The sequence below is a fragment of the Hippoglossus hippoglossus genome, chromosome 18 (assembly GCF_009819705.1).
Source record: "Hippoglossus hippoglossus isolate fHipHip1 chromosome 18, fHipHip1.pri, whole genome shotgun sequence".
NCBI lineage: Eukaryota > Metazoa > Chordata > Actinopteri > Pleuronectiformes > Pleuronectidae > Hippoglossus > Hippoglossus hippoglossus.
The window spans coordinates 7,542,262-7,828,741 of NC_047168.1; the positions used below are offsets into that span (position 1 = coordinate 7,542,262).

General features: G+C 42.0%; 10 protein-coding genes and 1 long non-coding RNA gene across 27 annotated transcripts in view; 8 read left to right on the top strand and 3 right to left on the bottom strand.

Moving 5' to 3' along the window:
- The first annotated feature begins 8,457 nt into the window (after positions 1-8,457).
- On the top strand, positions 8,458-154,777 carry LOC117752245 (collagen alpha-1(XXV) chain). Of its 6 annotated transcripts, none has more exons than XM_034569474.1 (39): positions 8,458-9,121; positions 9,287-9,356; positions 89,441-89,485; positions 93,025-93,032; positions 104,397-104,423; positions 106,271-106,297; positions 112,959-113,030; positions 113,631-113,747; positions 114,840-114,875; positions 120,748-120,774; positions 122,086-122,130; positions 124,081-124,125; positions 124,694-124,720; positions 127,876-127,920; positions 132,817-132,849; positions 133,907-133,942; positions 135,779-135,823; positions 137,245-137,307; positions 138,663-138,731; positions 139,521-139,565; positions 140,000-140,044; positions 140,367-140,444; positions 141,112-141,135; positions 143,075-143,119; positions 143,284-143,328; positions 143,535-143,615; positions 143,727-143,789; positions 143,900-143,950; positions 144,467-144,493; positions 145,088-145,168; positions 145,508-145,543; positions 146,418-146,471; positions 146,584-146,637; positions 147,124-147,150; positions 148,283-148,336; positions 149,959-150,434; positions 151,657-151,695; positions 152,924-154,299; positions 154,398-154,777. In XM_034569474.1, the coding sequence occupies exons 1-36, from the start codon at positions 8,828-8,830 to the stop codon at positions 150,067-150,069; spliced, it is 2,052 nt and encodes a 683-aa protein (XP_034425365.1). In that variant the 5' UTR covers positions 8,458-8,827; the 3' UTR covers positions 150,070-150,434; positions 151,657-151,695; positions 152,924-154,299; positions 154,398-154,777. The 6 variants fall into 6 exon arrangements, with proteins under 6 accessions (XP_034425365.1, XP_034425362.1, XP_034425363.1 ...); XM_034569471.1 differs by having other exon boundaries at positions 149,959-150,045; XM_034569472.1 differs by having other exon boundaries at positions 150,357-150,434.
- Positions 154,778-158,866: 4,089 nt separating this feature from the next.
- On the top strand, positions 158,867-167,716 carry etnppl (ethanolamine-phosphate phospho-lyase). 2 transcript variants are annotated; one of them, XM_034569531.1, is made up of 13 exons: positions 158,867-159,014; positions 159,708-159,826; positions 160,188-160,347; positions 161,647-161,721; positions 161,914-162,007; positions 163,300-163,416; positions 164,378-164,460; positions 164,698-164,923; positions 165,326-165,480; positions 165,871-165,960; positions 166,685-166,815; positions 166,981-167,051; positions 167,232-167,716. In XM_034569531.1, exons 1-13 carry the CDS (start codon positions 158,953-158,955, stop codon positions 167,406-167,408), a joined length of 1,560 nt encoding a protein of 519 aa, XP_034425422.1. In that variant the 5' UTR covers positions 158,867-158,952; the 3' UTR covers positions 167,409-167,716. The 2 variants fall into 2 exon arrangements, with proteins under 2 accessions (XP_034425422.1, XP_034425421.1); XM_034569530.1 differs by having other exon boundaries at positions 166,981-167,045; positions 167,218-167,716.
- Positions 167,717-168,709: 993 nt separating this feature from the next.
- ostc (oligosaccharyltransferase complex subunit) lies at positions 168,710-171,143 on the bottom strand. Its single transcript, XM_034569561.1, has 4 exons — positions 170,900-171,143; positions 170,055-170,148; positions 169,416-169,613; positions 168,710-169,310 (listed from the first exon to the last, which is right to left on the bottom strand). The coding sequence occupies exons 1-4, from the start codon at positions 171,036-171,038 to the stop codon at positions 169,292-169,294; spliced, it is 450 nt and encodes a 149-aa protein (XP_034425452.1). The 5' UTR covers positions 171,039-171,143; the 3' UTR covers positions 168,710-169,291.
- A 1,850-nt stretch (positions 171,144-172,993) lies between these two features.
- On the top strand, positions 172,994-188,247 carry LOC117752162 (putative cyclin-dependent serine/threonine-protein kinase DDB_G0272797/DDB_G0274007). The gene is made up of 6 exons (XM_034569352.1): positions 172,994-173,393; positions 174,418-174,521; positions 181,199-181,479; positions 186,181-186,254; positions 187,342-187,780; positions 188,238-188,247. Exons 1-6 carry the CDS (start codon positions 173,111-173,113, stop codon positions 188,245-188,247), a joined length of 1,191 nt encoding a protein of 396 aa, XP_034425243.1. The 5' UTR covers positions 172,994-173,110.
- On the bottom strand, positions 177,257-177,663 carry LOC117752275. The gene is made up of 2 exons (XR_004612018.1): positions 177,560-177,663; positions 177,257-177,383 (listed from the first exon to the last, which is right to left on the bottom strand). It is a non-coding gene; the product is annotated as an uncharacterized LOC117752275 (long non-coding RNA).
- A 5,376-nt stretch (positions 188,248-193,623) lies between the features above and the next one.
- rpl34 (ribosomal protein L34) lies at positions 193,624-195,697 on the bottom strand. The gene is made up of 5 exons (XM_034569565.1): positions 195,617-195,697; positions 195,133-195,204; positions 194,944-195,043; positions 193,856-193,959; positions 193,624-193,748 (listed from the first exon to the last, which is right to left on the bottom strand). Exons 2-5 carry the CDS (start codon positions 195,195-195,197, stop codon positions 193,664-193,666), a joined length of 354 nt encoding a protein of 117 aa, XP_034425456.1. The 5' UTR covers positions 195,198-195,204; positions 195,617-195,697; the 3' UTR covers positions 193,624-193,663.
- A 10,712-nt stretch (positions 195,698-206,409) lies between these two features.
- Positions 206,410-246,772, top strand: LOC117752246 (sodium/potassium/calcium exchanger 2-like). 10 transcript variants are annotated; one of them, XM_034569481.1, is made up of 12 exons: positions 206,410-206,935; positions 208,099-209,170; positions 223,966-224,004; positions 225,090-225,198; positions 227,834-227,848; positions 233,479-233,529; positions 236,172-236,270; positions 237,740-237,822; positions 243,229-243,363; positions 243,450-243,539; positions 243,922-244,088; positions 244,992-246,772. In XM_034569481.1, exons 2-12 carry the CDS (start codon positions 208,268-208,270, stop codon positions 245,239-245,241), a joined length of 1,941 nt encoding a protein of 646 aa, XP_034425372.1. In that variant the 5' UTR covers positions 206,410-206,935; positions 208,099-208,267; the 3' UTR covers positions 245,242-246,772. The 10 variants fall into 10 exon arrangements, with proteins under 10 accessions (XP_034425372.1, XP_034425377.1, XP_034425369.1 ...); XM_034569478.1 differs by having other exon boundaries at positions 206,414-206,935; positions 208,096-209,170; positions 223,957-224,004; XM_034569477.1 differs by having other exon boundaries at positions 206,414-206,935; positions 223,957-224,004.
- A 10,681-nt stretch (positions 246,773-257,453) lies between these two features.
- On the top strand, positions 257,454-268,867 carry sepsecs (Sep (O-phosphoserine) tRNA:Sec (selenocysteine) tRNA synthase). Its single transcript, XM_034615490.1, has 12 exons — positions 257,454-257,584; positions 258,672-258,787; positions 258,867-259,021; positions 259,306-259,424; positions 260,671-260,829; positions 261,102-261,255; positions 262,112-262,214; positions 262,533-262,662; positions 263,591-263,682; positions 265,523-265,616; positions 265,744-265,834; positions 267,972-268,867. The coding sequence occupies exons 2-12, from the start codon at positions 258,674-258,676 to the stop codon at positions 268,216-268,218; spliced, it is 1,458 nt and encodes a 485-aa protein (XP_034471381.1). The 5' UTR covers positions 257,454-257,584; positions 258,672-258,673; the 3' UTR covers positions 268,219-268,867.
- Positions 268,868-273,275: 4,408 nt separating this feature from the next.
- lgi2a (leucine-rich repeat LGI family, member 2a) lies at positions 273,276-278,703 on the top strand. The gene is made up of 8 exons (XM_034615489.1): positions 273,276-273,455; positions 273,663-273,734; positions 274,385-274,456; positions 275,231-275,302; positions 275,593-275,664; positions 275,825-275,994; positions 276,186-276,350; positions 276,434-278,703. The coding sequence occupies exons 1-8, from the start codon at positions 273,277-273,279 to the stop codon at positions 277,249-277,251; spliced, it is 1,620 nt and encodes a 539-aa protein (XP_034471380.1). The 5' UTR covers position 273,276; the 3' UTR covers positions 277,252-278,703.
- Positions 278,704-279,864: 1,161 nt separating this feature from the next.
- On the top strand, positions 279,865-283,768 carry LOC117752163. The gene is made up of 3 exons (XM_034569354.1): positions 279,865-280,007; positions 282,262-283,512; positions 283,730-283,768. Exons 2-3 carry the CDS (start codon positions 282,280-282,282, stop codon positions 283,766-283,768), a joined length of 1,272 nt encoding a protein of 423 aa, XP_034425245.1. The 5' UTR covers positions 279,865-280,007; positions 282,262-282,279.
- LOC117779366 (serine/threonine-protein kinase/endoribonuclease IRE1) overlaps positions 283,505-286,480 on the top strand; it is a 4,205-nt gene continuing 1,229 nt past the window's right edge. For both annotated transcript variants that reach the window (XR_004616995.1, XM_034615491.1), the window contains exons 1-5: positions 283,505-284,092; positions 284,588-284,751; positions 284,837-285,060; positions 285,739-285,868; positions 285,972-286,072. Coding sequence is in view for 1 of the 2 variants with exons in the window: in XM_034615491.1 (XP_034471382.1) it covers positions 283,804-284,092; positions 284,588-284,751; positions 284,837-285,060; positions 285,739-285,868; positions 285,972-286,072 (908 nt within the window). In the remaining variant the exon portion in view is untranslated. The remainder of the gene's footprint in view (positions 284,093-284,587; positions 284,752-284,836; positions 285,061-285,738; positions 285,869-285,971; positions 286,073-286,480) is intronic.

Below are 286,480 nucleotides of genomic sequence, written 5' to 3' on the forward strand. Positions count from 1 at the left end.
GATTTTGTTAAAGGTTCAGTGTATGAGATTTATTTGAAATGGATCTATTAGCAGGAATTGAATATAAAACAACCTTTGTGATATTTTCACTATTTTGAAATGATCTAAATTGTATTATTAATATAATTGTTTTTTTTTACCCTAGAATGGGCCCTTTAAATACTTTATATTTACATTGGCAGCGGGTCTTCTCTACGGAAGTCGCCATGTTTTTTACAGTAGCCCAAACTGGACAATCTAAACATCTTTTGAGTTTTTATGACAACTGAAGGCTACCACAGGTTCTTTTTCATGTTTGGAAGGGGGGGCTGAGATGAGTGGTATTCAGCTGCAACATGCAACTTTACCACTAGATGTCACTAAACTGAACCTTTAAATGTTTCACAAATACATACCTTCGTTTTCACTGTGGAAATTAACTAATGTGTATACTTTGTACGTTATGACAGTTTGATTCAGAAAAAAGCAGCTGTAGACGCAGATAAACGGACGATACAACTTTAACAGACTGCGCACACTCCTGTGGGCTGCAATCACTTTCTGGGAGACGTTCCACAAAGCCCATCAATGTGGTGAGATGATCCTTATCTCCATATTCTTCTTCATGGGATTGTGTATGGACAAAACAATAGTTACAAACCTGCTTATATTTTGCAAAATTTGACATTATTTTCAATGGAGTTCTTTGAGCTGCAGTTACAGGAAGTAAGTGTTTGTTGTAATGAGTCTGCAAAAAGGTGTGATCAGACTTACTCCTGCATGATGCTTAAACATTAGGTTATCCAATGATATGAATGTTGATAAAAAGTTATACAGACTTAAATACAACACATGTTGCATTATACATTTTCAACATGAGCTTTGTATGTCTTGTGCAAAACATTCTGAATGGCCTTGTTGCTAAAATTCAGTTCGAACTATATAACTTATATAGTATCCACTCTGTGCACCTGATATCTAGGAGGCAGTCCGGCTCTCAGAGAGCCCCGAGAGGGTCCCCTATGACCACAGAGTACAGAGAGAAGTTCCTCCCTCCAAGCTGCTATAAGACTATCGTCTCAACCGTAATACAACCAGACAAGCATCAACTGAAGGGGACATCAAACTTATCAATGACCAGTTTTAAGTAAGTTATTTTTCTCTCACTATATATGTTCAGGAAGGTATTGTGTATGGGGAGATAATGGGGTATGACATGTTATGAATCCCTGTGTAACTAATGGAAAATAAATCAGATAATGTAAAGCTAAGATATCTATGATTTCTGAAGCAAAAATTAAGTTTAATTCATGAGAATACATATGTTGCAGGAATTACTATATCCCCTGCAAACGGATAAAAGACCCACCAAAGGCCCCAAAGCGACGTTTTCCGCCAGAGGCCCCAAAGCCATGTTTGCCGCCAAAGGCCCCAAAGCCATGTTTGTCGCCAAATAACCCAAAGCCATGTTTGCCGCCAAAGACCCCAAAGCCATGTTTGCCGCCAAAGGCCCCAAAGCCGTGTTTGCCGCCAAAGTCCCCAAAGCCATGTTTGTCGCCAAAGACCCCAAAGCCATGTTTGCCGCCAAAGGCCCCAAAGCCATGTTTGCCGCCAAAGACCCCAAAGCCATGTTTGCCGCCAAAGGCCCCAAAGCCATGTTTGCCGCCAAAGGCCCCAAAGCCATGTTTGCCGCCAAATTCCCCAAAGCCATGTTTGCCGCCAAAGGCCAAGAGAGGGCCCAGCATGACCACAGAGTACAGAGAGAAGTTCCGCCCTCCAAGCTGCTATAAGACTATTGTCTCAACCACAACAAATAGAGACCCCTACCATTCACTCAGCAACACCAAATACTTACCAATGACCACTTTTAGGTAAGTTCTTTCTGTCACCATATGTGTTCATGAGGGTATTGTGTATGGAGAGATAGTGGGGTATGACATGTTTAGAATCCCTCTGTAACTAATGGAAAATACACCAAATAATGTAAAGCTAAAATATCTATTATTAATAAAGGAAAAATTTAAAGTTTAATTCATGAGAATATGTTTCAGGAATATCTCGTACCACTGCTGATGGAAGACCCACCAAAGGCCCCAAAGCGACATTTTCCACCAGAGGCCCCAAAGCCATCTTTGCCGCCATATGCCCCAAAGATGTCATATGTGTTGAATAAAAAATAAGTTCCAAAAAAATGTTGCTCTAATGTGTATATGCACATCTTGAAAGCTCCAGTTCAACCAAAGAACAATCAGACGTTTTAACTGATTACCTGTGGTTCAAGTCGTCTATTTTTGTCTCCTGCAGCTGTGATATTGCAAATTTCCCCATTGTGGGACAAATAAAGGATTATCTTATCTTATCTCAAGTGTAATGGCTGTGTGTGTGTGTGTGTGCAGGGATGTGCAGTATTTACTATTTTCAAATCCCAATTTGAAACAAAAAATTGAATTTTTTAATTTTTATTAGATAGATCTGATGAAAATTTATTCAGATTTTGTATCAAGATACTTCAGTGTTTTGTATTTTTTTTTAATATCGTCTGTGAGATATATACATGATGTGATGACGTCATAAAAATGAAAATCAATGCATGCAGCCTTTGATTGGTGTCTACTCAGTAATTTGCCCAGCCTTGTGGAAATCAAAAATTGATGATCCAGCAAGACACAAAGGAGTGTGAGAAACGTGTTGGTTGCCAGCTCTCCATCGATTTTTAGCATAAATTGCTGCAATTCTTAACAGTCCTGTTAGCTTATGGTGTTCGTTTTATTCTAGGCGAAATCAAAGTAATCTAAGTGTGTAACGTAAGCTGCTTTCAGACACGCACTGAACTCTGGTCAATGGATTTATTAGTATTTAATTCATTCTTTGGGTACTTTTATTGCCACCTAAAACTGTAACCAAGTACACTCAAATAATTTAGTAAGTTCAAAGTGTTTCTCCAGCTTCACTTCAGTCCCTGGGTGCAACGTTACACCTTTGGATTGAAGCCAACAATAAAAACTTAGCCAGAGATCCATTCATACTGGAAGAAATGTTTTTCACACAACACACAAATATAATTACAATTGTACGTTGTTATGCAACGTTTCATTAGATGGATAAATGTCATCCAGGATTTTGAGATAAGCTTTTTATCTTCTGGGAGTTGGATGAAACAAATGTCAATTTCTTACGGCCCTCTAAATTTGGGCCCTTGTAAATTTGTATTTACAAATGGATTTACATAGTTTTGTTTTATGGATTTTTGGCTGTACAATAATTGAATCATGGACCAGTATTTTTTGGGGGGGCATTCTGTGGGGATGGACAGGAACTTGACTGTCCTATGTTGAAATTGTATTTCTTTTGGTACATATTTGGAAAATAAAAATACCTTAAAAACAACTTTGGCGTTAATAAAAACTTCACATTCCTGCAACATTGTGTTTTTGAAAGCTACACCATCAGACTATTTGTCTACCACATATATAAAGCTAGTGTCTCATTAATCTGGGTTTTATTTTGTTTGGGTCATGACCTTTACGTGCAACATTGAGAAGTCTTGCTTGTCAGCTACAAGAAGACATGAAGGCGTATTAACTTGGTTTGAAGTCAATTTAACTTCTCCCTGTTGTAAGAGAAGAGAAATGTATCCCATATAGCAGCTTGTTTCCTTAAATTCATTCACTTCCACTTCACCACCACTTGCTCCCTCAGAATTTGTCATCCCTCTCATTTGTTTCCTTGCCCCTACTCCCCCTACTTTTCCTTGCAGCCTCCTGACTGATTTCCATACTATCCCCACTCACCAATTCGTCTGACTCACCCCAATCTGGCCCTTTGAAGGGGCACTGTGCGTGTGTGTGTGCATGTTGAAGGGGAGCAGCTCGCAGCAGCCTGAGAGCCTCTTAAAATACACACAAGTGGATTATTCTGTGATGCAGACCCAATGTCAAGGCAACGACCTTGTGATAATGGGCTTTTTTGGTGCGTCAAGATAGACAGATAGATAGATTGATGGGTGGATAGATAGATGAAGAGATGGGTAGATTGATGGATGATAGATAGATTTATTGATCCAGAGGGAAAATGTAGGCATCCAGTAGCAAAACAGTCAAACACAAGAACCTAAAACCAAAACTGCTACAAAGGTGTCACTGTAAAGAGGTATGTGCCAAATTCACAATACAAATATTTTAAGTAAAAGGTGCTTGAAAGACCCAAGTAACTGAGGCAGAGTATTGAAGCCAAACATAAATACATTTATACAAAGTTGTGTATTAGACTAACATAGCTTGTAAAATGATGGTACAGCAGATGTAGGTGTATTTCAAAAAAGGGCAAACACTGCAAAAGTAAAAATTAAAATACAACACGAGATATAAAAAAAAGAAAGGGAGAGAAACAGGAGTGAGACGGAGAAAGTGGAGAAACAGGAGTGAGACGGAGAAAGGGAGAGAAACAGAGGAGTGAGCCGGAGAAAGTGGAGAAACAGGAGTGAGACGGAGAAAGTGGAGAAACAGGAGTGAGCCGGAGAAAGGGAGAGAAACAGATGAGTGAGACGGAGAAAGGGAGAGAAACAGAGGAGTGAGACGGAGAAAGTTGAGAAACAGAGGAGTGAGACGGAGAAAGGGAGGGAAACAGACGAACAAAGTGGGGGAGTGGGATATAAGAGGGGAAGAAAGTGATTCTAAAACTGTTCAATTGTTAAGATGTGTTGAGATTTATTATCTGTAAAATTGGTTGAGCAAGATGTGAAACAGAAAAAGGGAAATTCAAGCTTTTGCTCCCTTTATTTTATTTTTCTGAAGTTAAGCCCTTTATTTGAACATGCACAATTTTCACATTTTATTTATTTTCTCTTATTTTGAAATGCAGCCCTACTTTTATTTAGTTAATGAGAGAACATTATACATATCTGCAATCATACATATATGTTCAGTTCTATGTTACGTGACAATAAATATTGTCAAAAAGTTTTTGAATCGTACTGAATTCATTTGATTTGACAGTCAGGTATTTAGTACATGCAGATGTTGATACAACTACTAGGCTACTTAAATATATATCACACTAAATAGTTAGACATTATGATCTTCCGGACCTTTGCTTCAAGAAATTTTCTCTAACTGGACCTCTTTAAATTTTAGTTGAATACCCCTGGTCTAGAGCATCCTAAAAAAAACACTTTTTAAAGTGACTCTTAAGTTGTGTCATCATGAGGCATTGGACTGTTCGGCCTAATTGTGTTATTTTTAATATGCTGAATATGCAAAGTAACCCTGACCTTGTGGCCTTCACACACCCTGGGGTTTCCAAACAGATGCTGTCATTAGGGATTATTGTGTCCATAAAGTCAGTGGCATTATTGTGTTTGTCCACTAGATGACGTCCAAAGCTTAAAAATATTCAGACACTGAGATGACTGCATACCTCCATTAAAGCCCAACAGTCTTCGTATGAAACCACTTTTTAATTCACTAGGGTATTTGAATTAGCAGACAATCATAAATATCAGCCCACTTAATATGCCAATATGCCAGATTTTTTTCCATCAAGATCCACAAATCATTCTCTGAGAAATCAAGGAAAATGGAGAGAAACACCTTAATGTTAAAGAGAGAGAAAAAAAGAAAATCCTGGATCAGACCCCGCATTCAATGGGTTCTTTCTTGGGTCATGCCCTACCTATCAACAAAATTTCATTGAAATCGGCTGAGTAGTTTTTGCGCGGTCCTGCTAACAATGTAACAAATAAATGCAAACATAACTTCATGGCCAGAGGTTAAATAAAAAGTTGTATAAAGCTAGAGACCACAGATCATTGACATTAGATTGCTACAATTTAACCTTTGTGTCTTTTTGATGTTGCAATCTAGTGCTAGATAAGAATATAAGTGTACAGTATTTTTTTTTCACAAGTCACAACCAAGGCTGTAAGTTACTTGTGCTGACTTTTATTTGAACAGCAAAGTTAATACAACAGAATACAATCAGAGCAAGAGTAGGAACAAATATAAAATGAGAGAAAATAGAGAAACTGCACATTTTAGGTAGCCAGTTTTTGATATTCAGTGCTTTTGGCTCATGTTTGCAGCGTCAAAAAGCATCTGAGACTGTATTTAATTTTTACCAACAAGCCCCCACTTATTTCCAACTGGAGGGGAAATTCTGAGGCTGTTAAATGAATCAACTTATTATTGAATTAACAACAAAGCACGGCTCAACAATGGAGTTAATCAACTGGGAAAATAGCAATTATGGAGTCAGAGAGAAATCATAGCATCAGAGGTGGACTTCCAACGTGTAAGGGGATAAAAGGTACAGTATTGGACCAGTATGCTAAAGCACTTGTCCAAAAGTCTAACAAATACATCACATTAGTTTGACTGGATCAGACCTGTTTCATTTAGTCTACATGGCTCATTGGACTTCTTCTCAGGCTGAAGTTGGGAATTACATTTTATTTTATTGCCCATATTCAAAAATCACAATTTGCGTCATGGGGAGGGTCGCAAGTGAGGGATCCCTCTCCAAGGACTGACATAAGTGAGGTCATATCTAAACCAATCAGATTAATCCTCCTTATAATATTAGTAACATATAAGTACACAACATATAAGGGCTCAAGTGACATATTAATACACTTTCGAAAAGGTACAGATAGCATATGAGCCTGTAGTGTATGATTGTAGTGCAAACCGGAAAAGTGCAAAAATAGATTAAGCAGTGCACATACTTTATGGCTAATGTGCAGAAGTAATGGGTCATTATATGAAGCTTGTTGGGCTCAGATTGGGTCTCTGCAGACTACTGTCACTTGCAACTAAGTGTACATATACTAGTTTTTATTCCATACATATTTTTCTATATTTTTTACATTACCTTACACTTAAGTATTGCATGTTTATTATTACTTACTGATGTCTATTTTTGTCTCTTGCAGCTGTGATATTGCAAATTTCCCCATTGTGGGACAAATAAAGGATTATCTTATCTTATCTCAAGTGTAATGGCTGTGTGTGTGTGTGTGTGTGTGTGTGTGTGTGTGTGTGTGTGTGTGTGTGTGTGTGTGTGTGTGTGTGTCTGTCTGTGTGTGTGCGTCTGTGTGTCTGTGGACATTTGTCAGCATCTCTTCACCTGAAAATTCAATCTGGTACCTATTGCATGCCAGGGAGCCAAGAGATAATTTATGAATCAGATTATAGAGTATATTATTTTAGGGGTATTAAAGAGATAAAAATCTGACCTGATGAATGTCATGATAACCCACAGGCGTGCAGCTGTCCCTTAAGACTTACATCCATTCATTCAGAGTGAATTGGAGCGAAGACATATTGACATTAAAATGCAAAAAGGCTGAAGAGAGGAACCTCAGAATGAGGAGTCAAGAGTCTCGGGGAGGTTTATGGATATTTTAAGCCTTCTCTCATTAAGAATTCCTGACTGCACATGACAAACTGACTTTATTCAGTGTCACTCATATCACTCAGAAAACATTTTGGTATCATGAAACGAGTGAAGCGTGCAGAGAGATGAATATCTGATCTTACTGCTGCTGATTGAATATGGCTTTGATTAAGAGACAGAGGACACTTGTAGCCTGTTGGTGCTGATGTAAGCCAGGCGGTGGAGCCAATGCTCAGTAAATACATCGATAACCCCTCTGTGAGCCATTTAAACAAAATGCTCTTAGTGCAAGTGGATTAGAGCCGATGCAAAGTGCAAACATGTATGGAGTAAATGTTCCACTTCTGCATTTCCAGTATTTTTTATTGGAATTAAAGAGAAATCACTGCAGTTGTAAAAACCCATGTTCCAGGTTTGGATGTGGAGTTAACTCATTGTGGGATTTGCGCATTGTCCACTCGTGTCATCATCACAGTAAATCCACAAAATAGATAATAACCAACATCTCATCAGAATTCAAGACATCAAACAGTCCACACGAGAGACAGACGCCACAGGAGCACCTTTTGTCTGAGCTGCTGCGGGGCTCCTTCATGGATCTCTCCTCTCCACACGAGCTCCAGTGCACACAGTCAATCAATAAGATGCGCTCTTTTCTCATATCTGGACTGTTTGGTGCGTGCCTTTGTCCAACCAACCCTGAAATGTTTTCATGCGTTTTTACGCAGCGCAAAAGGGCAAAATCAGTGTGTTTACGTTGCAAAGCGGCAGTTGTAGTGACTCTAGTTCTAAAAATGAAAGCAAAATGAATAAACACAGAACATGAACCTATTCATGCTTTAGTATCTTAAGCGTGTTTGTTGTTTTATGATGCTCTTACTTTGAGCCATAAATGCGAATAAACATGCGAATATAGGCTAAATGGGTCTAATACGCAGAATTCTGTTTTTTCATAAATCTCACATGGGAACAATATCATAAGTGCACTTCACGTTAACTGAGAGCGCGTCAATAAATGATGATAATCAGTCAGGATGGATTGGAGGCGTGTTGTTGGCGTAATGAGGGGGAGCACGCCTGCACAGTGGTAACGCTGCCTCCACCACATGTGCGCTGCCTTGTGTTTCCCCAGGCTTTGACTTTATTGTGCATGAGGGCATTTTCCTGCGCGCGAGACTACTGTGCAAGGTTCGGTGCAACAAGTTTGCAGGAGCCCCAGCGCGCCGCCGTGCACACAGGTTCACTTTGCTTTGGCTGGAGCAGAGAGGAGAGGGGCTCCGCTCGTCTGTCTGTCGCTGTCACCACTAAGTCCCTGTACGTGAGCGCAGCGTCGCAGCCAAGCGCGCGCGCACACACACACACTTACACTTACACACGCACACGCACAGGAGAGTGTGCCACAAAATTCGTGACTCCGCGCCAGATGCAGTTTGCTCCCCACAGCGTGTGTTGCTGAATGGAGATCGCGAAGGCAAGAGGAGCATCAAAGTGCGTGGAGAAAATGGAGAAAGTGGCGCCTGAGAAGCGAGGGCATCGCCGCACAACACTGCTGAACATAATCTCGTCTTTATGTTCAGTGGCGTCCGTCGCCTTCTGCGTCCTTCTGAGCATTAACGCAGCGGACATTCAGAACCGGGTTGTGGATTTGGAGAGTGTGAATGGCGGGCAGACCTTGATCCGCGCCCCCGGTTCCTCCATGGATGACTTGAGCTCACTGGTTCAACAGAGAGTTGATGAGCTGCTCTCGCAGGTAAGTCTGGCTCTTGCACTTGCTCTCCATGAGTTAACTGTCTTCAGCTGCTTAATTGGCCGCGGCGCACTGACCCTATTCAGGCAACACTTCCTCCAAACGCTTGAAATTTACGCAAATAATCTTGTGCACGTGAATTAAATCTGCTTTCTTTTAATATTCCAGCGCTCCTATGAAAATTTTGTCAAGATTCGGACTGCCAGACAAACCTCACCTGAATGCAACTGCCCTCCAGGTAAAGGAAACTACTTTCCCCAGTGCATTTTCTCTCTGTCGCTCTCTGTGTGTGTGTGTGTGTGTGTGTGTGTGTGAGAGATTTGAGAGTGGATTTGAAGCCTGTTTAAATTGATGTAAGAATGAACAGCTCCTTAATTTCTTCCATTCAAACCGATGACACCCACCAGTCTGGATATGTGTTGATAGTCTGGTGGAGCTGTGACTGTGAGGGATGCGGACAGCTGAATGGTCATTACGCATAACAGAGAGAAAGCTATTTAACTGTGGTCTATACATAGAGGTGCTGAGAGGTTTGACTTTTGATCTTGCCCGTCCACTAAAGCCACATGAAATTCTCTTTTCTCCCCAGTAGATGGAAACATTTATTCCTCCAGTGTGGGTCAGCACCCTGATCATGTTGGGACAAGGTTGGATTATTCAGAGCATCAGTGAGGGAGATGTTGTTAAAGAGGATGCTGCAGAATTTGAACAGTGATATCAAATAGTTTCCTATAAAAGTCATGGTTTTCACTGTTGTGCATCATCGTTATTGGGGTGAAATCACAAAAATGGGGAATTGACAAGGGATTGACAGCTCCAGGTTGATGGCAGTGAAGATTAAAATGGAAAGAATTCCACCTCTCTGGCATCTTAAACAAATAATTCATACAGAGTTTTCTGTTTTCTGCAATTTGAGTCCATTAAGACTCCTTTCCTCTTGTTGTAGATTTATCAGGGCTGTTCCTCATAAAATTCAGAGGAATAGAATTTTGTCACTGTTGAGTGAAAACCAGGTATTTCCTTTTTTCCCCCAGATAAAATTAAGGATTAAGTGCACTTTTAATGAGTTGAGGAAATTCTCCCGCTATATCGGATAGATAAATTATTTAAAAACCCATTGGATTGTGAGAACTTTTTATTGTTACTAAGCTGTACACATGGCTGGTTTTCTTGGCTCGCAAAGTTTACAAAATGAGTGTTTCCATGTGGATTTCTTCAAGATGCCACCAGACACCATTATTTCATTCATTCGCTCTTAGCCTTTTATACATTTTTAGGTTGAAAAATCAGTGATCACTGACAATTGGTTTCCACAAATGGCAAAGGTCTGTCAAACATGATCCTTTTTAAAATGAGATAAAACTAGCATGTCACCCAGTAGATCGCCTAACTCCGCAAAGGCACAACAGTCCCCTTAAAATTCAACCAAGTTGCACCAAATGGATATCAGTTCCCTAAATGTGTCTGATTTTTACATTTTTACATCTAAATCCATGACTTGGATAACTGTGAAAATGACAAAAAACGCTGAAGTCTATACTCTCATTGCTTAGTGTGTCCATTAGCAATATCTACATCCATGTGCTCAATTAGCCACACGTGAAGCTCATGCTCGTTTTTGCTGTCGGAACTGCAAGGTTATTTCCTACATGCTGCAAGAAACTGCTGTGTTTTCACAACTTTTAAAAGCTTGATGAGGAGGTATGTTTCTGTTCAGCTTTGGTCACCTTTAGTTGGGAATGTGAACATATTGTCGGTAACATAGATACATAGTGAGAGAGAGACAAATAGGAGCATTGTGGGTGGATCTTCTTAGATGGACAACCCAAGTGTCGGCAAGCATCTGCACTGCAGGGCCAAAGTGTCCTTGAGCAAGACGCTGAATCCCAACTGAAGCCAGAGAGTCAAACCATAAATAAAGCCATTTAAAAAATCCCTCTTGTGGAAACATGCAGCAACACATTCAAACGAGTATCATGTCTCATGAAAGAAGAACCAAGAGCAGGGAAAGTGATAATCGTAAATAAATGGCACTAATTCTTCACTTTTCACAAGTGGTTTATCTTTGGCGAATGACTGTGAAAACGCCTGAATTAATGAGCCCCAAGTATTTACAAGTATTAACCGTAATGAGATGCTCTCAATCCCTATCATGTGTCATGCGCTATTTTTTTCTTCTTCTTTCTCTCCCACCACATTTCTGTAGAGGGCAGAAATAAAACAATGAAAACATTTCACATGAAATGAAGCACGACAACGCTAAAACCAAGGCGGTACTGATCTTGATCTTGGAAAACTGGTGGATGCCAGTTGCCAGTTTGCCCCATACTTTGTAAATGCTCTGCTCTGGGCTTTTTTCAGGCCAAATATCTTTATGAATGCTGAATGGGTTCACTCAATATTTATCCTCTCTTCTGTCGAGGAAGACTGCATGTGGCTCAGATGTGGTTTTTCTTTTTTCTTTGAGGGGAGGACAGTAATGTGCTTTTCGCAGTCTTCACTTTATTGCTGTCAAAGAAGATGGAGTGGTTGCATAGACAAAGCAATGGTCCATAGCTTGGGGATATTTTATAGGTTGTCTCTGAATCGGAGGAAGTTTTTCTTGTGCCATCTTTATCTGAGAACGTCTGTCGCTAACTTAGATTTAATGCTCATGTATAAATTAGTGAAAGAGGGGGAGGTTTTTGCTGATGTCTGTAGCCCCGTCATTTTAGGACTCGGTTATTAGCTTCTGCGTGACTGAAATCATTTCGACACTTAGACGGGTTCTCAACCTGAAATGTCTTTTCAGCCACGCAAGTGATGTAGCTGTAGGGACGCGAATGTCAATAGTTTATCACTTTGGTCCAGGCTGAAATAATGACTTCTCATCTCGGGCCGTCAGCTGGTAGAAATTTTTTATTTATGACTAAATGCATATAAAGACATTCCCACCAGCCTCTGCTGTACTTTGTGTTTATTGTAATGTGAGCATGTTAACTATGCTTGTGTTAACCTCAAAGTGCTGTTGTGCTTAATGTTAGTTCACCCTCACAGAGCTGTGTGTGTGTGTTTTTCCTTCTGAAATTATAACAGGGACCCCATGTTCAGATTAAACCCATGTCAGAATTTATGGGCCGCACATTGGGTTTGAAAAACAGTTTTCACACCATACAGTTGGTGTAAAATGTCTCTGGTGTAGGGGCAAAGAAAATAAATCTCAAACCAACCCGGTGTGAAAATGTCTATCGTCACACCCGCTCTTTGTGCCGCTCTGCGAAGCGAGTCCCCTTCTAATAATTGTCAGTGTTGGCAGGCTGCTTTTCTTTTTCCATTTTTTTTTTGTTTGTTTACCTTCTCCTCCCCTGGGATCTGAATTCCATGCAGGGCCTGTTGTTTAATGGGACTGTAATAAAATGTGCATTCTGCAAGCTCTGGTGCTTTGTGCTTTCCCTGTTTACTCACCCATACACCTCAAACCCCCTCCTCCCCCATACATCCCCCCTTTTCCCACTCTGCAGCATTTCTTGAAGTTTACGCTTCAAAAGGCCTGGCTGCTGAACAGCAGCTGAAGGTGCACTGCAGGAGAAACGACAACGTACAACTTGTTAATGTGCTGGACTTTTTTTTTAACCAGGCAATAGTGGTTGTGAAGGGCGAGGGGAAGCAGGATGGTATGGACCAGGTTTCAAAATAAAATCGATAGTATATCCACATTCGATTCACTTCACAAGAGGGGAAACCACACACGCCGCAACTCTATCAACCCAATCACCTCTTTTCAACTCCTTTAGCCAACCCGCGCCCCTCCCCGCCCTTTCCCCCGCCTAACACTGTGTAATCCCAGCAGCCTGATACAGTTACAGTTGTGCCAATCCCCTCAAATATCAACTTGGTGGGCAACGGGTAATTAATCACCGACAGCTTTTTAAATTAAGCCCTCTGTGTGGTTTGGTGCTGGGAGGTGCCCTAATGGTCGTGTAATTACTGAGTGCGATGTAAAGCTAAACAGGCTTCCAGGTAGCCGCTGCTCCCAGCTGCTTCTGGTTAGGGGGGGAAGCTGTCGCTGTGAGCAAACGAGGCCGGAGGCTAACGGTGGAGCCTCGTTGGTGAATGGGCAATCATGATTTTGATTGCCTCTTAATTGCTTTAAGGGGAATCTACATGCAAACCGTGGGCATAATGTACTCCACTCAGTCAATAACATCTTGCAGGCATAACAAGCTTAATTCATTCAGCTCAGGTTTTACGTCAGTCCCAATAAATTAACATGACGTGGTTTATTGTGACGAAAAGTCAGAAGTGAGGCATTTCCTCTAATTTCCAATTCTCAAACACAGTTTATTTTAAACGGCAGGATGCTGGAAATAGCACTGATGGTCTCTCTGTACCTTTGACTCAGCATTTTTCTTTCTTTTCTATCGGAGATGATAAGGCATGCGAGCTGAAAGCACTGGAAGTGAGTGGAGGGTTTGAAAGGGTGGCACACTTTTCTCCTTTTTTACAATACACTAACCCGAGGGAACGCTCTGAATTGAGAGGAGATGACATGGTTTTTATACGAGCAATGTCACAACAGTGCTCCGCAGGAGATTGAAGGTACCTTAGGCTGGGAGAGCATTTCAAAGGAGGGGAGCTGAATTGAAATGCTCGCGCCTCATGGTCCGTCTCGTGTGTCCTTGACCGTTTCCTGACGCCCATCCTCAATCGTAATTTTTTTGTGTGGGATAAAGTAGGAAGCTTGGCTGGGATTTCCATCACCACAGTGCAACCCACATTTGAATGAAAAGATTGTCTCCAGTTTAGCATTTGCCCCAGAAATGGGCCGCGTTTGTGAGAAAATTAATGTTTTCCCTTTAGGATTCATTGCAGATTTTTACATCTTCAAAGCCCAAAGTTGGACAGTGACAAAACTGTTCAATGTGGCTCACAATTCTTCCAGTGTGTTTTTTTCTTTTCTTTTTGGGGCCATCAGCCTAGGGCTTCAATAAGCTCCTAGAGAATGTCACCCAAGTTGTTTTGAGGACAGTTGAATGCTGAATGTGCTGCATTTAAACTTTTCCTGGTCCCTTAACTCAAGCATGAGGCTCGAAGGAAGGTCTGAGCCAGTTATATTTGCAGTGTATTCAGTGTGGTGTTTGCTCATGTAGATGCTCTCTCTTTATCATGCATGGAAGCAAATTTGTTGTTTAAATATTGAACAAAAGAATTGGGGAGCATCGCATTGGCAGGGCTGGCGACGATCAACGGGCCCTTTTCTGGTGTTGATCCGACATGACCCCATCCTCCATCGCCCTGCATCATCCAGTAGAGGAGGGAAATCAGTGTCGTTCCCCCAAATTCATGCCGCTCCTCCATGGCCACAGCAGCTTGACTCCTCTGCCTCTCTGTCAGAGCTGGGTGGCAACTCCTCCACAAAAGGCCGCTCTCACACTGTCGCATCTGCACGGTGCCCTCTGACACCCCACTGAACTTTTCAGTCATCCTCCCTCTGAAGTCTACTGAAGTCTCCTTTGTGATGGCTCGAGTTCACCTCCCATCACGCGCCCACATGTCTCCCTCGTCCCTGAGCCACAAGTATTCAAAGAACGTTTAATGGCCAAGGAGGAACCTCCAGTGTGGCCCTTCTGGAACAGCTGGTCTACTGTTCAATATGGTGATTTCTCTGCGACCCTTTAAGGCTTATTTATGCTCAACGTTAGATACGGAAACGGACAAAGCCCTCTGTCCGTACTCTGCGTTCATTTCGTCCATATTTGTGCGCACCTTCTGAAAGTTTATGGATACATAGGAAACGGAGTAGTATCACAGGTAATCATGGGGGGGCAGTGTAGCCAATTGTTTGAGCGAGACACATAGACATTTCATCAATGGCGACATCATCTATATGATTTTACTTTGCCCTGGCAATAGGACAAACAGATGCTTTTGCCTCGTTATCACAACCTCCTCCACGATGCCATTTTTATTTTTGTGAGAGGCTCTTGACTCTGCGCTGCCCCCTAGTGGATGTACTCCTTAACAACCATGCCAATGCAAAGGATGATGGACGTTTGTGGGCAGTGATGATTACATCGTTTGACGTATCTCTTCATACGTAATGGAAGTATGAATGAGCCTTAAGGCCGCAATGATGTTTGAGGAGTTTTCTGTTTACTCGAACTCTAATGATCTAATCTCATTTTAACACTATTTTTTTTACCAGCTTGTCTCATTTATGGTTTCCTGGCGAAACATCTGATATATAGTCCATATTTCCTCTTTATGAATCATTATTGGCGTGATGCATAAATCCATACTCTGTAAAACGCAATTAAGCACCCGACGCCTGTTTCCTTGCAGCAACCCTTATATCATGTGCTTTGACTGAAATTGAAGGAATGATTTTCCAGCGTCTGTCATCGGTTTCGAATCACAAGTAATGCACGGCGATGCCAGTGTTCGCCCGTGTCATGGAAATTCTAGGGCTCCAGAAAAGAAAAACGAGGAACCCCCGAGGCACTCCCTACACACTCCGCCGCTGCCCCCCACCCCTTCCCACCGCCTGTGGCTTTATGCCCCAGGCTTCTCAGCCCTCGCAGGCAGGGACGGATGGGGGGGTGAGGGCCACAGATGCTGCTGGTCTGCACTCCATCAGTCTAATAAGAACAGGCACTACAAATAAAACAGGCTGGTGTGCAGGAAAAAAGAAGCAGTGGGACGTGGCTCAGCAGGAAGCTATAATTTCACCAACGTGTGCCTGACATGCAAACTATGGTTAATATGGTTTTGCCACCATTCATGGGTAAAAAGATACATTTTAGAAAAACGATGCATGACTGGCATTTGCAGAGTCTGTTTATTTTCTTGAGGCCACAGACTTGGAGCAGCATTTGCTCGAGAGCTTTTCCTGATATCTTCAGCTCCTGAGTCCAAAAACAACGCACCTTGACACAGTCATTTGTCAGTTCGGTGCTAAACCTGTAAGGGACTGTACAGAAATGACTGGTGTGTGGAGGTGGGGTGAACTTTATGTTTCAAAAAATACCAGACAACCATCTACAACAATGGCGTTTTAACAATGTGCGTCATCAGAGGTAAAAAAAATTGGCACTTAACCTCTTCACAGCAAACATCCCTCCTTCACACTGTTTTTGAACTTTGAGCTATTATTTACATGAAGTGACATTGTCTATGTCCTGGAAGTCAACTCAAACTCGGTACCAGCTCTGGCTTCTGTTGATTCATAGACTTTGTTGGAGATAATTAATTAATTAATTAATTAATTGGACTAATACAGGAATGTTGGTGTCCATGTAAACATAGTCATTGTCTTTTGCTGAATTGGACATTATATACAAATGTCAATCCCAACCTCCTGTTGCGTCCCCTTCACAACATTCACTTTTGCAAAAATGTTCATTAGAGCGAACATTTTCTGCGAGTCCTCTTTTCAATTTCCAAAACCTCCACTTCTCGACAAAAACAAGCGAGCAATCCAAAGACAGCGGGGATTCTAGCGATTTTACTCAAAGTGGAAAAAGTGATGGAGGCAAGCAGAGTTTGCCCAGCAGCTGGCCAGATGATGTATGCTCCCAGACTCCCCGGGGGCGCCACCAAGAGGTTAGACTCAAAGCAAACCAAAACGGTCTCTAAACAGTTGGATCAGACTGTTTCCTGTCCTCTGAGCCACACATCACTGAGAAGTCCAGTATTTTTTTTTTTTCAGTTAAGGGCTTGCTCTTATTTTTCCCCTCCAGTCCTGTTCTATGTTCAGTGTGAGACGTCTTGCTTGAGATCCCCCCCCCCCCCCCCCCCCCCCCCCTCCTCCACACACGCTCCTCTCCACCACTCACCAGGGGACTTTCACTTCGCTCGCTGGCTCTTCTTTCTCGAAGCCGTATGTGCTAAATGTGACATGAAATTTGAGTCGTGCCTGAAGATCTGAGAGGCTAATAAACCGAGCAAACATTTGAGCCCGTGTGCACTCACAAACATGCTGTCGCACACTCACGGACACAACTGGATCAGGAAATGCACGCGCTCGCAGACGATCCCACTGGCGCATGTGTGGAGACGCCGCAACAACATGCAGCTGTGCATGCGTGACGCCCTGTGGTACCTCACTGTAGCTTTTGTAACTCAGTCCACCAGCGGCAAAGATTTTTGAAGTTACTGTGGTTGCGTTAATTTTATTTTCTAAAGTAAAAGAGGGAGAAAGCATAAAATAAATGGATGGAAGCCGCTCATTCTTAATTTCCTCAACAAGCCATGATGTTAAAAATGTTGAGGAACTCTGCTTTCTAATTAAACCATAGGCACCACTATTATTCCTTTTTATTTTTATGTATAGGATTCCCCCTGTCACTTGTGGTTATCCTGAATATGCAATGAAATAATTGGGCTCAAACACAAACAGTACAGTCAGGAAGGTGCCAAATTTAACAAACGTCTGATGACCCCACTGTACATGCGACCACTGCGTCGGTGTCAGGAATGATGGATTGATACGCAGATGGTTCCGCTCATGGTCTGGACATACAGCACAGTCAGTGTTGCTTTTCAGGGGCCCCTCCCCTTGTATCTGATGAAGAGGAGGGTAGAAACAGCTGTGTAAGCCACAGTTAAGGCCTGGAAACCGAGTGGTGAGACAGACAAGCCTATGCACTTTAATTTAACTGGCTGGTTATATGATATGGACCAAGCAGGCGAGACGGCTGGTTAGATTGTAATTTCTGACAGCTTGATAAACAGCGCTGATGCAGCCTGAAAATAGGTTTGTCTGATGTCTTGTCTTAGTTTGGGACACTGTGGTGTAATGATTTGAACTGTGCTCGTCTGCGGAGATCACTGATGCCCTTTATAGTGGAGCGGTTTTCAATTGTTCTTAATTCTGCGAGTAGAAATTAGATTGTGGTGATGTAAGATTAGATGTGCGGTGGTAAGGTCAAAGGGAAAGCACGGGAAACAAATTAATGAAATAATTGTCTGGGGGCTAAAACTATTCCCTTGATATCAGGGTTTAGGATCAGTAACCGTACACAGCCGGTCTGTCAAGCTTTGGATTTCTTTGACATTTTGTATTTCAAGACATAGATAACGTTTGCAAGGGATAAATGAATCAGTGTGTTTGTCAGTGTGTCTCTGGCGAGGCAGTTTACCACCTGCATTAGAGAGGCATTGCGTCCAAAGCAAAGGAAATGATTTTTAGTCTCAACTAAAAACAAAATTTCTTCTGGAATTACAGATTATTTATCAGAAAAAACTAATTTGGGGGATGAGCCCACATCCTCAAGTTCTCATGTGAAAATAACAAGTACAATCTGAAAACAATAAAGCATGTCATCTCAAGCCTTTTGAGCCTTGTCCCTGGTTTCTGGCTCCTCTCAAAGCCAAAATAAAATAACATTTTGATCTTGGTTAAACACTTGCACACGGATGGCTTAATAGATTGTTCTGTGGGATCATCTGGGGTTTTATCTCATGCCCCTTTTCCACAAAGGCAGTTCAAGAGCTTGTTTGGAGCCAGTGCCTCATATCGAACCACAGACAAACTAGTTGAACTTAGGCACCAAAACTTTGCTGATCTGGAAAAAGGAAGTGTTTACATGAGGGGCTGGGGGCAGGAGTATCGTGACCAATAAAACCAACCAAACATTGTGACCACCAAAAAAACCCCCCCAGCTTGTGTCATCATGCAATTCCTGCAAAAATTGAATATTTTTAACCTTGATGTCAATGTGAAGCATACAGTACAGTACAATAAGACAATCCTACCACTGTCCAGTTGTGCGTCCCTGGTCACCACATGGACGCAGACCTTTTTACAGCTAGAAACACATTTTAACAAAATATAAGAATGACTAAGAATGAAACTGCTGATACTGATTTAAAGTTGGGGTTGGATTTGTTTTCCCTCTTCCTGTGCATGGTGTTGAAGAAAGAATATCTCGGCTGATAATACCATTCATCTGGATTCATGCTGTTCACTCCGAGGCTGATGACTTGTTTGTGTGTGTGTGCACGCAGTCGTGTTTGTTAGGTTTTAATGAATCGGGCCCACTGAGTGGAAATGTTATGAGATTGTAAATCAGAATATCTCATGCATATTTTATACATTCTGCTTGCAAACCTAAAAGTATAATGCTCATTTATGCCGAATGCAGCATCCAAATGATGCACAGACACAAACAAGTCAGTGAAGTTCCCTTTAATGTGTTCTACATTCTCGTGCTTAACATGGCTGCATTAATTCCTATATTTGTAGGAAATGACCTCAATTGCTTGCTGTGCTTGTACACAGATTAGTTATTTTTCGGTTGGGTTTGTCAGTGCTGTGGAGTTTTTCTGCTCCAGTGTCGTCAGAAACATTGAGGAAAAGTTGCAATATGAAATGATAGTGTGTTGTTGTGTAACAGTATTTTTTTTTCTGGTTATAGCTCATTAGGGACTGACCTTGATGGCTGTAAACTGCAGATATTGCACAAAAAGTCCCAAACAGTGATATGTTTTATCTTGTTTGCACATGACAAAAATATCTTAAGTTACTAAATATTCATATGCATCCCTCACGACTTCACATGCACACACTATGATGGAGAGATCAAGTTTTATTTTCACCTTGGAATGTCATATAATGAAATTATTTCTGCTCTTAAAAGATTTAAAAGCAACTTACCTCAATGCGTTTCAAAGCATAAGCCAATTAAACATTTACTATGCAGATATTAACTTGTTCCCACGAGATATTTATCGCATGCGAACAAGTTATTATCTTGTGCGCACAAGATAACAAAACATCACCTTTATGGGCTCCATAGTTTCCCTGACATCATCGAACCTTTTTGACTCTCCACCAGTCAACACGGCGTCCTTCGAGGCCCAGTTAGGATCAAGGTTAATGAGCCACCTCCCACGAGCCGTGCTGCTATATCTCAAACATTTTCTCATCTTGTGAGATTCCAGTTACTGCAATGCAAAGTTATCAGCGAGAAGGACAGTGTGTTTATGCTGGCTTGAGCTCTAAGTGCCGCTCATTTCACGCAGAATGTGGCACTTGCCACCTGCTGTGGCAGCTGCAGGGTGCTTCAGGTAGAGCATGAGCCGGATAAATTCAACACATGCTGGAAATTCTATGCATGTACCCGACTAGAGGTGTTGAAATATGCAGTGCAGTGTATTATATGTTGAAGTTCTGTTGTAGGTCGACTTGGATTTAAAACGTTGAGTTGTTGTGTGATCTGTTTGTAGCTGGATTTAATGCTCATAAATAGATATGGTGGAAGTTTAGATTATGCAGCGCTGAACTCCGGAGAATCTCCTGACATTCTCCAGAGGGGACTGTATGTGAGAAGGCAAATGTCAGAGAGAGAGCCTCCGGACGTGCTCGGGAGTTTCTCCAGCCAGCCCCCTCGTAAACAGTCAGCAGAATGTCTGAATGAGCCCCAAAACAGCAGGAGATCCTCCGCAGGATTCACCACCAGCGAGTGTAGTGCCACACATGTATAAGACACAGACAAAGATGTCAAGGGAGCTTTTGGTGATTAGGGCCGACACTGGTGTCTACGCAGCAGAATTGTAACTTTAAGTCCTTTTGTCTGCTTGCTGCACCACCCCTCACCTGAATGCTGTTGTTGTGAATGTGTACAGTAATGAATGGCTTCTGTGTTTAAAGCTCAACCAGAGTTTGGTCAAACCGCCTGAAAACTCGCAGGACGATAGTGGTGATGGCTGATGGGAAAACTGTCTGCCCTGAGTCACTGTGACTTAATGTAGAGGAGTCTGGTCAAGGTTATCTTTATTGTGAGTAAATGACAAGTGAACCCTCTTTCTTTCGCAGATATATGGCGTGTCAGCATGACTGATCTGAAGTGCTTGGAGTAGAGATTATCGCTTTTCTCTGTTCTAAACAGGAAAAGATGAGCAGGGATCCATCACAGCGCCCTTGACCTTCAAAACAAATTACCTTTCCACGCGGAGCTCGTGCTCCCCGGCCTCTGCTGCCACTGTTGAACGTTTAAATAGCCACAGGAAAAGATTATGGAAATGTGACTTTACACGACGTTGATTTCATCTGATTAAATGTGACAAGACATGCCAGCAGTTTGAACTTGATATCGTGTTTTTAGTGCCCAGGGAAAGATGGTAGAGCAGATTAATTTGTCTCTCTCCTGCTGCCAAATCTGTAATATCAATTTTAAAGAATACAGAACATTTTCTAAACATACTGACGCCCAAATTAAGAGCTGGATCGGAGCTGCAGCACGTGTTTGCTGTCAGCTTTGGCATCCTTTTTCCTCACTTAGGAGGGAAAGTTGTGCACATGGGAAAGTTTGTAGTTACTCATGCACTCCTGGCTGTCCCACCTATACTTGGAGCCGCTTTTTGAGGTGGAGGTCCTTGGGCAGGAGGTGGCAAAGTGTCCGCGTCACCGCAAATGTCACGTCCCGGTAATACGCAGGCTGTCGGTTTTGTCTGAGCGAGAACGGGGAATAATACGACATAACTCAGTGCTTTAAACCGAAGAGTCCCACATGAGTGAGGGCACTGCTGCGTGTGAATGTCATACCCATAAATCTACACTGCCGGGCTCTAGATCCAGTTGCAGTTTCAGCAAATGCTGTGGAGTTGAAATGAGTTAATTCAATCTTAAAGTTAACATTGCCAGTCCCTGCTCAAGACGGAAAAGGGAATACTGCAGACTCTACTCAGTACAAATCTTCAGCCTGTCATCACAGAGAACTCATCACCGTTGAAAATCTCTGATACCGTGATGTGTGTGGTTGCAGCCTCACATCCCCCACGTTTGTGCAAAGCAAGACAAAATCAATGGGCCGGATATGAGGCTACCTGTGAGAGGTGCCGCCCGAGGCAGGGTGCGGTGCTGACAGAGGTCAGGGCTCTGCTGCCTTCGAACTAACATTTATCCAGCAGTGAGTTTTTACAATAAATGTGTCTGTGAAGAAAACAGTTTAACATGGGTATATTTCACCATTACATAAAGCATTCTGCATTAAGCTGAAGTGCACGTGAGGAGAACCTCCGATCGGTTGCAAGTGCAAAGGGCCATCGTCTGAGTGCTTTGCGCGAGACGAAAAAAGGGGTTTGCACCACATTTCGCCCTCTCTGTTTTTCTGACGTGCCGCGCCAGGTAGACCGCTCCCCCCTGGCCTCTTCTCGGATTAGCGTGTGCCAGCCAAAGTCAACACGGGAGGAAGTGGGGAAATGACTTCCCTCGTTCGCACCGCGGCTGCTAATGCTCCAGCGGATCTGGTGTCAGACAAGTCAGGTTTGAGAAGGTGTAATTTGTGTTCACATGTGAGGCATCATTTAAACCTGACAAATACAAATTAATTATTCTATATTTTTATTTTTGTCTGCGACTTTGGGCATATTGAAGTGTTTGGTTTCTTATTCTAAAGAAGAAATTTATATTATTTATCTAAGGAACAAAACCTCTGATGGAAGAAGTGAGTTAAAAAAAATTATGTATCACTTTGAAATTTTTCTGGTTTTGTCCTTTTAATTAAAGTGTATAAAGAGATTGCAACACATATAATGAGTTTTGGGTTTAGAAGCTGCTTACATCATACACATGAGCAAAACTGAGATCAATTTATGGGAAAGGGGAATATTTTTAAGGGGGAAACAAATTACATTTCATAACTTTACAAGAATAAAGTTGTAACATTACGAGAAAATCCAAATATTGTGAGAATTTAGCCATGATTTTAGGCTGGGTCCTTTTTAGAGGGGAATATCAGACTTGGAGGAAATTGCCTCTTTAGTGGGGGAAATATTTGGTAGTGGTCAACTCTTAGATTATCGATTTCTCATTGTGGTTTATTTCCATTTCTTTTTCTTGTTATATTATGACTTTTTTCTCATTTAATTACAACGTCAGTCATGTAATATTATGACGTTCTTCTCAATTACATATTTTTTCTCATAATATTACAACAAAAATATTATTGAAATCTTTTCTGTGTCTGTCGTGGGACAGCCATCACAAGGAGATAGCTGCAGGCAAAGCATGCTTAATTTTAACACTTTTGTAAAGACTAAAAGAAATGAGAAACAGCACCTTATTGCCATTTTATTACCTTCACACAGTCAGGCTAGCTGTCACCCCCCATTTTACAGTCTTTGTGCTAAGCTAAGTTAGCCTGCTGCTGGCTGTAGACACATTTTTACGGCAATGAAATGAGAGTAGTTTAAACTTTCCCATCTAACTCTTGGAAAAGTGTATTCCTTATAGGTTGTACATAAAATGTTGAATACGAACGTGTAAAAAAAATGGGCAACAGATGTGTTTAAAAAAAATAATCCATTACATATGTTGTCAACCTGTCAATTTCACTCGTAAATATCTGCGAGAATAAAGTTGGAGGGGAAAGTGTGATGCAGTGTATCTCTAGCATTGAGAGTTTTACATTTGGTGGCCAAAACGGAGGCGTAATAAGTCAGAAAATGAGGCGAGCTGCTCGTAAAAACGGGTTACGCAAAAGGCACCGAAACATCATCAAGGCGCTGCTTGCCACCTCTTGATGTCAAAATTGGGTCATGTGCGCGGCCCTTCCCAACCCACCCGTGTTTAATTGCCATGTGTTGAAGAATTTCCCATGTGCACACGAACCATTCAAGTCTGGTACGGCCTAATAATTGTTCGCTTAAATCGCCTCTTTGTGCTGCTGTCTGCACTTGGGCTGCCAGTTCTTTTTTTTTTTCTTCTTTTTTTCCTCCCTCCCCCTTTCTGCACGACCTCAAATGAGATCTCTCCGTGCTCGAATTGATGACGCCGATGGAGCCCGAGCGAAATATTCTCTAATGGGACGGGACTTATCTGCTCAAAAATCCCTCAATCGCCTCCCTCGGTTACCGTCCGCCACGACATGAAAGGCGTGTTTGACGATTTCAAACCAGGAGCAAAGCTGTCTTTTACAAGCGATCTTTGACTCAGAGGAGACATTCATCCTTTCCTCTGCAGGCCCCTGCTCTGTTCCGTCCAATCGCCTCTTTTCTCTGTTCAAAGGCTCTCTCCAGCCTCAGTGAGACCAGCAAGCTGTTAGGGGTCTCCGGCTATTGACTGGACTTATCTACGAGGCGAGACAAAAAAAATAATCAGCAACCGAAAAACACAGAAGCAGGCTGGTGGGCAAAAAAAACAACAAAAAAAACACTTTAAGCGGAGCAGCCTGTGTGTGCGCTGCTGATATGAATCCCCCATGAGAAGATTCAGGTCACTAAATCCCTCCTCAAACAGGCTACGGGGAAAAAAAAATGTTTCCCTTCAAAGTTAGAGGAGAAACAAACAGGGCTTTTTTTTTTTGCTCTCTGCAAAAAAGACAGTTTTCTGTGACGCTTCAGAATGATAAATTATATAAATGTCTTCGGAGGCCACATTAAATGGCTCATGAAAATAGCAGGCCCTGTGAGAGTCCACTGTGCCGACTCTGTGCACCGCGCTTTGATGATAGTGAATGCTACACTGTTTTATCTGCCGTGACAAAATGCCAAAGTCATGGAAAGGTTTCATCCTGAGTAATTTTCCCTCTGTCGGTGTTTTTTTCACCGCAGCGAAGCACGGCAGTTCACCGGCGTGACTTTCAGCGATTGCTTCGGACTCGCGATGAAGGAGTATTGTAGCCGGAGAGCTGGGAGTTTTACCTGCGCTCGCCACATTCGTTAGAGGCCTCTGAAACTCTAAGCGTGTCACAGAGATGAAGCGGGTCAGGTTCTGCCTCGTATTGATGTCTTAAAATATTGAATATGTCAGTTAGGTCTTGTAGCTTGTTCGGCTGTTGTGTGTAGGTGTGTGTGTGAGTGGGTGTGTGTGCGTGTGTGTTGAAATTCAAGCTCAGGTCAGACGGCTCCGAGTTCAGACCAAGAAAGCAGCCCCTGTCAGACTCCCCAAAACCCTCCGGGCTCGAGATGAAACAGAGAAGAGAGAGTGTGTGTGTGTGTGTGTCTATGAGCCCTGTACATCTCTGGTTTGCCCGCGCCCTGGACTGATATTTCCAACTTGTGCTGGTGTAAATAAGGCAGCCAAAGCCACAGCAGGTGTGGCGAGCAGGCCTCTGGGAGCAGGGGAGGTCTGTGCCCCTTCAACCATCAGTCTGCAGTAAAAGCGGCCTGGAGAAGTCAATATTTGCACTCGCTATCAAAGCCGAGACTGTTTTTGTATCAAAATCCAGGCTGCACAGAGGCGAGCTTGTCCGTGGATCCAGGAGATGTCGGGGATAACATGAAATCTTTGCACTGGTGTCCAACGCTTGTTATGTTTTGTGGTATAAGCGTAAACTGTCTATGGCTGTTGACGACGTAAATTGAGCATACACTGGATTTGAGTTTTGTGGCAGTAGCATGAATTAACCCAAGGTTGTGGAAGGCGTCACTCACAGTCACATATTCACAGATACTTAAACGAAACCCTGACCCCTCACGCATTTCACTTCTACGTAGCTTTTTAGCCTGTTTCAGCTCATTGTTTTGGTTTTAAATATGGAGCAACTTTTGTGAAGGGAAAATGACGCTTAACGTCCACCTTACCTTTTTGCAATATCTCAACAAAACTTTGCATAACATTAACTGATGCAGGGTTATGTAGAGCTTTAGCATAGCAGCTAATGCGGGCTAATGGTAAAGCCCCTGCATATCGGCCAGTAGTAGATCCAATGATCACACCGCTATAACCAATCCGGCTTTAGACTAGAGTTAAGCCCACCTACCTAATTAACATATGGGTTCAGAAATAAAGAAATACAGAATGAATCAATAAAGGTAAAAATACATAAATAAATATATGAATAAATGAATGCATGTAAAAATACATAAATATATAAATGTAGAAATACAGAAACAGCCTTTTTCCATCACAAACTGTTTATTTTTTCATTTATTTAAATATTTAATCATATTTCTACATTTATGTATGTACTTATACTTTTTATTTTTTTCCCTTTATATTAACGTGACCACGTCATTATTGACAGCTGAGCGTGACTCACGATTGGTCGGGTGCGTGTATTGGTGGGACCTCGCCACCGCGCCTCTGGCTCCAAAACGCTCATGATGGTGGCGTCCGTATTCCGGGATATTTGGGATTTTATTTCTGAATAGTGGGAGGAAGTGGAAACATGTCACCCATCTATAGATTCAGTGTACGGTTGGACCACACAAACTGTGTAAGCTATAGCACGAGTCTAATTTGAGACTGTCCATCAGTAGATTTATGTCTCGTCCAATCAATAGCCGTCCTCTTTTCGCTGCACATCCTTACCTGATTCCCATTAGAAAATTAACTCACAGAGAACATTTTAAGACATTCACAGGAGATCAAAGAGCAGTGGTCTCTGCGTCTAACCCTCCCTGCCTCTTGAAAGTGTGCGGAAAAACACTTGCATGGCTTTGCATTGATTTTCAGTGTTTACCGAGGGGTTTCCACCACAGCCACTCTCATGTGGTCGGCTGCTCCTGTCTGCTCACTGAAACCATCCGCTCACAGGACAAGGCGGTGTCCTAACTCGAACGCAGGACGTCGCAGTGGAGTTTTCACAACTTACAGTTTCTATAAATGTACAGAAGGAGGAATAGATTCATTGATTAATTGCCTCTGGAGCAGCAAAGAGAAACCAGGGAGAAAATATTTCAGGTAAAAAAATTCCACAACGTGCCGGAAAATGTAGCAGCATCCGGATTCCTACAAGAAAACAGTTTCTCGAAAGCAATTACTCTTACTATTGTGAGCAGACCACTTGAGTCACAGGCAGACAAGCTTTGGTTAACACCTAGTGAGAGCCTGCGAGGTCCAGTTTTAAATTTGGGAGAGTGCACCACATTGGTTTTCACATGCCCTCTTGCATGCGAAGCAAATCAGCCACACTTAGAGCTTTAACGGTTCCACATTAGCGGGGAGCTCGTGGTAAACAAGCCGAGCGGGGCGCTGCCTCGCCGACTCTCCTGTGCTGCAGTCTCTTTTTTAGTGTCCTTTTATAGCCTCCTTCCTTCCTCCTCACACTCCACAGTCTTCCGAGAGGCCGTGCAGGCGCACACAGGGGAGCAAGGAAGTCAGCATGCTTCATTAAGTGAATGCGGCACACCGCGGATGTCACTGCAAACAACAGAGGCTCTGTTCAGGAAAGAAATGACACTTAGAAATAATAGTGAGCCTGAAGCTACCTTTTTAAAGGATGGCTGGTGGTTACATGGCCTCCAGCTGTGGTTCGCAGATTTTTATACTACATTAGCAAACTGGTAGTGTTGAAAAAAGGCCCACTTCCTTTTCATGGCAGCTTTTCATTATCTTGAACATGCATTTCTCTACGCTGTGTTTGTAATGGCTGTAGTAGTACAACAGAACAGAACATGAAGGCCCTTTTAAGCCATTTCTTATTCAGATCTGCTATTTCAACTCTCTCAAATGTTTATATGGGGAAGTATTATTTTATAGTCATGTAATTCATTTAAGTATCCCATTCGAATTTTTGTTCGACTGGGTCAAGTATCACTAGATACTTAAACAAGAATACCATGATCAAGTCATTAAATAGTGGATTGACGTGGCACATGTCCAGTGTATCTATACGTGCTGCCAAGATGGGAGATCAACACCTTTTCTTTAAAATAAGGTGGTGGGGATGGATGTCCACTAAGCTGACTCTAGTCCAGGGCTCAGACGTGGAATGTAGTACAGCTGTAAAAAGTTGTCTTTAAAACTCCACACGCATATTAGATGCCACAATTATCTGAGCTTTATAAGTGGCTCTTTGAATTTGTGCTTGATGAGTGACAATATTCATGTTAAGACAGAAAACGGTTCTACCACAATTCCCATATCCTATGAATTATTCAAAGATAGACATTGACAGACATTGTCAAAATATATAGACGATTAAATTTGCTACAAAAGGCCAAAGAAAACGGTTTCTTACTGGCATGAAAACAGGCTGACGTGTGCAGTGGAGTTCACCCCTAAGATCCATGTTAACTAGCAAGTAGTCCACTTCTTCCTGCCCTTTGTTGGTGCATTTCTACACTTCTTTGCATGTTACTGCCACCAACTGTCAATGGGTGGAAGCGCGTGAAAGAGTTGCGTGCTTCCTCACATGTGCATATCTGCATCTTCAATACAAACATAAAATGGACACACTCATAACAGCATTGCTCTGTAGCACTACTAGTGGTCAAATCTAGACAGTGTATATATTTAAAGCAAGACAATATAAGAATCGCTCTCTGATCCACCAGGGCCCCCTCCTGCAGGTGGAGGGCATAAATTCACGTTTCTATCAGTGTCTTAAATACTCTCAGTTTGAGCCTCTCTGTGAACTGATATGTTTACAAGCTGACTGAAAAAGAAGAGGCAACCTCAAAAGAAGAAATTCTCTTTGTGTATCATCAAAATAACTTTGAAGCTGTTATTTTAAGGTACAAAAACTACATTGTGTTGCTTTGAGTGGTTGTACAAGAAAAAAGGCAAAAAATCTCTCACTCCAGCTTTAAAAATGTGAGGATTCTCTATTATATATTTTGTGGAGGGCAATTTCAGTGATGACATTTCATCATACGCTTGCATCTTACATTTACAGAGCATTTGCATAAAACATATTGAGCAGCAAAGAGAATATTTATTTTTCAAGATATTGTATATATGCCTAATGACGGCCCAGGGTCTGGTTTATGGATGAGACTTAGTGAATCCCCTCAGACAGGTGCATGTCTGCAGTACCTCCGGGGTGGCTGCATGTGCCGGAGGGGGGGATTAAAGAAGGGAAGAGTGTTGGAGCTCTGCCGCAGGGTCTGTCCTGCCTGCTGCTGTTTAGCCAAGACAGCACCAGCGAAACACAAAACAGATGACAGGGGGTGGAGGAGGGCTGAAAGTCTGGCTTGTGTGTTCCTTCTGTTATGTCTGTGTTTGCCCTCGAGGGGTGTCAATGGAATATGGCTACCATATTGTCTGTGATATTACCCATGTTGCAGCATGGTGTGGTTCCTCCAATTGTCCTGCTTTGCTGGTTATTGTATCATCTGTCAAGCCTTTCTGTGTCGAAACAGGCTCAACGCTCCCCTTTACTCAGATGCATTTAAATGTTAATTTGTGTATTGCTTTTTAATACTTCTAACAATATATGTGTTCCTGAGAATTTAATCCTCAGTCTATCCTGTATAGAAATTCTGGTCCATCTTCGACTTAAACCTTAAACCTCATCCCCTGTGCTCGCTCAGGAAATTTTGACAGTCCACTCGCCTTGCAGCTGTGCAGTGGTCCATTTCAATGTGGCTTCTGCCAAGCCTGACAGCCTCAATTAGGACTCCTGTGCCACCTCAGTTCCTGCAAAGGCTGAACTGGTCCTTGCCGTAATCTTCGAGGATCATGTTATTTTTTCTCTAAGGATTTTTCAAATTATTTTATGTCATGGTAACTTTTTGCAGCCGCAGACCCAGTTCCCTAAGCTCCATATCCTCTGAGGTTCTACTCCACTGGCTGCAGGATGCTGTTTGGGTGTTTGCTTTCACCAGCCTGAAATGGCATGGAGTGATTAATACCCAGGTTTGTTCCAGCGGCTTGTGTGTTTTGGCAGCCATTGATAAATTTGACTGCTCCGTGATCAGTATTTTTGGAAAGTCTGGCCTCTGAATATTTGTAATCTCCAGTTAACATACAGAGTACCTCTCCCAGTCCTGTGGATCATTAATCTTTGTGTTTCTTTGCATCGATCTGAAACATGACACACATTGGTAACTGTAGCCCTTACACTGATTAGTAATTTATAGGACTGTGCTGTATATATTGATGAATTTATGTATTCTAATCAATGACACTTTGAAGTTGACACTGCTGATTTGAAATTCAGACGTTCACGATGATGATCGCTCCAGGTTGCACTGACCTTAGGCCACTACCCGTGCCATCACATCAGCCACACAGTGATGACAAGATTTTGTCAAAGCATGGCCATGAATGCATGTGGGTGGGCAGGCGGACTATGCTTTCTGGAACAGATGAGGCTCTGAGGCAGACAGCTGAGCCGTGTTTTTCTCCCCCGAGCTTATCTATTAATCGCCACCTTTCCAAACCCTCAAGGTTCTTTGGAGATGCCACAGATACCGCACTCTCACGTCAGTGCTGGCAAACCAAAGAGGAAGTTGGGAGATGGCTGCTCATTTGTTTATGGCCTGGTGCCCTCGGAATGGACAAGACCTTTGACCTTAGAGAGCTCTCGTCAGAATTGCGAGGCAGGCAGCAGCAAAAACACATGAGACTGAAATAGTAACAAGGGGGCAACATGAGATTCCAGCCCATCTGTTGCGATGCTTAAGTCCGAGAGAGATGGTGCTGAAAGAAATCTTAACAATACTATTTGCGGTATCTTCATTGTGATGCACTATAAGGTAGATGTTTTTGTCTTTGGTTGACAGTCGCCACACGAATGGATCAAAGTTACAGGAGCCTGCTCCACAACGTTTTAGGGAATGAGATGCATGCCCCACAATCCAACCTTAGCATTTCACGGAGTGCTGGTGAGGTGGCAGTGTGAGTGGGGAGATCAGTGTCCAGCTGGCTTTAAATCCCCTGAACAACCCTGACCAACCCTGTGCACCAGGTAATTTCGATAAACACTGATGTCAAATTAGTACCTTTACGACTGCGTTGAATATACTGGCTCTCTCTACATACGTTTTGAGTTGTTCTGGCCAGTGCACACAATATATAGTTTCTCCAAATGGCCTTAAAACAGCAAACCAGTACGAAACGGCAGTGTTCCTGTCTCTGTAAAGAAGTGCCAAGAGACCCGAGTGTCATTGGTTATATAGAAGATGAAGTGTTCTTTAGTTTTTTGCCCAAAACCAAAATAGAGCATTGGCCTTCCTCGAGCATATTTTCTTTGTGTCTGTGGTACAAACCTTGGCCTTGAACACGTTTTGTAAATCTTGTGGAGCCAGTTCATGTGCTGTGCTCTGTAGCTGCAGGGACAAGGATTCTCTTCCCTCCCTACAGTCCAGTAGTTACCCCTCCATCCTCTCTCCTTCTCACTCTGAAGTTACCAGTGCTGCCGGGGCCAAAACAGACTCCTGTACCGGGGGGGATTGATGGGTGCCAACGGCTGCCCCTTCTTCTGGGAAACAGATCCTTGAATGAAGGCTTGTGGTGAAATGTTTACAATGTGGTAACTATTAGCAACCTACGGGGAGAAACAACCCTGCATGGTGTAATCAATAGTTCTTTTGTTCGTTGAACCCGCACACTCAAAAACCCCAGCGTTTTCAACTCCATAGCTATATGGCCCATGGTCATTGTTGCAGTGAGGAAGCTGCTTTGTGTAACCAATGTAGTGAAGTGTAATAGTAGAGGTTTAAGAACATGTAAACAGGCTTACTGATGCTTAGCACTGAGAACATGACAGTAATGGTTGGATGTACGAATCAGGCTCTTGTTACTAGCACCAAGCTAACCTGGAAAACTAACCGGAAAGACGGTTTCACAGCATCAAGCTCTGTGACTGTTACATTGATTGAAAGTTTGATGCCCAGAGGCCAACTCTGTGCAAATCCATCCTCTGCAACAGACACCGTCAGGGAATGTAAGCGATAATGGGAGAGATCAATGAGGGAAGCTCATGTGCAGGACTAGTAGTTAAGTATTGGTATTTCTGCAGCCGTCCCCGTGTGCAACAGCTGTGCATGTGTACAACATGCTCATTTCCGTGTGAGGACACATGCATGTCAGTCATGCGGTAAAGACCCCACAATATCCTGGATACGATCAAGCGATCTGGGTCAGTCAGCAACACCTGCCACTAGAATTCGAGGATCAACACTCACGCCACAGCAGCTGATTACCCCTTTTCACCCAAATCCCAAATGTATTGGGATGATTGATGAGTTGAGCATGTGCGGAGTAACTGTTTATCTAAGGCATCGTCTCTCACTTCCTTTTAAATTAGTCTCTCATGTACCTTTTGTTGTATTTTGCTTTAAAGCTCGCTCTAAACTGCACACAGTCCAGCAGGCATCCGTGGTAAAAAATTACCATGCACCTGTTCCCACTTTGGCACCCTCCTCAAGTCCACAACAACTTGGCTCAATGCTGAAAGCTTTTGGGGCTGAACTGAGATCAGTTTGCCAATGGATCCCCTGCAGTCTTCTGTACCCCCGACCAAATATCTCTCTGCAAAAGCCGACATTTTCATCTGTGCAGGGGAAAAAAATGACTTCAGGGACCAAGCTTGTGACTTATAGTTAAAATGTTCTAATCCAGTCTCTCAGCTTTAATTGAAATGCAGCTTTTCTGCTGTGAGGATTGTGAACGACCTCAAAGGTGTTACAGAAGCAATTTCACCGCAGCGAGGAGCGAGCACACGCAGCCGCTGTTAGGCTTCCAGGTGCCTTCAAATCAGGCAGATGGGTTATGTTTAATGAGGCAGTCATTGATTTATTCTTGGCAGGAAGGTTACTTGCCTAGTTAGAGAGGTGCTGCTTCTCAGAATATGATTTTATTAACTCGTTCACTTGCAAAAATACACTTGAGGCAAGGTCAGAAAAGACAGATTGGGATTCAACACTAGGTAAATAGATATATACAGTACATATATAAATATACACATGTTCCTTTTCAGGTAGACCTGTACAAACACCTTATACATTTATGATGACATTGATCTACATAATTAGACAAGTATTGCAGTGCTAACCTTTGTAAATGATGAAGTTTAAACCTCAGAAAGATGTCTGGAGAAGCTCTTATTAAGTTTTCAGAGAGGGGAGGGTATGTTGATGTCTGCCAACTAGGCGTGGACAGCTGTGAACATGAGAGCCACAACAGAAGCTGTGTACATTTCCTTTTTTAGCAAACCCACGTTTTGATACTACACTGTGTGTGTGTGTGTGTGTGAGTTGAGCGCAGGAACAGCCAATATTTCATAACATTCCCACATGATCAGTGTAGGCCGTCCAAGTTACGCTGCAATCTGATTATATTGGCTGTTAAACCGACAGTTATGTCAGAAGTAAGACATCCAGTCCATGTATGCACCTCACGTAGAGAGCGATCACACGTGACATAATTTAAAGCTACACACAGCATTTACTCTTCAGTGTGATATATCACAGCACTGTTGGTTATTAGGATTTAAACTGTATGTAAAGATTAAATCATTCAAATGTCTGTGAATGATACATGCAATAGCTGTCGTCAAAATCGCATTTTGCAGAAATGTTGCCGGTGCTTCTAACAATGTGCGACAAATTAAGTTGCCTAAAATATGTGTTAAACACTTTACATACTTAAACGTGGCATGAGCTTGAGTTGAAAAGTTACTGTGCACTTGTTCATGATAATCCTGCCGATTAGCAATCACCAAATGGTGTATTAACCGTACACCAGTTTCCTTTCCGACTGGACCTATGTTATATATTTACCTCCATTAAATTTTATTAGCAACGGTGGTGAACACGACACTGCAATACGACATCTGACCCCTTGTGGCCGAAGTTACATATTGTGAACTTAAATGAAATGGCATGGGAAACAAAACAGCATTAAAAGACCAGCAAGATGCTTAAAATATGAAGTCAAGGCATGTGAAATGTCCCTGAAAGTGACGAGTTATTTATACGCTATGAACTTGTGGGTTCACATAACTGCAGAATATAACACACATCTACCAATCTGTCAAACACAAAGTGGGAAAATAACCTAAAGGCGACTGTTGGATGTCACTAAGAAAGTTAAATATACGAACAGGCACAGACTTGAACACTGATTTGACATTGTTTATTTCTCTATTTATATTCAGTGGGCAACATTACTATTCTCCCTATATGGTAACAGTATGGTTTCCCTCCTTGGTGCTTGCAGTGCGTGGCCACTGATTTGACGCCAAGCCACCGGCATTGTTTTATGTTCGCCATTCAATGCACTTGACAGCTGCAGTCTCCGCTGCAGCAGCAGTGTCGTCTGTCAGTTACTTAACATCGTGTGCTAATAATTGAAACCTGGTTCGGTGCCTGAACTGTGCACTGCGGCCGAATCAATCAGCCGGCAGTTTACAACACCTTGCTACTGCCGACAGTTGGTTGGCAGGTATATGACCCGAAGTTTAAAAGGCAAAACTTGTGATTCATCTGCCAAATAAAAAAGAATGTGTTTGTTTATCTCTTTGCCCAAGACACAACAAACATAAAGTATATCACCAAGTCAGAATGCTGTCAACTGTTAACCAGAGAAATCATGGTGACTTATTGTGGTCCAACCTGCGAATCATAACCATGTTAGGCATGCAGTGTATATCAACTATATTGATAGTTTAAGCAAGGGTTTAACTTTTTTCCTAAAGGAGCTCTAAGCAAGATGTAAACAAGGTCAGATCAATCTGGGCAGTGAGTTATAAACAAAGTCTCAGCCTGTCGTCATCATAACACAAGATCGACGCCGATGGTATTAATCACCGCCGTCTGTAATGACTGGTGCTCGGAGACTGGACGAAGCTACGCTCTGACTCTTGAACCAGCTCGGTGTTGTGCTTGGATTTTCAGTTGTAAACCAAAGGCGACTGCGGAGGAAGAAAGTGCCTGCTGTCTATGACTGCATTGTACCCTTAAATACCTCCACCCTTTCTCAGAACACTACCTCATACTGTGCACTGCTGCCAGCCAGCGCTGATACTGTACAGTACAGGCAGCCTCTTGGTTTCTTTATTCGACCAAAATCGTCCGACTGAGATGAGATACATGTTAAGTCAACTTTACTGGACATATACATATAACTGTGTACACCTGCGTATCTGTTTCCTTACTTTTACTGAAGAGATTTAGCTCTTATGTTTCTTTTATCATTTTCCTTTGCCATACATTTTCAATTATATATATTTCTTTTATTTTCTGTCCTTAATTTTAGATTTAGTATTGATTTTAAATGCTATTTTATTATTTTTGCTTGATGTCTTTAATGTTTTGCAGTCTTCATTTGTCCTCTTTGTGATGCATTCTGCAATAAGTGAATGAAAATAGATTGTTATTATTATTGGTATTATTATTATAATTATTAGTGGTATTAGTAAGTAGTGGTGGTAGTAACTTCTTTTCACCTGCCTCTTGGCAAGATAAAAGCATATAGGTGTAGTTTTTTTTCCTTTTATGTTCTCTGGTCAGTATCAGCCATTGTTATATCTGCTTATATAACTAGCACATTTTATAGACTTGCTTTTTAGTGCTGTCTCTTATGTTTAGGTATAGGTAATAACCTGAGTACAATGACAACTTTTGAGAAATTGCATCTCATTAATGCGTCAACAAATCTGTGTTGTGAACCTGAGAGAGAACCTGAGGGTGATAGATCATGGAATTCCTCGTAGCTTAAACCTTCTGCTCTTCTTGCTCAAGAAAAGAAAATCTAGCAGGAGGAATTCTTTACCAGTTTGCGAGAGACAAAGTGAATATGGCTCAGGTCACACTTAACTGCACTCTAATTATCTGCTGTTTCAACACAGTGGGATTTATTTCTTTAAGCATAAATGTTTTAGACCAAACCTGATCTATATATATTTTCAACTCCATTAGTTCCCGATAACTCAAAGCCTTATAAACTCTTTGATCTTGAGACACAAATGCACCCTGATATGCCCCCAGCGCTTGTCTTTCTTATTGTAGGAGAAACATTCTGGTATCACATTTTCATTAAGTACTCAATGTGGTCTTTGTGTGGCATTTTAAAGCGCCGAGACAGTCGCGGTGAGGTCGGGCACATGGCTGCGGGGTTAGAAACGGTGCCTCAGGGACGGCACCGAGTTGGAACTTGGCGTTGGTCAGATGGGGCTCAGGTTACCTACTACCAGCTGCCCACCCAAATTTGCTGGCAGGTTAAAGTGTCCAAAACCAAATCCTTGCCAACAGTGAGCTCAATCCCGAGGCCTGAGGAGAGTATTGTGTCTCTGGCACAATCCTAAAGTTCAGCTGCAGGAGAGGGGAGCCTAAGCTTTAACACGATGCCTAGGTTAGTGCAATGGTGCCCCGCCCGTGGAAAGAGAATCCCCATAAAATACTGGAAAATCTGTGTATGCAAAATCAAAGCTGTGATGGAGAGTGGAGAAGCTAAAGGTGCACAGGGGATTTTGGAATTTAAAAAAAGCGTATTTCTCACAAAATGATATAATTTGTACAGTACGTGCTGGTTAATTGGTCCAATTGCGTACGTGCTTAGTGCATTGAGTCTTATTGCACTGGTTGCTGTTTGTATAAAAGATGTGTGGGGAGCTTATTTGTTCATAGAGAGTAATGGAGTTGCCATGCAGCCTGCACACTGGCACACTGACCGTGAATATGTGAAAACTAATAAAAAAACAATAACTTTGTTGGGAAATAAACCTGGTGGACCAAGCAGCAAACCTTTTGTGATTTTTAGAATTTCAGGATGAGTCTCCATTAGTGTGCAGTTAATAGAGCTTGAAATTAAACGGCAAAAACTACAAGTGAACCCTTTTCTTGTTTCATGATCTTTTGCCTCTCTCCTGCGATCCAAGCCTTTCATTGCCTTCCCCTCCTCATGCAGCGTTTCCTCCATGAGCACTGCGCCTCCACTCTCCCTCATCACATTAATCTTTAATCAGAGTTAATCAAGCGTGTTTTCATTTGATTTTGATTTCCGGACAATGGCCTCATGATGGCCCTCTTGTCGGGCATTGCTCCGTTTGTGTTTTTGCCGCCATGACAACGAGTTGAGGCTTGGGGTCCGGCGGGGGTGTGTGTTGGATGGACTTCTGCCCGTTCCCATGCTCGTCCGATGAAAGGCCAACATTGTCAGCATCCCAAAGATCTCTTTGTGTGTGGATGTGTTTGATGGGGGGGGGGGGCGGCTTGTCATCTTCATGAGACAGCATGTTTGTTGACTCACGACGGGAGGCTTTTGTGAGGGCCTGTCACCAGAAATGGCTGTTTGCTCCACTGCAAGCTCTTCAGTCTCTTACAGTATCCCAGTCCGGTGACCCTGAAAGATGAGCCATTACAATCATGAAGATCGTATCCATACCAGAGAGGTGGCTTCATGGATAGTAATGTCAGTCGGCTGGTGGGTCACTGTGCTTCTTCGGTGTGGACTGAAATATGATCCCTTTTCATGGTTCCCAGACTTTAAAAGCCCCGGGGATTCTGACTTTTCCCCTTTTTAATCATCTTCAAGTTAAACTTTTAGTTTAAGTAATACTTGGGTGTATTTCGAAAGGATTCCGTGCCTCTGACAACTAGTGGCTGAGGCATTGTTGTCCGTCCATCCATCCCATTTTTGTGAACGTCTTGAGGGAATTTCTTCACATTTTTTTAACAAAAGTTCAATTTGACTCAGGGATGAACAGATACAATTTTGGTGGTCAAAGGTTGAAGTCACGGTGACCTCACAAAACCCTATTTTAAAGTTGTGAATGCATTATCTTAAGAACGCCCCCGAGAGAATCCGTTCAAATTTGGGTGTTGTGGTGTAATCCTGAGAAATCTAAATTTAAACTGGAGATTAAATTACTCTTGAGTCATATTGTCACATTGAAAGAAGACCTGTCCCTTTTTAAAGAGGTGTCACAACCGTTGTTGGACAGTCTGTCTCAAATCCCGTCATCTGGAGATGCTGCTGAGAGGGAACAAGTGGCCTCTGTGGAGTTGGGGGTCTGCTTGAATCACTCAAACCTTTTGGTGGAGTTATTTGTGTCCGCCCTGATCCACTGTATTTGCAGCCCGTGGTATCAAGTGTTGTCGGTGTGTGTATGTGTGTGTAAGGGGGATGGATTTGATAGGGAAGTTGAGATTTGGCGTCTTTGCAGGGGGAGTTGGTCGTAGTTGAGGTGCGATGGCAGCTGGTAACTCCACTCTCTGAAATGTCTGGCGCTGAACCTAGAGTCAGGAATCGAGCCATCCATTCCCCTGCAAGAGCAAACGCAGCCAGGTCAATATCTGCTATCACGGCCACTACACTCTCTTGGCCCCCGGCTCTCAGAGGAGTGAGTTTTTGACTATCTAGTTTGGCCGTACAGGATTTAGTGTTAAGTCTAAGACAGCCTGAAGAGGGGCCTCTCGTAGAAGTTTTCCTTGGCACTTTAAGTACTTAAAAACTCGTAGTTTTCTTTATGTGGTCAATTTAATTGTACTTTAGCTAAACCATGATTTTCTCAGGAATTTTAAGAAGCATATTTTTCATTTTGAATGTCATGGTTTTCTATGACCATTGGAGTTCTAGGTTTATTTAAAATGTTAGATTTCAGTCCTTCGTCACCTTCAAGCCTGGGCCTCTGTGGTATAAACCGGCAGGACATTTCCCTTTATTTATATACCATTAAATTGCAAACATAGACATATAGGTGCTTTGTTTTGCATTGGTGTAAGATAATGCATTTTAAGTTAATTGTATAAGCCTTTGTGAACCATGAAGCAGGCTTGGTTTGTAGAAAAGTAGAAGTTGTGAGACCAGACCTTAGTTCACACTGGCTACATCCACTGGAGAGCAGGACTGAAGCTGAGAGATGCCCTGGCTGTCACATTAATCACCATGATCAGTAAGAGTCTTCCCATCTGTCCGTGCACGGGCTGCTGTGATTAATGGTGAGGAAATTAGCCCCACTTTGACTGAGTACACTGAAATTGCCTGATCGACTCAGGGCAGTGCAGAAGGCCTTTAACTAGTTTGTCTTGTGTCACACGCTAAATTAGCAAACTAATGGAAGAGCCACATTACTTGTCCAGATGAAATCTGCCCAATTGAAACTTTGCTCTCTCTCTGTCAGGACATTTTTAAGACTCTGTGAAACTCTGTTAGGACCATAAAGTGACGTCAGATGATATCATATGTCATGTTACATTTGGGCTTGTGCAAGCGCCAGGCCCAAGATCTTTATAAGAATCTGCGAGATGCTAAAACAGCCTTGGCCCTGAGATGCCCTCAAAACAGGCAGGGAACTCCCATTGCTCTTGGTTCACTGAACACATTCAGGAAAAAGGTCCTTTTGAAAGGAAAATAAAGCAACGAGCTTACTCCGCTTCCCCGTCATCGCCCCTCAGGCCAAGTGTGCGACTGACTGACAAGGTTTTCAGTTTCAGACCCCTCAAAGCTGTCAACATCAGGCCTCAGCTGCCAGCTGCTTACCACACGGCCTGTTCATGAGCGCAGACACATTTGGTCCTCTGACCACAAAACGCCACCTTGCTGTTTTGACCGCGTGTTGTTGCCCAAACTGCTTCTCATACGGGGCTCTGTGGGTTCATCCCACAGCGATTTTAGATCTAACGCAGCAGCCGTTGTTTTACTCCTTGCAGATCTGCGCAACTGCACAAGAATTGCCATCAAACAGACATACAATCTCCCCTGTGCCGCCTCTCGTACCACCGCACGCTCTGGATTCACAGCAGTTCTCCAGACCTGCAGGACAGGGCCATTAGTCCCAAGTGTCGCAACCGAGCCCAGGTCACAAGCATATGTCAACTGAGCACGACACTCTGCCTGGTATCAGGACACCAGAGCTCCCAATCTTTTTCATTGCTGCCACTGCAGGACACCAACGGCTGCGAGTCCTCAAGAGAACTGCCTGGTTTGATTTATGAAAAAGTGATTCTGTTACACAGACTATGTTTGCAGCATGTATTTACTCTTCAATTGCTGTCGCTGGATCGACATCAAAGGGCAGAGTATTGGAATGGATCAGGGGAGGATGCTTCTCAGGCTGAGTCAGCCAGTATTCACACCTGTTATTTAGTGCCGTATTACATTTTTAATCCTCCATACCATCATTATACAACATACCAAAATAAATCTGCGCATAGTTTGTTGATCATGTTGCCCCAAGGACAAATAACACAGAAAGACAGTCATGCACATTTAAAAATTAGGTCATCAAATATCTCCTTTTATTTTTAATCAAGCTGAAATCAGATTTTTCCTGTTTAAATGAATCTGAAGATGTCACGTTTTACACCAGGAAATTATAATGGGAAAAGATGAACATTAATTGAAAAGATAAACATGGAAATAATCACCACATAATAGTTCATTTCAGCTATTATAGATATATTGTAATGCTGGTCCAAAAATGTTGAAGCCAAATTTCTTTTATTTTTTATTATGACTCTCCTAGTAATGAACTGGATTGTCTCACACAAACATGTTATGACGCTGCCAACAAGCTTTATTAAAGATCTACAGTAATTCATAAATAATATTAAATACTCTGGGCTGTTCACAATAGTCAAATTCTCCCTGCAGTTTTATTCAGATGCCAGAAAACATTAGTGGATTGTACAAGTCAGCGTTACAGAAAACACTGGCCGGTATACTAAGCTTAACCTGCCATCCCTCATGACTCATACATGGAAATAAAGTTGAAAATCATTTCTTTATATTTCCAAATTGCAACTGCTGCACGTGACTTCTCAGTTAACTGTTTGCGTTGTGACATTTGGAGGTCTCTTCAGAGACGTTAGCACGAATGAGCACTGCCTCGTGAGCCAGAAAGAACTGATAAATCAAAAAGGGAAGCAATTTGCAATCCCCCCCACAAACATACACACACACCATCTAATATCCTCAGCCGTTGTGCTCACACAGAGCAGAGTAGTTCCTCCGTGTTTTTCTCCAGTATTTACTGAATTTCATTTTGTTTAGAAACTGGAGTGTTTTCAGCTGAGTGACAATCCAGGAATAAATGGCCTGATGCCCAGTGACAAGATGATGGAGGTTCTTTGAATCTCGGGTGTGGAATAAATTTGTCAGGGATTCAACTTTTTTGATTTGAATTTCAATTATTCGACAGCGACATCCAGGCCTTTGCTGGGTATGTGTTGAAGAACTGCTTAATGAGTCTGGGCTTATTTCACTGGCTTGAGGACGTTTCAGTATCTTTCCTCCGACCAGGACTATTCTAGGCTTACGTCTCATTTCCTTACATTTTTGCAACCATTTTTCAAACTGCGATGCTCTTTAGCGTTGTGAAGTAGAAATCGGACTGAAGCCCTCGAATGCCCCGGGGTCATGTCACTGTTATCCACAGCAGCAGGTTGCACGTTGTCTGCTTTAATTAATTGCGATGATTATGACTTTACTGCATACAAACCAGTATCTGCCCCATAAGTGAAACATAAAAGAAAAATGTACTTCCATCTTTTATGGTCATATGTACACATTTTAGATACATTATGTTCTTAACATTGTTACCTATTTCATCCATGTGGTTCTTATTACTGAGGACCAGTATTTGGATAATTACTCAGGAAGTGTAAACACACAAAGAAATTGACGAGTCGTCTTCGATCAACTTCTGGTAACACAACCAATAACCATACTTGCATGTATTATTTTTAATGTAATTTGAGTGATTTTAAAATTGCACCGCTCACTTGAGAAAAACTGAAAAAACTGTAACACAAACGCAGAGGTCATGTAACTCTGTGTAACCCTGTGACTCTGTGGATTAATCAGTGTGAGTGATGCAGCTTCCACATTACACACAGTCATTTGATCCACTGTTGACTTTAACTATCAATCAGTGCCGTGTTGATTTAATGCAGATTGCTGAGCGTTTTCAGTCTTTACTTTAGGATGTTGCTGCTGTGGAGCATTCATCACTTATTTATGTGAGTCAAGGGTTCGAAACCTTTCCTATTCAAAAAGTGTCACACGCAAGATGATGTAGCACAACACAATATTATTCAGCGCTCCACTGGGAACTCATTTGGGAGGAGGAAGAGACAAACCTGCTCACTTCAAACTTTGCTCTTTCATATGACAAAGTGTCAATGTGCTGCAGTGCTCTTGAAGGAAGGAAGGTTTTGTTGAAGACTTTAATTTTGGGAGAAAACCAGACGGCTCTCAGGGCCACACAAGTGGATCCAAATGCAATTTAACGATGATGAACAGTAATTCTTGGAGCAGTGGATTTTCTGATGGAAGCAGAGGCAGTTGACAGTTTTACTGCAAGTCTTTTAGTGATGGGATGTAACATATTACATTTACTCCATTACTTTAGCGTCTAAACAGGAACGCTATCTCACGCCGTCCCATTTGGTTTCCCTTAACTTAAACTAGAATCTGAGAAGGAATATCTTGGCCGCTGTGCCTCAGTTCAGCAGCGAGGCACAAGGACGGTCTGTGCTCATCCTCAACAACCGAGGCAGCGGCCAACATCTGGTGGCCTCGCGCCCACATTGATGAGTAAAGGACTTTTAACCATGTGTTGTGGCAAACCAGCATCTTGCAGCATTATATTCTGACAAAAAGATGCATAAAAACCATCTGGATGAAAGTAGAGCTTGAAATTGCAATTATGTAATTAATATAACGACCACCTACCACATGAGACACTAATATATCTGATGAGTCATGTCATATTTTTAGACCAATTAAAATGCAGTAATGGAAAATTGGTCACTTTATGATCTAAAAAAAAAAAAAAAAAAAGATCCAACTGAAAGGCAAGAACAACTTGAAGTCTGAGACAACTGCCATCGATTTATAATTTTTTTTTTTTTAAAGTTGCTAACTTAAAACATGAGATGTGTCAGTTGCTTTCACACACGTTTTGTATAACGCATGGTGCAACAATGCAGCTACGATACAAATTTAAAACAAATCCTGCTCCACGGCTCGTAAACGTTTCAGAAGGACCCCTCAGGACTTGCGGTCAAACGGAGACAAAGGACAGTGTTCTTTCTCATCCAGAGCACTGTCGATGGTGAAGTGTGTAACTCTATCTGCAGTTTTGGGGTTCTTGCAAAAGAAAACAGCAACAATATGGTTAAAAAGCTGCAGGTCCAAAATGTAATTCAATCTATTTTAGCGGTAGAATCTTCTTTTTTTGCCCTCAGTTTCCTCTTGCAGAGCTGGTTTTGACTAGGAAGTGATTTCATCTGATGCAGAAACATGACTCATCAAACGCACATCAGATAACAAAGCATTACCAAGAATTAGGAAGTTCAAAATATGCTAATCCAACACTGATTGATTTAGTAACTCTTCTCTGCTCAGCCAGTGTCCAGCACGGAGATTAAAGCTGAGCTGCTTCTCTCCCTGTGTACACGCAGTTTCACTTCCTGGAACATGTTTATGCTTTCTCTTTCCCCACTCATTACTCCTCCTGCACGCGCTTCCTGAGGTTTCTGCCTCATCCGAGATGCATGGGGCCTTTGTCTGCACCGTGCACATGAAAGCTCCGCGGTGAAGCGGCAAACCGCGCGGAAACCGCGCGGAAACAAAAGGATTCTTTCTCCTGCGCTCACACATTGGAGCAATCTCAAAGACAGCTGTTCCCCTCCCGGGTGTCCCGTACTCTCTGATTTGATCTCTCTCTCTCTCTCTCTCTCTCTCTCTCTCTCTCTCTCCCTCTCTCTCTTTCTCTCAATTCCATCCACCGTGCGTTTTGCTGATTTATGAAAATATCAAAAGGGAAATGAAACGGCCCACCAAAGTGGTACAGAGCAGAGGAGACGTGTTTAACCAAACTAAACCAACCCCCCCCCCCTCCTCCTCCTCCTGTTTACCCTGTCCTTGGCAGCTCAGACACTCCATACAGTTCAGATAGCTCGGATTCTGGAGCAGTGGAGCAACCCAACCACCGCAGCGGATGCACTCCTGTCACAAGTTCCCCTGGCTGATCAGGGCAGATGACTTTTCAGCACCCACAATTTTAACCCGTGGTGGGCGGGTCCGTGCGTATAGGGGATGTAAATCAAAGCGGCGTATACTGTAGCTGCAGCATGTGGATTTGTGCTTAGAGGCAGAGGGCACTCCAATTACTGGCTCTGTCACCCAAGCATGATGAAAGTCCTCTTAGCGCGGAGAGCGAGTTTCTCAACACACGGGGACTGAAGGAGTTTTCCAAGGAGCGGCTGTGAGTTTATTTGAACAGAGAGAACAGGATTTCAATTCATCAGTTTTTATTGTGCGTTATCGCTTTTTCAGCTCCTGCAGATGGGAAGACGGCCCGACAGTCGTGATCAAATCCAGTCTGCCTGGTTGTCCTCTTCTAATTAACACCAGAGCTGAAGTGGTGTCTGAGCTGAAGTGCAGTGAATTGTGTAGCTGGATTTTATATACAGTATTTAAAACAGGCTGGCACATTCACATGGCACTCTAATGAGTTAAAGGCCAAACTCAAGCATCTTGTAAGTTGCAACATGAACTTGCATAGATCTGAACTGTGCATTGTGAATTCCAAACACCCGTCAACCTTGGCACAAACGAGCTTACAAAGTAAAATAATGAATAAATTCCAATTCTCTCTAACTCGTCGCATTTAATCAGCGTTTTCTGCCTTAGTTGCGATTGTGGATTCTGTGCATTAAATGAATAAACAAAGAACCAGGAAAAATCAGGTCAAACTTCAGGCTTCGACCTGGCAGCTCACCACAAACTGCTGTAGCTCGAGAATGAACTGAGCGGGAGAGTGCTTGCCTGCACCCTGGAGCTTGGAAAAAGCACGACAGGTTTACTAGTCCTGAACACAAGAACATATTAGGAATCCAAACAAAGGATTTATGGTGCTTCCTGAAGGCAACTTGCACAGTTGAACTTTATATGAAATGTGTAAGCCCTTGTGTAAAGCACCTCAGCAGCTACTTGGTCCGTGCTAAGCCCAACTGCAGCATAACACATCTGATTCCAAACCATTGATCCGAACATAGATTTGGAAAAGACCTGTATCTTTTCTCGACTGTATAAGTATCATGAACGAGTGATCATGATTCTGCTCTACTGTTCCACCTGTGACTGCTCACAGTCTCAAACAAAAACAAACACTCACACTGCATCCAAAGTCATAAGCCTTCCCACTCCCAAGATCTCAGACTAGAACGACAGAAACCAGCACTCACCGTTGCAAATGACACCGACCACCCCCTCACTCACCACTTTACATTACTGCCACCCGGACGGAGGCAGGGGAGCGTTTATGTTTTATGCTTTGTTCTGTCCTATCTGTGGGTTGCTTCTGTTTAAAAAGTGAGAATTTGTGTTTGGTCTGGCTGGGAAAACAAATTACCCTTAGGGGACAATAAAGTCTAAAGTCTAATCATTGTGCAAACTACTGTTTAAAGCTAAACGCGGTTTACTGACTTGCACCGTAAAAAAAGCTCGGGGGAATTTACTGTGGTGAAGTTCGGAGGAATTACTGCCAATGGGAACAACTTTTACTGAGGAACTGAGCGATCTCCTGAGTTAAGAGGAGGTGGTGCTGACCCTGCTGCTGTGGACGACCTCATGTTTCATGAATGAGCTGACTCATGGATTGGCTGACAGTGACGGTGTCTCATTAAATGTAGAATAAAATATTTATCAATTCACAGGGGCATGACAAGGAACAGAGATTGTTTTAATTTGACCCTATAGTTGATGTTTATTGCAGTTGACTATTAATTTATATGTAACATAACAGATTTGATCAAGACGTGAAGGAGCTAAAAGTTCTCGTTTACCAAATATAAGCACATATGGCACACAGAACATTCGACATAGATATAATTTTTCATTGAATTTGACCAAAGACTATTCAACAAAATATTAGTGACCACTTGGAAATCACAAAAACATCTTTCAGGACTGGACAGCACCCATGCAGCAACAATTCATAACATAAAAACATCCACAACAGAAGTGCATTTATTCCACACACATAACAAGACAACCGTGCAATTGTAATAATGTTGGCCAGATCACAAAATCAGAAATGAAAATTGAGAATATCCAAAGTACAACCACAACGGCAACCGTGCGCACACGCTTTGAATATACCAGTATGGAGTACCATAGAATAAATGTCTATCACAACCTCAGATGTAAATGAAAAATATCCACAGTGCAGCCACCAGGAGAAGTGCATTACACACGCGTCACACGGTACAATGGTGGCATGAGCACTCAGCCTGGGTTCAAGTTGGGAGCGAGTGGCTTTGTGGTTATTAACTTTAAAGTAGTCTTTATTATTTATATATTTATTGTAAGAAAAATAAAAATATTGCTTACTTAAATGCCTGAGGGGGCTTGACTGGGGTTGCAAATATGTGACATGCCGATAGCCCACCTTAGCCCTGGTGTAGCACCACCACCTGCAGCACCTCACACCTTGTGAAGTGGTCCTCTTGAGGTATGGAATCCTCTTAGACTTCCTCTAACCTCTCTGACTCGGCATTGATCATTCTACCTGCATGGACAGGCACATAGACAACTGCAGAAGCCACAAATTGTTCTTATTATACTACTTTCTAGTCAATTTGGAGACCACTACGAGGTCGAGTTGCATCCATCTTTCTTGCCTCCTCAATCTGTCTCTTAAATATGATCACTTCTGCCGACACGGTTACTAATGGAACCGATGATCGTAAACTTCAAACATGTTGGATATTTACGGTTCGAGATCAGGGAGGCAACAACTCAATCTGTAGCATCGAGATTATTTTGTTAACCCCTCACAAAATCGGATCTAAAATTGTCCCCGATTATCCTCTAGTGTGCAGCAGCCTTAATTTTTACTGTGAATATGCTTTGTGAATTTCTCTTAAAACCAAAAGTTGACTGACGTCTCTCTTTTACTTGTGGGTAAAAATGAGGCGTTTCACATAGATACAGCCTTAAAGCCACTGAATCCTTTTAAATGTTTTGTGAAAACTGACCCTGATCAACCAATAAGTAAATATCAGTCTTGACAGCAGCGACCAACATCACTGTCATCTTTGTAATGCCGCCAGTCTCTAACAACCCATGTGTCAGAGACAATTTACAGTCTTAGCCCCTTACTCATGCACAGAATAGCATTAGTACATTGTAGTATGTACAGTGTAGATCAATGTGGAGACAGCTGGCTTCTGCAGGCAGCCAGAGATTCATGAAGGCACCGCACGGCGAGGGATCGATCGGCTTGCTCAGTCCAGTGGAAAAATGCAGGGATGTGAAGAAGTACTGGAGCTCATCGTTCATCACAAGCAATGCGTTGCCTTGTCGGAGCAAATTTTGCAAAGACAAAATAATTGGGATTAAATAGAGCAGAATAAGCAGTAAATTAGGCTCGGAGTACATGCACAAAATATATAAACGTTCATGGAGTGTAAGATTTGGAAAGCCAAGATTTGAAGACCTGTTTGCACAATTCCCTCACTCAGCTGAGAGGAAAGTTACAATCTGGAAGACGCTGCCTTTTGTCCCCTCCAACATGTCCTGTATGTCTGGGACTCATCAGACGGGATGCTGGGATTGTTTGTGTTTAGTCGATATCCCATGTATTTATGCACGCTGTCAACAGCACGGCTACAAGGCCATGTAGCAAGTAAAAAAAATAAAAAGTGTCAACAAATCCATCTGGATAGTTTTCTCTGTCCGGTAATATATCCCCAAGTCGACACCGCCTTCTCCCTCCGTCCCCGCTCCCCGCAGCCTCAGCATACTGCAATGAGTGAACCAGATATTTAACTTGGAAGAGTCCTTATCGGTTATTATGACGACATTGATCAAATATCAAAACGTGAGGAACTGAAGGAAAAAGAAGGGAAAATCAAGTGGTGCGCTTTGGTGGAATATGAAGTCATGTTGTTTCCATTAGCCTTGGTGAATCCCTTCTGTCTGTATTTGGAAATGGATCTGAGAAGTTTTGACTCGGGATGTTTTTAGACCGGTTGCTCTCGCAGAAGGCCAGTGTGTTCCATCGTGCACTTGAACTGTGTTGGCAGCTGAAGAATGTCGTGTGTGTGGTGTTTTGCAGACCAGTTGTACACTCGCTGGCCTCAAATCAAGGACTGTTCAAGTGAAATTAAAGTTACTTGACCATGAAATAAAAGTTTGAACATGCTAACCGTGCTCTGCTCTCTCTTTTTCTCTTTTTCTCCGTCCCTCTTGGCTGGAAAACCAAATGCGTGTCTTGGACGGCCTTGGATGACTTCAGGTATGTCAAATCACTTTGCACCACTACTCCAGTCACTAATACAATTACCTCCTTTACCCATTGTGCAATGCTTTCAAATGGTACTTCAGTATATTTATACATACTGAATATTTGAATATACCAACAAATATAGCTTAACTGTTCTGCAAATGTTGCCGTCTACTACCAGCAGTGAAACTTGGGGTCGTTTCACATCAACATGAACCAAATTACCGTGTGTGTCAAAGGGGTTTCGGACCAACGGACCAAAATTCGACAATAAATATGACTTGGTTAAAAATAAGTGGTTAATAAAAACGTCTCCCGTGTTTTCACTGCAGAGATGAAGAGTGGAAGTCCCAGTTAAGCTCCTGTGTTCAGTATCTACAGTGTGTATTGCACAACCATCAATTTGCACCAGAGAACAAACGTGTGCGTCCGAACAGTCAGTTTGCGGCCACCAGTGCACGCGTGTTTTCTTAAATAAAAGACGTGATTTATGCAATAAAACCAGAGACGGTGGGAGTAGAGAGTCTCGGTTACATTGGATTTCCTTCAAACCTTCTGCACATATTTCTTCCAGTGTTTCACTTTGTAAAGGAATAAGGACGTGTATGTCTTATTTAGCAGAGGGGAGAAAAGAATGAGAATCTTGGCTGCAAAATAACGGTGAGAAACACCAAAATGGATAATCACAATATTTGGGAGGCTTTTGCTTTTAATGCTCAATTCAGAAGACTTCTAATACTGGGACTTCATTTCTGGGTTGTGGGAGCAAACCGCACCAACTGGGGCCACCAGAATATAATCTGATCAATCTGCTTGATATGGTCATTATAGTGTGGATTAGAGTCGTGCATATGATCCCTACTTAGGTCGTTTTTTCGCTCAAACTCTGAAATGCCCTCATTTAGTCTGAAAATATCCAAGCTATTGCTGCGAATATCTGCTCAGGAAAAAGCTGTCATGATTATTTATAATCCAAATTCCAAATTTACAAAAGACGCAGAATAGAAGCATGCGTTTGTGTGCGGCACATGTCAAAGCGATGACTAATTTGTGTTTGGTCTGAGTAATTAGCAGACGGAGCTACGGGGCCGGGGCGACGCTGCGCTCGGAGCAGCTTGTAGCACTTACAGCCTGGTTGTTGCTAAATCTCCAACATTCCGCCCCATCCTTCACCAACCACCATGTCTCTTCCCCGATTTAACCTCTCTTTAGCTCGCGCTGCTCAAAAATCTCCCTCCATCATGTCACCGCTCTCCTCATCTATCATCTTTTCCGCGGGGTCCTCTCCGTCTCGCTTCCCCGTCCCCCTCCCCGTCCCCGTCCAACTTTTCAAGTCCATTCTCTGACCTCCCTTGACTGCTTGTATAAGGTACCTCCCCCTGGTTTCTATTGAGACCTCTCCCTTGCTTCATTCCTGAGCCCCCTTCCACTTCATCCAGCTGACTATAAATAATGCCACCTGTTGGGCCGGGGCCTTCATTGCACTCATGCAGAGAAGGACAGTGCCCTCCCCACGCAGGCGATAAGCAAGTCATAGCACTAGCACAGAGAGAAATCCCTGGTTCTCACTGACTAATGCATTCGCTAGTGAGGCCCGAGGGGACAGTCTGAAGGTTAAAACTACTTATGATTCTCTGCAGATATGGCGATTTGAAAAGGTTTTATGATTGCTTCTGTATTTTTTGCAGCATGATCTCAGTGCTTTCAAAATGCAGATATGTACAGCATGCTGTAAGCGTGATGGAGCTGCAATCCAATATTGCTTCTCGGAGAGGTTGCCCGGCGATGCTCGGTGGAGGAATTGAGTAATCGATACACGTCTCGCACTTTAAAGCCAAGGGGACGGGGCAGAGGGTCGAACACTTGAAAGCACGCACAGTGGGATGCGATAGGGGTGTGGGCGACGGGGTCGGGGGTCAACTCTCTCAAATAGCCTCTGCGAGTACAACGGGGCCCATCGGCTCCTTTGGCTTTGAAATGGGAGGCGGCGCTGGCTGCCGTCGTGCTGGAGCAGCGCTCGACATGCCATCCCACACAGTTGTCGTGTCAGGTGTCTTCCTGGGAGAGGTTATTTTTAAGACGATGAAGGATGGATTTATGGGTGTATTTGACAATCACATGATGCATTGGCTGTACAATTAGCAAATAAACAGTGCAGTAAAGAGCATGGATGTCGATTTAAGCCTTGATACGCAGCTATTTTTTGCAGCACCACAACAACTGCATGGCGGAAAATGCAATGATGATTCCATTCGATTTAGCTTCACCGGCTGGTAAATCATTTGAGTTACTAACTAGGAGGAAAATAAGCATGTGGTTAATCAGCTCCCTGCTACATATCCGTGAAGAGAAAAAGGCTCTGAAGCACGGAAAATCACAGCGTTGTCGTGACATCTGTCTTCCGGCCACTTCAGTTCATCTTCTAATTACTGTATGATAACGTCTGCGAGGAACAAAGTGACACGCCGCCGTCAACCTGCTCCTGTATGCCAAATCAATTAGTCATCAAAAGTCCCTCGGAGAAGAACGGTTAACCTTTATCGCCATCAATGTTTCATTAGTTTTTACGCCCCCTTCCCAGCGCCACATTCTCTCCACGCACTGAAATAAAAGCAAAGCCCTGTGGTGGTTCAATGTAAATAACAGTGTAAATGTGGTCATTAGTATTCTCTCTGTCCTCTCACAGAGATGTTGTTCAAAAAAAGATGTTTTAATGAATGTCTCTGAGCCACTTGCTTTCATGGATTATTCAGAAAGAACGAAGGCTGCGCCGCTTCTCCACGATCACGGACAATAACACAAATGCTTTCTTTTCCTCTCTGTTGCAGAGTCAGGTTCGCACAGTGAGTTCTACATATTTTATCCTGAAAAAGCACAAAATTTTCTTTGAGAAGTTTTTCTCATACTGACATGAATTCACAGAGAGGACTGTGGTTTCTTAGATTGGCTGTCGTTGCAAGAAAAACAGCAGTTCAAGCCAAAATTGTGAAACGAGACTTGTTCCCTTAGTTCAACATGTTTTGTTTTTTTTACTGTTGTACTTCTGCTGAAGCGCTGTGAGAATTATTGTGGAACTGGGATTGCTTTTGTTGTAATTAGCTTGTTTGCTGCTGGTTTTGCAGCCACCACTCAAGTTACAATTTAGTGCTCATCCATAACGCTTCCTCCTTTTCTGTAGGGAGCATCTTTTTAAAAGAATAGATCGGTATTCTGGGAAATAGGTTTATTCGCTTTCTTGCAAGCCTTCATACCATACTTATATCCGACCATTAGATATTAAACTATAGCAGCTTTCAGATGTTCTCCGGAGTTTCTCCTGCTAACCCCAAATTAGCACATTAAAATCTCCTGGGAAACTTAACAAACCTCATTATAACATTAATAAAATGATAAATAACAAAAGAATGTGGATTGTGAGTATACAGCTGCTATAAAGCGTAGTGACACCAGACATGAAGCTGCAGCACAATAACAAAACTGTCATCGCCCCTGTTTCCAGAGTGCTATTTTTTTCCTTTGTGACCTTTTTAATTGGATCCTGAAAAGGGTGACGACTCGGTGGGAACTCCTGCTGCTCGGACTTCCCTCCCAGTTCTCCCAGCCCAATCACACAGTGCCGCAGCGCCCGTGTCCCACTCCATTAGGAGAGCCCTGACAGCAGGCGCAGAGGGGAGGAGCCGGAGCGCCGCCGTCTTCCTCTTCTCTGTCGAGCTCTGAGCTGTTCCGTTAGGTGGCAGCCAGACAGACTGCAGCTGATCACTGCACTCCCGGCTTCATGCCCTTATTTCCTACAGGGTTATTTTTTTCCTTTCCCGTCCATGCCTGAAACCACTTATTGTTGACATATGACAGGCTAATACGGATGAAGTTGGGGTCATTAATTTCTGGCATTGTCGGCGCTCCACAGAACGAGCTGAACAATCCTTCTAATGAAAGCTTTTAGAAATAGCATTAAGGTGACAGAACAGTTAATATTCTTCCTACATTAAGTACCTTGAAAGAAATTAGTTTGAATGCAAAATCATTCGCCATTCAGACTCACTCGAAACAGCCAGTCAGGGCATTACATGTGATAATTAATATATCTGAGTATCAGTTTGTCTGAGTGCACTTTTACCTGCTTCAAACTCTTATGTTCCTATGCTGTCATTGCTTTTAGGAACAAAACCAAAAAGCTATATCTTATGATAATTGAAATGTCTTTGCTATATTGCATTGTTGTATTCCTGTAATATAGTTGACTAAATTAACCATATCCAGTGGAATGACCCACTGACTTTGATTGTTATCTCCACCAAGGAGATTGTTTGTCGGTGTGTTTGTTTATAAGCGGTATTAATGCGAAAACTACGGGACACCATTAAATTTGAGATCAGGCCAGATCCAGGAATCTTTTTGAACTTTACTTAACATTGGGAGATTTTTCCTGGATCTCGTGAATTTAAATGTGGTTTCACAAGCGGACAGAGGTCTGTGCTCTCTGAGTGCCATTCTTGTTGTGCCATTCTTACTAACTACATGAAAATCTATGCTGGCGCTGCTCTGCTAAGAGAATGTGCCAGAAAATGATGTGATAAGTTTGATATTTTTGGTACATTGCGGTGCATTGATGTATTTCTGCAATTAAGTTTCCTAAAATTAACCTTACAGTACCTGACCCACTGATATAGGATGTTTTGGAAAGTGACAAAAGACTTATAGTGGTTTAAGTTTTAGGGCTTTACTGTTTTTCAGAGATGCATTGGTTATTTTTTATCACATACAGGGTCTGAATTCACTTGCTGTTCATGCAGTGTTTAGCCTCTCGCTCCTGTCGACTCACAGATTAGGACAAACAACAAAGAAATTACCTGGATGAAGTTGCTTTACATACATTTTTCTTGCAGAAAATGTATTTAATTTAAGAAGTGCTTAGAGGTGTGTTCCTCCAGGACGTCCTCCTGAACTTGGCTCCTACAAACCGTGTTGTAGAGCAGAGTTCGGTGTGAATTTTTCTCTCGCTTTTTATTTTGGTTTGGGGCCTGCTCCGACTCATTAGCAGCAACACAATTTGCCAGGCAGAGGCAGTCATGCAGATGGGCAAAGGTTCAAACTGATGGTCTTTTGTCACCTCACATTAATCCTGCCAGCGATGATTAGAAAGAATCCACCGCCCCAAAATTCCTAATGATCGGAATGCCCATCTCGATGAGAAAAGCCACTGTGGATGGTGCTTGTTTGCTATTGAAGTTACTTCCCAGAAAAAAAAAATGTTGTTGCCATGGGTATTTCATTAATGCTACAGAAGAAGCAGAGGGGGAAAAAAGACTGTGGCCCAGTACCAGGAAAGGTTAATGAATACGACCTTCCAGCGAATCCCCAGTGTCACAGAGTAATGATAGCACTTTTCACTGTCACTGCAAAGAGGCCAGATAATGGTTCTTAAACAGACTTTCTGTTATGTAAGTGGAAATCGCTGCTCATCAACCAAATTCCACAGGGAATAAGTCAAGTAGTAAACTAGCTTCTTTTGTGCAAGCTGGTTTATTTGTAAACAGTTTTCTGTGACAGATGCACCCCCCTCTATTTCATGCTCATGCACAGGTCCTGTCACAGCCGGAGAACACAGCAATCCTGCGTCCGCCGCTCTGTCACTGCATTCAAAACAAGAAAAAAAGAATTCACCTCCCCAAAATTGGAAGCATCCCCGGCAAACTTGGAAACAGCGCTGTGCACGGAAGAATTTGTTTTCCCCCCGTCAGCAAATCAGCCACTTCCAGAACAAAGCCCGTCATCTTTTAAAGTCATTTTTTTAATGTGGCGTGCAAGGAAAACAAGGTTTCACTGAAGGATAACTGTTTGCTCTCAGCACAGGCCTGTTGGCAGGTTTTTTTGTTTTATGTACCAATCCTGTGGAGTCGCAGGATGCTGCGTCTTGCGGGGGGGCCCATGCTCGACTGATCCTCCTGATTATTATTTGAGTAAATACTGTTGCATTTCATTAAAGCGACGCCGTCTTCACCTCTTGTGGTCAATTAACTGCATTTTGAATAAACTGCTCATTAGGAGGAGCTGTCACGCTTGCGTTGGCAGCGAGATGCTCTGACATTGATTGCCTCCCTGAGAAGATTGTTTTGGTGGAACGTCCCCTTTCGAATTTATTCCCACTGTATCGGGACATCTTGCATGTTGTACTCTTAGTGGAAACTTAAGATTAAAGAGCGTTGTCACAAAATGAGGGTTTATTTGGTTAGATGAGCAAATAAGCATCGCAGTGCTACTATGAATCATTGCCCTGTTCGTGCTGATGACTGAGAGCTGCAGAGAAAGTTACGGATGAAAAAATATATGGTGTAAATTGGTTTCTGGCAGAATTGCAAATCATTGACAGCCTCTCATTTGGGGTTCATGAGCTTCAGTGTGAAGTATGATCAGTGGAGGGGAGCCAGTTCAGTGGGGTGCCATCAAGGACCCGTCTGCGCTCATTTGAAGTCACCCCAAGTGATTCATTAAATGATACTGGTGACCCAAGGAGGCTTTCGGGAAGGAAACCAAAACCGCCGGCATTCCCACCAACGCGTTCCCACCATCCATTCCCGCTCGGAGATGAGAAAGTCCGCTCGCTGCAGACATGTATTTGGTGGCTTTCCCAACTTCATTCTCTCCCTGTGCGCGAAACATCAAGTTACAGCTTCCCACAGACACACACACACATCCAAAGAAAGCAAAAGCCAGAGATCCTGTCTAATAACTCTAATAAGACACTAGAATGTGAGCAAACACATTTGTCTCTCATCCAGGGCTTAATTTGTGCTTTTCATGTACCTTTAGAAGTGAAAGCTGCGTCAGACCATGAAAACCCCCACCAGCAAAGTGGCAAAGCTGCTGCCAGCCCCAGACTCTAATCTCACTGTAACCCAATCTGTGCACGGGGGTTTTTGTGTACAAACGAGCCCCCTCGCTCACTTCAGCCCCGCAGTTTGTGGTCTGCATTCCGCCTGTCGTAGACACAAGCTGTCTAAATAAATGCTCGCTGTTGCCGCTTTATTCTGGTGGCAGCTTGTGTTTGGGGGGGGGGGGGGGGGCGGTGGGGCCAACATCCATGCTGCACACATGCTCGCGAACATCCGCAGACCAAAACAGTGGCATTCTACCAGGCTAACGCATACACGAGCACACAGCAGACACCAGCTGGGGACCTGTTAACAGCCAAATAGCATTGGTCTGTCAGTGAGCAGCTTGACGCTGGTGCTGCCTGTTCATTCTGGTGCCAAGCTGCTTTACTTACAGCGGCCCAGGGCTTTCAGCTGGCACTCAGGGCTGGTATCGCATGTGCAAAGTGTCACTGCCAGACACTATAGCCTTGTGCATACTGCTCCCGATATACAATTAGCCCGGAGGCCCCCTCCTCTGCAGACGGCATCTGCTGGGCGCCACAGGGGCTAAATGGTCCTTTTAGGTTTTTTAAAATTTCATTTTCTTCTTATTCAACACTTCTTATTTTAAGGAGTTGGCAAAGTGAGGCTTCATTTCAAAGCTACGTTGTTGTTCTGAGCGCACGTTTTAAACATTTTGCATCTGTTTTGGATGAATCCGCGTTCGCCCGCAGATCGATCCTCTCCGCATCGTCCCATACCGCGTCCTCCTTCACACCTCCCTGTGTGGTCTCCTCTGGTGATGTCCCCCCTCCTCCGAATGCCAAAACATGTCAAAGCCGTAAAAAAGGCTTGTAACAGGAAAGCATTTCACTTCATCAGCAATAATTACACTGTATTCTAGAGGAGAAGAGACCTTCATCCCTCTCTTAATGAAATAATGACAGGGGGGGGGGAAGCGAGCATCCAACAGACAGCGGATATGATTTTTTACAGATGTGCAGGTTTACAAGTACAGTTGATGATAATTTTTCTAAAATATTTTCATCTAATTCCCAGGAAACTAGCTTGTAATAAGCGCTCGGTGGAATCACTTGCTGCAAATTGTAGGATGCAGAATCAGATTCCTGATAAAGGTCAGGGGTCGAAACTACCGCAACACTTGACAAATGAAAGACGACAACAGCATGTTGTGGACGAGTTTTAATTCAAACCCAAGACGCAGGCATGGATTGTTCACACAGATGTATTTGTTTAATAGAACAAAAATCTTCAGTGGCTATTTGAGTGGCAGCACCATTTAACATTTTATATCTGAAGGATATTATGTTTTTTCTCTGAACTGTTTTTTTTTTTTTTTTTGGGTTTAATCCCTAAATACCACACTAAGCTCTGCACCGGCCCATGAAATTGTCAACATCTCTTCCTGAAAATGATGAAAAATAATGGAGCTCTTGTGTTTGGCTACAACTCTGAGTGAACACAGGGGTATTAGTGTTTGTATTGATCTAATAACGTGGATGTGTCGGCTTACGCGTCTCATATTATCAGCGGACTTTTAGTGTCTATGACGGCCTAGGTCAGCGCAGCTTCAGGATAACGAGGATGAGACTTTCTGTGGAAACTGAAGAGTCCATACCTCTTTTAAAACTGGCTGCAAAATGAGCTCCAAAGAGTGCTTCAACTTGAAATCCCCCCTGCCCACCCCCTCCTGTGTCGAACCACAGAAGGAGCCAAAGCTTTGGTGAATCATAAGCACAAATTGACCCTGTTCCATTTCTTGTCATCGGGTCTCATTAAAGGCTTGGTTTTTGAGGCCACAAGCATCTGGATTTAAAAATAGGACCCTAAATTGCCTTGTTGTATTCCCATTTGGGTTTGTTTATTTATTCCGTGTAGGCCGTGCATCATGCAAAAGCACTTTCTTGGGCGCCTTTTCTTCATTATGCTTGTTTGCACGTTGTTGCACTTCGATGCAAATACCTTGATGAATCAAGCCCAGATGTTGGAATGCCAGAGGTAGGCCTTGGCAAAAAGTGCTCTGGCCACCCCTCAGCTCAAATAAATACAGTCAACGTTGAGCACGTCAATTATTTCTGCCTCCGTGGCCAGAGTCAACATCCATTGCCCTGTCCAGCAATTACACATCTCAAAATTAATTTTCTTATAAATCTTGACAGGGAAAATAAAATGGTAATGGTGCTGATTTTCTTTAAAATGTGGCTTCTAATGACTTGAACCGGCAGCTGCTTTTAAAAACCGTCCCACCCCCAGACGGCAAAGTTACAGCGAGGCCACTCCGATTAAAACTTGGCAACTGTGTTTTAAAGGGGACATATCATGAAAATTCCACTTTGTTAGTGCTTCTACACATTAATTTGGGTATCTGGCATGTCTACCAACCCAAAAACTCTGAAAAAAAACACTTGCGCGTTTTGTTATGGTTCCTCTAAGTCAGAAACGTCATGCTTGAGTGACTGGAATGAGCTTCCTGTGTATTGTGTCGTCACAATACACTGGAAGTCTCCCTACATGGCCTTGATAATTTATATCATATAAAATATGTAATTTATATCATTTAAAATCATGGGGGGAGAGGGGGGAGCTGGCTCATTAGCATTTAAAGGAACAGGCACTCAAAACAGGTCACTCTGTGGAGGGCTGTTTTAGACAGGGTAAAAAGGGTGCTGTTTTAAATGATCCTTGTGGTATTTTGACCAAAGTATGTTACAGACATTTCATTAAGACCCCAAGGAACCATATCAACTTGTGGTAAAATGGGCATACAATGTCCCCTTTAAGACCATCATTGTTGTGAAGTCATTGCGAGGTCCAGTGTAGATATGGTCAAGAAGAAGATGGACACTTGGAACCGTTTGTGGAAATCCCAAAGCTGATCGATTTTACTGCATTGAAATATCTTTGCTCAAGTTGAAAACCTTTTCAACTCTGGGAATGCTGCTTCCTCGCCATCTCCCCAAAGTATTTTAGTTGTACCGCTGACTTTTTGGTGGTCTCCATACTGGTTAGAATTTGTCACCACAGACAAGAACCTGCTTTGCAAACCATATTGGAGGAGTCGAGGTGCCTGCTGCCACTTTAGTGCAGATCTTTTTATGCATCAGCAGTCTGATGTAAAAAGGGTCAAAGCTGGCTTTGCCTCTTATGCCAAACACATTTCCTCAGTCCTGCTGGCCTGTCTGAACACTGCTGCATTTCATTCAGCTCAGCATTTCTTCTTGGGGAAAACGGTATGAAAATGCACCTGACTTTTCATCACCTTCCTTATGAGAATGGAGGAAACTTTCACATATACAATGGAATCCCCAGCACATAGATTGATGACACGTGCATTGATTTATTGCAGCTGCATGCATCAAATATGTAAATACAATGAGTATTAACAGTTATTATGGCCTCATGGGTGCATGTGAGAGTATTTGAGTGAAGGTTATGTACCTGGCTGTTGATTTCAGGCAGATTAATTTATTAGTTTGGTAATCAAAAGAAAGTCTAACCTCAAAGTCCTGTGTGTGAATGCTCAATCGATTGTATTTGAAGATGGACGACATGACATCTCCCCTAAAGTGAAGCCAAAGCATCTTAATCGCTACCTGGTGGCTTGCTGCAGTATAGGTCATAAATCCCAGCTCCTCCATGTTAGTAGATGGGACATCGAACAATAAAAAGTCAAAGTTGGCTTTCACGTCAGTTTGGTTTTAATTAGTTATTTTATGCATAAAAACCAAGTGAAACGTCATGATTGACAGCTGAGACTAACTCACGATTGGTTAAGCTGATATTTCGACTGGACCTCGGTACTGTGGCTCCCTCCCCCGATCACTTCTGTGCAGATTCTGCTCCAAATGCTCAAGATGGCATCGTTCATATCTGTATATTTTGCTTCATTTCTGGGTAGTGGAGGGAAGTAGAGATATTTAAATACAGTCTATGGAATGTACAGGTGCCTGCAATAAGGCCCAGTTCATACCTGGAACAAAGTTCTATTTTGGGTGATCACAAGCATACGGCTCTAAATGCAAGTGTGAATGCACACAGATCATTTAGAAGTTTGGAGGTGGTCCCACCTCTTTTGCATTGTGTATGTTAGTGTGTCTTGGGCCACAGTGAAGGACCACATACTCAACTGACGACCTCTGGTCCGTTACAGTTTCATAATAAACAAAAACAATTTTACTTTTAGAAATTCTTTGACATTGATTAATTTGTGGCAGTTGAGCACCACATAATGTTTTTCTTTTTGTTTTACAGTTTCAAAGTGCAGTTTTAAAATCTTTCCCACCACACACACACACACACACACACAAACAACAGGCCCATCCGTCATAGTCAGACCAGCTAAAAACAACAAGGCATTAGGTAATGATGTTGGTGTTTATTTGCACACTGAGCACGGAAGTGAGTTATGATCATAAGTCGTCACTGGAGACATGTGTCTGGACTCATTCGAATGCCAGGTGTGAACTGACGCACTCGTAGCTGTGATCAGATCACCTGAGACGCACGTTAATCTCTGGTATGAGCAGGGCAGTTAGGAAAGAAAATATGACACAGGCTGAAAGGATTTCTGCTGTGTTTTTTCAAAGTCACATTGAGTTGTATAATGTTAACAGGGGAGTGTTTGTGTCCGTTTGTCATAGGCCTTTCATTTCTGTGTCTACTTTACCTTAACCTAACTTATGTACTTGTAATTAATAGATAATATATTAGGACGTCAATTTAAATGCATAAATCCAGTGTCAAGCGATCAGGTGTCTCAGCGAACTAAGATCGATGACATTGATGTGACACTGAGGTTTGTCAGGTGAGGTCAGGTTGGGTGTCATGTTTGAAAGGTAATAACAAGGTAATTACCCCCCAAATATAAGTATGGAATGTGGCCCTCTTGTTTCCTCCCACTTCTGCCCATGCGATGCATACTTACCCGAGACCATTACTCTAATGATCTGCAAACTACCTCACATTTAAAGTCAACGCTCATCCAGTCCCTGGGCCAGCAACCGAGCGCTCAAGGGCAGCCTGCACTCCAGCAGACCTGCCTGTCGATAATTTCCCAATCCCCCGTCTCACTTTGCAAAGCAAACATACGTCTGCTGGCCAATTAACTACTACAGCTCCTCGAGTGTTATTGGTGTGTGTTAGCGGTGCCTCCGATTATTTAGTGCGCGTCCGCGTGCGCTCAGGGCCTCACGTTACAATAACATTTTTCTTCGCCGCAATTATCACGTTGGGGCAGCAGGAAAATTGGGATCGTTTTTGTGTTGTGGGACAATTAACCTCGTCTGGGTTGACCTGTCAGGTTTCCAAATGTGTTCGAGGAGCCTTTAATATATTTTTGAACGGAGTGACTGTGCTCGCTCGGCTTCTGTGATCTCAACAGTTTATGTGAGTTGAGCAGAGATGCGGTCGTATCTTCTTATGACGCTCTTAAAGTGATAAACTGCTCCATAATGAGCTATGAAGTGAGTTGTTTTGTATTGAGTCGGACAAAACGTGGCTGCAGTTTTAACACCGAGGCAAAGAACAGTGTGGTATCGTAAAAGCAGTGTTAACACATTCAGCGGTAAGTGGGAACTGTATTCCCTTTTAGCTGGTTTGTCTTTAGTCCTAAGTTCCGTGGATAGTGCGGGTTTAAGGGGCAAGTGAGGTGACGTCGTTGGAATAGTTCCATGGGAAAACAGAGATGTGAGAGGTAATAAGAGGCCGTAATTATCAAATTAGTTTGGTTTTCGTAGGGAAATGGTCATTAATGTGGTGCTTTATCAGGCCTGTTTCCTCTGTCCGCTGTCTCCTTAGTGCCTGCTCCAGATTTATAGCCTCGCTGCTTTTTTTTCCCCTCATTCTCTCCCCTATTACTCTCAGATACAGACAGAAAAATCAGCCACATTATTGTGGCGTTAGCACCATCACCATGGAACCTTCCTTAACATGCAAATTGACCAACATGAATCCTCCCAATTCCTCACATCGTAAGAATTGAAAGGGATTCAAACTGATGGGGATCAAAAACACTTGTGTGGATGGAGATTGTTTTCTTTGTAGTATCGGGGAAAGAAATGTCACGTTTCTGTGGATGTCAGCGCTGCACTTCCACTCGTCCTCAGCATCAGAGCCCGTCCGCTCTCTCTGTCTTCTTCCTCCCCTTCCACTCACCCTTCATGTCATCAGCAGTATCTTCCTCCCAGCAGAAGCTCTTGTTATCCTCTCTGGCTAATCAGCATCCCCTCTGACCCTCCTTGTTTACCCATCCTCTCCTTTCTGGAGGCTGGCACGGCTCAGTAATGATTCCCCCCCCCCCCCCCCCCCCCAACTCTAAGGCTGCTCCTCTCAAGTCCCTGACCTCCCGTTTGTTGTGGCCGGTGGGCTCAGGGAGCTCTCCAGCTTTGATATCGCATACGGTAAACAAACAAAGAATTACTCCCCCTAAAATAAGCATTTACGAAACAGTAATAGCATTTTTGGGGATTATTACACTTGCAGCATGCCTTTGTTTTTCAAAGCGTGTGGTCGATGAAATGTCTCTGTGAAAAAGTGTGTTCTTCCAAACTGTAAAAAAAAGTTTGTAATTTGAAACACAAACGCACACGGCTATGAACAAAGACTGCTATGTTCTCTTCGGGATTGATTTCCCAATCATCACTGTAAGTGACGCCACCTCATTTCCTCGTTTTGATGAAAAGGCCGAGGTTGCCACTCCAAATGTGAGAGCACGTCTTGGGATGGTTTTCCCCTCGCTGTAATCGATACGTGTACACATGCCTGGATTTAATCAAGCTTGCAATATCAGTGTTAACACAGCAATGCTAATTTGCTTCCTGTACAGTAGACAGCAGATTCTTAATCTCCCCCGGCGATCACAATGTGACTCTGTTTTAAGGGATGTCTGAACTACTATAGTAGCTTATATGCAGTTGCATTTAAGATCATCTGATAAACGATGTCTGTCTGTTTTCTGTGCTGTAATTTTCATTAATTACAAAAATGTGGGAAAAAGCTAGTGCTCGGTTTTGATTTTCCATTTCGAATAATTTTTCACGTTTTGTGTTTGGCATGAGTTTACACTCCCTGTCCCAGCTCGATTTCGTGTTTTAGTGTGTTGTTGTCACAGTCGACGTTTTCACTTTTCCTGGATGTGACCAGTGGCTGCAATTTAAGTTCCCCCAAGTGGGGAACAATAAAGACAACTTTGAACCTCGAGCATGAAAGCGAATTCAAGTCCCACATGATATCCAACCCGCCCTTTCAAATAAGGTGGTCTGTTTAAGAGATCTGCCCACTGTATTACTCTGCCTGTGCTGCCTCTATTGCACTTCATGAGGTCACCTGCTGTAGTTGGCTCACTCTGAGAATCCTATTGTTTGTGCTTTCGATTCTGTGACTCCAGCCATGTCGAAGTGGAAGCTGTTTTCCTGTCTGACCTGTAGGGGGCTCTGGACCGTGTATACTCATTCTTAAGTATTCATTACATCTACCGAGGAGGTTATGTTTTCATTGCCGCTTGTCTGTCTGAACTGATTTTCTTGAAACTTGGTGGAAGTGTGGGGTAAAGACCGAGGGAGAACCCATTCACTTTTGGAGCAGATTTAATTAAGGGGAAATAGATAAAGGATTTGTTTTATTTTAGTTTTTGGGGAATTTTTCAAGAAATAATGCAGAGATCTTGATGAAGAAAGAAAGAAAAATGAGGCTTGTGTAGAGTGTGAATCTGGATAGTAACCCAGATATTGTGAATCAAAATAAATATTTGTTGGGGGGGGGTGATCTCCATCCAGTTACTGTAAGGTAACAAATATTCCTTTCATCTACATCTGAGAATGAATATGTTGCCTGTTTAGTGGTTAAGTGAAGCTTTATTTCAGACTCATGGGTCCATATCAATATAAATAAAATATATAGAAGGGATTAAAAACACTTCGACTTATGTGGCCCTCATGATTCCGTTTTTTTGAGTCAGTTAATTGAAACATAAAATTAGGCATCGGTTTCCTCAGCAGATCATAGAGGGTGTAATGTTGGCAGTCTGCAGAACATTACTGTGTACATGCTATATCTGATCTCAGTAGAGAGATCAGATGCTGGATGTATGTACACTCTGAGTGCCCTTCTGGTTCTCTATTCAAATACCCACCTCATAAAACGAAGGATTACTAATTTAGCCGTCTGTCTTCACTTTATCTCACTTGACAGATTTCACTATGGGGTTTTTAAATTATGTCTCACCGACTCGTAGTCCACTTCTATTGAATGGGCTGCATTAGCACAGCACAATTAGCCCAAACACTTAACAGTTATTCACCCACACTGCCACAGAAGTAACATGGCTATCAAGGGTGTTTAGAGTTCACTGTCTTGCTCAAAGAAACTTGGATGTTTAGACAGAATAAGTGATTCAAACTGACCTGAGATCAGTGGACGACCAGCTCTCCCTACTGCGTCTGCTAGAAACTGTTTGAACATCAGGATGCTTCATGATGGTCGTAAAAACTATGTGTATTTGTGGACAGGCTGATTTATTTATTTTTTACATATTTTCCTATTGGGATGTGTTGCGTTGTCTCTTCTTGATAGTTATGTTGTATTCTGGCTTTACGGCTGTGAAATAATTTTAGTTTTGTACACAGTGAGTTCTGAAGTCTTTTCTATTCTTGTTTAATTGTGATTTTTCACATATTATATCTCGTATAATTCGAGAGGGAAGTTTATTCGGATTCTTGCTGAGCTCAGGCTAAGCTTGCAGGAAGTGACAAGGTCAGAACCTCGAGGGCGAAACTCGCATACTCTTGTTTCACCTCAGTGGACGTATTCGTATCCAAAATATCCCCAAAAAACAGCAAGTCTGCGTTAATGTTCCTTTGCCCCAGCGTGTGGTTTGGATGAGGGAGTCAGAGCCTGCACTGGGGAACAGGGAGGATGAAATACAGCATCTGCATTGTGCTCCAGAGAGGGCACTCACAGCCACTTCATCTTCAAATTAATTTCTGTCAAAGGTATAATGTACAGCCTTGGTTTAATGTCATTTTATGTTTTTCTCTCCTTTGTTGCATTGGAAAGGATGGATGATTTGGCGCATTATCACCTCGGCTGGGAAAGATCACGCCTTATCTCTGCAAGAAGGCTGAGACAAAATACAGCAATTACCCCGGAGAATTGAAATGTCAAGGCAGGTTTAGCATTTCCAGCAATAGAAATTGGATTTTCCGACATACCTACTACTTTGATAAAGTAAGATTTCGAAGTCTGTATTCTTCAGTGGACATGCTGCATGTAACCGTCTCTGCAGGTTGGAAAACAACCAGCCCCTCACTGTTGGCAGCTGTTGCAAACCACACACTGTTCCTCAGGCTGCGTTCACGCTGCAAGACTTGGTGCTCAATTCGGATTTGTTGCTCACATCCGATTTTCTTTTTAGTTTGGAATCAATCTCCTATGTGAACTGGTCATGGTCCTGAAGGGATGGCTGCAGGCACATTTGCGGGTTCCTGTTTGCCTGCATCGACAGAGCTATCACCTAAAACACGATGGCATGATTGGTTCGAGCCTTCAGCTTCTTTGAACTTAGCTTTCAGAAAATACTTTTTCCTCTGACATTGGAGCCAGATTGTTCTGTGGCACCATTAGGCCATTTATTGCAAGATGTTTTTAAACACATACTGGTAACGATAAAAGCCCCCAATAAATATATAAACTTTATTTATATTGCGCCTTTCAAACAGTTCACAGTTACAAGATGCTTTACAAGAAAACGTGCCAATAAAAGTGTGTCTCTAAGAGAGATTGAAAAGAGTTTAAGGAGTTTGCAGACGGATGTCCTCAGAAAGATTGTTCCACAGATTAGGAGCTCTGACAGAAAAGGCCCGATCACCTTTTGGTCCTCAGCCGGGACTGTGAAATGGCGAGCGAGGCCTTCGCTGGAGACCTCCGGTAACGACCAAGCACAGATGGTGTCAAAAGATCTGAAATGTAGTTCGGTGCATGTAAAATCAATTCTGAAATTCCCTGGAGGCCAATGAATAGAAGCTAAAATGTGGTATCTTTCAGCAGATCTCCTGAGGAGTCTGGCTGCTGTATTTTGGACGAGCTGTAATTTATGTAAAATGGTTATTTTATAAAACTAATGCAGGCTAATGTCGCTGAAAACCTTGATCTTCCATTTTTGTATTAACAGAGTGACTCCCATCTCTCCAATATTGTGACGAATGTCGCTCTAGAGTGACGTCAAGGTCCTGTGGATTTGGAAAGCATATGAAAGTGGCCTGAATTGTAATAGATCAGATTCAATGTGACTTGTGCTGTTCACACTTTCATAAAAAAAAATCCCAGACCTGTATCCTGTTTTTTTTATACATCGACTTCCTTTGAATTAGTAACGAGACCTTTGGTTACAGTGGCTGAAAAGGCCATTCAATGAGGATGATGTCATTTCTAAGGGCTTTTTGTTTCGAACACGTTCTCTTCATATTCTATCAGGCCAGCTATAATTACCTCAACAGTCGTAGCAACCAGTTCCATTACATGTTGCCATGGTTCGGAAAGCGTCAGCGTTTGGGGATAAAGATAATCGAGCAAGAGCAAACGTATCAAAACTCAAGCCGTGGAAAATAATCGACACCATAGACGGTGAAAAATGAAAAGATAAAATCAAACACATATATGGGAGTGACTTGTCAGAAGCAGCAGGAAATGAACACTGAACGATTATCATCACATGTGCAACTGGCCTGTCTCAAAGTTTGTCTCCAGAATCCAGCCTCTGCCTTTCGGAGATTTGAATCCCCCTCTGCTTACACGCCGCTGTCACCACCTGCCAAAGAATTTTATAAAAAAAGTGGAGCAGTCAAAACAGCCCGTGACCTCGTCTGCAGCGTCTAACCTCTCTCATCCCCCTGGTCTCTGGCATTCTGCATTTTGCACCATGGGAAGCACCTGTCTCCTGCTTTCCCCTGGAATACACTGAGGACATCACTCACTGCGGTACGCTTGGTCTTAAATGAGTCTTTAAAATTAGTCCGGAGGCAGGGAGCTTGGTGAGGCTTCTTACCGCCTGTTTGACATGTGCAGAACCGTCACCGGACGAGACAGGAACAAAGCATTGTCAGGAAGGAAAATTTAGTAGTTGGGGGGGGGGGGGGAGGAAATGTCTCCAGTATGGGAAATGTCAGCTGTCTGCTTACATGGATGCGTCATCAGAGGGCTTGAAAAGGAAAAGAGCGTTACTCAAGAATATGATGAGATTTCTCAATGTCGATTTGATTTTTAAAATTCAAATCCTTAAAAAAAAGTTAATCATTTTCTGCTTGCGTCAAAATTATTAGAAAACCGTAATTCATACTTCGCCCGATAGCGTGGCCTTCAAAGACTAAGAAGAGCCCTCCCAGGGGGTTTGCCACTCCGCAGTGATAAAAGGCAGATCCGCTTACATCCTCTTCCGTCTCTCCACACCACCTCCACAGCCCCACTGTCTGTCATTGGGGCGAACACTGAGCAAAGACAGGTTGCATGGAGAGCTCTGAATTCCCACACCCTTCTCTTTACCCCTCGCTCCTTATTTTCCTTTGCATCATGCGCCTGGCACTGGCACAACTTGCAGCAGGGCCCATGATCTAAGTCCAACTACCCGCTCCACAAATCACACAACAACAAGCGGGTCGAAGGGGCTTTTTCATGCCGGGGGTGTACCCTCACCCTCTGCGGTAAAGTTTCACATGCGTAATGTCTTCTGGCAACGCCGCGCAAATGTCCTACGTCTTTTTATGTGACAGGATAACAACTGAGCTGTTTACTGATTGTACAACAGCCCCGAACAATTGCGCCATTGTGCGCTTTGACACAGCTTATACAGTTTTTCACCGCTGCACAACACTGGGAAGCTTTCGGGTGAATTTATCCCCCCGTGTCAGAGGGAAAACCAAAGGGTTGACTTTGCATTAAACATCTTAATGTCCGGGTTGGGTTCGCCTGTCTTATCCATCAGACTCTTTGGGAACAGAACCGTTCAAAGTATTTTCAGTAAAGGTTCAACATTTGGTGAAATGCCTTTATTTGCTCTCTCGCCATGAGATCTGGACCACTCATAAATAAAAACGCTACAGCCAGCAGCCAGTTAGCTTAGCGTAGGAACAAGACTGGAAACCACTGGCCGTGCTCCGTCCAAAGGTAACAAAATTAGACTACCAGTCCCTTTAAAGCTCTTAACAGGGAGTCTTTCGCTCAGGCAAGCTTTGCTTTGAGGTAGATCATGAAATAAAATAGCTTTTTAAATTAAAAACACATGAAATTTAAAGGTTCCATTTTGTAGAAGGAGAGATTTAAATACTATGAAAGTATATAAATGCTCAATCCATGTAGAAATGCTCACAGCTCGGATTCAAAATCTGAACGGTCAATAACTTTGTGATGCTCCCCGCTGAAAGCTGAGCCCCCGGGGCAGCCCACTGTCATTGTTTGTTGTTGTCCTAACATGACACCAAGCAATTATTCTGTCGGGAATATTACACAATCCCTTTTAATGTCAGCCTAACCAAGGATGGTAACATTATACCAGTCACAAAAGTTTTTTATTTCTGACGTCCAAATTTGACCATCTGTCCGGATCATTATTGGACTCACTGCCTGTCGCCATTTGCAGTTTGTTACCGCCAGTCATACAGTGTTGGACTATAATCTGTTACCTGTGGTTGGTCTGGCTCTGCAGCCAATAAGAAGGACTTATCGTTTCTTACATCTCGGGAGCAACGTGAAATATCAATGTTTTTTTTTGTATTGTGTGAGATGGATGCTGCTTCCGATGTGTTGGTTTCCAGGGTGTTTGTGAAATCAAACATGACTCACCGGGGGGGGAAAAAACTTGAGCTTGAGCTTCACAGAGGAAACTATGTTGAGATGGATTTTGGTTCTTAAACCCAGAAATATATCTTATGGATCACAAACCCTCAAATAAAATGCAGAGAAATAGTTAAAAATGGGACCTTTGATAAGTACAGACAGGAATGCCAGCAGGTTTTCTCATATTGTAGCAGCTTGTGTCAATTTTGTGATGCATGCATTTTGTCACATTCAAAATCATGAGTACAAACAGTATCACACAGAACAGTGAGGTAAGCCTTGGCAAATCCCACCATGGGCATCTTATTAGCACAGTCCTGCCCATAAAGGCCCATTGAATCAAAAGTTATGCGGAAACCATTGTTGCAGGATTATTGTAGTGTGGCTGTAAATTGTGTGTAAGGCTCATTATCAAAGGGGGCCTCCCTGGCAGAGCTTTGGCACAGGGGGAGCCCGACAAGCTAGGGTCTCACCATCTGTATCTGCGGTGTGGAGGGGAAAAGCCTCGCACTTCCACTGGGTACATGCACTAGACAACTTTGGTCTTGGGCCGAGGCCAAAGCTCCACAAAGTTTCCCAAGCTTTATTGGAAACGGTAAAAAAAAAACTTTGAATATGGTGGATCTAGCTGTAGGGAGAAGTGAAACTTCCAGCTATGGAGAAAAAACGAAGCACATGGTGGATCAGCCGTGGTGGGAATTGAAAATTGAGTTTCCCCACAGGGTCAGTAAAGTGTGGTGTGTATATTTAATGGAGTAGATATTTTTTGAAAAAATAGGATCAGATATGACATAACGTAATAACATACAGACACTTTAAATGCGGAAGTTGTGGCTCAAAGGGAGTTTTATAGGATGATCTACTTTAAAACGTCTCCTCCATGACATTAATCAGGGCATCATATTTGTTGACAGGAGCAAAATAAAGACCAGTTTATCAAAATTAATTCCACAGAACAGGCTTTTTATCCTTTTTGCTATGTATGCACTGTTTCAGTATTATGACCACAGCTGCAGCAGGGATGAACATGTAGATACGTCTCATGTTTGCCCATGTGCTGCTATCTGGATACGTCAGTGAACGTTTTCAGACTCAATTGCTGCTTCTTGTACGTTGTGATAATTAATTGATCATAACAATGAGCTTATTAGATCCAGCAGCACACAGCGTAATGGCCTGACACCGCTGGCAGAGACAATCTTGGCAACCTGAGCGGAGTCTGCTGACAACCTACACTAAATGGGTTATTATTAGGCTCTGAGATAAAAACAAGATATGGCTGTGATTATAGGATTTTCCAATACGGAGACGTCTGCATTTACTCTGCTTCCCTTCCAGCCTTGTTGTAACTCGGGCTGTCTGAATCAATGCAGCTGTATATACGGCTTGAAGCCAGTCAGAGGTGAATTGTTGCACTCCTAATCATGCTGAATATATTAAAGCCTGTATATAAGAGATTTAAACATTAATAATTAAGTTTGGTAGCCGGGCTGGATGCATGTTTATGTTTGTGCACGAGTTCCTCCTTGCACACATTCATAGCGCCAGCTTTAATCGGAAATGATGCCAACTTGACGCCCTGGTGGACACACTCATTTTATTATTATTATTATTATTATTATTATTATTATTATTATTATACAGCTGCCTTTAAGGGCCCCTGAGAGTGTGCTGCAGTTGTGGACTGAGAGGGAGAACGACACCAAAATCAATTCTAGAAACACACATTTAGTGTCTCACTCGGAGGCTCCGATGACCGGATCAATAACCCGCAGAAGAGAAGCGAGTGAACCACTTTACCAGTCTGCATGGCAGCTAGCCGAATAGTTTTTTGTTGACTCCATTAGTACGTTGTGCTTCTGATATTGTGTTTATTTCCGCTTTCACTGTAGACTTGTTGACTTTCTATATATACGAAATGTTGGGGTAGTGTGACGTTGTTGCGATTGTTTTGTTTTGGGATGCCGGTACTCTTGTGACATCTAATGGCAGTAAATTTCATACCCTGTTAAGGAGTCTCTCTTTTCCTTCAGGTTGGATTTTTACCTGCTAATCCAACTGTTTTGTCATAAAATCACGAAGGCATATTTGCACGGACATGGCAAACCGCAAAACGTAATGATATCGATAATCCTTTCCGAGATGCTTATTCGCTTAATAGAAAAAAAAAGTGAAGCCAATCTCTTCTCCTTAAACTGTTTCCCAGAATCCCCTACTAGTACATATAAAGCTATCTTATCAAAATGTTACATCTTAATTGTTTATGTTTACAAAATGTATTTGCAGATTTTTGTGCAGGCTGCAGTTTGGATTCAGAGTGGAAATGGCTGACTGTGCCACTAACAATGAAAACTGCAGCGATCATAGAGATGTCATTACAGACAGTAAATATATCAAAGTGGCTATTGCTACAAAAATGCTGACCACAAACGGAAACAAAAATCTTTTGAAAATCTATTATAAGTTTCAACAAATGAATTATATGATTTGTAAATCACTGATTAAAGCCAGCCATCAGTATCAAGGAGTTCAAGCAGAATCGGTTCTGACCCATCACAAATTGATTTATATGTTTCTTTATTTAGTCTTTAAGTTCTAAATGTGGAAAAAGTGTTATTCTGAGATCAAATATTTTATCTATGACCTACATAATTCTTCACGCCAGAGACGATCTTCAAGATCAACGAGATAAAAATCCTCCTCGCCTGCTTCTAATAATGCCCATCTGCAAGTGTTCAGTGTTTACGTAAATCACAACTGCCTTAGCACGCACCAAATGATCCCCTGAAATTACTGCTGAGGGCCTCTGTTCGGGCACTTTTCCAGCAATGATTGATAAAGTGGAGCTTGTGGAAAGCGCAGGCTGCCAGGGTAGGTGTTATATGTAAAACATCACAGGCAGTTAAGCAGGCGTCGCACGCACGTTACAAGACCCCTCGCGCACGAGCAGTTCCTGTGCCCGTTAGAGCGCTGTGAGAACGCGAGCACGTTGGACGGCGGAGGAGACGCTGCATACCAGGGTTTCCGAGGCCGTTGGATTTCAGAGAGAAACTGTCAGGGATGGCTTGGTGCTGAATTTGGACCAGAGCGTCTTGACATGCGGGCTCCGGAATAACCAAACCTCTCCTTGGGAGCGCAGCAACACATTGCCGCGTCTTTCATCTGCATCCCACAAGCGCAAGGCAGTGACAAGTTCTCATGGAACATATGCAGCAATAAACGGGGTAACATGGCGATTGTAATGCGAACAGCATGCTGCCACTCGAACGGGTAATTGACTTCAGCAGACCCACAATCAGTGGCCCGTTCGCAGACATAAAGCCCACTTTTCTCCTCTACAAGTGTCCACAATTAGGAGGAAGTTCGGCTCTTTTCTCTCTTTAAATCTCCTTACGGGTTGTGTAGGTCAAACGATACAAAAAAATTCTGCTTTTGTAAATGAGCATCATTTTTAGGGGGGATAGAATGCAAATTAAACCAGTAAGCAAAAATGAAACCTAACATATCCTCAGCTTCAAAGCACGGACATTGAAAAGCGCTTTCTGCTATCGTAGCATCTCTGACGTCCCCCTTTAATAAAAGGCTTAAAACAAACTGTCTTTTTTTTTTTTATGTTCCGTGAATGGAAAGCGCACGCATGTCACGTGTGTGGCTTGGGTTGACGTTCCAGTAGCCCCCCCCCCCCCCCCCCCCCCATACTGTAAATAAGGAAACATACATATGCTACTGTCTAATTTCATTTTCATTAGTGTTTGGAAATTGGAGCTGCATGATGCTCGAAAAAGAGGAGCCAGCTACGTTATTCGGTCAGGAAAGAAAGCAAAATCTGATCTACGCCCAAAACGTTTTCAAGTTCCCTCAACGTCATCATCTTCGGCTCAGCTCTGTCTTTTCTAATGAAGCGACCAAAAAGCTTTGTAGTTTGATTAAACAGAGACTTTGTGGAGGGCGACAGCGACATGTATGTTCAATGGTCTGTCGACATTTAAGGCTTTTTTAGAGAGGGGGGAAAATAATGAAGCAGAGAATCCGAAATGCCATGTATGAGCCGCTGAAGTAGAAAAATGATTTTCCTTTTGTGTTTCTTAGTTTCCTCGTTATGCCGTGAAGGTAATACAGAACAGCATGCGATCTTGGATCCTCGGTGCAACACATAAGCTCTAAATAAGAATAGATTTTTATCACCGCCCCATTCAGGAACTCAATAGCCGCATTGTGTGCTGAAGGATTTCTCCTTTGGCCTGGACTGGAACAAATGGGTGGCCTGAAAATAGCATCCAGGTTCCTCTCATAAGCCATTTAGCCAAAAGATCCTCCGCCGCACTGCTGGTTCTGCTCACTGTTTATCTAATAACAATCTCGACTCCTTTCTTTTCAGCCATGGTTATTAGTTTGTTTGCCATTTACTGGTACGGCCTGCCTCCTCAAATCTCTTCTGTAAATACCTCTCGCACTGAGCTCGGGGTACTCGGTTCGGTGTGCGGTTTCCCTGCCGCTGAGGTTAAGCGAGCAGGACTAATTGAATCTCGCATGTCGTCTTATGATTTATGAAGCAGCAGAATAGATTCGGAGGCTTGATCTCCCGTAATCTCACTCATTAAGGGAGATGTAAGAGGAGATGATTGTCCGTCTTAATTTGAAACGTCTGCGTATTTCTCATAAGCACTTTGACGGTGCGGTACGGCTGCCAGCTGGAGCCTGTGCCAATTGAAGGTGCTCCCATGCCCAAACTTTAAAATCTGTTTAGTTCACGAGCTCACGGAAATGCTGCCGTTTAGCAGAGTGGTTGTTTATGGGTAAAACATAACCACAATGGAAAGGAACTCATGTAGATCAAATAATGAGAAAATGTGTTTTCTATCACGTCAGCTGATTTCCAGCTTCCCTAATGTACACCTGGAGCATTTAAACTAACTCCTCTCCTTCATCCTACACTCTGTAATGGTGTTGAAATAGCAGGAGTTCAAAAAATAATTTGTGGATGCATGTGCTTCTCTAATTTACCATGCAGGCTCGTTTCCAGGACGTCTGAGTCACTTTCCCTGTTTACCATGCTTCACGTTTTACTGGAAATGTGTCAATAGGGGAGTTGAACATTTTCGGATATTGCATTCCATGGTGTTTTTTTTATTATTTGTCCGACAATGTATTGAGTGTTACAGTGGCAGTTTCTACCCTGTTCCTTATTCATGCAATTTTTTTCTGCAAAGGAAATTAGTGACATTTTGGGAAATTCCCATATTTTCCTCTTTCCTCACAAATGTGTGTCTTATCAAATAAAGGTAAAAATGCCCAAATAACAATTTGGCGAATGGAGGATGCTCGCAGTTGCTCTGGCCAGAGCACGAGCACTTATATGTTGTTACAGTAACAACCAAATCACCACGGTTATCACAGTAATAAAAGATTGTAACAGTACAAATAACGGTCAGGAATTTCCCCCAATATACTCTGAACATACAGTATATATATTATCCATCGAACATTCTTCTTCACCCTCTTGCTCCGGTTCGGCAGCTCTGCAGTCTGACCTGTGAGCTGCCCACTAAAACCACATCAGTCCTCTATCAGGCTGCCGAGAGGCTCCGCTGCAGCAGTCGGGGGTTACGTGTGTTTTGATCAGGGAACTTTGAAATTAGTTATCGAGGGAGGGTACAGTGTTTCATTTCTCAATTCCTTTCCCAGCACATGTGCCGTATTTTCACAGACAGTGGAGGATTTAAACTGAGAGCATTTTATTTATTTTTAAACCCTAGGAAGCCTTACTTGAATGCTTATTAAAGTACCTTGATCAAAAAAATTATATATATCTGTTACTGTAGACTTATGTAATATATATAAAAAAGGGGGAGAGTGTTTATTCCAAGGCAGCCAATGCCATGCCTCAGAGCTGAGGCGCTGGCCAGTTGTTGGCATGGCTGCGGCTTCTCCTGCTAAAATCCTTCAGGATCAAACCCCGTAATGAGAACAGTGTGTCGTGATGAAGAGCCGGGGCCCCTCCACCGGCTTTCCTGTGGCCGTCTCACCACCTGAAACCACAGGTCAGGATTACAAATTATCCCGAGAGGATCACCCCTCCTCCGCCCCCTCTGACCTCTGACCTGGTCAGTTTGACTGACACGTCGGGTGGAAACATGATGCAGAGGTACTTTGCTTGAGCGCTTTCAAAACACGCCGTGTTGTCTTTTGCTGCGGGACTTCAAGGGATTGTGAAAAATCTCCTCCAGTTATTTTCCATGTGGCATTGTGTTACCGCATCTGGCATTTCTTTGTTAATCACAGAAAAGAGTCCTCCAGCCCTCAGGTGTCACATATGATTTGTGTTTTTTTTTTTTTTTTTTAATTACACAAGCTTGATGCCATCATTCCTGTATCTAACAACCTTATTCTGCACTAATATTTTGGTTAATTTAATAACGCTAATGCTTTTCCTCATATTACGTTAAGCTCTCCAAAAGTTTTGATTATATTTGCATGGTGGCGTGTGCCCTGCCTTTGATGTTTCTCAGAGCATGAAAACTGTGGTTCACGCTCTTTTGCCGTTGGTTTTACTCACAGCACTTTTGGGCCTTCGGTGCTGTGGTGATGTCAAAGTCAGAACCGGGATACGAAAGCGTCTGATGCTATATGATTTCTATAGGCTCTTTATTGTGTCTGCGTCAGAGGAGAAGTCGTGATTTGAAACGCCTTGGATTCGTGTTGCCACCATAACCAGACTTGAGGAGGTCACTGCGCCCGGCAAAGAAAGTTGCATATGTTACCTATATGTGTTGTGTTAACGCTTGAGGGTGGGCGTGCCCGACGGTTGGTGTTTGCACAATCATCCTCATCATCAGCGATAACTGTTTCATGCTAGGGACATCATTCTCTGGGTACTTTTTTCGTTATAGGACTGAGAATTTAAGTTGATTAACCGAGTTTATTATATTATTGGGGTTTTGGGGAATTATTTATACCTACATAACATTTTCCCTTATGTGTTTAAGTAAGGTGAATAGTTACAATGCAACAGAACCGCAATCCAGTTTGGCAACACATGTCCTCGCTCCACTCAAAGTGAAAGAGCAGCGTTTTGGATTCAGCATACGTGTGAGTCCAGCGTTTAGCTCGAGGGGTGATGGGAAGTGGATTTTTGAAATCTTTGGTCAGAGTTAAGCTTGCTGTGACCCTGTAGTCCCAGTTCTTATGCTGAGCTCACTATAGCTCGTGAGCTGTGCCTTCACATGCTCCTCAGAGAGTGACGTTTCCCGAGTCTTAAAGTTGTTGTTCTGACTTCCTTGTGTTCATGGGCTTTGAGGTGTGAGTGCGGACACTGAAATCAAAACATCTTGTTTTTATGTGTTTAACACCTTTCCAGTATTTGCATATTGGTTCAACAAGCTTATAAATAATTAAAAACATATGCATGTTAATAATTAAAACATCCGTTTTGGCTTCAAAGTACGTAGGCACAAGTGAAACATTTGACGAGTTCACATTCAAAGCTACTATTTAGAGCTGATTTAAAAAAATATTTTAATTGGTTTATATGTGATGATGCCAGCAACTCAAAGAAATGAGAAAGCATATTTCTCAAAATGTCCCCAAACTAATTTTAATAGTAGCTTCTTTGCCACAAGGGTGAAAATAATGTAAGAATTGCAGTTGCCTGATATTGAGGCAATTTTTTGTAGAAATCCTTCCATGCTTGACCTTTAGCTCGAGCAGTAAAGTGCGTAGGTTTCTGCGTAATTTCCGTGCAACAACAATCTGCTGTTTTTCAAAGTTTTATTTGAAACAAGGTAAGCACAGGGAATAAACTTTTATACCTGTTTATAAGGCTCCCCTGACTGAATGCAGTGAAATAGGTTTTACACCATGTTCTGCAGTAAAAATGAACAAGGTGGTATATAAAGCTCGTTGTTGTCGGCTATGACTCAGCTCCGGAGGAAGGTTCTGCTCAGAACTGTGATTGCTTTGTAAAAAAAAATTACCCTCATTAAGGGGAATTAATGGCTCACAAAAGTAAGTGAAGGTGCAGCGGTTGTGTGTATGTGTTGTTGTTTGTTTTTTTTCAAAGGAAAGATTGACAGAGGTTGGGAAAAAAAACGAGAGCCTTGTTCACTTGCAGGGAATTTTGGCTTTCTCACATTCATTTCCACTTGGAGTTGCCCTTCAGCTGCATGTTTTGTATTCTCACTGTTTCTTACAAGCCATTATTGTAAGTCCTCGTGGCATGTTTACCATATTCTGTGGTCTGAAATAATCTCTAATAAGTGTGTTTCATTTTCATTTACTTACTTTGGAGCCGTCCTTTGGAAACCGGATTCAGGATGCACATGTCTTAGAGCATTGCAGAGGGGTTTCCTGGGTTGGGAAAATAAACTCGCCTATGGCTGACTCTCAGTGAGTCCAGGGCTGACGGCCCAGTGATGACACCTTATTTTCGTTTCCACTCACGACCCATGAAGGTCTGGAAGACACTTGCAGCATTCAGCAATCCCGCAGAGCTCATCTACGCCGTTTGTTTAAGGTCTTAGAGAAGTTGTTATATGATGGTGCACATGATGTGTTTGAGACATGTGCGTGCAGATACAGAAATCCTCCTTCTCTATCCTGCCAGCTCTTTCACCCACTTTGCATGCTGTATAGGCTTGTGAGAGGCAGATGATCAGTTATTTTGATATCCAGATGCTGCTGCTGGTAACTGTACACCTACCTGTCCCACTGGAGCATCGACCTCCCGTCTCAGCCTGTCATCACCCACTGTTCTGCTGAGACGAGGCCTCTCCACATGCTAGACTTTATACGGATAATATCACAGTTGATGTGACACGCTGCGCCATTGTTTTATGATTTGTCGGATTGAAAATCAAAAGTTGGATTTCATCCTTTGGCAGCCTGCGCCCAGCAGGGGGATACATTGGCAGACAAGAGAGTTTAGACTCCAGTGGAGCATCTTAATTTTGATGACGTTCTCATTTCAGACTTGAATTACTCCGGCTCGTCCTCATTCTTTCAAGTGAAACGAATGAAAAGATCGCCGCGCTGTCACTTAACGTCCAGTGTTCCTTGCCGGAGTGTAACATCTGGAACATCTGCCCGGACCAAGGAGTTTTATATGAACCCATGAATTCAACAACTTCACGCAACAGATTCAAAAACACTGCTCTCGACTTTCCACTTTGCTCTTAAATCTTTCATCCCTCTATTCTGCTATGAAATCCCCATCGCTCCTCCTCCTCCTGCTCACAGCCTCTCTATCAAACATTTTCCTCTGCTGTTGACAAGATAGGGTATCTATGACACAAGAGCCTGTGTATGCAAGCCTGGTCACGCTTGCATGCTCAAAGCGGCGCAGGAATAATCCAACATGGGTCACGCAATGCTCAAGTAAACACCGGCCTAAGACCACCGAGGCGGGCTGATAAGTTGAGAGATAATGAAAGCAAAGCCCTCGGGAGTAAGGGGGAAAAAATACAGTTGAGAGTCCGAGGGAAAAACAATATTTTACTCAAAACCGTAGAGGGCAGATAGAAGGGGATGTAAGCCTTAGTGAAGCTCAATGATGAGAAACAACTTTTTAATAAACCGTCAGCGGAGCCAAATTAATATAAGAAACAAAATACTCCTTCTCTTACTCATCCACCACGCCTTATATATAAGTGACATTCTGTTGTTCATTCTAGAGTGAACAGTAAATTGGGATTTCTGGATTTTTGCAGTTTTTTTGTTCTGTTGTCAGGAACTATATAGAGCAGTGGTCCAATATGTCCAAACCTGGACCCATAACCAATAAACCATCTAGAGTTGTCTCATTTTGACGGAGCGTTTCCATTTTAACTGGCACAGCTTTGTGTGGAGCCATGTGCTGTAAATCACTTCACGTGACGCCACTCATCCAGTCAAATGTGTGAATTGCACACTGAGGACTCCGACCAACTCCAACCCACAGTCTGTGGACAGACGAGAGAGACGGTGCGAGTCAGAGAGAAGCAAGGGAAACAACTTCACATGGCATGAAAACAGATTTATCTAAAATAAAGAAGTGAAACTTAATCTACACTCTTATTACAATTTCTTTTCCAAAATTAAGCACTTGTTATTTCTTTACTTGACATGAGAAAAGTGTATTTATTTTTTAATGGAGTACTCCTTTATAATCCCTGCAGTTCAATCTGAAAATGGACAATAAAGTATTCCATGATACAATAAAGTATTCCATGATACATATTATTGTTATTTTGCTGAATCTCATACGTAGTGGTATTATTATCTGCAAGTCAATTATTTATTTTCTAATTTAGCAATATTTGGGTCGAGGCTTTAAAACAACCCCCCTCCTTGTATATTATAAAAAATATTTTAAAAAAAATAGGAATTATAAGAATCTACAGGGTGTGACTAATTAAATACACAAAAAAATACAGAAATCATGAGGAAACAGCTTGATTATGGATGAAAATACACTCATTGTTGTGCAGGATTAGTTATTCAGGCAGATAGTTCTGTATGCCAGTCTATTAAAATAGTTGAGGATTGTTATAACATATTTGACTGGAGCGCAGTTGGCTCTTCTCCAGTGGCTTCGTCTTTGTTGAGGAACTGCGATGACTGCCCTTGAACAGTTTGGGCCCCTGCGGTCCACATTATTTAGCCCCCGCGTCTCTAAATCCATCCACACACGCACCACAGACACATCGGCACATGGCGAACGCTGGCTCGCACACGCCTGCCGTTGATAAGGTCAGCCAGCAGTCATGTCATCCGTTTGCAGCAGGTATAGAGTTACACGTGATCTGGACGTGACATCCAATAAGCCACAGGAGTCTTTAACACAGATAAAGTATTTCATTTGAACTTGAACAAGAGAGAGGGATCGTTTAATGCTAATCGTGCGCTGTACGTCCCATTTGGCGTCCCACGGTGGACCATTTCTTCCAGTGACCATAAATGCTCCCGCAACTATTTCGAGCAAACTTTAGCGCCCAGAGGACACACAGAGGAGAAGGCGTGGACGCGTCACACACACCCACATGGGTCTATGTGATACTACGCGTGTCACCATAAGTATGCTTGGTGCAATATTCACTCCACACACACCCTCAGTAAGCTTCAAAAGCATCTCCTGGCCGATCCCCAGGAAAGAGTCACTGTGAGTCCATGTCATCTGAACGTTTTTCTGGAGTCAAATTTCTAAAAGGATATATCAGGACTTCAGCAGCCTGAATGGTCAAATCAGCTCATTTGTAGTAACTACTACATGTAGCATACTTTAGGTTTATTTGCTGGCATCTGCACCTCAGAGTTCCATGATCTAATTCAAGCTATTGATTGATTAGCAGCATACTCAGACCAGAAGCTTAAATCAACCCCTGACTGTTGCGATAATCAGGCTGAGGTTGCTTTCCCCTTGTGTGTATATGTGGAGTGGGTTTATTAACTTTTGAGCAGTGTTGGCTTGTGATATTGTTGTTTGCAAAAATCGCACTTGTCCTCAGACCTTTAGATTCTCTCATTTCTGTTGCCATCTCTGTTAACGTGCTTCCAGGTGGAAGGCCACTTTGTCATGACAATTCGATTCGGTTTTTGGATGCCAAGGTATAACTTGGTTAACAACCAAAAGAAGCCATTACTTTCCACTGTGTATTACACTCCAGCCGGGCCAAGCCAAGCTGGGCTCATCCTAGTGTTTCCCCCCTTTTCATTTACAACACATGAAGCCTTTGGATTTTTCTCAAATTTCTTGCTAAAAGATGATAAAGTTACCAAAAAGTAACACTCCCTCATATGCAAGCAAGCGTTTCAAGAAAGTTCCGCAGCAAGGCTTTCTGATAGAGCCGTCAGGATGGACGCCCGCGCCAATTTAACTCGCAGCATAAGGCGAAGGGGACTCGGCCAATCGATTGGCTTATTACTGATCTCCCCTCATCAGGGAGTGTGTTCTGCTTCCATCACGACCGCAGTCAGGACTGCAGGGAGAATAATTGCAGTGTGCAGTGCGCGGGGTGGTTCTCAAGTATCCCGGCACTCAGGCCTTTGCCAGAGGAACACACATTGATCTCTGAAGGTGATGAAAAGGCTCTCGCAAAGGCCCCGCTTCCTCCTCAGCAGCGTTCCAGCTTCGACACTGAACCAGAACAAAAGCAGAGATGATCCATGCATGTCAGCCAGGCATACTTGTATTTATGTCGTTTGTCTTCCCCGAGTGTGCGTATGTGCACGTTTGACAAAGACCTAAAGGAGGGCTGCTTGTTCTGTAGTAATTTCCGGTCTCTGAATCTGTAAGTATGTATGCCTAAGAGTGCATCTTTATTTAGGTGTAAGAGACGATACTGCAGGACTGTAGCTACTCAATCTCATGTGCAAAACTTTGTCTGCTGGGCAAGTCTACTTTCCTCTGGTGGCGGCAGCAAGAGAAAGATGCATATTTAATACTAGTTTCAATCTGCTTGAAACCGTGTTAATGGAGCCTGCAGCGACGAACAAATTCCTCGAATCCCAGTGGGTTAATTCGTGATTTCATGAACTGATAATTGGGACCAACATATACACATTAAAAATTGCCATAATCATCAGGAAGGGGTGGACAAATGAATACATTCAACATTGATAACAACATCCTCTGACCACTGAGTGAGCACACAGACACTTGCAGCAGGCAATGCAATGCATCATTAACTTTTTTTTTTTTCTCTTTTAAATTTAATCAGTGGCTGCTTTCTGCGTGATAATGAATGCTGCTTCGTGTAATTACTTTCTGATTCCTGCCGGGTGATGTCTCGGGACTATGTGACATTAAGTGTCTTGTAGGTTGTGGAATTGGCTTTAACGTAATGACAACAACACTGGCGTGGACTCGTGAGCGATCAGAGTGATCAGGACGCTGTGTTTTGACGATGCCTCGTAATTGAAAACTGCAGAAGTGAGTTTCATTAGGGTTTGCATGGCTGGTGTCACTGTTCATTATCCCTCAAGACTATTTGTTGTGTTTAATTCAGCCCCTAATCAGGGAGATGTTGGACGCTTTACGGCTTTTATACAAATCTGTAAACACACGTCTATCTACATATCACAATACATTTATTTCATTCACAAAAAGATCACAATTTAAAGAAGATGGGCAAGATGACAGCTCCCCAGAAGTGAAGCTAAAGTGTCTCAATCTTTGGCTGGCTTTATGTATAGGTCGTAAATCTCTCCATGTTAGTTGATGGGACATAGACCAAGCTACAAAGTCAAAATTCACGTCAAAGATGGTTTCAAAGATGGTTTCTGTCGTTTTAGGAAGTTCTTACCACCCTGATGCATGTTCAAACATTTATCTTTCCAATAAGTGCTTGGATAGGAAATGACACTGACTCATTATTGGTCAAGCACATGTATCGGTGGGACCTCGCTACTGAGGCTCACTTCCCTGATCGCTAGGGTGCAGACTCCGGCTCCAAATATGTAAGATGGTGGCGTTCGTATATTTTGGCTTCATTTCACTATATACAGTGTATTATTAAATCCACTGTGTATGTCTGTGTGCAAAGAGAACACAGTACAAGAGTTTATGTGGCGACAAAATGTGTGGACCAAAAAAACATACGATGAGTACAATGTAAATATCCGACACAATGGGCTCTTTTCTGGGCAACAGATTAAATATAATTGCCAAGAACTATTTAGGAAATGGCTGCAATCATCATATTTATTCAGGAAATGGTCGCATTGCAGTTAAGTGCAGTTGGAAATCAGGATAATGAAGATATAGGCCACAGGATCAAGGAATAATGTGAGATATCCTTTAGTACTTTGTTTTTCGAGGTCGGCTAGGGATTCTAATGTGAACCTTGGGAAAATTGAAATAGGCCTCTGAATTCTTCTGCAGAATTTTCTGTTTATTTTATGTTGTCAAAACCCTTTGTAGCAACAGAGAACTGGATTTAACACTAAGGGCTAGTGGCCCAGCGCTCTTTAACATGGTTTGGAAATTATTGTACTCGTCTGTTTAACAATGCACAAGTTATTTTTGGCTTGATAATCCAAACAGAGTGGCTGTCATTTAAAGGCAGCTGAAGAACCGCTGTTGTTAAACAAAGTCGATAATAAGGTTGCTCTTAGAAATAGCTTAGCATTATATGCTAACCATGCTGTATCAGATTGCAGGCATTGGGAAACATCCTATTTCCATGAGCTGAACTTCCATTGACACAAGTAATATATCACATTTTCGCATTTAGAAACTAGAATAGCACTCGTAGAGCAGGTACCTCCCCCAAGGCCCAACAGTCCCCTTATGATTCCACATTTAAATTTGCTAGATAGGGATTTTTATTTGTATCTGTAGCAAATTGCAAAGTCATAGATATCAATCCCCTTAACATGCCTGTTTTAAAAAATCCATAAATTTTACCTGAGAAGTTGTCACTCTTTAGTCTGTGTACCTGTCGCTCGGAATCTGTTGCGAATGAGAGTGCTCCAGCATCATTGTTACCCCCATATTGAATTGATTCAGTGGGAAACGCTGAACCAGTGCAGCTTTTGGGTGCTTTTTAACACAACCTAAAGTGGACGGCCGACAAAGTTGTGACAGCAGTTAAAAAGGTTGCTCTATAAGAACAAACTCTTTGTTCTGCTTTCTGTGTCTGCATCTGTTCTTGAATCGTAAGAGTCTGAGGAAGTTAAGGAAACAATGAAAGCAGTTAAGAGAGTCAGTCAGAGTTCAACAAGGCCGACCCTTGTGGAGCCAGTTTGCCAGGTCACAAGTTGAAAAGGGACTTTCCTGTGCTTCTCAGAAATATCGAATAGAGATGACCTCAAGAGGATTCTGAAGATACACACAGTTCACCTCTTTATCTCATTGTGCTGTTATCTGTTGACTGCTTGACCTTCCCAAGTTTTCAATTGGGCCTTTGTGCTTGTTGGGTTTTAAAGTTCAACTTCTGTAATCGCAGAGAACTGAGTGGTCAGCACAGTAGTTCAATAAACTGCACATGCACTAAATGAGCTAAATGTGGACCACACATGTCTGCGAGGGCTCTGTGCTGCTACTCGTCTTCCTCCCACTGTTCAAAGACATAAAGAATTGGGTTAGTTTAATTGGAGGCTCTAAGACTAAGTTCACACAGCGGGCCCAAGTGGCCAGAATCTGTTTTTTTTCCCCCTATGTGACTTTTTTAATGACATTGTGAACGGCACAAATCACATGGAATCTGATCTTTTCAAATCAGATCTGGGCCACTTTCATATGTACCGGAAATGCTGACATCTGTGGCCTCCATGTCTATTACGACTTCTTCTCCTTCTCCTTCTACTTACTTCTGTACACAACGTGCTGCGTGTGCCGTGTTGTTGTTCTTCTGCGCATTCGCATTCGGTGCTAATTCGTTTTTTTTTGCGATACGCGGGCAACCTGTCCAGGGTGTACCCCCGCCTCTTGCCCAATGTCAGCCCAATGGGATTGGCCCCAGGACCTGTGCGCTCCTCAAAGGATAAGCGATATAGATATTTAATGGATGGAAGAATGTGCAGTTTGAGTCAGCTGTTGTCCTGGAAACCAGACCAATCGGCAAGATCATGTTGATTTGCTCTTCTCCTTTCTTTCTCTCCCTCTTCCTCAGCCACTAGTTGCCAAATCACCTTACCTCCTGTACCTGTCTCTTCAAATAAAAAGTGCTCTGCAGAGTCATTGCAGTGGCAAGTTCCTTATCTGAAATGGTGGAAAAAGTTTGTACTGACTGCACTGCATTCACAAATTAATCGCATTAAAAGTTATCCTGAGCACTTTTGTTTCTTGAGATAAGGAAAATCCCAGACAGAACAAATGTTTCATGTCATGTGTATTTTAGAATAGATATTTTTTCTTTGCTTTTTTCTATGGAAGTGAAGAAGAAGTGCTCTTCTTCCATAGTTGTAGTGGTGAGGCTCTCTGTGTTTGCAGCCAGACAACAAAACACATCCCTCTGAAGATGAGGAGAGCAGTGACATCCAGGGATGAGGCTGATTGTAAAATTGTGGTCATACGTTTTCATTTTCCCCCCCCTTGTACAGTGAACACATTGTTCCTCGAATTAGCATTTAATGCATTGATTTATTCATTGTCATGCTGAGTAATACGGATCTTGGATCAGAACGACCGTCCTCTCTGCCAGGCTTTTCCACAAAAATGTACTTGTACAATAACAAATGATTGTACGGTAGAAAGCCAGCTTTTGTGCAGCTTTGGTTCTGTTGACCTGGATACCCAAGTGCTGCCAGGTTGAATAAACGCATCCATCCGTGTTGTGGGATTAAATTGACCATATTAATGTCTGTTTCAAACTGTCCTGAAGCCTTGGACGGCTTGTAAAGACATTAATCAACATAGAAATATTCTGAACACTTCACCTAACTAAACTCCAATAGTTTACAAGCCATTTAGAGACTTTTTTACTGCATATGTTGCACTGTTGATTGTGTAATTTTGATTTTGACAGCAGTCCGGTTATATTGAATAGGCTACAGGTTTTAAATAATTTTAAATAGAACCACAATAAGTTGCAGCTGTGACACAGCCACTGTCACTTATTCCGACATTTTAAACAAAGGATTGAAAGCGTTTTTATCAAAATGGCTGCGGAACATTTCAAGAACCATATCACCGTTGCACATTTTTTATTTCCCACGGGAGGCACCTTCTACCCTTGTCGTAAAATTAACCATAGCTAAACCAAACACTGGCGAAGCAATTTCATGTCAGTTCCTAAAAACATTGGCACTGGACATGTAGCGCAGCCATGACATTTCCCCCAAACATTCATGCAGGGCATTGTATTTTTATGACTCATATATAAACAGCCAGGTCAGCAGTGCGTTTGGCATCCATAGAATAGGCTGGTTGTTTACGATTCAAGGGGAAAATAGTTTGAACCATGGAAACTGTTGTAGCTGAATGAATCAAACGTGGAATTATTTTAATGTTTGGCACTAAGTTTGATCTCCAGACGTTTGTTGCATGTTTCTGAAGGCAGCCTTTCTTACTTTCGTAATGTGTGATTATAAAGTTAAGTTTCCATGATGCGTACACTGCAATGGTTCAAAAAAGAAAAGTGCACTTTGCTGTGCTCCTCCTCGGATTATTTGATTTTATTTGCACAAAGAAAACACAGCAATTGTCTTTCATTTCGCATTTGATCATGGATGATACAGATGCCAAACACATCTGAATTTCTTCGCTTTACCCATGAAAGGTGCTGTCGGGTTTGCACAGAAATGTAAAGTCACCCCTCCTCAAACCTGATTGACTTTGGAGGGTAGAGCTGTTACCCTGTTTGCTATGTTTGGCAGAAGGCTGACTTTTATTTCAAAGAATAGCTGTATTGCTTAGAGAGAAAGGCTTTGAGTGGTCTGATTATGTATATCAAGCTCAATTCCTATAAATGAGTGGGCCCCGGCTGGTTCACATAAATCTGATTGATTTTAAGGAACAAGAGAAATATGGCGGTGTGGTGGTGTTAACTGTTCTAGGCTAATCAGTATTTTATGGATGATGGGTTGGGGTAAAGCGCAATTTTGCCTCAAATACATGTAGTATAAACGAGAAGTTTATTATGTCAAGCAATGCATAACATTGAAATAATGTTGTAATGAAAAACATGAGCAAAAGTATTCAAAAACAATACACCCATGGCTTAGAACAGCATGTTTCACAATGCTGCCAATTACATGGGAATCCGTTGTGCCAAATAGCATTAAAATGACTACTGCTATGTGTTTTGGACCAAAAACATTCTGTGGTATTGTAGAAATCTTGTGTTGTTTGGTTATTCCTGAAAAAAAAGGGGGGAAATGAATAAATTCTGAGACTCTGAAGCATTGTGCTGATGGTTTCATGCTGCTCTTACAGCTAACTTGGTGCCATTCACGTCACAGGCTATTACCATCGTATTCACAGACACATGACTTTTGAGATGTTACACGATTCATGATGTCAGCGTGCCAACTTAAAAAAAAATCATGGCTTGAATATAATTGACCTTGACTGGAGATGAGGAATCTCAAAATTCACTGGTCAAAACGACAGTTTAAGATGTGTTGAGCTGTGATATTTGACAGTCTCCTGTAGTCTCCGTACATGTAAATGTAGTTTCTAACTTTGGCTGTAGCCGCTGGTGTTCATTGCTTTGATCTAATTTAGCACCACAACATACTTTCAACTTTCCCATCAACCTGAAAGTTTGATACAGTGCAATCTCTGAGCCCATCGGCTATCATCTGACGAGGAATTAGACTCTGGGGGGGCGGGGTAGAAAGTGGATGTCCGGGTTTAGACTTGACATCTTCCGTTTGCAATACACTGTTTACTGTCTGACTAGTTTCTTTTATCACACAAGTCGAACATTTCTCCACAAAATCAAATCAAAAAGCCGATGCATTTTCGTCAATGTGCTCCATCTTCTTTTCTCTGTGGCGCAACCATTGATCCTGCTCAAACGTGATTGGTGGAACTAGAAACTGAAACCAGAATGTTCGGCCCCAATAACTGCTGTTAAACATTTCTAACTAAGTTGAGCATGTTAGCCTACTTTCATTTGCTAATTAGCACTAATTAAGCTTAAGGGAATTTCATTAGTTGAGGGATTTAGTCATAGGCAAGTTTTTACAAATTAAAACCTTAAGATGAGCTAGTTGAAGAGTTAAAGGATCATGAAAGACAGTCCACACAATGTAATATGATTGAGTTCTAGCTTCAGCAGGAGGTGAAGTCAGGGGATCAGCACATCATTAGAAAACGAGGTCTGGAACCATGAATGTCTGTTCCTTGGCAATCCATCCAAGAGTTGTAGAGGGATTTGAGTCTGGATCAGAGTTGGGGGGGCAACCAACCAGCGTTGCCATCTCAATACCTGCACTGCTGGCTGGCCAATAGAAAAGCCAAACAGCACTTACTTTAATGTCTTTTCTCTCTGGTTCTGCGTTATAAAAAAGCTTTCGACTGCCTATTTTCTAAAATTCAAAAGCCACCAAATAACAAAATGGAAAAAAATACCACATATACGTATCAGCACGAGGTCCATTTTACTTTGAATGCCAAAAGACTTTCCATGAACATTAAGTCCACTTTCATATTCAAAATCTGTGAAAAACTTGAGAAGGTTTCAACCGATTGCTCATAGTTTTTTACCCTCATCATGGACTTTCATGCCGCATTTTTTGAAACCACTGTTCAATGACTGTACTTTGGGTACTGCGAAAAAACTTCAGGTCAATACAGTGTTTTCGAGCAGGAATGGTGCATTTCTTTGACAGGCAGCTGAATATCTCTCAGTGACTAATAACCACGTTCGAGGCCTGTTTGTTTCATTTATAAGCTCTTTCAATGCTCGGTTTAGTCCTAATTGATTGAAAAACAACTTTCTTGACAGGGCCTGATGGGCTTTTGTAACGTTTTCCTTCGACTTGTGTTTCATAAACTGAAATGTCATAGCGTTTGTGTTGGCCTTGCTTTTGTAGTCTTTCGATGTTGCTGGTACAGCTTGGTTGTATGGGAGTCTCTCCTTACAGTCTATAATCAGAATGAAAAATATTGTGATGAATATTGTGAATCCAGATGATATCTGAAAATGATGCGGGGTATTTTGTCTGGACCAGAAACTCCCATGTGGATAATGTTTTCTCAGCAGCTGTCAGAAATATACCATAAAATCAGGAGGATGTTGTAGCGTCGCATGCACAAAATATTCCTCTCAAAGGTGTCGAGTGTCATTTCAAAGTGAGCAATAATAAAGCGACTGCCAAGCGCAGTAAACCCCCTTGTGTTTCTTTTCAAACCTTAAAAAACAAACCTATGGAGAAAGCTGGGTAGATGTGAGCCATAGTAAAGTGAGAGTCAAACTCCACCTGTGGTTACATACTTTAAACTGCGCTTGGACCCCTCTCTGGCAGCGCCTGACATTATCCTGGAAGCTGTCCAAAGGGAGCATGGTCGGAGGCTGAACTGGAGCCAAACAGTGGGATCAAATCGAGGACTAAGAATCATACGATGGGTTGTGTAACATAATCTTGCATTTTGCACCCCAGTAACACATCTGGAGTATCATAAATCAGCCCAACGCTGTATTAAAGGGATTGTTTCGTCTTTATTTTACTCTTTTCTTTGTCACTTTTATTTCTTTTCCCTTAAGAGGGATGGAGATAACAAAGCTTAGAGAGGAGATATGGAAGGATATGGAAAGGAACGTTAATAAGAAGAATGTGCCCCTTTTACATTCATTGTGAAGGAGATTACAAAATAAATGTTATACATATATATAAAGGGTTGATAAAGAAGAAACAAAGATATCCGTATCTGTATACATACACTGTATGTGTGTGTATATATTCATACATATACAGTTTGTGTGTGTATATATATTTTATTACATATTCACCCAAACTCAATTTAACTCTCCCACATTGAAAAAAGAAAACTGTTCTCCAACTTTAGAAAATACTTATTTGAGTTCATTGAAGTACAAGTTATATGAACACACTTGAAACTTCATTTGTGTGTTATCAGATTATTAATTATTTTTTCAGTTCTATTATTCTGTGGTACCCCTTTAGGGAGTTTTTATTACAAGCCGGGGTTGGACGTCGGGTCAGGTTGTTGGAACGAGCAATTCATCTGATTGTTTTATATTTTGACCCCTGTTTTTTCGCTGCAGTTCAGTGTCACAAAGTCATTCCTCGGAGCAACTTTTCACACCCAGGCAATTAATGTTGAGCTCTGTGGTCTATTCAAAAACTTTCTCCAATCCCATTACATGACTCTAATTATCTTGAACCCTCTAACATGATGACAAAAAGCTATTCTTTGCCAGTGCGGGGGTCAAAAGAAGTTTGAAAATGATTTGCATAATAACTCTTCACAGTGTTGTTGCTGCCTGAAATTGGATCTGGTTATTTTCTGTAACGCACAACCAGATGGAAAAGTTTGTTCCTCTCGGTTGCATTGACTTCCAATCTCTTTGATCCTGACAGCTGCTTTAATGTCGGGGGAAAGTGCAATTTTGCTTTTCAGATATTACCCATTCCATTGCAAGTTGACAAGTCCTCCTCAGAGGTGGAGCGTGCTCGTGCACCACTGTGAAACCGTATTACAAGAACCCGGCTTTTAATTTTCAGCTAGACTAAAAGTCATAGCCTCACCCTTTCGGATAAATTGTGACTGCGCCCGGTTTTATTAGGAGCCGAGAGCAAACAAAATGCCAGAGCCTGAAAATGTGTCTCCTGCTGCCAACCTCAGGAGAGGACTGCATGGGTTGCAAACAGGAGGAGGAGGAGTAGGAGGGGGAGAAGGAGGGGGAGAAGGAGGGGGAGAAGGAGGTCATTCTGGGAGAAATGCTCCCAATTTCCAATGTTTTTTATTTATTTTTTATCTGAGAACTACCTGTATACAAAACAACCCAGTCAAGTCGTCTACATGTAAAACCCGACAAAGCATGTAATTACTTTACTCCTCCAGCTGAGATTCAGCAGATTGAGGAGAATGGCAAAAAGGGAGAACACGTCTCGATAAACAAATTAAAAAAGCAGAGCATCCGTGCTGAAAGCAAAAACTGAGAAAAGAAAAACACACTTTTGTGTGTGTGTTCCCTTTTTTTTTTACTCAGCTGGAGTCGAAATACTTAATGAACCTTGAGATTCAGAAGTGTTTGTATTCCAAATACAATATTTCTCAGCAGCTCTTCCTCCTCCTGCTGTTCGGTGGTTTGACTGAGAGAATGCTCGTAGAATAAGAAACATACACAAACACGGAGACAATCAAATAACTGAGTAAAATTTATTATCTTCCTTTTTTACAGGACCTCCGGGAAAGCGAGGAAGAAGAGGCCGCGATGGAGAACCTGGTAAGTACATTTGTGTGTCTGTTTGTGTGCGTGTGTGTTTGTGGCCAAAGATCACTGTTCAGAAACGTTTAAGGAATAATTCAGTAGGACAACAGCAAATCATGCTGCGCTTACAATCATGTAAAAGTACACTGTATATCTTTGGAGGCCAAAATAGGTTATAGATGTGTAATTTGTGGCTCCTGTGGTTTCGCTGTTCACTCGGATTGTTTCAGCTTTAGTCGCCATAGAAACACTCGATTTTCACAGGAAAAACCAGGAGACAGTGAAAGTTGGAGAAAGTCAAAGCGATGCCCAAACTTGTCGAGGTGATGACGCCCGTGTCGAAACGTTGAGACATTCCAACCCTTCGGTGCCGATCCCAGACATGATGTAGTTATATTCGGGGACATACAATTCGCGTTTGTTGCTTTGCATAAATTTGGCAACAAGTGTTCCGAACGCACTCAGGATTTCCGTCCTCCCCTCCCTCCGCCCACACGCTCTCCTGAGTTGACTCAACAAACTTGGCCCAGCGGGGGCCTGGAGTATCTAGGAAAAGGACGTGCTGTGCAGCGACGCTCCCACTGACGGAAAGTGTCGCCGCAAATGGAATTCACAGCAAGAACATGTACTCGGCAGGGAGCTGTGGCTGCTCACCTGATAGTGATGATGGTGCTCTGGAGTGCAGTCGCGTTCCTGTGCAGTGCAGCGGAGCGCGGCGAAACGCTGTGGAACAAAAGCACTGCTCTTGTAGAGAGAAATGAGGGGGACGGGCCACGGGAGCAGTTTGGTTTCAAGAAACAAACAGTGTGTCTGTCAGGGGAGAAATATAACTGATGGCTTTTTAAGATGCAGCCTCTACTTAAATCAGTTGAGGTCGTGCTATTCGAGAATCAACAATTCCCTCATTTTCCTCCAGGTTTGATTTTGCCAAATTAATTTAGGATCCTGTCTGAGGACACATTCAGCGTGGCTCCCCGCTCTTTCTCTCTCTGTCTCACATGCTGCAGCACCAAACAGATCCTGAAGGCCGCGGCGGAGGAAAGAATTAGAAATCAAATGACAGAAAAGACAACAGTTCAATGTTCTGGTCGGCTGCGCATCTGAAACGCCGCCAGGCTTTGTTTATGCAGCGCTCAACTTTCCAATAAACATCCACCGCGCCAGCGTGTTTTCAAATGGCACCATTGTGCGAAGACAGTTTGCTCATTCTCCGGTCGGCCAAAGCGAATGCGGAGAACGTGAATGGCTTCCTCATGACAAATCAATCGGAAACGAGCAAACAATCATAGCCACTCACAATGTCTGGACTGCAGAGGCACAGTGTCTATCAAGGGCGGACAATAGGAAACAATTGGGTTGACAAGCCTCACCATTCTGTTTAATAACACCAAATTACAGCGCTGAACGAGGCCGTTGTCAATATCAGACAGATTTGGCTCAGGTTTGTCGACCAGAAATAGTGCTTGTTTAGAGAGACTGTTTTATATTAATGTCATGAAGTTAAGCAGCTTTTTATCTGCACGTTCACTGGTTCTGCAAAAGCATTTAGATAGCATTACAAAAGCAATGCTTTATAGAGTGTAATTCAAAATATTGGCACTTTGAACGCTCTAAAAGCGATTGTGCATGTTTGCATGAAGTTTTAACTCACTTATTTCTGCTACATTAACTGTTTGGATATATCGGCGAACATAAAGTGGAGCAATCTTCTGTGTGAAACTCTCCAGGAGAAGAAAAAAACATTTAGGACACATTATACAACAGAAAAATGTGCTCCTTGACAAGCGCAGGCGTGCTGCATTCTGCACTGTAAGCCTTCTGCAAATCCAATTTCCCTCTTTTCTCAACACTGGTGGATGTTGAAGGGAAACATATTTAATTCATGACTCGCTTTAACCGAAAGTAACTAAGCTGCTGAAAAGTTCCCACATATTCATATTGGGGTGTTGGCGGGGGGGTGTTTTAGAGTTTACTCATCTACGACGACAGAGGGAAGCTTTGGTTCAGACTTGGCTGTAACAGGGAGAACAAGTAGGAAAAAGCCTCTGCGATATTTACCTATGCATTCAAAGTAAATGGGATACTTCATTAGGATCTCTGGTGTGTTTACTGGTGACATATGGAAAGGAAAATTGTGGCAGGAAAGCTTTGGATGAAAAGGTTTTTGGAGCAGCGAAGGCCGCGGTCTCAAACTGTTCTGGCAGCTGGTCAATACTGGAAAGTGTCAGACGTTCCCAAACATATTTTCCCTATTTGAAGAACGACGTCTTGTTACGCGTGTACCTGCGCTGACAAAAGGGGCGATGTGATGCTCAAATTGAGCAGCTCGAGCAATTTGCCATAACTGCGGCACATCAATTTCAGGTATGAAGAGAAGCAGCTTTTCTTCACAATAGATGTTCTGGAAAAATTGCATTCTGGTCCCCAGTGCAGCTGCATGAACCTCTGTGTCATCTAAGAGCATTCCAACCACTCTCACCGTGGTGTGAGCGATCTCATGCTCCGTGCAGCACGATACCTTCGGTAACCTTTACACTCGGAGCTGCAGGGTGGAAAATTGTGGAGGAGATGACTGATCATGGCAGCGTTAGAAGAGAAAGTGAAACTCACTCAGCCTGAATGGCTTTTTAAGTACATGTCATCCACTATTTATTTTTGCATGTATTATATACGCCATGAGACATTTGTAGTCCCCCGAAAACCTTTATGATGCCTATTAAATGTACATTAATATTGTACATATTTATCAAATTTTTGGGATATACCATCATTGTTAGTTGAAAACGGTGCACAGAGCCATTAGACACCGTGGGACATGTAAAACACACACACACACAGTGGAGCAGGTTTATTAAAAGCTAAGTGGTCCACTGTAACTCAGCCATCCATAAAACAACACTACAAAAGTGCAGCCTCCAATATGGCTCCTTAAATGCCTCAGCTGCAGGAGCAATTTGCGCGTTCCCTTGGTCGTGAGGAAGAACGGTTCAAGGGCATAGGAGCTGTAAAGAAAGAAAAAAAGCTGCTTTCAGGGTGAAAGCAGCTGGGCAACTTTTTTTAATAAGAACCAAAAGTGACCTGAAATGATTTGCAGGGGGTTTGGAGAGCCCTGAAGTAAGTTGGCCGACAGTCCTTTGAGGGAAAGTGTCACCTCAGAAAAATGCGGGGCTAGTTTTTAACAAGCGCACAACCCCCTTGTAAGAGTGAAATTAGAGCCACTTATAAATGTTAAATGTGATCGCCAGACCTGGTGGCCCGAATACATGCAAACTCGATTGGAATCTTTTTGTCACAATGCTTTTGTTCTATACCAAATATGGTTGCTTCCTGAAATGCAATGCCTGTCTATCTGGCATCGTCGGTGACTGCATCATGGAAGAGATATATCTCCGTGAAACGTTCCTTCCCAAGGAAATGATTCAAAACAAGAGCCTCCTTTCCCATCTTAAATACTTGGATATGTGGTTTCACTGGAACATTGATGATCTGAGACTGTTTGATCACTGATTGAAAACACACTAACCATGTATATTTTCCCCCTCTTTCTCTTTCAGGACCTCCTGTAAGTATGCCTGCTTCACATCCTCCTCCAAAATGTGATAGCCATGTGAAGGTAAAAGCAACGCAGCAACAGTAAAACATGTCGGCAGGACGCTGCAACAACACGTTACAAACATCCAGAAGCATTAATGTCAAAGACGGTTCACAAGAAAGAAAATAAGGGCTTAAAAAGAGAAGTTTGACATTTAGGAAGTTCTGGGGAAATAGACTAAGGAAGTAACTCATTACACTTGCAAATCTAGGCATTTTATTTCACGTCCCTCTGCAGCATTTCCCTCAGAATTGATTCAATCTGCGGGGGGTGCACAGGCATGAACGCTTCTCCCACATGAAAGTGACAGGTACACAGGCTAAAGAGTGAAAGACAAGTTCTGGTGTGAGGGAGAGAACTGCACTGAATGCCGCTTGCTAGTATGTGTACAACTGCAGCTGAAACTATTAGGTCTGACTGACAACACGTGCGAGCATGCAAAGTAGTGCAGCAATGGAGCAAAACACCAAGTTAGAGATCTCTTATGTTATGAGGAGTGTTAAAATTTTAATGGCTCACTATGAAACTGTGACGGGACAAAGTCGAATACAGCTGGCCGCCACAGGCCAGATATTTAATGGGAAACACTGCTTTGACATGGCGAGATAAGATTTTAGCCTTGGCGGAGGTAGGCACCATTCTAGTTCTGATATGGGATAAGATAAGAATTCTGATACTATTTTAATGTATGTAGGCTATGGTCAGCAACCAGTTAGCTTAGCATAAAAAACTGGAATCAAGGTGAACAATCACAAGGGAAATAACTATAAATCAAAAATAAAAGAAATAGAAGATACATTTTTCAATTACAATTGATGTTGAAGAGATCTGATTATAGCAAAGGTTAAGACAGAGATTTTAGTTGCACCGCACACTCCTACTCTATTATAAGTATTCTCTTCATCCCGGCCCTCCAGGAATATGGACCCTCTCCCCGTCATCTGGCCGGTCTGGTTTGTAATATCCAAGCTACCGGCCTCCACCCCTCCTGCTCCCTGAACCTGAACAGATTATCTCACCTCATTATACTGCTGGGTGATCACAGATTCACTCCCCCTACCAGATGGAAAACTTCAGAGTTTCTCCAAAGATGAAGACAAACCCATACATGCATACATACGGCACCGGAGACTGTGACAGTTTGCTGCATAGCCGGGTCAAGCGGGTCCTGTGTGTGTGTGCGAGTGCGTATATGCTCTGTTAAAATTATTTATAGTCCGGGGGCAAGTGTGATTGAATAGGTATAATCGCGTGTGTCGACTGAGCTGTAAAAGTCGTAAGTTAATCCTTGGAGCCTTCTCAGACACTCGCTCCTGGGGTTCTGGGACGTAAGTGAGTGCAGGTGGTCTCACTTCTCAGCCTCTCTCTCGCCAGGCTTCACATCTGACAAATAAAACCATACAGCCAGTTGTCTCAGGAGCCGAATGAAATCCAAAAAGGGTTGTCTGAAATGTCCATACAGCAGGAGAGTTTGGGTTTGCCAATAAATGCATGGGATTCCTGTGTTTTCCATACTTCTGGGATGTCTCCTTTGGCCTCCGATGACAAATCACTCCCTGAAGTCCTTACAGGTAGCAGAAAGAGCTGTAAATGTTTGATAGGCAAAACAATTCCCATACTGCACTTAACCAAAAAGGTTATAATTTACAGTACAGAAAAAAACTGAAGTCTGGGTGAGGGAATGCATTTCTTCTTCGAAAAATGCAACGATCTGACAATGACTCACCCAATGGTCACCGCATCTGTTTCCGAACTGTAAAAAAAAACTCTGCCAGTTTCTTAAAGACAGTAGTAAGTGATCTCATGTGGTTTCTCATTTAGAATGCCCACCCGGGGGATGGCAGGGGACACGTCGCTATGAATATTCAACAGCTCTCTTGTTGTCAACCTCTATAACTCTGGGAACACTGCGTAAATTGTACATAGCCCTCCGAGCCAAACAAAGCAACCACTGCTGAAGTCATTACGGATCTCGGTGACTTAATCGTTACTCAGCCGCTGATGAACGGACAGGGACCTGTGGTTGCAGAGACAGAAAGAGAATAGGCCTCCTCAATCACAACTCAGTAGGAAAAGATCCTCATTGGCGGTCCGTGATCAGCGTTTAGACATGGAAAAGTGATTTGCTTTGTTTGGATTTCCCTTCTTTTCCACCGCTTGAGTTTTTTGTGTCAGTTTTGCATTGGGATTGCCGGGTCGGTTGTCAAGTCGATTGGTTGGATATCGCTTCTTGTTCTCCAGACAGATTGGAAAAATATTAGCGGAGACATGTTGCAGACATGGGCTGAGGCGGTTGCCGCATCTCGCCACTGAAACCATATAAATTGGTATTTTTGTTGCCGTACATAAAGGTTAGTAAGGTTTGGGGAAATGATAGTTGATGCAAAAATGATTGGCTATCTATTTTTCTCATATCTCTGCAAGGGTGGTCCGTGTCAAAACATGAAGCACCCACCGGTGTGTGCACGCCGTTTAGCTCTAATCAAGCATAAAACACCATCCCCGAGGGCGCACTCGAGTACCCGCCAACACCACCCGCTGACCCTGCTCCTTTAGCGCAGACTGTATGCCATCCTAGATTAAAATGATGCAGACAGGGTTAGAAACTAACATGCTTTGAAATCTGGTCAGAAAGAAAGGGGAAACATTTGAAAATGATACAGTGTAGAAAATATCAAACCCACTTCAGCCCGCTAAGCATGCCTCTGCACCACAATGGAGTCACAAGCCAGGCCAGCTACGGCTAAGCACGGGCCCTTCCAAGAGTTCACTCACATTCCCAATGAGAAGATAGCTGTGTTTGCAGACGTAGCTTCCACCTCCCGTCTTTATCAGCTGAGATTCCAGCGACCCAAGTTGAGGATGATCTGTCACGACATATGAATTATGCAGCTGCAGTATAGGGATTAGAGGCAATGTGGGGGTGAGGCATATAGGAGCCCGGCACCCTCCGCCCTTCATCTGCTTTTCACCGCAGCTCCACACCTGTTAATAAAACATATTCCATCTGATCACTCTTGCCCTCCAGAGCAGGAGAAGGGGCCATTTTATCTAAAGTGAGACTCTAGTTAGAGATGGAGACATGGAGATATGCCCTCATATGTTGGTTAACACTGTTTTGCAAGTTGTTAGTTTAAAACAGAAAGGCCATTAACAGTTTCAATTCTGCACAGAGGGTACACGTACACAAACGCATGCATGCTGAAGAGGCTGCACCGAGAGCTGCATGTGGATCTATCTGACATGACAGCTATTATTTGGGCTCGTAAGGGCAGCGCTGCCTGAGGAGGCCTGCTGGCACTGGATGTGACAACAGTAAGAGTTTGACCTTTTTAGATGTCAGTCCTCGGCTCACGCTGTGCCCATCAGCAGCGCTTGTCTGTCAGCGAATGATGAGAGGCAGCGCTAGGGCCCAACGTGAGGTTCACTCTCAGTGATTTGAAGCGGTCCGTACAGAGCACTTTGGTTGGCTGAGCAGGCTGAACACTCGCAGGGAAAACTGACCGTCACTACCTAAGCGCGGTGGGAGAAATAACAGCGCACGAATGTGATGCTTGCAGTTTAAGAGAAAACTCAACATCTCTTTGATTGAGAGGAATTTTCCTCCAACTCGTAACATCAAATGATGAGAAGGAGAACAGCGGCCAGAATGCGGTTCTAATTGAATCAACAGAAGAAGTGAAAGAAATGCTTTTCCAACTGGAACATTGTCCCTTATTCATCATTTTATATCCATGACAAGAATTTTGTGGGTCCGAAATTTGCTTGTGAATTGCACACACAAAAATTGGCTTTAATGTTGGGCATTTTTCACCTAAGCTGTTTAAATGTCTCCCCTTTTCAGGCATCATGGGACCTTCTCTCTCTGAGAATTGTGCGTTATGAATCCTCCATGTTTGATTAGTGTCTTGTCACCGTACTAAGACGTCACACACCTATAACCAATAACACTATCAGTTTCACTTTACCCAGCTCACAGCGTCCCTGCTCCCACAAGAACATTCAACACGTAACAACAAGCAGACACACTCACAAACACATACACACACACACATTTAAGTCATTTTCTGCTGGCTAATTGTGATACACTGTGGATATGGGAACCAGATGCCATTCCCAAGTTAGTTTTCCAGTGTGGTTTTCCTATCCCTGCCTAACCTCTGCATACAGATTCCCGCGACGAGCACCAGCCACTTGTGGTCATACGTTCCTGCCCATTTTGCTCTGATTACTCACATCCCTGTCCTCCATTAGTTTCCCGTCATGAAAAAGGTTCCCCGGGGCCCACGGTAATAAGATTGAGGGTTCCCATGCAGAACTAACAGATGGAGGTGTACATATATTAAATATAAATATATCTTTTTTAACCAAAGGACTTTTAACTCCTTTCCACATTTGTGCAAGTTTGAAACTTAGTAAATTTCACTTCCAATGATGCTCACAGCTTTGAGCTATTTTACAGTATTTCTTGTCTTGCATTCGTGCATTTTCTTTATATTTCTCTATCCAGCTAACACTTGAACTGTATTGGTAGAGAGAGCTTATTATATGACAAGCATTGCGCTAATATTGGTGCTGCATCGTTTGTGCAAAGAGCTAAAAGCTGACAGAAACTTCTCATTGCTGGTTGGCAGCCAGCAAACATTGACTGTACATAAAGATGGATGGCAAATTTCCACATCCTCCCGGATACGAGCACATATAGCCAAAATATCCCAGATATGGCACATTTGGAGTCTGCGCAGTAGTGATCAGGGATAACAAGGTCTCATCAATATGCACTTGACTGATTGTAAGTCAGTCCCAGCTGTCAATCATGAGGTTTCACCCCATTTTTCATAGTCATCATAATCCAATTCAACTTTATAAGAAGGAGCCAAATTTGGTAAATTGTTCCCTTCCACTAACAAGGAGTCGGAATTTAAGACCTATAGTGCAGCCAGCCACCAGTTGGCAATCGTGATGCTTTGGCTTCACTTTTGGTTAATGGTCACGTTCATCTTTATGCACAGTCTATGCTACTAACTGATTAGCTTATCTTAGCATAAAGATTGGAAGCTGGCAGAAACACTTATCCTGCAGCTGCCCAAAGGCAACAAAACCTGCCTAGCAGGCCAGTAACTTCCACCATAAATCTAAGTGCAAAAATGCCAATTTGTAGTGTTCCAGGGCTCATTTTTGGGACTACTTCAGTTTTTGTTCATTAGCTGTAGTGGTGTTGGCAGTCAAACTTAGTTTCCTTCACACAGGGCCAGGCTAGCTGTCTCCCCGTCTCCATGCAGCCTTTATGCTAAGCTAACTTGCTGCTGGTGGCACTCTCATAGTTAACAATTTAGATTTGAGGGTGGTGTCAGTCTTCTTGTCTAACTTGGAGAGAAGAAAATAAATGTATAATGGCTAATTATTCTGGTGAGTCAGTGAGGTCAAACTGCATTGTGGGATCTAGAAATTATTTTCACTTTGAGGCATAGCAAACACAATCTATCACTTTACTGTGTGAAGTGCGTAAGTCAGGGTTTAGTCTTTTCGAACTGTTTATTTGACCCTCTTCCCACTTTTGTGGTCGGCAGCACTCCTCACCTGCCCCCTCATCACTTACCCATTCCCTGTCAACACTCTGTGCCTGGAGGATTGCTTTGCTCAACTTCCTGTGTACACACATGTTTATTAATATTGTGTTGCTGTGTGAGAAAACCGTATGCCCGTAAAGGCGAGGTTGTAAAAGCGGTAGTTGTTGGCCTGTGCTCTCTGAGATGCCAGTGCTCTGGGGGGAGGTGATTGGAGCCATGTGGCCAGCAGTTTGGGCTACAGCGACGGCTGCCAGCCCGCTTGGCCCGCGTCCTCTCACGAGGATTTGAGCTCCGTTTGATGGATTGATTTCCTGGAGCTCGATAGGTTTAACAGGTCACTGTGACGAAAACTACAGCCGAGTCCAGACGGAGGTTACATGCAAATCCCACGTTTCGCATCTTGTTGGATTTAACAAGATCGCACTAGAGGCTCTCAGCTAAACCCTCAAGAATCACTCTGCTCATGTCAACAACAGCTACAGCCGTGGATGAGCGCCAGCCCATCTCCTCACACTGCAGAGTCAGACGAGCACTGTTGAGCTTTCATCCAGAAAATGATAGGAGAGTAGGAGTGTGACGAATGTTCATGAAGTTTCTTGACATCTTTTTGAGACCATTTTGAAATGAGATGTGTGACTGAGTGAAAGCTGCCTTGATATTCATAATTAGTCATTCATTCATTCAGTTGTTTTATTATTTCATTGTTTATAATTGTCTTTGTTGATTGCAAGCTTGATTAAGAAGGAATGTTATCTGAGAAATCACAATGGACATACAGAATTTAATCATTACTTCAATTAATTAATTGTCTTCATACCAGAGCAGCCACATATTTATGAAGATAAAATATTCTGTGCATCAAAATTATAAATATTTGAGATATCACGTTCCAGAGGCCAAAAAGATTTCTTGTGAGGACCCATGTCTTTGACTTTTTCCCTGTCCAAATCGAGTCACTTCATCCTTTCAACGTTTTCACCAAATTTGAAGAAATTCCTTCGAGACTATCTTGAGACATTTTTTGTTGTGGATTTGGCCCTACTTCTCTCTGCCTTTTTTTATATTTCCCTGCAGACCGTTCCATATTCCTCCCCCGCTCCCTTTTAAAGGTGGCTGGGGTTTCCTCTTTATTTCATACCCACAGCTCATTCAGGCCATTGCAGGAGACAGTGGTCATGGTTTGGCTCGGAATGAGAAGCTAGACATGTACTGTATGTGGATATAAGAAACTTAAACTTGATCCAGTGGTCCACCAACTCGACAGTATCATGCACAGAGGATTTTCTGTTACAAATCATCTCATGATGGAAGTTTGACATAGGTTTGCCCAGCGTTAAGCAGCAGAAGATGTGAGGCTTACCATCAATGTGATGTGTGTCATTTTCAATAAGTAGATATAGAGCTTCTGCTTTGGGGCAGCTGCTTTTACAAAGACACATTTGATATTTCTTGACGTCACTTACACTGGGACTAATCTGGAAAGAGGTTTTCGAGGAAACCCATTGAAATACTATCGGACACACATGGAAATCCAAAATGTAACATTGTTCTCAGAAATTTGTCAAAGAAATTGTTTGACAGTTTCGGAAATAGGAACATTTGCCGATATGAATCTAATTTCTGCTAAAGGCAGTTAGCTTAGGTTAGCACCAGGCTAGCAATAGGGTTTACCAACATCTGAAAAGCTCCATTATTAAGAGGTTAGCTTGTTTGGTTAATCATCCACAACTCAAGCTTTTGCAACAGGGGACTGGAGTAGTTCTTGGCTCTGTGTAGTAACTTCCTGGAGTCCCCCCATGTTATCTGGCAAACACATGACGATGTCAAGACTCTCGCCATTCCTGTCCTCGCACGCAGTGACTCCTGCCAGAAATGACACCATTTCCGCTGGCATGCGCCGGCGTCCCAGCCTTAACTTGGTGCATGCGGTGCACTAACGATCGTGCTGGAGGCAAGAGTCTGCAAACAGGTCTTTCTCTACAGAAATCTCAATTTTCCCTCATCATCTCATTAATAAGGGAGTATAGAGATTCCCAGATGGCTCCTGCAGGGAGATTTCACAGACCGTAGGTAAAGACGAGGCATTTTGCAGGAAAAACCTCTGCAACTGGTTTGTCAAAACAAAGAAACAGGACAAGCCGGTAAACAAATTGTTCTGTTTGTGCTTCCTCTTCATCTTCTTTGCCTTTCTTAGGCAGTGTGGTTGTATTTTTCTTAGCGGCAACACCTATCCTTTAGGAGAAGACTGCACCAAGTCAACGTGCCTGAATCCCAAGTATAAAAGGGAGAGGCGTCATGTTGACAGAACAGTGGGCGCAGCTCAATACTACCTACTTACTGCTGGTAGCTTCTTATGTAAAAATAAGTTTATTTCTGAAGACAACATGATAGCGTTCTTTTTACATATATGTGGCCACTTAAGAACCCAGTGTTATAGTAACCACTGGGGGGTTAATCATGTTCAACAAACTAATGCATTGTGAGCAGGACGGATCAAACAGAAGCAGCCCGATGAGCCATGTCTAGCACCTGCTGGAGGGCTGCTTTTGAAAAAGAGCCAGAGCAGAAGCAGTAAAAAAGAGAATGATGTGAAAAGCATACGCAGGTGCTGATTAGAAACCTTCCTTGGGGCAGAACAAAGCCACAAAGCTGCAAACAGATACCCGCTGCAGTACAGTTCGCCCCTTTGAAATGGTCTTTGCAGGAGCTCTGTTTAATAGTCTCCATAAAAGACTCTCACTGTACTTGCTTAAACCTTTTGGAAAAGCCCCTGTGGATGCTGTCTGTCCAAGTGATGTGCAAATGATGGGCCGTATAATGAGCAGGTGCAGACTGTGCAGCGAAATCATTTCCACATGCTTTATGAGCAGGTAGACGAGCGAACTGAACAAGATTATGAGGTGTATAAAAGCAGCATTCCACTCCTAGCGAAGTAAATCAGTACATGCTGTCTTTTATTTGACTGATACAGTTAAAAAGTACATTTGTTAAATATATCAAGCTTGGATGCCTCATACAGTGGCACCATAGACTGTATATAAAGATGGATGATTGTCGACACTCCCTCTCACTATCACGAAATGAAGCTAAAATAGCCCGGATTTGAACACTGCCATCTTGAGCATTTGGAGGCAAAGACTGCGCCGTAGCGGTCGGGCGATGGAGCCATGTTCCGCCAATACACACGCCATGATCGTGATTAAGTCTCAGCTGTCAATCATGACGATTTACCCCGTTGTTATAGCATCAAATAACAAATTGAAACCAAACTTACTGGAAAAATGAGCACTTGGACACACATCAGTGTGTTTAACGTGTAGTTTAATGTTTTTAGTGTTGTCTGTGTCCCATCCACAAATGGAGGAGGGAGGGTTTATGACCTATACTGTGCTTTGGCCTCACTTGGGGTTCTTCATGTCGTCCATCTTTCTATAAAGTCTATGAGTGATGCCCAGCCAGGAGATACATCTGCAGTTGCTTTGCTGGACACATTTATATTCTGAAGAAATGCAAAAAAAGATATTTAATTTATATACACACCCTGCGTCAACTGTAACACTTATCAAACGTTGACAGTGTCAGAAAAGTAGATAGCCAGCATGCAAAGAAGTTGAAATGGCTCAATGTCAGCGTTTAAGAAATCCTGGCATGCTGTTTTTTGCCCTCTCATGGAAGCTCAACAAGGATTTGATCAGGTTTCACTGGGCTGCTGCACTTGTCTTGAAACAATTTAGAATTTATTTAAATGATAAATTCCACAAAGTTTTTGTCCACAAATGTGCGTTGCCCAGTGATAAATTTCAGTATTCATTTTCAATCTGGATTTTACAGTGCCAGACACAATACACTACCCAGGCTTGAGCAAAGAGCGTCAGCGGGTGTATTTGTGTATTTCTTTGTTGCAGCCATTCACATGTTTGCGGTAACAGCTTGTCAATAGCCTCCTATTGTCCAAAGGCAATTTTCCCTCACAACAAATAGCCCGTTCTCATTTCCTTTAGCTGCCTTCCCTTTTCAGAAACATGCTGGAAACTTATTTTGCCGCGCTGGAATGTTGCCTGTGTTATTACCCCCCAAGGAACCGCAATTGGAAACATTGTTTTTATAATGGCACATTCTGTGTTTACAAGTGTGTTGTGGCTGTTTGTATATCACCTCTTTAGATGTGAGTGTGTGCAGTATATCCCATCAGTGTTTGTCTGGGTTTGTCGAAGCGATCACAGTAGCCTTTTATTTAACTGGTACAATGCAGTATACGTGCTTGTGCAGGTTCACAGCCACATGACCAAGGCGAAAGTGGGCCCAGTGCCGATCCAGTTGGGACATGCACGACTATACATAAACAAAAAGCTATGCATAGTTAACTGCATCAAAAATAATGTCCAAAGGCACTGAGCAGGCAGAAACCTGGCTACGACTTACTTTCCCCAGAGCATTGTGGTAGATATTGGCTGCGGAAAACTGCTGGACTACCTCTGAAGCATTTCAGTTTTAAAACCATACTATAATGTGCCAATGCAGTGAAGGCTTGTCTGTGTCTGCAAGCCGACTGTTCTGGGTCACTGGTCCATAGACTCTTAAGGAACAGCGTCCAAACATGGGTCTTATTCTAATGTCATCAATCTATGGATTAGTGTCAGTTTACTTTTCTGCGTGTCTGATATCTTTGGAAACAAACCAGTGCGATCCAGGGAAAGTAGCCACTGCACAGCTACTACAGTTGCGTGTGTGACAGCAGAACAAGTTGTTCTTTTTACCTGAGGTCGTGTGCAACATTTTTCTGGCAGTTACAAAATCCTCAATCAAGTGATCGTAGTAGATTTGGATCTGGTCTTCGATACGGATTTGTCTGTAAGCGGAAATAAAGCCGTTTTATCTTATAAATATATTTGACAGATTAGCATTGGCCCAACAATCCCTCTCCGTTTCTCCAGGGGCTTGTGAACATTACCGTTGAGTGGGTGGTCAGTTAGTCGCTCAGCTGAAAACGAACCAACACTGTTTTTTCCAAAGATAGCTTTTCCCAAACGGCCAAACTCGGAGAAAGAAAGAAAGAGAACCCAACACACGAGACGTTCATCCGTCAATCTCAATCTTGTAGTACTTTATTTGAACTCTAGCTCATTAGGCTCAGGCGTATGGATGCGCGGCTCATCATTAAAATCCTCCGCTTCATCCCGTGATCTTTTTACGGAGCCCACCCAGGAGCTCTTTACTGCTGATTGACGGGCACTGGATGCAACGCCGCCTCACAAAAAACTGCTGCGTTTCAGGAACAACAATCGTCCGTCTTGTTTGGGGCACATTTTTACCATGTGCTTGCCAATACGTGGTTTGGAGATTGCTGGATTTGATCTTCTAAGTAAACATGGACTTGATTTGGGTTTTTTGTTTTAATTGCATGTTTGTATAAGCCGTGCTTTCTACGATGCCTAACGCACCAGTTCCCAGTCTGTGACAGGGCATTTTAATCAAATGCTGAAAGTGATGTCAAAAAGTACACAATGTTGGTTTCATCAAAACTCAATTTCGTAATCTTATTATTTCAGCGCCTCCCTCAAACGACCACGACGTTCAAGTTTTGTTTAGCTTGTTTCTTGGTTACATGATTGGTCACTCTGGCTTTTCACAGTTGTCTTTGGGGTATTGTTACTTACCATGGTGCCACAATGATTACAACTAACTGACATGGTCATTTCTCATTGTCTTGTTATATATGCAGTGTTGAAATTTTTTTTAACCACCCTGTTTTTTCTCTCTGTAGGGTACTCCAGGTCCAAAGGGTGAAAAGGTGAGTCATTTTATATTGATAGTTATTTATTCATATTTCTTCTTTTAGTGCTGAAAGATCATTTGCATTCTTGGACAGAACATTCAAAACAGAGATATCAATTAAAACAAAAAAGCATAGTTCAAAACAATTTCAAAAGAAAAGAGATTAAGAGGTCAAATAAATAATAAAAATAAAATAGAAATATGTAAAATTATAGAATAAAATACAATGTGTGACTATAGGATTTCTCACAATTACTGTTAGGCAAGTCCTCCTGTCGTCAAGTTTGAATATTTAAATTCTCCTGTCGTCCACATAGCACAGAACATTAATGACCGAAAGCCAGAGCCAAACTTTGAGGCCCTTAAATTCCAGTTGAACATTCCTCTATAAAACAGCAGTGGTGCATACAACATGACCACACTGTCTCTTTATACGTCCGGAGGACAAACGTGCGCTTCAAAGACAAAAAAACCTGAGAACCGGATATCCAGTTGATTAAGTCCCTGAACTCCTGTATAATGGAAACAAGTGGATCTAAAGTTTTAAAACAGATATTTCTAAAATGCTACTGTGGAAGATCAAGGCCTGTCTCAAGATAGCAATTAATAAATAAGCATTTTATTAAAAAAAAGCAATAACTTGGGCAATAATCTGTTATATTTTAGGGATTATTCAGCTATGAAATAAAATGAAATGGCGCGAGAGTGCTAACCAGAGCTAAACACAAACACAGAGACGCAGATTCTCATCTGTGTCTAGTTACGCTCTCTGGTAATTGATGATTTCTTGTAATGTGGGGTGTGGAAAGACGTTGGCGCTGACAGTCGTCATGTGTGTGTTTTTTTTCTTATTTGGTGTCCCTTGAAGCAGAAAATAGAAGACACGACCACTTACAGAACCATATTAAAAGGATAAAACCATATTTAAGTGCATCCGTTAGGGCAGTTGTGAAGAACGTAGTCGCACTGATCAGATGCACGTTCATGCCTCTCATGTGAACCGCTTCATCTGCAGTTTAATGAAATGAAAAACAACTGTGTTCGTTCCACCCACCCAAGATGAATAAAGTGCGCATCATTGTGGCCACTCACAACAGTTTTGCCGTTAAATCCGGTTTTTGGAGCGGCTGACTGAATACATTCCCAAAGCTTGCTTTATTTGAAATTTCACAGGGATTACAAGTTTGTTTGAGCGTAATTTAAATCCACGTGTGATAAACTGCTCATCTCAGTTTACTGCTGTGGCTGGGCTGAAACCAACAGACGAGCGGAGGGCGTCGAATCACACGGTTTAAGGACCTTGAGTTATCCGATTCTAGACCAGCATTTCGTCCTCCTTCACTTACCTCATACAAAAGTGTGCTGTTTTTGGTTTCACTCTAACGTGATAAACCCACAGTCCTCACCATGCAGGTTGATTTGAAACGTTTTCTACTTGGGGGAACGTGCTCCCTCCACAGAGATCTCACCCCCAGAGAAAAGGCAGAACGCCAAAGATCTCTGGGGCATGAAATCTGGCCTGGTAATGCAGTTCGTCCACGCTCAGCCCCCCCAACCCACCAAACCTCACACCACTGCTCTCTCTCTCTCTCTCTCTCTCTCTCTCTCTTTCTCTCTCTCTGTCTCTCATACTCAATTCATGTCAGTCCCTGTTATCGTAAGTGATTTTACTCTGAACCACAATGAATTGCTGAGGGTTCCTGTATTATTTTCCTTTATCAATGTGTTCTGAATTATGCCTCAATGATTTTGGTGGGAGTCTTGCTTATTATTGGCACCACACTCGTGTGTATGTGTGCACGTGCGTGTGCGTGTACGACCTCTGTGTTTCAAGACAAATTATTTTTTTCTTGCCTTCCGCAGGGGGATCAAGGCGACCAGGGACCACGGGTATGCAGCTTACTCCCAACTTTTTGTGATTAGCTGACGAGTGTGTGTGTGTGTGTGTTGTCCCCCAGCAGAATTGTGGGTAAAAGGTTTGAGATGCATGAAATTCCGGGGATAGTGTTCTTCCCATCTGGCCAAATACAACAAGCATTTCCAGCTCTGCTTATTTCTACAACAAGAATGGGCAGGAAAACGTGCATGATACCTCGGAAGGCACGGGGATGGTTTACTTTTCACGTGTAAAGACCGAAAGAAAAAATCTTCAAATTAAACATTGAAACATCAGCTTTTGCACACGAGAAGAACAAATCTGCACAATCTCAACTATAATCAAAAGCCAACTAGCTCTGTATTTGTAATTACTCCTGATTCACTTCACTCTTATTCATATTCAGAGCCTTAATCATTTCCAGCTCTATAGTTTGACATTTCTATCAAAGTGTAGCTTCTAAAGGATGATAATGTGAGTGCTTTTTCATGCTTGACAGACTGAAATGAATGACTTTATCTCCACATAACAGTAAACCTAGCACTCATTTTTCTCAAATAATGTTTTAGCTTTCTCTGAGTGCACAGGTTTGTTTAAACTAGACTGCATTAACCGGGGTCACATGCTGCACATCGCTGTCGTCACCGAGCGTAAATCGCACGCATTCAAAGTCGCCCTGAACGCCCGTTACTGATTTGGTATAGAGGTTAGAGCGCAAGGACAAGAGAGCGCAACAACACAGAAGTCGCGTCACCAGAACGCCAGCCATCCCCCCAGTGGATCTGATCCCAGTTCAGTATGTGGCTTGAACAGTTTGCCGATTAACTCCAGCGCTCCTCTGCGGCGCGTCGAAGCACCACATTTCTAGCGACTTCAAAGTCAATACAAGTGACCTTCCCCTGTGAAATTTGATTAGTGGTCTCAGAGTGATGAATCTAACGTTACATATGCGGGCTCTCCTCGAATGACAGCCAGGTTCAGAGAGATTGTGGATCACCAAGTGGTTTCACAAGAGCTGTGATATCCATGGTAAATTTTTAATGACATAAAAAGTATTGGATAATAGTTAAAGCTACAAGAGCTGAACTGCAGCAAACAGAGGAAATATCTTTGCTCCCCAGATGAATTAAAGAGACTAAACTCGCCCCCTTTAAGATCACATTTCTTGGGGTTTGCCCATAATTTGTACCCTTTTAACCTCGGAAATGGAGTCATCTGTCTCTATCAGCTCAGTGATTTATACTTTGGGAACAGCAGCGTGGCTGACAGAGTTGTTACAGGGACCAACCCGGCCCTATTTGTCTTGCAGAGTAAATAAATAAACTGTCCGAGTCGAGATAGTGTTTCATTAATTTCCAGTTACTGCGAAGATTGTTCCCTAACAGGTACAAATTAACACACGGTCACAGACGCATGTGAAGGAATGCAGATGCATGGAAGAATTCTCAGGTCACCACCAAATCGAATTACCTCCTTTTAGAATGGAGTATTGACTTTTTGCAATCGATTAGCGGGTAAATGCAGCGGAACAGTATTAGAAAGATTTCCCTAATAAATGAAGGCATAACGGAACAAGTGCTGCTTGACCTTGAATGTATCTGGCTGCAAGTGAAGCTCATTTCATGCCCAGTATTGCCTGTGTGCAGAGAGTCAATTAAACCCATATGGACACACATGTAAACAGAACATGTCAGGAATATGTCTGCTATGCTGTCTGCCAGATTGTATCGAATCCAAACAGATTTAAATTTCAAATCATTTAAAGGACAGACGTTTTGTGTTTACGCATCGCGTGCTGTGTAAGAAATCACTCACTGATCATTATATATAGTGAATCTGACATTTTGTAGCGATGTGCGAATGTTTTGTGGAAGTTTTTTATACCCTCCCTTTTATAGTGGACTCATTTTTACCCACAATGCATCGTGAAAAGTAACGTACTACCAATGGTCACTAACCGATCAATATGTACGATCATGCATTGCGCACGCCGCGTTGCCGAGATAGACAAAAAATCGTATCTAAAATGTCCTCACTATATTAGTCATCTACATAAAAGCCCCTATATGGTGAGTAGGGGTTAGTGAATGGGGGGGGCTGATTTCGGACACAGTGTACGTCTTTAAAGGGTCAAATCAGAACCTCTCAACCTTAGTGGTCAAAGATGTGTACGGGTGTTACTCAAATTGCCACATGGCCGGCAGAACTTCCCCACAGACACCCACTTCCTCTGTCTGTTCCGCACATGTCAGGGTCAAGTCATTTCTTAACCCCGAGGGTCACTGGCCACATCCAAAATGTCAAAGGTTAACCAAGCAACTAAATAATAAATCAGCCAGTTTTGGGCAAACAAATGTGTGGCCACTTCTCGAGCTCCACTGGTGGTATATAAAGGGAATTTTAACAGGCGTTGCTGTTTGTGTGCATCATCACAGAGGAAGGTGTGTGGTCTTTTTGAGGAATGGCACTAGCTACAGCTGTCAGGCAAAAGGTTGGTGAATTCCTGGGTCAGTCGGAGGAAAAATTCCTGAGATTTTCACAAAAAAACAAAAAATGCGCCCATGTTTGTTCAGGGCTTTTTTTTTCTTTCTCACATCTTGGGATTTGACAAATTTGCCCAAATGTTCTTCCAAAATAAAGAGGCTGGGGTTATGTAATTTCCAGCATTTGACTTTTCAGTTCTGAACAAAGAAGCGTTGTACAGTCGGCTGTTTGCACATGAAATCAGAGGCCTTGGATGAATTTCACTGGAGACGATTTTGATGTATCTGAGTATTGCCAAATCTGAGGCTTCAAATCCATGTACTATTCTACTTTGAAATGTATTAAAGACATCTGTAGATAAATATTTAGTAAATGCCACAGCCTGTAGTTGCTCTGGATGTTTTATGATCCAGGGAGATGCTGGTTTTGGCCAGTATCCTGAAACGGCTGTTGCTGATTGTCCTCATATCGGACTTTGTTTACTACAATTGCAGTCATCTTGCTGCATGGCAATACATAGCAACAGAGCTTCTCACCGTATAACCGATTTAATCCGCTTTGGAGGGAAAACATAAAAACAAAGCAATCGGTTTGGATTCTCTGTCATTATTTTTCTCATACATAGCTGCACAGAGGCAATGCAAGGTGAGAACTCTCCAACACCTACTCTAGTCGAGCTTTTCCCCTCTCTTGCCTCCTGTAGGGAAAGATCAAACTAGTTTGTTCTGTCCACATTTCAAACCCACATTGGTCAGCGAGGTTGTCAACGTGCTGTCGATCTGACCGCAGCTTCTCTCCAGCATCAAAATGATTGTAAAAGCAAGCAGGCAACAACCCAGGGAGACTGCACACGCACCACACATTTCCATGCCTGGACTCTTTGTATTGTCCTCTCCCCCACTGACCATGATCAACCACTTGTTCCCCTCCTTTGTCCCCAGGATGTCTGAGGTTGTAAATAACTTGAGAAATATTTCTAAGCACAGCATTGCTATTGTCTGCAGTGTAAGAGTATCCATTTCTCTCTGTTCTGCTGCAGAGCTGATTTAAATCAGCCTGCGTTCTTAATGAGCCATGCTTTTTGAATTATCTTCGGGAAACCACAGACATGGCACCAAATCCATGTTTGGATAGGGCAGATTTTATCGTATAAGCTTTAATATAGAAGTAGATTGATCTCTTACACAACATGCTAGTGTGCCAGTCTTTGGAGAAAAAAACTCAAGTTCATTTAGTTTGATTATTTACAGAATGAAGCAGTAAAAGAAAATGGGCAATCAGTTTGGTGCCATTTTTGCCTCATTGCCTAGCTAACCAATTAATTGATCAGGAGCTGAGTTGTTTTCCGGTGGAACTCATTTTAATATTAGAATCGATCTTAGACTGACAAAGATGGATGACAGGACACCTCTCCAAAAGTGAAGCCAAAGCATCTTGTTCCCCCCCATGGAGGCTGGCTGCATTACAAGCTATACATCCTACCTCCTCCATGTCAATAGATGGGACGTGGACCCAAATTAAAAAAGTCAAATTAGCCTATACACGTCAAATTACTTTTTCTCGAAGATGGTGATGGTAACAAGTTAAATTATGATTGACTGATGATGCTGACAAACGATTAGCCAATTGTGTCTATCTGTAGGACCTCACTCAATCATTTCCATCCCCTGATCGCTATTATACATACTCAGGCTCCGAATGCGGAAGATAGCAGTATTAGTAAATGGGATATTGTGGCTATCATATCTGGATAGTGGGAGGAAGTAGAAATGTGGCGTCGTCCATCTTTATACACAGTATGGGAGAACTTGATCCATGATATACATTGTGGCTAAAGTCTAATGTTGTGGTGAAAGTCTTTATTGTCTCCTGTTGACTATCTACAGTATGAGGAAAATATGAAAAAATATAACTATTATTATTGTCATGCAGTTAAGATATGGTTGTTCCAAAATATTCATGCAATTACTCCCTTCTGAGATTAAGTACTTTATAAATTCATATTTTTTATGCCATGTGTTTGTAATTTTAACGTAGGGGAAAAGGCTTTTACTATGAGGACAAATCTATGTGTTTAGGCTGTAATGCAATACTATATTGTGAAAGTTTGGCTCAGGTTGATGGAGTTTAAACTCCCCCCAAATCAAATACAGAGCAGGACAGAGACACTAACATCAACCTCAACCCCTGATAGTGTCCAGGACTGCAGCTTTTTCCACAATCTCTCTGAACCTGGCTTTTAATCTGGTTTATGTCCCGTTTAAGTGTCGCTCTGTCTAGCGCCCCCAGGTACATTAAACCTGGAAGACTTCTCAAGCTTGTTTATAGATGTTACGATCTATGGAGATTGGAGAATCGCTGTTTTAGGTAGAAATTTGCAGTCAATGCATTTTACAGAAAACCTAAAACTCTCATCAATATCAAAGGCCTTGTTTGACAGGCATGAAAGTGTCATAAAATGTATATATATATGTATATGCCTACGTATTGACTATCTCTAAAAGGAATCAAATTTAATGGTCTACATTTATGTGAGTGTAACATTCAAAACCATGTCTAGCTGGGGATATGTCAATGTTCCTGGACTCGTATCAAAGCTAATATTCAGCCATAAACCATTGTTGTCTCTTAACAAGCAGAAAACCCATCGCTTTCTTCTTTCTATTAGTTTTCATGAGCGGATCACATCTGTCATGAGGATTTTTGACAAGGGAATTTGAAACCAATTGTTTGAATTTCCAGTAAACGTCTCAATCCGTGTGACGTCCCCCAAACTCTTCGAACAATACCATACCTCAATCTATCAACGTGTCATAGCACAAAGTCTGTCGCCTTAACAAATGTTCTTATATGGATAGTCTCTACACAGGATGACCCCAGTGCCATTAGTTTCATGGCGGAGAGTTAAATTAAATGCTGGTCATGTTTTTGCCTTAACTGAAATGCCTGGTACTTAAAAAGAATTGGTTTGATGTTGGCTTTTGATAAATAATAAGGGAAAGCAGGAAATTATTTAAGATCACACACCCTACGCTGCCTACTTGATAAATGTGTGACTCTATTTATAAGTGGGATGCTTATCTTCTTCCACCTTCATCTGTTTTTGTTCACCCATGTGTTTGAATGTCATGCGTGTGTTGTGCCATGTTCTGCTGTTTGTCCCTTTTAGGGATTGCCTGGTCTCCCTACGCTGGCTGCTTTGCACAGCAATCAGATCCTGACTGTCAAGGTTTGTCGGCGGCGGTGTCGCCTGTAGCTGCTCAGTCCGACCCCTCTGCTGTGCACACTGGGAGTAAATGAATCACTGCTGGCTGCTTTTTCTCCGAGCCTGATGATAGAGTAGACACAGGGAAAAAACACCATCTAATTAATCACAGCCAGTCAATCGTCCCTTCCACACTACTGCTACCAGTTTTTCACTCCAGAGATTTCTGTGCATGTGTTCCGTGCTACGTGCCAAAGCAAAGGTGGCCTTTATAGTCCAGTAATATGTAGCGGACTGGAACAATAGGAATCCTGAAAGCAAGACATGGTCTGGCTTGTGTCCATTGATGCTAAAATGAATGGAAGGAACTCCAAGAGGAAAACTCGCCGATGAACCGAGGTGTTTTTTTAAAACCCGTGCCCATGGTTCACCACAAATCCTTCAATCCACCAATTTGGCCTTCAGGATTGTTTCAGCGATGGATGAAGCCACTTAATACCAATGGACACAAGCAGAATAAAGCATGCATTGAAAGGCACAAGGTTAATAAATCAACCCCAACTCAAAGGGTTCGACTAAGCTGGTGTCAGTCTGTGCAGCTCCCGGGGTCTGATTTAGCAGCAGGCATGATGATGATGATAATGATGACAGCGCTTTCGCAGGGGAGGAGAAATTCCCATTTTTCCGGGGACCGCAAGGACACTGTGGCACCCTTGCACCCCCGAGGTGGTAATTACGGTCCCTGGCTCCAAAATATAAGCCCAGACTTCCGAAGCAAACCACCTCAGTGCTGGAAAAGTGTGGATTTCTCTCTCCAATGTGTAAAGGCGCCGGAGCGCGGTCCACGAACACAGGCCTCTCTAACAAAATCTGTTTCTTTTTGCATTTGCCTTCCTCCTCCTTCTTCTTCTTCCGGGACCTCATCCTTCTTCAACCTTCTCTCACCTCTGTGACCTTCGACCTCTTGACCTCACACACCTGCTCAGATGGTCTTCCCTAAGATCAATCATGGCTTTCTTTCCGCTGACCAGCAGCTCATAAAGCGACGTCTCATTAAGGTAGTGGCTGTGTCCTCACTCGTCTCCTCCTGTCCATCGTGCCAAGTCTCTTCATATTACTTCTGTCTGGCCATTCTGCAGTTTGCATGCAAGCCTTCAGACAGACGTGTCACTTGCACTCTTATAGTCCTTCTGTTACAATGAATCAATGACTGTCCTACTATTACTTAAACAATGTCCCTGCAAGTTAGTTGGCTGAATATTTTTTGACAATCCATTTTAATAATGGACGACACATTACCAGTATATTTTCACCTTGTAGCTCTACACTCTAAACAATGTGACTTTTTTCAGTCCGCACCTCATGCACAAACCCTATTCTTCTCATGAGGTCCGTTTAGGGTTGCATGCATTATTATTTCAGCCGTAAATAAAACAACTGCAGCTCCATCTTTACTGTTGTATGCTACATGTAGCTTTAGCCGAGAGATTCAATAGCACAAATTCTACTCCATGTTATGAATGGAGGCAACCCACATAGCAACCTGCCAGAACATTTCATTTTTCTCTGCTTCATCATTATTTAACTGCTGTAGTCTCAGCTGATCCAACAATATCACAGCATAATGATGATGAAACGTTCGTTATTCTGACACACAGGGAGATCAGGGGCAGGCGGGAGCGCCCGGGCCTCCGGGGCCACCGGGCCCTCCGGGGCCGAGGGGGCCTCCAGGGGACACGGGGAAAGATGGGCCCAGAGGTGTGCCTGGACTAGCAGTGAGTATTGTTTTTCACCTGTCATGGGGAAGTTGGTTTAGCGATTGACATAGAGTTTTCTTTTGTTGATATATTTTTCCTGTAAAAATTAAACTGCATTGTTCCCATTAAGCTCATTCATAATGATTTGACTCAGTACCAGAGGGATTTATCCCAATGAAATCCTTTTTAATGACGAGCTACAGTGCAGTTCATTATCCAAATGTTTTAGGCTAAATATGAATATGCTCTCCAGGAAAATGCTCTTTTCCATGTATTTACGTTTACTTGGTTGGTTTTCATTATAACGTAATATTTTCCATGTCTTTAAGTCTGTCACTGGCATTACACTAATTTATGTGAATTCTGCCTGTGAGAGAAGGAAGAAACAGAAAACGCCTGTCAATTACGTTGAGCCATAAAACCTTCCAAGGTCTCCAGCTGATCTTTATTGACTTGGCTGAGTTCACAGTGGGGGTGCAAAAATATAAAGTGTTGTTTATCCAAATCTTTCCAAGATTTTGATGACTATTGTTTTTAAGCCCCCCCCCCCGATTTGCAGTTGCAATACTTGTGTATTCCCTAGGAATTAAACTTCCCTTGCTGCGGTGGTTTATTTTATGATTTACTTGTGCTGCAATGAATCACTCTGAGAGACGGTGGCAAAAATCCTCCGGTGAATGTCACAAAAACGGGAACACGGTTCAAGCATTGACTTTGGCAGAGCAATGTGGACATGGCTTGCATCTCATTTCTACCCCGAGACCTGCATGAACATCCGAGAGCCAGGCCTGAACCAAAGAAGAGAACAAGGTTGTTGGACGGGGACAGTGAAGGGTACAGGTGGCACAGCATGATAAATGCCTCCCAGCCAACTCGGTATATGAGCTGAACAATGCTGAGCTCTACTTGGCAACATGGCCGCTACGCATCAGAGCAGCTGCTAAAAGAAATGGGGAATACAAAAATAATAATCTAGAGAGTGCTCTGTTGTTAACCAGACAATTTGACTTCTTTTTTTTTTGTACTCTAATACTATTTATGATCATTTTGAAATTCCAAGACTTAGCCCGCTGCTCTTACATTAACTGTCTATTTTCTATTTCCTTTAAGGGTGATCTGGGGCAGCCTGGAGAAATAGGACCTGTGGTAAGACCAATTTTTCTTTCCTTTCTGGAGTCTCACCTTGAATTTTAACAATCATCAATGAAATGTTTGGAAATAAAGGTGGTAGAAAATGTAGTCTTGAGAAATAGCATGAACCCCTCTCTTACAAATATAGATTGACTGACATTTTGGGAAATAGACCTTCACTGGAAATGGGATGAAACTGCAAATAGCCTGGTTCTGCCAAAAGTTAATTTATTAGGTGATTTGTTTGTAGGAGGGGGGAATATCTGCAGGTGCCTATCTAATTCCAGAAATCTGTTATGTATTTGTCCAGCATTTCTCGAGAACTGTTCATCTTATTGCCGTCACACTTGACATGTGAACCGTTAAGGAACCAAGGAAGTGCAGTGTTGAATTTGATGCGATTTGGACAAATGATACGTTTAACATTAATACACTTTTAATAAACAGGCAACCGGTGCTCTGTAGCAGCGGCTGCTGGGACTCATCAACATAAGTGATGTTGTTGATCAACAGCAACTGATTCCCCAGTTCGGGGTTCTGCGTATTGACTCAGCCTTCACTGAATTTTGAAAAACAGGTGAAAATCTCTTTGTGCAGCAGCAGTGGTGCAGCTTCAGGGGTTCTGTGGACTGAGTCCAGCAGTCGGCCTTGACTCGCTGTGGCTCCATTACTGCAGGAAGGTCACGTTTACAGTTTGAGAAAAGAAAGTGCAACCAGATTCACCACAGGCCAAACAAACAGCCCATTCCAAACAGGCAGGTTTAGAACGGGCACTGCACTTGTGTTATACCATTACATTCTGGGGTTAAGTGAACCTCTTTCAGCATCATCTATCAAAGCAGTGGTGTTCAGATGCTGCCATTTAGGATATTTTTAAATGTACAATATTTATGAGATATTCGTAAAGTGGTCTATGGCTACTATGATGAATATTAATGACACTTTTTATGACACCCTTCAAAAATGTAAGTTTCCTCAAAAACCTGTTATACAGTAGGGACAAGCTGTTCCAGTTAACAGCAACTGGATACTGCTTGTGGTGTTCGGCAAATAAAGCATTTGATTAAAGTTTCCTCATAAAAGCTCCGCTGGATAGGTCAAGCCAAATTCCAGAGAAGGCAAGGTCGGAAAACGGGACCCGAGAGAACACTTGGTAACTTCAGTCTTCACAAGTGAAGCGGAGGAAAAGTGAAACTGACAGAGGAGGTGTTATCAAGCGCTTTCATCTTCTAATTCCATCGCCCCGGACCTTTTCCACGGTGTGGGAAAGTCTGGTGGATCGGAAAGAAACGGGCAGAGAAAATAAAAGATGATGAGGCTTTATAGAAAAAATCAAGACACATTAACAAGAGAGGAAGAGGAGTTTAAAGCCTGGTTGCTAATCGTTTTCAGGTCAACATGCCGCCCTCTATAAAAGTCTTTATGCTGCGGAAGTTTTCAGCTTTTGTTGACTTTAATTATATCTTTCACCCGTTATCACACTAAGCGGCACACTTATGTTCCAAAATTAGCATGTCATGCTCATCAGAGTTGCAATAGATGGTCCCAGGTGAGCTGCCATAGGTCTCCAGTGCTCACACAACCGCTCGTGACAGCTGCTGGAGTATTTCTCCAAAAGATGAACGTTGACTCCGATTCAAAATGAGCTTGAGATGTTTCTATAGAAAATATGGGCTTCTCGCTGTAATTCTTGAAATAAGAAACACTCCTTCATATATACACAGCGTGACGCTAATGTACTTTTAACAAGGAATAATGTCATCATTTGGAGATCAACCCCACCTCACCCTGTGTTAAGCAGCAGGAGATGAGCACGTCCCAGAGCTTGTAAAAAGACGTGACAAGGCTGCTCAGACGCAGCGGAGTTCAGAGCTTCTGTTTCCAGCCAACGGCGGTTTGAAGAAAAAAAGAAGCTAAGATAAGATAATGGACCAGAGAGAGAAGTTTCTGTAAATGATCATTTGGAACGTCAAATCTCTGGAGAGGGAATAAAAATAAATTCTCCATCGAGAAACACAACACCACACCCTTGATTCGGCCTTTGGAAATCAATATGAATTAGATGTGCACAAGCAACCAGACTGATTGGCTCCACTGAGAGGCCGAGCTGTGATCGGCACCTCCGGATCTGAGTTCGAGGTCGGCATCCTGAGGTTGCTCCTTCACAAAACGTTGCTTCTTTTTACGGCGCTCTCAGACCCATAGCGTCCACTTGACACAGCTCAGCGTTTTTTTATGTAGATGCTATTGTTAAAGAGGCAAAAGTAGATTCCAGACTTTTCCAGCAGCCTTCCAGGACATATGGTGCTGGTTAGGAGGATTAAGCTCTTGTGGAGAAACAAGGAGGAGGGGGAGGAAGAAGAAGAGGGAAAGAGTTTTAGGATTCAATTTGAAATCATCAGTGCCATAAGGTGTCTCTGGGGCAAATTAAGGGGGTCCTGAGCTCTCTAAAGGTGGCTTCCAGCCTTGCATACAGTTTTCATTTAGAACTTGATTTGGCTTCAAAAAAAAGACAAGAAAAGCAGTGGTGTATTGTGTGCTGCATTCCATCCGTAAATGAAAAAACCTCCTCCAGCTGCCTTCTGCTGTTATTCCTTTCAATTATATCACAGAAGTTCACGGATCCACTTTTACATCCTACTCTTTCCATATAACTAACCCACCATGTGCTCGCGACTCACCTTGGATATTTATTTTAATGCACAACAGACATGCATGCAGGGATCTAGTTTTCTCAATGTGCCTGTATAATGTGGACATATCTTTAATATTTTTGGTGTCCTTGACTGAGTTCCCTTTTCCTTTAATGTGAAGCCAAACATGAGGAGCAAAGATGTGACTAAATGTCCTCGGACATGCTCTGTGGTCGCCAACTATGTTGGGGCAAATGCTGACATCAATGGGAAAAGTATTTTCTCGAGGCAAAGTTTTTTTTATAAAAACAACCTGGGTCTTATTGTGACAGGATTTTCGTATCAAGGTCATCAGGTCATGTTTATTGCCCAGGATTTACAGATTTAAAGTTGCTAGCTGCTAAATCTGATAAACCTGCCTTTATGTCAGCATAATATTGTACACACCTCTCTTTGTAGATAAATGGACATAGGAAAATCTCATACTGTAATGTTACACTCTAATCCAAGTATAACTGATAAAGGAAAATCCATCACAAATTTCTATATTTCGGGCATTTCAGAGCTGCCTCTTATTTAAACTTCAAAGTTGACTGGGTGGCCTCCTCCACCATGTGCTGCCGTGTTGTTTACAGTTGTTTTAGCCGTAAAGCTCGTGCGACTGAAGGGGCTTACGAAAGGGAAAAGTCATGTACGCTTAAGTAAAGCACACACGTCCACAATTTTTGAAATAATGGCGGCGAGCGCGTTGTTATGCTAACCTGCAGCTACCCACGGCCAAACTTAAGACCCAGACTGTCAAAAAAATACATTTCCTTTTAAGCAAAAAAGTACCATAATTGAATGCAAATAAAAGTGTAATGTCGCAAAGCCTTTTCACAGATCGTATAAGTCAAACAGAAGCTTTAAACAGAAGCCCTTAATACGCCAAAGCTCCGACATGCAACGTCTCTGTGCTTTGATCGTCGCAAATGTTTTTCCTATAAATGCCGAGCGAGAATCGGACATGCACACTGTGAGGATCTTCGAGTGGCTGAGGGGGTCGACTGCAGACCGAGTGTGGGAATTGACCTGGCAGTAGCCTCATTGTTTGTCATTTCCAAGTCATGAATGAAAGCATCAGACATTCAGGGCTTTGTGCTTGTGCTCGGATGCTCGACTTCAATCGGCGTCCGGTTGATATTGCACGTTTATGGGTTCTTTTCCCTTTTGTGATTGTTAAATGAGCTCAGGTGCAATGTGCTGAGCTTGCGCTGTTGCAGCGGAAATTATTATCTTTTTATCTTTTATTGAATGACCCTCAATTTTACTGTTCTTGAGATGTCAGGGCCCAAAGCTGAGAACAAAAGAAGCAGGATCAGGACTTCCTCGAGGCTTCTTGACTCTCTGAAAAAAATCTTTTCAGCCTGTAGGCCCTGAGTGCTCTCAGATGTAGCCAAGCTAATTAGCACTCAGGCGAGTGGCACATGCTTGCACATACCTAGTGGGTCATAAAGATGTTTACCAAGCCCCACTGAGGTTAGCTAACAAAGACTTTTAAAGGCAAGTGGGAGGAAAACCTTTCTCTCAGTTGGCCGGGATAATGAAAGTTGTTCATTGAGGTTTTTGTTATAAGTGCGGGTGGAATGCACCATAAATAAGCTGCAACTGTGTGGGCCGCTTCTGTAAATGTGAGAACTTGTTGCTGCTGCATTTTCACAAGCTAGTTTTTTACTTAATAAAAAAAAAAGAAGGGGGGGAAACTGAGAATGGGAAAGTGTTGAGCTTCGGTCTCCTGGTGATTGCGTCAGAAACTAAAGAAGATATGGAATAGATCAAACAAACCACTTATTCTCAGAAAACTGGTTATTTAGCCAAGCATCTATTTCATGTAGGTTAGGGTTGGCCGCCACCACCTCGCTCCCATTTCTTCTTCACAGAAATGTTTACAGACAGACAAACTTCAACTTGAACTTGTCTTTGTTGACTACCTTTTAAAATACAGGCACACAAACCTTTCACATTCCACCACGGGACCGAATCTTTAGTTTTAAGCCAATTATACTGTGTCAACAAGTGTGAAGCCGAATAAAAAGTTGTTGCAGAGGGCTTGTAGAGCACAAGGTCGTCCTGGCCTTGACACAACTGCACGTGACGAGCCAAATGGATCCGTTCACTGTGAATCCAGAGTCGACGGTGAGAAAGAAGCTGGCCAACACGAGGTGTCACGAGGTGTAACAGCCAAGCGCGGAGGTGTTGATGAACAGAGTCTAGCTTTAGCCAACGTGGGAGGAACTAACTTTCAGCTTGGTTTTTTCCTTTTGTTCCTCAAGCAGTCCTGCTGTTTTTAGGCAGATTCGGCAGTGGCGGATCTAGGGGGGGGCAATTATATGTCCACATCCATGCGAAATCATTGATTTAGTAAGGTGCTCATTAAAGTTATTCCTGGTTTTCTGTTAGCTCTGTTAGTTGAATATATTTTTAAAATGTTCCGTTGTTACAGCACATTGTAACAATTTGTCATATATATTCTCAGTATTGTTAGTATGTGATGGGTTCATTTAAAAAAAAAAAAAGACTACTGAGAGGACAGGGGGGACTTGAGGGGCCAATCAGAGTTCAGCTGGGGCCAGTAGCCCCTGGCCCCACATCAAAATCCGCCCCTGAGGTTCTGGTGAAGGAGGCTGAGGATCTGTCATGGCACCCAGTCTCTCTGTGGTGAAATAACAGCAGGTTGAAAATAGAAACATTCCTCCCAGACACATCTATCACCAACTTAGATCTCGAGAAGAGATGTGGCGCCTTTTTGCTCCGTCTAACCCACCGGCTTTGCAAGTCTTTCCAACTATCGGCTTGTTTAGGTAACGAACCACAGTCCGTGTTGGACCGGAGGCGCAGAATGTCGAACAGTCAAAGCAGATAACTTTTCACAGTTGCTAAAACGAACAAAGACAGAGATCAACATAAAAAGATTAAACCGTAAAATATTTAATTATTCACGGTCTCGTTAAGGGATTCACCGGTTTGGTGCAACTCAATGAAATGAGGCACAGAGTGAGTTGATTTTCGCTCTTTGTCGAAGGTATAAAACAAGGGATCGATGTGATTCTGCTCTGCCTGAAGGGGTGTGTGCACTCACTGTATGAAATCCCACCAAAACCATGCCAGTCTCTGTGCTGTGACCATGTTGGCTGTGGAAATAACATTATTTCCTCTGACATATACTGTTCTTTCTCTCTCCCACTCTCTCTTGCTCTGTCTCTTGTCATTTATAGGGGCCTGAGGGGCCAGAAGGGCAAAAGGTAAGTTATAAAAAAACATTTCTAGTCCTAACAGCACATCAGGCTGAAATGTGCCTTTTCAGTCCATATGTTAGAATCCTAATGAGCCTAATTCTAACGTAAACCAACTGGGAATTTCTTTACCATTAGAATACTGTTTCGGTTTACATAGTAACTGTCTCGGGGCGAGTAAATAGAACAACAGGCGAGTTGAGTTTCGACTAGCGTGAGGAGGCAAAAGGAAAAGAGTGATGGAGAAAGACACTGAGCAGAGAATCTGGAGCTAAGTGCTGCGATACAGGCGGCGGGTCCCTGGCGGCGCTGATGTGAGGAACAGATGTAAGCTCTATCCAGCCATCAGGTAGCTGCCAGTGTTTGTTCAGTGTAACCCAATCAGACACTTCCTGTCTGCGCTGTCATCTGTCGGCAAGGCCTCCCGTCGGTGTGGGCGTTTGTGCGTGTGTGTGTGTTAAGGGTTCAACGATGACACACCGCCATGTTAATGACTCATAAGCCAGGCCAGAGGCTACTCAATTAGATCTGCCGCCGGTGGACTGCTGTGTTTAGCAGAGAGACCACACCAACGCTTATTCAAGTTTCATCGCCATGGTGATCGATTTGGTGTCATTACGTGAACTAAAGTGAATCATATATTTCAAACTTATCTAAGCTGGAACTATATATTTATTAACTTCCCCACCTTCTCCTTCATCCCAGGATGCTCCAGCTCAGGTTCCCAGTTATATTTTTGATATATTGGAGGAGACCCAAAATGAGTTAGGAATGTTATTCTTTTCATTGCTCCGAGTCCTTGTCCCAATATTTCACCCATCTCTGATATGTAAATGTAACCATGGTAACAGGAAATCACTCATATTATGAGGCAGCGCGAGTAGCCAACATAAGCAAACCACTGTATTTTAAAGCTCAACAGAATTATTCTCCCATTCTCGCCCTCTGCCTACCTACCCAGCAGATCTTAAAATATGACATGCAGTATTTATTTTTGCCTGGTTTTGTAACAAAAAACCAGTACGTGCAGAAGTGGGGTTAGGAAGGATAGACGGGCCAACCCAGGAACACTTCTTGGCTGTTTTTGTGTGGTGTCGACTTTTGACTGAAGTTTTGTTTTGGGCACTTTTTGTACAGGATTTTATTTCATTTTTTGGGTGTTGGGTCCATTGGGAGGTGGTTTGGACACCGCACAAAGAGAAAAGACCTGCATGGTCATATATTTATGTGACTTTTTGATGTTTTCAGTTTATTTCCCAGCAAAGTACAGTAATTTTTTTTCTGCAATGATACCTAAAGGCCTTTGTGTTTGTTTCCCAGGGTTCCTTTGGGCTTCCTGGAAGCCCAGGTGATGATGGACTGAAGGTGAGCTCATACAAACAGCACTGTTCTGTGTATGTGTGGTGGACTTTTCTGCACGTTTCTTTTAGGATGTTAACTAGTTGTTTGGACTGGTTTTCCATAGATTAGAGAGTTTGAAAGGGAAAATAGTTCTACTTCATTACTTATACCTAGGTGTCTGCTTTTAATTTGAAAAGTTTCATAAGTAGGTTGCTCAGTCAGCTGTCTTGTTGGATTGTTGGTGTGTTGGTGTGTAGAATTTATTGCCACCTAGTGGCTAGGCATGCTCGTTTGAGCATTGGTTGTCATTTTTTGTGTTCTCGTCTAGACAAACTACATTATTTTATAAAAGGATTTTTTTTTTAAATGCAGTAGTGTAGTATAATTGTAGCCTTAGTATGGAATAATGATTCCCTCCCAAAAAACACATTTTTAAAAAGTTGAGAAAGACAACACCTGAAAGTATTTTATCTTCAAACGACCAACTTTAACACTCTTTAATGTTTTCACTAGTCTTTTTTTCTGCACATATGTTGCACTTTTCATATAAGAAAAGTTCCGACTATTCCAGACCGCTCTCCTATACAGGAGAAATCCCCAGGGCCACAAAATACCTTTTGGAGCTGCCTGTGAATCTGTTCTCACACTCAGCTTGTTCCTGCATCTCATTCTCGAAGCCAATTGAGTAGACACAGTGCAGGTGTTTCACAGTGGGGAAAAATGGAAAAGCATATTTATTCCAGAGCAAACAACGGCACAAGTGAAGAGAACGAATGAGGAGATGATTTGAGAGGCACCGTCTTTCTAATCTCAAGCACACATTTACACAGATACGAGTGGAGAGGCACGCACGGCCGTAATAGGAACCAGAGTGAAGAAGTTACATTTTGAAGGGCGCTCTGGAGAAAACAAAAGCTGAAGGCCTAATTCCATACTTGTGGAAGGAGTGTGGTCTGCCAGCACCCATGAAACAGAACTCCAATGCAGTTATTAAACAGAATATGTTATGGTATGTAAGTGTCGCTCATGCAGAAAGTTGAACTGTACACAGCATTGAGAGCAGTGGCACGTTGACTGGCAGACGTCATATTGATCCGACATAGATATCCATCGAGAGTTTGCTAATGCAACCCTTATCAGCTCCAGTTTTATGACTCCATCATCATCATCACGGCAATGACTGCCATATGTGAGCTGATAAAGATACAAGATTCAAACATTTATGAGGAGATTCACGGCTAGTGTGCAGCGGGGGTGTAGGGGGAGGTGTTTTTGGTGGGTTAGGGTTGGATACTCCCTAAACACAGATCATTCACAGATATTCCCATAATGCTTTATCCAGATGGGTGGGTTGCCATTTGGTATTCCCAGTATTCAGCAGCGGGCCCCTAGACATTCATTTTATGAATGTTAATAAATCGACTTAATCGATTTCTTTTTTTTTTTCATCCTGGCTAAACGTTAATCAGAATCACACGGTTTAAGTCGTGTGTCTGGAATGAGGAAAAGCCACGACTCCTGTATAAGGGATAATGAAGTGGTGGTTTTTGCAGAGGTCCACAGGTTAATTGTTTCTGGCAACAGAGGGACTGAGGTTGATTTCTCAGTTAGAACTCCGACTCACACCAACAGCGAACTCTTATTCATCAGATAGACTTGGCTTTCTTCTTTTGCTCATACTCAGAACCAAAGCGGAAATAATTAGACTTATAAACAGCTTGTTAATCCTTTCTACAGTATGTCTGGGGTTTTAAAATGTATGATGTTTTGTCTAAAACCAACTGTCATGCAAATACCTACCTGTTTACCGGGGACACAGACTTAACCTCTCTAAAGGTCAAAGGTTATCTATGTTGAGGGAGAAAAACGTAAACCTTTTTATATCTTCTGATCTGAAATCCCTGAAATCAGAGTTCACATTGCTTAAACATCACACTCAATACAGCCACTGTGTGTATGTTGTGCTGTCCGTAGGGGGATGTTGGAATCCCAGGATTGGACGGTATCCCCGGAGTCAAGGTCTGGTGCGCACATGTTCTGTGTGCTCTTATTCTTGTAAATTCATCGTGATCATATATATTTTTTGTATATTTCTTTTGTTTTGAAATGCTTTGTCATTTTTCATCCTTCCCCTTCAAAGAAACATTGTTTTCCCGATAACTTTTTTTCCAACTTTATCTTTTTTAATGCCTTATTTTCTTTACACATTTGTTTGAATTTTTTGCATGAACTGTATTTGCAAATAAGATGAATATGAACATGTTATCTTAATAGCAGATATTCATGTGTATCATTTAAAACTATATTGGTACCTACACATAGGTTTTATTAAATTAATTTATGGTGAAATATATATATGAATTGGGATTTTAGCTTGTTCATTGTATTGACTGAACATTTCTAAAAAGCAGATACTTGAGGATCTGTCTGGGGAAAAGTCAGACATAACACGAGAGAATTTCCATGATCTAACATGAATTTAACCCCAGATACAATCTGACCCTCAGTGGCTGCAATAATTCTCCCAACTGAACCCACCTCCCCCTGAGCTTTTCTGCGTCTAACACTCTGCTTTCTTTCCCAACAGGGTGAAATAGGAGAGCGAGGTGAAAAGGTAAAGCCCTATTTGACACCGCCAAACGTTATTGTTAGCATCACTCTCGATACCCCACCATGTGTTAGGACGGCCATCGTGATCAAACGATGGCATCGGCTCGGCCTTTCCTTCTCACAGCTCCAGCTTGTTTGGTTTTTTTCAAAGGGGACTCCCCCTGTGCAGGGAGCGAGTCGGTGATTCAGAGAGTCTCAAAACTGAACCCCAGCTCCTCCGGCTCCAGGCCTCTAAACAATAGCCTCACTGAGGAGAAGCAGCCGTGTTCTCGCCTGCTCCCTAATTCTAATGGTGCCCATTTTCTCTGTAGTTGGACAGCAGCGAGTGGGAGGTGTGAACACCGAGCGAGTCGAGAGTGAGGCAGGCTGCATGGGGAGGTTGGCGATGACTCAGCGTGCTTCATCGACCACAAAACCTGCCCTCAGGCGGTTTGCCTCAGTTGTTGATCCGAGTCTCTTGTCAAACGGAGACTTATTTCCCATCATTAATACTCCTGATTCAGTGTAATACTGTGGTTCAGCAGGCAGCAACCATTGTTCACAGTAACATAACTGTCCTGTGGAGAATAAGCTAGATGGAAATGAACACAATATCGCATAGAAGCTGTAAACTGACTAAGCCATTGGAGAAAGAAGATAATGACGGCTTTTGTTATGTTTCTGTGTCACAGGTTGCATGAAAGCAACTCACAGACTAAACCCTCCTTAGTTTTTAGCGCCCTAAAAAAACTATCCCAATATTTTATAATAAAGAAGCAAAATTTAGAGCAGAGTAGGATAAAATCAAACCAATTAAAGTTATCCTTTGACCCCTTAAAAGGTCTGGCCCTCCCAATTGGGAAACACTGCTTTAAAGTACAATGACAAATTATTTGGTTTGCTGCTATCAGACATTATATGAAATTGCATCTGGACAATTTTCAGACTTTGCTTTTCACATATGAAGAAGCAGGAGATTGTCCGGGTCAGACAAGTTCACAACAACAGGGGAAAAAATGTGAAATTAACTGCTGTATTATCACATGAGCTCAAAAGTACATTTTACTAAGGAGCTGGCGCGAAAAGTTACTGAAAAAGGCGGACTCAGACATTTGGGCTCTCAAAGCCACTCAGGAAAATTTCAGGTAAAATGTCCGGACTTCAGTGCTCGTCTGAAAGCAGTTATTAAACACTTTTTGGCTTTGTTAACTAAGAGCCAGCAGGGAAATTCATGTGGAACAAATACTTTCATAGTTGGTAAAATCATCCATAATTCATTTACTGACTAAAACTTGATGTCCATACAGAATTTGAAAACTAATCTCATTTACTTAAAGTTCAATGTTCTCCACAGGGACACAACGTTTTACTTTAAATTTGAATATTTGCAGTCTGTTAGGCTACCACTTAGTTAACATGAAATTGTGGTTTTAAAAAAAAGAGAAAAGATCGATTTCCTGCCAACGACGGCACTGAAACTCACTCGTCTCAAAGTGCCATGGATGAGTTTTTATTTTGAGACGAGACACATATGTTAACATTAACTGTTGTCTTTGGCATCGGTCGCTAAAGAAGAGCCAGCAGTCTCTAAACAATGCCAGCCTTTAACAGATTAAAGAAGTGTTTGTTGCAGAAGCACAGAGCCTGTAACAGCTCATTTATTGCAGTCCTGACACAACCTTTTATTTTAAATCCTTGGATTAGCAAATTACCATTAAATTAGGAACATGTCAACTGGATTAAGAGCAGTGCAAGTATTCTCTCAACAAGACGAAGAGTCGGCACCACTCTGGAGGTTTTGGGGGTCTAGAGAGGCACATGGGGCCAGATGCTGATGTTAAAGCAACACGATGTAACTTTTACTGAGCAACAGCTCCCTCTGCAGGCACACAGGGTGATTCATTCATTTAGCCTCCTTGTCCGAACTGTCGTTTTTGTTGAGAGAAAATTCAAAGCCTATCCATGTGTTTACTGGAAAGATGGTGGATGTTTCTCATGATCCCCGGCTTCCTGAACCAGAAGAGCAGCTGCTGTAATAGATTCACCAAACTCTGTTTAGAATTCTTTTGAATGTTTCCTTGCTGAATATTGAGATCCACGCTGTTTTTTTGACTTTTAAGTATTTTTCACTCATCTACTTTTCAGCATTAAGCTTAAACCTGCTGGGCCTGATTCTGGCAACTTAAGCAGTGACTATCAGTCACTTTCTTGCTGGAGATCGTTCTGTTTGCCCAAAGTTGCATAGTGTAAGAATAGTTCGGAATTAAACTATTTAAAGTCAGTGTGCCAACAAACTAATTTTGAAGCTGCTATTTTAAAGTAAAAAGGTTACATAATGTTGCTTTAAGCACATGTCATGCTTACCTTAGTCAAGCTAAAGTTGGCTGGCTAGCACAAAACACAAAGTTGAGCAGAGACTAATTGGAACAAAATTAGCTTTGCAGGTATTTTGTCATTAATGACAAAGAAATGACAAATTCTTAAATCTTCTCATCGTATAGGGGACATGAATGTGTGGCACAGCAATTAATCAAATAGTATTTGAGATTGATTGATATTTCAATCAACCACAAGCTCATGGTGAGACCAGAGGAAAAGTCAGTAGATCCCCAGAGTGTTCTGGATCCATTTCTCAAGGACGATGAATGTATGAACAAAATTTAAAAAGGCAATCCACCCAATTTTCTTGGACCAAAGAATTTGACCCAACGCCGCCATCCCCAGAGCCGCTAGTGTGGCCAAATACAGCCCTGACATCCAATCTGCTTCATTCTGCTCAGATGGAAAACACGTGAATTTAGAAACCATACTCTTCCCAGCTGATGCCAGGAGTTCTCTGATCTCCATTATGCCCCACGGAGTGCATTACATCATCTGAAATCAGTCCTATTTGAACCACGTGTGACGACTGCTAGTGACCAAAGGGAATTTAACATGCACAGTAATGGCACTTCATCTTTGCTGCAGCGTGCTCGGATTTCCCTCCAAGCGTCCATTAAGTTGTTTTACAGTGCAGTCAATCACAGAAAGGGAAGATTTGTCAAAGTCCTGCTGTGTGTTATGCATGTCCAGTCATGCATAAAGATAAAGAAATCGTGTTTTTCTTTAGATTTTCTGTTCTGCACTGACACATTCTTTTTGCAATTTTTTTGTGATTGCCTCTGTGTGATTTCATCGCAGGGTGATATGGGTGAAGACGGTCCGAAAGGCGATATGGGGGAGAAGGTACGTAAACTCCACTTCTATCTTCTTTCATTCTCTTTTGTTTATGTCTTGGAACCTGCTCTGAGAAAGAGTCTGGCCGTGGCTGGGAGACTTAAAAAAAAAAGAGGTTGATGTCGGCCATCTGAGAGGAGATCTGTGGAGAGAAGTAGCCGAGGTCAAGTGCCATCAGCAGTCCTTTGTGCTTAATGTAGACTTAATTGCTGTGCTACGCCGACTCTACTTCCTTCTGCTCGGATGGCTCCTGCAATAATTTGGGACCATTTATCATCAAGACAGCTCGTCAAGTTGGGATCCATTTCCAGCAAACGGCAGAGTCCAGCTCGTGTGCTGGACAGATTGTTCAGATTCATAATTCTCTCAAAAAATCTTTTGTTCTCGAGATTGTTTTGTTTTATTTTGCATTAATTTACGGACTTCGTGTCCAGAGTCAGATTATACATCCCTTCCAGAACTTGCAACACTGCCTTTGTTATTATTATCTCGCAACAGCAGTATTTATGAAAATAAATCATTCCTATTTGTATTGGGTGATTCCACGGCAACATTTGGGCGTCTCTGCCCTCCAGATTTGATTTAAAGCATTTCACAAATTAAATAATTAGAGATTGGAATAAATGATCCTTTGAAAATGTTGATTCAGCTTCTCACACTTCTGGGAAAAGATAATAATTGTTTCCAAATTTGCCAAAAACAAGGTACACATGGTAACACAACAGGCAGCGGAGAAATCCTGGATTAGGTATAAGAAAACAAAATATAACTGATAGAGCAGCAGAATAGAAGCAGTGTACTCAAAATGTCAATGTCAATTTATTGCTGTGCAGCAGAGAACAACTTTGATAACTTCTCACTTTATGGGTACTCTGGTTTTTAAAAGAGTGCCGAACACGGCTGCCAAGAAAGACACCATTTGAGGGAAACAGATGCAGGATATCATCTGTGGAAAAATGAGCGAACAAAAAGGGAAAGTGGAAGGCGATAAAAGTTTGCAGCTCCAGCGCAGCTTTGATCTGTTCCACCTTAGCGCAGTAAAAGGAAGGGGAGAGGGGGGGAGAGAAAAAAGAAAAACATTTTTTGCAGGAATGATAAAGAAAAATTGAGCGCCATGGGAATTCAGACTCCTGTAGCCAGTCATCTGCCATTCATTCTTCGAGAGCAGACGGGCCCGTGTATTTTTCAATAAAAAGGGACAGAAAGTTGTGTAAAGAGCTGGAAATCCTGCAGATCTTTTCATTAGATTAGATGCGATGACCTTATCTTAGCGGGTTTTTTTACAGTGTAGAACACATGGCGGGAATAATTGCTTTTCAATCAAGACGTCTACCCTTATGAGTTTAACATATGTCACACACACACACACACACACACACACACACACACACACACACACACACCCACACACACACACCATGGGATGATTTATTTTTCAAGTGAGCACGCTGAAAGACGGGATGGGCCGGTGGAGAAAAACTGCACGTCGTTCCACAAGCTGAAGCTCGACAGACTCTTGACTGCTCGTCCCTGATATTTATTGTTTTATATATGAGAGATGAAACCGGAGAATAGAGGGGGCAGCTTGAGGTGTGAGGGGGGGGGGGGGGGGGGGGGGGAGCAGGGGAGGGCATCTTCACTCCTCCAGGCCCGAAGATGCCAAAGTTAACAATACACAGCACGCACTGCGGGGAGAGTGTTGTAACACGGGGTGAGAGGTGAGGCAGCGAGCGCTTCAGGACGGAGAGCAGAGAGACCTCAGGGAGAAGTAGGATGGGGGGTGGCGATGCAAGACTTTGGATGATACAAAGGGATAATGATGGGGGGGGTTGTGGAGTGCAAAAAAGACAAATATACATTCTTTAAGATCGAACTGTGTCCCAAATCACCCACTAATATAGTGAGTTCACCATTTTGTGATGCAGTCCAAGAGTTTAGTGACATTTTTCATACCCTATATAGTGAACTTCTCAGATAACATTTATAATGAGGTTGTTGTACGACATAATCCTGCGACAATGACTTAATTAACTTTAGAGAAAATGCGCCGAGTAGTGTCTGAAATTGTTTTTTCTCTTATGCCAATGAGTCCCTATATAGTGAGTAGGGGTAAGTGAATGATTGATTTCGGACACAACCGAAGTCTTGTACCTTTCATCAAAAAACGACATTCACAAATTACTCCGATCCTTAAACGCAGGGTTGTTAAGTTGTGTCTGAAACACATTTTGTCTTCTTGGTTGAAATCCTCTTTACGTCCCGATAGGAGTTTAATAAACTCAGCCAATAATTTCCTTCAGACTGAATAACGTGATCGGCTGGCTTACCTGTCTCATGTGTTTTTGGCGCGTAGCTTTGACGAGTGCACCAATGGGAGGGGGTGGGCTGTATCAGTTGCATATTTTCAAAGTGTAGCTTGCTCTTGCTAACTTTTCCAGGATTACCAACCCTGGCTTTAAAAGCGTATCGGTACCTCTCATTGATTTGCAAAGTCGGTATTGATATTATCAAACAATATAGTGGAGTTAAAAAGTATCTTGACATTCTACCTCAAACAGTGTTTGAGTAAATGTACTCTTTATATATTTACTACCTGCTGTGTTGCTTAATCATCAGCTGTTTCCGACGGCCTGTTCTTGTCCATCTCTGGCCTCCTTTCAAAACAAATCATTACCACAGTTAAAAGCTGGAGTTCTAAACCATTTACCTGTGCTGCACTCTGCCTAAGTGTTTAACTAGGTGTGAAATTAACTTTGACTCTTCTTATTGAAAAGTCGAACCTCGCAGATAGGAATATTATTTAATGGTTTAGAAAAAAATAAATAATGACAGAGTAAACTCGTGAATTGGTTTTGGGAAGTTCCGGGCTGTGAACGCTTGGCTCTGGCCGACGTGGCACAGCGATTTGGTATAAATTTTGAATCCTGAGAACCGGTCCAAGCTCTTGTGAACTGGTCTGGGTTCAGCCTGTTGGCGAGGGCCTCTCTCTAGCCAATCATAATCCGTGTTGCCTCACATGTATCCAGGTTATTTAGCTGAGGCCTCTGAATGTGGTCACCTCTGCTAATGATCCTAATATGAAGTATGATTCGAGGGCGGCGACGGCATTTAAACGTGACATTTCGTCGCTAACTCTCGCTCCGGCTTCTTTGCTCGCTGATTAATTCTCTCCATCTCATTCGCTCTCACCAGGGAAACAGCTGGGGGGAGGCCCTGATTTACCAAACATGCATTAGAAGATCTTCACGCTATTATCTTTAAATATGCAGTGACAGCTTTGGGTGCCTATAATAAAATGGAGCTGCGGCGACAGCTCTCCGTCCTGCTCTGCTCTGCGGTTAAATCACACGTTGTGGCCCCGCCGTGGTAATTGGCCCAGCTGGGACATTTCAGCGCCGTGCGCCACACCTCGACTCACCTCCCAACTCCACCGCTTTTTCCGTCTCTTCGTACTTCACATGGAAGAGATCGAAGCAGCGAGAACTCTCACCCGCTTCTTCAACTCGGTTTGTCATGACGGGAAACGTCAGTGGTGTTTATAAGCTCGGCGGCAGGGGAGGGGAGTGTTAATTGCGTGTGTAGCGTTCCCCGATACTTGTTTTCACATGGCGTGTGGTGACTCTTGGATTAAAAGTGTGTAAACTCTGCTGTTAAGTTGATTTCTTTCCTGGAATTAGATCCTCATGGTGAAATTTAACAACACACGCTAGCTTCATCATGAGCTTTGCATCTTTTTGTACAAGATATAACAATGAAGCACAGATGTGGGGCATTCTTATACATCCTTGCCAAAGAGAAACAGGTTCCTACTTTGATGTATGTTTGTGGAAACAATTATTCAATGGAGACACAAAAAAGTCAGAATAATTCCTCTTTTATTAGGATTTTTATGTCAACCACATCATGAACTCCATGTTGTTTCTTAAATATGTAACCAAAATCATTTTTACTTCATGAAATCATGTGAAATCACGATCCTCTCAGGTCATCTTCATAAAAATGCACTTGTGAAAATGTCCATATTAAAATTGGAATTATTAGTGTTAGTTTTTAAGATGGGGATAGAGGCGCCCCTAAGTATGCAACAAAGCCCAGCTGTAAATGGTGACAGTTTACTGTAAAAAAAAAAAATAAACGCCATAATTAAACATGCCTTGTGTGCTATGCCTCGTAATGACTCCCATAAAAAGCTGAGGGCGAGCGACATTCCTTCTGCAACTTCTGAGCATTAGGCGTATGTGCAGTGAAACCACAGTCCACACCAGAGCTACAGACCCCGTCTCCTTCTCTGCAGTCCCTTTTCCCACCAACCGCCCATAATTACGCTTATTGGCCCCTTATTTTATGTCTGTTTTTACTGTACACTGCAGTAGTAACGCAGTGCATCAGAGAGGGCTTGGTTCTGGCCGTCTGGGTTCTAGAAAAGTGTGATTTAAGTAGCGCTGTCGCCTTCTGGTTCCACACCCATACCTGAAGTGATGCATTGAAGAAAGTGATTAAATGGCTGCGTTTAATGCAGTATATCTATCAGGCTCCTTTCCTCATGTACTGTTGGGGATCTTTATAGTGTCAGACTCTTGACAGTGTGAAAACCACAGCACTGTAGTAAAAAATAAAAGTTTTCTCAAGCTTTTGTGATGAGGTGCATTTAATCTGAACAGCATATAATCTTTCTAATGTAACTTTTCACCCAGTTTTGTCAAGACAAGTCAGTAAATACAGAATAATGTCCTGCATTGTACAGAAAAACTAAGGTTCTTTCATTGCTTTTGTCACTGTAATTGCACAGTAATAAAAATTCCTTTTGTGACTGTAGAGAAATCCCTGTTGAGTCTCACATAACCTCTGTCACAGCAGTTTTCCGTGCTGTACCTCTCTGATTTTTGTTTTTACCTTTATCCTTAGGGAGACGCAGGCTCCTCTGCAGCTGGCATCAAGGTAAGAGCTAAGCTACTGTCAGTTTCTTGATCTTCATAAGGAGTTGGTTGCCCCAGTATTTTGTAAAGGTGTCATTCTGATGTTCTCTCACACTCTTACTGGTGCAGTAGAGCTACACTTGGACAGACCAAGAAAGTGTTTGCATGTGTACAGTTAGCTGTTAGGTTGAGTTGAAGTCTGATACTTTTTATATTTAAAAATGTAAGCATCGGACATTTGGGTCTCATCGCTTGCGGCCGACAATGCGTCTCTGAAGCGCGATGAATCCTGGGATAGGTTGGCCTCTATCCACCCGAGCTTTCGTTGCTCGGGGATGAAAGGACACATTTGTCGACTGCATCTGTCAAAATGGGATGGCCTAGTCACACCGCTGCATTGGAGTCGGTCTTAAAATGCAAACTGCCCCTGATTTGGGATCCAGTTTATGTTGCACATAAAGGGAACCTGGACAAAGCCCTGTTTTTGCTTAATATGGCTCGTAAAAGGGGTTTTCTCCTCCCCTGTATTGCTGCATGACACTTAATATAGTAGGCCTACACTTAGGTTAACTTATCAAATGGTCAGAGTCATGGAATCTCAAAGCTTAATGCATCCTCACATAGGGTTGGGGGGTTGGGAGTTGGTGATTTGGGGTAAGAACCTGGAAACAAAGATTCACTCTTTTGTAAATTCAAACTTGTTGGAGATATACCTACACATCCACTTAATGACAATAATTTGAATAAGACATACATAAGTACACACCACCGTGTTGACATATAGTTACATTCAATTTACTAGGATATGCCGTAGTCATTTGCATTTCCAGAACATATGCGTGTCTGTGCCCATTTCTGAATTACATTGAATGTATTTAGAGGAGCCTAGTGTCTCTGTGGCATCAAAATGCTTTTCAATAGCAACGTAAGCTTTTGTTAAATGAAAATATCTATAAAAATATGTCAAACTCGAATCACAAAACGTTAAGCCAATGATGCTGGGAAGGAAAACTTGGATTTACAAATAACCAATGCAGAAATGAAGCGATTGAAAAGAAAACTCTTTGCATGTATTACAGGGTGAACCTGGAGAGCCTGGACGAAGTGGATACAAGGTAATGACTGCACTTTAATCACATATTGCTTTTAATACACAGTAGATAGATGGTAGCATTAGATTCACCAGTGGTGGTAGAACAGTTTTAATCATTAGAATCCCTTGAATATTTTGTGTTTGTTAATGGTTTCTGTGTTGATACGTGAGCTAAAAAATATTTGACGACACAGCAGCAGAAAATACTTGAATGCCGTTTTCATGGATACGCACACGTTTTACGTTTTCACGCTAAAGCTCAAGTCTGTTGTGCAACAAAGTATAATGGGCCTCGCCCGGGTTTTGACAACAGCATTCCTAACTCAGTTGAACCTCACAGTTTAAAATGTAATAAGGATGGTTGTACACGGCGGGGGGGAGGGGCTCACTGAGCAGACCCCGACACGAACATCACAGCGCTCCGACTCATTTTACATTTACTTTGGCTTGATACTTGTTCTGAGCCCGTGTAAGCTCCCAGGTATTTAACCAACCCTTCTGAGCACAGACTGAATCTTTTGGATGTTTTTGCTTCAGCGTAACGGGACCTGTACGTCTGGTGCAGGCAGGTCATCCCGTGGTTTTGCTTTGCATTAGTCCAACTAAGCCGATTTTCGCAGTTCAAGCCATGTTTGCCGGTATGATCTCTTTCTTGTTGGTGATGAGGTACTAATAAAACAAGCATGCAGCAGAGAAGGAGCTATTTTCCTGCAAAATCAAGTGCAGTATTTGTCCCCAGAATGCAACACTGCCCCGTTTAATTACACTTTTTAATCCCAAGTGCTGCACCCCATTAATTCCCGCTTCTCTTTTCTCTGTTTGGACAAACTGGTTCCAGAAAGACAGAAAGGCTTTTGGCAAATGTGGTTTTTTTTTTTACGCTGTGTTGCAAAGAAAGCACTCGTGGCCGAACTAATTTTTTTTCACTGCTTATCTTATCTCTCATTTTACAGACATTCTGCTTGTGCTGACAATTTACAAATTATATTTCTCATCATAACTGCTATCAGGAGATTGAGTTGTTGCTCCTATTACTATTCAGATGGTGTTGTTGTTAAAGTATTCGTCCACAAGAAAGACATTTTGTTCATTAGTTTTTACAATGCTTTCATTGGCCATAATGTAAATTTACAGCCCTGTGTCTGATCCCCAGAGTGCCACTGCACTTGATCATTCTCGTGCGGCGCTAATCAGTTCTTTTCATACGTCATAAATACAATGGTCTTAACAGAGCGTTAAATTATCTAGAGCTTTTGTTTTTGAAGGTGTCGACGAGGCCTCAAGAGAGACTTGACCTCAGATTTTTCCACAGTCGGAGTAACTGACTGTGCCTTGCCCAAACTCGTATGTAACGGGGGTAAATGGAGTTCTCGAATTGACAATGACCCGACCTTGCTGACGGAGAAAAAGGCCGACTCTCGACTCCTCGCGCTGCCAAGCTCGTAACGGCCTCGACAGCTCTCTCCATCAGCATTTTGCAGCTTCAGTCCGGAGTATCAGACAGTTTTTCCTTCCAGAAAGCAGAACATATTACACCTGCCCGAACCAGACAAATCATGAAAAAATAAAACCTACTGTTGCACTTTGTGGAGGGCTAACAACCACTAATCCCGCTGTCGAGCCGCGGCTGCATGAGTTGCTATGAAAGTGCATGTGAGGTCCCTTCTGCTAGTGCTCACCGCAACCAAACGACAGTCAACTTACACTCGTGGACAGCAGAGAGAGCACTTTTCAGAATTAGAGCAGAAAAGAAAACGTTTTAAATGAAGCAATAGAACCCCAAAGAGCCAGCCGACAGATGAGGCTTGACTCAGCTTAGCTTGGCTTGGCTGTAACATGTCACACTCTTCCTGTGTAGGGAGAGCCAGGACTTCCAGGGCTGCCTGGACTCCCAGGGATAAAGGTAAATGCTTCGCTGTTTTCACCCTCAGTCATTCCACCCAGTGTTGTCCCCGTCCATCCGCTTCAGCCCCGTCCATAGCAGATCCGAACTCACCTGACCTTTCGTCTTGCGTTATGTACGACACGTCCGAGGTCTCATCATCTTGCCTCTTCTGCTGTGTGGGATTTGCACCGAGACCACAAGGTTACATGTGCCGCAGCGGCAGAGGCGCAGTCTTTAGATCTGACCGTGCCCCAAGTCAGCAAGAAAACGGACTCATTAAGGTTTGTGAATCGCACAGAGGTCTATGAATTAATGATCAGACCCCTGCCTCCCTTGAAAACACTTTCTGAAAGGGGCACCAAGAGGCTCACTGCAAAATACTACTGCTTATTAGGGAGAGGAAGTTAGATTTTTATTTATTTCCATTTTCTCCGAACTAGGCTTTTATTGTTTTAGCTAAGGAGCTTGTTTTCTTTATTTTTTACTGCATCATAAAAGAACAAACTCAAATTCACATGATAATGATAATTCGCTGCCATCAAGAATAGCAATCACCCCAATGTACTTTCGGATCATTAGCTTGAAGTATATAACCTGTGAATGCGAGGAATGCTCAAACAAGCATGATGACATGATGCTTGTTGCTGTTTTCGACTTTTCGTCTTTTTTTGCTTGTAATGTGCTGGCCTTGTAAAAAAAAAAAAAAAAAAGCTCTTTCGTTTTATATTTTATATTCTCCTGTTTTTACTTAAGAAGCCTGAATGCTTGATGGGTTTTAACAATATTTTGCTGACGTAGCACTCACGGGTTCCGAGTGCGGCTTGCCTTTTTGTTCTGCTGCACATTCCTCACTGTTTATCCAATCAAAACATGAAGCCAGCGCTAGTTACCAATCCAAAGGCTTCCACAGCGGCGGCGGGGAGAGGGGGGGAGGGGGCCCTGGTTGCAGATGGTTTTGCAATATACTCCAATTAAATCATTTCACAATCAAATTGAGCGTCGCGCCTCATGAAGCTCGCTCCTCGTAAGTGAAAGTGCAAATGCAAAAAACGCTGACACTTTTCAAGTGGCGGCAAAGAACCTGGTTTTTCGCAGAACACCTCTTCGTGTCCTGATGAGCTTCTAACCAGTTCAGTCGTTCCATGGATTATGGCTCATAAGGGGGTGTCGTTAATTTAGAGAAACCAGGGGGATGAATTAACAAGTCGCTGATTATTTTTCGCCCTTGTGTGTGTGTGTGTGTGTGTGTGTGATTTGTGCATGTGTCCCTGAGTGCGAGTTTGTGTGCACGTGCCGAGTTGTGAGCAGTAAGTTGCATGCCTGTTTGCCCATGCATCTTTTGTAGTGTTCAGTCACAGCAGGTGGCGGTAGAGCTACACCAAAAAAAGAAAAATAACACTTTTTGGAAAAAGTTGTAATATTTGCTTTCTTTTACTCAGGGTGAGCCTGGGTTCCTCGGCCCCCAGGGAGAGCCAGGGCTTCCCGGACTCCCAGGAACGAAGGTGGGTGATGTTCGGTGTGATTTCTTGAGGTCTGACAATGCTATTCAACAGCTTTGAGATACTATTTTTCAATCACATCCCATCATTAAGGTCACTAATTCCTAGTTGAGGGTCTTATGATCTGTTAATATCACCATATCCATGTGTTTAAGCTTCTGTTTCGTCAAAATGACCCAGAGAAGTTGTCAGAGGGAGTTCATCCTTTGCCTCTTTGACATTATCACGCTGTGGATCAGGCCGTGATCGTCCTGACACAACAATTAGTGTTTGCATCGTAATTGGTTGTTTTGCATTGATTATCAACATGTATTCGCTTTGCATCAACCTCTGACGTACATGCACGTCTACATCTAATTTAAAGCTATAGCAGCAAGTATTTGATTTGATGGTTTTTCCATGCTCAGGTCTGCTCACATGTTGGAGATTTTATTTAAACATCTCACCCGCTATTAGTCTGCGGGTTTATTTTCAGGATGTCATTACCGAGCGGTTATTTGAAAACCAAAAGACAACGGTTTATTGACTCAACACTGCTGAATAATGGTTGTGTCCCACTCGGGTTTTGAGTATCAGCAATAAGTCATCAAAATGTATGGGCCCTGAGTTATACCACAGCCCCATCTATTGGCTCTATTCTGCCACTTCGCTGTAAGAAACTTGAGTGGCACTCAGTGGAGCCCATACCTTCACCGAGTCAGCAGTCTGCTTATGAAACCGCATTTAAACCAACTAGATCTGGATTTTTATCCGTCATATCTCGTAAATATCAGATCAAGATCCATGAATTTTTCTCTGAGGAATCAACAAAAATGTTGACATCGCAATGTCAAAGAAAGTGGGGGGGAAAATCCCCGGATCTGGCCCATGGTCGGTTCTTCCCTGACCACATCCTTCCAACAAAGTTTCGTGGTAATCCGTCCAGTAGCTTTTGCGTTATCTTGCTTGCACCCAAACGGACAGGGACGAATACAAAAGGAATATCACCCATTTGCATTTTTTCCTAAAAGATTCAACTTAGAGGAAACAAAGTTGGATGCAGATTGTTTGTTTGGGGTTTTCCTTTAACCTTGTCAACCATCACAGTCTACCTGCAAGCAGATTGTGCTGATTCTGCATAAATATCTACGACTCACTATCTGTTGAGTAAGCAAACTCATGAGAAGGGCGGGATGTTCTTATGGTAGATTCCATCATTATGTCAGCACTGCATAACATTAAGGTCATTGAATCACGCCTGATATTCCGAACGTGCACACGTCAGCAGTTCCCTCGAACTCTTAGGTAATCCAGGTTGCAGGAGAACTACGCTTACACACTTTGAGCATTTTTTTGTTGTGTTTCTTTTGCCTGTTTAGGGTGAGAGAGGAGACCACGGGCCACCAGGGAAGGGTGAGCGCGGAGAAATTGGATATGTTGGACCAAAGGTGAGTGATTAATGTGCTCATGTGGATATTTCAAAGTCCTTTCTCTCATGTGGGTGATTGGTATTTGCTGCCATCTAGTGTCTTCCTGGTGTAACGACACAAAAAGATCTCAAAAGTCTCAGTCTGTGTGTAATGAGATTTGTGAATGTGTACATGGATCTGAAAGACAGATTTTTGACAGACTCTGAATGCACAAGACGTTTGTGGGAGGAAGTGGAGATTCGTCGTCCATCTGCGTTCCCAGAACAATTGTTTGTTCAATGCCTCTAGTATTGAATTCTTATAACAAAGAGATCTGTCTTAACAATTATGGCCCGAAATAAGGTCAGGGCCTTTCCCTGGGGTCTGTGTAAAGTAAACGAGCTGACCATTGTTTATGTCTGGCACTGAGACAGCAGGTAGCTTAAACCAGTCTAAACTTCAGTGACCCAGAGATCCGTTTCACGTCCAATTAGAAACCCCACAAGTGAAACCCCTACTTGATCAATGCCAGAGTTCAAATAAACACTTTCTCCATTGCTTGCCAGTAATGACAAATTAAAAGCTTGTTATATTTTGCGGAGCTGACTGTGTTTCACTCTCAGGAGGAATAGGAGGTTGATATTTCTTTTGTGAAATGTGGACTACCTTGAATTATTTCTGGTGAATTTGGGTTGAATCACTAAAGAGGGTTTGTTTTGTATTTTGAGGTTTATGTTTATTTCTCTGATACTTGGCTTTTTTTTTGTTTTGTTTTGTTTTAATCATTCCATCATAAATAAATAAACAACCCTTTCCTATTCATGGCAGGGGTCACAAGGAGAGACGGGTACACCTGGTAATAAAGGGTCGAAGGTGAGTGCGGCAGCTGTGTTTTCTTTAAACACGGTGCACAGAACATCCGATCTAAGTGAGCCATGGTGTTAGGATCAGCTAATTAGACTTTGCAGCTGATGCAGATATTTGATTTCCACTCTTAGATTAGCTCAGGTCAGAGTCTTGAATTTATTTAGTTGCAGAGATGTCAAACACTATAAGATCCTCGTACAACACATTATATGCTGTGCCAGGTTTTTCCAATGCAAACATTCGAATGACATAAAGTTAAATTTCCAATGCACCGCTGTTGTCATTAGAATAATACTTATTGTTGTTGTTAAAAAAAGTGCTAACCAACCTTTTGAGAACTGCTTTTAATGTTTGATTATGACATGTATCTTATATTTATAAGTCTCACTTATATCTGCTTCTTTGAGCTCTGACATTTTTTGCTTGTCTTCTTAAATCAGGGGGAGACTGGAGATAAAGGAGACTTGGGAACCTTCGGCCCGAAGGTAAACATCTTTTTGAATCATTATAAAAAAATATTAAATTATGAATGTTAAAAATTCTAAATGTATATATTCATAACATTAAATGTTACAAATACCTCTATTCTCCTCTTTCTTTACTGATTTTATGAGGCTGCATACTGATTAATATTCAGATTTTTATTTCCTGGGAGACAGATTGTCAGTGTAACCACACATTCTGTACCACAAGGGGGCAGTGGTCAATCCTGCCCTGGGTCTTAATGTCTCTGATGTTGTGTTTAAATCAAGTGTGCAGTATGAAACAACATGCGGTGTTCCAAAGGTGTCTCTTAATGTGAACTAGGGGCCCCCTGGGCAGAAAGGAGACCAAGGGGCCACTGAAATCATCGACTACAATGGAAACATACAGGAGGCTTTACAGGTCAGATAAGTCTTTATTTAGCGCAGCTCTTTTCCCTCACGTCTGTTGGTTCAGAATGGAATATCTGTAATAGTGCATGGCACAATGAAACATGACTTTTGACTTCGATCTGCTTACTTGTAAATGAAAAAATGTTTCCTCGATATGTCTCAACTCCAAATGCAGGACGGGCTGCTATATTTATTAATATAGTGGGGATGTGGATACGTAGTGCGAGTGACGGATGGGCATTTTAACAGCTGCCCTTATTCACAGATGTAGCTTTGGTTGATATTGCTGTCAATGGTTTTCACAACGGTTCCCACATGGTTGTGAACGTGTTAAATCCTCAAACCACAATCAGGGATGCCAAAAACAGGCTCAGTAACTTATTTAGTAAAAGAGGAGGTTGCACCTTTTGCAGTTTAAAATGTGTTTACGCAGACTGAATCAGTTCCTGTGTCTGTGTTTGATAAGAAAATGAGAAATGTCATGAGCAGGACCCCGAATTTAACATGATTCACATTCTGTCTTCTTCATATAGTCTAACATGTGTTGGTTAATGCAGAACTAAATGTGTGTGTGTATTGATGCAGCAATGTGCTGACGCAAAGGTTTCTTTTCTGTGTCACCTCTGCAATCGTATCTCTCATCTCCTCCCCCTTTCCACTCCTTTGGCCCACTGCAGAAGATTACCACTATTACAGTAACGGTAATTAGGCTCTGTGTACTCTGTGTATTATTTTCATCCCCACGAGTGATTCATCTTCTTCCCACGCATGGGCGTAACCCAACCCAACCCAACCAAACCCAACTCCGGCCTGGCCTGCGCTGCCTTTTTGTATTCGTGCTCCCTCACCCAGCAACACGTTTGCTTGGCGATGAATGAAAGTGCATTCGGTGCCTTGTTGATGGTTCTTTGTGACCAAGCTTTCATGCTTCCTGAGTTGCCGGTTGTCTCCTTGAATGTCTGTTCTCCAAAACTCACACCGTCCATTTGTGGTCAAAATCCTACTGGTTTAATTTCATTTCATTTAACATTTGTTTTTGGGAAAATGCACCAATCTTTACTGGCTTATATTGACATTCTGTCTTGAACAGGGCCTCTGTCATAATCTTTTAAGGTTAAAGGTTCAGTGTGTAAAATTTGGTGACATTTAGTGGTGAAATTGCATGTGGCAGCTGAATACCCCTCACCTCACCCTCCCCTTCCAAACATGAAAGAGAACCTGTGGTAGCCTTCAGTTTGGATAACTGTAAAAAAACAAAAAAACATGGCGACCTCCCTAAAGAGGACCATCTGATGTAAATATAAAGTATTTAAATATAAAGGGCCCATTCTCGGGTAAAGAAAACAACAATTCGTACAATGTAGATGAAAAACACTAGTTAAAAAAAAAGTCAGATTATTTTATATTCACTTTCTGCCAATAGATCCCTTTCACCTAAATCTTACACACTGAACCTTTAAAGACTATATTGTGTTTGTATGTATGGTGCCTGTTACACTTGTTGTGTTTTCTTAAAATTAATGTTATTGCAGCACTGAAAAAGTGCACACATTGCAGATAGAGGAGAAAGAATTGGAAATGATTCGTCGCAGCAGCTCATTCACTTTATCATGAATGCAATGAAAATCCATTTTTAATATATTTCACCTATTATCCCGTCATCAGCTAAGTGCTGAGTCAATAAATACCAACTCACACAGGAACATCCAGTGAACCCAGACAGAAAACCTCAAAGTCGACATAGTTCAAATATCTACCTCTGAATTAACTGACAGTGGATGAGAATTTAGAAAAAATTGCTGTTTTCAAATAATACCACCAACTAAATATAATAGACCTACATTCATATTTCAAACACTCAAGCTAAGATTTGTGTAATTTATCCTTGAGCAAAACTCAACTCATTTTTGTATTATATTGGTTACTTGGAAAATTAGTTTATTTAGTCTATATATATATATATATTCTAGTGCCAATTTGGTTTTATAAATATGTAAGATAAGTGATAAGTATATAGTGTATTCTTTGGTTTTCTCTGGTTAGTGCGCTATAGCTTCATTTGTGCCGGATGTGACAACAGTGTTATCGTTTTAGGATAACTTACGCAAAGTTGAGCTATCTTGAACATCCTCATTTATTGAAACTGAAGTTACGAACATTTTTATTCACTTGCTTTTTCTACATCTGCCATCTGTAAACCTTTATATCAGTCCTCCATGAGTAAACATGGTATAAAGGTCACATCCTAACATCAAAGTATATAATTCTGTCAGTGATAATATTACATATCCAGTAGGTCATTTATTTCTCTACAAGGGGGACGTCCCAATGGTTGCATCACCCAGCTCCCACACACGCCATCACACACATCCCCCCCAAAAACTGACCTCCTGTATATTTCCAAATGGAATGATCCAGCTAACATGTTCACGACTTCAGCATGTGTCTTTCAAGTTGAGCTTCCTGTTAACTGATCACTGATCGCTAACATATTTTGCACTGTTTGCCAATGGTCTCAGAGTGATGGTCAATGATGCAGTGTGAAAACATTTGCTTAGCAGATGGTGCAGAGCCTAGTGTAATTTGTATGTTGACTGGAATTGTGTTGAAATTTCCTTTTGTGTATCTCCTCCTGTGCAGGGGCCTCCGGGGCCTCCGGGGCCAATCGGACCTCAGGGTGTAAAGGTAAACAATGTCTTCTGCACTTGTGATGCCAATGTGGAATTTTCCCCTTGTGTGTGAATGGTACCTTTTCCTTTTGCAGTCACAACTTAAATCTGCCATGCACTTGCTATATCAGTGAGCATTTTATAATGTGTCTGTAAAAACGTTCTTTTCTCTTGTCCCAGGGGGATCGAGGTCTGCCTGGTCTCCCTGGACTCGATGGAGAAAGAGTGAGTTCTTATATTCTCATGTTCTGCTGAGTTCTATTTTGAATTGGTTTTCAAAGAACTGTGACCTTTAAATATGTCTTTATATTTATCAGGCTGATAACTATAAATTTGAGTAAATCTTGCACGCAAGGGACATTTTAGATCTCAAGTGCATTTAAGGGTGATTACGTATAATGGTCCCTAAACCTTTTGCTTTCTTCTCTCAGGGCTATAAAGGTTCAAAAGGAGACATGGGAATGCCTGGAGCTTCAGGGGAGAAAGGAGGATCTGGTTTAACTGGTCTACCTGTAAGAATTGTGTTGTTTACGTCAACTACTTTTTGAAATTTTTTCTTTTTGAAGTTTATTGACAATTGAATGTCCATCCATCTTCTACACGTGTGTCTTTTTGCCCGTCAGGGTGTGAATGGGGGAAAGGGGGAAAAGGGAGACCTGGGTCTACCTGGTACTCAGGGTACTTCCGTAAGCCAAGTTCGACACTCAACTTTACACAAATATCAGTCACTTGTATTGAAAATGCTGTGAAATGCTTTCAAAACTTGTTTAACTGTAATAAAATGTTTATATTGCAGATTATTGGCTCTCCAGGGCCTCTAGGGCCCCATGGACCACCAGGACCCATGGTGAGTTTTTAAAACATTTATTTTTGGCACATTCCAAAACTCAATTAATTACATACTATAAATCTAAAAATGAAAACTTTATACATGGGATTCATACTCATTAAAAAGCCCAACATAATAAAGCATATAGATCACAATGGTTACAATATGTCAATAATTAAACCTCCATTTATGCACTGACCTCAGTTATTTTCTCTTTGTTGTCTTATGCTTGAAAAAACCTGAAGAGCCTGCCAACTGTTCATCATCGGAGCAGTTGAGGCCTTGTGTACCAGTTTGTCTTGTGTCAGTTTGCACTTAGTGACCTTGGTGCGATCAAACAAATCAAACTCTTCACAGTACATTCCCGTGGGAGTTTTTACGACGCTGCACTCGCTCTACATGTCCCGTCCTGTTCAGCTCCTCTATCTGTTTACGGTTGTGTGGTGTAGCAAGTAACACAGCGATATATTAGTGATTAAAAGACCAGCCAGCTGCTTAACAAACTAATATTCTTTGTCTTTTGATATTTTTCAGGGACCCCATGGTTTCTCCGGATCAAAGGTAAATCTCAACAACACAGTAAAAGCTCAGTTACTTCACAGAAAGCAAAGAGGGACACGTTAAAGTCAGTATGTCTGTTATTAAACCAACAAATTAAACTTTTAAATGAATCCCTTAACTATTATCAAAATTCAAATTTGCTTTAAGTTACTAAATTCTTGATGCACATAACTAAAGTATTTATTTTTTAGCACTATTAAATGTATCTTGACAAATAGCATAGGGAGACCTTCTAATTACCTGCTGTTTCCAGAGCTTTTAACCACATTTCATAGTCTTCCTCACTGCACCTGTTGTTTCTACTATCAAGAATAAACCTATAAACGTACTAATTCAGTATTTCTTATATTGGCAACCATAGAAAAAGCTTTTTTAAGAAATTATTTATCTTCTGGAGAGAAATTTAAGGACCCAGTTAGAGGCCTTTCAGATATCAGGCGTTTACTGGTGAAGCAGAGGATGACACACACAGGAGAGTGAACGTACAGTAGGCAGACAAGCAAATCCTACAGGCGAAGTATAATAAAGTACTCAGAGATTGACTGATTGCAACTGTGTCATCATGTGTGCCCTTGTTCCCCCCCACTTCCCCAGGGTGAACCTGGATTGCATGGTTTGAAGGGGATGCGAGGGGAACTGGGTCACAAAGGGGATCGCGGACCTCTGGGTCTCCCTGTAAGTACGGCCACGCACCAGTGGATAACTCCAACCACCCAGCCTCGTCCCTTTGTATCTCCAGACATACATAGAAAAATGTCTTGATTAGCCCTGTCTGATTTTTTGTTGTTGTTGTTGTTGAGTGTGTGTCTGCGTGTGTGTGTGTGTGTCTGTACTGCCTTTGACATTTTCTGTCCTCATGTCCATTTGCCCGGCCTGACTACTTCGCCAAGCTTCCTGTAACGCACAGTGTAATTTAGTCGTTGTGAACCCTGCCATCAAGCTGTCCTAATAACAGTGTTCATCTGGTACTAATCCCGCCTTGTTCATGTCACTCATACCTCCATAACCACGCAGGGAGCCTCCGGCTTGGACGGCAAGCCCGGAATTGGGGTGAGTGTCAAGTGACCAAGGGGCTTCACCACCCGACCTCTGTCTACCTCTCTCCCGCTCACCCTCCATACAGTCCCCTGTCTTTTATGAAGGACAAAATAATGACACAAGTATTCATAAATAAATAAATAAATGCAGAAATAAATAAATACATAGATACATTTTTTTTTTAAATACCTAGTTTGCAATGAAAAAGTAGAGTTCTGTATTTCTCCAGTAATATATCTTTTGCCACAATTTGTATTTATTTATTTATTTCGAGATTTATTATTTAAATTATTTGTTTCCGTATTTCTGAGTCCATGTATTGATTAGGTCGACGGGGTTAACTCACTCTAAAGACAGATTGGTTATAGTGGTGGGATCATCACCTGTGTCAGGTATCTCTGTGGAATATTTATTTATTTATGATTGTGTCGTTTTTTTCTCCTTCTTTGTCTCCCTCAGACTTTTTTTTACCCTTGTCACCTCATTTTATTGTATCTCATGAAAAGAAAGTTAGTTGGATGTTTTCCTTGTTGTTAGGTCTCCTGACGTGAGCCACACTGAGTTCAGTTCAATGACCATAGGCACAAAGCTGTTAGAGCAGACACTCCGAGGCTCTCGTCTGTCCCGTGTTTCATTAACTCAGCATTAACACACACTCATACTTTAACTGTCAGCAGTGTTGTAAATGTCCTTTGTGGCCAATGCACGTGTATTAGCTGTAAAACCTATGTGCTGGTTGTAGGTCAAACCACGCGGGGAAATACATGTGGATGTTAAACATGGTTCTTGCTCTCCCATCTATTCGCTTGGAAAATCAACTTTATATTGAAATACCTGCTACAGTTGGATCATGTAAACTCACTATGACGACGCTGCTCTCTTGCAGGGAATGGATGGACCGTCGGGTCCAGCTGGTCCCGCTGGGCCAAAGGGCGACATAGTAAGATGGCCATTTATTTTTGATGCCACTAATCACACATTTTTAATATTACCTCATTTTAAACGGATCATGTGGGATTTATATGATTACAACACTGATCCATTTGTGTTAGGGTGAGAGAGGAGCACAGGGTGAGCCAGGACCGAGGGGACCTTATGGACTACCTGTGAGTATCTATCTCCATTTTGTGTGTGTGTGTGTGTGTGTGTGTGTGTGTGTGTGTGTGTGTGTGTGTGTGTGTGTGTGTGTGTGTGTGTGTGTGTGTGTGTGTGTGTGTGTGTGTGTGTGTGTGGTTGCATAACTTTATCTCAATCCATGTATGTATATTTGTGAAAAAGACACTCCAAATACTCCATTTGCAAATCCATACAGGAATCTGCAAGTGTGTATTCAGGACCTATCTGTAAATGTGTAACAAATCTGTGAATGTGTACATAGATCTGTGAATGTGTGGATAAATCTTGGTTGAAAAGTCTAAGTGCTTTACTCTGAAAGCTGGGAATACATTGAAGTTATCAGTTACAACTAAAGCCGGCCTTTTACTCGTGACTTTTTGCCACATGTCTGCTCCCTTCAGAAACACCTCCACCTTCCTTGCTGTAGTCGAAATAGTAGTTCTAGCTTTGTGACGCCTGATGTTCTTTATTTTCAGGGAGCTGCTGGAACACCAGGCTTGGACGTAAGTCAGTGGAACTTCATCCGCTCAGAGACACAAAAACATGAATAATGTTACACTGAGTCGAATGACCTCCTCCAGTATAGGGATGCTTAGACAAGAAAAAACAAAGCTTTGAAAAGAACGAGAAGGTGTAACTCTCCAGAATCAAATGCAACAACACAACCAAAACCACTTTTTCCTCATTAAAAACTCAGTGGAAGTGAGATGAGTTTCTGCCTTTGCTTCTGCAGTGGTTACAGTTATGTGTCCCTCTTTCCATCAGTGATTGGCTGAATTGTTATCAGCTCAAAATGCACAAATAAACACAACTCAAACCAGCATTTTAAACAAGTAATGGAAAAGACCCCTTTTCCAGAAGCCTCATAAATGACATTTCCATGGAAACCGATACTCTTATTGACCCTATTCTGAAGAAGACATTACTCCAATTATGATGTTTTACTAATGGAATATTCCTTTCATTTTCCTGTTTACATGTTACAGAGCAAAGTCTGATTATGACTCATGTCAACATTTCACCCTACTACTTGTTTCCACTCAATCCGAGGGCATGTGTTGTGTGTCGATGTTGCAAAATGCTGTGAAAACACCAATCATTATATTATAACACATTATAATGTGATTAAGATGTCTACATGTTTACATAATGTGACTACGCTCGGAATACTCAACTTTTGCAACATCTTATCAATTGCTTATTCAAGTTAATCAGAAAATGTTGTTTACATGACATAGTTCTTGCTCAGACTATTAATATCGGAATATTGATACCCATGTACAGATAATATATATGTGATGTTTATACGGCGATAGTTTCCACAATCCACCTGGCTACACTAAGTGCAGAGTGAGTCATGCTTCACCTCTGGGTGCTAACCGGCCGATCTGGGATCAACAGAAGAAAGAGGTTTTTCACCCACTCCAGCTTTTGTTTGAACGTTGTTGCATCTGATTCTGGAGAGTTGCCACATAGCATCAGCAATATTTTCTTTAAGACTCTTTTTCTCCCTTTCTAAAATTCAGATTTTTTAATTCTTTTGTTTTAAAATTTTGATTGAGTCTCGTTACGACGATGAAAACCCCTTTTTCTGTTTGCTCAGTGAAGTAATGAAGCAGAGTTGTACTCTTACAGGGGTTGCCGGGCTTAAGGGGAGAGAAAGGCGACGATGGGGAAAGAGGAGAAAAGGTAGATGTAGATATGATGTGATGAGTTGCTTAATAAAGCCCTTAACAGTGCAGAGGACTGATGTCAATGGACAGTGATGGGACTTGTTGAGGTGTCGATGTAGATGTAGTCAAGTTTGAGACACTGAATACTGAGGGAATAACAGCACACTGTGAAATGTGAAACATATTTTCTGCATCCTAATGAATTGATAGTTTGGTTCATGTAGGCTTCACTTTAAGTCTGGTTTCAGGATAGATGAACCCATTGGCCTTTGCATAATGAGTCATCACCAGTCCTCTCAGATCAGCTTTTGTTCTCCACCTTTGAATGATTTGCCATCTCATTCCTCAAAGTCACAAGTCCAGGCTCATTCTCAGCATCCGAACGTGTCAGATCCAACATGTCCATTGACAGCAGGCTCTTAGAATTCACTCTTCTGTTGTTCCCGTGCATGAACTCACATTTCACTCCAGCCTGTCGATAACTCGTCCCTTGCTTGTGCACACAGCAGTCGTTCAGAGCGTAGTCTGTTCGTCCCACCTTTCACTCGTTTCTTAGATGTTTTTGTGTTGTTTAGAAACTGTATCCCATTCCTGGAACACAACGACAAAGATACTTCGTAAGTAAAGGCCGAACCAAAAGGAGACGGTCTGGAGGATTTCTGTAATCTGTGTCAACTGCTGTCGCCTAGCAACAGTTGGACACAACAGCCCTTGTTTTTTTTATATATGTACCGTCAGCTGGTCGATTGAGTTACTTGCGTTTAAAAGTGTAAGCATCGGACGTTTTGGTCTCGTCACTTTCATTCGCCATTATCTCTTTTAAAATGAATTTGTCACCGCAGCGCAGTGAATCCTAGGATAAGTTGGCCCGAGAAGTGTCCACCTGTTGGAGCCATTGTTGCTAAGGGAGGAAAGGCCGCCCATGGAGGAGCCTTCAAAATCAGAAAGCCTCGTCACGCCACTGTGACGCTATCAGATTTTACGTGCAGCGAAGCAAATCGCAGCGTGGCTTCGCAGAGAGTTCAACGTCGGTGACCTTTGACGATGTCTGCTTCACATTCACTCATGTGTGGCCGTTCCCTTCGGTCCGGGTGTCTAATATCTACACAATAAACAACAGTTTTCTGCAAATTCATCCCGTTTGAAAGTAGAATCACATCAAACATCTCATCTCATGACGGCTGGAAACGGACCTGTGATATTACATCTGCTACTTAAATGTTCTTGTCACACTCTCATTTATATCGACTAACATTTTACAACTAATAATGTTTTATCCTGAAGGGATACAGTTTGAACTTTTTCGGTGTGTCGTAGTATTTAATTCTGTCTCTCTGGAGGTTTTTTCCCTGCTACTCTTTCTCATCCTTTGTGCCCTTGACTCCCCCTTTTGGCAATCAGCTGTTTTCCACCTCTTCCCACTGTATTACTCCCCTTTTTTGTCCTCTGTCTGTGCTGAGGAATGTTTTTTTAGAATAGCCAGTACTGTCTGGTATCCCCTCCTATCTAACACTGACCATGTGTCTTTCTCCTATACATGGGCCTCCCTGTTTAATCACTCCCCTCCTAATAGCAGTGCTGTCCCCAATGTTCAACAAAAAAAATGATTTTAACTTGACCCAACCGTTGTATCCACAGGGGGAGAAGGGAAAGAAGGGCAAAAAAGGGCCTAAGGGGGAGAAAGGAGAACAGGGTGCCCCTGGATTAGATGCACCCTGCCCATTGGTATGTCCAAACTGCACGCTGTAGTGCAGTCGTCCCGAACAAGGGCCGAGCGCCCTGTGGCGAAGCAGATACCCAGCTTCCGCCACACAACCTGACACCAACCACATACCATTTATTTCCAGAAACTCTAAAACATGTCATTAAGTATTGATGATGACGTATATCTGGGCTGGAATGTGGTATCGGCAAGCTCACAGGGCAGCTCCTTCCCTCGCGCCCCCGCCCGTGTATCTGTCGTAGCGGACAGACGCAGGGGTTAAGGGTCGTCCACCTCTCTCCCAGTAACACTCCCAGGTCATCTTTGCAAACAGGGTTTCCGGGGATTTAAGGGTGAAAAGGGGGATCCAGGGCAGCCAGGTCTGGACGGGCTGGATGCCCCATGCCAATTGGTACAGTATTTCTCTTTTTCCTCAACCTTGTAACCCATGCATGCCTCCTCACCTTCAGTCACTGCTGAAACCAGAGACCGTGCATGACCTGAAAGCACAGCAAGCATGAGTACACATTATTTTAACCACACCTACATTACAGTTATGAATTCATTAAAAAAGAACACGCACCACCAGTCATCTCACTAACTCTCTGATCGCAAGCAGCCTCCTTTAGTGACATCCTTACAAGCCAAATATACAAATCTATTCCTCTAACTGAATCCTTTCATTCCCTGGATTAAAACTTGAGAAAAAAAAATTCTGCTTACTTCCCGTTTCCTACGAGCTGATTCTTCCAGTGACCTTTTAACCTGGCGCTAACACAGACTCCCTTACTGATGAGTTGCAACAGGCACATGGACCCCCCTCCTTTACTCTGTTAACTTCCCTTTTCCACCCTTCCTGTATTTGTACCAATTGGGCCAGACCGTGACAAGAGGGGGAAAAAAATTAAGAAATTTGGAGTAGACAAAAACTTAGAGATTCTTGTGATCATGGATGATTTCTTTTTCTGGAACAATGCTGTGTAATGCATGGAAGCTGTGGTCAAATATAGAAGTGATACTGAAGGATAGTATTTGGGTGTAATGAAGCATACTGTGTGTAAATAACGAAATGAATAATGGTTATAGGTAAGAAAACATCACAAATGTCATCTCATTTAATTACATCTCCAGTCATTTACATGAACCAGCTGCCATAACTTTCTATTAAGATAAACTGCTGCTTTTCTTATAGTGGCCCCAAATCCCATTGTTTTATATATTCTCTTTGCTAAAATCGTAGTATATATGTATATTCATATTTTGCCATGCATGAGATATATTATGATGTGTACTGCATGCATGTATCTGGAATTTTGATTTGGAAATAGTTAAGGATGGAAAATGTCCCCTTCAGTTTACAGTTTGGGGAAGTAGAGTAGCTTCAGTGTCTCAGTTAGGCATGATGGGAGATTCTGTCATATCATCTCCAACTTTGTGATGCAGGCTTGTGTGTGCTTCTATTCATATACATAAAGAAATAGGAATATGTGGTGTGTAATAGCACAAAGTCGACTCATTTATCACGCTCTTCATCATCTTTGCGTGATCTTCATGTGTTACCTGTAGCAAACCCTCCATTTCCTCTGCACTTCTCATTGTTGTTTTCCCTTCCCTGCTACTCTTCCTCTAAACAGGGCCCAGATGGATTACCAATACCTGGATGCTGGCAGAAGGTAAGACAAGTGTACACTGTCTTTTTCTGTTAAATGACAGACTTCAGCAACTGCAGGTGTACAGAGTGAAAAAATATTAGTCACGTCTAAAATGTTAGAAAACATTATAGTCCTCTAAATCCTGCATCTTCATCTATAGATTTGGAAAACAGAGATGTGATCTGTGATCACTTGTTCACTAGCAGGACCACGCCTCAACAAATTGTAATTTAAAGGTTGTCATGTAAAATGGATGGATGGTGAGGGAAGGGATTAAGGTAAGGCTGATGTCTGATAGGCTGGTCAGGAAGGAGGCCGGGCAGACGGAGGGAGGGAAAAGAGGATGTGGGTATGTGGGTATGGATGAGGGAAGAGGATGAAGGGATGAGGGAATAGGAAGAAGGATGAGGATGAAGGGATGTGGGAAGAGGGAAGAGGATGAAGGGATGTGAGAACATAGACCCCTATATAAAGATGGATGTGTCGTCCAGTTTCTCCCACTAACCAGAAATGAAGTATCCCGCACACAAACTCCGCCATCTTTAGCTTTTGGAGCCAGAGTCTGTACAGTAGTGACCGGGGGATGGAAACGCTGTAACGAGGACCCATCGATACATGTACTCGACCAATCACGAGTGGGTCTCAGCTGTCAATCATGAAGTTTCACCTCATTTTTTATAGCATCCATTCTGGAATGCTACCTAAAAGGACAGAAACCATCCTTAAGAAAAAATATATTTGATGTTCACTTTTGTGACTTTCCATCTGATCCATGTCCCTTCAATTAATAAGAGGAGGCAGGATGTATCACCTATACTGCAGCCAGCCACCAGGTGGCCATTGAGATGCTTTGGCTTCACTTTCGAGGAGCTGACACGTCGTCCATCTTGATACACTTGTCTATGGTTTGGGTGAGCAGAGGGAGGGATGAGGCAGAAGGATGAATGGATGAAGGGAAAGGAAACGTTGGGTCGAGAAATCAGAGGCAAACAGGGCGTGATGTGGTTGAGACGTGGCCCTGCTTCAGAACTAGTTCACTTAAGTTCCTGCCTAGTGGATAATATAATACATTTAGCTCTTAATATTATCTTCACTTGTTCGAATCTTTGTGCCTCTTCATGTTTGCATGGATTTCCTGTTCAGTCAGTCGCCATAGTGCTCGATGTTTATACCTCACTCAACATTGTACAAGTCATGAAACACACTGAAAACGTCTTCATGTCATTCTCTCTCTGTGTTTTTCTTGCAGTGATCACTCTAACCTGAAACGCATGGAGTTTGTAAATAATGCTTCTTTTATGGTATTTATAGTTTTTTTTAATGGGGAAAAAAAAAAAAAAAGAATAGTCCAAAAGAGAAAAGAAGAAGTCTATGTGTACAATGATACAAAAGAGGAAAAAAAAGATAACCGTCCCTAAGCTGCTTCTACTCACATCGCTGTGTGAAAAACAAAAAAAAACAAACACGTGTGTGTGTGTGTGCTCTCTCGCATCCACGTCGTGGTGGTCGAGTTCAGATCCTCGGCTGGCGGCAGAACTTGTCTCTTTAGAGTCTTTGCATGGCTCAGAGTGGAGTGTCGCGGCCCACCCAGATTCTCGAGGGGGGAAAGGAGACGGAGGAGACGGAGGAGGAGGAGGAGGAGGAGGAGGAGGAGGAGGATCTGGACTGGCTCTCTAACACCAAACGCTATAGGTGTTTTGTGTTGTTTCGTCTCACCACCCCCTTCACGCAGCATCATTTTCTAGAAGACTAAAAAAAAGACTGTGCCAAACAGAACATTGCACCCCTGACCCCCCCCCTGCAAAAGCATGAGTAGTGTACTGAATCTATATTTATATGTATTGTACATACATGTCACTGTTTTGTGGTCGCGTCATGGCTTCTGCAGAGAAAGAAACACAACACTAACATAGAAAAACAAACCCAGAGCTCTAAATCAGTAATTTTTTATTTTATTTTTTTTGCTTTCCTTCGATCCTCCCAAGGGAATCACGCCATGGCTGGTAGCCTGAAAACCCCCCCTCCCACAGAAAGTAGACCTGTTGGTTATTGTTGCTTTATTGTGGTGCAGCCTGCAGGAGGGTCTGACATCTGCAGGGGTTTTTTTCACTGTTGCACTTGTGGCCCAGCGTCAGTGGCACCGCACGTCTCCGGACAGCCAGGGGGGGGGGGCAGGAAAACAAAACAAGGATTTGGGACCGGACAGGTCTACTCGGGACCCCCCCCTCTCTTTTTCTCTCGAAGGATTCTGCAGGGGAGTCGTGGAGATCTGCCTCTCAGGGTCAATACTGAGAGCGTCAACAGATTGCAATCACTTATATCTTTACTTTATTCTTTCTTTTTTTTTTTTTTTTTGCTCTCATTCTTAAACATTGTTTGTATTTTGTGTATAATAGCCTTTGGTGCCTCAAGCTTTTATTCATTCCTTTTTATCAGAAACTTTATATGATGTTTTTAATTTGAGGGAATGGTGTTGATTTCAGAAGGGGTAAGCTTTGGTTGTATTGTATTGAGAAGATGCTCTGTTTCTCATATAATTTTTTTACAGGATGTTGAAATAGTGTGAAGGTTGTAGCTTCAGATTGTGTCCATCAGCCTCCGATCTCACTCTTGTTTTTTTTCTTTGTTTGTGTGGAACACATCCTGCGTTGTTCACTCTGGGATGTTATTTGTGCAGCGTTGTCAGTTCACCGCATGAACGCAGTTTATTCTTGGATGTTGAGCGTAAGCGTTGCGGAGGAGGAGCGCACAGTTTTGTTTCATGCAGGGACAAACAGTCATTGGTGTTTCTGATGTCGTATTAAGGCAGATTATTATCTGTTCCACCTCAAGAATTGTCTTAAACATATAGAAAACACAGAAAACATGTCAGGAAAGCTGCAATTGTCTGTTTCCATAAATGGAACCACAAGCTAAAGCGTGGCCAGTTATGTCACATTCCATATCGGATGGAGCAAAGATAATCGGAGCTAGATTTATTTTTCAGTTTTCATGAATTCAGATTCCTCCCGTCGCAGTTTGTGCTATGCGAGGTGACACTCGCAGTCTTTTTCTTCAACATTGCAAACGTATGTGTGAGTGATTTACTGTCAGGGCGGATGGGAAAAAACAAAAACCAACATTTTGTTGTGATGTAGCAGCAACCACAGGTGGACTGGAGAGGATGTCTGGTTCCTGTTTGATTGTACAGTTCATCTCGTCATTATAAGGAAAGGAGACACACAGATTATAATGGTGCTAACTGATAGTCGGCCCAGTTCATGTGCTCTAACAGTGGCAAGAACAACACAACAGGTTTCTTTATTGTTGTTGGGGTTTTTTATGTATGTAACAATTTAAGGTTTTTTGTGCATATATTTGTGTCAGTATTTTAAATGGTACGTTATTTATTTTTTTCTATAATTTCTTACATGAAGGCATTTTTGGTTCGGAACAGCATTCCTCTCAGTAGTTTTCTTTTTTTGGGCTTTGTTTCTTTTCCGCCGCGGCGAATTTTGGATCGCGCGAAGGCATTGTAAAACTGTTATGCTAAGTGGCATAATTGTGAAACAGTTATGCAAAGTGGCACAGCGTGAAGGAAGTTGGTCATTTTTTACAAATTACAGTGTGCATTCAGATTATAGGCCTTATAATGGAATACATCTGCTTTTATTTAATTTAGTGCGTCAGAACGCTAAGTATGACAACAAGGTACTGGGGGCCCGAGCGTTGACGGGCCCAGCCAATGCAACCACGCTAAACATCACAGCTTTTTCTCATGCTCTCTCTCTCTCTCTCTCTCTCTCTCTCTCTCCTCTTTGCATTGAATGTAGTTTGATATATGTATAGTGGATTATTATTACTGTACTGTTAAGATGTGTGCTCATTTGACAATAAGTGCAATTTATACTTTGGTTAATGTGTGTAGCATCAAATGCAGCTGAACTGTCACACGACCTGTGATCTCTGTAGCTCCATTTGTTCAGTCATGCTACCCTGTGTTACCACTTCCTGGAAAAAGAAAATGTTTATTTACAAAGAAACCATTATGAACACGGACCTTTCATTAAGTCTCAAATTATTAACTGTCCCTTCACTCATGTTTTAAAGTGATTTTCCAATACTTCATATTTAGGTTTTTTTTCATCTTGTGTTTTGACATCCGGACTTTGTTACAGTATTTGTTCTCACAAGGTGCTGTATCTTTAGCATGTGCAGCTAAATTTTTCTAATTGATTTTTTTTTTTTTATTTGATTGATTTTGTTTGCATTTGTTTGATTGTAGCGTTTACTGGTTGAAGTTTCACATGTAGATTATTCTGCTGTTAGCGGAAGTGCCAAAATGTTATTTCCGTTTCAGTATTAGCAGAGCGACTGCACATCTGGGTATTTGTCAGTGCTCGGCGGTCTTTCACCTTTCAGAACAAAGGCGTCGCTTTGGGATAATTGACTAATTTAGCGCATTTTTCTGAAAGACAGCACCGGTCTCTGGTTAGAAATCGGAACATCTCATACTTCTGTACCCTTCCGATGCACTGCAGCCTTACTGAAGTAACTATTTTGCCACATTCTCTCCAAAATAAAACACAGTTGTGGCTCAAAATGCAAAGTAAAATCCACTTTGTGGCTTTTTTGAGTCACAACCTCCCTTTTGTTGTGTTGTGGCACATGTTAAATTTATGTTCTGCATTTGTGTTACTCTTTCCTTTTCTTTTCTTTTTTACCCACTTGATTGACATTTCTTTGAAGACCCTTGTGTTCACACAATCTTATATTTGAAGATGACATTTCATATGACTGTACTGTTGGAGCCAAATAAATGCAGTCTTTCAAATACATCATGCAACAGACGTGTTTTTATTACTGTTCTTCAATATCCTGTTCACTGACCGATATATACAGTGCCTTGCATAAGTATTCACCCCCCTTGGACTTTTTCCCATTATGTACTGTTACTAACTGGAATTCAAATAGACTTAAATAAACTTTTTCCCGTTTGATCAACAAAACATGCATAGTACTTTGGAGGTGCAAAATAAATTTTATTGTGACACAAACAATAATGAGAACAAAAAAGTTGACATCTGTTGGGTGCATAAGTATTCACCCCCCTGTGTCAATACTTGGTAGAACCCCCTTTCGCTGCAATTACAGCTGCAAGTCTTTTGGGGTATGTCTCTACCAGCTTTGCACATCTAGAGATGGAAAGGTTTGTCCATTCTTCTTGGCAAAAAAGATGAAGCTCAGTCAGATTGGATGGAGACCGTCTGTGAACCGCAATCTTCAAGTCTTGCCATAGATTCTCTATTGGATTGAGGTCTGGGCTTTGACTGGGCCATTTTAAGACATTAACATTCTTTAATCCAAACCATTCCTTTGTAGCTCTGGCTGTATGTTTAGGGTCATTGTCCTGCTGGAAGATGAACCTCCGCCCCAGTCTTTTGCAGACTGCATCAGATTTTCTTCAAGGATTTCCCTGTATTTGGCTCCATCCATCTTTCCCTCTATTCTGACCAGTTTCCCTGTACCTGCTGAAGAGAAGCATCCCCACAGCATGATGCTACCACCACCATATTTCACTGTTGGGATGGTGTGCTCAGGGTGATGGGCAGTGTTGGGTTTTCGCCACACATAGCGTTTTGCATTGAGGCCAAAAAGTTCAATTTTGGTCTCATCTGACCAGAGCACCTTCTTCCACATGTTTGCTGTGTCTCCCACATGGCTTCTGGCAAACTCCAAACGGGATTTTTTATGGATCCCTTTCAACAATGGCTTTCTTCTTGCCACTCTTCCATAAAGGCCAGATTTGTGGAGTAGACGACTAATAGTTGTCCTGTGGACAGATTCTCCCACCTCAGCTGTGGATCTCTGCAACTCCTCCAGAGTAACCATGGGCCTCCTGGTTGCTTCTCTGATTAATTTTCTCCTTGTCCGACTCTTCAGTTTGGGTGGACGGCCTCCTCTTGGTAGGTTTGCGGTTGTGCCATATTCTTTCCATTTTCTTATGATGGATTTTATGGTGCTCAGAGAGATGTTCAAAGCTCTGGATATTTTTTTATAACCTAACCCTGCTTCATATTTCTCCACAACTTTATCCCTGACCTGTTTGGTGAGCTCCTTGGTCTTCATGATGCTGTTTGTTCAGTAATGATCTCCAACAAACTCTGAGTCCGTCACAGAACAGGTGTATTTATACTGAGATTAAATTGCAGACAGGTGGACCCTATTTACTAATTATGTGACTTGCAAATGTGACTTGTGAATGCAATTGGTCGCACCAGATCTTTGTTAGGGGTTTCACAGTAAAGGGGGTGAATACATATGCACTCAACACTTTTCAGATTTTTATTTGTAAATAATTGTGAAATCCATGTAATATTTCCCCCCACTTCCAAATGATGCACTATTTTGTGTTGGTCCATTACATAAACTCACGATGAAATAAATTTTTATCTGTGGGTATACCATGACAAAATGTAGAAAAGTCCAAAGGGGGTGAATACTTATGCAAGGCACTGTATATATGTACATAGTCTGACCCCTGCTGTAAGGAAGTATACTGTAATATATAGTGGAATGCTGGTTAGTTAGTTTGTTAGTTAGTTTTGTTTGTATGTTTAGTTTAGTTTGTTTAGCTTAGTAAGTTAGCTTAGTTAGTTAGTTAGTTAAGCTTTGTTTGTTAGTAAGTTTGGCTTAGTTAATCTTTAAGAGGTAAGTTAAATTTGTTTGTTTGGATAGTTTGTTTAGCTTTGTTTTTGTTTAGCTTAGTTAAGCTTGGTTAGTTAGTTAGTTTGGCTAGTAACCAATGGTAACATATATTAACATTAGGTAATTGGTGGAATTTACGACACACATGTTGTAGTTTAAATATTTGAATTAAGTTGTCTAACCCCTCTACTTAAAGTCCTGCAATCAAAATGTTAAATAAAAAAAAGAAATGACAAAGGTTGTAGAAGAACACTTTTAAAATACTGGTACCACAAAAATAATAAATGTACTTTGTTTATTCCACTATTGGAATAAATTCAAGTAAAATGGAAATACTCTGGTATTTTAAAATGGGACTTCAGTAAATATACTTCAAATACAGCTGAAACAACACAGTGTGCAGTTCTTCCTCAAACAGCTGCACAACACCTGTCGAAACGCCAGTCCTCACACATCACTGCGCGCGCGGCACCTGTCACAGCTGGAAAATGCTGGGTGGCGCGAGTGTGTGCGTGTGTGTGTGCAAATAAAGCCGTGTGGGGTGGTATCACCTCTTCATTCAGCAGTGACGAGCAGCTGGACAACATCAGCATGGCCGCTGCGGTGATATTCGAGAAAAGTAGGACGATAGACCTGCGGAAGAAGCACATCGGGTAAGATGAGTGACATGAATTGCTGCACCACAACGACCATGCCGGCTCCGAAGTTAGTTAGGCTCCGTCTAAGTGCTGAAAAACAACTTTATTTAGGCTACGGTCTGTCTTCTAGACTTCCTCCAGAGACGCAGTTATGTCACACTTGAAGTTTGTTTTGTTGCAATTTTGTTGCAGATCAAACCAAATATATATTTCTTTATGTAAATTCATTTGTAGCTAAGCAGATAATTCAGTTATTTTTATATACACTGTTATATACCTCTTAATCTGCAAGCAGCAGTAATCATTTATTTGTGTATTATATGTAACATAGTCAATGCATATGTGTATATGCATATGCATACTATATTGCAGATACATATGTGTATATGTGTATTATATCACAGATAACATTGACTATATATATATATATGTATGTATGTATGTATATATGTATATGTATGTATATATATATATTATATATATTATATATTATGTATATATATATTATGTTGCAGACACGTATATTATATTTCAAATACATGTGTTTTTTGTACTGCTGTATACAATTGTTCTGTTGTGCCCTTGACTCATTACATTCTTTTTTACGATGTCATCAGAACTATATGCAACTATACCCTACAATGATACACTACACACACACACACACACACACACACACAGACGTCACTGACTCTAGCTCCTCCGCAGGCCGTCTTGCAAGATCTTCTTCAGCCATGACCCGATCAAGATTGTCCGAGCCAAAGGCCAATACATGCATGATGAAAATGGGTGTCGCTACTTGGATTGCATCAACAATGTGGCTCATGGTAAACAAACGCACACATGCACGCACATGAAGATGCACAAAACTATGTATCACCTGAAACACAAGATAAGAGTTTAAGAGCATAAGGGGTTATGCTGCCATTCAAATGTGGAAGCAAAGCGAGAGGTGTTGTAATAAAGCTGTCATGTTCTGAGTGCACGCCTTGCAGACGGGGACGGGAATCGTAAAAGCTGATGTCACCACATTCAACAGCCTTTAATTTCAGCTCATGGCATCCAGTTGTGATCTTTTAATCTGAGTTGTCATGGCCCGCTGTCATTTGACATCACTGTAAAGCGTGTCATCCCGACACTGCGGACCAATTCTAACCCTGTGTGCGACTTCTCTTCCTTCTCCCTCAGTGGGCCACTGTCACCCGGACGTGGTGCAGGCGGGAGCTCGGCAGATGGAGCAGCTCAACACCAACTCACGTTTCTTGCACGACAACCTCGTATTGTACGCGCAGAGGCTGCAGGCCACATTGCCTGACAAGCTGTCTGTGTGCTATTTTGTCAACTCCGGGTATGTCTGCCTTACTTTCTGCCACTCCCTTATCAACAAAGATAACATCAAAGAACTTGAGCCATTCTTTTTTTTTTAATTCTTAGGCGTGGATCAGTGAGGTTAAGAGAAGGAACAGTGCAGATAAAGTCCCATATTGGCACTGGACTATCCCAGAGAGCAGCAATAAAGGTTGTTCTGACGTTGTGAGATAAGAGGGTAGAGTCCAAACAGGTACGGCCATCAGGCTGTAATCAAACAAGTGACACTTAAAGGTGGAAAAAGATTCTAGATTTATCATTTTAATCAAAGCATCTTGAAAATCTAAAAGTGACTGTCCAGCATCAGTGTTCCTGGTTGTTTTCTTCACTGCAACCTTACTGCAATGCATGTTCAGCATTCTGAGCACTGACACAAACAAATCATCACACTGGACCATTGACACCACTTGCTGCAGCTCTGCAGTGTGAACAGGAATGATCTGGTTTAAGTTAATAATGGTACTCATAAAAATCCATATGCACTCAACACGAGACACAGTATCCATTAGTCATAGGGGAATAAATAACCTGACAAAACAAAGGAAAGGGTTAACGAAGGGGTGGACATCCCTGAGATTCCACACTGTGCGCATACCTCTGCTAAGGCTAACGCCCTATTTTGCCATGAATACTGCATCTGCACGTTTATCTCCCAGACCTCCCGCAAAAGCTCATAGAAATTGGTTCCAATTTTTGAGAAATCCTGCTGACAAACAAACAAACGGCATTGAAAACTTCCTTGATGGAGGTAACAAGAGGGAAAACTATGGCTGTAAAGTGCCTAGACAACTTGGCTGGCGTGCACACCTCAGCTCAAGCCAGCACGTCTGGGATGATGTAGCACACATCATCACCGTCACCCCCCCCCCCACACACACACATCCATATTGCCAGCTCATGAGATTCCTGTTTGCAGAGCTAACTTGTTAATGTGCCAGAGGTAGATTTCGCCTTTTAAATCACAAGTTACCATATAATAATTCACAATTGTAACAAAAAAGAGCAGAACAGGCTCATTCTCCGCTGAAGGTCAGATACCTACAGCTCCTTTTAGAGTTGATATTTAAGTAGGTTTCATGGTTTAAACTCTTGAATGAATAAGTTTTTAACTCTTATTTTTTTACTAAGAAATAGGTCATCATCTCTTGTGCCCATCTTGTGGTCAGTAAAGAAAACACGAAACTGGGTCTGACGTCGGAGCGATATATAAGCGGCCTCTGCTGTGTATTTTGTGGTGACTGAGTAACTCAGAGTAACCCTTGCCCCTTTTGAACCTCAGCTCTGAAGCCAATGACCTGGCCCTTCGACTAGCATGGCAGTACAGAGGCCACAAAGACATCATCACGTTGGAAAAGTAAGTGCTGCTGCTGCCCCGTCACTGTTGGGGAAGAAACGATATCCCCTGGTGCTGCACCAGACGAGCAAAATTAAAGCACATAAATGACAAGGAGCTGTGAGAGTCCTTTTGTCATTGTAGTACTAATTTTATTGTTGTTACAGTCGAGGGAACAGGCTGATTCTGGTCCTGTGTTGTGTTTGTTTGCAGTGCTTACCATGGCCACCTCTCATCGCTCATCGACATCAGTCCCTACAAGTTCCACCAGCTGTCAGATGCTGAACACAATCCATTTGTCCATTTGGTGAGTGCTTTTTTTCTTCTCTCGCCCGTTTGCCTGTGTGCACACCATCAAAACTCCATGACTCAACTTGCTCTACCGGGCTGTGGCAGGCAGTTGAGTTGCCTGGATGTGGACACAAGTGTGTGTGTGTGGGTTTCAAAAATGGGAAGATTGAGCAGAGCAAGATGAAAACGGGAAGAATTTTGAAGGGAGGCCAAGGTTAAAGTTTTACACACCCATTCTTAACCACAGAGGACAGATAGGAGTGGCAAGACAGGTAGGAAAGGCAGGTTATTACCAAATAGCCAAATCCTGCCTATGTCTACTAACGTCATATACGTGTGTAAACCTGAATTATCTTTCCCTCCTATATTTGACTGCACCATTTTCTTTCTCCATATGAGAACATTAAAGAAACTCTACCATCCACATTCTGCTCCGGTCCTTTAGATCAGTGGTGTAGTTTGACATGTCGACCTGTGGAACACCAGGCTCTTGTGTTACAAGCCAATGCTGAGGCAGCCCAGTGGTGCAGGTGACTTGGCTTGCTTGTTTTATTCATCATCACAGACACGAAGAAATCGAGCAGTGGTTCCAATGTCGACAGTTGAGGTCTTTGCTTACCCCCTTAACAAAACTCTTGACTCCCTGGAATTTACTCAACAGCTGTCAAACCAGCTATGTACTTTCATCACCTACAGTATGTGCACGTGAATGTGGATGGACGAGAACGGCCAGAATGTTAACCAGATGTGGGACCAGATAAACTCACTAGACAGATCATTTCCAGGATATGATGTTACATTCGTGCTGCAGAAACTTTATTCATTTCATTAAACACAATGTGAGAACACTGGAATATTTAAAGACAGATTTTTGGGCTGTTAACCTTTGATCTGATCATTTCTGTGCAGTTTTTATAAACGTTTTGCATGTTCCGATCAAATCATCACTATTGTTGTAAAGCTACAACAAATGTTTTAAAAAAAAGGCTTTTGGTGCGAATCATTGATGGGAAATAAAGATGGACGACGTGTCTCAACTTTCTTCCACTGTACAAAAGTGAAGCCAAAATATCCTGCACACAGAATCGAGGTCCCGCTGCTACATCGTCTATCTTTATATACAGACTACGGTTGAAGTCATGTACTTTGTTGTTGTTTGGCGCCTCCATTTCCATCCTGCAATGCATTTTGTGAACACTAATGACAACTTTTGAGAAGATCGTACATAAACACTGACCTTTAAATTAATTTGATGTCCCTTTTTTAAGAAACTATTGGAATAAGGCTTTGTTCTTGCTTCCTAAACAGGCTTCGAGCCCAGATGTGTACAGAGGCAAATACAGGGCAGACCACGCTGATCCTGCAACAGCATATGCAGATGAGGTCAAAGATATAATCGAGAAAGTTCACAAGAAAGGAGGCAAGGTAAAGTGTGTGTCTCATATTGTTCTGCTATCAGTTCATGCACTGCATGAATAAACACAGACACTCTTTATCGTTTTCTTTCTTAAGAATAACCTGTTTCCTCGGGAGATGGCTCCGGATTACAATAAGCCAAATGCAATGTTATACAACTGGTATGCCGAATGTGTTGTTGTGCACAAAGGATTGAGATGGAGGGTGTGCACGATTTAAGTTGATCACTGATCTAATTTCGCCAATACAAGACAATCAGAAAAATGTCACAGTGACGTCAGAAAAAAATATTTAAAGATTTAAAATGTCACATACAGTATACTCAAGCAACTTTATCAGTTTGGAATTCCATGGCAGGTTCCTTGTTACCCACGTCTTGTACGGGCGCTCATTTGATTTTCCTACTTAACTATTTTCCCTTTTCTCTCCTCTTTCACCTCCTCTCACTGTTCTCAGGTTCAGGCCAAGGACTCTCTCTCTTTTAGGGTCAAACACCAGATCTCAAATACATGTGTAGCGGACTCTGTGTCCAAACTTGTCGGCCTTTAATCCAATGGTTAAAAGCGCAACACCGAGGGTATGTCCATGCATCCAGCGGCGAGGGGGACATGCTGTCCGCACAGAGATTACACAGCATACGTTTAGCAGTTTGTAATGGATGTTTGTGCAGATGATGCAACCACAGGAGGAGGCCTATATTTTTTTTTAAACGACAGGGCGATATGGGTGTGTTATTAAATGTCACATCCTGGTGATCTTGTTTCAAGTGAGTACACAACTTTTAATTTTTCACCACTGTGAGCCTGAGTAACATGCGTTCTCTCTCTCTTTGTTCACTGCGCACCTAATTACTGAAACAACACTTATTGGGAGGGTCATCAACAAGCCAGAGAGTCCAGGACTCCTCCACTTAACCTGTTTATCTGGTTCTGTATTGACAGACCTGATCTGTTTTTTCTCTCCTGCACAGATTGCTGCTTTTATTGCTGAGTCATTGCAGAGTTGTGGTGGGCAGGTTATTCCCCCCATGGGCTATTTCCAGCAAGTGTCAAAGTAAGAGATGCATTCATGTTTGAAGAGTATTTGTAGACTCGTCTCACGGAACTGTAACACATGGGCTCATGCAAATTATGCTCTGACCGCAAAGTATGTTCAACACGTACATGATGCAAACAACAACAAAATGATGGACACTAATTTCGACCAGCTGCACCAGGATGCCTGTTTGATGGGTCGTGTATTTTTAAAATAAGATAAAAGAGCTGTTGCCGTTTCGCGGCCCCTCCACAGACACGTCCGTGAGGCGGGGGGTCTCATCATCGCCGACGAGGTCCAGGTGGGCTTTGGGCGCGTCGGCACCCACTTCTGGGCCTTCCAGCTTCAGGGAGACGACTACGTGCCCGACATCGTCACCATGGGGAAGCCCATCGGCAACGGCCACCCCATGTCCTGCGTGGTGACGACCAAAGAGGTGGCGGAGGCCTTCATGACGTCCGGAATGGAGTATTTCAACACGGTAAGAAACTGGAATCTGTGAAAACGACAACAGCAGAGAACACACGTGATCTTTGCTCTTTGTCCCACATTGACGAGAAATGACACTGACCCGACCTCATCCTTGACATTAAGTCCATGTTCATATTTGCAAAGTGTATCGACTCAAACAATGCAGCAAGCTCAGATCTCTCTTTCTTCATATTGACTGTGTTTTCAGTCAGTTTGTGGCAGTTTTCCAGAGTTACACTTTGTCTGTTTGGTTTTGTTATCACTTAAACACACAAAAAAATAGTATGCTGACATATAAAATGTGTGATATATTAAATGAATCAAACTGCATATTGGTCTGTTTCTCATGATGCATGACCTCCCTGTGCGAGCCTAACCTTTGGTGTGCTCTGTCCTCCTTTAAATTTCTCAGTTTGGCGGTAACCCAGTGTCGTGCGCCATCGGCCTGGCCGTCCTCGACGTGATCGAGAAGGAGGATCTCCAGGGTAATGCGCTACGTGTGGGCCGATACCTGATAAATTTGCTGCAACAGCAGAAAGAAAAGCATCCACTGATCGGAGATGTCAGGTTTGTAAACAAACACACACACACACACACACACATGTTTTGTGCACGTCGTGTAAAGCTGAGGTCAGGAGGTTTGTAAATGTTCCTGTGAATCCTGGACCAAAATGCAGTCAAGTGATATAACAATGAAACATTCAGCTGTTCTTTTAATGAAGTATTATACTGCACGTCCCAGTGACTGTTGGTAAATATAGTGAAGTGACTAACAGCTGCCATCATCATCTAACAAACGTAAAACTCATAAATCACTTTTGCAAAAATCAATATCTCTATAAACAATGGGTTGATATCAGTAAAAAGTGCTTCATTTTTGGTTTATATCATCATGATCCAGAAAAGGGTTTTGGCAAAGAATGAAGCTGAGTGCATTTTTTGTGTCCCATCGTGCAGAGGCTGTGGCCTTTTTGTCGGGGTGGAGCTCGTGAGGGACAGGTTGAAGCTCACTCCTGCTACAGCAGAGGCTCAAGAGGTCATATATAAGTAAGTGTAAGAGTATATGGGAGCTCACGTTAAAGTTCGGCGTCATGAAGAACAACGTATTAAGCAGCATTTCAACCAGGAGAGGCTTTCACTCGGCACCATTCTCTAATCTAAAAGCTCCACTGGTGTTATGATCAGGTCTGCTACACCTGTCATTACTTTTCAATCAAGACTTTTCTGTTTGTCGCAGAAGTCAGGACTCACATCATAGAGTACTCTGTCTGCCATTTTTCTTTCATTCAGCATATGCTCAGTGAATGATGGTATACACTACTAAGTTAGTGACCATTGGTTGTAAACTACTCTCCCAGTGCATTGTGGGATACAATGAGTCCACTATATAGGGTATAATCATTCTCACAGCACCACAAAATGGCAAATTCTATATATAGTCACAATACAGTTCACTAGATTGTCACTATATAGTTACTAATTATATAGTGGCTAGATAGGAAATCGCCTTGTAGTGAACTATACACTATATATCCTACAAATTACTATATAATGACTATATAGTGAGCAGTTAATGATTTCGGACACAACCTTTCTTTTATTCATTTTACTTTATTGTTCAGATGTTTTGTCGCATAGGTGGAATCAGCAACACTTACAAAAGCTGCATCAGTTCAAGTGTGCTGATTGGCTGATTGTGACATCAATATTATTAGTTCTACCTGTGCTTTTCCTCAACTAGTGCAAAAATGATTCATATATATTGTTCCAGGCTGAAGGAAGACTACATCCTCCTGAGTGCTGACGGACCTCATCGCAATGTGCTCAAATTTAAACCCCCCATGTGCTTCACCATGGCGGACGCTGACCTGGTTGTGGAGAAAATCGACCACATTCTCACGGGTACTTGACATTTCCTCATTCGTTTCTTTCTCCGCGGTGTCGCACAGGACGCCGTTGCCAGAATGTGTTGTCGTCTCTCTGGCTCGTGCATTTTTTATATAGTCCGAGGTGTGTAATGGCTAGAAGAGCTCTTGCTCATGTGTGTTACTGTGTCTGTGTTTCCAGAGCTTGAGGCAGCTTTAGGTTTGAAGTTGTCGACCACGGTGAACACAGAGAATGAATGTAGAAAGGTAAGTGTGACTTTGCAGCATCCAAACACATTTTCTTTACTCTCCAAAAAACGCCTATTATCACCTCTTTGCATGTAAAGTGCAAATACATAATACTCAGTTTTGTGCTTTTCCACAAAAAGTGCAAAGAATCTCTACATTTCTCATTTTTGTTCACACCTTTTCTGTTCAGGATTCTATGTCAAGCTGCCGACCGATGAGAACGGACACCGTTATCGCAGCGGTTTAGTTCACAGCAGAGGAGGCAGTCTGCAACAAACCAAACACCTCGCGTATATGCAGCACTTCGTTAAACAACTGATTACAGATGTTATAGATTCCGGAGGTGACAGAATTCTGTGGAAAAGGTTATTTAGCCTTTGAGAAATGTATTTTTTTATGTTAATGATGTTCTGAATGTCTTTGAGATTGCAGTGTCCTCTCAGGTATATTTTAGGAGTCAAGCTACTTATTCAGCTCAGCACATTGAATATAGTTTTACTGTGGTACAACAACTTTATTGTGTCAGAAATCATGCTACATGAAATGTATTTTGCATAATTTTTTTATTTTTGGCCACAATTATTTGACCGTGAAGGGATTCGTGATTTTAAAAAATGTACTTTGTGTGTAAAACATGTGATGGAGTCTCAGTGTGGCTTTTGCATTAAAACACAGCTTATCTCATTGTGGACATTGGTCACTGTTGCTGTTGACCCGCAATGGAAATGTTTATGGTGACCTCTGCCTTCCAGGAGGGTCGGCTTGAATCAAGTGTAAACTAGTACTTCTGAGTATTATGTATCTTATTCCGCTCCCCCTCGGCTAAATAAACACGGTCACCACTGTTTGACCAGTCTGCAACTATTTATCTAAGTTCCCATGTTCTTCATTAACAGAGAATGGACGTGGTTCCAAAAAGCTAACAATTTGTTATTTGCGTGCTGGAGTGCTCGGTCCCCTTTTCTCCTGCTGCTCAGAGTCAATAAATGTGACATCGTCCGTGTTTGGTGTCGATAAAAGAACCAAGATCTGCCTCAGAGTTGATCTCAGGGTTAATTCTCCATACAAAAGGAGAGGAGCAAGTGAACCACTCAGTGTGTATATTTTGATAAAGACAAGTTTTAATTGTCTTTCCACATTAGAAAACAAGATAAACATTAGTATTATTATAGTAGTAATATTAGAGTGTTTGTCAAACAAGTCTTTATTGTATATACGATATAAGCTCCTTTTAAATGTGTATTTGATGAGAACATGATGCGAGTACTTCCCTGTTGTATTTTAGCTGTGTAGATACTGTACTTCATATACACAACATGCAGTGTTAATCCAAACCTTAACAACTGTACACAACAATCTGTGAATCAGATTTGTATCTGTATCTGAGAACCCAGTCATTTCTACTGTGAGTTTATAACAACCTCTAAAATCCTTGGCCTTCATTTGAATGTGGCCAAAATCTGAATCTTTAAGGCTCTTGTATCTTGTTGATGGGACTTGCTGGATCAATGACGCCACCTTCTGGAAGGATAATGACGCTGTTTTTGTGGAAACCAAGCAAGCAGACCATAGATCAGCTTAGCTTTATATCCCTCACAACGGCTGAAGTCATGATACTCTGCCTCCAGTGTTTGTAGCAGAAATGGATGTTTCTGATAAAAGTATGACAGTCATAGCAAAGAGCTCTGAAAAGGAAGATTTATTTCTCAACCTGGTACAAAACAAATGTATCTGTGACGGGTTAAAGGCTTTCTTAATGACTTCTTGACAACTACACACAACTTTGACATTATTCAGAACCCTCTCTGAACTATTCACATAGATTTTAAAACAATGGCTCCATCCCAACAGTGTCCAGTAACTTCCTCTGTCTTCTCCAGTGCATGTGATCCACTGCAAAGTACTTTTAACTTCTCCCAAAGGAAAAATTAAATGCTAGATTCAGTAAAATTGGGAAAAGGTGATGTTCCAGCACCATGTGGTAAAATAGGTGTGCATTCAGGTTAGATCTAACAATACAGGAAGAGGTCTGCTATGAATCTGTTGCATTAACTTGTTGAGAAAAGAGGAGGAAGTCACTGCACACTAACGAGACATAGCCAGCGTGAGTCAGTGCAGCTGGGAGGAATTTCTTCAGCAAGGTCAGTGCTTTCAGTCAGGTTGAGTTTATCTATAATTTTAGCTGAATCTCTGTTGAGCCCCCAAATGTCGAATGTCATCCGTCCAATCCGAATTCTTTGTTGAAGTGTGGTATGTGTGTGTCTTTAGCCCATGAGGTATCCTCTGAAAAGACAAAAAAACAAACTTGTAAAGACCAGGAAATGACAACGACAAACATCTGGCAGTTCAGACGAGTAGAACTCAAAGACCAAACATGTTCAAACTTACGGCAACTTCATGCGCATGAAAACTCTGGCCATGAAGAAGCTGAGGAGGACACTGACAAAGCCAATGAAGAGCAACAGGAAGCGGTTGAGTTTGGGAATGTTGGGCGCATTGGAGCGGTCCAGGATTATGAAGCCCAGCCCTCCCATCGTGAAGAGGAAGCTGGAGGCCAGTCCCTCCATAATATACTGGCCATTTACCCTGCAAAACAAAGTTGTGGCTGCGTTAGCTCCGCTTAATTCATACCAATTTATGTGCTGTAAATATGTTGAGATCATCAGACAGTATATAAAGATGGACAAAGCATCTCTGCTTTCTCCCACTATCCAGTAATCAAGCCAAAATATCCCAGATATGAATGCTAATAGACCTGTTTGACCCATCGTGGGTCGTTCTGAGCAATCGATTATGTAGCATGAAACAAATAATTAGACAATCAGACAAAATACAAAATGACAGAAACCATCTTTGGGAAAAAAATGTGTTGATGTGTACTAGGACTGTTTAAGGCAGGGTTTATGACCTTTACTACAGCCAGCCACCAGAGGGTAATCAAGACGCTTTGGCTTCACTTTTGGGACTCTGTCATGTCGTCCATCTTCATGTACAGCAAATGGTTGAGATGTGTGAGGAGTATCATACCTGTATGCCAAAAAGGCAACTGGTCGCTGGTGTCCATGCTCGTCCGTCATTGAACCCACACTGGGCGGCTCAACAATAACATCGTAGATGATACCTACAGTGAGATAAGGGTTTTGATTAGGCGTCAATCAGACCACAGCGCAACTTCCTGTTTTCAATCGGCTTTGGCCTACCTGAGGAGATAAGGCTCTCAGAGTCAGTAACTTCTATTAAATCACTTCTTAAAACACATTTTTATAGACTAGCTTTCACGTGATGGTGTTTTTACTTGTTTTCTTTAAACCTTTTATTTTACTTGTTCATTTATTCTCATTGTCATATAACTGCTTTTATGTGACAAAGCTATATATTTATTCATTAAAATTTAAACACGAGGTAGTATTTCAGACCACCTAAACCTCCTTATCACCTTGCATCCTGCTGATTGTGATTTCTTATATTTACTTTTCTTGATTTAGTGGCACAGCACTTTGTAATTTCAGTTTTTAAAAAAGTTCTTTATAAATAAAGTTTATCATCATTATTATTATAATGTTCAACATGACAACAGAGCGATAAATCGATCTTGAGATTGTGTTCAACTACAATCGATGAACAGTATTCACTTGTCAAGCACAGATGCCATCACATCTGGTTCTAACTTAGCTAGAAAGCTGTTGTTAGCATACGTGCTAGCGCTAACGTTAGCAAGCTCATTAACAAACACAACCAATGCAAACAGTATCTGACGTGATGATCTATCATTTATCAGCAGCACATGAAAGAACACTGGTAGTTAATGTAATGCTAACAGATTTAGCTATAGCCAGCTAGCCGCGAGAGGTTAGCTTAGCTCGTTCGTTTACCTCCTGTGATGAGAAAGTAGGACACGATAACGATCGCGTACACGGTCATGGCTGACGGCATGTGCAGCCACGATGGTTTCTTCAGTTTAACGTTGGGACACTCGAGCACAGAGAACGGCAAACTGTATAAAGTCTCCATGTTTGTACTAAAACTGTCGCTGCACCACAGCTGCTGATGCTGTTGCTAACGTGACGTCCAACCAGCGGCTCTGTTGACGTGTCCCGGAAGTATATGCTGTATTTTTCTTTCTTTCTTTCTTTCTTTCTTCTTCTTCTTCTTCTTCTTCTTCTTCTTGTTTAATGGCGGGTGGCACCTAGCGTTAAAGGTGCATTACCGCCACCTACTATGCTGGAGTGCGGGTCAGAGTGTTTGGTCGGCGGAAATACATAAATACAAAAAAATAAATAAACACATAAAGACAACTTAAACTTAAATCCTCTTCATTAATCCAGTTTCTTTTAAAAACTCAAAAAATACTTACTATTTAATATTAATATTAATATACTATATATATATTCTTCAAAGCTCTTCTATTGGCTCCACATTCAGACCCTTTGAGACATCTCATTACATTAGGAACTATTTAGTATTTTTTTCTCCATCTTATTTATATACACATTCCAAGTCAGCTTTGTGTCAAATATTGAAACGTGCTTACCTGCTCTAACTGTTCCCCATACATTTTTAAACCAGCCTCTCTTATCTTTTTCTAGAAAATATCATTAATTTTGTTTGTTCCACTGAAAACCTAAATCTCCATATGACCATTTCTCTACCATCCTGATTATATTTTGTATCTTCCCTTGGATTAATGTTACATTTTTACCCCTTTTCCATAAAAACACATAATGATCTTTCTATATCAGAACCTATGTCTGAGTACACATCATTAATCCTGATGGAAATAATTATTGGGCTGATCACACTGCCCTGAATTTCTGCAAGCGTCTCAAACATTATTTCTGCCTTGTCTTCATTTGTTATTGCTGTTTTCTCTCCAACTTTTAATATTGGGTATTGCCACTCTCTTCGGATTCCCCTCATCTTTTTGATCATTCCCCATACATTGTTTATAGGAGTTGATCTGCCTATTTTGCTACTGAACTCTCTCCAACATTCTCTCTTTTCTTTCTTCACAACTTTGCCTGTTTCTCTTTATATTCAATTATCCTTGTTAAATTGTGGGTTCTCTTTACTTCTTTAAAAACTCTGTTTCTTTCTTTAATGGTTCTACTACACACCTCTGTCCACCATGGGACGGCTTTCCTACTCATTTTTCCTTTGCTTCTAGGGATTGATAACTCTGCTGCTTTTAGTACAATTTCACTCAACTTTTCTTCCACTTTTTCCATCTCTTGATTTAGGTCTATTTCCCAATTTCCCATCTCTCCGATTAACTGATGTCACCCACAGTTTCCTGTCGGATGTAAATTCGTCTTCAGGCTAAGGCTTTGAGACGGTGTATGGGAGCATTCCGGACAACGCCGGTCTCTGCACTGCTGGTGGAAGCAGGGGAGGCTCCATTGAGGCTGCGACGTTCAAAATTAGCACTAAATTATTGGATTAAATTGAAAGGATTTGGAACAGCTCTTCCATCAATCTCTTTGCCCTCCGAATGCTGGGAATTTATAGAAGGTAGTAGTAGGATTAATAGGGGTCATTTGATCTGTTCTGTAAGTAAATATGTAGAGGATTTGGGATTAAGTGGAATTACAGTAGGGCCCTCTGTATGCTGGCCATCTGTCCCTCCATGGCTGTGGGCAGAAGCTGATGTGGATCTGTCAATTAAAGAATTATTGCAGAAAGGTGAAATAGGAGATCTAGCAGCACGTGTAGACAGACATCTTAAGAACAGATGGAGTAACTATCAAAATATTGACGCTGAATGTTCAAGGGATCCAGAAAGCAATAGAGTGGGATGTGGTCATACATCCCCCATGTTCAAATATGAAGACTACCCGATGGATTTAAATATTCACTGCAGAGATAATTGCTTTATTGTGTGGTGGGTGGAAGATGGGATAAAGTTGTACTGTGCACAGATTCCTTATCTGCCCTCGTGGCATTGGTGGGGTGGTTAGTACTTTAGTTTCCTCGTCGTCCTCCAGTCCAGCAGGGGTCACTGTTTGCTCTGAACTCGGAGTCTCTGTTTTCCTGCCGCTGGCTCTCTTTGCTCGCTCCGAGACTCAAAGTGCGCAGAAAGGAGGAACATGTGCGCCGTGCAGCTGCTGCGGGTGTCGGTACATGAGCGGATCAGCGCTGCCGCTGAAGACTTTCTGCTGCAGGTGGAGAAAGGAGGAGGAAAGGCTCAAGTCCCGGCGATGAGAGCGATGCTCACCGAGCGGCTAACGGCGGCGGCGGAGGAGATCGTATCTGTGTTTGAGGAAACCGTGGTGGAGTACGACAGAGTGGAGCGGTCAGAGCGGGAGATCTGCCGCCAGAGGAGGCTGCTCGATGCCGTGATGCAGCCCGAAGTCCGGCTGCACAGAGCAGGTCAGTCCCTGCTCCCTGGAGCCGGAAAGCTAGCGGAGCTAGTTGAGCTAAGCTGCTCTGTGCTAGCTAAGCTAGTGGAGCTACGTTGCTCTGTTCTAGCTCAGCTAGTGGAGCTTGCTTTTCTAAGACAGACACAGGAAACATTTGTGAGTTGTGGCTCTTAAATCTATTTAATTTGAGCAGAGCAGCTCATCACTAACTGCTTCAGGAAGTTGATCTGAATTTTAACTAAATCTTTAAAAGCATTAAGACAAAGTGTAGAAGACACAAATATAAACAGTCAGGTCCAATTAAAAATCATTATTAAAGTTCAGAGAATAGAAAGTAAAAAGTAGCATGAGATAAAATAGGAGAATGAAAGTCAGTCAATGACTGAATATAAAGCCTCAGATGTGACTTAATAAAAGGCAGCGACAAACAGAAAAGACTCGATTTAAAAGAAGGAAAAGTTGTAGCAGACATGAAATATTTTCTATTTATTCTTGTGAGAAAATAAACTCAGTAAAATCTGTTTTCATGGATTTTTCCACTGACAGTTGTCATTCCCGAAACTTTTGTTTTCATTTAGCAGTTGTACTCACTGTCATATTCAACAGATAAACATTACCTGTGCTGAAAGATGATTCTCTCTGTATATTCTGCTATGAACTGCGCACAGAACAGTGCACATACAAGTACATGTAAGTACGTCGTAGGTACATCATACCTTAAAATAAAAGCTACTTATCCAGTGTAAAAAAAACACCTACATGCATGAAAGCAAACAAGAAAACACTTAACAGATATTCTACAATTTATTCAGCATGAAATAATGAACATAAATGACCTTGTAATTCTGGCATTTCAGACCCAGGATTAACTTGCACACTACTGTAGCCTCACAAACTACATATCAAACTACAGAAGTCTGGTGCCACTGGCTCAGATTGAGCCACTCTCTTATTTCAGAAGAGAATCGATAAAGTATTGGTATTGTGACATTGTTTGAGACCCAATACATCATACTTCTCTACTCCCCCTGCAGACTTCCTGCAACTGGTGGTGAGTAAAGAAGAGGCTCCCTCTGAGCAGCAGCAGTGGAGCCCCCTTGTGGACCAGGAGGACCCAGAGACCCCCCACATTAAAGAGGAACAGAAGGAACCGTTGACCAATCAGAAGGGAGAGCAGCTTCAACAACTGGAGGAGGCTGATATCAAGTTCACATTGACTCCCGTCGCTGTGAAGAATGAAGAAGATGAAGAGAAACCTCAGTTGACACAGCTTCATCAGAGTCAGACTGAGGAGAACAGTGCGGACTGTGGAGGACCAGAACCAGCCAGGAACTCAGGTCCTGATGGACATTTACAACCAGGTCCTGAGGACAAGACTGAAGACTCCTCTGAGACTGAAGACTCCTCTGACACTGAAGTCAGTGATGATGATGATTGGATGGAGACCAGGGAACCTCGGTCTTGTTTAAATACAAGAAATAACAAACAGCCTCTAAGCGATATGAGATGTAAAACTGACAAGAAATCATTTAGTTGCTCTGAGTGTGGTAAAAGATTTAACCGAAAGTACAATCTAACTATACATATGAGGGTTCATACAGGAGAGAAACCCTTTAGTTGTTCTGAGTGTGATAAAAGATTTTCGCATGATTGTTACTTAAAGCGTCATGTGAGCATTCATACGGGAGAGAAACCATTTAGTTGCTCCGAGTGTGGTAAAACATTTGGACTAAAGGGCATTCTAAATATTCATATAAGGAGTCATTCAGGAGAAAAACCCTTTAGTTGCACTGAGTGTGGTAGAAAATGTAATGATAAGAGCAAGATAACTGAACATATGAGAATTCATACAGGAGAGAAACCATTGAGTTGCACTAAGTGTGGTAAAACATTTAGATATAAGAGCCTTCTAAATCGACATATGAGGAGTCATACAGGAGAGAAACCCTTAAGTTGCACTTAGTGTGCAAAAAATGTAACAAGACTTCCAACATTATATATATATATATATATATATATATATATATATATATATATATATATATATATATATATATATATATATATATCTCATTCATCCATTTCTCAAGTGACTATAACACTAATAACTTCCCAGTTTGATTTATTTAGTACATGAGCAATATAATTTTTTCCATCATATTATTTTCAGTATCATGTGCAAGATTACTTAACATTTCCACTTACTGACACTTTTGTTTCGTATGTTTCTTTCTCATGTAACTTTATTTTATTTTTGCTTCCATTTATATTTACAATTAAGCCCTGGTTCTCAATTACTCAGTATACACTTTATATTGCATTTGCAATACACTTTTATTTTCACTTATTCTTTTTTTATTCTGCAAACTAGCAAAATAATTTCCTCCAGGATTAATAGTCTTATCTTCCATTTAAATGGTTCCGATCACTGCATGATGTTTTCTCCTTCACTGTGGCAATATAATCTTTTTCTTTTTTTTTAATATATATTTCTTTCTCCCCATGTTGCACCGACTTGTTTCTTGACACAAATGACTGCTTATCCGTATGTGGCTTGTGTGATGGTGCACTACAGAGGCCCCTTTAATTTGCAATCTCTTTGCACTCATGATTATAACTTATCTCTTCAATGCTGTAACCGTTGTAGGGCAGTGTTTGTCTCATTCGGGTCTTTGTCAGAGCAAGTGGGCACCTCTGAGGATGTGGTCCATGGTCTGGGGAGTCTCACCACAGGGGGCTTGGTGTTGATTCCCCTCTTTTGCCCTGGCTGTTTTCCAGTCCTCCCCGCTGAGAGTAGGCTTAGAATTTGTGCTTGGCAGGGCCTCGTTGTACAGGCCAGTCACTCTCCCTTCACATCTGCACTTGACAAAACTGAACTACTTTTCCTTCCTGGGAAAGGCTCTCCCACCGATGACCTGACTCTTACCTTTGACAACTCTGTTAGCCCCCGCCCAGACTGCTAAGAACCTGGGTGTGACACTCGACAGTCAACTCTCCCTTACTGCCAACATTATTGCAACGACCCGTTCCTGTAGATACATGCTGCACAACATCAGGAGAATATGTCCCCTTCTCACTCAGAAAGCGGCGCAGGTTCTGGTCCAGACTCTGGTCATCTCACGCCTAGACTATTGCAGCTCCCTCCTGGCAGGTCTACCTGCTAATGCCATCCGACCTCTGCAGCTCATCCAGAATGTAGCAGCTCAAGTGGTCTTTAACCTCCCTAAATTCACTCACACTACTCCGCTCCTCCACTCCCTTCACTGGTTACCAGTAGCTGCCCGCATCCGTTTCAAAACAGTACTTGCGTACCCTGCTGCGAACGGATCAGGTCCAGTCTACATCCAGGACATGGTCAAACTTTACACCCCAGCCTGTTCACTCCGCTCTTCATCTGCCAATCGGCTTGTTCCTCTCTCACTGCGAGCTAACCACTCAACAAAATCACGACTGTTTGCTGTCCTGGCTCCTAAATGGTGGAACGAGCTCCCCAATGTCATAAAGACAGCAGAAATCAACACATCTACCGCTGCAGACTAAAGACACATCTATTCCGATTTTACTTTCTTGATTCTTGTTCTGGGTTTGTACCCTCATGGTTGAATGCACTGATTGTAAGTTGCTTTGGATAAAAGCGTCAGCTAAGTGTAATGTAATGCAATGCACTCTATAGGTTGCTGCTGGTGTCGGATGCATGCTCTCCACTGTTTTGAAGCTTTTGTGGGATTTTAAACACACTCACAGTACCTTGACTTTTTTGATTCAGTCAAGCATTTAAACCCATGTTGTTTGACCTGATGTAAATTCAACAATAAAAATAGTGATGTTGCATTTCCTTTTTTCAAGCATTAGAAATCACAGCAGATAATGGACTTGTTTGTCATTTTTTTTATTTTGGCAATACAAATACACAGTTTACTTAGATTTCTGGCACTGTGCCTGTGCCTTCAGCACCTTGACGACGATCTTCTGCTCCTCAATCAGGAAAGCATGCTTGATCCTGTAAATAAAAGGCAAGAATGGATAAATGCATAAGCAGTTCCAAACTTGCACAAACATCTATGTGCGAATATTTTATTCATAATCTGTTTTTAATTTAAAGTTCTTGTCACAGCCGCAAATACTAGCATTGCTCCAGTTTCTCAGTGGGGGTCAGGAGATGAGAAATCCTTTTACCTGTCAAGGACACACTTGGCGCACATGGAGCCTCCGTAGGCCCTGCTGACGTGCTTTTTGGTCTGGGAGAGTCTCATCCGAACCTGACATCTAACAGCCCGAATCTTCGGGACAAAGAACACGGCCGTGATCAGAACACGTTAGCAACAGTGGAAAAGCATGATTGTCTGCACGCTGACAGACAACCAATTTCTGGGTTGTAAGCTCAGTAGAAAAGTCTGCTATGTTTATAACATACTAAGGAATGTATTTGCTATTTGCACTTGATTGCAGTGGATACTGTAGTAGCAATCTGTACAGGCAAACCCGAGGATGATGATTTAAGCAACCTGCCGAGAATAGAATATGATTCAATAAAATTTCAGAATGCAACATCAGTTGCACCAAGACTTTACCCTGTTACTAAATCCATCCACTTAATTAAAGTGCCCATATTTTACACATTTCTGGGATGTAATTTGAGGTACTGGTACCCCTAAAATGATATATCAGTGGATTAAGTCGAAAAAACTGCTGCAATGTGTATTTCCATGTCCCCTCCTCTGCCTCTCTGGCGCTGCAGAAAGAACAGGCTGTTTGCGCCTGCCTCATTAATTATTTATGAGCCCTCCTCCATTGGCTGACTGCACTTTGAGTGCCACGCTACCAGGCCTATCACAGTTCTCATTCTGGTGCATTGACGATCTTTCTGGTAAACACAGCTGAAAGACATGTTATTCTTGGATACAGCTGTAGAAGACCAGCCACATATTCACGGTCGGTTACAACAGGATGTTTCTGAATGGTAAGTTGCACCGTCCTCATGTTTGTTCAAGTTTTAGCAGGACAGTCGGCCAATGTAGGAGTAACGTCCCGAGTTTCAGTACGGAGTTTCACTACGGAGTAATGTCTACATTACTCTGTACTGCTGCATGTAGAGCATGCAGTGAGCAGTTTGGAACAGCTGTATCCTTGACAAGTTGCTGTAGGTTGAGCGTCTGTGGTGAAATGAGCCGAGCGAACCGACACGACACGTCAGGAGAAATAAAAACGTATCCACTGGTCTCAAACAGTAACTTTCTTAGGATGAATGTTCACGGACACGTTCTCTTCCTTGCATCCCTCCACGCTGCAGTGTTTCTTCAGTGCTGTTTGTTGTGGTTAGCCTGTGGTAGCTAACAAGCTGCTAGCTCAACAACATGTCTGCTTGGTGTCGCGTTCAGTGTGGAGGGGGGGTGGTGAGTGCGGAGCTTATATACAGTCTATGGTTTGGAGGCTGGACTGGTACCGGCTGGGTGGGGCTGAGAGAAGAGTGCGATTCCATGATGACATCATACGGAGAGGAAGTACGAAACACGACGTTTCAATAACATATTTGTTAGAATGGACTGAGTGAAAAAGTCTGCGGAGTGACTGCTTTCATACATTGAGGGTACCTACTGACCCCCTTCAAGTCTTTATGGATAGTAAAAGCCCAGAAAATGAATTTGACACAACATGGGCCCTTTAATACTGTTTTGACTCAAAAAAACATGTTTCTTCTGTCGGTGTATAGCTTTGATTTCAGATATGGAAACAAATTAATAACTTGGGGCGGCTGTGGCTTAGTGGTGGAGCGGTCGTCCTCCAACCAGAAGGTCGGTAGATGGATTCTCCTAAATGGCCCCTCCATAGATGTTGAATCCACTAATTGTAAGTTGCTCTTGATAAAAGCGTCCACTGACATGTAATGTAAAATAGAACTTAACTTCTTATCCTTGTTTTTTTTCTCTCCAGTAACTTTGACAATGTACATGCATGAGAATTACTTCAGACCCAAGTGTAAAAATAAACAAATTTTGATTGTATTACAAAAAGCCACAAGTCCCTCCTTACTTACTCTTTTTTGGCAAGAGCGTGTGAATTAGCATTACAACATTTCAGTCTCTGAAATGACAACAGTTGACAAACACTGATAGGATAAGCAGATCATAAAGCAATGTTTTGAGGCTAATTGAGCGGCTTTGCTTTCCACAACAGCACATTGAATAATCCAAAAGCAACAGAAGACATCGCATAGATTCATCCTGCATCTGATATATATATAAATATAGATATATATATATTACTTTTACTTCAGGGTTAGGTATTTGTTGCCTATGCTTTAGTACTTGTTTAACATGTACTCTTGACAGACTATTTCTACTGTGTAGTATTAGTACTTTAGTTTTCTCGTCGTCCTCCAGTCCAGCAGGGGTCACTGTTGGCTCTGAACTCGGTGTCTTTGTTTACTTGCTGCTGGCTCTCTTTCCTCACTCCGAGACTCAAAGTGCGCAGAAAGGAGGAACATGTGCGCCGTGCAGCTGCTGCGGGTGTCGGTACACGAGCGGATCAACGCTGCCGCTGAAGACTTTCTGCTGCAGGTGGAGAAAGGAGGAGGAAAGGCTCAAGTCCCGGCGATGAGAGCGATGCTCACCGAGCGGCTAACGGCGGCGGCGGAGGAGATCGTAACTGTGTTTGAGGAAACCGTGGTGGAGTACGAAAACAGAGTGGAGCGGTCAGAGCGGGAGATCTGCCGCCAGAGGAGGCTGCTCGATGCCGTGATGAAGCCCGAAGTCCGGCTGCACAGAGCAGGTCAGTCCCTGCTTCCTGGAGCCGGAAAGCTAGTGGAGCTAAGCTGCTGTTTGGTAGCTAAGCTAGTGGAGCTAAGCTGCTCTGTGCTACCTCAGCTAGTGGAGCTAAGCTGCTGTGAGCTAGCTAAGCTAGTGGAGCTAAGCTGCTGTGTGCTAGCTCAGCTAGTGGAGCTAAGCTGCTGTGTGCTAGCTCAGCTAGTGGAGCTAAGCTGCTCTGTTCTAGCTCAGCTAGTGGAGCTTGCTTTTCTAAGACAGACACAGGAAACATTTGTGAGTTGTGGCTCTAAAATCTATTTAATGTGAGCAGAGCAGCTCATCACTAACTGCTTCAGGAAGTTGATCTGAAGTTTAACTAAATCTTTCAAAGCATTAACACAAAGTGTAGAAGACACAAATATAAACAGTCAGGTCCAATTAAAAATCCTTATTACAGTTCAAAGAATAGAAAATAAGAAATAGCATGAGATAAAATAGGAGAATGAAAGTCAGTCAGTGACTGAATATAAAGCCTCAGATGTGACTGAGTAAAAGGCAGCGACAAACAGAAAAGACTTGATTTAAACTGCTATGAACTGCGCACAGAACAGTGCACATACAAGTACATGTAAGTATGTCGTAAGTACATCATACCTTAAAATGAAGGCTACTTATCCAGTGTAAAAAAAACACCTACATGCATGAAAGCAAACAAGAAAACACTTAACAGATATTCTACAATTTATTCAGCATGAAATAATGAACATAAAAGACCTTGTAATTCTGGCATTTCAGACCCAGGATTAACCTGCACACTACTGTAGCCTCACAAACTACATATCATTCTATCAAACTACAGAAGTCTGGTGTCACTGGCTCAGACAGAGCCACTCTTATTTAAGAAAAGAATTGATAAAGTATTGGTTTCGAAACAAAAATTGTTGGAATTGTGACACTGTTTGAGACCAAAAAAACATACCTCTCTACTCCCCCTGCAGACTTCCTGCAACTGGTGAGTAAAGAAGAGGCTCCCTCTGAGCAGCAGCAGTGGAGCCCCCTTGTGGACCAAGAGGACCCAGAGCCCCCCCACATTAAAGAGGAACAGGAGGAACCGTGGACCAATCAGAAGGGAGAGCCGCTTCAACAACTGGAGGAGGCTGATATCAAGTTCACATTGACTCCTGTCGCTGTGAAGAATGATGAAGAGAAACCTCAGTTGACACAGCTTCATCAGAGTCAGACTGAGGAGAACAGTGTGGACTGTGGAGGACCAGAACCAGCCAGGAACTCAGGTCCTGATGGACATTTACAACCAGGTCCTGAGGACAAGACTGAAGACTCTTCTGAGACTGAAGTCAGCGATGATGATTGGATGGAGACCAGGGAACCTCGGTCTGGTTTAAATACAAGAAATAACAAACAGCCTCTAAGTGATATGAGATGTAAAACTGATAAGAAATCATTTAGTTGCTCTGAGTGTGGTAAAAGATTTAGACATGAGACCTGTCTCACGAGACATATGACAATTCATACAGGAGAGAAACCATTTAGTTGCTCTGAGTGTGGTAAAAGATTTAGACATGAGACCTATCTAACTAGACATATGACAATTCATACAGGAGAGAAACCATTTAGTTGCATTGAGTGTGGTAAAAGATTCAGACTAAACGGCAGTCTAACTTCACACATGAGAAGTCATACAGGAGATAAACCATTTAGTTGCTCCAAGTGTGATAAAAGATTTTCGCATAGTTGTCACTTAAAGCGTCATGTGAGCGTTCATACTGGAGAGAAACCATTTTGTTGCTCCGAGTGTGGTAAAACATTTCGACTAAAGGGCTTTCTAACTGAACATATGAGAAGTCATACAGGAGAGAAACCATTTAGTTGCTCTGAGTGTGCTAAAAGATTTGGTAATAAGGGCGATCTTACTGTACATAGTAGAATTCATACAGGAGAGAAACCATTTAGTTGCTCTGAGTGTGCTAAAAGATTTAGTCATAAGGGTGCTCTTACTGTACATAGTAGAACTCATACTGGAGAGAAACCATTTAGTTGCTCTGATTGTGCTAAAAGATTTAATAATAAGGGCGATCTTACTGTACATAGTAGAATTCATACAGGAGAGAAACCATTTCGTTGCTCTGAGTGTGCTAAAAGATTTAGTAATAAGGGCGATCTTACTGTACATAGTAGAACTCATACAGGAGAGAAACCATTTAGTTGCACTCAGTGTGGTAAAACATTTGGCAAAAGTGGCTCATTAACTGTACATATGAGAAGTCATAAGGGCGCTCTTACTGTACATAGTAGAATTCATACAGGAGAGAAACCATTTAGTTGCTCTCAGTGGTAAAAGATTTATAGGAAACTTTGAGTTAAAGAAGCATGTGACAATTCATACAGGAGAGAAACCATTTAGTTGCACTCAGTGTGGTAAAACATTTAGCCAAAGTGGCAAATTAACTCATCATATGAGGAGTCAGACAGGAGAGAAACCATTTAGTTGCACTCAGTGTGGTCAAAGTTTTTGAGGAGACATTAGAGGTGCCAACATTTCTTGATTCTTTGATGCATCACGATGCGGACTTGGGCGACTTCATCTATGCAGTGACTGAACGTAATTGATATAAGTTTACCGCTACGTTCGTTGTTTTAACAATGTCCTTCCTAAGGTTGGGAACCCAAACTCATTTCCTACGTTGTAGCAGTAACGGGCCCGAGCACGCGCATTTTGAAGCCTGTTGCAGTTAGTGGAGAGAGCGATCATTGACCAAGCGCACGTCTCCGCGTTGCATGCGTTTTGCGCACTGCGGCAAGGATAAACGCTTCACTTCCTGCGTCCGTCACGCGATGTCGATCCTTGCCTGCTAATTGCTCATTGCAGTCCACGCTATCAATTGCACATCACACTGTGAACATTTTATGTAAATCAAATGATAGTTGTAAAACAAAGCTTACTTCCTGTTGCCAGTAGGTGGCGCCATCACTATTATTAGGTACAGACTAATCGATCTGTTCAAGTAGGGACTCTGATGTAGCGTGAGCAATTTTGTGTCAATTGGACAATGTTACAACAACTTAATTATCACACTGATCAGTAGGTGGCGCTATGACCATGAACTAATATTAATATATGGAGCTGTTCAGGTCAGGATTGTGATTATAGGTCAGCATTTGGGGGCCGGTTGGATTATGCAGAGTGAAAGTCCTTCTTGTTTCATGGCGAATCAGTAGGCGGCGCTATGACACTGAGGAAATATTGACACATAGAGCTGTTCAGGCTTGGACTCTGATCATGAGACAGAAGTTTGGTGGTGATAGGACAATGCACAGTTGAGTTATGACAACATCGTCTCCTTTGGCAAAGGATGAACCTTCGCCGCACCTCAATGTTTACACGGTTTGAGGAAATGTCACAATTCTGACCATGATCCAATGACTTGACTGAGCTCTTTTGAGCTGTATATTGTAAAGCAGCCAAGAGCAGTGCATCAAAGTATAAAACATGTCACTTCCTGTAGCCAGCAGGTGGCGCTGTGATTTTAAGTCATGATTTCTGTGTAGATGTCATCAGGCCGGGACTCTTGTCTTACATGTCTAGTTTGGACTTGATTGGACCAAATATGTCCGAGATACAGAACCTCATGTTTTGATGGCGTGTAATCAAACTTCGATGCCACGCCACGGTCACACCGTGTGATGAAATCAAATATACCGAGTCAGTTCATATCTCCATCTTGTTGAGATGACATTCCCAGAAGTTGATCTGATGAAAGCCCAAGGACAAGTTCATCAGAGTAAAAATGTGTAAAATGGCCTCTAAAGTCAAAATGGCGGGCTTCCTGTTTGGTCTAGCATATCTAGCCAAGAGACTTATTTGTTTGTTATGAAAAGACACATGTCCCTATCGATTTTTGTACATGTCGGCCAATCGTAGTGCCGGGGCTGCACTTTAGGGCGCGCTAGTCAGTTATTTTGCCACGCCCATTCCTTAAAACCATCTGAATGTCTGCAGGGGGGGGGCTGTTGTTACACAAATGTAGTTTGAGTGAGATACAACCATGAACACTGAAGTTACAGCAATTTCGTGTGTCATGGCGAGTTGATGAACTTTGACGCCACGCCACTATTATGGTGTTTGACGAAAAGTCCCAGTAATCTTATGCCTTCATTATCAATGTCTTGAGACCCTTTTGACACAGTTTGACATGGTTTCTGGCAGTGGGTGAGAAGGAATACCTCCAAGTGTAAGATGTTCAAAAAACAAGACTTCCTGTTGCCATCAGGGGGCGCTGTGATTTTAAGTCATGATTTCTGTGTAGATGTCATCAGGCCGGGACTCTTGTCTTACATGTCTAGTTTGGACTCGATTGGACCATGTATGTCTGAGATACAGAACCTCGTGTTTTGATGGCGTGTAATCAAACTTTGACGCCACGGTCACACCGTGTGACGAAAAATCAATCTTTGAGATAGTTTTTATCTCCAACTTGTTTAGATGACACTCATCTCAATTTGAAGTTGATCTGATGAAAGCCCTGGGACAAGTTCGTCAAAGTAAAAATGTGAAAAATGGCCACTAAATGCAAAATGGCGGGCTTCCTGTTGCGTTTTTCATAATGCTCCTTGAGACTTTTTTGTTTGTCTGGTCATGATACACCTGGGCTACGATTTTTGTGAAGATCGGTCAAAGGGAAACCTAGGGGCTGCGTTCCAGGTGGCGCTGTTGAGCCATTTTGCCACGCCCATTTCAAATGACTCCAGAATATGTAAATTTTCACCACTTTCTAATTTTCTGCAGAGTTTGGTAAGAATTTGAGCATGTTAAAGCCCTCAAAAAGCCAATTCATTTGGCATAGAATAATACGAATAATCCTTACAATTTCAATAGGGCCTCCCACCATCGGTGCTCGGGCCCTAATTAGATCCGAATCCAAAATGCCATGTACCTGGTACCCGTTACATTTTTGGGATTATTTCCGTTCTGTTTATCGGTTCCTAAACTTCAAGAATGCCATATGTATCTGCCAGGACCTGTCTGGTGGAGGTCCCTACCACCAGACATTTGAAACATTGACTCTCTCTCCATTTTAAAATCTCATCTAAAAACTCATCATTTTAAACAGGCATATTCCATTTGATTGTCTTCCATTTTGCAAACTACACGCTTTATTCACTGTTAATTTTATTTATTTTATTGATGTTTTTGATACATTGTTTTTTGTTGTGTTTTTATCTCTGCTGTGTAAGGTGACCTTGAGTGCTCTGAAACGCTAGAAATAAAATGTTGTCTTGTAAAAATAAAACAATGTATTTTATGTATTATGAATGTATGTGAAAAAACTGGTTCTCCAAAGAAGAGGAGCAACATCCCAACCAGCCCAGACCCTCATCAGTTTGCCTTCAGAACCAACAGATTATCAGTTTATACACCTCTGGCGGAAAATATCACCTACGTCAGAATGGATACTGGACTTCCTCACAAACAGACCCCCAGGGCTGTGTACTCAGCCCCCTCCCGTTCACACTGTACACCCATGAAAATTCATATCGAGAGGAAATCAATGAATCAATATATAATGAATCAATATATATATATATATATATATATATATATATTACTTTTACTTCTGGATTAGGTAATTGTTGCCTATGCTTTAGTACTTGTTTAACATGTACTCTTGACAGACTATTTCTACTGTGTAGTATTAGTACTTTAGTTTTCTCGTCGTCCTCCAGTCCAGCAGGGGTCACTGTTGGCTCTGAACTCGGTGTCTTTGTTTACTTGCTGCTGGCTCTTTCCTCACTCCGAGACTCAAAGTGCGCAGAAAGGAGGAACATGTGCGCCGTGCAGCTGCTGCGGGTGTCGGTACACGAGCGGATCAACGCTGCCGCTGAAGACTTTCTGCTGCAGGTGGAGAAAGGAGAAGAAACGGCTCAAGTCCCGGCGATGAGAGCGATGCTCACCGAGCGGCTAACGGCGGCGGCGGCGGAGATCGTATTAGTGTTTGAGGAAACCGTGGCGGAGTACGAAGACAGAGTGGAGCGGTCAGAGCGGGAGATCTGCCGCCAGAGGAGGCTGCTCGATGCCGTGATGAAGCCCGAAGTCCGGCTGCACAGAGCAGGTCAGTCCCTGCTCCCTGGAGCCGGAAAGCTAGCGGAGCTAGTTGAGCTAAGCTGCTCTGTTCTAGCTCAGCTAGTGGAGCTTGCTTTTCTAAGACAGACACAGGAAACATTTGTGAGTTGTGGCTCTAAAATCTATTTAATGTGAGCAGAGCAGCTCATCACTAACTGCTTCAAGAAGTTGGTCTGAAGTTTAACTAAATCTTTAAAAGCATTAAGACAAAGTGTAGAAGACACAAATATAAACGTCAGGTATAAATGTCAGGTCCAATTAAAAATCCTTATTACAGTTCAAAGAATAGAAAATAAGAAATAGCATGAGATAAAATAGGAGAATGAAAGTCAGTCAGTGACTGAATATAAAGCCTCAGATGTGACTGAATAAAAGGCAGCGACAAACAGAAAAGACTTGATTTAAAAGTTGTAACAGACATGAAATATTTTCTATTTATTCTTGTGAGAAAATAAACGCAGTAAAATCTGTTTTCATGGATTTTCCACTGACAGTTGTTGATGTGAAATCTTTTAATTTTGCAACAACATTGACATAATTGTCTGCGTGAAATGACCGAGTCATTCCTGAAACTTCTGTTTTCATTTAGCAGTTGTACTCACTGTCATATTCAACAGATAAACATTACCTGTGCTGAAAGATGATTCTCTCTGTATATTCTGCTATGAACTGTGCACAGAACAGTGCACATACAAGTACATATAAGTACGACTTAAGTACATCATACCTTAAAATGAAGGCTACTTATCCAGTGTAAAAAAAAACACCGACATGCATGAAAGCAAACAAGAAAACACTTAACAGATATTCTACAATTTATTCAGCATGAAATAATGAACATAAAAGACCTTGTAATTCTGATATTTCAAACCCAGGATTAACCTGCACACTACTGTAGCCTCACAAACTACATATCATTCTATCAAACTACAGAAGTCTGGTGCCACTGGCTCAGATCGAGCCACTCTCTTATTTAAGAAAAGAATCGATAAAGTATTGGTTTCGAAACAAAAATTGTTGGAATTGTGACACTGTTTGAGACCAAACAACATCATACCTCTCGACTCCTCCTGCAGACTTCCTGCAACTGGTGAGTAAAGAAGAGGCTCCCTCTGAGCAGCAGCAGTGGAGCCCCCTTGTGGACCAGGAGGACCCAGAGCCCCCCCACATTAAAGAGGAACAGGAGGAACCGTGGACCAATCAGAAGGGAGAGCAGCTTCAACAACTGGAGGAGGCTGATATCAAGTTCACATTGACTCCTGTCGCTGTGAAGAATGAAGAAGATGAAGAGAAACCTCAGTTGTCACAGCTTCATCAGAGTCAGACTGAGGAGAACAGTGCGGACTGTGGAGGACCAGAACCAGCCAGGAACTCAGGTCCTGATGGACACTTACAACCAGGTCCTGAGGACAAAACTGAAGAATCTTCTGAGACTGAAGACTCGTCTGAGACTGAAAACTCTTCTGAGACTGAAGTCAGTGATGTTGATGATTGGATGGAGACCAGGGAACCTCGGTCTGGTTTAAATACAAGAAATAACAAACATTCTCTAAGTGATATGAGATGTAAAACTGACAAGAAATCATTTAGTTGCTCTGAGTGTGGTAAAAGATTTAACCGAAAGTACAATCTGAATACACACATGAGGGTTCATACAGGAGAGAAACCCTTTAGTTGCTCTGAGTGTGGTAACAGATTTAGAAATAAGGCACATCTAACTATACATATGAGAAGTCATACAGAAAAGAAACCCTTTAGTTGCTCTGAGTGTGATAAAATATTTAACCATCAGGCCGAATTAAAGATGCATATGAAGAGTCATACAGAAGAGAAACCCTTTAGTTGCTCTGAGTGTGGTAAAAGATTTATACATGAGACCGATTTAACTATGCATATGAAGAGTCATACAGAAGAGAAACCCTTTAGTTGCTCTCAGTGTGATAAAAGATTTTCGCTTAATGCTCACTTAAAGCGTCACGTGAGCATTCATACTGGAGAGAAACCATTTAGTTGCTCCGAGTGTGGTAAAACATTTAGACTAAAGGGCCTTCTAACTGAACATATGAGAAGTCATACAGGAGAGAAACCATTTACTTGCACTCAGTGTGGTAAAACCTTTCGTCATAGGGGCTTTCTAAATATTCATATAAGGAGTCATTCAGGAGAAAAATCCTTTAGTTGCACTCTGTGTGGTCATACATTTAGAGAAATTTCTGGTTTAAAGAGACATATGACAAGTCATACAGGAGAGAAACCATTTAGTTGCTCTGAGTGTGGTAGAAAATGTAATGATAAGAGCAAGATAACTGAACATATGAGAATTCATACAGGAGAGAAACCATTGAGTTGCACTAAGTGTGGTAAAGCATTTAGATATAAGAGACTTCTAAATCAACACATGAAGAGTCATACAGGAGAGAAACCCTTAAGTTGCACTTAGTGTGCAAAAAATTTAACAATATGTCCAACATTATATATATATTCATCTGTTTCTCAAGTCACTCTAACACTAATAAGTTCCCAGTTTGATTTATCTAGTACATGAGCAATATAATTATTTTCATCATATTATTTTCAGTATCATCTGCAAGATTTCTACTTACTGACACATTTGTTTCGTATGTTTCTTTCTCATGTAACTTTGTTATTTTATTTTTGTTTCCATATATATTTACAATTAAGCCCTGGTTCTCAATAACTCATACACTTTATATTGCATTTGCAATACACTTTTATTTTCACTTATTCTTTTTTATTCTGCAAACTAGCAAAAGAATTTCCTCCAGGATTAATAGTCTTATCTTCCATTTAAATGGTTCATATCACTGCATGATGTTTTCTCCTTCACTGTGGCAATATAATCTTTTTCTTTTTTTTAATATATTTCTTTCTCCCCATGTTGCACCGACATGTTTCTTGACACAAATGACTGCTTATCCGTATGTGGCTTGTGTGATGGTGCACTACAGAGGCCCCTTTAATTTGCAATCTCTTTGCACTCATGATTATAACTTATCTCTTCAATGCTGTAACCGTTGTAGGGCAGTGTTTGTCTCATTCAGGTCTTTGTCAGAGCAAGTGGGCACCTCTGAGGATGTGGTCCATGGTCTGGGGAGTCTCACCACAGGGGGCTTGGTGTTGATTCCCCTCTTTTGCCCTGGCTGTTTTCCAGTCCTCCCTGCTGAGAGTAGGCTTAGAATTTGTGCTTGGCAGGGCCTCGTTGTACAGGCCAGTCACTCTCCCTTCACATCTGCACTTGACAAAACTGAACTACTTTTCCTTCTTGGGAAAGGCTCTCCCACCGATGACCTGACTCTTACCTTTGACAACTCTGTTAGCCCCCGCCCAGACTGCTAAGAACCTGGGTGTGACACTCGACAGTCAACTCTCCCTTACTGCCAACATTATTGCAACGACCCGTTCCTGTAGATACATGCTGCACAACATCAGGAGAATATGTCTCCTTCTCACTCAGAAGGCGGCGCAGGTTCTGCTCCAGGCTCTGGTCATCTCACACCTAGACTATTGCAGCTCCCTCTTGGCAGGTCTACCTGCTAATGCCATCCGACCTTTGCAGCTCATCCAGAATGTAGCAGCTCAAGTGGTCTTTAACCTACCTAAATTCACTCACACTACTCCGCTCCTCCACTCCCTTCACTGGAAACAAATTAATAACTTGGGGCGGCTGTGGCTTAGTGGTGGAGCGGTCGTCCTCCAACCAGAAGATCGGTAGATGGATTCTCCTAAATGGCCCCTCCATAGATGTTGAATCCACTAATTGTAAGTTGCTCTTGGTAAAAGCGTCCGCTGACCTGTAATGTAAAATAGAACTGAACTGATATAAGTTTACCGCTACGTTTGTTGTTTTAACAATGTTCTGCCTAACGCCGGGTTTACACAGGACGCGGAAGCGCAGCGCCATTCTCAAGCGCGCAGCCACCTGTCTGTTCACATGCATTTCTCCGCGCCGGTCAACCCGCGATTCTGCTTTCTCCGCTTGTTGTTGTACCCGTTGAATGTAGGCGTTTGGGGGTAAATGATGGTCTTCATAGCCCCCCCCCCCCCCCCCACCCACCCCTCTCTTTCTCTCTCTGTCTATCTGCTTGTGTGCTTGTAGTGGATGGGCAGAGGGGGACATTTAATTATGTGATTGGGAAAATTAAAACTCCAGGACAACAGAAGGGGAATACAAAGTATGGGATGCATATTTGATAATTTATATCATATAAAATATGTCATTTATATCGTTTAAAATCATTTTTCAGTGTGTTTCCTGGCGCTATACGCTCGCGGCAAGCGGAAAAAATAGACTCGACGCCGAAACCAACGGTGCAGGGCGCAAGGCGCCCTCGGCGCTGCGCGCCGCATCGGAGCCTATGTGAACGGCACAATTGTGCAACAGGGGGGCGGAAAGGAGGCGCCTGGCTTTCCTTGGGCGTAAGGTTGGGAACCCAAACTCATTTCCAAATTAGATCCGAATCCAAAATGCCATGTACCGGGTACCCGTTAAATCTTTTGGATTATTTCCGTCCTGTTTATCGGTTCCTAAACTGCAAGGATGCCATATGTATCTGCCAGGACGTGTCTGGTGGAGGTCCCTACCACCAGACATTTGAAACATTGACTCTCTCCATTTTAAAATCTCATCTAAAAACTAATTTTAAACAGGCATATTCCATTTGATTGTCTTCCATTTTGCAAACTACATGCTTTATTCACTGTTAATTTTATTTATTTTATTGATGTTTTTGATACATTGTTTTTTGTTGTTTTTATCTCTGCTGTGTAAGGTGACCTTGAGTGCTCTGAAACGCTAGAAATAAAATGTTGTCTTGTTAAAATAAAACAATGTATTTTATGTATTATGAATGCAAAGAAGAGGAGCAACATCCCAACCAGCCCAGACCCACATCAGTTTGCCTTCAGAACCAACAGATCCACAGATGATGCCATCTCCACTCAGTTTATACACCTCTGGGGGAAAATATCACCTACATCAGAATGGATACTGGACTTCCTCACAAACAGACCCCCAGGGCTGTGTACTCAGCCCCCTCCTGTTCACACTGTACACCCATGAAAATTCATATCGAGAGGAAATCAATTTGTCAAGTTGTTTCAATGAATAAATTAAAAAAACATGTCAAAATTGAGTTAAACAACTTTAATTGGTCCATATTTTGACAAATTGTGGTGCTAAACCCGCACTTAAAAGTCACTCAGTGTAGATCTATCGTTTGAGTAGGACACATTATCAGAACGAGAGAGAAATGCCATTTATTTCACCTAAAAGTAAGACTGAAATGAACTTATCTCATTATAGTAGACATTGATCCTGTCCAGCTGCAGGTCATTGTCTGCATGGTATGTTCCACTTACGCTTTTTCGCATTGTGCTACCGTTAAGTAACGGTTTTAATGAATTAACATATCCTCATTTAATCCCAGCGGTAACGTTCAGATGGATTTTAATTGGTTACTACAACATCTGATAAACTTACAATGGATGGACTGAATGATTTCAATGAAAAATTTTAAACACGTTAAAATGGCTTTAATTCGTCCACATTTCTACAAATTGTGGTGCAGAGAACCATGTGCTGCTCAACGTGAGCAAAACCAAGGAGCTGATTTTTTACTTCAGGAAAAAAGAAGAAAAGACATACAACCCTGTTTACATCAGTGGAGCTGAGGTGGCGTAATATTACTGAGAGCCTGTCACTGTCATCCCACATCTCCACTCTGGAATATTCAGACAAGAATCATGCAACAAGTTGAGCTCGAACCAAAGAATTAAGTCTTGAACCGTCTGTAGTTCTTTTCAAAAGGGCATATCCCTAATATTACATTACTTTACATTTCATTTAGCCTGCGTTTTTATCCAAAGCGATTTACAATAAGTGCATTCAACCATGAGGGTACAAACCCAGAACAATGAGAATCACGTTAGTACAATTTGCTTCAAAAAAGCCAAACTACTAAGTGCTACATGTATGTACAATTTTTCAATCCAAGGTGTAGTTGGTAGAGATGTGTCTTTAGTCTGCGGCGGAAGAGGTGTAAACCTCTCAAACACTTGAGTGAAACAAAATCTTAGCTCATACAATTCAAGGTAAGAACAAACAGTATAAACAAGCAATCTAGTTAACCTCATACTACAGATGCAGTAGTATTCTAGCAGATAAGCTTATTTAAAGAACATACTCAGCAGTCTAATAGTATGAAGCCCCCAGAAGGCCAATGCACATATAAATAACTAATAATATAATAATTAAGCAGTAAAAAGTAAATAAACAGAAAACCACAAAATATTTCAGAGGAATATGTCAGAGGAAAGCTTAAAGGGATAGTTCACCCTTCAAACTAAATAAAATTCACTTTTAAAAGGATTTTAAAATCTATACTCTAGATTATAAATCTAGTTGATCTCACCTTGAAATCCAAAATAGATTTTTATGTGTGGTGGATACATTTCAAAATCACGATTTAACATTACTTCCCAAAGAAAAACATTAAAACGTTCTATAAGGCATGATCAAATTTGTGAAATTATAAAAATCTGGGACCTTAATTTGTGTTAATCTTTTGAAAGTCGATGTAGGAAGCCATTTATGTTTATTGTTGGCATGTCATTATTTTGGTTAGATCACCTGCAGTATTATTTTTGGGCACTTGGTGGCGGTCATTAGATGCACAGGGCGTTATAGGTAGGGGCATCGATGACAGGAAATGTCAATAGTAATGTCTCACTTTACTAAAACATTAATAATTTCTCAGTTTGATCTATTTAGAACATGTGCAATATTCTTTTCATCATTATTTCAGTATCATGTGCAATATCCTGTGTTACTTATCATTTCCACTTACTGACACTTTTGTGTAGTATTAGTTTCTGTCTCATGTAACTTATTTTATTTTGGTTTCCATTCATATTTACAAATAGGCCCTGGTTCTGCATTACTCAGTATACTTTTTATTTCATTTTCACTTATTCTGTTTCATTATGCAATGTTGGAGCAAACTGGTTAAAGAATTTCCTCCAGGATTAATAGTCTCATCTTCCATTTAAATGGTTCATATCACTGCAGGATGTTTTCTGCTTCACTGTGGCAATATAAAATATTCCTTGTTTTTTGATATTTCTTTCTCCCCACGTTGCACCGACTCGTTTCTTGACACAAATGACTGCTTATCCGTATGTGGCTCGTGGGATTTTAAACACACTCATGGTACCTTGACTTTTTAATTCAGTCAAGCATTTAAACCCTTGTTTGACCTGATGTAAATTCAACATAAAAATAATAATTGTTGCATTAACTATTTTCAAGCATAAAAAAAGAAATCACAGCAGCCAATGGATGTTTGTCGTTTTTTTATTGTGGCAATACAAATACACAGTTTACTTAGATTTCTGGCTCTGTGCCTGTGCCTTCAGCACCTTGACGACGATCTTCTGCTCCTCAATCAGGAAAGCACGCTTGATCCTGAAATAAAGGCAAGAATGAATAAATGATTCATAATCATTAATGTTCTTGTCACTAGCATTGTTCCAGTTTCTCAGAGAGGGTCAGGAGATGAAAAATCCATTTACCTGTCACGGACACACTTGGCGCACATGGAGCCTCCGTAGGCCCGGCTGACGTGCTTCTTGGTCTTGGAGAGTCTCATCAGAACCTGAGGTCTAACAGCCCGAATCTGTGGGACAAAGAACACGGCCGCGATCAGAACACATTAGCGACAGTGGAAAAGTGTGATTGTTTGCACGCTGACAGACTACCAACTTCTGGGTTGTCTGTCAGTAGAAAAGTCAGCTATGTTTATAACGTACTAATTAAGAGCTCCGGGTAATATCCGGAGAATTGGCTACGGAGTTCACCCAGGGTTTCCCTTTCACACATGCACATCGCATAAGGGGGTTTTCTGCACAGACACGTTTACAACAGCATCAAATCCTCCGTGTACTTCAGACGAGAGATAGCTGCGGCTCTTTAACAACTCAAACTCTTGTGACATTTATCTGTGTTCTCCGTGTATCTACGAAGATATGTTTTTTAAAGTTTATCATTTTTGCATCTGTTGGGTGTTAGGAGCGCCATCCACTTACTCACAGTGAAGGCAGCGGGGATCCCCTGCTGTGTTCACAGATAGACTTCTCCTGGATTTCTACAAATATTATACTAGGAGGTCAGGCGGATAAAGTCTGTAGAAACTGCGGAGCGTCTCACTCAGACGTTTGCGCTCACACGTTCACCTCCTCAGGGGAAAATACAGAGGATCCTTGGAGTCCAGTGCATGTCTTAAAGTAGTATCTACTGATAACTAGTTTAGTGTGTTTGTGAGAACTGATGAGTCAACTTTACATTGTTCTTACAAAACTTAAAAAGGAAAAGGAAATACAGGGATAGGAGGCAGGATTCAGTGTTTTGTCATCCATCACATACAATTACTGCCGACCTAAATTAGAGATTCGAAGTTGAGGTTTTGTATTTAAGAATTCAACTCTGGAGAACCACCAGAAGTTGGTCAGGTAGCTGTGGTCCATGAAGAGCAACGATCATGTCATATCTGACACTGATGTAGCCGAGGCAGGAGACCCACATGTATTAAAAAAGGTCCCAGCCCACACACACACACACTTAGAACAAGGACCCTGGGCCCAACTACGATGCTTGAACTTACTCCACGCAGTCTTCCTGGGCAGATGCCACATCCTGACTTGGGGGCCTTGCCGACCTTCTTGGTGTACAGGTACACGATGCGGTTACCTGGTGTCCGGGACCTGCGGGACAGGACGGTAACTATAGTTTACAGTCACAGTTTCAGCTTCACAGCCACACATCCACAGATTTCATTAAAAAGCTCACTCACAGTCTGGTTTTGTTGGAGGCGGTGTTGTAGGACAACCTACGGCGGTAAGTCAGGCGCTGCACCATTTTGAAGCTGTAAACAGACAAAACGCTCCCGGTTAGAAGTTGTACGTGATGCTAGGACGCTAGCTCTGCTAGCCATGCTACGAAGTCACCGCTACTAACCAAAGTATTACACCAATTCATTACATTGTTTGTTTTGTGCCACAGGAGCATTATTTAAAGCTTGAACTACGCGTTAAATACGTCCATTATTGACGTAGTTGTGCACTACGGCCATTCTCCATCGCTCGGAGACTGGGGACGGCATGATTAAAAAAATACCCATAAAGCCCTCCATCTACTAAAATCACTACATCGTAGAGGACAGTGACGTTTCTCTTAGTGATATACAAACTTTTATTTAACACGTTTACTTCTAAATCGAAGGATTGCGGTGGATTTTCAGACTATAATCTTTGAGAGGTAAGCAGAAGCCGCCATACCTGCTGTCGCCGAAACCGGAAGAGGAAGGAGCTAGGCGTGTGTCACAGGTTAAAGTTCGCCCCGCGCAAGGACCGTCGCTGCCGCTAATTCTGCCCCCTGCTGGTGCTTTGGGTTCCTCCACCTCAACATACACGAGGTCAGTATGAAAACCTGTCGAGTGTAGAAACTTAATTAAATGCTTTTATTTTTTTGTAGTTTTCAGATTTGTATATTTGATGGAATGGAAAATTGTGATTTAAAATTTGGGGGGGGTATTTTCAGTGGGGCAGCAAAACGCAACTAATTTATGGGTCGATTTACAAGGTTGCAGTCATTGTTTTGTTTTTCTAAAAAAGGAACTCGCACAGAATAGTATTATATTTTAATAGAGGACAACCATCTTAATTGTATTAACACTGCCCATTCATGAGATAATTGGAGGAGTCCTCCAGAACTGAATTTTACTCTCAAATTTGTCCAGCAGGGGGAGGAAGTTTGCTATTTAGGTGAAATTTTCCAGTTTTTTTCTAAAGGGGAGTAAATTAAGGCAGTTGTAATCTGACAGCCTCACAGGCATCAATTCATTCATTCATTCACACATAATTTTTTTAAGTGAAATTGTGATGTTTAGTCAGTTAGGCCATTTTATTAACAGGACAGGTTACAGTGGGTGTCAACTATAGAATGATTTAGGATAAGATATCAATATAACTCCAACTAAAAGGTAGACTGGACTCTTTTTTAAAGTAATAAATTCACTTAATCTGACAAACATTTCTGAATAAAATCGAACTACAAACATGCATGTGGACTGTAAGTTTGAGAGAAGTAGTAGGAAGAAACATTCAATTTCAATCAGAAACAAGTGATTTGAATGAAGATATTTCCCTAAAGACAAAAATGTGAACAATTTTGCAGGAATTGTTGCAATCATACAAAACACAGGAAATCTGTCTATCATGAACCATTTCTCGTGTTTTTTATTGGCACACTTATTAGTTAATAGTGAGATTAGCACCTGGGAAGTTTAGGTGAAAAAAATAAGTCATTTCATTTTAATTGACTGTGAATCTGGAACCTTGTCTCATTCAAAACAAAAGGAATTTGTTTCTGTTTTGTCAGGATATCAGATTTAAATCATCCCACATTCAGCATTAGTGTTGTGTCACAAAAATCAAACCAACAGCCTCTTTTATGTGTTTTGTAACACAGGACAAGTCCTTGATGTTGCATATGCAACACGTTTGGTTAGTTCATGACCTGCGTTGTAACACTCAACAGACAAATGGATGCCCCATTTAAAGCAACACTATGTAACTTTTACTAAGCAACAGCGCCCTCTGCTGCCAACATTTTTTTTTATGTAGAGGTAAAAAATACAGCCTGTCAAAAGACCTACAAGTCATTAAAAAACAGCGTTTATCTCCAATATTCAGTGAGGAAACGTTTAAAATATCAATAATTCGAAATAGAGTTTGGTGGATTTGTTCCAGCTGCAGCTCTTTTGGTTCAGGAAGCCGGGGATCATGGGTAATATACACAGTGGGACTTACACAGTCAGAGCTCCGGTCAAAAGATTGATAGGATTTGTTATTTCTCCAGATGAAAACCACTTTAACGCTCAGACACGAAGCCGAACAACATCAATCACCACTTGTGGCTGCAGAGGGTGCTGTTGCTCAGGAAAAAAATAAATCGTGTAGCTTTCAATACAAGAAAGTGTCAGGAATTATTTTAGAGACAGTGTTGTCTGAGGGGGTGAGTGGCTCTTTTTTTACATGTGCCAGCAGAGGAAGCATAGGCGTCATCTATAATGCGGCTTTTACAACAATGGCCGCCCTCCATGTTGTGTTGTTGTAGTGTTTCCTGCCTGACAAGTCAAACTGTCCAACATGGAAAAAAACCTGTTCAGACTTAATGACTGAGTCCCACCTTTTTCTACAGGCGAGGAAACGTATTTTAAACACAACTCATGAGTCGTCCAGCAGATGGCAGGTTGCAGGACGGCACAGTGAGTATAATGAAGTTCTCAATCTCTGGGTTGTCATGTAAATCTCATCATACTGCACGGAACATACCTTCTTCTCCTGTACCTGTGCAAATGAAAATAAACATCTATCTATCTATCTACATACATCTAGCATGTGCAACCCTCTGCACAGTGCTATCATTACACGAGCCAATAGATCCTCTCTCTGATATAGCTGAAAGGAATATTTTTTAACTGAATGAACCTCCCTAATACAAATATTTATTTTGATTTACAAAATCTTGTTCATTATCCAAATTTCACCAGTTTGTATATTAGCACACTTCGCATGCCTTATTTCTGCCTTATTTCTTGCGAAGTTCACCAAAATGTGTCTGGAAGTAACCAGGCAGAGCTCCCTTCACACATCTAAGTGAATACTCAGGCACATAGAGGGTTAATACGTCCTCGAAAGTATTTAGGAACGAGGCATTTATTGCTTAAAAAGTGATGATTAGGTTCATCATCACAAGCATTCCCTTAAATCCTTTTGAAAAGTAATTTTTTCCAATATCTTTTAAATGATCTTAGCTGGGTTTTTCATCAACGCAATTTTCAAATGACCATTACTAAGCTAAAGAGCGGGAAAAGCATCTGTGCCTTTTGAACAGTTTTTTGTAAAAGAAACAGTTCATGCTGACATCTCCAGGCACTGGAAAAACTGCAGCGTCCAAACGTCTCTAAAAATAAGTGAAACTTCCCTGAATGTGTCCGTCATCAAAGAGGTGCTGTGTCACGAAGCTCCGTTAACAGATGGTCAGCTTGGCGTCCTGTTTGTTGCAAGTGTTTGGCAAAAGCAAAGTTCAGTGACAACACGAGGCTCTGTACAGTGTGTCTCCACATTTCATCTTTTCTAATGGAAGACACTACCTGTCTGGCTTGTGCTTCACTTAGTCTGAACTCTTCATGGGCTGCATTCGGTTCTCACATGTAATTATTTTACACAGTTTTTTTTTTTATTGTTTCATGATCAACACTAACAGAACAAACCACTTAATGATGTTTGACATGTCATTATTTAAAGCTATATAAATATATACATATCTTTACAAATATTTTATTTAAGGGACACCTGGACTCAAATTTACATCTATATTTAAGACCTTTTTAGAAAAAGAGTACTGCACAGTTAAATCACCTTATTTATCCTTCTATATATAATTTAAATGACCCTCAGCTCCTCATACACAGAAAGTCATTTTTTTGATTGGAAACTTTTATTTTTTTCATTACCGGTGACCTCTACAGGTTGAAGCTAGTTCTACACGATCTGGTAAGGGATTGATTTGATTAAATCCAGATGTGATGTGACCTGGGATTAACCCGTTGTACACGAGAGGTCTACAAAGGGTGTCAAGGAGATTCGCGCCAACTCCGGGGCACACTGAGGTACACGCGCGCACAAATAATTAGTAGCGCCCGCAGGCACTAACTAATTTCCATGTTAATCCAAGAAATTCATGATTCTTAGATAATCTTAGAGGATTTTTGTCTTTAAATTTTGAGGAAGCCCCACGTCGCCTCCCCACTCCGTCAATCCTGACTAGTCAAAGATGAACCACATCACCTTAAGTGCACTTGGTTATGCAAGCCTCCCCACCCTCCCCACCCCAAACCCCCACCCCTCCATATCTCCTTGGGCCTTCTGTGTAATCTGCTGAGATTTAAACCTGCTGCTCCTGTTTAATAAATCCACTGCGATTAAAATAGGATTACAGCTCTGCTTTTGCCTTCCTAATGACATCAGAGCATGAAACATTTTTCCACTTTTCTTTTTCCATTCGTCTGGGTTTTTTTTTTTTTTTCTCAAACTCACTCGTTCACTCGCCCCCTTCAACTAAACAGAAGGGCGGTGGTGATTTTCAACTTCTTTCCCTCCCCTGCTTCCAAAAACTCATCCATGCAGCCCAGCAGGTTGGCCCATCTGTGGGACTGTCGACGAGAGGATTAACCTCATAATGCAGCACACATCCTGTATCAATGCCGTCCTTCTTCACATCAGACTTCTCAATGACTGATGGCGGCCAAAGAAAATATGCTGCAGCGTCTGGTCGTTGTTAGATCGAATCTTGAAAACCTTGGTGCAAAATCGAATCTCTACTTTTTGGCTTTGTCTCATGGATGCAAAGCCGTGAAATATTGAGTAACAGCCTCCAGAGGTCATAAGGACAAACCGCACATGTTGTCCTGCCTGCTTTTAGTCATGTGAAGTAAAGGATGGAGCAAGCAGATCAATAAGACTCCTCTGTCCTGTTTGTCCTTCCGTAGCATCATCCTGTCCTGCGATGGTTAAATGTTGTATGGTCACAGAGGGCAAAGATTGATTGGATTTTTTACTTGTTTACTTGGGCTAAGCTCATGACCCCAGCAGAGAAATCTTTTTAAGATAATGTATTCTACTTTAATACTGTAGCTTAACAGCTTTCAGCCAAACGTAAAAAGTTGGACGTGAAGTGTTCGATTCTGCAGCTTCTACGGAACTTCCAGTGTTTGCTGATGATGTAAAAGGCTCATGACGGCGATCACGTTTTGAGTTAGTCTCACCTCAGACAAAATACACTAGTACCTCCTCCCTGCAATGGTTTACGGTCTAGTTCAGCAGTGACTGTCTGTAAACATGTGAGCAGCTGATGGATACATCTTTTTGTTGCAGTTCATTGTTGAGACTAAGGGGATTAAATGGTTGTATGCAGTTCAAAATTTAGTATAAAGGTTCACGTTTGGTATTAGGAGACCACTGTTTCATTTGTAATTAACATGATCAATCAGAAATGCAAACGTAGCACAGAGGTTAATCCTACTATTATGTCTCGGAGACTTGAACTGCGGTTCACATTTTATGATTAAAAATACATACAGTGGATTGATTTTCTATGCTGGTAGTGTGCCTCTATAGCGGTGGCATGACTGAAATATCTACCCAACTGGCCTATTTACCCATCTATCTAACTACTGGATGTATTTCAACTCAATTTTGTACAGACATTTGTGATCATTTTCAGACATGAGCTCCAATAAAGGTCCAGACCCAATCTTCTGGACTTTGTCCTTCACATATGAAGAACGCGGCAGGAGATTGTCGGCGTCAGACACTTTCACAACAACAGGAAATGTTCGAAACATGGGTAGATAATACAGGAGGCAGGACATAAAAATAAAAAAATCACATGTTTTTGTTTATAGCACATCGACAGCTTCAGACCTCCAGCAGCTCTCGAACCTTGTGGTCTTTCTATGCTGACATCTCTGTCAGCGTGTTCTACATGTATGCCAACTTCTTTAATTCCCTAGATATGGACTCATTCCTGCTCTATTCTCATATGGGCTCACTCAGACATTTCACCAGGGGGCAGATACCCTGACCTTTTTTATATGGCGCCAATCTATACGTGCAATAGCTTATTTGGTTCCTGACCCAATACCTGCAAATTTAATTACATTATAATCAGTATTTATTGCTAATTATCACATTTTAGCGTGCTAACATACTAAACAAAGATTGTGACCATGTTAAACGTCATTATGTTACGTTAAAGCATACTGAGACTCTTGCAAAGCTGTAGAAAAAACGAAGATCATATTCTTTGGGAGGAATGTGCTGAAATGTTTAAATTTTACGAATATATATAAATACAGACATTTCCTCACCAAAATTAAATATAGGCAGAGTAGAGAGAACAATAAGTAAATGTATTATGTGCTACAGGAAATCCAACAATTACAAAACACGATCAGTAGGACCATGCAATTGCAAATGTATTCAGTGATGACAAATGTGAATTAGTTTGAAAATGCTGGCTGCACTACACTGTATAAATGTTTACTTGGACCACCAGTGAAAGCAGGGTCTTACTGATCAGTGGATCATCATAAATATTCATTTCTTTAAGAGCTACTAATGCTGCTAAAATGATTATTCCCACCCTCCCCCTGTTTTTTAGCTGAAATGGTCTCCCCATGTTATCTTTGAACAGTCTTGCTATTGTGTTAGTACTCAGGCCATTTGCCTTTAAGAGTAAAATTAACTCGGCCTCATTGATTCACTATTTACAATCCGAGCATCCCATTGGTGCCTGTGCACAGTTTGTTTTGCTGACTGCATTTTCCTAAGGGGCAGGTGGTCTATCCAAGCCTCTTTGTGGAGACCTGTGATGGTGGGGGGTTGCTAATATGAGGGTTTCAACATCTAATCCACAGCAAGTCTCTTAGAAAAGACTCTTATCCCAGGGCTCTCCACTTTCACTGCTTCCTTCATCTAAGCGTCAGTAAAATGTCCTTGTTTAATAGAAATAATTCAATACACTGCTTCAGTCAATTGTCCTTTCCTCTCCACCGGAAAAAACTTGCTTGGTTATCATCACCCTGTCTATCCCCCGCTGCCCCCTGCCCCATTGCTGACAAATCCATTCAACTATGTGGGGCACAAAGGCTCGGATTTAGCTGTCGGGCCAAAGCGAGGGTGGGCCGGGTGGGGGGCAGGGCCAGCATGGAAATTTCTGTTGTTTTTGTCAGAGCACAGATTTCAGACAAATCAAAACAATTGCCGCCATCACCCCCTCCAAACCCCCTTCCTCCCCACCACAACCCACCTGACCGGTGACAAGTCATCACTTTTATGCTGGAAACGTTGCCAGATGGGGGCGGCCCGTGCGGGTGGCGTGCAGCGGAGGCTTGCGTATGCACTGGGGGGGCCATTGTTAAAAAAGAGCTGACGGCCTGGATGGGATCTCATTTGATAGGCAAAAATATTGACAGATCTAAGTCGAAGAGCCGGGTTCACGGGCACTTTTTGTGACGATGATGTTTACAGATCAGATACATGTGCTCATGCAGCTAATTATATCAACACGGAACCAATCTGATATTGTGACAGTGTGTGTGTGTGTGAAGAAGAGTCAATATTCAAACAAACTTTTTGATTCACTATCTGCAGACAGGTTTATGACACAGGGTCGACATACAGATAATTGGGCTTAAGCCCAAATTAGATTTTATCTTTTCATATTGTGTCATCCTCACTCTTTGAAGTCAAAATGTAATTTCCTCAAACTTTAAAGCTAAGGGTACTCCGGTGATTTTTAATATTGGGTATGTATTAAGCTGGGGTACTCACAAATGACATAAATTAAATTTAAAATGTCAATATTAAAGCAGCAGCAGCCGAGATATCTTGCACATCTTTTAACTGTAGATAATTCTGGATCCTACATTTCCCATAATGCATCTTAGTAATGCTCCCTTTAATTGGAACTGGAGAGCATGCGGTTTTCGATGTGAGAAGTCCCACAATTCAAGGCCTGCATCCTTCATCGGCTGCATTCGTAGACTGATTGCCGAGTGGATCCTTCCCGGCCCAACATATCCCATGATTCATTGCTCTTTAGTGACGAACAGCTGACTGGCTAATTGGTTAACTGGCTAGCAGTGTGTTTTTCTTTTGTCCCGGAAGTTATAGTAGAAGCTGCGGGTAAAGCATGTTGTGTTACCTTGAATAAAATTGGAAATTTCTTTCAGTGTGAACATGATTGGAAACATTTTGGATAATATCACTCCATTAGTCAACCAAACATGTAACAAAGGTCTTGTGTTTTTTAGACATTTTAAAGAAGAATTCTTACATATTATATCTTTAACTTACCATCCAGCAAAATATGAACTTCCATGGACTCTGAAAATGTCAACAAACACGTCACAGGTCATGAATATCCCAACAGAGGGGCGTTCATGTGGACTCTTCTCATATTAGACCCCTCCTGTGCTCTGAATTTAACCTTAACCCTTCATTAAAACCCCACTTCTCAAGTTTATATGTTGAATCTCAGTTTGAAAAACTCTCTCCAAACCACAAAGGACGTTACACGACACCTTTCACGGGTTGGAAAAATACTCCTTCTGAAAAGTAAACTGAACTTTGTATGTGAAATTTACTTAATGCTCTTTAATTCTTCAAAATGACAGATGGGTGGTGGCGAAAAACCCTGCTGCTCAGTCCAGTCTTATCAAACCCCAGCCATCTGATCGATGCAACCTACTTATGTGTTCATTCACCACTCAGATCCTCTTTATAATCAGCTTGACAGTCGCCACCAGCTTGTTCTTGTGGAAAAAAACTTGGGCCTGGCTGGTGAGGAAGCCCAGTGGCAATAGCTCCAGTGTGAAAACCAGTGCATTATGGATGTAGCGAGGGAATCGATCTCAATCACTTTGAACAGAATTAATAGTCGTCTGGACATTTGGGTGCGAGCGCATTCCACTCGGGGCCACTTTGGGCTGGTGATAGGGAAACGGGATTGACTTTACTCTATGAAGGTTAAGTCTTCATGGGTTATTTTGACATTAGATAAATGAGAATTCGCTTTGTCGGAAAGAGTTAAGATGAGGAGACCCTCGCAAAACCACAACAACAGCAGTTTTCCTCCTATTTCTAGTGTGAAGGCTAAAATAAGCTAACCAGCTGCTGGTTGTAGCCTTATATACATAATATGTAACAGTGTAAACAATCTTCTTATCTAATAAACTGTAAAGCATATTCCCCAAAATATCAAAATACTACTTAAAGCAACATTTTGCTGTGATGGAAGCTTTCACATCTAATGTAATGCATGATGTATTTATATTACCTCATCAACTATTAAAAGGCATTTGGACAGAACATTTTCTTATGGCTACCAAGAACTACCAAATCAGCTAATTTTGCACAATCAACAAAACGTCTGACTATTGACAATCTTAGGTAACTCAAACTAATGCTCTGCTCCCTGTTAGGTAACAAGAGGCAGCTACTGTGGAGAGCAGAGCAGAGAGGGGGCAATCAATGAGGTCAGTGAATCATGATTTATCATACAGCACCAGGACATTAGTGTCACACATACTTTGTCACACTGTCTAGAGTTGCATTTCTGCGTCTCCCCAGCAGGGTTTGACCCGCCGACTAATGCTAAGTTGTTGGGGGGGGGGAAGCCTGGGTATTGGTGAAAAAATTAAGCAAACTGGCACATAAAGAATGCACGACTCTTTCCATTGGTACTAAGTAATGCCAAAAACCTGGTTCAAATATTGGCGAATTTGTTTAGTTGCTTTCTTGCTATGATTTAGAGAAGAGGATTGACACCACTATCATGGCTGTGTAGTAAACATCGAACTACACCTAGGAGCTGTTAGCCTATAGCGTAGCTTTGAGTTAGCTAGTTAGTTGTATCTGTGCTCTATAGCTCTGTGATTTTCAAATTGCTTTTAAATTGTTTGTCTGCTCACTCCCTATGAGGCTTTTTTTTAATTTTGAGGAAAACATATGTCCAGGTCCAGGAACTCAAAGTGGTTTGAAAAATGTAAAAGGCCTTTAATTAAATGGGCTTGAATCATTATAATACACCAACGTCATCAGGGTAAACTGACACAGAGACAAAGTCATTTCAATCACTACAGGTGTGCAGGGTGAAAATATGCAATATTGTACCTGGCCTCTAGGGGGATTTTACAATAAATACAATATAGTAAATAGAAGAGACAAGGTCCTCCCACATTTAAGGTTTTTCCTTGGCCTCTAGGGGCATGACACAACAAAATGGAGGAAGTCCCCCTACTGGCTGTCAAGAACACCATTGTTGTTAACCCTTTAATACACAACAAGGGTCAAAAGTGACCCGTATTCATTTCCTATGTTATTTCATGCATGGTATAGTTTCTTTACTATATCTTTGAAATAAATATATTCTATCATTGAATATTCAAGGTATTCACTAAATATCTTGTTTTACATTCCCACAAATCATTATGTTTATTTCTCCTTTCTTACTTATCAACAAACATCAATTTTGTACTTCTACATCAATTCTACACGCGTGGGGCAAAAATGACCCATCCAGTATGTATTCACTAAGGAACACCTGCCATACATTTGACACAGCTGCTTTTGCACATCTGATGCATGTTAGTCTTATTTTACAATACATTAGTGAGAAAGAGAAGTATGTACAATACTTAGCTGTTGATGTATTCTTTTCTGGCTAGCTAACCATAGCTATAGATCAACAAAATAAAACTCGAAATAGAACAGCATATACTAAATAGACTGAATGATGTGTGTTTGAAAATATTCTTGTGCTTTTGATTTCCTTTATCCAGAGTGTTAGTAGGGCTGGTCGCAATCATTCCAGATTTACGGCTGAAATGGTCATAAAGATGCTGCAGGATGATGAGGAGGCAATTCTTGGTCTTGATTCTGAGTCTAAATTCTCTTATGCTAATGACCTAGACAAAACCACTTCGAGTGCCTGAACCTGGATTCTTCATACATAAGTTTTTTACATTTGATTCCCTTCCATGTGCACCAGGGGTTTGAGGGACACCAGAAGCCACCTCTCTTTGCTTTAACATTGTTTCATTGTTTGCTTTTCAACCATTGTTTTTTTGTTTTCATTTTCAACTTGTAAAGCACCTTGTGTTTTGAAAGGTGCCATACAAAGTTCACTATTCTATTCTTCTCCTTATTATTATTATATAGTTCACAATAGTATACAATATGATATAACAATTGTATGCAACTAAACTTTAATATATAGAATCCAATCTTACAAAGTGGTGTGTGTGTGTGTGTGTGTGTGTGTGTGTGTGTGTGTGTGTGTGTGTGTGTGTGTGTGTGTGTGTGTGTGTGTGTGTGTGTGTGTGTGTGTGTGTGTGTGTGTGTGTGTGTGTGTGTGTGTATTTTGGTGGAGCAGCACGTTGCAGGGTGATCTTTGAGAAATGGATCCACCTCCGTGCAATGCATAACCTTGAAATGACCCGAGCTCTTCTCACATGCACCAGCTGCTGAGCTGTAACACGTCCACCTGTTCCGTCACCAGAGGAATAATCCTAATAATAATAATAATAATAAATAAATAGTTCCTTTGCTGTGTAACCACGGCAACTCCTCCCTCAATACGCACCGTCACCAAAGCCCCCGCCGCGTGAACGGAGCATGGGAGGATGCGCCTTCTGCAGCTCACCTGGCTTCATGCACACAGCAGCCGCTTCACGTGCTGAGCGCAGCCCGGTGACATATTGTGCTACACGGTGATTTATTTTATTTTGTAATGCTCTCTCATCCGACCCGGGAGGGATGCTGCTGCTGCTGCTGCTGTGAGGAGGCACAGAGGTGAGCGCAGTTTTCTCCTCTCCCCTCCTCTTCCAAAGCTCCTCCTCTGTCGTCGGAGAGCGGTCACAATTTTTTTTGATTTGCTCAATGAGAGCAAGAGGGCACCGGAGAGGAGAGAGGATTTCAACGTGCTGCCGTGCCGGAGCATCCTGCTTTTCCTCGCCTCTGTCAAAGGTAAGGCAATGACCGCGGCGCGTCCAGCAGCCTGTCCGCGCATCATGGTCATGCGCCTCGCCGGGGGGGTGGGGGTGGGGGGGGGGACTGATGCTGGGCTGCTGTGGTCGGGGATGATGATGATGGTGCTGATGGTGCTGATGGTGGTGCGCTGTTTGTTGTGTGCTGGTGCCGCTGCGTAAGGGCGCAGGCACCAGTGAAGGGCAGACAGGGAGGGTAGACAGAGTTGTGAGTGGAGCCGGAGGGGCCGTGCATCCGCGGGAAGTCGAAACAGGACTCGTGTTTTCTATCTGCTTTTACCTGAGCGGCGGCGGCGGCGTCACAGCGTTCTCCGTTTTCCACTGACTGCAGCCAAGTGGTGTCCGTGCACCGTCGGCCTTCACATTCCGTCCCAATTTCCCAGGTAAAAACAGGAGATTGCACATTTCGAATATCCGTCCGTGCGTCTTAATGGACAAAATATTTCTATCAGTTAAACCACCATCATCATCATCATCATCCTTATCTCTGACCAGGCAGCAAGTTTCTCTGCTATGTTTGTGTTTCGTGTGGTTTCAGTTTACTTGCACTGTAGTTAAAACACAAAATATAAAAGTATGGAGTTACTGTGAGTCTTTGTAATGACTGCAAATCTCACTTAGATCCTCTTTATTTATCATCAGATTTACAATGTTGATTGATTTTTCATTTCATGTGATATAGAGATTAACTTCAGCGTGCTGGGAGAATGATCCTTATTTGATTACTGTCAAAACCACGCATTAAATATGAATTTTAATCTGAGTATTCCACATGTAACTGGTCATTTTTTACTTTAATATTTGGATTAATCTACAACGATCTCTTCGGGCTGTGGTCAGGAGTAGATTATCCCTGATTTATACATTGTCATCTCTTCAACAGCGACGCTGATGATGATATTAATTGATTTGGCTTTTGTTTGTTAAACTTTTACTTTTTATGTATTTGAAGGAATATTGGAAATATTATTAAATTCTGTTAGTATTAAATTCAATTAATATTTGTCTCATTTAACTTTCCAGTGTTTAAAATAAACAGTGTCATCATATTTAAACCAGTATTCTAATTACTTTTGTACTCTGTTGACTTTATTTCCTAACTTAATAATTTCTCTTCTTCATTCTTTTGACATTTGCCAGCAGAGGCTAATATGAAGACATCATTTGGCAAACCAGACCCTGGAAAGCACCTACAATCTATTCAACTCATTCGAAACTGAAGACAACACCATGCTTTGTCTCCAGTAAAACCTGCTCCGCACCCTCTTCCTATCTAGCCACTGAGAGTGAGGACACTAAGAGCTGCATAGCCATGGGTTCAGATAAAGGCTGCATGGATACACAAGAGCGACGACCCATATTGGGTGCTGCCTGCAAGCGGCAGGGTCACCGGTGTCTGCGGAAAAAGCTGAGGCCCGTGCGAATCTTGGGGTTCATGTTCAGCCTTGTGGCCTTAAGTGCTCTCTCCTTCAGTGCCTTGACCAGGAGCTCAGGTGGTCTCAGTGAGCCGGCGCTCCCCCAGGAGAGTCTCCACCAGTCGGCCCCCCACAGAACTCTGCTGTTCACCCAACACCAGATGGACCCCAATGTGTCAGCAGACATACCAATAGCCATGCAATCTACAGCAAATAGCAACAAGAGCCAGGGGGATTACCCACCAGACGCTTTCACCCTTGAGGAGCGGCGCCAAGGGGCGGTGGCCTTCCACATGTTTGGCATGATCTACATGTTCATTGCCTTAGCCATAGTGTGTGACGAGTTTTTCGTCCCGGCGCTCACAGTCATCACCGAGAAGCTGACCATTTCGGATGACGTGGCAGGCGCCACCTTCATGGCGGCGGGCGGCTCAGCCCCAGAACTCTTCACCTCCATCATCGGCGTCTTCATCTCACACAGCAACGTGGGCATCGGGACCATCGTGGGCTCGGCCGTCTTCAATATTCTCTTTGTCATTGGGATGTGCGCCATCTTCTCCAAGGAGATCCTGAACTTGACATGGTGGCCGCTCTTCCGCGACGTCTCCTTCTACATCCTGGATCTGATCTTGCTCATCATCTTCTTCCTGGATAACATCATCTCCATGTGGGAAAGTATCACGCTGCTCTCGGGCTACGCCGCCTACGTGATCTTCATGAAGTTCAACAGCAGTATGGAGGGCTTCGTCAAACGTTGCATGAACAACAATCAAGTGGTAGAAGTAGCGGTGCAGCCCAAGGTGAGTTGGCTTCTTGATCCGTATTATTATCATTAATGTTTATTTCTCCCACCACCTTTCACCACCATCTCCTCTTACATATAATCATGTATAAATTGTCAGACTATGTGGAAGTTCCAGTAGGTGGGCAGGAGTGCGTTTAACTATTTTGGTTGAAGAAAATGACCTTAAATAGTCATAGTCACACTCAACCTTTTACACATTTCATGAAGCCAATGTGTTCGTCAGACTTGCTTTGATACGTGTTTCAGTTGAGCCAAAAGTGAAAATGAACCCAGTTTGTTCGTGGAGTTAGTTGTTTTTCAACTCCACACTTTTTTCCTCTCCGCAACCAAATTACCATTCTCAAAGGAAATCCTCACAGATCTCCTGCTCCTGACCATTTATTGTGCGACAGCTGACACCAAACATATGGTTTATGACACTGGCTCATGTGATATATGTTCCTCACATTAGCATGAGGAAAATAAGAGAAATTCCAACTTGCTTTCAACAGCTAAACCGACCATTGTGCGTTAATATGGCTGGAGCAGCGCTGGCATACAGTATTCCTCTGTGGGATTAATAAAACACAGTCAAATGTGTAATTCTGGGTTAAGCTCTACAAATTGTGTCCCAGTCTGACAAACAAATCCCTTGGGAAGTCTCAGGAGCTATTTTTTCCCCCCAGTTAAAGATTTCCCACATAAACACTGTATTGAAATTGTTGTGTAAACATGTAAACCACATGAAGCTTGATGAGGTGAACCACACATAGTAAACAGGTTCAGGTTTGCTGCGATTGTCTCGTTTGTCCCGTGCTCTCCTCCATGTTTATTCTCTTCAGGCTATTTACAGACAGTCAGTGCGGTAATTTACTTAAAAATAAACATCTAACAGTCAGACAGCAGAAATTGTTGCATTACTTCACATAATATTCGCCCCCTCAATGACACTTGAGGGCAAAAGACGCTGCAGTGCAATTTGATACCGGTGTAGAGATTATCCGGACGGATTTAGATTTCTTTGTGACATGAGATGGAAATGAAATTTAGAGAAAGTTATATTGTAAAGCCTTCATTAAACCAGGATTTATTCTAGGTACATAAAGGATATCTAAACGCCAGGTTGCACAATGTGGAGAGAAACTCTGGAAGAAACCAACACCGCCATTTGCTCTTCAGCGTGTTCACCAAAAATGCTAAAAATAATAACGCACTCTCTTCTTTTTAAAGAGCAGTTGTTTTTCTCTCTGTCCTATTTGTGCTGCATTACTTTGATTCAGAGACGAATGAGAAGTGAGGTTCACAGGCTGAGTGCCAGAGAAAGACTGAGGTGACCTTGAGGTGCAATGGATTCTGGGTACTTTGGCCAAGAGAGAGGTGTGCGTTTCTGTGTGTGTGTGGAAAGACAAACTTTGACAGTTCAATCGATCAGATCCTGCCATCATGTCTCATATCCCACATTGCTTAGAGCACATTTAGATTCTCCTCTCTCATGCATTGTGGGTAACAATCCCTCGGCCGCACCCCTGAGCCGCCTGCTTTGAAAACGCATACAACATCAAATGATTTCACCAGGTACAGACTTCCTGTTAACCTCCTTTTTAGTTTCAGGGTCTACAGGGTTAATGAAACCAGAAAGGCACAAATATTATTAGAATATGATCATCTAAACACCCTTTCTTAATCAAGCTCTGACGCTTTGGGGACGGAAGAGTGTTATTTTGAGATTTAATTGGCAATTTCGCAGGCATGTGCGTATTTCATACATGAGCAGAGGAAAGTAAGACAAGAGGGCAAGGACAAGGATAAGCGAGAGATTTTCCTGCAAAATCTCGGAGCTGCTTTGTCTCTCTGTGTTTTCAGGTGGCAGTCACAACTATTATTTATAGAGAACGTTTCAAAACACGGGTTGCCTGTGTTACACGAGTTCCACAGCAGAGGCCTGGTCGCCTTCAGTGGCAAGTCGAGCTTTTTGCAGCCGTGACTCCCCGCCGGAGTATCTAAAGCAGCGATCAGCCTCATAGGGAGTGAGCAGATCAGATATTGGCAGGAGTCACCATTCAAGGCTTTAAATACAAGCAGTCAAGTCTTAAAATCTAAATCCAAAACTCACAGGTAGCCAGTGAAGCAAGGATTGTCGTGATGCGCTCGCTAGAAGCCTCGCAGCAGCGTTCGGAACGGCCGTACTCCCTCCATGTTTTGATGAACCGAGAGCAGCTTTTCTATAAGTTAATAATTTGAGCGTCTCTCTCAGTTGATGCTGTGCCCTTGAAATGAACACTTGATTAAAATGGGCTTCCCTGAGATTACTTTGTGCATTATGATATTGGGATGTCCCTGTTGTGTGTCACATTGCACAGGCAGTGAGCAGCAGAGGAGAGGTGGTGCTTTGTCGTCCGTGTGATGTTCTACATTTAGAAGTCACCGGTCAATTTTGTACCGTCTGCGTCCGCTGCCTGTTGTGTTGTTGCGTAACCGCCGCTGCTGTGTTCTCGTTCTCTGAAAGGTTTCTTTTGTGCAACTTATGTAAAAGTAAATGCCTTTGAAAATAACTCCATTGCTCCTAAAGTGTGAGAGCATTTTTTAAATGTATTTATTTATTTTTTGACGCCTAACATTATCAATAGAATACAAAGACATCTCACTTCTACACAGAGGATGCTGGCTTCTTCAAAGTCATTGTTAAATCAGCAGTTCAACGGTCAACCTCATCAATCAAAAATAAATCTGCAATAATCTCTCAATCCACTTAACACAACCGTGAGTGCTACATAATCCTGTGCATTTACGACTGACTTGGAATTACGGCAAAATTGCATAGTAGAGTTTATTTTCCCAACAAGGTTCGAGGTGTGATTAAATGTTTTAAATCTTGGCTGTAGCAAAACACCTGCATATTTGAAATCCTCATGAAATTTACTGTCAGCCAAACCATTAATGATGATGATAATGACAATTTGGGGAAAATAGACTGAAATAAACTTAGCTTGAACGTAAGACCATACTATATCATGATAATTAAATCAAACATTAGGTTTACTGCTTAATGCAACTGCCAACAAATTAAACCTTAATTAGTTGTTTGTTTGTTTTTTTGGCAACACTAACAAGCCTAAAACATAAAATTTACATTTTAAACTGAGTTTGATCAGTGCAAGTGTATTATTCACTCCTCCTTTTGCTCAAGTTTGGTCTCCTCCAACCCTTCAGGAAATATGTCTCTTAGCTGCTGAATGTGTTTACTAGCTAGCCGTTAACTAAAGTGATTGGGCTGAATATGCTTAAAAGTTGTCTATAGTAGAGTGCTAATTCTAACAAAGTAGGTTTGTTTCAAAGAGCATTTCAAATACATACATTCATTTTACCCACTGAGGATATACAAATATTGCTTAAACTTCGACTACATAACTTAAAAGGTGAAGAGAAATCAAAGTTTAACCCCAAAATCTGACCTAACAGCTCAATAATTCAGTTTCATATACAGTAATAGGATCTTGTAATCACTTCACTTGATCCTCGTGCATGATGTGATTTCATCTGGTTATCAGTGACCGAAGCAAATGTTGAATGGAAGTATTTATCTATTAATTATGGCCTGATTGGTGGTTAATACCTTTGTTTACCTAATGAGTGCTTAGCTGCTGGTTAATCTTAAAACAAGGGCACTCCTCCTCAGCCCAGAGAGTTAGGACGCCACCTCTGCAATCGTGACTCTAATGAGTCACGGCCCTGTAATCTGTGGCAGTCATCCACGTTTATTCCGTTTAAAATCATAATGTTCTTTTTAAAATCAATTTAAATCCATTTACAAGACCAAAATGAAAAAGCATATACAGGTTTAGGGGAAATGGTGTCACTTTAAACTAGTAATTTCCGATAATAAGGCTTCAAAAGTGGTGTATCCCCAGATAGCATAGATGTAGGCCACTTCAGGCAATGATGCAGCACTTCTGACCTTCTTGTGGCCTGGACAAAATGGATGAAAACCTAAAGTTGTCCACTTGTAAAATAGCAAATGTGGCCTAAATATCCCCAAACAAATGTGGGCCTTTTTTTTATAGCAAACATGCAGTGTTCTAGGCAAGTTGTAATCTGGATGTGAAGCTAAAGTAACCCATGTGGTAAACATGGCTAATATCGTCCAAATAGCACAAGACAAATTTAAGCCACCTTTGGTTGACATGTGGTATTGCTATGGCTTCCTTTGGCTCAGATCCGGCAAACGGGAGTGGACCGCTCAAGTGCCATCATGCCACGTGGTATGTGGGCCAGATGTGGGCCAAATCTGGGCCAAAACAATTATGCTATGTGGGTCTGGAAAAAAGTAACATTAACACATCGCAGTATGATTTAATCCAATACATTTCTCCTGCAAAATACAAAAGTATTTTTGTTGTTTGCTTGCAGTAAATGTATCGTGCTTCCACAAGTCAGCACCCTCTGCGTTAATGCCAAAGGGGGAGTTGAATGTCAGCCATCTTGGCCCTGCAGCGGTTCGTAGGTCAAAGACGGCCTCACTATATAATATCGCTGCCTTTAATTGTTGCACGTTCCGTTACAGTTAAGCCTCTTAGTCTAGTTGTGTGGTCGGTGACTTAACGGGACCGAGTCGACTCACGCTCTGTGCACAAAGGTCTGATTACTGAGCACTGGGTCACTCTGCGTGTGTACAGGGGCCGGAAAAGGTCACCCAACGCCCGATGCCCTACATGCCCCATCTGAATGCACGCATCTCACGCCCACGCACTCTGTGAATCCTCACTGTACACGCTGCAGAGGCACAGCTCAAGGTCACAGAGGAGCCACAAGCTCGAATGATCATGGCGGCACAAGATGGAGGAGTGCGAATATCTCTGATTCAAGCATTTTTCGCTGGAGAAGCAACAGCTGCGTTTGTACTAGAGTTGGCTTTGCATGCGGATGGTGTTCCACTGGAGCAGCCATTTGTCCAAACTCTTTCTTTCTGCATGCAAAAGGAATGGCCCAGTAAACCATGCCAATCAATGCTGACTTCTGCGCAAAAACTCCACAATGAAAGTGGTATTATTTTCCCATTCCAATCTGCACTTCTTTTCCTCACACACCTATTGTTACAGATTTTATCATTTCAAAACCTTGTGTATCTCTGAGAGAGGTCAGGTCTGACATGGCATGATGTCAGATTTATTAGGCGCTGCAGAGTAGGCTTACTCCGGCCGTACATGGCATTAGAAGGGTCTTTCATCATCTGCACACCCCCTCCTCAGGGCCACCTCACCAGGCCGGCCCGGGCTTATCTTGTTATCTTGTGGCCTCTCATTGTTTGGCTGATGGACTGACTGGCTGCTTTTGAAAATACGGGCTCAGACAGATCAGATTAGCCAGCACTTTGTGCACTGTGGCTTCATGAAAGACAGAGGAGTGACACCCCCACCCCCTCCTACTTGTAGTGATCGTCGTGACGTACCGAAAATCAGGGTTTGTCAGTCATGACGATGAAGCCAAAGTCAGTTTGTCATCCTCAGGAAAGAGCAGCACATAGTAGCTGAATAGTTGGTTTCATTGAACAATAATTGAAGCAAAGATGGTAGCTCTTTACATTAAATCATGAGTGTGACATCAGTAATCGATTTGAAATGATAAGTAATGGTGAGACATTCAAGGAAAACATCTGTTACTTGTGTGCAGATCAGTGTCTAGGTAAGATTCTGCATCCAACCACAATATTAGATTCCTGCTATCATCGAGCCTGGATAAGCCAGTGGGTATCGAGGCAGATGTTGGTTCTGCTGAGATGGAAGGTGTGACCTCTGATGCATTACCAATCTATAAATAGCGTCACAGAGGCGAGATCTTCCATCAGGATGCGCTTCAAAGATCGGTTACAAACCTGATTCTGTGCGGGGAGCAGACTGTTTGTGTTTCTTCCCTGTGGATTTGGGCATCTGAGCACCAGTGCTGATGCCATACACCTTCTGTTCACACATAAAAAAACAGTTGTTGTATGCTGCTGCTGGCTGTGCTGCTTTTCACTTTTATCCAAGTGAACTCCCACCTCGCACACTGTAATATCAGGCTGCGCCACATGAGCTACCTGTTTATCTTAGTCGTGGGTGACGTGTGCATGGGATTATCTTCCATTATGACGGTTGTCAAGCTACAATCCAGATGTGCACAGATAAACTCCTCCTTTTGGGCTTGACTGGATAATAAAAGCAGTTGTAAAGCTAATTGCAGGGAAATCCCATTTTGAATTACCGTAAAAGAACAGTACACAAAAACATAAATCTCCCTTTTCAGTGCAGGGATGTTGAGGTTCAAAATAATTGAATCTATTTCGCTTTGCCTTCTGTGTGGTAAGTGCCCTCGTCCTTGATTTGAGCTCTGTATTTCTATGGCAGCAGTGACGTTATGAATGTTTGTATCCTTTTTAAAAGAGAAGTTGTAGTAGTGACCGTGGTTTGAAGCTAAATTTAAAAAATAAGTGGAGGTTAAATGTTTGTGTATTGGCCAAGGTTACTGAGTGGTGGACGGAGAGAGCAAAATAAAAGCCCTCCACAGCTACAGGAGCAGAGTTTGATGGAAAGTAGAGGAAAATTCACTGTTCACCGATGGTTTGATGCTCTAAGTCTAATCGTAAAAAAGCTTTGCTTAGTTGTCCTTGTTTATGTGTGTGGGCCTTGGCGTTGTTTTAATGTTATATGTGCGCACCTTTGCAAACATGTGCAGCATGTACTTCATTCTGTAGCTTTAGCTTGGCCAGTGACAACAGGGAGCCGGGGTCTAAAAATATAAAAATATAAATCCTGTGACTTGGCTCTCACCATGACGATGAGAAGGTTTTATCACCTGTTCCAGCTGTGGCGTACTTTCTATAGAGGAGGGAGAGGTGAGTGCGCTACTGTAGACCCTATAATTAGCTTTCCTGTTTCCGAGCTCTTACCTTGTTGTTGCGCTGTTTGACCAGTCAATCGAGATAAAGGTATTGTTCAGATAAATCCAGAGCTGAGGCTGTTGCTACTTTCACCCTCTCTGCCTCTATTGTCTGCAATTATTCCGCAAGCTCTCTTGGCTGTGTCGTTACCCGCCGACGCCCCGCTTTTGTCCGAACATAATTTAATCGCATTCAACGGAAACAGTTGCACACATGAAGTTCTTATTTGCATCACAGGGAGCTGACAGCAGCTTCTTATGTTGTCCTTAATTGGCTGTTGAACAATTTGGCTTCCCCCTCTTCATTCTTATCGGAGTGGACCGTGGTTCTTCACTGCCTCCTCAGTGTTGTTAATGATTTGAAGGTCACCCCGTCACTTACCCCAGTTGCTGTGTAATCATGTAAGAGCACAGTGTCGTCTGCCTTGAAAAGCAATGCATATTATTTTTGTCCAATAGAAGAAAAAAAGAGAAGCTCATTATCTGTCTCTGCATAGAAATTCACTCTTAATTCAATTTTGTAATATCGTCAATATTTACATTTTTACGAAAAAGATAATTTTTCGTCTTCTACAGTGCGATGAATTTTGTTCAGTTGCTCATGGATTGTTGACGCCAGCACTCCCGTACTGAGTCTGGAGCTGAAACGATTACTTAATTAATCAATTAGTCAATTGAGAGAAAATGTATCAATTTTGATAATCAAGAAAATCATTATTACGTATTTTACATTGAGCCTTTAGTTTAAATCCATATGCGTCATCATTTTGAAGTATTGTTTTCTCCCCCGCCAGCTGCTAAGATCAGTTCTTTTGTAGTCTTGATGACCACTCAAAGCACACACACATTCATATAGGGCATCTATCTAAAGTCACAGCCTTAAGGGCCAATCAGTATCTTGCCCATGACACTTTGGCATAGGGAAAGACTGGGATCGAACCGCCCACCCTCTGGTTAGAGGACGACCCACTCTACCCCTGAGCCACAGCCGCCCTAGATTACGGTTGTAAAGCATCAGTTTGCTGCAACTCGAAGCCCATCTTGAAAACCTTTATAATAAATGTATTCCCAAACTATTATTGTGCTAGTTCACATTGAGCCCAATCTCTGCCATTGGTGCAGCACCATGGACAGCACCTCCTCACCCTTCTCTCCTTATGTTTTCTTAAATGTAGTGGTACCAATTTTCATCCAGGGCTACCCATAATACCTTGTGAATAAGACAAAGAGCTAATAATGCAGCAACAGGCCTTGTGTTTTCCATTCTAGTGGAGGACTCCTCCACATCCTTGTTATCAGTCCTCATTTACGTCTCCTTTGTTTCGGTGATGTGGGTGGATAAGTCATGATTGGCTGACCACTACTGATGTGAGGGTCTTTTTTTGTTGAGGGCCACTCCACACTTGATGCAACTCTAAAACAAGGGGAAGGGTTAAAGGAGAGATTCGGGACAAGTGGAGGGTGCTTTCCTGAAATGGATTACGCAGAGTTTTTTTTCCCGAGAGGGCACCTTAACTTAACTGCATGATAGAGACATTGGATTTTAAAAAGCTGTCACACTTTATGGCCCAGGCTGAGCAACTGATCTCGGTACAGGCCCAGTCATGAAACCCTTTTTTGATGTGGCAGAGACAGCCTGAACTGCTCTGGCTCAGCTGTAACTGCTGTCCTCATTGGAGGCCATTAGGACTTGAGTGTTGTTTTAGATCATCGGATATGATGTGAACTGTTGTGGTCTTAAAGGGTCAGAGGAAGGTTTTTTTTATTTAATGCTTGGAATTAATTATTTTCCCACATTTACCTCATCAAATTAAACCAGGATGTCAGTGTTATGAAGAAGACAAAAAAAAAAAAAATGCAATTCTTGAAAACCTGAAATTAGCTTTTTTGTTTTTTTCTTTTGTGCTGAGGGAGAGCCTGAAGGTGAAATGTTGAGGCTTGCAAGAAAATGAAAGCCTTATCGATCACGGGCTATTTTTGAAAGCGGGGTCAAATTAGCTAATGTAACAGCACTGTAAAAGCATCATGTGAAGGGCACAGAGATCTCTATCTCATGGGTGTATGAAATGACAGCCCAGCAAGATAGAATCGGTGCATACTGTATGTGGCCGAGGACTGGTGGGCCTTATATACATACATAGCCCCTTCCTTGGGGGGAGTTTTGACCCTCAACGTCAGCCTTACTAAGCCGCAGCAGCTGACCATTACATCAGCTCCGATAGTCATGGTTCCTGTAATACCCGTAATTTGTGAAATCCATGGCGATAATGTCTGCGCATCATCTGGCGTATAGATCTCCCAGCTGCAGACGCATGCAGCCACACACAGAGAACCACAGAGGAGCCGAAAACCAAATTTAAGAGAGAAACTCTTAAAACGGAAGTGATTGCAATCAGACAGTCTCTAATGAGCTAATTAGAATACGCTTGGTGGTGTAGTGAATCTGCTGAGAGGCTCTTCCCGCTCTGTCATCGTCTGAGCGTGTTACGTCCATCACTGATGAGATTGATGCACAAGATGCACGAGGCTACCCCCCCCCCCCCCCCTTACCCAATGCCATCCACACTCAAGCCCACCAAGGTGACCCCAGAGGGCTCTATCAGCATATAAGCCCGTCATGTACTTAATGTAAGGGGCCAACGGGCAGGAAGCTTCACACACACCTCCAGCTCATCTCCAAGTTGAGGTCTGTGGTGTGACGTGTGTGTGTGTGTGCGCGTGTGTGTGTGTGTACGTGTGTGTGCGTGTGTGTGTGCTCTTTCACTCGATCGGAAGTGACTACGGTATGTGCTGACAGTGCAACGACTAAACAAAGCCTTTGGTCTTTGGTCAGGATTATGTGGGTGAGGTGGAATAAAAGTAGTGGTTGCTGTCTCGATGGGAAAATTGACCTCAAAACATTATCTCATTTTGATCTGGACTTTACCGGGTCACCATGATATTAAAGTAGGATTTAACTGCAGAACTAAACTAAAACTAAAGGATAAGACTGCTAATAATTTTATACTTTTATACTATATTTTATAATGTCATTAAAATTAAAATAACAATGTTGAAAAAAATCTTACAACATTAAAGAAAGGGGAAAGTTAATTTCTGGATCCGTACTAAACTTTTATGTGTTCTTCCATTCCCCATATCATCCTTCCATTTCGAGGCAATCCCACAAATGCTGTCCTGTTGCCATGAATTTCACGGCAATATCAAAACTGTATTAATCCATTAGACTCCTCACAAATGCACTATTTGCTCATACATGCTTTGAAGCCCTCTTGATTTGACGAACACAAAACGCGTCCTTGTTGACATTACGTGCCCTTGTGGTGTAAGGTGGACTCCATGCAGCAGTACAGTATTGTGCTTTCAGTTTACATTGGTGGGCAACTTGAATACAAATACCGGCAGATACCTTTCACCTACTGGTGGCTCGGATTTTGTTGACGTTATAAAATAGTGAAAAAACACATCATCAGTGACTGGCAGACTAAACAAAGACTGCAGAAATACTGAGAAAGCTGGAAAGTACTGTGGAGGCTACATTTTAGCCCTGTGACGAATACCTGGGGGAAAAAGCAGGTTACCCAAATGCCTTAGGGCAACTAGATTTGGACCATGCCAACAATGGATTGTGGTCTGGTTGTTGCTGTTGAGAAAGCCCTTCTCTCTGTAAAATGAAAGTCTCAGCATGAGGAAATAGCAGCACCATATAAACCTAAACCAAAAGCAAGAAGTAAGTCACTCTCGGAGCGTACAGATAAACAGGAGAGGGCAGCTAAATAAAAAATCTGGGGCAGAGCGTGACGCAGTGGGAGCGCGTTCGACGAGGTGCAGGATAAAAATCCAGATATACAGGTGAAACTTCCCTCATCGACAGCAGAGAAGACACCGGCCTTGTGTTGTTTACCGCCTGTGCCGATCAAAACCAGCACTGATCTAACGGGAATGACGAACAGCGGGTTTGATCAGGAGGTCATTACTCCACTTCATGCTCTCGCTCTGCTGAAGCATCACCACATTTGTAGCATTATCATTAAGGGAAGGGGAAACGTAACCGGGTGCCCGTTCAAACTCCGCTTTGTGTCATTACAGTCACTTGCAAAAATGACACAGCAGTTTTTCTTCTCCCATTAGTCTCCCAAAAGCCTGAGTCTGATTGGTTCACGGGGCGGGGGGGTAAGAGGAAGCAATTTTGGCTCAGTCCTGATGAGCGCTGCCTTGTGGGAAATCAGCATCGTGGCAGCTCCTGTAATTAGTTCTGCTTGTTAGAAAAAAATGAAGGGGTTACTAATTAGCAAGTGGATGGCTTCTTGACTTGTTGTGCATCTTTTCCCTCCTTTTCCTCGAAGATCATCATTATCGTCTCCAGGCAAAACGAGAGAGAGAGAGAGAGAGAGAGAGAGAGAGAGAGAGAGAGAGAGAGAGAGAGAGAGAGAGAGATATGCTGCTTCGTCGTGCTGCTCAACAGTTTAGCTCTAACGCGATGAATCTAGATGGACAAATCTCGAGGGGCGTCCTGTCATGCTCTGACAGACAGGCTGCCGACTGTAAGCGCACGTGAAGGCAAACGCCCGGAGCTGTGCAAGATTTCCCTTTTCCAGTTTGCGTAACAAGCCGGGCAGTGTGGTTTTCACAGATCTTTACATTCGCAGGCTGACACATGCTTTATTTATAGAAAACCCACAGCCACAAAAGTTTTCGATACGATTTGTCATGCAAGACCATCCTTACTATGCTGTTAATTCAGATTCACGCTTGGCTTGTGCACTTCTCCTCCACATGGTCTTGTGACAACCATTAAAATACATTTTTAACGGTTTACGAAATCGTGATTAGATTTTGACTGTTTGACTTGCACATTTCAAATCTTAACAAAATAAGAAATATACATTTTAACCCCTAAATCTATCTAATAAATCCAGAAATCTGTCTGTCTGTCTTAAAAAGAAAGCTGCACTAGTTTAAAATTAATTTAGAGCAGGGGAACATACTATTGCCTTTTGCCACTGCTAATGCTAAGCTAAGCTCCCTTTATCCCAGCAATAGCTTAATGTTTCTCATGCATCTCTTGAAAATACATTTAAGATATTTTACAATATGGCAAATTGTCAAAAATATGGTTATATGGTTATAAAGTACAATTAAAGTTAGAAAGTAAGGAAAAAAACTTTGACTTCATTGTTTTAATGAGATAAATCGGTTCAAAAACATTCACACGTGATGCTGTGTGCGTTTTGGAAGTTTGATTTAATGCTCTGGAAATGACAGTATATTTGGATGTAGAGTGACAGTTAGAAGTAACATCCCTTGCCTTCATTTGATGACTGCAAACTCCGAAGAACCGAGTAGCACTGAAACAGACGTGGTGGAAGTGATACGGAAAGTGGCTCATTAGATTGATGAACAGTAAGGCTAAGTACTATTCCTGTATATTTTAATATATCTAGGGATATATTAAGGAGTAAATCAAGGATTTAAGGGATAAAGCACAGCTATGATGGATTTAATCAACCATTGGCAAACTAGAGGCTATTATTCTCCGAAGTAATTTGGCTTGGATGTCGAAGCATAAAAGGAAAATGCAAATCAAATTCCTCCAGAAATAGCCTCCTTTTGTGCCCCGTCAGATTTCATACGAGAAGATGTATAATCCGCCGCTGATGCTCGAAAGTCAGGACTTCCAGCTCCGCTCTCAGCGTTTCAGCAGCGCGCTTCGATTCCTCCTGACCCCCACCCCCTCCTTTTTTTTCTTTTTTTTTTTAAAGCTGTGGGCAATTTGAGTGCTGAAAGCGGAAGTATTTCTGCTTGATGCCACACTGTCGGTCGATAATTCTCTGTAGCGCGTCGTTACATGAATGCGGCTGCAGAGGAACATTTATTTCCCTCAGCTGATCCGCTTCCAAGAACGATTCTGATGTGACATTATGTAAGAACTGTACGGCCGAGCTGCTGGAATTAGAGAACACACAAACTGCCGGGAACATACTAATCTCCCTCTGTGATTATTAGTCATAATATTTAACGCTGGCTTAATGATCAGCCCGTTGGTGTAATCTCTATCTGGCACATTCACCTGTCCCCCCCTTAACCCTACTGACTTTCCTTTGAGGATGGTGGTTGGGAATAAAACTGAAAAATTATACCTGGAGTGTGCTGGGAATTTCCCTGGAGATATAAAATGGGGGGAGTATGAGGTTATAGTTGAATCGCTGCATGGAAAATCTCTGGATTAGCTCAACTTCTGTTCAATTTTTTGGGGAAAAGTATAATTTCAGCTCCAACATTCCTATAACTGATGTGCAGCTAACCTAATGCATAGAAAATGACGAGCTGTTAAACAGTGGAGCACAGTGGGTACTGATGTTCACAAGGAAACCAGCTCCCCAGTAAATGTTCTTACAAGTTGAGATTAATTTGATTTGATGAGCAAAACAAAAGGAGTCCAAATAGTTATTGTGTTTTTAAATCCAGAAAATCTGTCGTGAGGAATGTTAACACCCACGAAAGCTTTCACCTCGTGGACTGAAGTTAACACCACTCTCCCCCGTCCTGTTATCGAGAGATTTGTGATTCAGTGCGATGCTCCGTCATTTAGCATGCAGATGAATCACTTGACAAGCCCGAAGGCCGTGTTGTCAAATTTGTATATTTGCCGTGCGTTTAAAAAAATCCACAAGATCAATTAGAATTTATTTATTTTGCATTAATCCACTTTATCCACACGTTCTACACATTACTGTATGAAACCTGCGTAGGCTGCGAAACAAAGCCTGGATATGCTAAGATCTGAACAAAAGCTTTGTGTTTGTAGTTGAAAACAGAGGCCTTAAGCGACTGTTATTTCACACACACTCGTGTTTTTTGGAGATTAAGTGAGCGCAGTTCAGTCAGACAGTTGGTGAAAGGCTTTTGTTTCAAAAATAGACCGTGTTACAGTGCTGCACATGGCACAAAAAAAAAAAAAAGGCCCGCTGAGAACGATGGCAGAGAACTGAGTGATTGTTAACAGACTGGAGTCAGTTTGACATGATGTGGCACATACCCACTACCATTTAACAGCATTCGACTCTTGAGGCAGTTACACTTCATCAGATTGAGACAGAACTAATAAGATAAGAACATTCATGTCATTAGCTGAGCAAGAAGCCAGTAATCAGACTTAATTCATGTAGCATTCTCAATGCAAACAATGCAACACAAAGGGCTTGACAGAACAAAAGCAATAAACACGGTGCCCACTGAGGAAATGCTATTGTAAATCCATACAATACAATACAATAAAGAGTAAATACCAAAGACAAGAAGATAAAATACAAATGGAGATGGGAAAAAGATAGAATACTGTCTACCTAAATACTGACTAACTAAAAACGAGAACTTTTACTTTATTAGTTTGAGTATGGATTAAACAAACGACTAAACTAAGACAGGGGCACAACATTTTAAACCATCAAATGTTATTTTCCATTTTCACAGCTGTAGTGAAAATTGTGGGTCTATTAAAAAGTTTTATCCTTCATCATCACCATTACTTTAACTGTGCTACTGTGATGTGCCTGGAATTGATACGAGTCAACATCCTTGAGTCAAATGAATGAAACTGAAACGACATTTTGAATGAATTTCAAGGAAATGCAAGTCGACACCGTCTAATCTCGCTCAGCTCGCGACTGACACAGTGGGCAGCCACAGTAGTGGGGAGGAATGTGTCCCACAAGTCTTGTCCACTTCCATCACAGTCAGTCATCTCCATCTCTGTAACCGTGTCGTAATGTCTCTCTTTATCATCTATTCGTCTTGTCTGTGTGGTTGCGTGTGGTATGCTTCACATCTATGTCCTGTTTTCTCTTTCTCTCCCTCTTCCCACCTTTACTACGTCTTCTCTTTGTGTTGGATGAGAAGGCAAGTCCTGGGGCACCAGAGGATGACGGCAAGCTGTCGGTAGGTCCTGTCTGATTGACACTCTTCCTGTCTGCTTCAATGTTTGTCCCCGTTTCTATGTAGATGTAGTAGTGTAACTTGTCTTCCCCCCCCCCCCCCCCCCCCCCCCCGGTACTGTGAACGAGACGTGCACCGTTATCTCTAACCTTCAGCCTCCCTGTGTGCAGAGAGCAACTCCGTCTGGTTTCTGAACCTCTTTTATGTGACAATTACATTTTGTACACAGCAAGCTAACGACAATCAAGGAAGCTGCGTGTTCAGAGAAAGCTTTAGACTCTTCTAATTCTTCTATTTTTTTTTCGAAAAAAAAAAAATTGGAACCTGCATCGTCAAGGAAGCAAATAAAACGGAGCAGCAGAAGGAGAATCGTCAGGGTCACATTGAGAAGCCACGCCTCCGAGACCCTAACACAAGCCATGCCACTTCATATGTCTCCCTTCCCTCCCTCTCTCACCCATATGGGCCTGTGAATTAGCACCTGACAGCTCCTGTGCTCATGCATTACCTGTGGGCAACCAAAGGCGGACACATTCCAAACAGCTGCTTCCTGCAACGGTGCCTAATTTCCCACAGTTCTCGAGTTGAGCTTGAACTGCAGGTGTGACCTTGGTTTGGGGGAGAAAAATCCACTTTAACTGCAGATGCCTGTGTCAACACATGGGACTCGTGTTTTCTAAGATGCTGTGGTGCTTTGTGCTTGTTTTACTTCTGCTTAGAGGTTTTATGCAAAAGAGGATTAGAGAATCTTATTCCAACCAGCAGCATGACTGGAGGTGGTGGAGCATATGCATGAACAAATGTTGCAGTAACATGAATCCTGATCTCTGAGCTTGAAATGTTCTAAAGGAACAAGAGTCCAGCACACGTATGTAAAATGATCATACTTTATAATGTAAATAAAAATGAACTTTAAAAAGCATGGTTTCCTTTTAGTTGAACAAGAAGTAGCATTTGTGATTGGCTAATTTGCTTTTTGACAAAAATAATAGATCCAGTTACTGGACGAGGAGAAAGCATGCCATACTTGAAGAGCCCCATCTTAAGCAGCAGGATGTTTTATTCACACCTTGTTTCTCCTCTCGCAGGCGAGGCCTCGGCTGCAGAGGGGGGGTAGCTCCGCCTCCCTGCACAACAGCTTGATGAGGAACAGCATTTTCCAGCTGATGATTCACACATTAGACCCTCTAAGTGAAGGTAAGACGGTCAAACCGTACACAGACGACACAACTCTCCAAGTCTCAAAGACCCCAGAATGTGGAGTGCAGATGTTCCTCCTATCTCTCTGTCTCTCTCTCCCTTGAAATGACCTGTATTCTGTTTTCAGATGTAATGGAAATGTGAATAAGGTTTTGAAAACTTACAGAAAGCAATGGAAATAGAAATATTAGCTTCAATCATTTGCAAATACCACCATGAGCCCTTCAAATCCAGCGTCTCCACCATCAACATCAAGAAATCCTTTTTTTTTAGCCCCTATGCTGTATGCCAAGATTGAATTGATCCATTTTTAAAAACGGTCCACACGAGACGAGACGAGCTTAGTGCTGTGTCAGAGCACAGCCGAGGTGGAAGATCATTTTCCTTTAATCCAAGATGAAGGCCCATTAGCTTAGCTTGAGGAAATGTAAAACGGCAGTGTCAGTGCTCGGCACAGGGGATGAATATGTTAATACGGCAGGGGAGGTGCAGTGTCATCCCACTCTCATGAAAAAGATGAAAGAATAAACTGTATGTTAATGGTGTGGGGGGGGGGGGGGGGGGGTGGGGCACCCGCGGTTTAAGGCGGGTTTGGAGAATTTCTCGTTAGAGAGTCTTGCTTTTTAGCTTCGGTGAAAGGTGTTTGAATTCGGTGCGGAAGGAACATCTCATGATGTGATGAATCCTAATCCCTAAAAATGAATATTAATGTTGAAAGCTAATACCAGCTTATGTCGGATGATGTCTCTAGTTTTCACAGAAATGTATGCTCAGTGTTTTAAAGCATCAGTGTTGCTTAACAACAAATTCTCACACAGGACAAGGTCCAAAAGCCAGTAATGAGCATAAAACTGTGTCTAGTCAGACTCTGTATTGCCTCTCTGGCAGGGGCTATCTCTGAAATGACTTTGCATTCCTTGAAAGCCAAACCTGGAATGAGTCAGCTCAGGAAAGATTAATACGCCGTGCCAAGACGGACCTTTAAAGTGCCCATTAACATGCATCAAATCATTGTCATACACAGAATCCCGGGCGTCCCGTCTGAGTGTATTCATCTTTCCATCTGAGTGATTAAAATGTAAATCATAGCCTGCTGGGGGAATGGAAGTCGGAATGGAAGTCGGAATGGCTGGTTGTAAATGTACAGCAGAGGGCTATACATACTCCAGCCTGCTGCTCCGTGTAGAGCCATTTGTCATATGGTCTCCACAGGCACATCCAACATGCACTGATCATGTCAGAGTGACGCATTTACTACTTGTTCGACGTCATAAAAATGAATTGATTTTAAATGGTCAAAAAGGCAATTTCTTGCTTCAGTGAGAAAACAGTAGAAATGTGAGGATGTTAGTTTAACACATTTGACCGATGAGTCTTTTGGCAAATTACAGACTGGAAATGAATGCACTGAAACATCGACTGCAGTGTGACATGACGCGAGGATTGAATTAATTACCGCAGAGAACAAAAGCAACCCTTCGGGCCCCAGCTTGGTTGGAATATATTATTTAGAAATTTCCATTTAGCACATTGGAAAGTTTTCACCTGCTCCAGTGAACATGGAACGACGGACTCATCACGGGCCGTATTTGTTTTGAAGCGATAAATAATTTCATTGATTGCGAGGTTCTAGTGACCGTGTCCTATGCACAGTTACAGATATCATTAATGCAAAGGAGCACTTTGTTGGCGAGCTCGCAGCGTGGAGGGAGCCGGAGCAGGTGCATCCATCAAAGATGGAGGCTGTGCTGCTTGTCCTTGCCTGCTCTTAAGCTCTAAGTGTAGCTCAGCGGGGCCACGCGGGAGCTGGCAGGACTCCATCCATCCATTTTTCATAGGCCGTTTCTCGAAATAAAGTCATCTTCGCTTCTGAGCTGAGGCAGAGTCCAGGGTTGTTTTGCTAGTGCTGGGAAGTGGTTACCGTTCTCTTGTTAGGCTTTTAAAGTGGGCGTAGTTAGAGGTGTGTATGCCTGTATGTATGCCTGTATGTATGCCTGTGTGTATGCCTGTGTGTGTGTGTGTGTGTGTGTGTGTGTGTGTGTTTGTGTTTCCAATATACTCTTCACTCCTTCATTACTCCCTTCCTCCTGCAGCAATGAATCTATATTGTGACTGACCAAAGACAGTGAAAAGGTTTGCTTCATCACAGTATTATCCTGCTATGTTGGCAGAGGTTGGATTGCAAACATGTTCATGTCCCTTTCTTTCTTATGTGAGGTTACGTTCCAGACTATTTCCTGATCTCTTGCAACTTCCATTTTCATAGTGAGATTCAAAGGTGCTGGTTGGCAGGTTTTTATTTTAGCCTTGTTAGCTGTCTTTATGCTAAGCTAAGATAACTATCTCTTTGCCCAAACTTCATATTTAGCACATGAGAGTAAAATCAGTAATGAGGCAAAATCATTATCCCCCAAAATGTCAAATTATTCTTCAAAATTCGAATCATTTAATACATTTACCAGCACAATAAAATGTGCTATTGACTCTATTAATTTCACATGTCGCACCCATTTCTCGTCTTGAAATAATACCTATCAATGCTTAAATGTACCCTATCAAACTAAAGATCACCTGGATTTATTTTTTCTCTGTTTCTGTCTTCCTATCTCTCTTTGTTCTACTGTCCCCTCAGAATTTGCTGACTCTGGTGAGTTACCCCTCTAATTTCTGTATCCCCAACCTTCCCTCCGCAAAAAAGAAAAGAAAAATCTGTTTGTTCTCATTCCAACAGCCTGGAGACAGTTCTCTCGCCCTTCGTGTCCCTTATGTATACATTCCCTAAGCGCCGCTGTGCTGTATGTCAACTCTGTACTGTCCATCCCTGCAGACTCCTTTCAAATATCGCCTTCTCTTCTGTGGATGTATTCTCCCTGGAAACCCTCTGTGACCATTTCAGCATTGATTTTCTTCATTATCCCTAATCCTCTCTCTCCTCTTGTGAACTGCTTGTTGTTCTAGCTTGGTGTTACTGTTCTCTGCGACACAGGTAGAGGCCTAAGACGAGTGGTTTGAGTTTTCCTGCCAACACCGTCCCTCTACTCTATGTTCTTGATGATTCTGGAAGGTCTTTTACACTGCATTTATTGAGTCTGAAAGGAGATTCTCTAAATTTTTGTGCTTAGTTAAGGAACTGATGTACTGGGAACATAGAGAAAAGTTGTTTTCCCGCATAGCAAAATAGTTTTTAGCCCAGATTAGACCACTGAAAACCTCCATCCGGCCCAAATACCGCATGGAATGATGCCACTTGTGCAGTCTGCTCCTTTTTGCCAGATCTGGGCCACAAATACGCCAGAGCAATACCAAATGTCAACCAAAGGGGCCATAGGTTTCCCAAACTAGTTTTGTCATATTTGGGCCACATTCCCAATTCACCACATGGGCCACTTTAGGTTCACATCCCGTTTACACCTTGCCTACAACACCGTGTGTTTGCCCAAAGAGGCCCACATTTGTTTTGGGATATTTGGGACACATTTGGTATTTTTTACAACAGTTGGGCAACTTTAGGCTCGCAATCCATTTTGTGTGGGCCACAATAAGACCAGAAGCGCCGCATCTGTGTGACCAACTGGGTTCTGCAGAGGACCTTTGTCAGCAAGAGCTTTACAGAACAATTAATGCCAATGGAATAAAATCAGTTTCTTCCACAATTAGCCGATTCGACAACTTTTCCGTTCAAGTGAAAGGCCTTCAGTTTAATGAGAGACCTTCAGTCCTGCATGTTTTTTGTTGGAAAGAACACTGTAAATAGTCTGGTAAAGTCAGTTCCAGGTACAAGTTCCCGCATCTCTTTTTCCATCAGCGTGGAGCTACAGACAATATAGCTTAGGAGTGGCATAAAATATTGAACCACAGAGAGAGCTGGGGAGGGAGACGGGCAGAGTGGCTCTCAGTCTGCTGTCTGAGCCCTCAGTGGATGACTGGCCCCCTAAACAGCACTCAGCATGCAGGCTGCGCTCACGCCTTTGGCTCAAACCCCCCAATAGAAAGATTTCATCCCAAGATCTGAACTCTATGGCGACTCCGTGCATACCCAAGACTGAAGTCGACCTCATGGAAGAAGATGAACACCTGTATATGGCCGCAAAACATTTCGTCGTGGATAATTAATGAAACAAGATGAGATAAAACTGTATTGATCCACACACATAACAGCAGCAGGCAAGTCAGAATGAGGAAGCCAAGAGAATAAAGAAATATAAAAAGGCAATAGAATAAATATACAAAATATAAATTAAATAAGAAAATGCTGAGTATGTACATTATATACACCTTTCAACGTAGTGGTTTGTATGAAATGTTTTAAGTAAAGTGAGTGGTTTGTGTGAAATGAAATGTATAAATATTTAATAAGAACCGAGACAATATTATTAGCTGGTGCTGGTATTGACTTCAGATATCTGACTGTCTCCGCTCGTTTCTACATAACATCACTGCTGTGTGACAACGCAGTGCGGCGTTATAAAAATGGCGGAGCCGAGCAGCCATCTCATCAGATGCTTCCCTGCAGATCATTATCTGAGATGTCCTGGAAGGATTGCTCAACGTGCCAATGTTGCCTGGAACATCTTTGATGTCGGGTCATTTTGAAATGATTCATTTTTTAAAGGGATAGTTCACAGAAAAATAAAGAATTCACCCTTTATCTACTCACCACTATGCAGAAGTGTTTGAGACCACAAAACACTTCTGGAGTTTAAGGGGTAAACTTTGTTGCAGCCTAATCGGATACAATTGAAGTCAATGGCGACCTCTTCTTTAGACGAAACGAGGTCATTTACACCAAAAAGAGATGTAACCCAACGTTACATGATGGCTTGTGCTTTCTCTCCCATGACTTTTTATTATTTTAATATCCATTTAGTGCTAGGAGTAAATCTATGAATCCAGCCAGCATTTCCAATTTGCCTCGTACTGTTTCCTTCTCCTCTCTCCAGCAGTACTGTCTGTGACCCAGGGCCCCATTGATCACACAGCTCAATAATGCACTCAATGTTGCTGACCTCCAACCCCTTGTGCAACGGATATATATTTTCCATTTATGTAGATATATATTGATATGCAGCTGTAGGTTTATGCTCCATTTACTACTGTTCCCTTCACACTTTTGTAAAGTACATTAAATATGACACATACACCAAGTGTGTGAAATGGTGGCATCTTCATGTGTATTTAAAATGATATACTGAATTTGCATTGTAATTGGACACTAATGAGCCCTTGTTTCATAAATTGTTAATCTATAATGTTTTTTTTATGCATTTATGTCTGGATCCCGAAAAATAGGCGATGTACAATCACATTTTGTCGCATATTCTTGAAGAAAATGACAATATCAGTCTGATTAACAATGAATCTATATAAATGGGAAATGTTCTTTTATTGCCAGGAGATAGAGGTGAAGATCAATACCACTATATTATCTGTGCTATAAATATTAAGCTATAACTCGCAAAACGGAAAACAGCTATACCGACCAGCTCCACAAAACCACAAACTTTCGCAAAACTATTATTTTATACATAAAATGCGAGAGGTGCTTGTAGCTAAGCTACTGCTGTATCCGACTTCATATTAAAGGGACATGTATGAAAGAGGAAGGCATCTTCTCGTTTAACTCTGAAGACCACAAGCAAGGTGTGTTTCTTAAAAAAACATTCCTCTAATATATGATAATATTCATGGGGACTCCCTTATTGCCTGATAACCTTGCCCTCCCATTTTTTTATTTTGTTTTGATACATAATCGCACCTCCGGTATGTTATGTAACTGTGGCCAGCTGACTACACTTAGTAACTCATGATCCCTCCAACCATACTCCTACACCAACACTCACACAGACACACACACACATCTCCCCAGCCCTTTGAGCCTCCCTGTGCTGGGCGAGTGAAAAAAAATCAATGTTAAAAGCCTTTTTGCCTCAGCACAGACTGTGAATTTTCCTGTCACACCAACCCCCAGCAGACAGGCCGGGCATGCACACACACGCAAACACTGTCTCGTACACGGCTCACCAGAGGTTTAGAGGTCACGCAACAAGGACAAGAGGGCCCGTGGTAAACAACAACAAGTCTCCCTCTCTCTCTGTCTCTCAAACAGGCGGCTGTGCGGGTGGTGATTGTGCTGTGGGTTAATTCCCCCTTAGGGTAGCACAAGTTAGAGTGCACTTCAAACCCAAGTCACCTAATCATATGGGTTTGCGGCACTTGTCTGGGAGCGCAGCAGACGAGCAAGACACTGCGATGGGAGCGGGATGTGTTTTTTATCTCATTAGATTGTGTTTTCAGGGCGGCCAAGTCTCGCATTTGGCTCGAGATTCGCACCATAATCCTCTCACATGTGAGTAGGGCGGTCGCCCACTGTTGGGCAGAGGCGAGTATTCGTGCATGTGGGCATATACAGCGCTTGTGTTGCACACCCACTACACGCACAAAACTCTTCAGAAGACAGGGACTATGATTATAAAACGCATTTGATTTGCTTAACGTTTGTTTAAACAGAAAGAGAGTCACACATGCACCACATACACGCAGGAGCTGAGTGGCAGAAGGAGAGACCGTGACAATTTAAAACAGCTACATTTTTCATGACATGGGTTTTGAACATGCTGTTTGCCATGAGGGTGGTGCTAAAATTATGTCCGTCTTGTAAATTATTACTAGGCATATTTATAGGGACTACTTCTTTGGTGGAATAGTCAATGGCTCAAAGCAATGGGTCATTAGTTGTCAGACATGACCTGACAGTAAAGTCCGGAGAATTTGGTGTGGACATTCCCCGTATTTTGCCTTTCACACACGCACAATGCAGCTGGAGGTTCTCTGCTCAGACGCATTCACAACAGCAACAACTCCTCAGCATTATTCAGGAGAGAGGATCCGGGTGCAGCAGACAGAGGCAGGAAGCGATGTATTAATTCCGCTGCGGTGATCACGTGATTTCGTTTTGCGACACATCGACACCGCTGTCGGCTCTTATCAGCATAAACTCTCTGGACACATTCATCTGTGTCTTCTACTTGTATGGCACCACTTTTCAATTAAACACATTTGTTTTCTTTTTGGTTTATTTAAAATGTTCTTTCTACGGACTTTACGCTAGGGGGGCTGGTGGAGAAAGTCCTCAGTTAATCCGGAGCCACTCACTTTGCGTTCACACGTGCACCTCCTCCGGAGAAAGTGCGGATAATCTCTGGAGTTCAGTGCATGTCTGAAAGCAGCTATAGTGTCTTTACAAAGATGTAGTTATGATTTTTTATGGGTTTGAGCACCTAAAACTTAATTTCCTTCACCCTCACTGTTTTGAAGTGGAAGCAGAGATTTCGTAGCCAGATATCTCTGAACCTGGATTATAGCTGTTGAGAAATGAAAAGAGCTTCGATGAACTGACCCTTTACAGTGGGCACTGTATTTTCCACCTATAATATTAATTATAATGTAAAAGCGAGACTTTGTTTGTTTAGTATGTGGCGACAAGCTATGAGTGAGGAAAACTGGAAAGAGAAGTGCTCTAAACGCGGGCTACCTTTCCACCACAAAGGGCATTGTGGGAGGCGGACCCTTGCGGCCCGGTGTCTTCTGTGCTCTGCCCGCTTCACGTTCAGCTGCTCTGCTGCAGGTTTGAATTCCACGCTAATTCATCATGTGCAGATGTGCTGACCGTCTATTTACAGTAGCACGGGAAACTGCCTCAGTAAGGGAATCAAATTAATTGTTCGGGTTTCATTGTGGAAATAAATCGCTGAATCATCGAGCCTTTGAATAAGCTTGCGTGCAGAGGAGAGGAGGACTCATCTTTTTGTTGCATGGTGACCCAGTAAATTTTCTTCTGACTTTCCTGTTCTGTTTGTTTTTTTAATGATACCATTGTATGAACCTCTTATTATTATTATTATTATTATTATTATTATTATTATTATTGGTACAGTAATATATCGACCGCCCCTTCTCCCTCCCTTACTCTCACAAATCTTCTCTAATAGCCGCAGCCTGGCCACTGGCAGGCTCTTTATCAGACTGAATTACTGTAAGGCTATAATGTATTTTCCTTGTAATTCAATCCTTTGCTGCTTTGTTTTTGCACTTATGCAGTGACGACCTGGAAGAGACTGTGTGTTTGTGTGTTACGTTGTGCCTGTGTGAGTGTACAGCATGCGATTGTAGAACCAGCAGACCTGCCTTCTTCTTCTTCTTCTCCTGTCATGCTCACTCTTTTCCTTTTTTCTCTGTGTGTCCGTTGCCTTACCCTTGTCTTTTGCTGTGATGTTGTAGAGCTTGGGACTTATGGGAAACTAAAATATTATCACTCAATGACTGAGGAAGGTAAGCCTGAAAGTTTTCACTACTTGATTCTTTGAGTCCGCTTCTGTTCAGTTTTTTCCTCCATCTCAGTCATGAAGCATCCGTCGCCCCGCCTCATTTTTTTTAGTTTGCTTGTGGCGTACAGTTTGCACACTTTTTTCGTTCCACAACCTCTCTGAGATTTCACTGGCATAAGTGCAAATCATGGTGGCCATGCCATTTTTTATTTTATTTATTTACCTTTCTACTAATTTTTTTATTATTTGGTTTATATTAAATCTATGCCCATAGATATTGTGTGTTACTGTGTGTAGTGCTTTTGTGGATTTCTATGAAAATGAAGATATTTTCAGGCAGTTAAAAACACAACACACATTCAAATGCGATGTATTACCACCCCAGCCCACTCTCCTCACACTCTGAGAAAACACGAAGCACAAGGTTTTCTTTTTCCTCCCCCCCCTCCCCGATTCTTTCTTTGGCCCTGTTACCCTTCTGCGTCGCTGAGAAATACATCATCCACGCCTCAGCGCTCACTCGGAGGTTTCACTTGCACCAGCAGCGGGTGCGCACACGTAAGACCCACATTGCTGAATTTGTGCAAACCGGAGTGACTCATCCACCCAGTGGTTGTGTAACAGGCGAAGCTGACAGGGGAAACGAACGACTCAAGCAGGGCCGGACTCAGTTATTCTGTAAAGACGCCTTTGAAATTGCTTCATTATTATGCAAATTGTGCTGTTTAAACAACCCGTGCACCTTAAGTGGGCCTTCCATGATTTTTCTTTACTGTACGACACAGAGTGAAGACAACCATTTAATAAAGAAAAAATAGCATAACTAGTTTTTTTGCTTTTGAGACCAAAATAGTCAGTCTGTGTGACTATGGATGAAAAAACGTTTGCTCGTACAACTTAAGCATAAAATCATTTTTAAATATACCCTTAAAAGGCTAAATGCCGTAGGAAAGCTGAGTATTCAGTCAAAATGCATTGAGACTGGAATCTATCTGAATCTGTTCCACTAAATGGATATTATGCCATATATAAATGGTTTTTTTTTGTAGAAATATTTTCCCAGCCAGCCCTGAAACCACATACCAGAGTGGGGTTCTTCAACATTAAAGAATTTCCTTTGAATACTTACAAATGAAAGCCCAACCCTGCCAATTGTCGAGCCGTACCTCACACCCACATTTGTATAAACGAACACGCAAACCCACGCTCGCAGACGCACACACAGCCAACCGCCAATGATCGCTTAAGGTGAGTGATGTCAAGGCAGAGGAATGTGTGATGCCGTCTTGTGAACATGTACAGTGTGTGTGTGTGTGTGTGTGTGTGTGTGTGTGTGTGTGTGTCTTTGTGTGCGTCTGAAATAAGACAGGGAGGTGGGGAAGCGCTGTGCATTGCCAAAGATCAAGGAGACAAAATGAGAGAAAGACAGTGTTTGCCTGAGATAGATGGGCGAGAGAAACACAAACGATGGAGTGAGATAGAAGAGACGGGAGGAAGGCCAGTAGTGACTTGGGGTGGTTAATGATTTTGCCAGAAGGTCACAGACAGTGTTGACATGGCTGGGTGGAGTACGTATTGATGCGTCACTGTGTCAAGCACTGACAAATCAGCCGTGCCCTCTTAAAATGAAAACGAAAAAAAAAAAATCTTTCAAATTGATTGCAACAGGCTGATTGGGACGAGGCAGGACACGCATGCAAAGACTGACACGCACAGGAAGTCGGTGAAATTAAATATGGATGCACAAGAGTGTTTTACACCAAAAGAGCTTGATAGGTCCGTCGGACTTCTTTGGTGTCGAATGAAAACAATCCCGCAAACTTGCATCAAATATTAAAATCTATCTTGTATCACACAAGAACCTGAAAACCTGCATGCCATGATTGTGCTCCATTTGGAGTCACGTTTCCTCTTGTCTCAGCTTTAGATTTATTGTTCCTGAGTGTCTCGCCGGGGGATTTCGGGTTGCGGGTATTTCGTGGAAAGTTGTTTCACAAACCAGCGGTCAGTCATCGCTAGTCATTACGTCATGAGCAGAATTGCCTGGAGCTTTTATTTATAATCTCAAAAGGGCAGCTTATGTAAGCCACAACTTCCCACAAGGTCATGTTGTTCAATTGATGACTGGTTTTAATTCAGTCTGCTGCGTCTCAGCACTGTATGACAGAGGTTATGGAACCTGTCAATATTACCAGGAAATACGTTTGTTATTTATTTAGTATCTCTTCAAATTCTCCATCTTAATAGTATAAGTCATAATAGCTTTAATAATGATTTAATATATAGATACAGCTATCATTTCACTGTATTCCCTTTTTTCTTAAGTGCTGCCCCCAGCTATTGACATCACTTGACTTTTTGATTTTAGAACTGAACAAGAACGGGAGTGTGTCTGACCTCCAGGAGGCAGATCTCACCCTGCTGGCTTTTCCTCCAAGGACCAGGACATTGCAGAATCATCAGTATATGATATGCTATGTTATATTGACTGTTGCTTCTGTTTCGATGGCAGTTTTGTGTGAACCCCTGCCCTGCTTGAACGGTGCTTTTTGGAAATGTGACCCGTCCGGGGTCAAAGGGGACAGAGGGGCGCCCTGAAGATGCTGCTGTGTTTCTTCTATAACCACTGTGGCGATTCTTTTGCAGGTAAATTCCGAGAGAAGGCGTCCATCCTTCACAAGATCGCTAAGAAGAAATGCCAAGTGGAAGACAGTGAGAAGGCTAATGGAGTAGCAAGCCGTTCAGGTAAAAGAGTCACAGCTACATTTATGTTGCTCAGAGATCAGAAGGGCTGCGTCCGTTTCTGTGCCTTTATCTAAAGTTAACCGAAAACAAGCCTTATAGCAGTTTTGGAGGGTGATGACAAATGAGGTTATCCTGCCAATCGGGATATCCGATCAGAAAATACTTTTCAGTGTTATCACATTATTAAAACATTCTACCTCATTTGTTTAATTCCTACAAAAGCAAAGTATAAAAGCAGTAGTTTGTGTTTTTTGTTCAGATTAAATAAACAACTACAACTGTGCATATTTCCAGTCAATTGTAGTCATATAATTATTCTTAACTATTACTTTAGTTACATATTATATTATTATTCATCAGTTTTCTGTTGCTGTTGCATTACCGGCCTTTATTTTGCTTCTATTGGATTGTCCCCTCAAAGAGTTAATGGGCAACACATCCGATGTTAAACAAGCATGACATTATCAAGAACTGCCAAATTGATTGCAAGTGTTGTCTTCAAGCAGTATTTAAATCAATCACAGTCACTGCCAAGTGTTATTTATGTGCGCTTTTCACTTGAAAGAGCACCGGACCAAAGGATAAACAGGAGGCCAGAGGAAGAGCTTTCATGGCCCTCAATGTCGTCCGAGCAGCAGAATCAAAGCGAGACTTAGATGTTTATCAACAAGGCTAAATTATGCTAACGGTGCCTTATTAACATATTACCATCTCAATCAGAATTCATGACTGGTGTTTTACGCAGCACATCTCAAATTTAGTCGCTGGTGTCTGAAACAAAAGAAGATTTCCTATCAGCATGGGATTAGATTCATATCGTACTTTATACCTAATATCGCAGCATCCAAGAAAAGGAGCAAGGTCACGTGTCGGACGAGGGCGATATCAAGTTGCATTATATAATCCAGGAATCGTACTAACTGTGTCACAATCACACTCGGATTAACGCAATTATAGTTTTATCATCTGATTACATGGCTTTAGGCTCTTTGTATTTTAATAAGGGCTGTTAAGTAAGTCTGGCCTCAAATGAAATGGAGTCCTACCAGCCACCAGGAAACGAGGAGGGAGAGCATAGAAACGTGCACGTTCCCATTCAAACACAGAGGGAGGATTTCAAAAGCTTTTGAAATGAGTCTCGATACAAGGATGTGATTTTTATTTGGATTTAAATCACTGTCCTCACTTTTTATATTTTTACACCTCAATCCAAAATGAAAATGTTAATGGAGCCTATAATATATTGACCTGAAATTGTCATTAAAACTTTTTGACACTCGTCCAATCATACAGGCACCAATACAGGCACCCAGAGTATTTTCAAGGGTTAACTCCTTACCATTGCTGACATGCTGCCTCCCACCTCTCTGCACGTCACGACCACTAACACCGTGTCTATTACGAGCACTGACAGCTTTTGTTCCTCCTTAATGCTTTTTCACGTTAATTATTCTTCAAATGTCCCGCAGATAAGAACCTTCCGAACAGCTCCAGCGTGGAAGTGGAAGTGACACCACCCATGAACGGAACGGCAGGGCAAGAGGGAGAGACGGTGAGTAATCGCAGCACACATACGTGTATTATACGCACACAAGAACGGAGTAAAATTCTTATTTCCACCTTAAATATGCCCGAGCCAGCTAATTGGGTCGAGTTATGAGGATTGGACAAAAGTGAGAGACTAATATCAAAGTCAGAGAGACATTTATAAATATTTGATGCCTCTCATCTGTGTCTGTGTTCCACCTTGGGTGTGATTGATGCAAAGGTTGCATTGACTATGGCACAGGTCACTGCTGCTGGTAATTTCCCAGCATGCACTCGGGCAAGTTCTTCCATCTTCAGGCAGACCTGCCAAAGACCTGCCCACTCCCACTGAGTTCTGCAATCACACTCCTCACTCAGCTGCTGCTCCCTGCCGCTGGTCGCTGGAAACGAACTCGCACACAGAGCCAGCCCTAGTCTTTTTGGGGCCCTAAGCAGAATTTGATTTGGGGGGCCCCCCCACTGCCTCAGTGCCACTATTGACCATTGTCAATGCTTGATCATTGACAGATTGACAATTTTATTATTTATTGCTGTGTTGCTTGTACCAGTGTTTATACTTCAATGGTTTTTAGTCTTAATAGCTAGCAAACGTCCAAGAGTGGTCTAGTGTTAATTTGCACTTTAATATTCAAAGTACTGAGTGGTATACTGACTGTGTTGTACTGCAAAGTAGCAAAATAAACCAGCAATGCATTTATTTTAAACAAGTTAAGATATACTGCATCTTCTTTTATAAATAAAAAGGTAAATGTAAAAGACAGACAATTTTAAAACATCAACATGTTCAAGCTCTGACAGCGACGCAGTAATTGATTAAACCAGATGTATTAACCTGTCAGTCCGTTAATATCATATTGTGTTTTTGTATGATTGCTGCCACTCTATCTTTCTTGTGGGGGTATTCAAGGCCTCTTGGGGTCCCTCTGGTGGCCACGGGGGCCTTAAGCAACCTCTTAGTTCGCTTATGCGACTGGCACTGCTCACAAATGTGCGTCAGCACCGACTCGCACGCACGCACACACACACACACAGACGTTTGACGCACTGCCCGGACAGAGTGAGTCTTGGAATGGCACCTGCAGCTGTTGTGCTGGCATGAGCGATGGAGGTGGGATACAGCGACCCGCCAGGCCAGCAGACGGTCCTGGGGCAAGAGGGCAGCGATTCAAAGTGGCACACTGAGAGCGAAGCAGGCAGAGGAGAAATAGCGTGCCCCTCATTGTTAATAGGTTATATTGCCATGAATACTTTGCCATTTTTTACTTTCAACTTAGTGGCTGAAATATGTATTAGTTTAAAACTAGTTATTTTCTGTTTCCATGTTATGGGGATTAAGTGCATCACAATCATTCTGGGAGTTTAATTTAAAATGAAGTGAACTCTGTCAAAAATACAACAGAAGAACTCATGTAACTCGTGTTGTTTATAAACTGCTGCAGCCATACTTGTGCCAACACAACGCGTGGATACTTAATTTCATCTAAAAAAAAAGTAACTAAAATGTATAAATACATCTAAAGGTTGCAGCAGAATCGATCATTGGCTACCGTCTGACCACAAATTAGCCTCTGGGGGCAACAGCCAATATCTCTGGGCCTCCAGTGCAGACAGTGGATACAACAATTCCCACAGAATCAATTCAATCAATTCAATCAATTCAGTAACGGGGGGGGTGCACGTGCATGAAGGTCACCCTCACGTGCAACAGATTCTAAGTGACAGGTACACAAACTAAAAAGTGAAAGATCTTCACGTGCGGTAAAGAATTACATTGCATCACACAACTGTCTGCATGGACACTAAAAACATTATGGACCATAATGAAAAAGAGCCCACGGTCTCTTCTGCTATTATGAGAAGTGGAGAAAATGTCTTGGTTCTTTGTGAAGCTGTGATGGGACAAAATAGAATAAGGTGGGCCTTTGGCTGTTTGTGCAACCAAAACCTGCTCAAACGTGATTGGTCAAACTAGAACCAGAAACCAGGAGGCTTCGGGTTCTGTACATTCACATGCAGAATCTGTTTATAGAGCTCATATAAATACCCACCGTTAATAGCTTCAAAATTAGGTTTGATATGAAATTTTACTGAATTGATTTGATGCACAAATGCTGCCACAGTTTTCATTCAAAATGATTCCTCAGTTTTACTATTTAAAACGATTTTCGTTTTTCATCTCAGATATCAGCACCTAGTTGCTTTCTGGGTTAATCTTGTGCAGTTAACCTCGATTCAAGCTACTCACCCACTATGAGATTATTTTTTTTTCCTTTCAAATAATCTCGTGTGTCACAGGGATTTGTAAAGGTTTTGCAAATGAACTGTAATAAATGTAATATGGCCCGTAGCTTTCCGTACAAAGGTTTTATGTAACAGATTGTCATCTTGCACGATCCTTGTTAGAACCAAGAAATTTCTTCAAGGACTAAGATATTTCTGCATCTCGAAAAATACTGTCGATGCTGCAGCACTTTGACATCCCTCCTACGTAAGACGGAGCAGTTTATAGACACACTCATCTGTAAATACAAACTCGTGTGGATGCAAATAGGAGGATCTCAGAATAGGCCATGAGCTCTTATTTGAAGCATGACCAGGTGTGTATTGATCTGTTCCGTTGCACGGAGTTGTTTTCAGATTGATCTCTCACTCTTGGGTTAAAAATAGTCTTTGCTGATGAAACTGTCATCACTCTCCCGAGGCTGAAATATTTGTGTCTGTAAAAAAAACGAAGGCAACGCGCCGCAAATTTCTAGAATCACCTTAAAACTTTGTTTGAGGCGGAAGGTGGGTAAGCTGATGGATGTAATATGAGAAAAGAAGCCGGACCTTTATTGGCACGCCTGGTTCTCACATGCTGCTATTTTTAGAGGTCCGTCCCACAGTGCACCTGTCTGTGTCAGCCAGGAAGTAGCTGGAAACAGCTCCCACCTTCACACGCCGCCAGAGGCCCTGTCATACTAATTGTCCAATTCCTCGTGGATGCCTTGGCAACCAAGATGGGGGAATAAGGGGCTATAGTTAAGGTCAAATTAAAACCTCCTCAATTTCCCTACTCCCTTTGTTGTTGTTAAAACCCTTGAGAGGCTAACAGAAAAGATCTTATATTGTCGTATGATATTATTATGATGAGCGCATTCAGTATATGACTCATAGCAAATTCTGTAAAAAGATGGATTTTCACATTTTGAATATTCATGAGCATGTAAATCTCCTGTAATCGTTCCTTGAAATAACTTACAGGGAAACCACAACCAGCAGGATCCTGTGACTCATCCTACTTATTCTACATAAAACTACATAAAACATTTTTTTGTATCTATTTGCTTTTCTTTCTGATCTGAGCATTTCAGATCCAGATGGAGCCTCTGTGTCAAAAGAAAAAAATTGCAGATGTTGATATTCTCACCATGGCAGCTGTTCCTGCAGTACATGCTCCAAACAGATTAAACTGTCATGTGAAAAATGGGACACTGTTATCAGAGACATAGTCAAACTATTAAAAGGAAGACAAGCGTAAAAATAGTGAAATTATACTTTTATTTTATTTTTTATTTTAATCAACATTCTGTGTGATACGAAAAAGTTGGATTAACAAAGTAATGCATCATGTTTGGTGCTTAAAGCTGGTAAAAAATACCTTCAGACAACCTTTAACGACACTTCTTTAACCATTTGTACCTCTTGTCACTGAAGTGCCTTACACCAGTTGCCGGCGCAAGTGCTTCCCTTTCGGGTAGGCAAAAAAATAAAATAAAGCAAATGTCACACCTCCCCTCACAGTGCTGCAGTAAAAGTCAGTCCCTTTAAGCTCAGAGTTGGCTGTGTTGCCAACTGAGGCACCGCAGGGCAGGAAAGGCCCCCAAGGGGCTGGCATTTGGTAACCAAGTCAGAGTAGGGAGCACCAGCTCTATGGGGTACTTCAGCACGGAAAGCAAGTAAAGAAAATCATAAACGCACAAATGACAGACTCACGTGTGCTGTATTAGCCAGAAACACCTGGACTCACCTACATGCAGTCGACATATCCACAAAAAAGCTGCAATGCAATATATATGCAGCTTTACCCGTTTGGACCTAAGAAGAAGCTTGTATTGCTATTATCTGGCAAACACTGCCGTCAGTACATCATAACACTAATGAAAGCCTCTCGTACCTTGACATCATTGAAAAGCAACAGATTAGATTTAGAAGTGATCTTCACCGAGCCTCAGGCTTCTGGTTTTAGGCCTTTTAACAGAAAACAATGCAGCCATCTGGATATGGAGAAGAGGAGAAATGAGGAGGCTGAGCATAAGTAATGTAAGCACGGCCTTTTGTTTGGCAGCTCTGATTACCAAGGTTACCAGGCAATACTCGACAGCAGTAGCTGTCACAGTAGGATAAGCTCCATATGATTCATGTGCAGAAGCCATCTTCAATGATCTTTGACTGCTTCACTCTCTGGGCACGCTCAGCTGAGGCCATTGAAGCTATTAAGACTTAAATGATTTTCCTGAGAAAATGATTGTTAATTGAGCAACATCTGTTATCAACATCTGTCCTGTTTTATGTGTGTTCTATCCCCTTTATGTCTTTTGCACCATTCTGCCTTTTTACCCTCTTTGCTCACCCTCAAAAGGGCAAGAGACAAATTCTAGTTCATCGGTGTGTCCTGCTTGGATCTGCATGTGTGGACCTGCTCTCCGCAGGTCCCCACGGCTCCTAGCATCCTATATAATTGGATTCAAAGGGATCCCAGTCATCTTTCCAATCTCAGAGGGCCTTGTTGTTGTACCATTAAAGTACCAGTACCAGAATGTTTAAATGAGAAGTTTGCTTTCGCATAAGTCGGCACAAAAGCCAAACAGGTCAATGAAAAGCACCCCTCAGTGGTTTACTGCGCCTCATCGTCAGACAGTGGCAGCTTACTTGATGCTGATCTGCACACAGGTGAAGGGTCCTGAACTCACTTGGCATTCCAGTGGCAGGTCCAATCAGACCCCGGGGGTCTGCCGCTGCAGCCGGCATCAGCAGTCGGCAGTGATGAGCCCCCGGTGCCTGGAGAGCCAGAGCACTTCAGGCTCGGTGCAATCTCCCAAATCACAGTCATCAGACTCCTCTGTCTCAGAGTCACTACAGAGCAAACGCACATCGAGGTCCTGCCATCAATTTCTGCAGGCCCCTGTGCTGTCTCTTGAAGTGCTTGTGTTGCCCGCGCACTGCCTGACTCACTGGATAGCTGCTATCGTGAGGTGGATCCCCAAAAAGTCGACTCAAGCTCAAACTTAGCCTTATTTTTGCCTGATATTCCCATGTGGTAAATAAAATGATGTGAACACGGCGGCCGTGTGTGACAGCTCCAGACCAAAAAGAAACTAAAGTGCATATTATCTTTTTGTTTCTCTCTCTCTTTGGTGTCTCATCTCAGGCCGAGGATGAGGAGGAAGAGGACCAGCCTCTGAGTCTGTCCTGGCCCGAAACCAACCGCAAGCGCCTCACCTACCTCTTAATCATACCCATCGTCCTCCCCCTGTGGCTAACGCTGCCTGACGTCAGGAAACCGGTGCGTGTGTGTGTGTGTGACTAAGACAAATTCAATTCTCAGAACCAACAAACTGGATAACTCTGCATTTTCTTCTTGTCTTTTAGACGGCAAAGAAGTTCTTCCCCATCAGCTTCTTGGGCTCCATCACCTGGATCGCTGGCTTCTCGTACCTAATGGTGTGGTGGGCTCACCAGGTACTTAGCTCTCGAAGGCCTGTGTGCCACTGAGGACACGGCACTGTAAAAATGACTTAATGCTGTGCGGTCATGACGGCAGTCCAACAGCAAAAAATAGTTTTCTCATTTCGACATAATCCAAGTCAAAAAAGATGCAGCTGTCTTTTATCCCAATTTCCTATCTTTGACATTTAAAATGGAAGCACATCCTATAATCCACCCACTAATAAATAATAACAACGGCCCTATTCAAAACAGATGGGTTGTCGGAGCCCAGAGTTTTGTCACCTCCATCCGCTCCCGAGCATCACAAGGAAATTGAAAATAGCTGCAATAAAAGATTAGATTTTATTTACCCCCAAAGCTTAGTTTCCTTGTTTTCTTTTCCTTTTTTTTACAGGTTGGAGAGACCATTGGGATTACAGAAGAGATTATGGGCCTGACTATATTAGCAGCTGGAACCTCCATCCCTGACCTCATCACCAGTGTTATTGTGGCACGCAAGGGGCTGGGTGATATGGCTGTCTCCAGCTCCGTCGGCTCCAACATCTTCGACATCACCGTCGGGTACGAGTCCGTGCAGCGTCTTACTATTTTTAAGGCCGTGTTTTTTGGATCTGTAGTCTGGAGGTTATGCATGAAAGGAAATGAGATCCTTTTTTACCTTGCGGCCTGTGCTCAGGTCTATTCTGAGAACAAATCCAGCATCACGTATACAAGCTAAATGTTTGTAGATCAACAACTTAAGAACTATTTTAATAATATTATGAATCCTGGGAACATGGATACATTGTTTAGTTAGATAGGTAAATATATTGTACATGATCTTGCTATATAGCACTTAAATATTATACCTCAAAGTCTATGTGAGCAACTTGATACCAACCTTGACCCTTTAAGAAGAGGGCAAAAGTTAGCAAGTGCCAAGTAATAGTTGAGTCTGAGCACAGGAAGAACTGGGGTGATATACTTTGGGGTGACTCAGGAGGTAGAGTGGGTCATCCACTAAGAGAAGAGTCAGCGGTTCGATCCCCAGCACCTCGGTCTGCATTCTGAAGTGTCCTTGGGCAAGACATTAAACCCCAAAGTGCCAGTGTAGGATTGTGAGAATTTGTAATAGAAAAAGCGCTGCATCTAGAAGCAATGCATGAATATATGTGTGTGAATAGATGAATGTGACTTGTACAGTAAAGCGTTGTGAGTGATTTCACATTCAGATTTTGTGATCAAATATACCCGCTTGTGTTTAGATTTTCCTGCTGCTTCGGTGCAGGAAATCTAAGCACAGGCAGTGTGTGAGCGCAGGGTTTTGAGTGAGAGCGTTACCAAATTAAATTGTGAAAGTCCTGCTTTCAAAATAAAAGATCATGCTTTTGAATGAAGAGAGGGGAAAAAAAACACATTAATGTCCCAGAGTAACCCTAAAGATCAACATGTGAAATGTGTGTGTTTGTGTGTGTGTATTTGCAGACTGCCGTTCCCCTGGCTCCTCTGGTCCTTCTTCAACGGCATGCAACCGGTGAAAGTCAGCTCCAACGGCCTCTTCTGTGCCATCGTGCTCCTCTTCCTCATGCTCCTCTTCGTCATCATCTCCATCGCCGCGTGCAAGTGGCGCATGAGCAAGCTGCTCGGCTTCATCATGTTCATGCTGTATTTCGTCTTCCTGGTGGTCAGTGTCATGCTGGAGGACAAGGTCATTGCCTGTCCGGTGTCCGTCTGAGGGACGAGCGGGGACCGACTTCCTCTCCCACGCCGCCACAACCACCACCACCACCACCACCACCACCACCACCACTACAGCCATCTTTATTGTCTGCCATCACTCTCACCTGACCTTTATGATCCTTTAACCCTTGAATAAAAGAAGAACTGGATGAGAGATTCGAATAAGAATATAGAGTAAAAAAAGGAACGGACTGATATTTTCAGGAGGCAGGTGGTGGCGGGGAGCGGTTAAACCAAAAAGGGCACAAGACTTTGGCTTGGCTGATTAAGCGTAGGCCGAACTTGAGTGGACTTTTATTTACTATATTTATTAAATTGGCCGGTGAGGGGGATTATGGGTGTATCCGCCAAATATAGAAACATTATGCATGCCATTAGTGTCACTAGAAGGCCTGAACGACCTCCTGCGAACTTTGGGGGTAAAAAACAACAAATCCACTGAATAAAACTCTTAATTCTAAATGCAGTGATTGAGCTGAAATCCTGAGCATATTTGAACTAGTTCAACAGACTGAGATGCTGTCTGCAAGAGTGAAGAGGAGTTTGGGGGAATGACGGACTGCGTGGATGAACATTTTGTGTTTCCTGTCTGACGGTATTCAGCGACAAGATTCACCTGTGGGCTTCGCACCTGAGGGAAGAAAGACTGTTGCTTGGCAGACAAAATTCTTCTTTATTTCTTCTTTTTTTTTCTGTAAATGAATCCGTGCTCTGTTTGAGTGACGGGTCTAAGCTTTCCCCTCCTCCCCGCCAGATGTTGTTTTTCACCGCTGAATGTTTCTTCGGAGGATTCCTTTTCATTTTTTTGGATTCATTTTCATGAAATATATAAAGGTAGCAGTAGTTGTACTGTAGCAGTATTAGACGGTGTAGAGTCCTCTTGACAATCTGCTCCTCTGTTTTTTTTCTTTCGCCCTGGACACACACATTCTGATTGTACAGACGTTTTCATGCTTCACACACCGACTGATAACAGTGAGAAAACTGACGTTTAGCCTCTCAAAATATACAGTAGCCTTCGATATCTTTGGGGGAGAATAAAAAAAGCTTGAGTAATTCAGGCTCATTAAAGCTCCATGATGAAATCGATGTCAAAAATAACATATTTGAGAATAACTTAACAGTGTTTAAGCGTCATGGTTGGTTTAGATTAGTAAATGTCTAGTGCTTTGTTCACGATAGAACTGGGCTCAACTCAAGCTCCTGGGTTCGTAGTTTCAAGGAGTCAACTGCATGTAAAATAAAGAAAATAAAAAACACACGCAAACCAATCAACATTTGAGAAGTCGTATACCAAACATTTATCCGACATCTTAACGCAAACCAGTGCTCAGTCTCTGTGTAGAAAATGTCAACATGTATGGTCAACGATATCTATCGAACTTGTGCAATTTCTTTCTCTGATCAAAGGTGCTTTCGTGTGCATGTGTGCGTTTGGAGTCATCACACAACGACCATTCCTTCGATTTATCTACGAGTAGACGCGATGCTGCAACTACCTGCACAAAGAAAACATGAAAAAAAAATCTAGAAACCATAATCACAATCTCTCTTTAAGCTGCATAGAATGTGGAGAACACCGATTTAACAGCAATATACCGTGCGTGTCACTGTTGAGAACTGCACCCCCGGCCCCTCACCCAATGCGTCTGTCCCCCGCTGTTCGACATGGTCCACAAGGCCACCCCCCGACCATTTCTCCTAAATCGGACCTACAACCCCGTTCCTGTTAGCTACGTGGCCAGAAACACCCGCTTTACCTCAACACAGCCACTGTACAGCAGCTTCGTAGGAATACTGTAACTGTAACTGTAAAATACTAGTAAATAGATTCTCCGAGTGCGTGAGGAAAAAATGCATGCAAGGAATTTGGGCTGGTTACCCACCGACTGTACAGCTGAGCTTATCCAACTATGTATGTTCACTTTTATGCATCCATTCAGAGATGAACACCTAAAACGCATTGGTTCTACTTTGTAAATATAAACCAACATGTATTGAATTCACTTATTGTTTATTGTGAGCAAAACACAACACGCAAGCGTTTATTTTTAGACTGCTCGACATCCGATTGACATAAAACTGTAAACGTGCCCATTCAGTTTCTGGTGAGAAAGGAGTGTGTAAAATACCTCGTACCCACCTCGGATTCAGAAGTGATGCTGCCACCATGGTTTCTGACATTTGCTACAGTTTGCAAAAAGAACAGGAAAAACAAAATGACGATCCCTGCACAAAGCAAACTCGTATGTGAAAACTGTTATTCACTGTGTGCTCTCATTTTGTAGATTTCCTCAAACATCTTCCACCAACCGGATTCAACAATTCAACTGAGGGCCTCCAGGATGACTCATGTGCTTTGTGAAATTCTCATGTGGTCATTTGCCAATAAACCTTCAGAGTGCCCACACGCTCCTCTTAACACGGTCACAACATGGAATAGTTTGGGAAATACACTTATTCACTTTTTTTAGCCAAATATTAGCTTAGAAGTAGAACGGAGTAGTAGGGCCACTCACAGGGAGAATAAAGTTGTAATATTATGAGGAGAAAAGTCGTAAACTCATTGAAATTAGGAATTTAATATTGGTAAATTATACATATTATAGCTTTTCTCAAATGACAAAATACTTCATCTTTCGGCTCATCAGCATCATATTATTGAAAGTATCAGGACTTTGTGGAGAATGAAATATTGGGTCGTGGCTATCATAAATTACATGTGTGCTATTCAAAGGGGTTTTATAGTTTCTCAAGAATTGATGTGGTTGGTTAGTCAAGATTTTGGATCCAGAAAAAGTTAAACTCTTTATTCTCGTAATATGACTTTTTTCTAGTAAAACTACAACTTTGTTCTCGTAATATTACTTTCTTCTCAATTCCAACTTTCTTCTCGTAATTATACATTTATTATATATTATACATTTGACTTTATTTCCGAGAATAAAGTCGTAATATTATTACTTAATTCTCAACTACGACATTATTCTTGAAATCCAAGACTTTTTTATTCTTAAATAAGGTCCTAATACTCCGTCGTAAGGACATTAGCACTCTATTGTCTATAAAATATGTCTATATAAATACGAAGTTAGCTGGTTAGCTTAGCTTAGCTGAAGAACTGGACACAGGAGGAAACCAAACTAGCTCTTTCCCTGTTTCCTGCTAAAATAAGCTAATTATTTGCAAGCATGCAGACATGACAGTGGCATCAGTCTTGTCTTCTGACCTTTGGCGAGAAAGTGAATAAACTTTTCACAACTATTGCTTAAACAAGTGAAGAGATCATTTGTTCAAGTATGGTTGACCTTCTATGGTCACATATGCATTCTGTATCTGTGCACGAAACCCTTTCACGACAACACTTTTCTTTCTTTCTCTAAAGTTTCCATGAAGTTTTTTGTGTGAGAGCATGAATGGTGAGAATTAAAAAAAGGAAAAAAAGGCTAAAACCGGTTTAGCACGTGAGCTTGGCATTGATTGTGGTTTCCAGGGTAAGCGACCGTGAAAGTTGGCCACTTGTGAACATTCTTGCACTGTAAATGTTTTATTTTCTCGGTGTTAATGTAAGATTTATTTAAGGTGTACATATATACAGATACAAATTAACCGATATAATCTATATGTGTAAAAGAAATATGTCTCTTTATGTAAAAACACAAAGTATATAATATATCAAATAAAGACAATTGAAATATGCAACAATGTGTCTGCTGGTCTTATATTATCATCAGTACTCGCACACATTTACACATATATTTTTACTTATTTCGTAAAGGTTTTGAAGAGTTTCAATCTATCTCATAATAACTATATTGTGAAATGATTTGTCTCAGGTTTCATTGTATTCGAGCAGTTGATGGTTAAATCAATAAACACTCAAATGTCGTTACATCTGCGGGAAATATTGGTTTTATAAACCATTTGGAAACAAAGGAGTCAAAAATTTCTTTGCATTACGGGAAAAGCAACATTGACTTAGTACTACAAAATAAAGGTCAGCAAATTGGTCTCTTGTGAGTTTAACGTGCACTGTTACATGTGTGCATTATTTAATCGTATCACATATTAATCTCGTGACACAGTAGTATGAACTCCTCCAGTACACAGGCCCCTGCACACGGTACACACACAAACTCATCTTGGAGGATTCAGAGCATCTTTGAAATGCTCGAATCTGTGTCGTCACTTCCAAGTTGTGCAGCAGGATGCAAACTTGGCCAAGTCTTTAGTCAGCTTTTTCCTTTTTGTCCTCTTTGAATTTCCTGTAAGAAAGACTCTTCCTGCACTTTCCATGTATGATCGCTTCCAAAAAGCAAAACAAAAAGCAAACTCAGCTGCAATGAAAACACATCATATCCAAAGCAGGTGGCCTCAGTGATGACGTGAAGAAGCAATCAGCGCTGTGGAGCAGAAGTGAAACATCCTCCATGTTGTGTTTCCTTACAAGGGCAGTGATTCGCTTTTTGTTCACTTCCCATATAGTTCCTGTGTAGGAGGATGAGTTTCTGTGGAGTAGGGCGCCCTCTTGGGATCAAATTTAGAAGAGGCAGTGGTGCTGTTCAGATAATCCACCCACAAGTTTTTTTTTTCCCTTTCCACAGAACTGTTGTCTCATAGTTTTACATGAAACTCTATAACTCCTTGAAATTAACGGGAAACATTTCACAGCGTGAGTCAGACGTCTGGCCTTTTGTCCGCCTTCACCGTCTTTGATGTTTTGTTTTTCAAAAACAATTGATGTCAGAAAACAGACAGGGTATTTTTCCAAGGTAGAGGCGATACCAGTGATGTACTCTTTGGGTGATCCGACCTTGAGTCAGGAGACATCAGGATGTTTCTCTGACACTGCAGGTGGGGGGGGGGGGGCACAGACGCTGGTAAACTTTAGGTTTTAGAAAACGAGTGGCAGCAGCATGTGGGTGAGGTCACATAAGGTTAGGATTTCAAAACACGACAAGACACGCATGACATTGTTTAAACAAACTTTGATGGCCGTGTCAAAGTATTCTAACAAACTCACTTGGGCCTCCCCCCACAGATATTCCCACAATTCCACATCAGTTCTTTAAGGACTTTCCAGACCCTTTCAAATTATCTACAATGCCATCTCTGAGTTTTCCTCAGAAGTGTGTGTCACTCATCCAGGTGCTTTTCTGCCCCCTTTTTCACTGGAATTGAAACTGATTCTGGTGCAAACAGCTGTGAGTTAAGTCACATTATTATTCACATCATTGTATCGTACACGTCCCGTTTCAGTGGGTTGAAAACTAACGTCATTCAAAAAAAGGTGTTTTAACCAGGATTACTTTCTATTGACCAGCGTGACGACGATTGAAATCCTATTTTCCATCAAAAATCTGCATCCGATTTTCTTTTCTTTCTGGAAACGACATGTAAGGAGGAGCTTTTCACCAAGTTTTGCTCAGCATGGCAGTAAGTCATTTAGTTAATTTTTAAGTTTCAATAAATGATTGTAATTATGATTAACACTTCAGAGTTACGACCGATTTTCAACAACAAGAAAATTCAAAGTGCTTTACATAAAATACGAAAGGCATCATGACAAATTGTAAATGCAGCTTAAGACAACAGCTTATTTCTATTAGTTGAAATTTCCAATGAACAGCTACAAACTGTTACATTTCGTGAAATATTTCTTTTTTAAATCCTTACTCTCTATGTTTCCAAACTTGTATTAATTATCTTATTTATTCTTTTAACATTTGTGTTGAACATTATCAATTTTTGTGGGGTTTCCGCAGAACTTAGTTCAAGGATGTGGAAAGTCTTACGGAAGAACCAATAACATTTTGGTGCGGATTGGGATCAGAGAACAGATCCAGGATTCTTTTTATTCTACATTGTGAGATGGATTTCTGTTAGACACACTTCCATTAATTTCCCAGGGAACAATTCATGGATCTTGATGAGAACGAATCCCGTACATTTAGGGAATCAATATTGATGAGTGTGTTAAATTTGGTGCAGCTTGATTTAATTTAAAAGGGACTAATGGGCCTTGAGCCTTGGGCCAAATTTGATTATTCAACCCTGTGTCATGTTAAAATATCTATTGTGAAAGAAGCAAGTTTCCTCATTGGGGTGTAATGAGGATTTTTTATGAATGCTTTCATTTTCATGCAGATCTCAATTGGTTATTTTCACTTTTGAAAGCTAGTTTCACCACGAATGGTTTGCACCACACCTGTAGTTGGTTCAGGTGAATTTCAAATATACAAAGTTTGTCATTACACTATGCAGTCTGAATGCATACACTGATAATCATAGCATATTCTGAACAGACTCATGTGAAGTTGAATCAACTCTAGTAGTCAAGAGGCTTCATTTATACTGATTCACCAAGATCTTTTTTTAATTTGTGAGTCAGTGTCAGTGTTGTCAGAGTCCGTGGGGATTTTCCCTCCACCAGCTCGCTTTTTACAACACTTTCTAACTCATGTGCCAGCACTTAATAAACTCCACATGGAGCACCGAGGGCGTCTCTCTCTCAGCCAGTCAGCTTTACTATCGGCCAGACTTTGCCCGGTGACTTCATCTGCTCGCTGTCACAGGGTGTGTGCTCGAGTTTGAATCAGCAAAAAACATCTCAGAGGAGGCCCCAAAAAAATCCTGCACAGTCACTCACTCGGCCCTGGTGTGTGGGGTTGTAGAAAAGGGCTCGTCTTAGGCTGCAGAGTGAGAGAACCGTTTCAAAATATCTCAGACGCAGGCGAGTCGTGGCAAAAACTGCCGTGTTTGGTTGTTTTTTGGTAGGGTGGAGGGAGGTGGGACCTGAGACCGTAGATGACTCACAGGAGGGTCAGTGTGGATGTGGAGAGTGAGTGCTGCACATGTGGCCGTGTGATTCAGCCTGGGAAGCGTCTGAGAGAGGAAATCAGCACAATAATCGTTGACTAGCCCTGATATGTCATTACGATCGTTTATATTACTGAATAGTCAGACACTGTGGAGCAACAGCAATTGGTCTCAACTTTTCTGAACAGCTATTTTAATACAAATAAGTAATTCAGTGTAAAAACAGCCGTCGTTACTTTTAAGTGATAGTGAATCAAAATGTCATGGCATTGAATTAAAAGTCTCCAGCAATAAAACACACCTTTGTTCAATACAGCAAACGTTATATGAATATATCTGCACTGACTTTGATTCCTCGCTGCTTCTTTTCGTGCTGGACAATATCCTATCACCTGATATCCGTATTGCTCCTTAACAGAAGTAATAGCTTCTAAAAAGGTCAGTAAAGACAAAGCTTTGTCCCATTTTCATATAGAGAACAACTGTTGTTGTGTTTACAAGTGTCTTTTCCACTTTCCTTTGCCATCACCTAAAGGCAAATGGCCCCTTGTGTTGTGTTTACAGTAGTGTTACATGAGTTGCTTGTATTTTGTCAATTCACTCACTTTATTGTTGTTATTTTAGACATGTAAGTATATTTTTTCAAAAGTTTCAAATGCATATTCAGTGTTACAATAACATTTCCGAAAAATGAAACTGTGTATCGTATAGGATTACTACACACAACTCCCAGGAGAACAAATTCAATAACGTTGACAGATTCAATTGGTGTTTTTGTTATAACTGCACTGTCATGAATGTGTCATGTAGCTGCACTTTCAATCTTCGTCCAAGCTGCTTTCTAGTTACATCTTCTTAGAAAGGCGTGTCTTCACCTATGTGGGCCTACCTGTTTGAATGAAAACTGGGCCAAACTCCGTCACATCGATTATAACCCCTTGTTTTCTGTTTACAAAGCGGTTACCATGATAAACAAATGCTTACTGTACGTAATGGAAATGCTCACCCTGTCAGGTCCTGTTATTGTCTTTTTACTTCAGCGTGTTTGCTCTGAGGGAGTTAACAGGTGTGGCCTCTGTCGACACCTTAGGAAGTGAATCATCAATGCCGAATGTGCCTAAATCAAGTTTGGGATTGTCAAATTGTTTTAAGAGAAAAAGAAATATGCCTTGTTCATCAGCTTAGATTTATACTATTGATATCTGGGTCGGCTGAAAACAGTCTGATCAGTGAACGTTTCCCTAGAAACTGAAAGGAACTACAAAAACCACCAGTAATGCAGTTGATTTTTATATAAATACTGTGCAGGAAAGAATATGTTTAGTTTACATTTAAAAATAGAAGGACAAATAAAGGTGGATAGTGTGAGGGCAGCCTGTTGCATTCAGGTCCTGCAAGTAAAAGTACCCACACAACAATGTAGAAACACTAAATGACCTTCATTACAGAAGTTTTAGCAGCAAAAGTAAAGTAAAAGTATTCATTCTGTGTGAAAAAGACCATTATGAGTGATCTATTATTACATATGGCATTATAACACATGTTAGTAGCATTTTACTGTTGGATTTCATTCAAATGAAACAATATGAGTAGTTTAAACACGATCACAAGCCAAGATGAATATTTATTAATGAATTTTTTTTATCAAAACTGTAAATTTAAAAAGTAGCTGCCCACTAAAAAATAAATGGAGTACAAAGTGTAATATTTCTCCCTGAAATGTGATGAAATGAAAGTATAAATTTGTGTAAAAATGGAAACATTCAAGTGCAGCCGAAGTACCTCAAAACTTCTGACTGAGTAGTTGCTCACTGTGGTGGAAGGACACGTGTTGTTTCTTTGGGCCGGTGACTCTTCACCATCATGAATCAGTGCAGCAGCTGTAATTCAGTGATGGTATCTATACCAGGCAGAAAGTGGCAGCCTGGTGGATCTGGTCGTGGTTAAGGGTCATAAAGAATCCTCTCATTCAGAGATGTTTCCGCAGCCCAGCACTTTCTGGTCTAGACGACATTTTGAATCATTCTGTGTGATTCATAAATGAACCGGATCCTGTAGTCATGGTTTATTCTGCGTGTGGATCAGCAAGTCAGATTTCTGATACACTGGCACTTTACATTTGACATGTTTTTGTGGACATCACTGACTAAGTTTGGACAAAAGTGTTTTTTCGGCATTTGAAGCAATAAAAACATACAAAAAAACAACTAGGAAAATGGCTGATTTCCTGGACTTGACGATACTTAAAAAACATATTTCTGTGGGTAAATAGACAATTCCTTTATATATAATTTAATTCTTGTGGTTTTTCTATAATATTTATAGGATATTATTTTCACTTTTATTTAAAATTATGTATAAATAACTATATTAAATGTGTACAATTACACTATATACAATATATAAAATGTATACTAAATTAATTTAAAATAAGTAACACTTATTAATCAGAAAATATATAGTTTAATATTTATATTAAACTATATATTATATTATTATATATTATACTATATTATATTAACATGTTTGTGCGTAATATCATAATATAGATATATATTGACATTGTTATTTGCATGCGTATACAATTATAATAAATGGAGAATTTTTAATAAAATAATACTTTTATTTTGTAACCATTTAAAAAGTTGTATATAAATAATATCGTTCAATTATGCATTGTACATTTTAACATAAAAATTATGAAATAAAAATTCTAAATAATCATTTATGAGTTCTGTTTAATTGTTAAGTAATAGTAGGATATAGGGGATGTGCCTCTTCCTCCTCCTGTTGAATTTACGTCAATATTCCTCGTCAGCGCCCAAAGGTGCAGGAAGCCGCGGCCCGGCTGCTGCCCAGCTGCTGCCCAGCCGAACCCCAGGACACACCTACTGCACATGCAATGTGTGACACCGGCCGAGCAGAAGTGGGCGGTGGAAGGGGAAACTTATCTCCTCCACACTCGGTCAGCCTGCTTTCATTTGTGCTGACGCCCGACGCCAGGACGCACGGATCCAGGACGCACGGAGCCAGGACGCACGGACCCAGGACAGGACGTGAGAGAGGGAGAGAGCTGGATGTGTCACACACCTCAACAGGTAACGTGATGATAAAGCTACAGGGTGACGGCAGACAGCAGGCAGTTACAGTTGTCTCTTTTATAAACGCTCACTACATTTATTTAGTGTATTTTGTAAACTGCAGCCATTTTTGTTGGAACATATTAGCGTTTTTTTCTCTCTACTTTGCCAAATTGATGATGTGTTTACCAGACAACTACCCATTATTTATTATCATTTACTATTTTAAAATGTGATGATGCCGAGTTACACACAGAGCAGCTGAATTAACGCTTCCTCTCCACGTGATTTCAGCATGAAGAGCCATGTGCTGATCGTGAACCCTCCTGGATGAAGGTCCTCTCTGCCAAAATACATTTAGTGGGTCATGAAATCCATCTAAACAGTATTTGAACATGGGTCTAGGAAGGAAGGCAAGATGTTGGCATAGCTGATGAGTTGAAATCCCTGCTATGCCATCAAATTGTCATCTTTCTCTCCCCGTTGCTGCAAAAAAAGGATAATTTTCTCAAGTGCTGAATGGAAAACAGGCCTTACTTGTTTACACTGAGAAACACTGCAAACAGTTGCAATGCAAAACACTCAATGTAAATGTTGAATACGATCACAGCAGTACTGCTATTTACAATCTTCTTATTAACTTCAGCTAAAGCAATCTTATTTCAATGCATGAATACCAAATGTTTTTATTTGCATAATGATAACAAAACAGGTCAAAATGACAAATCATATTTTTTCGCTTTTCGCGGAAGGATAGAAACATGGTTAAAATACTCTATGGAGAACCCTTTATATCAGTGGTGGAAAGTAAGGAGCCTAAAATATTACTCAAGTACTAAACTTCGGGACAATTTTGAGGCACTGTGTTTCCACTTTGTGCCACTTTATACTCCACTACATGTCAGAGAAAATTTTACTACACTACATCAATCTGTTATCAGGAGTTACTAGTTTTTTTTATTTAACACAAAAACGTTTCAAACTCTAACTCTGAGAGCAGCTTTTCGCATAATGCTTTGACTTTCAAGGTAAGTATTTTGGTGTTAGTATGTACTTTCAGTTAAGTACTTTAGAACTGGTACCTGTAACATAGTGCGTTTACTTTGCTGATTTACCTTTGCCCCTTTAGGTGTGTTCTTGTTGGTCTGAATGCTGTTAACCCTGTATGTAAAGTAGCCTTGCTATTAATAAATATGATTCAAGAGCTGAAATGAAAGATCTGTTTTGTGAAATATTTCCCAATGACTTTAATACTGTAACATTATTGAGTATTTCTAATTAAATTTAATTGTGTGTAAGTACATTTTAACATCAATTTATTCATAAAACTTATTGATTTATGATTTATTTATAGACCTCTGTTCCTCTTCCAAAGTACTTCCAGTGTAGACTTTATTTATAGGACACTTTTCTGAACAATGTTACACAATGAACAACAAAAAACAGACAAATTATGACATGGGCAGAAAATAAAATAGATCAGATCAAATTAAAACAGAAATTGGTTTGTTAGTCTGTCAGTTAGTTTTCAGCAATGTAATAAAAGTATTACATGTCATATTGTTTAAAATACAATGTATTAAAAAAGATAAATGTTCTATAAAACTGACGTTCATGTCAGAAATAAAATGATGACGATGAAGTTATTTTCCCCAAACTCTGCTGATCTGTCCTCCAACTGGATTATTTTGATCAAAACAAGTTCACCTGGATGTCCGCAGCTTTCGTGAAACTGGAATTGAAACTACTGATCGTCTGTTTTTCAATTGCGTGAACTCTGTAGCATTCTGGGAAAACTTATAAGACTGGCTGTGAACTAAAATCCAAAACCCCTGTTCCCCTCTCAAGGGAAAACATTGTGTTTGGTATTAACTTAAGGGGCCATTAAGACTGACCTGACCATGAACAAGCTGATACTCCCGGAAACATTTGTCATCCACACATCTAAATGGAGGAAAATGAAACCCATGTTCTGTGGTGAGAAGGGATGGACAATCACCTCTAATGGAGGGGACACATCGGAAGTCTCTTCTCAGAGCTCGTGAAGACTTAAAGATATACGAGGACCTCTAGTGGAACTAAAAGAGAACTTATTACTATGATTTTTATAATTTAATTTGTATTTTATTTATTCATTCATTCATTTGTTATTATTTAAATAATTATTCATTTATGTAATATCATTTGTGCATAATGTGCTTTGTTAGTTGTTATTATTTGTCAGGATTTCAAGTTTTCAATAAAAAATAAAAAAGGTCACCGGATATTGAATATTGAAATCGACCGGCTCGACGCGCTTGAACACAGGGTCGGTCACATGACCTGCTTGCGTGGTCACGTGACAGCGTGACGCAGCGGCTGCTACTTCCGGACTGATTCCGCCGCTGCGGACTGTCGCTCAGCTCTCAGCACAGAAACACGAGGCGGGGAAGGTGAACGGTAAGAAACACGAACGTGATCTGAAGCTGTCTCGTCGTCACCACACGGCCCCGTTGTGGAGACATTAGCATAGCATAGCATAGCACCGCTGAGCTAGCGGCCTCTTCCCACAGTGAACAGCACGAGACTGACAGAGCACAGGCTGCATGTGTTGACACGGCTGTGACCTGTGACCTCTGCTGTGACCTCTGACCTCTGTGCTTCTGCTGTCTGCTGCAGGCTTCATACACACAATCTGAAACATGCCAGGAACGTGCAACACTATGTATGACTTTATATACATGTAAGAAAAAGCTGTTATTATGTGCAGGGTAATGCAACAATTAAAGGCCCAGTGTGTGTAAAAGTGATCTATTGGCAGAAATTGAATGTAACATAATCCTAGTAATGTTTTCACTAGTGTGTAATCACCTAAATTGTAAGAAGCGTGGTTGTCTTTACTCTAGAACGGGCCCTTTTATATTGAAATACTTTACATTTACATCGGGTGTGGGCCGCCATGTTTCTTTACAGTAGCCCAGAATGGACAAACTAAACACCTTTTTGAGTTTTTATGACAACTGAAGGCTACCACAGGTTCTCTGTCATGTTTGGAGCTGAGGGGTATTCAGCTGCAATATGAAAACTCACCACTAGGTTCTACACACTGATCCTTCAACATGTATCAGCAAACGTGTCTTCACTAGTGGTGGGAATCGCAGGGTAACTCACGATATATGACGATACAGGGCCAACGATAATGATCATATCACGATACAGCGATTCTGCGATGATTGATACATCATGATGTGTGTGTGTGTGTGTAAGATTATCCTTTATTAGTCCCACAAAGGAGAAATCTTCAGTGTTGCAGCAACGAGCATGGTCAAAAAAATACACATCATTAAAGTAAAGGTGTGTGTGTGCGTGCGTGAGTGAGTGAGTGAGTGAGTGAGTGAGAGACTCTCAAAACAGCGTCAGGTCTTTGTGTCCTGGACTCTGATCTGTGTTGACATTGAGTATTATCCCGCTGGAAGTAGCCATGTCTTAAAGTGTTTGTTTGTCAGTCGTCTGCTAACGGTAACATGACGCTCTGTGTGTTTGGCAGAGATGAACAGCGAAAACTTCACCCTGAGTGAGAAGATCGTGTCGGCCTCCTACATTCGACAGGGGTCTCAGGCGCGACGCGGCCACGAGCAGCTCATCAGACACTTGCTGGAGCAGGTAAAGCCAACCGCTGACGTCAGGTGTCGTCACGATCGCGACACAAACACGTTGTCATTTCACTTTGTGCGTGTTGCAGGGCAAGTGTCCGGAGGAGGGATGGAGCGAGAGCACCGTAGAGCTCTTCCTGAACGAGCTGGCTGTGATGGACAGCAACAACTTCCTCGGCAACTGTGGAGTGGGGGAGAGGGAAGGCCGGGTGGCGTCCAGCCTTGTGGCGAGACGACATTACAGGTACAAGTTTGATGTCATCTTGGTTAGATTTGAATAGAGCGTCGTAGTTGTAGTTCATGGCTGAAAACGGCTCTACTGAAATCTCCAGAAAAAACTAGTAAATGGACATTAGGTTTTTGAGTGATTATATTTGGCATAGGAAAGTCTTTCAGATTCACCCCAGACGTTACAGTTGCTGGCTGATATAAACACTGTTCAGAAGTTTGTATTCAGATTTGCACACTTCACAAAGTTTAGGAAGTTGTTTAACGGGTCCTGTTGTGACATTCAGCTGTTTCATGTAGGTTGATCCATGGCATCGGTCGGTCGGGTGACATCGCCGCTATTCAGCCCAAAGCGGCAGGATCCAGTCTGCTGAACAAGCTGACCAACTCAGTTGTGTTGGACATCTTAAAGCTCGCAGGTGTGTAAACCTGATCAGTTAAACAAGGAGTGTTATCCTGTGCCAGAACAATTGATATTTTTGCGAACGAATACTAGATTTTTGGAGTATTAGGGCCAGTTAAAGATGAGAATAAAGTCATAATGTTTATGAGAATAACTTTTTAATTTGAGGCTAGTTTTCATTTTAGAGGGGGTGTGTCAGATCAGCCTGTCTCCTGTAGGAGTTCACACAGACTACTCGAATATTCAAAAACGTCTTGTCGACACTGTGCTTCGGTGTAGACAAGTCTTGTTAAACGGTGCAGTAATACAGCAGTGGCAGTGGCAATGCGTCTACAGCTGATATGCAGCAGGGGGTGCTGCTGTTGTTGTTGAAAAGTAGTTGACTAATCATATGTGTAGTCACATTGTGGCTGCCTCGCGTAGCCTGCGTCCGTTTGGTGCGTCGCTTGTGCACGTCGATGCAGTACGCACATACACACATTTTTGTCTCATTATATTATGACTTTTTAACCAATGAAATGTCTAAGAAACTAACCAATTGGGTATGTGGAGCATATATATATTTATTTTATTTTATTCTTTATTTTCTCATTATATGATGACTTTTTAACCAATGAAATATCTAAGAAAAATTAGTTTTGAGTAGCAGAGGGAAAGATAAATATTGTAGTTGCAGAAATTTGAGGGGTTCAAAACAGACAAAAACATTTGAAGACAGATTGCGTCACAGCGGTGCAACTAGGCTGTCCCATTTTGAAGGTTCCTCCAAATGCCCCTGTTTTTTATAGAGGTAAAGGCTCCGGCAAGTGACGAGACGTCTGATGCTTGAGCGTCAACCTTCAACTCAGCCGAACAGCTAACGACGCACGTGTTAAAAAACCAAAGCACATTCAAACTCCCTCGTCCTGTCCAACTTCTGCTCTGTTGCTAAGCAACAACAGTAAGAGCAGGACAAGCTGGTGACGCTGATCCTGGAAATCCTCTGTAGTCCAGACTGTCTCATTTCGGTTCGGCCTTTGCGGTCTGCCGCGTCCTCCAAAGAATGCAGCCCCTGAATTGAGACACAACAGTTGGGACCCTCTTGGCCTTCTAAATGCCTACCTCATTCATACGTCACATCTCCATGTTGTAAAATAGAATTAGCATTAAACATTCCCTCGATATAATCACAGTTATTTTTTTCAGAGAAGCCATAATACTGATGATTTCCCAGGCTGACTTGTGTGGAAAACAACAGTAAGCCTTGTGTTTCTTGATAACAGGTGTGCGCAGTGTGGCAAGCTGCTTTGTCGTCCCCTTGGCAACAGGTATGAGCTTGACCCTGTGCTTCCTGACCCTTCGTCATCGGAGGCCCAAGGCTCGCTACATCCTTTGGCCTCGCATCGACCAGAAGTCCTGTTTCAAAGCCATGATCACAGCAGGTGATAACACGACTTTAATGGCCAGCGTCATGTCAGCTGTACGTCCTGTTCACACACTTCAGTGTTGTTATATACATGGAGGCAGGTAGAGCCTCAGTAGTGCTGGAGAATTTCATTCATAATGTTTGCTTCTCAAGTGGAGCCATGTAAAGTGTCTTTGCTGGATAGTATGAATTATGTGGTGACACATTTCTTTGTCAGCATTGTTAAATCCTCACAGAAGCACTCAGGGCTTTTCGCTGCCTCCTGCTCATATGCGACTGTTCCGTCAGGTTTTGAACCGGTGGTGGTGGAGAACGTTCTTGAGGGCGACGAGTTGCGCACCGACTTGGAAGCAGTTGAGCGGAAGGTCGAGGAGCTTGGCGCCGACAACATCCTGTGTGTCCATTCGACAACGTCCTGCTTCGCCCCGCGAGTCCCTGACAGGTGATACAAGCTCTCATTTATACTCTTACTCCCTTTGCAAATAAGCGGCAGGAAACAGCCAATAATTAGGAAGGACATTTTTGACGTGCCATGGGAAAAACAAAGATGGAATCAACATCAAGCAACACTTAATATCTGGGTACAATATTGATGACTAGAGGAGAACTTGGTGAGTTTCACTGATTCATATGTACCACATCTGCTTCAGGACATATTTCACAATGTCCGTCAGACAGTTTGACGGCACCAAGATCATAGTTTTTTCTTGAGTATTTAATTTGACAGAAGACTCGTTGATTTGTGAACAGTCCTAGCTGTGCGCATTTTGTTCATTGATTTTCTACAACTGGAGTTGTGTTGCCTGTTGATTGATCCTAACTTCAGGTCAGTTACACATTCTTTTCAAGACAAAAATAACTGTGAGCAATGATAAAGGCACAATAAAGACAAATATATGAAATAAATCGACACAAATAAACTTTGTATCAACCTGGATAGAGGAGGAAGTTCCTACTTACTGCTTCAACATGGGACATTGTCATCAAAATGCATTCTGATTGGTTAGATGTGTACATGTCGGAAGTTAAACCTTGGCAAATTGGATCTTGATTGGGAAAAAATAAAAGCCACAAAATCGTTTAAAAGATATTGTTAACATGCGACTTTGTGTATGTGTGACCGGGCTCTAAAGGCTGGAGACTGGAGTGTCAATGGAATGAAATGAAGTAGGAGATCATCAGCCACTTTCACAACCTCCAAAGACTCAAAATATGAAAGATTTTATTTTCACAGATGTCATTTCTTTTCAAGTAAAGACAATGTCAGCTCTTCATGTCCGTGTTGTGTTGTGTTGCAGGCTGGAGGAGCTGGCCACTATATGTGCCAAATACGACATCCCCCACATAGTTAACAATGCGTATGGCGTACAGTCGTCCAAATGCATGCACCTTATACAACAGGTAGGTACCACCTCATCCCCAGTGCATCTCTCATTTGTGTGGTTGAAGTAGTGCTTGTAGAGCAGTTTAAAGTGGAGCCCACAACTGAATACAAAAATGTTGTGTACATGTCTCTGTCATTTCTCCTTCAATATAAGAGCCACAGGGACATGATGAAAGCGACTTAAACAAGAACACATTATTCTTATTTAAATAGCACTTATTGTTATGTTTGTCACCCCCATTCTTACAACTACTGACTATTCTAAAAAATAGTTTGTCATCATATTTTCTTTGCTCACTGGTTAGTGAAATGTTTCACGTCTTGTCTTTCATCAGGGGGCTCGTGTTGGGAGAATCGACGCCTTTGTCCAGAGCTTGGACAAGAACTTCATGGTACCAGTAGGTGGCGCCATAATAGCAGGTTTCGATGAGTCCTTTGTACAGGAGATAAGTCAGATGTACCCAGGTGAGTGGCTGTGTTTTAATGCCCATACATCTTTTGCATCTGCTTGTTTTTAAAGATTTGTATCCCTTATTTCCTGTTGTGTTTCTTCAATATATGAAATGCGCATCTTTTGTTTTCCTCTTTATGACACAATTTTGTATTTTGAACCAATAAAATATGATAAATTTGGGGGTGTGAAGACAGTCATGATATATCAATTATTAGTAATCGATCATTTATTCCTTTTGTGAAGATTGTGATTGCTGTGTATTTTTAATCAGCACAGTTAATAGTCTCTAATGGCTTGCAGGCCCGGGCTGCAACAATTGCACTAAAAGGATGTTTATACCCTATCTTCAAGGAATATAAACATCTGTTTCTACCGAATACTTTTATACATATACCAGCTTTCCAAAACTTCAAATGGTGGTGTTTAATTTTTTCTTTTGACACATCTAATAATTCCAGAAATCTCTGTCCGTCTGTCTGTGGCTCACATATCAAGAGGCGTTCATATTATCAGCTTCACCCTTGGGTGTTGTGTATTGTTCAGGGCCCAAGGAAGTGCAATGTTACATTTGGTGCGATTTGGACCCACGATATACTATATTAATACATTTTTAATAAACAGACGACCAGTGCTCTCTAGCAGCAGCATCTAGGAGTCATCAGTGTAAGTGACACGGTGGCGAGGCTTCAGGGTTCTGCAGATTGCATCCTTACTTGCCGTGCCTCAATTCCTGCAGATCACTGTTTCAGTTTCACAAAGAAAGCTGCAACCAGCATCACCACAGGCCAAGCAAACAGCCCAGTCCAAAGAGGCAGGTTTAGAATGTGCACTGCACTATTTAAGATACAGATTGCCATAGTCTTTATTTTCGTCATTGTAAACAACAGAATATCTGTCTGTTGTGCCTCACAATGTTGCTTCTTGTCCTTCTGTGTCCAGGTCGAGCTTCAGCCTCGCCCTCCCTTGACGTCCTCATCACCTTACTGACTCTGGGAGCCAGCGGCTACAAGAAACTCCTGTCAGAAAGAAAGGTGAGAGCACGCACGCGTCACTTAATCAGGCCAAATATAGTTTGACTTGTGTGTGGGATCTGGATGCCCTCAGATGGTAGGAGTGGAACAGTGTCCTGTGGATTAAAAACACTGCCGCAATGTCAACTGTGCATCAGAGTTCTTCTGAATATCCGTCTCTGTGTGCTGTGTCAACATCTTTCCCCCGAAGAACAGCTTACATAAGTCGTATTGAATTGCAGTGGATCACATGTTGTGTGTGTGTGTGTGTGTGTGTGTGCGTGTGTGCGCGCGCGCGGCTTTGCTTTACCTGCAATCTGCCTGAGGGCGAAACTTTCAGCTCGAACACGCAGCGAGCTTTGTCGAGGGAAGGGTCTGCTTTAGCGAGATAAAATTGATCCAGAAAGTTTCTGAAAACATCCCCTGGTGGCTCCCTGCTTTAAAGCAGAGTTGCTCACAATGCAGCAATTCCCCTCTTTAAACAGGAGGCACTGCACCATTCTCACACCTCCAAACGGCTGTACTGAAAATGTACTGTAAAACCTTTCTGGACTATATCTGTTTCTCTTGATGCACAGACCTCAGGGAAGACACAGAAATAAGAGACTCTTCTGTCAGAAGCAGGGGAAAGAGATTTGTTTTTCTAAAATGAGTAGTAGACGCTACCTGAAGTGCCCATATCTAAATATGACACTCTCCCAGAATTTGCTATTTGCCATTAGCGTAAAAATTGACCCCGTAGCAGAAATATATATCGAGGAAATTCCTCCAGCCTCTCACATGACTCTACGACGCCATCAAGGCTTATCGATTCCCCTTGGTCCACATGATGCATAATTAATGCACCAGACCTGTTCTCCATGTTGTGTAGAGTGATTTCCTCACATCCTTCTCAGGGTCAGAAAGCTTTAAATTATTCAAACATTTCGAGATTTCATTTACAGCCTCAAGTAACCATTTTAGAAAATGTCTAGATGTTGAAAAGAACCAGCAGATGTTGTGTTTTTGTTTTTTTTGTCATCACACACACACACACACTTATTGTCTGCAGAGTCGTAGCCAAGCACACACTCACCACCACCAGCGCCCCCTCCTCTTGGGACCATAAAGTCGTCCATTGTTAGTAGAGAACAAGGGACACTTGGAGACACTTGACATCGTTGAAAGGCTTGTTTTTGTCTAAATTCATGACAGAGAAAATATTTCTCCTCCCGATGCTTTCAAATTAGGAAAGCATGAGTCAGCGCACACACACCCGTTGTTGCAGATGAGCCGAACCGTTGACGTGCGACGCTTCACTGAGGAACAAACGCAACAAAAACACTGCGAGGTGTTGTTTGTGCCCGGTCTCATAACATCTGTGTTGAAAACTCCCACCATTCTTTTTTCAGTCTTTCAAACCCACACACACACACACAAACACACACTGCATTGATACTCTGAGCCAAACACACTTTGTCAGCGTAATTTAAAACGCGTGGATGCTAAAACCTTCGAATAAAAGCATGTGTTATCCTCTCCTGCCGCTCTAATTGATCCCAGAGGTGGACATTGGATGTGAGTGGAGATCGTGGCCAGAGATGGAGAGGTAGATGACAAACTGCTTGTGCTGAAGCTTTGGGGGGAGGGGGGGCACTCGGGCAGGCAGGACAGAGAGAGAGAAAGGGGGAGGAAGGGACACAGACTTGTGGGTAGATCTGCTTGATTAGCAAAAAACCAAGGCGTCTGCTGCTGCTGCTAAAATAAGGCTGTGGCAGTGTGGGAAAGAAGCATTGTGCTGCTATTTATAGTTCTTTTGTTTGGCCCTGGCCCGCTCTTGTTCTGTCACTTCATGTTTTCTCTGTGTCTGCACGGCCTGCAGGAGATTTATTTGCTCCTGGCTCAGGAGCTGAAGAGTCTGGCCTCTGCACACGGGGAGAGATTGCTTCACACCCCACATAACCCCATTTCACTGGGTAAGCTCAATGTTCCGGCCACAGTCCAAAGCCTGTATCGTTTATCGATATTCTGTTCTATATTTCTGACCCTACATTTCTTAAACTAATGGAATAATTGTGTGTATGTGGCCTGTCTGTCCTTCAGCCATGTCTTTGGATGGTCTCCAGGCCGACAGCGACAAAGCAGTGACTCAGCTGGGCTCCATGTTGTTCACCCGGCAAGTGTCCGGAGCCAGGTATGAAAACTTGTCAAGGGCAATGCTACGATCATGGGAAACATGGGAGGGGAAGACAAGGGTGCAGAGGTTTGTGTGCGTGGGCGAGATAAGTGTTGGCAAACAAAAATTGGCAATCAGGCAGCGCAAACTACTTGAGATGATTAGACAGCCCATCTTATCAGGGCCTAATTGATTAGGATGTTTCCTTTGCAATGTTGTGTCCACAACAGGCACAAACTCTGCAGCTTTTTCTCCGGACTGTCAATTCTCCTGTTTTGCTTTCTTCCTCAGTCACTAACGGCTGCGTAAATACCAAGTTTTACTTTTGGGGTCTCTGTTTTTATGCCTCCACGCCGGCACCAGCCAATGGCCAGCCAGTGTCCAGAGGACAGTTGGGAATTTAGTCTCGTGGACTCAGAGATTAACTGATTAGATTTAAACGGTCAAAGGTCACAGTGACCTCATATGAGTCTGTAAATAAAAAGTACATTGACTTAAAGGTTCAGTGTGTAAGATTTAGGTGAAAGGGATCTATTGGCATAAATTTAATATATAATAATCCTAGTGATTTAGATGATTTCACTAGTGTGTTTCATCAAAATTTGTAAACAACAATAAAATTGTTGTTTTATTTACCCTGGAATGGGCCCTTTATATTAAAATTCTTTATATTTACATCAGGAGCGGGTCCTCTCTACGGCGGCCGCCATGTTTCTTTACAGTCGTCCAAACTGGACAAAAACCCCCACATTTTTGAGTTTTTATGACAACTGAAGGCTACCACAGGAGGGTGGGGTGAGGGGTATTCAGCTGCAATATGCAACTTCACCACTAGACGTCCCTACATTCTACACACTGAACCTTTAAACTGTACTTGGTGGCCGGGGCAACAGACAACCACAGGGCAATTATTTTAAATATCAGGAAGGGATGATTTATTAGGAGTTATTCTGTTGTTTCTGTTTCACGTTCAGATTTGAATACATCATGGCTCAATTTCATTATAATAACAGCAAAGTAATAGCCTCCACGCTTCCCACGTACTCTCATCCTCTCTTCCAAATGAGCATTTTTCCAAGGTCAGAGCATCACAATCTACTTAAGTCTTTTGTCCTTGTATCTCAGTAGCATACTAAATGAGAGGCACCGACTTCCAGAGTCCATGCTTCAATGACGCATATTAATCTAGATATTTAATTTGAAGGAGTTTGTCATAACTCTTAAGTGAAATACGCTCGTGCGAATCGTGGACACCGTCAGAGGGAGCTGGCTTTTTCCACACCAGCTCTAAGTTGGTCTCTTATCCAGAAAAAACGATTAACACAGCTCTACATCTTCTTACAATGCATCCCTCTACGATTATAGTCTCTCCCGTGCACACAGTCCTAATAGCTGGCCAGTAATGGATTTCACATTAAAGTGAGTTTGAACTGTGCTGACAGTGGTGACACGCTGCCAGATTTCAGAGGCGTCGCTTTGAGTTTGATACATTTGGAGCTGCAGTTTAACAGTGTAAAAACTTCAAAGTTACTGTATGTTGGGAATGCAGCACCGCCTCAGCTCTTTCATCTCTGCTTGATGACATTGTCTCATTCTTGCTGTATGAAACTTTTACTTCTTTCCTTCCCTCCTGCTCATATCCAGGTTCATAATTTAAATTTGGTTTATTACTTGAAAATGTTTACATACTTTAATATTCAGAAAACGCATCACTTTCCTCAAACTGTCCATTGCTGCAGCTCCTCTTTTCAGCCTCAGTCTGAAACGCCTGGTTTTAACTCCTCCCTTTCTGATAAAGCCTAGTCTGATTGGCCAACTCGCCCAGCACTGTTGTGATTGGTCAACTGCTTGCAGCGCAAACGGGTAGAAACAACGGTGAAACGATAGGTTCTCTCAGGCTTTTTCCTTTGTTGTAATTTACTACTCTTTTGATAGCCTTTAATCTTAAATATTTTATCATATTGTATTTTATTCCTATATTTCTTTTTTTGTATTTATTGTTCAAAACTCTGGTTGTTTTAAGTTTGCTTTATGAATAAACTTGACTGGACTTAAGTGCGTAGTGTTCGTCGGGTTGTGATAAAGTCATTGGTTCCAGTTGTTTCAAATAATCATCGCTGTGCTACATCATCCTTGTTTTCATCCATGTTTCTAGGGTAATACCGCTGGGCAAGGAGCAGACCATAAGCGGCCACACTTTCCACGGCTTCATGTCGCACTCAGACGCGTACCCCTGCCCCTACCTCAACGCTGCCTCTGCTGTGGGCATCACCCGAGAAGATGTGACGCTGTGCATCAAACGGCTCGACAAGTGCCTGAAGACCCTGAGGAAAGAGTCCAATGTGGCCAAGAGCAGCTCCGTGGTGCCCCCATCCCGCTGCGACGACACACCGGGAGAATGACGCAACGAAAACGACAACATTTCCAGACGTACACAAAAGCCATTTTTAGACATGATGGAGAATTGGGTCCTGCCTTTCACACATGAACTACGCAGCAGGACATTCTCAGACGTGTCCACAACAGCAAAGGAATCTCCGGGACGCTCAGGCGAGTTGTGGCGCAGCAGGCAGAGGCAGGATGTAACGTATAAATTCCGCTGCAGAGATCACATGTTTTTGTTTATCGCAGATCGACACCGGCGTCGGCGCTTATCACCAAAAGCTATTTTGACATCCTTGTCGGTGTCTCCTCCGTGTATGGCACTTCTTTTTCATCCTGAGATACTTTACGTCTGTCGCGTGTTAGAAACGTCTTCATCGCTCCAACTCACACACGGTGAATCCTGCGGTCGTTCTCCTGCTGCGATCTTACATCATCTCCGTGGGAGATTTTGCTTGGGGGGGCTGGCCGCAGGAAAGTCCGGACATTTGTGTTCTCACGTGCAGCCCCTCCGTAAAATGTCCGCAGAGTTCAGTGCATGTCTGAAAGCATCTTGAGGGATTTCTGCTTACTGTGAGCGTCTTGTGCCTGCGCTAACTCTGCGTGCGTGAGACACTGTAAGAAGGTCACAGATATGAGCTCAGCAGCGATGACACTGTGCAGGTGTTGGTAAAAAAACAACACAAGCTGATGTCGCTGAATAGTTCCCTGTTCTGTGGAGGTGTACTAATTATCAGCTGTTGTAAGGACATGATCTGCATACATATGCAGCTCAGAAGCAGAGTCATGCCACCGATCCTAAAATTAGAACTAAACGTCCGCAAAGATGTCAAAACAACTCCAAAATTGTGTCAATCGTTTTAAAAAGACTTCTAATGTATTATGTACAAATTTCGTAAAAGATACCACAGTGCTGTATATTGAATCTAATATTCAATAAACTATTTTGAACTGTATCCCTCTGTTTACTTCATACTTTATCCACTCTTCTGTTCTGGGAATGCGTTTAGCTTTTCCACTCACTGACATCTAAAACCAAACAGCTTTAAACAGTAGTATGTTGCACTCTGTCTTCTGCTGTGTATTGTAATGCGAGCGCCGCTGAAACATTAACTCCATCTGAAGCCTGTATATTGGATTAGCTCATTTATTTTCAGGCTCGCAAGTAGCAGCTAATCAATGAAGTACAGCAAACATTGATCTCTCCTGTATGTAGAGTAGGACATGTGCACTGTTGTGCAAAGTATGTAACATTGACCATTTAAGACTCAGAGAAGTGGATTATTTGACCATGTTTTCTTGAACTAGTGATATGCATTACAGAAATCAAAAAAAAAAATCTAAGCATAGTCCCTGTGTCAGTCCTCGAATGCGAGGCTAAATGAAATGAACCGAAGTTGGAAAAAACAGGACTGAGCAACCTTTTGTACTTTTTTTTTTTTTTATCATTAGTTCCGCTCTGTGCCGGCGACAACTAGTGGCCAGAGGCATTAGGTCTGGTACGTCCATCCGTCACATTTTTGTGAACACGGTATCTCAAGAACACCGTGAGGGAATTTCTTGAAATTTGGTACAAACGTTCACTCGGAGTCACGGATTCACTGATTTGATTTGGGAAGTCAAAGGTCAGAGTGGCCTCTTAAATCATTTTATTGGCATCTTGAACAGGATATTTAAAGTCTACCTCTAGGGAATTCCTGCAAATTTTGACCAGTTGTCACTTGGACTCAAAGATGATGTGATTTCAGTGGTAAAAGCTCAAAAACTGCACTGGTTGTTGGAGGCATACAACCTACGTTATACTGTTTAACAGCACAGGATAAATTTCAGTCAGAACCTCACCATGCAGGTGGAGTTGATTTCTATATTTTCACATTTCTTGCGTCCTCTGCCGATTTCCCCGGTACTCTCCGTCATTAGGACAGATTGGCCCCTCAGGCACCAAACATAGACTCCCACTAAAGCCTCTCTGACTGACTACGAATCTATATTGCTTTGTCCAAATTCTTCCCGTGCTCTCCCCCTCATCTGCTGCTGCTCGTCAAGGTCGATTGCACTCTGAAAATCTTGGGACACGTCAAGCAGACCCCCACCGTGTGTTTTAGAGACGAAACACTCGATGTTTGGCTCAGAAGTGGAGGTACGGACCGCCACGGCTGCTGCATCCACGCTGTTCCCAGGTTGAGCAATGAACGCAGTGAGCAGACGTTGGTTTCTCACACGCATTCGCAATCGGGGGAAGGTGGGCTGGAATCAGATGAATACAGGGTGCTGTGTCAGCACACTTTCTCTGCTCCTACACTGGACTGAACCATTAACAGAATATAGTGGGAAAACACTGAGCGGTACAGTGCAGTGCCCTGAAAAGCAAAAGTGGCTTTCGCAAAACACAAAAGAGATTTTGTTTCCTTTTGAAGAGGCTCCTCATCCTCTGTATGTGCAACAGCTCAGACAACACGACGTGCCTTTTCTTTCCCCGCTCTTCTCTCTCCGTCCCCTGTTCCCACGTCTTTTGCTGATGCTGCAGAGACGCTGTGAGAATAGGTTGTCAGGGACAGTTTTAAACGACTCCTCTATTGATCAAGTCTGCTGCAGTGTGTAAATCAGAAAATGGCAACCTCACAGGAACTCGCACCGAGCAATACGTTGACTTTTTTTCATCCATTTTTTCAGTGTTTAAAAGGCTATAGATTCTCGCCGTGTCCGGTTTCCCTTATATGATTGTTCACCTGTGTCCCTTCCTCACCCAAAATAGGCTGCCTGTAAAAACACGTCACTCAGGTCTTGAGTAACCCAGGGATGCTGCTGCTCCTTCACTCCTGGCCCCCAGCAGCTGCCAGGTGGAAGTTCAGTAATGATGTAGAGCCAGAGTGGCACGAACATGACACCAGACGGACCACAGTTTACCTCCTTATCGTTTTAATTATGCTTAAATATCAGAGCCAGTACTTAACAAATAAAAGTCTAACTTTGTCCCATTCAAGTGACGTGAGCAGGAGCATAATTGCAATTCTTCTAAAAGTTTGTTATATTCATTTGAAGTCTTAAAGTTCTCTTGTAGCAATGTACATGTCAAATTAACAACAAATGGATGCATTTATAATAAATATATACGTTCGAAATGATAAATAATTTGCTGAAATTGAAACGAGAACCAGTTACTTTCTCTGGCCTTTGGCAAATCCAGAAATATTCTCGAGGTAAACAGATGATGTGAACAGTGTGATTTTTAAAAAGTGAGTCCCATGTTTCTTTTGTATGATACACTAAAGAGTACTGTAAAGGTTTAAAGTGAATGGAAATGTTTGACAAAGCTCTAAAACATCCTGGTGTACACACAGTTAAACGCAGGATTGGTTGCTGATGGAATAGTTGTGAGTTTGTGAAATTTGTTATTGTAGATTATTATGGTCTGTCTGTCTTGATATGTTTATGTTTTTATTTTGAGTTTATCTTTCTTTTAAATTCTCTGTAAAGTCTTAACTTAGTGACTCTTTGGTTCTTTATTTCTTTCTTTTTCTTTCAGTTTTAGTGACTATTTCTTTTTTTGTCTTTCCTTGTTTGTGCTTTCTTTAGTGACTTTCTTTCTGTCTGTCTGTCGGTCTTTATGTCTGTGTCTTTCTTTCTTTGTCTTTCACTTTGTCTTTCCTTGTTTGTTTCTTTAGTGACTCTTTCTTTCATTCATTCTTCCTCTGTTTCCTTTCCTCCTTCCTTTCTGCCTTCCTTCATTCCTTGTTGCACTGTCCAAGGATTTTTCACATAATTCTAAAAAGCCTCTTGTAGCAGTTTGCTAAATGCGGTGTCTCTGACCATATATACGCTATGCTTACAGTATGTATGGACTACATAGCACTTAGATAGGCTCTGTATGCAGTTTGAAAAGCGACAGAAATAATTTACCCAATCACATTAGAGGTGCTCCAAAATCCGATTTACCATATATTCACTTATTATTTTTATTTTACTCCTACTTATTAATTTGTGTCTTTGTTTTGCTTTGCACTTTCCACATAGTTTTGTGGTTACAACTTCCATGGTTGCTGCTCTGTGCTTCCCCTCGGAAGGAGATGTGCTACCCACCTACTAATTCCACAAACATCTCATCAGTTCGGTAATTTAATTACATTTACATTCAAATTCGTATATATATAAGCCGCACACATGAACAGGAACAAAGCAAATTCAGTTTCATTTTATGAAAAACACTGACTGTAAAATCGTCATTGCAGATAAACCAGGCAGGATGAACCTCACTCTGCACCACAGACCGTTTCTAAAAAAGCTCTGCACACAACGTCCAGCACATGAACAATACAAAAGTGACAGTACATTGTGGAACTGTCTAAGGAGGACTCACTAATGACGAGGGATAAATCTGAAGTAGACCCAGAGCATTGACACAGACCAATTGAGAAGAGGCACTGTTCGAGTATCAATAAAGCTTTGCTCGTTTGAAACGCTCAGAGGCACTGTCCATGGTGCTGCAGTTCTGCGCCCCTGGGAGCGTGTGGCTGGTGGAGGGCTCCACTGGTGTGTCCTGTGTAATAACACATCAACCAATGCATTATGCCCAGTTGAGTCTTTAATGGGATGTATTTGTTTGTGAATCATGTGTTGGGGGCAAAAAACATGTCCAGAAATAACACAAGCAGATTCCGGATTTGTCAAATAAAAAGAAAATGCCTGAGGTCCTTGTAAATTAATTTTTTGAAACATTACATTTGCGCAAGTATTGAAACTACATTAAATAAAAGATAACCTCCTTTTTTTTAAAAGTGCGATTTTAAACAACGCACAGGTTACCAGATGTCCAGCTTCCTCGAGTCGCTATTTTCCTCCATGGCGCATGGTTGTTTAACCAGCAGTTCCCCGGGCTGCAGCCGTGGTGGCGTGATAAATAATTAAAGTGGACGGAGGGGAGCGAGCTGCAGCTGATTTGCTGATGTCAGGGAGCCAGTGCAGCATTTTCATGGTGCAGGGTGGAAACGCGCGGTGCCACTGTACCACCACCACCATCATCATCATCATCATCATCTGCTGCTGCTGCTGCCTCCACACATGCGAGCCCGCCAGGCAAGATGATGCCAGCTGTCAAGATGTGGGCTTTGCTCTCCGTGTCGCTGTGCTGCCTGTGTCAGCCGGCTCTTTTCAAGAAGGCTTTCCGATGCCCTTCAACATGCAGCTGCTCCAAGGAGTCGATCATGTGCGTCGGGTCCTCCTATGTCCCGAGGATCTCCCCCAACGAGATCAATTCTCTGTGAGTAGCCTCTCCACCATGTGATCGTTTATTTTTTATTTTACTAAATCATACATGCACGTATGAGATATTCAAGTGTTATCCCTGGTTTTGCACCATTTGACAAAATATGGGAGGCAATGCAGTCCTCGCTGCCTCCTGCGCCTCAGTTCATCACTTTTCAGCATCTCCTTACCTCTTCATGCTCTGCTTTTTCCCCCCCTTCAGGAGCATCGTGAATGGGACTTTCTCCGAGGTCAAAGAAGCGATGTTTGCTCACATGCCGTCTCTCCAGCTGCTGTAAGAACACCTTCCATTTCTCCCCCCTGAACTTGAAGCCATAGGGCTCCTGTGCAGATGCAGATTTCCAAACTCCTTTGGAATTTCCGAAGCTTAAATGCACCCCACTGCCCAGTGGAGCAGTGGTACATGGAATCTGACCGTGTAAAGCTGCATTGCATATGACCAAACCCATTGTTAACATAGCATAAATCAATTAAGGCTTATGTGTCCTGTGGCTGACTTTCTGCAGATGCATGCACAGTGATGCATCTGTTTAGTGCATGTTAAAGCTATTAGCAGGGAGCTGCCGTTGGACACCTGCAGATGAATAATGGAAGTGAAGTGTGGAGCCGTCGGTGCCGTCCCAGGCCATATTGTAGTCTACTTAAGCAGAGGCCATCAATCTGCAGTGTGACTCCACCAGAGATGGCTGTGATGTCAGCATAAACAAAGGCGTGGCAGATGTAGAGCACTTAACCAAACTGATGTGATTTACATCTTGTGGTGTATGTGTGTTTGAAGAGGGTCAGAAAACCTTGGTCATGTCATGTAGTCACTGTGTTTTTGCATGAAGTGTTTTTCCCTCTGCTCTGTTTTTCCGACATTAAGCATAAAACCATGCATAATGTCGGCTCCTGTTAATATGTGTGTTTTATTCTTCATTGCAGGCTTTTGAATTCCAACTCTCTAACAACTATAAGGGATGATGCGTTCTCGGGCCTCTCACATCTGGAGTACCTGTGAGTTCCTCTCTCGTTGCATGCTTTAATATAACACAACCAAACCATCTAACGGGAGTGTTGTTATGGGTATGATGAGGTTATGTGGTTGGATGTTGGTTTTTCAGAGTGAATGAGAAAGTGTGGATCACACGCCCTCTGGTGGAATTTAGTTTCTTACCCTGGTAAAAAATAAAAATCTTCAATCATTTGGCAACAACCATTTTCTAGATAACAGATTACAAATCTATTGTTGGGATTCCAAACATAATTACAAGCAGAAACTAATGCATTTATTACAGTTCATCACACGGCTTTAAGTGTCATTTTACAGTTTTTCTTTTATTTAAAAAACAGATATAATGTTTTCATCACTAGAGTGTATGTGCACATCCTGACAAAAATATTTTACCTTCAATAACTGAGCCACTTCAACCTATTAAAAGTGATGCACCCGAAGTTCCACTGCCTGTCAACAAATCCACGTACTTCCAGTGTTGCCGTACAGCAAATGAAGGCGTCAGTATCTGCACGACTGTTGCAGAAGTCATTGTTACTTCTTGTCTAAAACTAAAACAGTCCGAATCCAAATGATTCTTTGTGGGACTTGGATGCCACTGGAACAGAGAGGGGGACCCTGTTGACAGAAACTGAGGCTGAATGTGTTTGAAACAAAAATGCTTGATTTGAATTATCAGTTATACACAATGAGTAAATTGCAGTTGTGACATATTCTAGATTTATCACACAATTCACAGTATTTTCCCTTTTTTTTTTTTTTTTTATCTTCCACAGGTTCATCGAGAGTAATAAGATAGAGACCGCATCCAAATATGCCTTCAGGGGACTCAGGGACTTGACTCACTTGTATGTTTCAACGAATCTTAATTAATTAAGTCTAATATATATCTGCTTGAAGTAATTTTTAATGTAGAATAACTGTGACACTAGACGTGATGCTAAATAGTACACTGATAACAATGTTGAACGTTGACAGAGATATTCAGAATGATTATTATTATTATTAATTATCTAGATTTGAATATTAATCTGAAACGTTGTCTTCACCCATTTGCTTGAAAAGTAATTATGATTGTCTCATGTTGTATATCTTTGAATTATTGATTTTATTATTGATTTATTGATGCTCTTTCTAGGTCTTTGTCAAACAATAAAATTAACTCCTTGCCCAGGGACATCTTCATTGACCTGGAATCACTAATAGAGCTGTAAGTATGTCACATAGCACCGAATAATGTCCCCTGTTGTCGTACGAATCTATCCTGCGAACAATATATATCTTCTTCCCCCTAACTTTATTCTTCCACGGCACTTCTGGCTTGGCTACGTTGTTTCTCGGCTATGACGCTCGGTTTTCCCCTTCCACAGGGACCTGCGGGGCAACGCCTTCGAGTGTGACTGCCGTGCCAAGTGGCTGATGACGTGGCTGAAGAACACCAACGCCACGGTGTCCGATGTCGTGTGTGCCGGACCGGAGGAAATGAAGGACAAGCGCCTCAATGACATGGCCAGCCTGCACAACGAGTGCATCTCAACGGGTGAGAAACACTGGAGCCAGCTGGCATCAATATCAACCATCTTACCCCAGTCTGACATAGTAAACAGTAGGCCGTCTACAGAAAAGACAAATGTGTTGATTGTTGTGTTTATCCTTTTTAAAGTGACCAATTTTTTGAATTTGTTTCTTTGTGCACATTTGAATTCAGGAATCTTCTTGTCTTTGTTACAGATTTTGTCCTCCATCAATCTGTGACATCTGAATCTCTGTCTGTTGACACATTCAGTTATAAGAATGATGTCTATGTGACTATTGCTGCTCCCAGCATCGAGAGCTGCATGGTTTTGCAATGGGACCACATAGAGATGAATTTCAGGACCTATGATAACATCACAGGTATGACAAAGATAACAACAGTACCCTGGTGGACTTTTACGCTAATGCCATCAGCTTATTCGTTTCCTTATCCTGCCTTTCAGGTCAGTCCATTGTGGGTTGCAAGTCGGTTGTCATCGAAGACCAGGTGTTTGTCATCGTGGCTCAGCTCTTTGGAGGTTCCCACATCTACAGGTTTGATGAGGACCAAAGCAGGTTCAGCAAGTTCCAGGACATTGAGGTGTCCAAGATCTCTAAGCCCAATGACATTGAGGCCTTCCAGATAGGCTCTGACTGGTTCTTTGTGATCGCTGACAGCTCCAAAGCGGGCCTGTCCACCCTCTACAAATGGAACAATAAGGGCTTTTATTCATACCAGTCGCTGCATGAGTGGTACCGCGACACGGATGCAGAGTTCTTGGACTTGGATGGGAAGGCCCACCTTATTTTGGCAAGCCGCTCGCAGGTGCCTGTGATCTACCAGTGGAGCCGGAGCAACCAGAAGTTTGTCCTGCAGGGCGAGATCCCCAACATGGAGGATGTAGTAGCTGTGAAGCACTTTCGGATCAAGGGGGAACTCTACCTCGCTATGACACGCTACATTGGAGACTCCAAAGTTCTGCGCTGGGGTGCCAAACAGTTTGCAGAGATCCAGGCTTTGCCCTCACGAGGCTCCATGATTCTGCAGCCGTTCTCTTTCAAAGAAAGCATCTACCTGGCCCTGGGAAGTGACTACACCTTCTCACAGATCTACCTGTGGGATGATGACAAGAAACTCTTTGACCGCTTCAAGGAGGTGTACATCCAGGCGCCGCGCTCCTTCACTGTGGTTCCCACTGACCGCAGGGACTTCATCTTTGCCTCTAGCTTTAAGGGAAACACACAGATCTATGAGCACATCATCATTGACTTGAGCTTGTGAAGGGGCTGTGCCTTATTGCCCCTCCCGCAATCTAACGTCTTCCACGACAAAGATATATTTGTGGAGGGACAAGAGGGTTTTCTGAGCTGGGTCAAGTAGTGTTTGGAATTTGTTGAGTTCCTAAAGGTGTCTCTACTATTTCTCAATGGCTTGTCCTTGTGGTCTCTCAGACTTTCAGAGATCTGAGTTTTTAAGAGGAGAAGAGGGGTTGGTAAATGTAAAAAGCAGCTCCCCCTGAAAATCCAGCTGACATTCCTGAGGGTAGAAAATTGATCCATTTGGATGTATAGATTTGTGTTTACTATCCCCTTTGTTAACGGTTTTATACCCATACAGAAATAACCAGAACCTCAGAGAAATATCATGTTACAAATATTGATTTATTCCCATTTGGGACATTTGAGGATGGAACAGGTTTGGTTGCCACCTACCTCATGTTCCGGTGGTAATGTACAGGATGTTGCCTTCTGGGTTTCATGGACCCACAGTGCCTCCCGCTGGCCGTGATAAAGTATCACACCCCTTTGCTTTTTTCACACAGGGAATGTAATGAAAGCACAAACCTTTAATTATCATAGCTGAGATCACAGTTTTTAGAGTGTAGTTTAGTGGAAAAGGTTACTGGGTGCTAGAGATGATATCGCACACAGTAAGAAGTAAGAAAAGTAAGTGTTTTTTGGGGGTGAATTATTCAGGACTTCATATAGTTTAATGCCTTCTTAGATAAATGTATATGAATAGAAAATCCCCAGTTAGATACAATTTTAGCTCAGAGGTACTTAAAGTGGCAAACTAGACATTAGGTGTGTTTAGGTGATGTCAGGGAAATTCCACCTACTTACAAGTTTGTAAAAATAGCACCAGTTGTTGGACTGCTAACTTTGTAACCTTTTTTTTAGGCTATCACTAAGAAAAGGCTCCACATAGCTGAAGTCAGTGGACTCAAACAAATAAATACATTCTTCCGAGGACAAATATGTGTCTGAAAATTAAAGAAAACTAAATCTATGTATATATATATCCACTTGAGTTGGGATACTTTTTCTGTCCGTCTTTCTGTTCTTTGAAAATGTTGACTCACAAGCAACGAAATGTACATAAAACAAGGACAGCAATGCCACTACCTGTCTGTCAGCCAGAAATCCCAAGAGATCTTTGCACTTACTTTAAAGAAAACTAAATGAAATGTTACCGCAGCTTGCAAGAGCATGACACTCAAAAAAGGGTGTTTGCCAAATTCTTTTAAGATGAACCTAACAAAATCAGAATTCAAAAAGTACTTCTCCTTATTAAGTGAATGGTATTGCAATTAAAAAAAAAACATAAGGGAATATGAAGGCTTTACAACATGCAGATTCTTTTCTATTATTTAGTTTTAAACGTATTGAATGTTATTCTCAAAATATACTGGAAGTTTAATTAGTTGTGTATGAAAATAAATGTGTAAATATATGATTGTGAGGTGTGTTCTATCGCGCATTGATCATTAGGATGATGAAACTATTGACACGAGATACTTTGTAATCGCTCTCATTTTGCTAATTTTCTCCCCATAATGTTCAAGTGAAAAGTCAAAATATATGGAAGCTTAAAGTTACAGAAATGGCAAAAGAATAGTCATCAGCACTTGCAGGGAAGTATATAACACTTTTAATCAGCTAATACGCAGCAACGGAAAGAAACAGATGTGTTTTAGGGCAAAGGTTTCTTTCAACTTTCTCTGAGGTGGTAGAAAGAGTTCGACGGTGTATCAATGGTGTGTGATAGACAAAGCTCTGTATGAAAGTGTGTGTGAAGCATTTTGAGTGGTTGATAAGACTGGAAAAGCATATATACTGTAAACACAGCTCATTTAATCCATTTACCCCAATAGACCAGTGGGAAAACATAACCTATTTGGGATAAGGTAGGGCAACCTGTCAGGCTACATACAGGCCTCAACAGCTACCGATTAAAGGTCCAGTGTGTAAGATTTAGGTGAAAGGGATCTAATGACAGCAATTTGATATAAAATAATCCTAGTGATGTTTTCATCACTAGGATGGATTCGTTTTCTTCTAAATTATACAAATTGTTGTATTTGATCCTAGAATGGGCCCTTTATATTGAAATACTTTATATTTACATGGGGGGGGGGGGGGGGGGGGTCCTCTCTTTGGAGGCCACCATGTTTCTTGTAGTAGCCCAGACTGGACAAACTAAACACCCTTTGAGTTTTTATGAAAACTGAAGGTTACCACAGGTTGTCTTTCATGTTTTGAAGGGGAGGATGAGGTGAGGGGTATTCAGCTGCAACATGACACTTCACCACTTTATGTCACTAGATTCTACACACTGCAACCTGTGTGTAACCTGAAATACAGAACTGAGGGCAGAAAAGCTTGCTGCTTGTTAAACTCATGACTGGGTCTGCACTCAAATAATCTTATGAGCATTTTCATCATTCCTTCATTCAGACTTCAGTGACAGGAAACTCAGAGATCAAGGTGTGGAGTGACTTCAACGAAAACCATCAAAGTGAAACTATAAAAGTGTGGGCGGGATCTCCCAGTCCCATAATCAAGACTGTTGCATAGACTGTACATAAACAACTAATTCCAAACTCTCGGCTTCATGACGGCAGTTCACAAACCAATGGGTGACGTTGTCACTTGTATTGTTTGGGAGGAGCAAGAAAGAGAGACAGAAATACAGGAAACGAACAGTATGTTAAGTTTCGATTCTTCTTTCTACAGGAGACACTTCACTTCGTCACTGTAAGTAAACTTCCCCTCCATTCCTCTGCTGGTAGATCAACTGCATCTCCTTCAATACAAGTCAGATTATAAACTAAACACCAGGACTCGGTATTATAACGTGTATCTTCCGGTCTGTCGATAACAATCATAGCCCCGTTAGAACAAATGTACGGAGCCCCCTGGTATCAGGTGAAGGAATGAAAAAAAGTCCGTTCCCTCAGTTTAATAATCTGTGGCCTCGGTTTAATAATCTGTGGCCTCGGTTTAGCTAAGGAAGTCCTCAACTGCGTCAAACCAAATGGAGCGCTCTACGTACTTTTACTAAGTTTATAAAGTCTGTTGTTTTTACCCAGACTGAGTTTATACATGTGCCCGATCACACTGTTTGTTTGTGAGTATGTTTGTAGGTGTGTGTGTGAGAGAGAGAGAGAAAGAGAGAGAGGAAAAGAGCGAGCGGCTCATGAGTGCGCAGCTCTGAATTTAACTCATTAATAAAAGAATCGACCATTTTGTGATGATCAGTGTTGATAATGGGCGACAAACAAATCAACTTTCAAACTGTAACTGTTTTCAAATTCAGTTTTTCCTCTATTCTCTTCTTATTATCTTCTTCCGACAATGATTCACTGATTCAATGATCTGAATATCTTTCATTTATCATCTAGAGCAGCGGTTCCCCAACTTTTTAGGCCACGCACCCCCTTCTACATCCCGACCGGTTTCACCCACCCCCAATCCCACACACCTTAAGAAAAAAAGAAGCGCAACAGATCCTATTTATAGACGCATTAAATGCATCATCTTTAATCATGACCACATGATCAGAACACACCTATGGTTTCGGCGTCAGGTCTATTTTTTCCTCTCGCCGCGAGTGTATCGCGACAGGAAACACCCTGCAAAATGATTTTAAACGATATAAATGACATATTATATCGAATACAAATGATCAAATATGCATCCCATACTTTGGATTCCCCTGCTGTTGTCCTGGAGTTTCAATTTCGGCGATATTTCCCCTCACATTATTAAATTTCCCCATCTGCCCATCCACTACAAGCAGACAAGCAGACAGACAGAGAGAGAAAGAGAGGGGTGCGGCTATGAAGACCATCATCATTTACCCCCGAACCCCTACATTGAACGGAGCATACAACAACCAGCGGAGAAAGCAGAATCGCGGGCTGACCGGCGCGGAGAAATGCGCGTCCGGTGTGAACAGCCAGGCGGCTGCACACTTGAGAATGGCGCGGCGCAAGAGAGAGAGGGAGAGGGAGAGAGGGAGGGGGAGGGGCAGAAAGAGCACCATTACATTTTTCCTCTCGCGCACCCCCTAGAGGCAGCTCGCGCACCCCTGCACCACACTTTGGGAATCCCTGATCTAGAGCAGCAGGGCTACATCTGATCGGCCAAATATATTGTACATGCAGAGCGTGAATGTGTGACGCATGGATCATCATTATCTCGATAACGTGAGATTGCACATCGTTAAAACAACAATGAAGACATTATCGTAGACGATATATATCACCCACCCCTAGGTTTCAAGTAAAAACATAGACTGTATATAAAGATGAACAACAAAACATATTGATTTATGTAGTATCATAATCATACTACATATGGTTACATGCGTCAAGTGGTTTGTTAAACTGAGGGAACGGCTTGCATCCATGTATCCATGTAGCCACTTTCTGATGTAATTGTTCTCAGTTTTGAACTAGAATGGCTCTCAATAGAACGTGTACCTATGCCAAGGCCAAACTGTCTGCTTAAATTCAGTCAAACTGCACCGAGTTGCACACAGTCCTTGATATCAGTCCCCTAACTAGACCCAAGGTCCTGGGAAATTGGTGAAAATGTCAAAAAAATTCTGTCTTGCAATGTAAAAGAAATCTGTGCCTAAATTTTATTGTTTTTTTCTTGACCTGTCACATCCTTCCACCAAATTTCGTGGAAAACCGCTAAGTAGTTTGTGCATAATCCTGCTGACCAACTAACCCAGCAACCAAATCATAACCTCCTTGGGGGGGGTAATCCATTTTAATACAGTGGTGGGAAATGGAAACTTAATTTAAGTGTCCAAAAGCACTGAAAATGATGCAGATGGACATTGGTACAGTAGTGTTCATTCCACTTTGTTGTGGATTCAATTTGAAATACTCACGTAGCCACTGTGCTAAAATATCCAGAGTAGCCTTTTGGCTGCTCAACTCATAAGTTTACAAAGGCATCACATGTATTAATAATGATGATGTTTGTCTGCCCACAGGTAATCTGAAGCAGAGAAATGGATTGTCTACTAGAGATTAAACTGAAAATCTCTCCAACGTCAACACATCCTGTAATACAGTGTGTAATTCAAGACGACCTCAAGAGTCTCAAAAAATTACTGAGGGACAATGACATTAATGGACTGTTCCCCTGCAATGAGTTGGGTCATTTTATAACCCCACTGATTGCTGCTGTTGTATATCAAAAGAGTGATATTGGCATTTACCTTCTAAAGGAGAATGGCGATCCAAATGCTTTTTCCAAAAAGATCTTGACACCTTTGCATTACGTTGGATGGCACAATGCACCGGGAATTTTTGCAAGGATGTTACTTGATGCGGGCGCTGATCCAAACGGATGTTTGGATCAGCGATTCACACCTCTGCAAATAGCCAGCATTTATGACAGGGATGATGTCATGAAAGAGCTCCTCTCTGCTGGTGCACCGGTAAACTTGATACATGCGACTAAACCTGAAGATGAATCTTTCAATCATAAAATAGCTCAGACAATTTTTAGGTTGGCTTCCAGTGGAGATGAACGATCCTCCAAATTAAAGGATTTTGTGGAACTGAAAATTGCTCTGCTACACGGACAAAAACCAGAAGAAGTGTTTAGAACTTTTGACAGTCGTATGCTATTGGTTGATCCTCAGAGTCATCAGACCATGATTGAAATACTCTTTACTGTTACTGGGACAGATGAAGACAAATACTGCAGAGAAAGCATCAAATGGCTGAAAGAAACTGGAAATTTGAACTCCTTCATTACAGGGGCAGTGAGTCGCCTTCCAAAAATTCATCAGCAACATGTATATTGTTCGATAAAGAGTTTACATGCAGTCTTTTGCACAATGGAGCAGATCCCAGTTGAGCAAGCACTGGCTATCATCCCACAACTATTGGAAAGACTTGGCTGCAAAGAGAGAACTGATATTAAGCTGTTAGAAGCTGTTCAGTCAACACTATATGTGATAACACAGAAAACACAAGTCACAAATGGCTGGCATCCCAGTTTTATTGAGAAGTTGTGTGGGACAGTTGCTCCTTTTGTCAACGATCAATACTCCTCTGACATCCGAGTCTACACATATGGCATAGTTGAAAACTTGTTGTCTGTTGAACATGCCGTTAGCATCTTTACATCAGTGGGGATAACGTCAGTGCCAGAGGACAAACTGGAATCTGCAGATATGAAAATGAATGACAAGCTGAAAGAAGTGCTCAGACGACTGAAAGATTGTGAAGGGGCAAGGAAAAAGACCCAAGACCCAAATGATGAAGTTTGCATTGCTTCAACTGATCCAGCAGTTCCAGCTGAAGCATCGGGAACACACAACTGGCTACAAATTAGCAAGAGGTGGAGGGAAAAATTAGAGAGGCTTGTACACTACTTAAATACTGATGAAAGTAAAGTCACCAGAATTGGGAGCATTGCTTACATCAATGATGTTGACTTTCGCGTAGCGAAAGGGAGCGATGGTACTGAAGTCTTCTTGGGGCTGAGAGGAAGTGATGGCCATGAAATTGCAATTAAGAGAATGTCTAAAACCAACTATCAAGTGCTGAAGAATGAGGAAGTACTTCTGCGACATCCAAAACTGTACGATAGCTGGGTTGTGAAATATGTTGACTTTGCAGAAGATGAGAACTTTGGATATCTTTGTCTTCAACTTTGTGAAAAAACCCTGGAAGAATATATCAGAAACAATGATGGCAGTCTGCGTCCAGAGGAACTTGTCTCTGACGTCCTTCACAGTTTAAGGTCACTTCATTGTCTAGAGCCACAAATTCTCCACCGAGATCTCAAACCACAAAATGTTTTAATCGGTGAGTAAAGGAGACAAATATATAGAACAATGTAATTCACTAAAGCTGTTTTCAAACATGAACTCTGGATAATGTCAGGACAACTGAGTCCTGACACTCTACAGACTTTGCCTTTCACATACAGACAGGAGATTATTCGGGTCTGACATGTCAGGTCAGACAACAGGAAAATGTCCGAAGCATTCAGGTGATGGGTGGCATCAGGGTAGAGCATCAGGAAGTAGAACATAATGTATAAATTCAACTGCGTAAATTGTGTGGTTTTATTTAGAGACTCCGGCGTCGACCCTCACGGTCAAAAGCTAATTGGATCTTGTCTTTCCCAGTTGACATCTTCTTCGGGACCTTCTATGTCTATGCCACCATCCATCACTTGTTAAAAACATCATCAACGTGCCTACGCAGCATAACAAAACAAAATTTACTAAATATTTGAATTTATGTGGTACAACAGATTTATTTTCACTGCATCAATCTACTCCATTTATCTCACAGATGTGACCGGAAGGGCTAGATTAGCTGATTTTGGCATAAGCAGACGTTTGCCCAAAGACCAAACTACTTATCACACACGCAGTGCAGGAACAGAAGGCTGGATGGCCACCGAGACTTTAAAAGAAGATGAAGACATACCATACAAACCGAGCACAGATATACAGGTTAGTATTTGTGTTGCATGTATTCTCTTTATGATTAAGTGAAACAAAATATTTTGTTGATGAAACTGCGTTGCTGACTTTTCAGGTGGCAGGAATGCTGATTTATTTCATCCTCTCCGGTGGACACCATCCTTTTGGTGATGAACGCTATAAGCGTATGTCAAACATTAAAAAGGGGAAGTATAAGTTGGACCGCGTTCAAGATGTGGTGGCAAAGGATCTCATCGAGAGGATGATCGATAAAGAACCACAGAACAGACCCAGAGTGGAAGAGTGCTTGAGTCATCCCTTCTTCTGGACCAGCACAAAGTAAAATCTCTTTCGTCATAGCCAGTTATCTCAGATTATTCAGATGCTGCAGCTTTATGTTTTAGAGCTAGCATAGTGTTGACTCAAAGGTTTACATACAGTGGCTGTTTTCAGACACTGTGGCTCTTCCAGCTTAATGTTAACATGGTGATTCCAAGTAGGTAAAATGTTTACCATGGCCACCATCTTAGTTGAAGATATTAGCATGTCAATATTTTCTAATAATAAGGAAATTGAATACAAACTATCTTCAGAAAATGATATGAATGTCTTTGACTGACATGTTTGGCCATAGGCTAAATCAGAGTATTGGAAAAATGTAATGTTTGACTTGACAGCACTGTAGGAGTTCAAGGATATTTATTTGGATAAACCATTTAATGTATGTACTAAGTGACATGGCTGTTCATCACATAGTTTTTTAGATCAATTCAGTCTCCACCAACACAGTGGACGAGCCCACAGATATTGCCATCTGTGGAGCCATGCAGTGAAGTGGTTCACCTGGAGAAGCTGCTGTGGACTTTTGTTGTTACTTTTTCTTCATTTGCTCCAATTTCTCCGTCAATCACCATGAATATCTATACTACCATTTTTAATCAATGTCATGCAATGAAAAGGTTTATGTTTTTTGTAAAGCATGCCGCCTAAATGTGCAATCTTGTTTTTTTTTCTCAGGAAAGTAGAATACTTGAGGAAGGTTGGAAACAAGAAGGAGGTGGCAAGCCGACAAAATGTTAACCAGGAGTTGATTTCGATGCTGGATGAATGTGCTGAGGGTGTTTTATACAATCTGTGGAGAACTGAGGTGATTGCAACATAAAAAATCATCTTTTGAAACCCCACTTTGTTCTAACAAAGTCACTTTGTCACCTTGTATAACTGTGAATATGAATTGTTTGCCACTGTAGTTTTCACCCGACTTGGTGCAGAGGGTGGATGACAAGAAGAAACCATACCCAGAAAACATACTGGGATTACTCCGCTTCATGCGAAACCTCCAGGAGCACTAGTAAGTTAAAAGGATGAATAAACTCAAAACAGTGATATTGAGATTTTTAACAAGTTTTCAGTCCCGTCCCTGAGCACCACAATTCCATTCACCTCCACTTTTAAGGTGAATTTACAAAGGAGTCAAATATGTTTATGAGATTGTGATTTTGACAAATAAGTATTTGGAAACATTTTAGGATTTCAAGCGTCCAAACAAATATTTATTCAGTGATACATTTAAGTTAAAGGGAAAAAAAAGTTGCATTTATTCAATAATTTTTTCTCCTGTTTTATTAATTTATTGGTATTAGTTGAACTAACTTTAACTTTAACATTGCACGTAGTTGTTGACTATATGTCTGCACATATATCGGTTCGTTGCCACTGTTATATGAATTATTACAAGAAATAATTATCCCCAAATATC

What these genes read in the sequence shown, in the direction of transcription:
- etnppl (XM_034569531.1), top strand. Translation starts at nt 158,953, where the DNA reads ATGGCCGCTGCGGTGATATTCGAGAAAAGTAGGACGATAGACCTGCGG. An exon ending in GAATGGAGTATTTCAACACG is followed by an intron (nt 164,924 to 165,325) that starts GTAAGAAACTGG and finishes TAAATTTCTCAG; the next exon opens with TTTGGCGGTAACCCAGTGTC. An exon ending in ATGAATGTAGAAAGGTAAGT is followed by an intron (nt 167,052 to 167,231) that starts GTGACTTTGCAG and finishes TTCTATGTCAAG; the next exon opens with CTGCCGACCGATGAGAACGG.
- LOC117752246 (XM_034569478.1), top strand. Translation starts at nt 208,268, where the DNA reads ATGGGTTCAGATAAAGGCTGCATGGATACACAAGAGCGACGACCCATA. An exon ending in TGGAGTAGCAAGCCGTTCAG is followed by an intron (nt 236,271 to 237,739) that starts GTAAAAGAGTCA and finishes AATGTCCCGCAG; the next exon opens with ATAAGAACCTTCCGAACAGC. An exon ending in ATCTTCGACATCACCGTCGG is followed by an intron (nt 244,089 to 244,991) that starts GTACGAGTCCGT and finishes GTGTATTTGCAG; the next exon opens with ACTGCCGTTCCCCTGGCTCC.
- LOC117752163 (XM_034569354.1), top strand. Translation starts at nt 282,280, where the DNA reads ATGGATTGTCTACTAGAGATTAAACTGAAAATCTCTCCAACGTCAACA. An exon ending in GACTGAAAGATTGTGAAGGG is followed by an intron (nt 283,513 to 283,729) that starts GCAAGGAAAAAG and finishes ACTTTCGCGTAG; the next exon opens with CGAAAGGGAGCGATGGTACT.
- rpl34 (XM_034569565.1), bottom strand. Translation starts at nt 195,197, where the DNA reads ATGGTGCAGCGCCTGACTTACCGCCGTAGGTTGTCCTACAACACCGCC. An exon ending in GCCTCCAACAAAACCAGACT is followed by an intron (nt 195,044 to 195,132) that starts GTGAGTGAGCTT and finishes CCTGTCCCGCAG; the next exon opens with GTCCCGGACACCAGGTAACC. An exon ending in GCCAAGTGTGTCCGTGACAG is followed by an intron (nt 193,749 to 193,855) that starts GTAAATGGATTT and finishes CCTTTATTTCAG; the next exon opens with GATCAAGCGTGCTTTCCTGA.
- sepsecs (XM_034615490.1), top strand. Translation starts at nt 258,674, where the DNA reads ATGAACAGCGAAAACTTCACCCTGAGTGAGAAGATCGTGTCGGCCTCC. An exon ending in CAAAGCCATGATCACAGCAG is followed by an intron (nt 260,830 to 261,101) that starts GTGATAACACGA and finishes CTGTTCCGTCAG; the next exon opens with GTTTTGAACCGGTGGTGGTG. An exon ending in ACATAACCCCATTTCACTGG is followed by an intron (nt 265,617 to 265,743) that starts GTAAGCTCAATG and finishes TCTGTCCTTCAG; the next exon opens with CCATGTCTTTGGATGGTCTC.
- ostc (XM_034569561.1), bottom strand. Translation starts at nt 171,038, where the DNA reads ATGGAGACTTTATACAGTTTGCCGTTCTCTGTGCTCGAGTGTCCCAAC. An exon ending in CTACTTTCTCATCACAGGAG is followed by an intron (nt 170,149 to 170,899) that starts GTAAACGAACGA and finishes ATCTCACTGTAG; the next exon opens with GTATCATCTACGATGTTATT. An exon ending in GTTGCCTTTTTGGCATACAG is followed by an intron (nt 169,614 to 170,054) that starts GTATGATACTCC and finishes TTTGTTTTGCAG; the next exon opens with GGTAAATGGCCAGTATATTA.
- LOC117752162 (XM_034569352.1), top strand. Translation starts at nt 173,111, where the DNA reads ATGTGCGCCGTGCAGCTGCTGCGGGTGTCGGTACATGAGCGGATCAGC. An exon ending in AGACCCCCCACATTAAAGAG is followed by an intron (nt 174,522 to 181,198) that starts GAACAGAAGGAA and finishes GTGGACCAAGAG; the next exon opens with GACCCAGAGCCCCCCCACAT. An exon ending in AGTCCGGCTGCACAGAGCAG is followed by an intron (nt 186,255 to 187,341) that starts GTCAGTCCCTGC and finishes CTCCTCCTGCAG; the next exon opens with ACTTCCTGCAACTGGTGAGT.
- lgi2a (XM_034615489.1), top strand. Translation starts at nt 273,277, where the DNA reads ATGATGCCAGCTGTCAAGATGTGGGCTTTGCTCTCCGTGTCGCTGTGC. An exon ending in ATGCCGTCTCTCCAGCTGCT is followed by an intron (nt 273,735 to 274,384) that starts GTAAGAACACCT and finishes TCTTCATTGCAG; the next exon opens with GCTTTTGAATTCCAACTCTC. An exon ending in CTCTCACATCTGGAGTACCT is followed by an intron (nt 274,457 to 275,230) that starts GTGAGTTCCTCT and finishes TATCTTCCACAG; the next exon opens with GTTCATCGAGAGTAATAAGA.
- LOC117752245 (XM_034569470.1), top strand. Translation starts at nt 8,828, where the DNA reads ATGGAGATCGCGAAGGCAAGAGGAGCATCAAAGTGCGTGGAGAAAATG. An exon ending in CTGGTAATAAAGGGTCGAAG is followed by an intron (nt 139,566 to 139,999) that starts GTGAGTGCGGCA and finishes TTCTTAAATCAG; the next exon opens with GGGGAGACTGGAGATAAAGG. An exon ending in CTGGTACTCAGGGTACTTCC is followed by an intron (nt 143,790 to 143,899) that starts GTAAGCCAAGTT and finishes TTTATATTGCAG; the next exon opens with ATTATTGGCTCTCCAGGGCC.